This window comes from Myxocyprinus asiaticus, chromosome 30 (genome assembly GCF_019703515.2).
Source record: "Myxocyprinus asiaticus isolate MX2 ecotype Aquarium Trade chromosome 30, UBuf_Myxa_2, whole genome shotgun sequence".
Taxonomy (NCBI): Eukaryota; Metazoa; Chordata; class Actinopteri; order Cypriniformes; family Catostomidae; genus Myxocyprinus; species Myxocyprinus asiaticus.
Window position 1 is genome coordinate 8835665 of NC_059373.1, and position 254616 is coordinate 9090280.

General features: G+C 39.8%; 1 protein-coding gene, 1 long non-coding RNA gene and 1 pseudogene across 2 annotated transcripts; 1 reads left to right on the forward strand and 2 right to left on the reverse strand.

Moving 5' to 3' along the window:
• LOC127421630 (1-phosphatidylinositol phosphodiesterase-like) overlaps positions 1 to 2109 on the reverse strand; it is a 12423-nt pseudogene extending 10314 nt beyond the window's left edge.
• Positions 2110 to 39937: 37828 nt separating this feature from the next.
• On the forward strand, positions 39938 to 228251 carry LOC127421015 (ephrin-A3-like). Its single transcript, XM_051663727.1, has 5 exons — positions 39938 to 40262; positions 212325 to 212626; positions 220258 to 220323; positions 221364 to 221435; positions 226299 to 228251. Exons 1-5 carry the CDS (start codon positions 40153 to 40155, stop codon positions 226415 to 226417), a joined length of 669 nt encoding a protein of 222 aa, XP_051519687.1. The 5' UTR covers positions 39938 to 40152; the 3' UTR covers positions 226418 to 228251.
• LOC127421027 (uncharacterized) lies at positions 144715 to 181721 on the reverse strand. The gene is made up of 5 exons (XR_007893925.1): positions 181575 to 181721; positions 175955 to 175996; positions 160725 to 160753; positions 145148 to 145311; positions 144715 to 145047 (listed from the first exon to the last, which is right to left on the reverse strand). It is a non-coding gene; the product is annotated as an uncharacterized LOC127421027 (long non-coding RNA).
• Positions 228252 to 254616: the final 26365 nt, after the last annotated feature.

Here is a 254616-nt window from a genome sequence, read left to right on the forward strand (position 1 = left end):
GGCAATAGCACAGCTCACAACCGTAAAGCCCTGCAAAGTGTCGTGCGAACTGCCAGACACATCATCGGAGGTGAGCTTCCCTCCCTCCAGGACATATATACCAGGCGGTGTGTGAAAAAAGCTCGGAGGATCATCAGAGACTCCAGCCACCCGAGCCATGGGCTCGGTATCGCAGCATCAGGACCCGCACCAGCCGACTCCATGATAGCTTCTTCCCCCAAGCAATCAGACTTTTGAACTCTTGATCTCCCATGATCAAAATACATCAGCACTGCACTTTATTACTCTTAATCTTATATCTCACACCGGACTGTCATAAATTATATTATTATTATATTATATTCTCTCTTAACAACTTACTATCAACCGACAGCCTGAATGTCAATACAGTACAATACAACCTACTGTACATTCTATATATACTACTATATATATTTTTTTTATTTTTTTATTTTTATTGAATAATGTGTATTGTATACTGTACAGTGTATGTTATTATTTGTATATTGTGTTGTGTGTAATTGTGTATATTTGACTTTAAATTGTGTTGTATTAATTTGATGTTATTCTAAATTGGTATATGTCTCATCACTGCCACGACTGCTATGTTGATCGGAACTGCACCAAAAAATTTCACACACCATTGCACTTGTGTATATGGTTGTGTGACAATAAAAGTGATTTTTTTTTTTTAGACTATATATATTGGATAACATTGGACAGGCCGTGTCTAGTGTTGACTGGGCTAAAAGAGTATCACAAAGCATTTGTGGTGGGCATGCATCGAACACGTCCGAATGGGCTCGCAGTCACAGAGAATGTATGAATGGCTTACCGCTTGACTGTGTGTGAGATGGAACTTCAAGCAAAAAATGTATACCCTTGATTCTCTCATCATTTACTCACTCTCATGCCATCCCAGATGTATATGACTTTCTTTCTTCTGCAGAACACAGATTATGATTTTTAGAAGAATATTTCAGCTCTGTAGGTCCATAAAATGCAAGTGAATTGGTGCCAACATTTTGATGCTTCAAAAAGCACATAAAGGCATCATAAAAGTAATTCATAGGACTGCAGTGTTTCAATCCATATTTTCAGAAGTGATATGATAGGTGTGGGTGAGAAAAAGATCAATATTTAAGTCCTTTTTTGTTTGAAATTTTTCTCCCTGCCCAGTAGGGGGTGGTATGCATGAAGAATGTGAATCATCAAAAACACAAGAAGAAGAATGTAAAAGTGATCTGTTTCTCACCCACACCTATCATATCGCTTCTGAAGATATTGATTTAACCACTGGAGTCTTATGGATTACTTTTATGCTGACTTATGTGATTTTTGGAGCATCAAAAGTTTGGCACCCATTTACTTAGCTGAGAAATTCTTCTAAAAATCTTCATTTAAGTTTTGAAGATGAAAGAAAGTCATACATATCTGGGATGGCATAAGGGTGACTAATGATGATAGAATTTTCATTTTTGGGTGAACTGTTCCTTTAAGGCACATTCTATAATGAACCTCATTTACATAGAAAAAGGAGTGTTTGTGAAGAAAAGAATGACATTGACTTAATTAAAATTTTGCCAGGCAAAGTTGGACTTCGGGTGGCAAGTGCATTTTTGCACTAAAATACCCTACATGCCAAAGTGGCGTAAATGTTTTGTGAATTCGCCCCTTTAAGTTTTGTTCCAAACAGAGGTCCGAAGAGCATCAGACAAATTTTGTCTATTTTTTGGAAAGCCTTATCTGTCCAGCTACAAGATAAAAAAGATTGCAGTCAAAAAACACTCACACATGCTTATCTATAATGGATGGATATATTGAAATTAGATAATTGGTTAATTTGTTCACAATAACACCCCGTAGACAAAGAGAAATAGATACATTTGGCCAGTCTTAGATACAAGTATTTTTTTTAAATAAGGATAACAGACTTTCATCTCAGTAGAATGGATTTTCCTTTTACTATAAATGAAATGGAAAAAAGTACTCCAATTTGTTACTTAATATACTGTGAAAGAGGTTGTACAATTATGGGTATTAGGAAGTTTACCCCAACAAAATGCCCATTACCATTAGCTGCACAATGTCTCCTCTGATGCCTTCCATAATGAGCCCTTTAATATAAAGATAATGATTATAATATGTAAATGATCATTTCACTGACACTTGTGATAATAAATACAACACTTTTTGTGGTATGACATCATCCTACATAAATATCAGACATTTGGTAATGATTTTATGGCTATGTATTTGTAGGTAATTGACACACAATACGTCCATGGGCTTTCTTTATATCAACATCTACATTTTAAGTTCAAATTTATATTACTGTATAAGGGAAATTGCATATCTTATATCCTGTAACTGCTCACCATTTCAAGTTTTTCACCTTTTAATCACTTTTTTTTTTTTTGCTGACACCAGTTCATTTTTAATTGCACTGCAGTGTGACAAGTGAATTTTTAAAAGTAAAATATTCCATGTAGTTTCTCAATGAGTTCATAAAAGCTGCATGCATAAGCATTATAAAAAAATGAGCAAAATGCAGTTTAAAAATGTTTTAGATGAGTAAAGCATGTCACACTTCAAGTCAACTACCCTTGTTGCTGAATTTGCAGCTATGAAAATGGCAAATTTAAAAACCTCCAAACAAACTATTTTGGCAAATACTTTACATGTAAACTAATATTAACCATAGCTGGAGAAGTGGCTTAGCACAAGATTTCTTGTCTAGTTTATTGGATTCACCAGTGAAACTAAAGAATGGTCTCACATACAGAACCTGCAGGCAGAGTCAGGTTAGCTGTGAAGCCTGCTGCTGTTTTTGTACCCCTTTTTTTTTTTTTTTTTTTTCTCAGTGAGTACACAGATGTGGCTTGAACTTGTTGGATGCACCAATACAAGCTGACCCTTTTGTTTGAGGGGTCATTATGCCTATTAATAGTGTACAGTAAAAAGCTGACTCATTGAGAGTGGACAAATAGTCTAAACTGAACTCATTTGCCCCGTGGACAACACCAAAATGTAATCATGTAATCTATTTGTATTTATACAATTTATAATCTATATGCATTCATATAAAGTGCATTTCTTGAATTTGTGTATATATAACTGTATAGTTCCAACTCGAGGCAATCAATAGGATCCGGTGTCCAGCTGTGTGGGTGGCAGGGAGACTTCCCTGACTGCTGCCCCACCACCAAGAGATGTTCTGGGATTAATGGGGCGAAACTTCCGAGATAGGTGGCTCCCAGCTTATGACTCTGTAGCTCGACACCCGAAAGCACCGGCGGCGGTGCGGCAGGCAGTAATGCCCAGCAGGTTTAGACATTTACCCATGCATCGGAGCATATTGGATGTTTCAAGCTATAAAGTTACTGTATGTGTGTGACTACACATACTCAAAAATAATTTTAAGATTTACACATTTCAGTTTCATAATAAAATTCCACCACAATTGAATTAAAGTTATCTTAATATATATATATATATATATAATTAAGATAACTTTAATTCAATTGTGGTGGAATTTTAATTCAATTGTGGTGGAATTTTATATATTTTATATATATATAAAATGTTATTAATAATTTAATTAATAAAAAATTAAATTGGATGGAATTTTGTTGAAAAACTTACAAATAAACTAAAATATCTATTTTTTAGTATACTATATTAATGTTAAATATAACTGTTATTGACCACTGGTGTCTTTTATCATAGTGCTGTTGCCCACATTGTATAAAAGCATACCACTTAAATCTGCAATGCATGGCCAGTTGTGGCTAATTGGTTTAGTAAGTTTTAGTATATTCTAGATCCCATCCTTTGCAATTAATATTCACACTTTACCTTGCTTGAAATACTTCCTAAATTGTAGATCCCCCGCTCCCACACACACACTTCTGAAAACATCTTGTGTTTTTCAATGTTTATATCTGTTTATTAAAGTGACAAACAAATGAAAAAGTTCAGAAATAGAGAAGTCAGTTCTATTTAAATTGAAAATAGTCTAGTAAATTATTATCATGCTGATGTAAATATACTAAGCATAAGATACATTATCTCCTAGAATAAACAGCTAGGTTTACTGTGAATAAACATTAGCCTGAAGTGCTGTGATATACACAGTCAAAGTTTTTTGCCAGGGTTTATGGGAAAATATAAGTTTATTTCTTCTGTTACTTCTTTTAACAACTGTTCTTTTTCCCAGGGGTGAGTAAAATTTTGAAACTCTTTAAAATGTTCCTGTTTTCAGCTACTGTAGCATAAAAAACATAAAAAAATAAACCAGCACAAACAACTTTGTTGTTGTGTGTATGGTAACCCACGTAATGCCAAAAACTTTTTAAAAGTCAAACTTGGGAATGCCTGCATCCCATATTGTGCTTTAAGGATTCTACAAAATAACACAAAAACAAAACAACCTTACTTACTGCATTTACAATTTGAATAAGGATGTATCCTTTTTTCATCAAAACTCTTCCACTGACCTTACAGTGTATCTTGAGGTTATTTGCTCAAACAGCTAAGGATTGTGGTGGTCTGGATATAAAATTGTAATCGCTTAACTCAATAGAACAACAATTATTAGCGAGTGTCCAAGCAACAAAGAAAAACTCTTATCTGATAATCCTATAGAGTTGGGTACAAGTGTGCTAGTGAAAATGCTTCTATTTTTCATTCTTTTCTAGTTTAATACAAAATGTTTAATTACAAATTATGTCATCAATAATTTGATTGAAAAGAGTAAATTATATGAAATGTAGAAATCCTACACTACTAATGTACATTTATTAATTTAGCAGACCCTTTTCATCATATGTAGCCAATTAAAGAAAAATACTGATTCCAAAAATTATGGTATTTAGCAAACTTATGTTATACCACTGCTGTATTTAAACAAGTCATGTTTCATTTGTAGTGCTTTTCACAGTACACATCATTTCAAAGCAGCTTTACCAAAAAGTATGTGTAATGTCTGTACTGTCTTAAATGTCTTAAAGTCCCCATTGCACATTTCAATTTAGCTACAGTCTCTCCACAAAAGTCTTTTGAATTTTCTCAGAACAGAATAGCAGTTTTCAAGCAGTTGAGTTTCAAAACTCATCAAATGCAATTAAAAGTGCAACACTTACAACAATAAGGCAGAGGCTATTTGAACTAAGTGCACTATTTACACCTCCAATTACATAAACATACAGACATACAGTACAGTATAGGGGCATCACTGCAGCATATTTATTGTGATTATTAAGAGTCCCACAAACACCCTACACCAACCTCTAGCCCTAAACCTAAAATTCCAGTTTCACTACAGTAACTACTGTATAGTTTCAACATGGTATTTTGTTGTAAAATCTTAGTAACCACAAAAATTAAACATGGTAATTATATTAACACCATATTACTGTAGTAGCACCATGGTTAATTGCATTAAAACTTTGTTTTTTTGCCAAAAAACATGGTTACTACAATATTACTATAGCAAAACAATAGTTGATTTGACCCAGATCAACCCTTTCACTCAAATCCTGATCTTCACTGTAACCAAATGACTGCAAGGAAAACAACCTTTCTATTAATTTTGTATTTATTATTATAAGTAGTTATAATAAATTCAGATCCCGGACGATCCCCCAATTGTTACGGCCTCCCCAGTCTAAGGCTGGAGAGGTCCAACAAGGAGAGAGATTTTGAAATTCCCTTCTCCTGTCCCAGAAATTAACACAACTACCACTTTTCTAAAGTAACAAAAATACTTTATTTAAATGACAGTAAGGAAGCAACACCAGGCTTCAGGAGTGAGCAAAGCCAAAATAAATAAAAATATCATTCTAACTAAAAAGAGTTCAAACTAAATTACCTAATAAATTCAAAGTATGTATAAACAACTAATTTTTACCCTGACTAGGCAGAAACAGGAGAGGAGGACAAATAGGAAAGAAACGGCAGCCACCTCCCTACGGCTTCCATAAATGTAAGAATAATAAAGCAAATAATCAAACAGAAAAAAAAACAAACTTTAAGTTAACTGTCACATACCAAAAAGGTCTATGTAATGGTCATAAAACGCACACAGCTCTAAAAAGAATACAAAGTATCAACAAAGCATCAACAATGTACACAACAGTCCGGGGCAGGAGAAAGGAGAAACAGATATCAGAGACAGCCAATAAACAGTCTGCCTCTTTCCATCTCTCTCGCTTGTGTGTTGGATCCACCCAGCATTTATTCTCTTGTCAGCCAATCGTAACAGGGAACTGATTAGTAATCATAATGGTTGACACATGGTGGCATTCAGACCTGTGACAAAAGACAGAAGGAAAACAAAAGGAAAACAAAACACACAAGGAGACAACATAAAGAGATGCATTGTAGGATGTAACAGTAGTATTAAAAGAAATTTGAAGAGTGGAGACAGGAAACAGGATGGGAAAAATTGGGACAAAAGGCAGATTCGAATCCTGGTCGTCTGCACAAAAAAAGCACATCCACACCCTATTTTCACCCCATGCCACTGCAGTTTGTCTTCAATTTCTATTTCCATCAGACTGTTGGAGTGCAAATAGCCATGCTGCGTGGCAGGTGCTATTTACACCAATAAAAAGTCACTCTGTAGTCTTCATCATGCTTTGGAGATCAGCTGAGTATTTCATCCCCTCAGTTCCCTGAGCCATGTCAGCTGCACTGTAAAAAAAAATTTTTGCTTGAGTTTACAGTAAATTCCTGGCTACTAATTGCATGACTTTCACAGTATATTTTACAGTAGTATTTCTACAATTTATTACGATTAAAATAACTATTTACTGTGACTTCACATTGAACAGGTCCAGGAAATTACTGTAATGCAGCAGAATCACAATTATCAAATGTATATTTTTTAACCTGCAATGTTTGATAATTGTCACCATTGTTGAGTTTTGTATGCCGAGTGTTGATATCTGTGTGTACCTGGATGCCAACTCTACTAAAAGATTATGTGCAATAACAAATCAATCATATTACAGCATGTTGTAAGCATCACTACCTCATTGTTTAAATGCACCATAGTGTAGACTATACATCTTAATCAGACTTGGTCAATCTCTAAATTAAACTAATTTTCACCCTGCAGTACAGTGCAAAGAATAATGTTCTTAAAACACAACTGCACCAGCTAAGAGAAAATTTCATAATTTTAAATAAGTCAAAGTTCCCAGTCAAAGAGAACACTAAACACCATAATGGTGACTTCAATCGAAACACAATTATCCCTCAGTACAGTGCGATATTGTCCTTTCTTTTTTACAATATGTTTTGTTATAACAGAAATGGCATAGCTTGTATTGATTTTACAGTAAAATACTGAAAGCAGTATTTTATGGTAAGAAATAAATTTTAAATCTTGTAAAATCCTGGCAATTTTTTACAGTGTGAAATAAATTATTACAATGAAAATGTGGCATGTTTCCCTTTTTAATCCTAATTTATTCTCTGTAATTGTACTTCCATTTGCTATGTGTGTGGAAATATTCTATTGTGTTAAGGCCGTCAAGCATTTATCAAAGCAAATCCTAATACACTGATTTTGATTTCACCTGAGTAGACAATATTTTAAGTCACTTACGAAAACTGTAATCAACTCTTCGTTCCCTCTCTTTCCTCTCCTTGTTATTATGTAGCCAAGTGGAGAAATTTCATGTAATTTAATTCTAGTCATATATTGGACGTGGAAGTTTTGCGACTCCGTAATTTTGCGACACCTGCTTTCCGGCACTCTCTCGTGTTAGAAACGTGAAAAGTTGTATTGCGCAAGAGAGCTCCCAGTTTTGTTCATCGGTTGAGGATTCTTTGAGTAAATATCAAATTTTACACAAAATGCTTATAAATTGCATTTAAATATGTATTCAGAAGAGTTACATGTTAAAACTGAGTGTTTGTTATGGATCATTTTTGAAGGATGCATATGGATTTCAAGTGTGGAGTTTGACCATATTTGCTGCACATGTGAGAACTGGGTATGTAAATTTAGAATTAATCATATCTTACTTAATGATTTACAGCCCAGAGTGTTTTCCAGTTTAGTGAATAAGTGTAATACTTGTTATATGTGAAAATAAGTGTAATGAGAATTCTATTGTTTTAAACTATTATACTGTACATGCCCTTAAAGCCTGGTTAAAAATGCATGCAATGCTTTGAGTGATTTAAGCAATTACTTGAATGTATAAAATGCTGTTAATGATATAAGCATGTATTAAGATGATGTATGCCGAGGCATGTGGGTAGGCTAATGCCCTGTTTGTGTTTTCATTTAACATTAGCCTGTACTGTATTTCAGTTCCATATTTCATTTTCGTTTTTAATTTTTTTGCATTTTGTTATACCATATTTCAATTTTTGTATCTTCTTTATAATTTTTTTTTTTATTTATATACAGCCCCATTGACTGCTTTTTTTTTTTTTTTTTTAAACAGCCATCAGAATAAAACCCCAATAGATATTTTTGTATCCGTGTTGTTTACAAAGATCTGTTTATAGTAAATTGGTTATTTCCCACAAATATGATGTTGGTGTCTTAGTGAAGTGTGTAACTTCTGTGCCATTACTGTCACAAAACTGACTTGCAGAAATAATTAATGTTTTCAGAAAAAGCAATTTTTCTATGCATATACAGTAATATCTTTACATTGGAATTGCAATCACAATATCCATGCTGATCTGCTAAAATTCAACAGTTTTATTTTTTTTTAAGAGGTTTTAAATATAGGTCCCACTATAACAAAAGGGCTATTGTCCCAACTGTTGCACACATACACAAATTACCTCATCACATTAGACAATTAGGGTTTCTTTTCAAACCCAAACTAGACTCTGACACTAATTATAAAGACACAATACAGTCTAGGAAAACTGGGAGTTGTAAAACGAAAGCTGATAATCATTTTTACTACTATAGTGCTTTTCTAAATGAACAGACTTGAGATTTACATTAACTTCCCCATTCCCACACTGTCTATCTGTTTCTCATTAGTGTCTGTGGTGACAGAATGTGTATTTGGATGCTTTATACCTTTTGTTCCCTTTTCTCTCTGTTTTGTTATTGCTGGGAAACAGTCATTTTCAGCAGATGAATCTTATCTGCCTCTTTCATTTGATGATTATTTACAAGCTCACAGTGTTGCAGTGTCTTTCAGTGTCTTTGGTCCCCATATCCAATTCTTGAAACAACCTTTTGCTCAAATGTCTATTCTCTCTTTCATTATTCTACGCATATGGGTCTGCATTTCCTGTAATATATTTGAAACCTGACTTTCTATCAGTTGGATGAAGGTCTGAACCCATCCTTTGTTTGGTCCCCTTCTCCTTTTACGTCAGCTGGGAAACAAGATAAATGTCTTGGAAGAAGAGACAATAGAAGTGCATCAATTGCTTTCATCTTTTCAGGCATGAGGCTTTTAGGGCAAACATGAGGTGAACATCCTAGTGTTGCAGGAAACAAAGAGTTACATCTGTTCTTTTGGAAATACATTATAAAACAAAAGAATTATGAAAGAAAAATTTCAGGCAAGGTCATTTAACACAAGCTTTCACACACAAAAGTATATCAGTACCTATGTTCGGAAAGGAATACTTGCATAATACTTACACACATGTTGGGCCTCATGTATTCAGATAGAAGACAAAGGCAGGCCAAACACAGTCGTAAAAACCTAACTCAAGCCCCCACATTCCAAGTCGTAAATCTTACTGATAAAAATCGTGCCAAAATCAAACAAAGGGAGTCCAAAAAAGACTACAAATCCCATGAAGCCTTGCTCACTAAAGGATCGAACTCTCAACTCCTATTGGATGAGGCACACAACAGAACGTCACCTCAAACCATGACATCATCAGGAGTTGAAATACCTCTAAAATGCTTTCGTGATTTGCTTCCAGCGACTTTGTTTGCAGCGTGTGGACGCAGCTCTTCGCTGCTCTCCGGTGCAACCTCGTGGCACAAGGAAGTAACGTCCGACTTGAAACTGTAGCCATACAATCTCCATCTCGCTGGACGAGTTGAGATTACTCTGTGTTCAACCGAACACTCTAACGGATCCGAAGGAGACCGCCGAGCAATTCGCACCTTCATCCGTTTGCCTACAGAAGTGAAGAGATTAAAGATTTCTCTTCCATCTTCAATCAAGTCGACATTTCTGAGTTCTCCGCCAGCCCGCCGAGAATCAACAGCCGTACCGCCCGCCGACAGAGCGAGGAAACGGCCTCCCGTCATCACCTGAGCCTCAAGGAACCAGGTCAGAGTTAAAGGACGGAGGAAAACACATTCTACATGTGTCCTCATGCGATTCAAGTAAGAGGTTACGTCTGGGCAGAGATAGAATATTATAGTGTGTTATTCTTGTGTTTCAAGGTTTTTTCTTGTACAGTTTATGGACCGCCACATCCGCTCATTATTAATACTCAGGGTATTAATTATCACAAATTTGTTTTGCTGTATTGTGGTCCAGCCAAATTGGACTGTTGTGCATTTTCGCCATCGCGGGTGAGACAGAAACTGAGTTCATCCATTAAAGAGTCAAAGAACACGGGACTTTTACAAGCCATCCACCGCGTCTCTGAGTGATAAACTGACAGCTGTTTTCTCTCCCACTATCGTGAAATCGGCTTTAGGGCTGTCACTTAATTAATTCTCTCTCTCTCTCTCGTACTAACCACACACACCCACACACACACACACACACACACACACACACACCCCTTATGTGTTATAGGATTATTTTTATTTGCATATCTATTCATATCACTGTTTAGTTTGTAGTTGTAAGTCGGAAGTTTATTGACTGCATTGTATTAATTATTAATTGATATTACTGCATAAATAAACTTTTGTTTATATTACAAAGAGAAGTGTTTTGGTTTGTTTTGCATACGCCCGTGTCATGCTGACGGGATGTCAGTGCTCAGATTCAAACCTTCATTCACTGTTTTTTTTCCCCGAAAATCGATATTCTTCGGATGTCGATTTTCCTAAGAAAACAATCTAATATTGAGACTGTTTTACTATTTGGTTATTAGTCCCTGATTCCAGGGTGGTGCCCCGTCAATGTTAATCCTTATTAATATTCTATTGATTTTTGATAATTGATAATTATCTTTGATGATTGAATTTGAATGATCAATAAGCTAGTGTTAATTTTAATTGTTTCATCGATGTTAACAATTAACGATTATCTTTGATAATTGTTGATTTAAAGGATTTAAAAAAAGCCAACATTGATTCTCATCAATGTTCTATTGATTTTAATAATTAATAATTATCTTTGATAATTATTAATTATTGCTAATAACCAAACTTGCTCCTAAACGTAGCACACCACATTTACTGGAGCCCCATATGAGGTTTTAATGAGTTAGATTCAATTGATTAATTTAAATATTAATTAATAACTACAGAAATAATTATTAATTATTTCTGATAGTAACACTGATCTAAACAACTAGTAAAGCCCTACACACAGTACAGTTCATAGTAAAAAAAAATTCACATTGTTATATTTATAATTTTTTGGCTGAACTATTCCTTTAATTAAACAACATGAAATGTATCAAAAAACACCCCAATGCACACAACTGATACAAAATATAAGAAGTAACATAAATATTTCACTAATATATAATCAAATGTGATGGGTCATGCAGGGACCTCGAACACCCAATTTTTTTTCTATCTATCATTTTTAATGGTATATATGTATTGTCATGTTAAACATAGTGAAAAATTTCACTGTTAACTGTGAGGTAAATCATATTTTTTTTCTTCCAAAAAACATGTTTTTACAATATTTTACCATAAAAAAATATTGTCTTGTTAAATAAAATATAATTTTTACCGTACATTGTAAGGTAACTACCCGTTAAAGTAATGTTCTGGTTTCAATGCAATTTAAGCTCAAGTGAAAGCATTTGTGGCATGTTGATCACCACAACAATATTTTCCACTCATCCCTCATTTATTTTATTTTATTTTATTTATTTTTTATAAAAAAGGAAAAATCGCACATACAGTAAGGCACTTACAATGGAAGTGAATGGGGCCAAACCATAAACATTAAAATACATACTGTTTCAAAAGTACAGCCACAAGAGGTAAATATTATACATGTTAGCTTGATTTTAGTGTTATAAAATTGCTTACTAACCTCATAAATGTGAAGTTACATCCAATATTACAACTTTGTTGCCATGACGACGCAGCACCGTAAACCCGGTAAGCGATTTTATCAGACAAAAATCATGTTAACACTAATAATGTTTATGTCCTTTGGTTCTACTTTTGAAAGAGTGAGCATTTTAATGTTTATGGACTCTCTCTCTCTCTCTCTCTCTCTCTCTCTCTCTCTCTCTATATATATAAAATATATAAACTCAGCAAAAAAGAAACGTCCTCTCACTTTCAACTGCTTTTATTTTCAGCAAACTTAACATGTGTAAATATTTGTATGAACATAAAAAGATTCAACAACTAAGACATAAACTGAACAAGTTTCACAGACATGTGACTAACAGAAATGGAATAATGTGGCCTTGAACAAAGGGGGGTCAAAATCAAAAGTAGCAGTCAGTATCTGGTGTGGCCACCAGCTGCATTAAGTACTGCAGTGCATCTCCTTCTCATGGACTGCACCAGATTTGCCAGTTCTTGCTGTGAGATGTAACTCCACTCTTCCACCAAGGCACTTGCAGGTGGGGCCCTCACCCTCTGATCCCACAGGTCCCAGACGTACTCAATGGGATTGAGATGGCCATGGCAGAACACTGACATTCCTGCCTTGCAGGAAATCATGCACAGAACGAGCAGTATGGCTGGTGGCATTGTCATGCTGGAGGGTCATGTCAGGATGAGCCTGCAGGAAGGGTACCACATGAAGGATGTCCTCCTTATAATGCACAGCGTTGAGATTGCCTGCAGTTACAACAAGCTCTGTCCGATGATGCTGTGACACACAGCCCCAGACCATGACGGACCCTCCACCTCCAAATCGATCCCATTCCAGAGTACAGGCCTCGGTGTAACGCTCATTCCTTCGACAATAAACGCGAGTCCGACCAAACCACGACTCGTCAGTGAAGAGCACTATTGCGTACAGTCTGAGCACTGATGGAGTGATTGTGCATTCCTGGTGTAACTCAGGCAGTTGTTGTTGCCATCCTGTACCTGTCCTGCAGGTGTGATATTTTCTGATGTACCGATCCTGTGCAGGTGTTGTTATATGTGGTCTGCCACAGCAAGGACGATCAGCTGTCCTTCCTGTCTCCCTGTAGCGCTGTCTTAGGCGTCTCACAATACGGACATTGCAATTTATTGCCCTGGCCACATCTGCAGTCCTCATGCCTCCATGCAGCATACCTAAGGCACGTTCACGCAGATGAGCAGGGACCCTGGGCATCTGGTGTTTTTTAGAGTCAGTAGAAAGGTCTCTTTAGTGTCCTAAGTTTTTATAACTGTGACCTTAATTGCCTACCGTCAGTAAGCTGTTAGTGTCTTAACAACCGTTCCACAGGTGCATGTTCATTAATTGTTTATGGTTCCTTGAACAAGCATGGAAAACATTGTTTAAACCCTTTACAATAAAGATCTGTAAAGTTATTTGGATTTTTACAAAATTATCTTTAAAATACAGTGTCCTGAATAAGGGACGTTTATTTTATTTTTTTGCTGAGTTTATATATATATATATATATTATAACTACGTTATACTGTCTGCGTATGTGTGTGTGTGTCTATCTCTCTATCTATCTATCTAATCTATCTAATCTATCTATCTAATCTATATATACATACATACATACAGTTGAAGTCAGAAGTTTACATACACCTTAGCCAAATACATTTAAACTCACAATTCCTGGCATTTAAGAATGTGAAATATCAGAATAATAGTAGAGAGAATGATTTATTTCAGCTTTTATTTCTTTCATCACATCCCCAGTGGGTCAGAAGTTTACATACACTTTGTTAGTATTTGGTAGCATTGCCTTTAAATTGTTTAATTTGGGTCAAACTTTGGGTAGCCTTCCACAAGCTTCTCACAATAAGTTGCTGGAATTTTGGACCTTTCCTCCAGACAGAACTGGTGTAACTGAGACAAGTTTGTAGGCCTCCTTGCTTTCACACTCTTTTTCAGTTCTGCGCACAAATTTTCTATTGGATTTAAGTCAGGGCTTTGTTATGGCCACTCCAATACCTTGACTTTGTTGTGCTTAACCCATTTTGCCACAACTGTGGAGGTATGCTTGGGGTCATTGTCCATATGGAAGATCCATTTGCGACCAAGATTTATCTTCCTGGCTGATGTCTTGAGATGTTGCTTCAATATATCCACATAATTTTCCTTCCTCATGATGCCATCTATTTTGTGAAGTGCACCAGTCCCTCCTGCAGCAAAGCACCCCCACAACATGATACTGCCACCCCCATGCTTCACAGTTTGGATGGTATTCTTCAGCTTGCAAGCCTCACCTTTTTTCCTCCAAACATAACAATGGTTATTATGGCCAAACATTAAATTTTTTGTTTTATTAGACCAGAGGACATTTCTCCAAAAAGTAAGATCTTTGTCCCCATGTGCACTTGCAAACTGTTGTTTGGCTTTTTTTATGGCAATTTTTGGAGCAGTGGCTTCTTCCTTGCTGAGCAGCCTTTCAGGTTATGTTGATATAGGACTCGTTTTACTGTGGATATAGATACTTGTCTACCTGTTTCCTCCAGCATCTTCACAAGGTCCTTTGCTGTTGTTCTGGAATTGATTGGCACTTTTAGCACCAAACTACATTCATCTCCTGAGTGGTATGATGGCTGCGTGGTACCATGGTGTTTATACTTGCATACTATTGTTTGTACAGATTAATGTGGTACCTTCAAGCATTTGGAAATTTCTCCCAAGGATGAACCAGAGGTGTGGAGTTCCACAGATCTTTTTTTCTGAGGTCTTGGCTGATTTCTTTTGATTTTCCCATGATGTCAAGCAAAGAGGCACTGAAATACATCCACAGGTACACCTCCAATTCAGTACACCTCCTATCAGAAGCTATTTGTCTAAAGGCTTGACATAATTTTCTGGAATTTTCAAGCTGCTTAAAGGCACAGTTAACTTAGTGTATGTAAAGTTTGACCCACTGGAATTGTGATATAGTCAATTAAAAGTGAAACTATCTGTCCGTAAACAATTGTTGGAAAAATTACTCATGTCATGCGCAAAGTAGATGTCCTAAACAACTTTACAAAACTATAGTTTGCTAATATTAAATCTGTGGAGTGGTTAAAAAAATTTGTTCCTTCTCTGTCACTCACTCGATGTTGTGTCGATGTAGTGACACTAGGGGTCACTCTTGGGAGCCTGAGACACCTCTGGTCTTTGATAAAAGGCCAATGAAAATTGGTGAGTGGTATTTGCATGCCACTCCCCCGGACATACGGGTATAAAAGGAGCTGGTATGCAACCACTCATTCAGATTTTCTCTTCGGAGCCGAACGGTCATGCTCACTGAGTTGAATTCCCACGACTGTTCATTCACCTCTGCTGGATCTGATGGCGCATTTCAGCGGCTTCTCCCCCCTCTGCACTGGTGCAATGCAGAGAATGCCCCTGGGCTCTTCGGCAGAAATAAGAGTATATTTCTCTTAAAGAGTATATTTCTCTAAAAGAGCGGCACACACGGAACGTCTTTTTAAATACGTGTCTTTTTAAAGATGCCTTTCCGATTGTGTGTTATTCCTGGTTGCGCTCGTTATCTCTCACCTTCTGATGGTCACGATCACTGTCTTTCGTGTCTGGGCACTGCTCACGCGGAGACAGCGTTCGTGGATGGTCATGTTCTCATTGCGAGGACAACGATGCGGTCGTGGCTCGCCTTCGTAAGAAACCAAGCCACCCTAGAGGCTCCCCGCCTCAGTCCTTTTACCCACAGGTATGAGGCCAGTGCGGCTAGCACTGGGGGCCTCCGCCGGGTAACCCCCCGCGAACCTCACATTCCCCAGCACGCTCGTCTGCCCTGATTGGGCTTCCGGATGAGTCCGCCGGCTCGTCTCACGGCGAGTTCGACCTCTTATTCGGAGCCCGCGAAAGTGATGAGCTCTCGAGCGCAGCATTGGAGAGCGGGCTCGTCCAGTCGGACGCGGAAGCCTCAGCTGGGCTCCTCCCTTCTGGGACAATTGCCCAGTCACAGGCTGACACGGAGATGATGACATGCTTTCCCGGGCCACGCTCAAAGCCTCGACTCGGCTACGCGATTTAGATCACCGGGCGTCCGCCCAGGTTCAGTGGTGTCCGTTTCACCTTGGTGAAGGATGAAAACACTGCTACCTTGCACGGAGATTGCTACCCTCCTATGGAAGGGTGCGATAGAACCTGTCCCTCCAGCCGAGATGAAGAAGGGGTTTTACAGCCCCTACTTCATCGTACCGGAAAAAGGCGGTGGGTTGCGGCCAATCTTGGACCTGTGAATACTGAACTGGGCTTTACACAGACTCCCGTTCAAGATGCGGATGCAAAAAAACATTCTGGTGAGCATCCGGCATCAATTTTGGTTCGCGGCGGTAGACCTGAAGTACGTGTACTTCCACGTCTCGATCCTTCCTCGACACAGACCCTTCCTGTGGTTTGCATTCGAGGGTCAGGCATATCAGTACAAGGTCCCCCATTTCGGCCTGTCCCTGTCTCCTTGTATCTTCATGAAGGTCACAGAGGCAGCCCTTGCCCCGCTAAGTGAGGTGGGCATTCGCATTCTCAACTATCTCGATGACTGGCTAATCTTAGCTCACTCTCGGGACATGTTGTGTGCACACAGGGACTTGGTGCTCTCACACCTCAGCCGACTAGGGCTTCGGGTCAACTGGGAAAATAGCAAGCTCCTCCCGGTTCAGAGCATCTCTTTTCTCGATTTGGAATTGGACTCGGTCTCTTTGACAGTGCATATCACGAACGAGCATGCCCAGTCCGTGTTGGTCTGTTTGAAGGCGTTCAAACAGAAAACAGCGGTTCCACTGAAACTTTTTAGAGGCTCCTGGGGCATATGGCATCCTCAGCGGTGGCCACCCTGCTCGGGTTGATGCATACGAGACCGCTTCAGCACTGGCTTCAGACTCGAGTCCCGAGATGGGCATGGCGCCGTGGGAAACATCGCGTGGTCATCACGCCGGTCTGTCACCGTCTTTTCAGCCCTTGGACCGACCTCTCATTTCTATGGGCAGGTGTTCCCCTAGAACTGGTCTCCAGGCGCGTCGTGGTCACGACGGACACCTCCAAAATGGGCTGGGGCGCTGTTTGCAATGGGCACGCAGCCGCTGGCTTGTGGACGGGCACGCGACTGCATTGGCACATCAACTGCCTTGAGTTGTTGGCAATTCTGCTCGTACTGCGGAGGTTTCAGCTGTTTATCCAGGGCAAGCTCATGTTAGTTCAGACAGACAACATGGCAACGGTAGCATATGTCAACCGCCAAGGCAGTCTGCACTCTCGTTGTATGTCACAACTCGCCCGCCGTCTCCTCCTCTGGAGTCAGCAGCACTTCAAGTCGCTGCGAGCCAGTCACATCCCGGGCAACCTCAACACTACAGTGGACGTGCTGTCATGACAGGTTACCCTCAGGGGAGAGTGAAGACTCCACCCTCAGGTGGTCCAGCTGATTTGGAGTCGATTCAGACAGGCACAGGTGCACCTGTTCGCCTCCCAAGAATCCTCCCCACTGCCCGCTCTGGTACGGCCTGACCGAGGCCCCCCTCGGCATAAATGCACAGGCACACAGCTGGCCCCCTGGCATGTGCAAATATGCGTTTTCCCCCAGTGAGCCTACTTGCACAGACCCTGTGCAAGATTAGGGAGGACGAGGAGCAGGTCGTCCTGGTAGCACCCTACTGGCCCGCCCAGGCGTGGTTCTCAGACCTCACGCTCCTCGCGACTTCTGCGGTGGTAGACACGATCACTCAGGCTAGGGCCCCCTCTACGAGGCACCTGTATGCCTTTAAGTGGCGTCTGTTTGCTAAGTGGTGTTCTTCCCGACGGGAAGACCCCCAGAGATGCGCACTCGGATCAGTGCTTTCCTTCCTGCAGGAGAGGTTGGAAGGGAGACTGTCCCCTTCCATCTCGAAGGTGTACGTTGCCGCCATAGCAGCACACCATGACGCAGTCGACGGTAAATCCTTAGGGAAGCACGACCTGATCATCAGGTTCCTAAGAGGCGCCAGGAGGCTGAATCCCCCCAGACCACGCCTCGTTCTCTCATCGGACCTCTCTGTAGTTCTTCAGGGTCTACAGAGAGCCCCCTTTGAGCCATTGCAGTCAGCCGAGCTTAAGGCACTCTCCTTGAAGACTGCCCTCCTGACTGCACTCACTTCCATCAAGAGGGTAGGAGACCTGCAAGCGTTCTCTGTCAGCGAAACGTGTCTGGAGTTCGGTCCGGGCTACTCTCATGTGATCCTGAGACCCCGACCGGGCTATGTGCCCAAGGTTCCCACAACCCCTTTTAGGGACCAGGTGGTGAACCTGCAAGCGCTGCCCCAGGAGGAGGCAGACCCAGCCCTGTCGTTGCTGTGTCTAGTGTGTGCTTTAGCCGGCCAGGTGTATCGCTTGCACATAGCGCCTTCCACCTCCTTTTGAGCTGAAGACGTGCGCCATTAATTCCCAGTAGTGTTCACAAACTTTGTTCCCTGGTTGACTTCCTCCGAGCCCTGTGGCAGTCGAGTTTTCAGAGAGACTCGCTGCCGGCCCAGTACACGTGCTAACTAAGAGTCCTGTTCCGGGGTAGGTGCCCCGCATGTGCCGGTTTCCTGTAAGGCTAACCCCATGCGATATATATATCTTCCGCTTGTTCGTTTCCCTGTTGGCAAACTGCGTCTCCCTAGGGCAGAGCCCCTCTGCCCCAGTCTCCATGTTTGTAGTAACTCCTCCCCCGTTTGGTAGGATCTACCTTGAAGACTCTCCACATGGTCGGAAAGACCATGTGACATATTTTTCCACTTAAATATCCCCCCCTGTCTTTTGGGCGAGGTGTGGTCTCCGCGGTGTCTTCCCCTTGGAGGGAGCATAAAACCTGAATGAGTGGTTGCATACCAGCTCCTTTTATACCCGTATGTCCGGGGGAGTGGCATGCAAATACCACTCGCCAATTTTCATTGGCCTTTTATCAAAGACCAGAGGTGTCTCGGGCTCCCAAGAGTGACCCCTAGTGTCACTACATTGACACAACTTCTCGTTCCCTCCATCAGGGAACGGAGGTTACACAAGTAACCATGACGTTTTAATGACTTCAACCTAAGTGTATGTAAACTTCTGACTTCAGCTGTAAATATACAATATTTTCTGTGGTAATCAACACTATGCTTCAGCATGTGAAAAACAGTTTGTAGAACATAAAAAAAACAACTGTATTTTAAAAAAAAAATAAAATAAAATAAAAAAAGTCCATAAAAAAAACAGTTTATAGAACAGAACATCATGTGAAATTGTTTGTAGAACATACTCATCCTTTACCTATCTTTATTAATTTTGCCCATTGTAGCACCTTGAACAAAGCAAACACTGAATTCAGATCAGTATTTCTATTTTAAAGTTCAAGGCTCTTAGGGTCCTCAGTGGTGTGCAGTATTCGTATTCCTGACCCCTATCATGGTGTATCATCTGAACATCTGTGCTGGTTTGCTCCTCCTCTTCCATTCAGCCCTGGGCGATGCATCTGCAGCAGGGAGAATACCCAATCACCTCGTTATCTCCAACTCAGCATCTCTGTGATTTACTCACCTGCACCGATGTGTACTGCACAAACTAAAGGACAAACAGAAGGAGGGAGGGGTGAAAGGAGAGGAGGCAGGACTGGAAAATGTTCAAAAATGCAAGAAACTAACAATAGTAGGAGAGGTTTTGAACTGGAATTGTTTATGGCCATGGAGTACTCGAGAGAGAGAGAGAGAGGGGGGGGGGGGGGGGGATGGTAATGGCCAGATGTCAGATTGAAAGTTAATACACTTAATGTGGTGTGGTGAAGATCCGTGCTGAGCTGTGCTTGTAGCTCACATTGTGGAATTAGAGATTTGACACACTTTGCCAAAGATGTGAGATATCTACATTGTGATGGATAAGCTGTGCAGGTATATAATATATTAAAATATACATCAAGATGCACTTAACTGGTATTTTAGCTATTGAGAACTCAATCTGTGCTGTTTGACTGTTCAGTGACAAGAGGTATTTATAGCAACAAAAGAATGTTATTTTAACATGTGTATTTCATTTATTATTTAAACACAAAAGCTACTTTGTCAAATCGATCAGAAGCACCAGTCGCTGAAAGCTTATGCTGGATAGAGAGAGATTTGTCAAGTAAATTAATTTTATTTGCTGAATATTGTTGGAGCCGAGGCTTAGTGTTTACTGCATGTGCTCTGTCCCTTTGAGCTGTGGTGCTCATTTTATCAACATAAGATCGATTCTGGCTCATGGAATTTTCTAATCCTTTTCCATTCTGTTCTCCTAGTTGTTTCTTGTCATCTCTGTCTGTATAAATAAAAGTCTTATGGCATCTAAATACTATTGCGTATGACTAAGATGATACATTTTAATGTTACATTACATAACCAACAACATTTACAAGCTTGTTTAACTGACAGAGCATTGTACTTGCGATGCAAAGGACCGGGGTGTGAATCTTGAAGTGAACGTGAGACAACACATGAGCCAAAAGTGTCATGAAAGCACCACAAAATGATGTGGTTATTTGAACAATTGTGTTTTTCATCTCACATTTAATTTTTATGCCATTATTGGTTAGCTTTAGGATTTCGGGTAGGGAGGTCTGTTTTGTTGATTTTAACACGATAGAGCATTAGCTGTAAAAACCTAATCTGTTTTTCACCTCACATTTGCTTTTTATGACACTATCGGCTGGGTTTTGGTTTAAGATTTAGGGTAGGGTAGTAGGTTTTGTTGATTTAAAACTCGACAGAGCATTAACCTTAACAACCACATCTGTATGGGAGAAAATTTTACTCTCTTTTAGTGCCACACAGTAGACTTTCCACCTCTAAACTGCCATGATATATGTCATAAACCACGCAATATAATTTAGCATATGTTGCCAGAGTCACTTAATTTTCATGAGATCAGGCTGGAAATTTAAGTCATTATTTGCTAAAAATCCCCTCCGCGGTTGCTCTTAAATATTTTTCAATTCAGATATGGCACATCAAGACACGTCACACCAGGTTTAAAGTCAATGACAGGACACACAAGAACAATATCATTTTGATATCGTGACCTCAAACATGGCGTGAGATACCTTGATACGCATATTTAAATTGAACATGAGTGCAAATGAGATTTAAGAACTACAACTGGTGGAAAGGTTATCAGTGAATAACGACTTGAATTTCTGTCTTTTCCTCACACAAAGTTATTATATGGCCTCATAACACTTGGAATAATAAAACACAATTCGTCTGGACTACTTTTATAGTACTTTTAGGGCGTTTTTGTCATTTGTCATTTTAAGGTGTACAGTACCTTTAAAATATGAAGACATATTCGTATTTAAAAAATGTACATATATAATCCATTGTCAAAAGTACAACATATGCAGTTGGGTGATGTTTTCATTCTGTTTAAAATTGAGCTGGAATTTAATTTAAGTCTGAAGGCCTTTTCTGAAGTATGACTTTGCCCTCTCTATCAAAGATTACAGTTACAATAGCTTGAGATCTCCTCCGCTGAACCCTTGCCTCATTCTTAAAGCCACTCCATGTCTCCGTTATCTCTCGGCTTAGCTAACTCATCTGTGTAAGCATGTAGCCCATCAAACGCCACCCTCCTCTCCCCCTGACACAAGCAAAGACACACACCTCCCACCCAACCGGAGGTGGTCTCAAAAGAGACCCCATCTGGCTGGTTCTTAGAGAGACATCCGTGCCACACTCTACCAGTCTCACCAGGATGGCAGACAGACACTTTGAAGTTGAGCCTGCATGCTTCAGCGCCCGCCCTCTCTCAGCATTTACTCTAAGCCAAAATCTGGCAACACACTCTCATAAGGAAACGTCACTCTAGGGCCTTTTATCTTTTACCACAAAAAAGTTACTCTGGTGCCATATTCTTCTAAGAAGAGCACAAATGATATCTGAGAACTACAGCAGAGGTTTTCCATCACACAAAGCTATTGTATGGCTTTAGAAATCTACCTGTATTTAGACTGCTATGCAGTGGTCACTGTTAAGAGTGAGGCAAGGGCTCAAAAATATTTATGTAGTAGAATAATGGAATTATACTTTAAAGATGTAGCAAAAATGAAAATTCTGTCCAAATTTACTCAACCTCATGTTATTACAAACCTGTATGACTTTATTTCCTATGTGAAGAGAACTTTCGAGAACTTGAGATGTTTTATTAGTGCTAAACATGCATGTTACCGTGGATGAGCTTCTCTCATAGTTCTGATGAACGTGGAACAGACATCAAGATTTTCACTGAAATATGACTTACATTCTATGTTGTTTCACGCCAATGCGTTCACAATTTGAAAAATCGTATCAAAGATTTCCTAGGTTTTGACAGAATTGACACCAACATTTTGATGGTGCAGGAGAAAAGTTGCTAGACTTAAATCTTATAACTTATGAGATTGCTCTGGATCTTTAATGGCTGCCTGACTGTATCTGTGTGGATGTAGTCCATGCTTCTTAGTTTTGGTGACACTGGCCATATTTCAGTGTCAGACTTCCATAACCAATTACGGCCCTAAATCTTGAGTGCTAAATGACCCTCGTCATGTCACCGGAGATAGAGCCGAGTCATCTCTCAATTTCTGACATCCTCGCTGACTGTACGGGGTGAGGAGAGAGACATGATATCAAAGCAGTACAGGAGTCTTGATTCAGCATGAAACCTGGTGACCTTTCCACATTTCTGACAAGTAGACCCCACTGGCCTTTTGTGAAAATGCTAATTCCAAACGTTTGCCTTTTAAAAGCAGGTTCCTCTGGGACAGGCCGTGCATGTCAAACAGAAACCAGAGCAAAACCCCAGTGGAAAGTGAGGTCAGCTGTCTGATCAGCCCTCAACGTGAAATGTTGTGAGACTGTGCGTGGTTGTGAGTGTGTCAGTGTGTTTGTTAGCCTCTAAGCTTATTTACATATTTGTTCCTTGAGTGATATTTACAGCAATGTGTAACTTTGACCTTTTGGTTTGAAACGGCTCATGACATTCAAATGTAAAATAGTTTATTCTAAAGATGACAATTTTGAATTTAGAAATAAGCAAAAGCCCACAAAGTTGATTTATAATGTATCCCAGAGGTTCCATTATTTAAGATTCTTAATGTATCCAGAATCATATTTTCCCAAACCCACTGAAATTCAGTGGTTCTAATATTGTTTTGCATCTTCGAAACTGGTCAGTTGGAAAGGTCCAGGAAATTCATAATCATGATTGTTTTTTTAATATAGGCCTACTGCACAGCAGAGCATTATCAAAATGATATCTCTTAGGGGGAAAAAATGTCATTGTTATTCAGTAATGCCAAAGTCATTGCATATAGTGCATGTGAGTCATTGTGGAAGTGTGGAACACAGAAGAAAAAAAAAAATCATTTTTACACAACTCTTGCCAAACAACAAAAGTTTATTATGACCACATCTTTCAAGCTCCTTAAAGGACAAAAGACACCATAAAAGTAATGGATACTACTACTATATTTGCACTATATTACAAGTCTTTTTGTATGTTTCTTTTACAGGTATGTTCCAAGACTTCTGAAGCCATATAATTTTGTGTGACTGATTTAAGTCCTTATTCATTGATAAATCTTCACTAAGTTTGCATGTAGTCCATGTCATTATTAAAAAAATGGCGCATCAACATAATTGGCCTTGGATCTAACTGGACGCAATGCACCATTTTTTTTCATTCTTGACACAAATGCAGGATACAGTAGATGTGAACTTTGGCAGAGCTGAAGCAAATAACTATTGTAAGGGGATGATGACTTATCATATTTTATAATATCAGTCTGTTCCTCATACAAAGCTATAGTATGGCAACAAAAGACTTTGTCTATAGTGCATGAGTCATATGAACTAATTACATTATACTTTATCGGGCTATTTTGGTGAGTGATGTTTTTTAAACCTCGCTTTTGTTTTGTTTTTTGATGTTTGTTTTTTTTTTACTAAAAAATACAAACATGTGGTTTTGGAATGACATGAGGGTAAATAAATACTGTCAGAATTTTTTACTTTTGGTTGAACTATCACTTTGAACTAAATATGCATAGATATGGAACACAGTGTTCCATAGTTTTTATGAAAAGAAGTTGCAAATGAAGCATTTGCCTTTTATCCCTTTAAATTAATTCAGTTTATGTTTGCCCTGAGGCCATCAGGCCTGCTAGATGATTTTGCAGTATACCATCATCAGCATTAAAAAGGACAGAAGACGGTTTTAAACAAAGCAGAATCATTACTGTCACTGTTTATTATATTGGCTGTGCCAGGGCTGATGTGACAGATTTGATGCACAACATAATTATCGTAATGGAGGACTGAGCACCAGCTCTTGTAGCACAAGGACTTTTTCATGGGCCAATCAATAGCTTAGTAGAGATCTGCTCGCTGGAAACATCACCCTCCACTGTGCCATCAAGCACTCCTTGTACTAATAAGCAGCCGTTCTGAGGCTTTTGATATCGCCACATAGCCCACTTGGCTAAATCAAACCTATTTTTTGTTTTCTCAGTGTCTCTCTATGAAATCATTGAGTGTCGCAACCGGTTCTAGGGTCTAAATATTTGTGACTTTGTGAACACGTATGAGACAATCCTTTGATGAAATATTGAAATCAAATCAAATCAAATCACTTTATTGTCACACAGCCATATACACAAGTGCAATGGTGCGTGAAATTCTTGATACACACAATTCGAAATACAATACACTTTATAATAAATGTTGAAATTTTACATCTGCGAGGTGTCATTTACATGAAGTAAATCTTTACATTTAACTAGAATTACATCTGGAAAGGTCCACTAACCTTAGTCTAAGCCTCAGACATACCAACAAATCAAAACCTCTGTGTTTAAAGTAGGCCTACTCTGTATGTTTTGTCCCTTTTGGCTGTCTGTAGTTACATCATTGAAAGAATGTGAAAGAAAATAGTTGCCAGATTTTACAAAGTTTGCGATGTTTATGGAATTGTTTCTTTAAAAAAGTGTTTTGCAAAAACCGTAAATGTCCAAGAATGTTTTTAACATTTGCAAACTCCTCAAGCATAACTGTATTTTCTTCTTTGTTTTCAAAGATGTGTCTCTGAAATATTCAGTAGGGCATCTCAATGGACCTAAATCAATACCATTTTCTTTAATTTCTTCAGTGTTCAGAATGTTGCATTATATTGTAATTGTGCTTTCACTTTGTAGAATAAATAATAATATGTGCCAAACTTTATGCAAAAGAGTTCAATATGTAGCATGCAATTTTTATCTGATTTTTACATTTATAGATTATTAATTTTATAGATTATAGATTCATATATTTATCTGATTTACTAAATTATCAGGCATGAAAAAAGGCAAGATACATTGAAATGGGAAACAAAAGACTGAGTCTAAAAAGACTTTAGATAAATTTGGTCTATGCTTACCAAAATTCGAAACACTGCCCCAGTGGCCAAAGCGGAAAGTGCTGTTGGGCCTTTGGGCACGTGTGAGCTACATTTTCTGGGTTTAATGTCCACAGAGGGGCACCAACCATGAGTTGTGAAGCAAGTTGTTTTCAGCTGTTTCCACTGGGGTTTTCAGAAAGTGATTACTTCCTGGTTTCAATGCAGGATCCGAACCCAGATCTCCCACGCTGCTGATGCAACTCACTTCTGGTCGTGGCACAAGGGAAGGTAAGCATGCATAAGCTGATGCAAAAATTTTCTGATAGGAGATAATGCTTGTGAGTGAGTCGGCATAATGTGGCCGAACCTATGGTACCGGAAGTCTCGAAAACAACCTGCTGACTTCAGTGTGATCATGTTGGCATTACAAGTGTGCATCCTCACTCTTCACCTACAGTATCTCTCGCATTCTCTCCATCCCTCTATCTCTTATTTAAAGCCGAGATAAGCAGTCTCAACTGAAGCACTTTGCCTAGTATCACACCACACTCAAACACTCATTAAACCCAAACAAACACTGAATCCTCAGAGGGATTGTTCCAGGTTTCTTTGCCTAGAATATTTCTATCCCATTACTTCGTTGTTAAGCAGAACTGTTTATCCCTGACTGTTTATATGATTAAGGTCCGAAGCCCTTCTGTCTTTACTTTGCGTTTTCATTTGGCTCCAAAGCCACCAAAGCTCCGCCAGTGGCAGAATCACTATGGCAGATTTGGATGACCCTCATTCTGATTAGCCATTGATTTCCCACAGGGCTAGCGTCAAACTTCTACAGATCAGAGCACTGCTAATCAGCAACGTAAGCAATATAGGAACTGCCATGAAAGCAGCGATAAAGCCACACAATAAGAGCTCAGTAAGTGTTAAAGCTGTGGGTGGCGTGAGGGTCTTAAACTTAGCTCAGACTTCACAGTTTGAGATGTTAAGTCCAAGACTAAATGATGAATCAGAAGGATCCCAACAGCTTGTGGTCCAGTTGATGCTCATTTTGCATGTATGGATTTAGAAAATATTTTTATCCAAAGCAACTTACAGTGCATATAAGGTATGTACATATTACCAGTACATGCATTCCCTGGAAATTGAACCTACAACCTAGGTGTTGCTAATGCCATGCTTTACAAGTTGTTACATTGGCATATGGTGACAGACTAAAAAAAGATAATTGAAAGCATTAAAATCATATGACAAGGGGAAACTTTGCAATTTCTCCATTAAAAGTTTGATTTACTAACTAAGCCCCTTAGTACTGCTTGAAAGACCAGCCTTGCTGGTCACAATCATATGTTATGTTTTTGATGCTGGAGTCCCCACTAGGGGCTGGTTGCACCAGCCATACATTAATTAAAACTTAGATTAGTTATCAGTGGTGTATCAGGCTCATTATTTCTGATGTGGTGGGGAACAAACAATTACTTAACCCAACATGAATTCAGGGGTTGCGTTAACCGAAAATTCTCCGCAGCGCAGTGGTTAACCCTTTCGCACGTACAATCAAACCGGTGTGATTACACTAGGCTGGGCTCAGACATGTACGATCAAACCGGTGTGATCTGGATTCATGCTGCTGTTTACTAGCAGAGAGGGACTGAAGCGGTTGTCATAATGAACCAGCTGCTCAAACATTCCTTTCAACATCACAATGTCTTTATTTTTTTAGGTTACAAACATTCAAATAATCAACAAATAAAAGTATAAACCCACTACAGTCGGAGCTGACTTTTTTGATGCAGCTCTGTTTTCTGACATCAAACTTTATAATTTATAAACTAGTCAGTCCACTTGAGCCTTTTTCCATTCTTTCCGTCACTCATTCTCACCACTTCCTAGGCTGAGTGGAATGGCTCGATTTTTAGAGCCTTCTATGCTTCTGTGATGAACTCAAATTCCCATGCAGCACTGCATGTAAACAACATGGTGGGATGCACAGCTGGTGTCATGATAAATTGAGTCCCCATGGGGGTAACCGTTTGTAATGCCTAAGCAAAAACATCATGTTATCGTGATAGCATGTCATTGTAGTGTAGGCTAACTGAAAAAGTGGTGTACTGGCAAAACAAATACACCCCTCCCTTCAGTGATCCTTTTGGAAGCTCCGCCCTCGACTTATCATAATCCTTCTTTTTTTGTTTATATTCATCTGACCTTTTTCTCTTGGTCTGTTTCTCAGCCATTTGTCCTCCTTGGAGTTTAGAAAATTTGCATCAGCCAGATTTGCTTTCCCTCTTCTAATGAATTTCCCTCTCGCTCTGCCCCCACCCCCCATCCTCTGCACATGCAAGAACCACCCCCTGTTGCTGATTGGCTGGAGTAGTGTTGTGTGGATCAGTCCAATCCACTTTGTTTTTGTACCATTTACAGAGCCAGGGCTGTGAACAAATACTAGAATTTTTTTTCAGCCCACCCACAGAATGGACAGCTAGCAGACTGAGGATTTATTTGCAGAATTTGACAAAAAATTTATTGGATTATAATTACTGAGTGCATCTTTAAGTGAGGCCTTATGCACAACTTGTGGAACCCTACCCAGTAGTCTTAACTAGCTTAACCAGCAAGACTTTTTTGATCAATCAGCTTCACCAAAAAGACCACACTGGTTGACCAGTTTCACCAAGTTTTTTCTTATGAACAACATGCCTGATTTCACATAGAAATTGCAATCTCGAGTCATTCCATTACATGGAACTATGAGGAGTGAGCACTCATCTGGTGATTTTGCGGCTGTCTTGTCACAGTGTTGTTTTAACATGTGTTTGTCACAGATAGCATATAAGCCTATCTAACATCATTGATAGAATAAAGCTTAGTAGCTCATTTTATCTATTTTTTTTAATGTATACAGTTCATTTTGACATTCATTTTGAGTTCCTAAGCTAATGAGTCAATAATCTGACAAACACACAAATATGTACAGTATACATAAATATTGGGTAAAACATTACACTTTTAATTGGATTTCCTATCAATACTGTTTAGTACTGAATACAATTATATTTATTACCAACATTTCCCCTGCTTGGTCTGTCATCTTTGATGGAATTTTTAGCTGAGATTGTCACAATTCTTTGTGGGATTGCCTTATATATAAAAGATACACAACCGGTCAAAACTTTTGAAACACTTGACTGAAATGTTTCTCATGATCTTAAAAATCTTTTGATCTGAAGGCGTATGCTTAAATGTTTGAAATTAGTTTTGTAGACAAAAATATAATTGTGCCACCATATTAATTTATTTCATTATAAAACTAAAATTTAATTAAAAATAACAAGATTTTGAAATGGATGAATTGGACCAAATAAAGAAAAGCAGCCAGTAAGTGCCCAACATAGATAAGAACTTCTTCAATACTGTTTAAAAAGCATCCCAGGGTGATACCTCAAGAAGTTGGTTGAGAAAATGTCAAGAGTACATTTTTGCAAATTCTAGGGAAATAGAAGATGCTAAAATATAACACAGTTTTGATTTGTTTTGGAGTTTGTTTAGTCACAACATAATTCCCATAGTTCCATTTATGTTATTCCATAGTTTTGATGACTTTACTATTATTCTAAAATGTGAAAATAAATAAATAAATAAATAAAAGTATATAAAAAAAAGTGTATCAAAACTTTTGAGGAGGTATCAAAACCTCCTGCCTAGGGCCAAAATGGGGCATCTCAGAAGCATGCCTAATGCCCAACAAATGTATCTAGGTAGGCATTACAGACCAAGTTTTGAGACCCAGCTGAAGTCACAATCTGATTCAAATATTCCCTTGCAAATCTCCCTTGAGAAACAAGGCTCAGGACGCCAGACAAATTCAGGTCTGCAACGGAATGCAGACTAACTTTTCTGATGCAAAAACTGAGCAGATTTAAGGATGTAACCATGGTACACAGTAATTTCTGTGGTTCTGTCTATGGCAGTGTTTGATCAGCCATATAGCCTAAAACTGACATTTGCTTTTGCACTAGTGTTAGATTCTGTAAAATATGGTTTTGGCTTTTTGTGAATCATCACACGACTCTGATATGGTTCCTGAGGTCTGGATGGTTGGGCAGCTCCTGTTGCTATCTCAAAGCAACTTACAAATGAGGAACATCACAAGCAGTTATAAATATGATTATAAATGGTTGATTAAAAATATATTTAATAATCCAATAAACATTATAATCCATTCGAAAATGTATTTAATACTGAAAAGTATTGATAAAATAGTCAAATCAAATTACACATTGAAAGAAATTGAATTTTTACCCAATATGTGTGGTATGTATTATATGCTTATTAGATTTTCACTGTTAACTTAGCAACATGCTAAAGTTAAGGTCTGTTTAAATAAATTATGAGTTATGTCTTTTGTTTTCTTCACGTGAGGGGCTCTATTTTTATAAAGCTGAATTGTTTTATTTTTACATTTTTATTTTAAAGTAATTTTAAAGTAATTTTATTTCATATTTAAGGGATTTTATTCGTTTTATTTTCAAGTATATTTTATTTTTATTTTTAAGTAATTTTAATATATATATATATATATATATATATATATATATATATATATATATATATATATATATATATATAATTATTTATTTATTTATTTTAGATCATTTTTAAGTATTTTTTTATGTTTAACTTGTTGCCTGTGTAGAGCATTCCACATCGGTTGCCTATGAAGTTCCATTTCAGTTAGGATGCTGCCTTACAAGGCAGTTCAGTAGATTTTGGGACAAAGTCCATAGCTTTCACACAGGGTGAAGTGATGGTAAAGCATTCAACCTAGATATGTAAGGTGCTGTTTTCACTGAAGGTTCGCTAGTTGCCACATTCTCCATTATTTACATTTGTTTTGTCTGGCCAGAATCACGGCCAGGTAACTCTGCCCCTTCCGCAAGCCGCAAGCCCTAAGTGCAAAAAGTGTACAACATTCCACACTCTGTTTTGACAGTTGAAAAAGTGCATCATCTGGGTCCTTTTAGTACACTTTTGTTTTAGGCATTTTCAGTGTAAACATACTACTCGCACTACTAACACTACAAAATGACGAAGAATAGTGCAGAAGTGTGTGGTTTGGGACACACCTCATGTCTTTGTTTTACACATGTAATGTAAGTGAGAGCAAATAAAGACACATCATAACATGCATAACTACAAGCTAGGTTTTATTAATTTTCTCATTCATTCATCTTCCCATCTGAGAATAAGAGATTTTTACATCTTTTTAGTCAAACTGACCACACACATATACACACACAACTGACCCTGCTAGACCTAAAACCAGACTTTCAGGCAATTATTCAGACAGCTAATTAGGTCATTTGCTTGCCTTAAGGCCCCAATAGTACAGCAACATGAAACGCCACAGACTGACCCATTGACCCTCCTGCCTCAAGGCTCTGAATAACAGAATCAGTGTTTGGTTCACTACCTGCCTCACCGGTGGATGTACTGGCGACTGAAGACTCCTGAGGTGGTCGCCAGTCTCTAGAGTCTGCTATAAATACCAGGCAGCTTAAGGAATCTTCTGGAACTCTGGAGTATGATCTAATATCCATATAGTGCAGTTAAACATTTGATTTGCAGTCTGTGCTAGACAAATCAATAGTGTTACAAGCTTGAGGAGTTTTTTAAAGGTGTGTACCATAATTTTTCGACTTTCTTCTATTTCCATGTAACACTGTTGTCTCTTACATTGATTTTTGCAGAAATGTGATAGCACCACAGTCACGGTGTTATCAAAACATTTCTTGTTTGAGCATCCCACTGACAACATTGGCTCAACCAGTGACATCAGTTTGGGGCGGGAGTATCTCATTTCCAACTAATTGGAGGAAGGGGGATTGTTCATGAAACCTGTTAGAAAAAAGTCAGTGTTGGCTTGACAAATAAACTCCAACTGTCAAAAAATTCAAATTTAAACAAACCCATGGGTTGTGATTCTGTGAATGATGTTTTATGTTCACTTTAAGCTACAAAAGTCCAAAAAAGAGTGTAACTTGGTGGTAATAAGGTTTTAATAATAGAGGCTGGTCAACTCATCGACCACACATACACCGACACACTGATTGTGTCAGTAGGGGAACAATCTGCTATGCCCACCTAAATCAGCACCCACTGAATTCCCCCTCTCCTTGCATTAAGCACGGATGAGTGCCAGATGGGCTGGTTTGAGTATTTCTGTAACTGCTGAACTCCTGGGATTTTCTGGAGAGTTTACTCAGAATGGTGCCAAAAACAAAAAACATCCAGTGAGTGGCAATTCTGTGGAGGGAAATGCCTTGTTGATGAGAGAGGTCAACAGAGAATGACCAGACTGGTTCGAACTGTCAAAGTCTACGGTAACTCAGATAACCACTCTGTGGTGAGAAGGGGGTTGGCGCTGTTTTGGCAGCATGAGGGGGACCTACACAATATTAGGTAGGTGGTTTTAATGTTGTGGCTAATCGGTGTACTCTCCCTACAGGTGCGGTTGATCCCTTGTGTTACCTCTGCCTCTTGCGTAGGAGCCCTTTCCTCCCACCATCTTTCTTCATCCCACCACAACAGGGAAAAAAGGTCAACGACACTGTTATTTTATCTTGAACCTTTGGCCTAACATTTAAACTGAAGGCAAAAAATATCCACCAAAGTGAAATATGAAGGAAAGGCAAAGAATTCCATTGGTTAATGCCAAGCTAAGCTTTGAAGCTGATTGGCTGAAGAGTTCAAAAGGCCTCTGGGCTGTCTGGCAATTGCTTAGAAACTCTATATGAGGTGTAAAACCATTTTTTTTAAGCGCTTTCCCCCATTTAATTGTAAATACAACACAACTGAATGGCTTTCAAGGCGACTAAAAGGTAAGACATTGTCATTATAATATCTAATCAGAGTTCCACACGTTTGAAGTAATATTTTAAACAAACACATACTAGTCGAATTTAAAACGGCTTCAAAGTGATTTTCCAAGTCACTAGAATTAGTGTTGAACTCATTTGACAGAAATAAATGGTTAACAGAATGGTTAATAGAATGGAATAAACATGTCAAAAACAGTGATTACTTCAAGAGCCCAAGGATATTGTACGCTGGACCAATCGCAGCTTCGGTTTTATTTAGCTTCACCTAGTACACTGACTTGAGCTTAAACTTTGCCAATTTTCTTTTAAAAATAAACGGGAAGAAACAGCTAAAATGAAGCATTTCTGTTAAGTTGGCAAACTTATCCTTGGTCCTATGTCCATGGTTGGGAGGGTTACTTTTGAAATGTATTCCATTACAGATTACAGAATACATGCTGTAAAATGTAATTTGTAATGTATTCTGTTAGATTATTCAATGTCAGTAACGTATTCGACATACTTTGGATTACTTCTTCAGCAGTGGTAGATTTTTTCACTTGTTTTGACTATAAAAACTCTGCCAGTACAGTAAGACAAAATACACATGTTAAAAATACATTCTCTGAAAAACCTAAATATCTTATGCAGTGTTGTTTCTAAAACAAGATCAATCAAATTTATCTTTGAGGATTTTTTTGATATTTTTACAGGAAAACAATACAATTATTATCAAGAATACGATTTTTGCCCTAATATCAAAGGTTTTACTAGAAAAAAGAAATTATGATCTAATGTGAATTTTCTTGATAAAAAAATATGATCATGCCTGGTAATGTGCATGTAAAATGGCTAGAAATAGCATTTTAGCTTAGCGTAAAGCTGACAATTTACACAAGGTTTATTTCTATTTCTTGTGCTCCAAACTTACTTCAAACTTACTTCTCTGTCTGCTCGTATGAATGTAACACATCATAAGAAAGTGTTTCACCGCTGTTCAAATGCACTTTGGATCACATCATTTATATGTATACATGTTTTCCATCTGAAAGGACTAAATATTAAATGAAACAAATGACAATAAAATGCAAAGTAATCTCTTCAGTAATCAAAATACTTTTTGAATGTAACTGTATTCTAAATACCAATGATTCAAACTGTAACTGTAGTGGAATACAGTTTCTTATATTTTGTATTTTAAATACGTATTCCCGTTACTTGTATCCAACCCTGCCTACGTCAGCTGAGGACGTTTTCCTTGAAGTCTTCACATCTTCCTGAGTGGCCAAATCAACGTTAGTGCATAGCAGTCCATTAACATGACCTTATCAATCAGCGAGAGTCATCAGTCACCCTCAAACTCATCTCTGACTAAACACTGAGCCAAGCTCAGCAAAGTCATGCCAGACTTCTGGCTTAGACAAGGCCAAACACAAATGTCATTAAATCCTTCAGGACTACATAGCTTATATGATCAAAGCAGGCAAAAAGAAGCAAACTCAGTGTAAGAGATAATGAGAGAGTTGAAGAGGAAGACAAAAACATACCAGGAACAACAAAATAATGGAAGACCACCCATAGATTCATTGGGAGTCTTACTTAATTACTTCCTTAATCGATTGGTCTGGTTGCAGCTTGGTCAGTGGAGATGGCTGTTTTGGGGTCAGTTATTGACCCGTATGTTGATTGTGCATCTTCTCTGTGCTGTATACAACCAATCTCTCAGTGGCTTTAGAGAGAAGCTGGGAAAAAGACATGGCCTGGTGAATGGAATTTAATCTAAGCACAAAATCAACATTTCGAGCAGAATTGACCATTTATTTTAGTGGATTAGTTGAATAAACCTAAGCTGCAGATGTTCGTGCTTCTCATAAGTGTCTGTGCATGTTCATATTAGACACACTGAAGAAGATCCGTGAAGTTCTCATGCTTGTGTATATATACGCTTTTTTTTATTTTTCAGATCATATGGTTATTTCCTTTTAAACTGCTTGTAACCAGCAAAGTTTAAACTCTTGTTTTATACATCAAATGTGATGCATTCAGATGCGTTTTTGACCACATACATATGTGGTTTTTGTGATTTGATAACATACCATTTTAGACCCCGTTTAGTCCTGTGTTTAGCGCTGACCACATGTGATCCGATCACCAAAAAATGCATCTTAATACCAGGTGGAACGGGGTCAGTAATAAAGCTGATTTGAAGTGTTGGTTACTTTGAGTTTGCAATAGTCTCAGAAATGGTGTAGAATTCTACCAAATTTTATAGAGTCAGTAGTATCGACAGATACAAACAATAAACGGAGTACCATCAATTAGGTCCAGACCAGACTGATTGCACTGTGAATTTGGCGATGGTAGGTCAAACTGCAAATGTTGCAAAAGCTGCAAATGTTGTTGAACGTTAAGTATGGGCACGTGTGAGCTCCAGTTTCCAGCATTGCAGTGTGTTCTAATGGGGGGCTGTTGTTCTATGAACATGAGCTACACGGATGGCTTTCATGGTTGTGCACCGTCTCCGTGTTTACAACAGCGTCTCCCGCTGAAAGCATTTAAATCCCGTGAACGTCTACGGGGGACAATTGGGTGGTGGATGCCAAGAGAGGGGCCCCAATGGGAGTTGTGGGCCCCTGGGCATCAGCCCATGTAAACCCAGGTGTTAATGTGCCCCTGACAGTCCAGACTCAGATTCATTAAGTGTTACTGTCTGCCACCAACACAGTAGGTGAACATTCAAAAAGTGACAATGACCTATGGCAAACACTAGGGATATACAGTACACTAATTAGCTAAACAAGCAACATGTGCCAACAATTAGGGCATGGAAAAGGGAACAAGATACCAATACAAGGAACAAGATAATTTCAAATGACTACAAAACAGTTAGGAAGTTAGCGATACAGTTTAGCAGCTGTATCTATTGAAAGATATTCAAAAGTAAGATATTAAATTGCAAAACTGCTATTACTGTATATTATAGTAATTATTATTATTTTTTTTAAAGAAACAATTCACCCAAACATCTCATGTCACTTTAAGGATACTTTGGGTCATTTTTAAAGCTTTAAAGTGAGGTACTATCCACTGACATTGTAATGAAAAGACAGAGAGGGATTTTCATTATAATGACTCATTCTGTGTTCCACATAACAAAGAAAGTCATACGGGTTTGGAATGACTTGAGGGTAAAATTATGACAAAGGTTTCATTTTTGGAAGAACTATTACTAGTTTGAGTCTCACATGTGTTTGAAGTAAAGGAAGAATTTACTCAGCATCCAGTCAAATACAGTCCTCATCAAAATGTGTTTGAGAACTCTGCAATTAAAGGGAACAGTATACATAGAGGACAAATTCAAGCAAATGTCAAATCTACCCCTCTTATCTGTTTTGCTTTGACTTTCACTATTGAAAACTGTAAAAAATATACTCCACACAAGTGCATTTATTCTTGGCCTTTCCAGCTTATGCCTTTGTACTTTCTGACCATTAAAATTTACATTTTCTATTGCCCTACTTCCTCCTCTTCTTTAGTCAGTTAATAGCAAAACTGCCTCTGTTTTGACTTTCATTATCTATTTGTTTGTTCCTCCTCTTTATCTTATTTGTTTCTGATATTTCCTGATTGTCCCTGTCTGTTCCTTCTCTCTTCCCTTCTACCTTTTCCTTTCTCCTCTCTTTTGCCATCTATCTTTGTAATTAAATTTTGTATGTCTCTGTACATCTTTCTTCTTCTCATTTTCTTCCCCCTTCCTTTCTCACTCTAAATCAGCCTTTAAGTCATGACACGACAAAATATTGCCAGCGATTTGCCTGGCAGATGCCTTTATCTAAGGCCTATGTTTCCACAATCACATTAGCCATTAGTACAGCTGGGGAGGCACTGGAGCGAATCAGGTTAAGTAGATGCTCAAGGGTACAAAAGCAGAGTCCCACCTGGAGTTCAGACCTGCTCGCCTTACTGATACACCCTCTCAGACACGCACAAACACACACTTGGACTTTTGTTGGAGTGTGCACATTTACACATTAAGATGTATGCACATGCATGCAGACATTTGCTAATTCAGGTTTGGCAAGTGCAGACAGAGAAAGTGGAGTGAATGCAACATAGTTGGTGGGGTGGTTATGTCAGTTCAGTTGAATAAGTTTATATAACCCTGAACATGCAGAAAGAGAGCAAAAGAGAGACAGAACAAGAGCAAGAGAGAACAAACCGTTCTCTATATAGCCTCTTCAGTTGCATTGAATAACTTTCCATTAGACTTCCCAGCAGAGTGGAAGCTGTTACAGCAGCAAAGTGAGAACCAACTCCCTAATTACGCCAATGGTTTTTAAATTAAATGTTGTACAAGAACATATGGGTGTGGTTTTTAGGTGTTCAAGTGCTTTTGTCCATATAGGGTATCTGCATACTATCCTAAACAACATACTTTAAAAGTCATCACTAGGTTCAGCACCATGGAAAACATGGGAAAATTCAGGACCATGGACAGTTCCCAGGGCAGCTCAGTGCAAGTGAACTGAATGCTCCCTACAGTATATTATGACTCACTTTTGATCTCTGTTCAGGCTGCGCAGTTCTCTAACTGTAAAATGAATTTCGGGAAAGTGATCATCCCTATGCCTTACTCCAAAGGCATTTAGAAGGGAACATGGCATTAATGTATGAATGTACTGGTATTTATCCCCGGAAGTACGGTCCTTATTCAGAACGCTGGATGGTGCGATTGACCAATCAAAATAGAGTATTCCAGGCAGCGGCGTATAATGCACTATAATAGATAAACTATACAGAGCTTTTCTTTTCTACTTTTGCTAATTTTAGTCATATCTTTTTTTAGTCAAAACAATTTTTTCGATGGGCATCAGTATTATCTGATAGTAATATCAATTAACAAGTTCAAGGAAACATGCTTTTCATAGATTTTTATTATCTTATCACTTAGACCTTAAAACACAATTGTTAATTCATCCACAGTCAAAAGATATGTTCCATGGAAATGTAAGCTAGTTTAGCTGCAGGTCAAGGTGTTTGTGGCTGAAATGTAAGCATTAGAAAAAATAAAGTACATACTGAGCAACATCTCTCGCAACTGAATGCACTTTTGTAAACTCATTTTACTCTTATGCGTTTGAGTCTGTTGGATATAAAACCGACTTGAAATTGCAACAATAAGTCAAATTTAATAATAATAAGTAAATAAAATGTGTGCTTGAGATTGAAATGTCCAGACTGATGTGTGATAGCAGACAGCAGGGGAAGAATAAGGAAAGATGAATTAATTAGTTGACATGGAAAAAGTGATGGATGAGGGACAGCTAACAGAAGGGGGAGAATAGAACTCGCCCATCTTCGTGTGATCTTGCATGCCCTGTGAATAAAAACCTTGGGAAAAGCAATTAAACACCAAACAAGGATACATGACTGCAGCGAGTCAGATTGATGATAATGGATTATCTGGATAATCAATGTGCCCATAGCAGGCCTACTCATGAATTAATCACAACCAATACACGAAAGCAAACAGAAACAGCCTAGTTTTACTAATGCATCCCGCTGCCTAGCAACGCCTGAGCCACAATGTGCACATCAGCACTTCCCCATCACTCAAAAGTGGAGCCAGATGCATCTGATTGCAGGAGACACATGAAGACATAAAAGACACATGATATGACCTGCACACAGCAAACACATATGAAATGCTGATGTACTGATGGCATACAGCGGCACAGAAATAAACTCTAGCTGCATTCAAAGGTCCCTATTCAGTGTTCACTGCTCCATATACACTAAGCAGGGGATATCTGTAGAAGTTTACTCCACTTGACAAAATGTGTTAATTTTGGAATGCACTGCATAGTCATCAACACAGACAACACTTGAGTTGCACAAATTGAAAGTTTTGGGATATGATAACATAATTTACTCTCGTAAATAAATATAAACCAAAAAAATTCAATGATAAATGACTGTTGCAATAATTAATATGACAACAAATGTGTTTCCGTTATTTGTCATTATGTTTAATATGCATCAACTTAAAAATTATGTAATAAGTACAATAATGGCTGAATAGGTAAAATCTCTTGCACTTTATACCCACCTGAGGTGAATTAAAAGGCAGACCCTCACAAACTCCTTCATTGCATTTATTTTAGCCAATTTTGCAGCATGTGGTGCACAATGACTGTTGAGTCAGTTTCTCTGTACACTTCCTATGAAGTGATGTATCGATGTACCCTATGCACCCTTTGTGATGGGACAGAACAGTTGTGCCTCATACACACATATTTGACTGTGTGACACTTGATTTTGGGACAGAAAGATGACTTGAGAATCTTGTGATACAAAGGTATGGGGTACTACAAGAGAAACATACTGGATGAGATATGGACTCTGGAGAGATAGAGAAAAAAATTTGATTGACAAGAGCGGCAATTGACATGGCATAGTAGGCCTATGCACAGACAGACAAGTGCAAGGACGGTAGATACAGCCAGTTAAAGAAGTGATAGTCTTTCTCTCTCTCAATTTCTCTCTCTCTCTCTCTCTCTCTCTCTCTCTCTCTCTCTCTCTCTCTCTCTCTCTCTCTCTCATCCCCTTTACTGCAGTCACCACAGCAACATGCCTGGAGGGGACACAAGAGAGGCAGCTTCCCTGACAAAAACAAAAGAGAAGGGGAGCAAGGATTGAAGGAGGGAGAATGCAAAGAAGAATAAATGACAGAGGGAAAAAATGATACAGGGAATGACTAGAGGCGATATAAGCAAAAAGGAAAGAGAATAAACAAACCAATTATTCATATGGTATGGAATCAGTTGATTCAAAGTAAATACTGTAAGCTTATCAACGTTTAAAGGAAGGAGAAAACAGGACGTGCATCCAATCAAACTCTATTTTTGGTGCACATTCATCTTTCAGTGACTTTAAAAAAAAGTTTTACGATAATGCCGAATAATTAACGTTTACTAAACAGGTTAATAAATAAATAAAAATAAAAAATAAATAAAACATGCTTTATCGGGTGAGTGGGAGGCGTGGGCGTGGCCGCTAACAGGGCAACTGCAACCTGTCAATCACACACTGTGGCGGGTGGCTGAAGAGAGAACGAGTGTTTGTGAAGACGCCCAAGGTTGCCTTACTTTTCTGATTACTGTTTGACATAATGTCTGCGCTTCGTCAAAAAGCGCAACTAAAAGCATAGAGGGATGAGGGAGAAGCTCACACAAGTTCACTCGCTGTTGTGTATCGTTCTCTGCACTTTTTGAGTCGTTTTTGTGTCTTTTTTCTCCTGTCGACCACACGTAACCTAACCAAAGAGACCACTGCTTTTGCTCGTCGACATTTTTGTATTCTTATAGACTATTTTAGTTAATAACGGAATTATTTTGTAACTTGTTTTGGTGAATTCCGACAGGATGCCTTGGATGAGCGTCTCTCTGTTATGGAGTTACATTCGGGAATGCGCAAAGCTCTGTGACTAAAAACTCACCACACTGTGGCACGGCTTCGCGATATAAACGCTTTGCGACCGTCTGTCTGCTTGCTGAGTCGCAGGAATGTTGTAAAGTACTGTTCGTTTAACGTGGGACTGGGGGACAGAAGAAGGTGAAGAGACTCAACGGGCGTCGGGTGCGCGAGAACGCGGGAATATTATAATGGCGCTCGCGGCGGTTTCCCTGTATCTCCTCGCGCTCGTCTGGACGAACTTGCGCCCGGTCCACGGGAACAACCGGCACGCCGTGTACTGGAACAGCTCAAACATACAGTAAGTGTGTCCATAAGTTTTATTCGGTCTCAGAAGGCGTTTGTGTAGAGTGTACTGTCCCGAACGTTATTTAACACATAGAGAATGATTGAGAAAAGAAAACACATAGTGGGGGATCTCACGGAAACATGTCCAGGTCACATTTCACCCCAAGGTTAGAAGGATATACTGTATGTATGATATCTTGTGTGGAGAAAATAAGCATATTATTAAGGACCATTAAGTTTTATTTATTTATTTATTTATTTTGCATTGGGGCATTATTTTCATAACACTTAGGCACATTTTCCCCCAAATGTCTCATTACTATAATGCGTCGACGCTGAATGGATTGCTACAAGTACGTTGCACTTTTGAGTTTTAATCCATAACTGTAAAATACTGAGATATAATGATTTTTTAAAATGTAAATCAATCTTAACGTAAGGGAGTAATACCATGATGTGGATACTTAACCATGTAAATAACATTTAATAATTTTTTCCCGCATTACAGTAATGACAATCATATTACACTAGGCAAGGCAATGCAAAGTAAGGCAAGTTTATATATATATAGCATTTATATTTCATTCACAATGGCAATTCAAAGTGCATTAGTGCTTTAAGTAAAAATGATTCAAATGAATAAAAAAGGATACAGAAATAAAATGATGCAGTTCAATCAGTAAGTGCAGCACCGTGCTCAGTGAATAAATGCACAGTTAAACAGATGTGTTTTCAGTCTGGACTTGAATGTGGCTACTGTTGGAGCATATCTGACCTCTTCTGGAAGCTGGTTCCAGCTGCGGGTGGCATAATAGCTAAACCCTGTCTCACCTTGTTTTGAGTGAACCCTCTGTATGTCTGTCTTGATTCTAATGATCTGAGAGGACTGTTAGGTTTATATTCAAAAGCATATCTGAAATGTATTTAGGTCCTAGGCAATCGAGCGATTTATAAACGAGTAATAGTACTTTAAAATCAATTCTAAATGTAACTGGAAGCCAGTGTAAAGACCTGAGGACTGGAGTAATATGCTCAGATTTTTTTGTTCAGGTGAGAATCCTGGCAGCAGCATTCTGAATGAGCTGCAGGTGTCTAATTTTCTTTTTGGGAAGGCTGGTGAGGAGTCCATTGCAGTAGTCCACCCTACTGGTGTTGAATGCATGAACAATTTTCTATAAGTCTTGACTGGATACAAAACATCTAATAAACAACTGGCTATGTTTTTGAGATGATAGTAGGCTGATTTAGTTATTGCTTTGATATGACTACTAAAACTAAGGTCTGACTCAAATTACACCAAGATTCCGTATTTGATTTTTTTGTCTTTAGTCCCTTGGAGTCAAGGTATGTGTTCACCTTTGGAATTTTGCCTTTGTTGCCAAATACAATGATCTCTCTCTTGTCATTGTTTAACTGAAGGAATTTTTGGCTCATCCAACTGTTAATTTTGTCAGTGCACTGGCATAGAGAGTCTATGGGGCTGTAGTCGTTTGGCAATAGGGCTAGATAGATCTGGGTGTCATCTGCATAGTTATGGTATGCAATTTGGTTCTTTTTCATAATTTGGCCTAGTGGGAGCATATACAAGTTGAACAGGAGCAGTGCAAGAATTGAGCCTTGTGGGACTCCACACGTCATGGATATCCTCTCAGATTCATAGTTGCCTATGTTCACATAATAACCCCTCCCTTCTAGATATGACCTGAACCAGCTGAGGACCGTCCCAGAGAGCCCTACCCAGTTTTCCAATCTGTCTAGGCAAATGTTGTGGTCAACAGTGTCAAAAGCAGCACTGAGATCTAATAATACCAGCACTGAAATTTTGCCTGAATCAGTATTTATCCGAATATCATTAAGGATCTTATGAGTCCCTGTAACAAGGTTTGGAAAAGTAGGAAGTGGGAACCAAATTAACAATTAACAAGACTTTAATCAAACACAAACGTTGAACTAAACTGGCGGACGGTAACGGCTCCTCCGCTTCTTGGCAGACAGCAGTTAGCTCGTCTGCCTCCCTGGTGGATGGCAGCGATGAGTTCTCCCGGACAGCATGCTCTTCCTCCCTTCCCGGGTTTCGGCACCAGTGTAACAAGGTTCGGGAAAGGAGGAAGCGGGAACCGAATGAACAATAACAAGACTTTAATCAAACACAAATGCTGAACTGAAACATAATAAATTGACCCCCACACACACAGTGGCCACGTGCGTCTGTCTCTCTCTTTCTAGCGTCCCCGGCTCCTCCTTTATCTCTCTCCCGCTGATTGGGCAACTCAGCGCCAGGCGTACACCCTCCTCCTCGTCACAGTGCCGTCTCTGTGCTATGATGCGGTCAGAAACCAGACTGGAAATGTTCCTAAGTAAACATTCAAGATTAAGAATTTGTTCAGCTGATTGAAAACAGCCTTTTCAATGATTTTGTCTATGAAAGCAAGACTTGAAATTGGTCTGTAGTTGTTCAATATCGAGTTGTCTAGATTGCTCTTTTTAAGAAGAGGCTTGACAACAGCAGTTTTCAGGGACTTCGGAAACGTGCCTGAAAGGAGTGACACATTTACTATTTCTAACAGATCTTTTTCCAGACAATTAAACGCATTTTAGAAAAATTATGTGGGGAGTGTGTCAGGACAGCAGGTTGACGTTTTAAGATGCTGTACTGTTTCTTCCAGGGTTTTGGCATCAATTGTCTCAAACTCAGACATAGTGATTAATTTGAATTTTTATGGTGGGTGCTGTCTGACCTCAGTGCAACATGACAATGCGCTGATCGCCATTCTAATATCATTGATCTTCTTCATACAAAAAGATGCAAACTCGTTACATTTGCTGTCAGAGAGCATTTCACAGGGAACCTGTGTTGGGGGGTTTGTTAATCTCTCTGCAGTAGCAAAAAGAGTGCGGGTGTTGTTTATATTGCTGTTAATGATGTTTGAGAAGGTCTGCCTAGCTGTGCCTAGTTCCAAATTGAAAGCATGAAGGATGTCTTTATTTATATTATAATAGACTTCAAGTTGTGTTTTCTGCCACATTCGTTCTCCTTTCCCGCATTTTCTTTTCATGTTTTGCACTGCTGTTCTGTTACTCCAAGGTGCTTTACGCCTGCCAGTAATCATCCTGACCTTTACAGGAGCAATGCCATCAATAGCATTTTTTACTTTTGTGTTAAAGTTATCGAGGAGAACATTAACAGTCTGTCGATATACTCGGTGTCATAGATATAGCCTTGATAAATTGCACACTAGAATTCTCATTTATACTGTATAGGGGGAAGTGACCCAGTTAAGCCCACCTAAATCCAAGTTTTACATGTTTTCTCATAGAAATGTTAACAGCCTTAGAATAAAGTGAGTATTAAATCGAAGATTAATCTCTCATCTAAACACTTATGTTTTGTCATAAACCTGACAAAATTAAGTTAGTTTATTTAACTGCAAATATGAAAAGTCTGGAGTGGGCTTATAAAGGAACATGTATACCATTTAAGCCAACATGTGTTCTTAATAAGCCCAATATGATTTAACAAATTTAAATTATTCACATTTTACTGAATAAACACATCAGGTTTTATTATGAAAAATTACATCATAACCAGTAAATGAAATATTTAATTTCTGAATCTGACAGTCCTTATAATTAATTTTTTTGCCTATTCATTTTCTCCCTGTAATGAAAATAGATTCAGTAAGTAGAGTTAATAAGGAATTCTGTTTAATATGAGGTTCAATGGGTTATTTGCTCAGTGAGCTTATTAGCAACAATAGGTGTCAGTGGAAAATAAACCAAAATAATTTAAAGTAGAGTCAAGGTAGACACATAAATAAAAAACACGATATTTTACAATGTAGAGCATGTTTGTTATTGTTGTTTAAACAAATCAAATAATTCTTCTGCTTTAAAGCTATGAGCAAACAGGATTTTCAAAGGCAATGTTCGTATAAGCCCACATGAAAACAAAGTTATATTTCTGGATTATAATTACAGACAGAGTACTAAATCTTGTTTGAGGTCAAGAAGCTTCTTAAATATTTTCATTTAATGTGGTTATCAGCAGTTTTTATTCATTTTCTTTTCAAATACAAAGTATTGCTGTTAAATACAAAGAAAAATAATATAAAGTGTCATTTGATTTATTAATCTCTTAATTTTAAATTTTTTATAATTCCTCGTCTGGTTTGTTCATCTCACTCCAGAAAAACTGCTTTTTTTGAGGTTATTAAAAAAAGGGGTAGCACATGTTCCCAAATAACTCAAGAAGGAAACATTTGATTGGCTCCAAATAAAAAGTAAAATGATACCTACAAGTATGTGCATTTCCTCTGTAACCACATTTTTTTGTCTTTTTTATATTTCAAAATAAAACAGTAAGTGGTCTTATATGGTATTTGGGCTTAATTGAGTCACTTCCCCTACCTCGTTGACAGAGACAGATCTAACTAAAGTGGCAGGAGAAATCAATATTTCAAAGAAAATACAGAAAGGGTCAGATAGTGCGACATCCTTAATAATAGTGGATGAAATGTTCAGACCCTTACTAATGAGCAGATCAAGAGTGTGTCCACTTGTGTGTGGGTCCATCTACATGCTGAGTCAGATCAAATGTTTAAGACTGTTATGAGTTCTTTGGCAGTGATATGTTCAGGATTATCTATATGAATGTTGAAATCCCCAGTAATATCAAAACAGTTAAATTCAGAGGAAGTTGTTTATAACAGTTCTGTAAAATCATCAACAAAGCCAGGAGAGTATTTTGGAGGCCTGTAAATAATTATAAATAGAATGCGTGGAGCACCTTTTAGTCCAATATTTAGATATTCAAAGGTCATGTAATCACCAAGCAGTGTTTCCCACAGGATTTTGTGAGACCTCAGACCCTCTAGGGGGGTGCAGGGACATAAGAAAATTTTGTACATTTTAAAGTAAAATGCATCAATCTGGTGCACTTTTAGAGCGAAATTAAGGGGCCAGATCCATGAAGAACATTGTGCTCTTGTAAACAATTTTGTGCTCTAGTAGTAATTTAATCATAAATACATTGGTTGTATAAATATGAATGGTGATGACACAGCAAAAAAGTCACACCCACATGGTAAACGAGACAGAGTTTAATGCAGTTCACAAATGGTCAAAACACAAAATCGATTAGAGCATACATTTGAGCCAGGGCTCGACATTAAGCATTGTCATGTGCTTGTCCTCTGGACAAGTAAATTGGTCATTCACTTGTCTGAGTAAAAAAAGTTACTCGTCCGGAGAGAAAAAACGGACATGATGCTCAAGTAACATGTCAAAGATTATGTGGTATATTTTTGTACAATTATGACCGATGCCCAACCTATTAGTGTACTATGCAATCAACTCAATTCTCTGCGACAGAAATGTAAACTGCACTGGGTAGGGGAGGAGGCTATTGTCATATGATAATTATTTAATGTTACGTATGATTATATGGTAGTCAAATAAAGAAAAGCCTCCATCGCCACCATTAACAGCAGATATGCTCTTAGTTCTATGGAATGAGATCTACTTTTTCATCATGTTATTGCAGCAAGATCTACCATGTACAATGTAGGCTATACATTATCACAATACCAAAATCTCAGTAGCTGGTAGTGAAATTTGATGATTCTTAATACCAGTTTCAAAACCACAACAAATAGTAAAACTAACTTATATGTTAATTATGGAATAATCAAGTTCTTAAGTAATTATTCAAGACTAGTAAGAAAATAACAATAAAAAACAGCAATGAATAGAAATAGATAAAAAATAATAGAACAAAAAATACAAATTAAGAAAATTCTGTGCTTTTTTTGTTTTTAACAGCAGTTTCAAGTCTTCAAGTGCAACATGAAACTACTACTGGTCTTCATTGTGTGATTATAATACATTAATACTTTTTAAAGCTACTAAAGTTACACAGTCAAGAGCAGTGAGTGTTTTCTCGTTTTCTTGTTATTATTGTTTGATTATTATAATGACACACTAGAAGGCAGCAGGTCTATATAGCTTACATTTATACTCACAAGTCAGACATTTTAATACAAATCCGCTTTTTCTCTCTCTGTTTACGTTCACTTAACACATCACTCTCTGTGTTTACATGAATACCTCACCAAGACAGGCATTTTGGTGGAATTTTTAAATGTATTTGACTGTTCAGGCGCACAAGAGCGTGAGCATTTTTGGAACATGCGCATGTTCAGCACACACACATATGCCACCTGTCAATCAAACATGGCGCAGCTGTTACTAGATCGCTAGTGAATTATAAAATGACATGCTCTGGATTACTTTCAACAGCAGAATAAGAATATAAACTTTCTAATAAGTGACACAGGCCTAGGCTATGACAAATATAGCTGGTTATTTTTGTTGTTAATGAAGTTTTAATCAGTCTGCTTGTCCGGTCGATCAAATAAAATTCTCTTTCACTTGCCCCTTCAAAAATCCACTTGTCCCAGACAAGCTTTTTTTAATTTAATTTATCACACATTTGCACATATACAGTGAAATTCCTTTTTTCACATATCCCAGCTAAGCAGGGGTCAGAGTGCAGGGTCAGCCATGACACAGCACCCCTGGAGCAGATAGGGTCAAGGGCTTTGCTCAAGGGCCCAACAGTGGCATCTTGGCAGTGCTGGGGCTTGAACCCCCAGCCTTCTGATCAGTAACCCAGAGCCTGAACTACTGAGCCACCACTGCCAAGTGTTAATGTCAAGCCCCGTGAGCCATCAAAGAAATTAAGCAAAAGTGGTTACCTGTGTTGAACTTGCTCCTCAGATGCTGAAAACAGTTACGTTGTCAGAGCCGCTGGTAATAACGGTAACGTTAGATAATTGGTGTGTGTGTGTGTGTGTGTGTGAGCATGCGCGTGAACAGCAGTTGTGTCTCTAACAAAACGTTAGAGATCTTTTATGTTATTATGAGAAGTATAAAAATATTTTTGGTTCATTGTGAAACTGTGGCAGGCCACCACAGTCTAGGTTATTAATGGGAAACACTGACCAGGTGACACTTGCATCGAAAGTAGATCCCGACCGATACGGGATTTTTGAGACCGATACCGATTTTAGAGAGGGAAAATTCACCGATTACCGATATGGTGATCGATATATTACATTTTTGAGCTGGAATGAAAACAGACCTTTTCTATGTGGATTTTTCACCGATTTTGCACCGATATGATTATGCAAAGGTACTCAGAAGGCTGATTTCTTAAACAAATATTTTTTATCAAAGAATATTTGACATTATTATTATACATTGTCAACAAATTCTAGAAATGAACACTGAGAAAATAAAGAATTAATAAAAATACAATAAATAGCTTAATAAACAGTACTGTTTAGTATCAGTCAAATGCTGACAATTAAAATAAAGTATAAATAAAAATAAAATAAAATAAATAGCTAAATAAACATCAGTATTACTGTTTAGTATCAGTCAAATGCTAACTATATTAATACTGCTGAGTCAAGATAAACAGATAAGCAGTGGTGTTGCACCGTATTCTGCTATACAAGTTCAGGGGAAACTTTCAAAGGTGGAAAACCAGACTTTTAAATATGACATTTTCTGAATAACACGACTGGAATTGTTCGGTTGAAGGGGGTACCAAACTGTGAATCCTGAACAAAACAGTTTGGTGAACACATGTTTACTCATTAGCTTCCACTCAGCTGACAACAATAGCCTAGTTTCCATCCACTTCTCGTGGTGTCTTGTTATCGACAAAGTGAAAATGCATAAAAAATGTTTTGCGAAATTTGCCGTCTTCTGCCTGTTTCCATTCAAATGGCCTTTTATCGATACAAATGGTGTGCGTGATGACACCATGCCTAAAACACTTTGTAGCATAAGTTTTGGTTTATCACAACAGAAATGTTCCCTTAAGCCGTTTCCATACAGAAATGTGTGTTTATCGTTAATTCGCCTCCCAGATGTCCCTAATTTTTCCTTCCGAAGTTTTGGTAAAATGTGGAGAGTATTGAGACAATTCATTGAAGTTAGCCAACTTACTGTCATTTTAATTTCACAAATAAATGTAATCAGAAGACGAGGAATTGCAATCAAAAGGGAGCAGTTGCCCTTCTGATAGGACTGTAATATTGGTCCTGATGTTGCGCCTATCACAGATTGCCACCGGTTCTGACCCAAAAGTGAATCATCATGGCCCTGTTCAAGTTGGCAACCTGCACCAAGTAGTGGGGAAATTTTCAGTCTTAGTATAAGGACCATCCATCGATATATGTATATGCTGTGTGCACAGCTATTAAAGAATAATTGATGTGGTGTAATATCAGGGTTTATATTTGATAAATTCCTGATATTCAATAGGCTATTTTGAATAATCATCTAATCTAAAGCATTGCCATCTCAACTGCATTATGTCCCGTATATTTGTCCCACAACTTTTAACGACCAACTGAACTTGATTGCCATCTAAAATTAAATTTAGCGTCATAATGCAATTTACATTTTCTGAAGAAGCTCAGCAAATGCGATCTGAAGTAAAAAATTTTAAAACGTTTTAAAAGGTTCAAAAGCTCGTTTTCTGAAAGTGAACTCCGCATTGGACAAATAGTTCTGATAGTTTATAGTCTTGAAGTGTAGAAAATGTCATTCAGCCGACTTTATTTGTCTATAGAACAGGGTACGGCTAATTTAAGTTTGTGTAAAGAAAAGGCATATATAGGTCTAAAAATATATATTTTTTTCATTTGGTAATTTATTTTTTTAATTTAATGCGTTTTTCATTTGGTAATTTATTTAATTTAATACAGGGAATTTTGCTGGCATTTTTTCAAATGTATAAACAATAATTTAATATTATTGGGCTGTTAGTGTTCCAAAAAAGCACACTGATGCTTTTCTCCTAGTATTGTGTAATTGTTTTTTAATTTAAAACATCTTTGTGCACAGAAATTATGTTTTTTGTATTGTGGGCTAATTCCGTCACTGCCGTCTATTATTTTGAATGGTGTGTAAAAGCAACTTTAATAAATAAACGGATGTCTACCGCAAATTAAATTAATCGCAAACAGTGGCCATTCATTTGTTCCCCGTGCACTTGTCAATGTGCATGTCTTGATACGAGATATTTGTGTTGGCACTCCTGGAAGTGTCATGATGGCAGTGATCGGATCTTTATGCCGTTCAGATCAATCCATAATCACATACAATAAATTGGCTTTTATTGATGTATACCTTGTCGTCATGATTAACACAGGCTAATGATTGAGGTCAGTTCTGTCATGTGACACAACATTTTTGCGTTAATGCCCATTTTCTCGACAAAAAGTGTTTCCAAACCAGTTTTTCGTGACATTTGAAGTATCGACATTTATGACGCTGGAGTTAAACGGAAAAATATTATGTCGACACTTGTGAAATTTTAGCGATAATATGCGTTTCCATCAGCTTTATTTTGATGCGCTTAAACGTTTTTCGCAAAAAATCCTTGGATGGAAACGTAGTTACTGAAAGTAGCTATGTGATTAGCTAGTTAGCTATAAGCTCGTTGTCACGGAGTGTAAAAGACGGACATTGTTTATTTTACTTTCCAGCATTGTGTCTCACCAACTACGTAACAACATAGCATGAAATCAACACTCAACAGACACAATCCACCACCGCACCGTTGTCTGCTGAACTGCAAAAAGATGCTCTGATGTTTACCTTTCAGTCTGTTACTATAGCTGGCTAACAGCAAACAGACATGAGTGACATGGTTGTCAGGGACAGGGTTAATGTTATATTAGTTATATTTAAAAGGGAAAATAATGGGGTCATTGTTTAAGTTTCCAGTATGTATTTCACAAACTAGTTAACTTACCGAGGCACAGTTTAACTCCGCCCTGTCTGCAGAGCCACCGTCAGCTCAGCTCTGTAAACAAACTCTGAGTCGGAGCGCACTCTGCTGGACAAACTACGCTATGACACCAATTCTAAAGCATTATTTTCTGCATTATATGTTCTGAAAAAAAGTTTTCATATTGGCGCATATCGGTAAAATATACGCCGATACCGATATATCGGTGAAAGGCTAATATCGGCCAAAAATGTCTAATTGAAAGACATCTTTAGAGTTTGGAGGGGGTGATTCAATGAGGACTGTTGCACTGCAGCTGTTATCTAACCAAGTCTCATTTAGAAACATAAAGTCCAGGTTATTGTGGTGATGAGGTCATTGACTAAAAATGACTTGTTTTTTGGTGAGCGGATGTTTAAAAGTCCTAAATTGACAGTATCTGTTTTTGGCCCCACAGCAATGTCAGATTGACGTCTAATAGGCGACAGATTAGATCAGTTTGCCATACGTCTTGGGAAGGCCTTAGTCTTCCTATCACTTAACATAACAGATATAGAAAAAAACAACTGGCACAGCAGGTTCCCGCTGGTTCTGTAAACATTTGTGAGTGTTGCTGCTACCGTAGCGGGAACCCGACACGTATCACTGAGAGCTGTTATCAGTTGTTTGTTGTTCACCGAGAACAGAAGAAGGACGATGTGTGCCCTTGCGTTGTGGCAGTGGCCGGAGAGCTCTCTCAGAGGGAGGGGGAGGGTGAGCTGGGCCTGCAGGCTTTTGTGGTAGAGGGGACTGGCGTTTTTTGGTTGGTATCTGGGGGCTCGCAGCAATGGAGTGGGAGAGCTTTCTTCCAGCATACACTAGTTCCTCCATTTTCTCAGACAAGCTCAGAAGTGGGGATGTTGACGAGAGGGAGAAGGTGTGTGGTGAGAGAGGCTGTGCCTCTGGTGTTTCTTTGTGATGGCATATTTCATAAATTCATTTATTATTTTCTAAAATCCCACTTATTACAACAAAACTTGTGTATCTTTAATTATACATTGTCATATGAACAACCAGTCAGTAACTGCACTGCATGATTTAATAGAGACACAGGTCATCATTAAATAAACAGTAACTGTTCCAGAGACAGTTTAGTGTTTTGTAGCCTAATGTTGTACTTCAGGCTTGTGAGACTTCAACAGTTCTTATTTAATTTCGAGTTGGACATTCATAACTTGCACATCAGTATAAGATTACTCGTATACTGGAAGCACTGTATGTTTCGCGCTGTAGATTCAAAAGAACCGGCTCATTAGAATGGTTTTTTCAGGATCTGACTATACCGGAAACACCATATGTTTTGCGCTGTTGATTCTAAAGAACCAGCTCCTTTGAATAATTATTTCGGGAATTGAACTGTACCAGAAGTGCATATGCTTCATGCTGTAAAATGAGCCGGCTTGAGACTCGTTCGATTGGGAATTAAATACAGTGGTAAAACTGTGTGTTTTTATGCTGTAGAGTCAGTAGGAGGCAGCGCTGCTGCAGAGATGTGCTGCTGGAAACACTGTCAGAGTATTTGAGGATGGTGTTTCAGCCACTTCAGCGGAAAATTGCACGATGGAGAGCCGTTAATGGAACCGAAAGTCACGAAGATCATACGATTCCGGTATTTTTTTAAAGAATGGAATCGCTTCTGAACGAGAACGGGTTCTCAGTTCCCAACCCTACTCCCTTCAAGAAATAGTCCTTGGGTCCTGTATCTTGGAGCAGTTCTAAGTTGTCACAGTCCGACTGTAGTATGCTCTGTGTGTTGGGCTCAGCCTGGATTGTGTCCCTGAGCAGTGGATGTTGTGTCTTTGTTGTGTTATTGTGGGATTTGTCAATCAAATGTCCATCCAGGTGCTGAAGTGCGATCCAGTGGTCACTCTGACACTGCGGTGGTGTTTGTGTGCCATCCAATTTGAGTGGATTTGTGCACGTTGCAGATGGTTGAAGGAGGGAGGAGTAGATATTTTCCTTTAGCACTTTTGCACCAAGTTTGTTTGGGTGGAGGCCATCTGATTTAAACAGTTCTCTCCAGAAAAGTTTGAAGTTGTCAATGTAGTTCAGTCCTCTCATGTTGCAGGTTTTGTGCAGCCAAGTGTTTAGATTTAGCAACCAAAAAAACATATTTGTTTTCTCTATGTAACACAACTTCACAGAAGAAGGGAAGGAGAACACAAGGAAGCGGGTTTTCCAGGCTCCGGTAAGACTTTTAATCGGCCACTTCAATGCTTCACAACTTCAAACTTTACAAACTCATTAGCTTCACAGGCATGTAGACTTTTAAACACATTAGCTTCACAGGCACGTAGTTACTTAGAAGCATCAGCTTCACAAACACAATAGATTAAACGCAACAGCTTCAGGAGCACCGTGGCTTTCCTTGTGCCAGACTCTCTCTCTCTCTCTGCTGGTGGCGTGGCTGCTTATATGCCGCTCTCTTGGGTGTTAAACATAATCTAGTTCAGGTGCAAGTGCCCTTACCGCTTTCTCTCCAGATGGATGCTTGACCACTCCCCCGCTGCCACACTCGGGCTGGGAGCAGTCTACTGATGAACGACTGAACTTTCAATCTCCCAAGTGTTTCAAAGAGTTCATTGAAATCCCTATTAAGGAGTTCTGACTGCTCTTTCTGAATATAATTCTTCCTCACATGTATAGTAACCCGATTCACACTTTTTGTAAAGAGCAACCAAAAGCATCTTTGCACTAAGTGCAAAAAGTGTTAGAAGATACCCTGGTGCAAATACTGGAAGATACAATTTGCACCCCTAATTAAATACTAATATACAGTATAGGAGCTCCATAGCAGTGCATTTATTGTTTATTTAGAGTCCCACACACCAACCCCTACCCTTAAACCTAACTCTAACCTTCCCATACAAAAAATAACCATGGTTTTATTAACCATAGTATCACCATGTTATTTTGTAGCAAATTTATAATAACCACAAAATTTAACGTGGTTACTATATTAACAAACACCATGCTAGTATAGTAACACCATAGTTAATTGTATTAAAGCTATGGTTTCCTCCAAAAAATATGGTTAGTACAATATTACTACAATATTACTCAACCCTTTCTCTCAACTCCCCGACCCTTACCGTGACCAAATAACTTGTGAGGAAATCAACCTTTATATTCATTTTTAATTATTATAAGTAGTATTAAAAGAAATATTGGAGACAGAAAACAGAATGGGAAAAAGTATGACAAAATTCGGAATCGAACCCGGGTCATCCGCACAAAAAAAAGAACACCCACCAATATGATCACACAGGAAGTCGACATGTTGTTTCCGAAAGTTCAGGTACCCTAGGATCGGCGACAGTATGCCGACTAACTGACATGCGGCATTTCCCACCAGACATTTTTGCATCGTTTTCATCGTTTACCTTCCCACATGGCTCAACCGGCAGCGTGTTGCATCAGTAGCCTGACAGACCTGGGTTTGTATCCATGTTGAAACCAGGAAGTAATCTCATACGCTTAATCAGAGACGAGCTTGATTCGGAAGTTGCACTTTTCCCCCTAACATTACATTTTTACTCCACTAATGGTTAGGTTTGGGTTTGGGTTGGGGTTGGGGGGTATAGTCCATAAAATATGCATTCCTCTTCACTGTATTCTGTATCCTGTACAGCTGAAAGGAACTCGCTTCACAACTAGCTTTTGGCGACAACTCCTGGACATAAATGGAGCTTGCACGTGCCTATACGCCCTACAACACTTCCGCTTTGGCCACTGGGGACAGCGTTTTAAATTTTGGTAAGCACATACTGATTTTTGCTATAGAAAATGTGACTTACTCTTTCCAATTTCACTGTGAAATCAGGCTGCACCCTCACTGTCGTTACACCGCACGCTACTGCAGTGACACTAGGGCTGCAGTTTGTCTTCAGTTTCAGACTATTGGGAGTGCAAATAGCCACACTTTGTGGCAGTTGCTATTTACACATTGTGCATTACAGTAATGAGAATGTTCATGAAAATAATGTCACAGGACAAACTGTCTAAATGGTCCTAATAATATGCATTTTAAGCACAATATAATTTATTATTTTTGTCTTTTCATTTTGGGGCATGACCCGGACATGTTCCTGACACACACACACACACACACACACACACACACACACACACACATAGGCTACATACAATACATACACACACAAACAAACACACTTAAAATTGTCCTCAGGAGTTTTGATTCAGGGGACGGTTGTCTGGTCACATGACATACATTTTGGCTCCTGCAGTGAGGAAGTTGATAAAGTGGCTACTGATTGAGTCATGTTTGGTTCTTCCTCGAGACTGATTTATTTCTCCTGCTGTATCAGGACTTGATTCTGTGAATTGCATGCTGACAGGTGATAATTCAACATTACCTGACAGCCAAGACATGATAGCTAAATCTGCATGGTGCTTTTTGCCTACCATTCTTCTCTTTTTCCCTCTTGCCACTGATCTTTTTCCCCCACTTTACCTCAGCTGCTTGGCTCCCCTGTCTATTTGAGCATCTATACTGTAGCTCTTCGTCAGTTTAATTTCTTTGGTCGGTAATTACAAGAACTGTTGTGGTGATGAATGGGACATCTTGTGCCTTTTAGTATTATTATCTTAAGATTAATCACATTTATCTCTCCTCTGATAAAAAGGGTGGGCGAACACCTCCTCCCTTTTTCCCCCTCATGTCTATTCGTATTCATCTCATTCACTTATCTCCCGGCTAAATTCTGCTTACCAGCTCTGTATTTCTTTCTGTCATCCTTTTCTCAACATTTTTCCCTCTTTCATCTTGCTATTGATATGCATCACTCTATCTCTGATGGAAATAGTATGGAAATATTCCTAAGAGTCAAACTGGGGGCCAGAATATGTGGCATGAATGCCAGCGAGCATTACACGCAAAACACGGGTTTAGCATGAGTCAAAAACCTCTGATGCAAACTACTGGCCCAAACAAGCACCAGCTGCAGCAGCAATTAAGTGTGTCAGAGTGTTAGTTTGTGTGTGTAATGTGTGTGTTTGTGTGGCTCTGTGTAGATGTGAGAGGGGAGCCTCATTAATACCCAGATCGTCATTATCTTAACTGCAGCATCTTCAAAGTGCACAGCAGCAGTCACACATTTCCCTGTGTGTCACATTCTGTTGATACTGTTACCTGTTACCTTTAAATATCCTTACTGTTTGAATGAAAGTTTGGTTAGATGTCTACAGATGTCTGTTTAAATGTATTCAAATGACAAGATAAGGAGTAGCTGAGGCTACACAGATGAATCCGTAGCCTTGTTGGCGTTAATAATGTTAGGGTCTTGATATAAAGCCCAACAGTCTAATTGCAGAAGTAAAATCTGATACATTTGAAATTGAATTGATTAGTATGATAACCTATAAATCTTTATTGACGTACTATGAGCTCTGAGGTTGTTAATCAGTGGTAGGCTATATGCTTTTGCTGAAGCCATCAGTCTGCATTATTTCAATATTTCAACTTTAAATTTAACAAAAATTTCTGGTGAAGAACTACGCTATTCATGATCCTGAGGGGGAAAATCCACCAATCAGAGAATCGCTGTGACCACCCACTCCCATGACACTTCGAATGACACAACAAGTCGGTCCATATATTCTATGTATGAGTATTTTGTGATATACTTTAAATAAATTGATTCTATACTTATTTATCAATCGTTTTTGATTACATAATTCGCAATGCATTATGGGATTGTAGTTCATTCCTACATGAAAGACGTTAAGTACACAATCTTGTACCTCAGAGCTGGTTGGTTTGGTTTATGGCTTAGAACACATTTATAAAGTACTTTATGAAATCCCATCAAAATGAATGGGAAAAATGCTTCTGGAACCAAGACGGCTTAAAAAGTTGGCGGGCATTGTTGCTCTCTATAGACCTTATTCACAGTAGTGCTGTGGCATTGTCTTTAATGGCACGCATGGTATAAAGCTGTTTAAAACTCCTAGATCCCATCTGATTTTCCAAAACTCATGTTGTCTGGAGTTGTTTTGTCAACTGAATGTTCTTGGAAAGTTTTGTCCACGAAATTATTCAAAAACACTTTAAACTGCAATACAGCACATTGAAGAGACAGTTCGTCTGTCCCTCAGAGCCTCGTTGTCATTCCAGTTAAAAAACAAAGATGGCACTGCTGTGCATAAGGTCTATACCTGTAGGTGTGTCTACCTCTATATGTCAGGCAATGAAAGAAAAGAAAATGCTAAATATATGTAGAGTTGTGTGATTTTAGTCTTGGCAGGTGCAAGTCATGTTATCTGTTAAAGTTAGAAGGCAATGGAGAAAATGTCACTATTTGTGAGAACTGATGAATATTTCCATAAATTGTGAGAGTGTTCAGAGCTCTGTGTCAGGGTATTTGTACCTGTATATCTCTGTTGGTGTAAAGCCTATTTCTATGCCTTCCTCCCACACTGGGAGAAGATCTGCAAAATAATGCAGAAACTGACCTAGATTGCAGGTAGCTGAGGAACCCGCTGAGGCCTTACGGCATGAATACGGATCCCAGATCAGTCCTGAGAGGCTTAGAGCTCCAGGCCACACACTACTCAGAAGCGCATATAGGCACGGTACAAACTGGAGCAACGTTCTTCCAACTAACCGGATCCCATGAGCCCCTCAAGAGCATGAGTGTGTTTGTGGCCAGGGAACTGGCCCAGTGGGTCATAACAGTTCTAGATGAGACCCTCCTGGAGTTTAAATGGATAGTTAAGCCAAAAATGACAATTCTGTCATAATTTCTTCACCCTCTTTTTGTTCCTAACAAGTAAGATGTTCTTCTGTGGAACACAAAAGGAGATGTTAGGCAGAATGTTAGGGACTGGAAACACTGGGACATCCAACAGAGATGGACAACGTAGGTTCATGCCAACAAAAAATGTAGTGACATGGCCCACTGCTTACTGTCACTCCGCTTCCCAGCTCTCACAACGGTGAGACAGATAAAAGCGTTGATTGATAAAAGCACTTAGTTTCATGGATGCAGCGAGAAACCTTGCTCACAGAGTCTGTTTGAAATTTTGCTGGAAAGTCAAGTGAATAGAGGATAATCAATCATGTGAGATGATGTGTCTGGGGAAAATGTCAAATCTAGAAGAAAGTCAGAGAGAACACAGCTCCTGGTGTAATACAACAGAAACTCACAGGGAGTCTTCTTAGTGGCTCAGGTATGTATAAACAACCAAACCGTACAAGTATGGAGCATGTTGATACGGATGGTGAGGATGACTCAGTAACACATGGCTGGGCTTTGATTGCATCTGCACGGCTCCATTAGGAGGCAACACTCTCAGCTTCTGCTGGCACTGGCACTGCAACCCAGGCTCATTACAGCTGTCCCAGCTAATGGAACACACACTCGCACACAAAGTCATTTAGATATGTTCTGTCCTCACGCACATGCAAAGTCCCTTGAATACAAGTGTGCATACTAATGTACTTAATGCGGATCAAAATGACTAGCACACAAAATGAGAAGGCTCATGCACACAAGAATGAATTGGTCACGATAGTCCATTATTACTAGTTAGGTTGACTAATTTATCGGGTTGGGAACCAAGAACCTTTTTAAAAAAGGTTAATTGCCATTTTTTTTTTTTTAAATACCAGAACCGAATGATGTTCATGACTTTCGAATAACGGTTCTCGAACATGCATTCTTTCGTGGATGCAGATGGAATGCTGTACAAAAATATTTGACAGTTTCCTGCTACCACTCACCGGCACTGCAACACCACTATTGAATAAGCAGCGCAAAACACAGTGCAACCAGTGTAGTCTTATTCCCGATTGGATGACTCTTATGAGTCGGTTCTTCTGAATCAACACCGCAAAACACTCAGCACGACCAGTTTAGTCCAATTCCCGAACGGATTACTATTATGAGACAGATGTTGTGAATCTACACCGCAAAACACATAACAAGACCAGCGTAGTCTGATTCCCTAACGAGTGACTCTTCTGAATCATTCATGAAAAGTATCTCATCATTTTGTAACTGGCGGCTAAGGACAGTAAATCAATATTCTAAATATTGCAAATATTTCTTACTCAAACGTAGCCTATTAAATGAAAGAAACGTTAATGGAACTGTTAATGAATTTGAAATGTTAAATTCCTTACGTTTCCCATCCCTATCCATTTTTTTAAACTTAAAATAGTTTTTTCTTTTTTTTTTTTTTTTTTAAGCAGTGGTGCTTTAATTAGTGTGCTGTGATGGAAAAGTTCTTTAAATTCATCCCCTATAACTACTTATTCTGTTCCATTCCATTGCACTCCTTCTAGATGTTCTCATTTTTCTGTTCTCAAAGAACTCACTTTTATTTAAACTCCAGAAATGTGTCCATTAGGTGAACACAAAGCCAGCCTAACAGTGGTTTCTTTAAGGCCAATTAGTCCACTAGTGGTTCAGGCAACTCTAGATCATTTTCAAAATATGTGATTTTGCACATCCCTATGCACAAAAGACAGGAAAAATCCAGCATCTCGGACGAAAAGGTTTATCCCTCCAACACGCACATTAAATCATTGCTGCTCTCAGATTCTCTGTTAATTAGGCAAGTTTGATGTGGAACATGTGTAGCTAAGCAAGGTGGCCGTAGGGTAAATTTCCTGTGGTGGCGTTGCCTCCTGCACCTTGCACCAGGTTGGTGTCACAGCCTGGGATCAGAGCAGGGCCCTGTAATTGGTCAACCTCTGTCAAAATGATGATAACAAATGAGAGCCCTGCTCTTAGACTGCACAGCTGAAAACAGTTAGAGCTTTAGGCAACAGTGAAGGGCTGGAGTACTGCTTAGGCCTATGTATAGAGTAGAGTTACCTTAAAAGATAGACACAATAAAGTGGTGTGTGTCTACTCAAAAGCAATTGCTGTCAAAGAAAGATCAAGCACCCAGGCTGCAACATATTTTGACCTTTAAGAGCTGGTTCAAATGAATTTGAAACTCACTGCTGGTGAATTTATACTCACCTGTGGCAATAGAGCTAATAAATTCAATTTTAGTTCCTGTAATTGTTTACCTCTAAAGTAGCTACAAGACATGATGGTGGCTGCAGATTTCATACCTGCAATTCCACATTGTTTAGTTTGTATCTATAATGGTGGTATGCTTTCAGACATAGAGCTTTGATTTGAACTATAAAATCAAATTATAGAGGTGATAGTGCAATGTTGCTACCATTATGGATTGTTTCTATAATATGTGGTCAGACCAAATGTATTCTGCTTTTCTACTAGATGAAACAAGATAGCGGGTGGGAAAAACCAGTAGCAAAGAGTAGGAAAGTTTTTATATTTAGTGCACAATCTCCTGTGCTACAGAGTGAATTATCATCTTGACAAATGGTTTCCTGGGAAATGGAGGCATTGGGTAGAGTGATCAATGACCAACCGAGCAGGAGGCATCCTCCTGCAGCTCATTACAGTCACATATATCCTAATAATGAAAAAATAAAATAAAAAATAGACAAAACTCAAACTAAAAAACAAAGCCACACACTAAGTACAGTTGCTGACAACAAAGAATGTCTGCTCTGGTAAGAAATACATAGAAGCACTTCTACTGTTCTAACTATGGCTGTCCTTTAGAAGTTTATTGAATTGTTTCAATGCTTTTTACATTCTTACGTGATGGTAATATATGAAATTATTTAGTTTGAAACATTCCTAGATTTATGGTATTTTGAGATACAATGTCAAGAATAATCACAGTATAGCTGAATGTTTTGGAACTATGTGGAAATAGCAGGGAAAAGTGCAGTTATGTAATTTTAATAGGAATATGCATTTTGGCATTTGGACTGCTTGATAAATCAGCTAAAATCTCTGGATGTGACATTGGGTGATGGAGCAAATTCAGTCAGTGCTAATTTTGACTTGTTGATGTACATTTACATCAGATGAATGTTTTAGCTGTTGCATGGTCTTACGCAGTGAGCATCATTTTATTTTAGATGTCATTTCGATGTTACAAATATTTTTAAGACCCCTGCGTTATGTTCCATTCCATCATTTGCACAGTGTCGAGCTGTTTTTGAATGCAAGAAGGCATCCAGTGTGAATTGTTTTAAATTAAAAAAAGAAATAAGGTGGAAATTTTTACCACACCCTCCTAAAAAAAAAAAAAAAAAAAAAAAAAGAGAAAAACCAAGGTTACAGTTAGACACTCACAATGGAAGTGAATGGGGCCAATTTTTGGAGGGTTTAAAGGCAGAAATGTGAAGTTTCTAATTTTATAAAAGCACTTACATTAATTCTTATGTTAAATCTTGTGTGTTTGAGCTGTAAAGTTGTCACTATGACTGTCGTTTTAGGGTTTTAGAGTTTATGGCATCAGCTATGTCATGGCAACGGAATTGTAAAATTGGATAAAACTTTTCATGGAAAAGGTTAGTATGTGATTTTATAACACCAAAATCATGTTAACAACACGCATGGTATGTCTTGACTCTTTTGGCTATAATTTTGAAACCGTGCACTCAAATTCCCTTACATTTGATAGCATCCATTTCCAATTAATTTTCTAATCTTCATTGTTGCTGCTCCTAATTTATCTATGTTAATTAATTTGCCAGTCTCGGATTTGTAACACCTTTTTAGTAATTCTTTGGTCCTCTAATGCTTTTATTCCTTGTTCCGATCCATCAATACTTGACTCTCCTCTTATTCTTAAGCAAAAAAAAAAAAAAAAGAAAAAATAATAAATTGCTCAAAGCCTGAAATAGATTTGATCTACCTGCACAAATTAAGTCCCTTTGGCAAGAGGACTGACTTGGGGAAATAACGTTCGAATTCATTACTTTTTTCCTTTTTTCAACAAAAGTAATTCTATCATTTGCTTGAGTAACATGTCATCTTAATAGGAAATTACAGGTTCAAAATAATTTAAGCTCAAACAGCATTTGTGGCATAAAATTGATTACCACAAAAAATAATTTCGACTCATCCCTCCTTTCTTTAAAAAAAAGCAAAATGTCCTGGTTACTTTCGTAACCTCCGTTCCCTGATGGAGGGAACGAGACGTTGTGTCGATGTAGTGACACTAGGGGTCACTCTTGGGAGCCCCAAACACCTTTGATCTTTGAAAAAAGGCCAATGGGAATTGGCGAGTGGAATTTGCATGCCACTCCCCAGGACATACGGGTATAAAAGGAGCAGGTATGCAACCACTCATTCAGGTTTTGTGCTGAGGAGCCGAGACCAGGTCCTGGCCATTTCAGCAGGTAGTTCAGTGTTGTGGCAAGAGGGACTCAATGTCTTGTTCCCTCCATCAGGGAACGGAGGTTATGAAAGTAACCAGGACGTTCCCTATCTGTCACTCACTTGACGTTGTGTCAATGTAGTGACACTAGGGGTCCCTATACAAAACGCCACAACTAGCTGAACTGTGTTACGTGGACTGGTGGTGCGAGATTGGCAGACCACTGTGTGCCTCGTAGCCAGCATACCAGGCCATCACGTAACCTCCCCCAATGCTCTTATGGGCGTCGAACAGTCCTTCGGGAACAAGTCGACTGCCCAAAAAATAGGGATAGGCTAGCCCAGCCATGGCCTCTTTTCCTCTCTTTTCTCCCCAAAAAGAGTGGAATTTGTTAACCGACTGGGGGCCCATAAATGTCTACATCGGGGGGGGCGGGGGCGGGTGTCACACCCAAGGGGAAGACACCGCGGAGAACACACCCCACCCAGAGGGGGGTATTTTGAGTGGAATTACGTCACATGTTCTTACCGAGTCTTGTCGGATGTATGTCATGTGGAGAAGTCCCATGATAGGTCCTACCCGAGAGGGGAGGAACTCTACAAACACGATGACCGGGGGCAGAGGAACCTCTGCCCAAGGAAGACGCAGTTTACCAACAGGGAAACAATTTAATGGCAAATATACATCACATGGGGTCACCTATGGGAAACCAGCATATGTGGAACACTTACCCCAGTACAGGGCTTAGTTAGCACATGTACTGTGCTGGCAGCGAGTTTCTCCGCAAACTCGTCTGTCACAAGGCTAAGGAGGAAAGTCATCCAGGGATCACCACTTTGTGAACACTACTGGGAGTCAACAGCGCACGTCTTCACCTCAAGGGAGGGAAAGGCGCTATGTGCAAGCGGTACACCCGGCCAGCTGTCCCGGAACTTACCTGTTCGTACCTGACAAAACACGGGACAAACCGGCTCAACCCGGTGATTGTAGAACCTCGCAAAGGTGTTGGGTGTTGCCAAGCCAGCTGCTCTGCAGATGTCTGCTAGAGAGGCGCCATTGGTCAGGGCCCAGGAGGCCGCCACATCCCTGGTAGTATGGGCTCGTAGCCCTGTGGGGGGCAGCACGTGCTGAGCGTGATATGCCATCATGATGGCGTCAATGACCCAATGGGCGATCCTCTGTTTGGAGACAGCGCTTCCTTTCCGCTGTCCGCCAAAGCAGACAAAGAGCTGCTCGGAGTTTATAAAGCTCTGCGTGCGATCCAAATAGATGCGTAAAGCGCGCACTGGACACAGCAACGCCAAGGCTGAGTCTGCCACCTCCTGGGGCAGCGCTTGCAGGTTCACCACCTGATCCCTAAATGGGGTCGTGGGAACCTTGGGCACATAGCCCAGTCGGGGTCTCAGGATCACGTGAGAGTAGCCCGGGCCAAACTCCAGGCACGTTTCGCTGACCGAGAATGCTTGCAGGTCCCCTACCCTCTTGATGGAAGTGAGCGCAGTCAGGAGGGCAGTCTTCAGAGAGAGTGCCTTTTGCTCAGCTGACTCCAATGGCTCGAAGGACTACAGAGAGATCCCATGAGGGAATGAGGCATGGTCTGGGGGGGGGTTCAACCTCCTAGCGCCTCTCAGAAACCTGATAATCAAGTCGTGCTTCCCCAAATACTTACCATCCACTGCATTGTGATGTGCCGAAATGGTGGCTACATACACCTTCAAGGTGGACGGGGACAGCTGCTCCTCCAACCTCTCCTGCAGGAAGGAAAGCGCATCTCTGGGGGTCTTCGTGTCGGGAAGAACACCACTTAGCGAACAGATGCCACTTCAAGGCATACAGGCGACTCGTAGAGGGAGCCCTAGCCTGAGTGATCGTGTCTTCCACTGCAGTTGGTAGGCCACTAAGGTCTTCCGCATCCCGTCCAGGGGCCAGACATGGAGATTCCAGAGGTCTGGTCGTGGGTGCCAGATAGTGCCACGTCCCTGAGAAAGAAGGTCCTTCCTCAGGGGAATTCGCTGGGTGGGGGGGCTGACGCGAGGAGCGTGAGGTCCGAGAACCACGTCTGGGTGGGCCAGTAGGGTGCTACCAGTACGACCTGCTCCTCGTCCTCTTTGACCTTGCACAGGGTCTGTGCAAGTAGGCTCACTGGGGGAAATGCATGTTTGCATAGTCCTGGTGGCCAGCTGTGTGCCAGCGCGTCTATACCGAGGGGTGCCTCGGTCAGGGCGTACCAAAGCAGGCAGTGGGAGGACTCCTGGGAAGCAAACAGGTCCATCTGTGCTCGACCGAATCGACTCCCAAATCAGCTGGACCACCTGGGGGTGGAGTCTCCACTCTCCTCTGAGCGTAACCTGTCATGACAGCACGTCCGCTGCAGTGTTGAGGTTGCCCGGGATGTGAGTGGCTCGCAGCGATTTGAGGTGCTGCTGACTTCAGAGGAGGAGACGGCGGGCGAGTTGTGACATGCAACGGGAGTGTAGGCCTCCTTGGTGGTTGATATATGCCACCGTTGCCGTGTTGTCTGTCTGAACCAACACATGCTTGCCCTGGATCAATGGCTGAAGCCTCCGCAGGGTGAGCAGTACTGCCAACAACTCGAGAAAGTTGATGTGACAACGTAGCCATGGGCCAGTCCAGGAGCTGGCGGCTGCGTGCCCGTTGCATACGGCGCCCCAGCCCGTCTTGGAGGTGTCCGTCGTAACCACGATGCGCCTGGAGCAGTGTTGCCAACTTAGTGACTTTGTCGCTAGATTTAGCGACTTTTCAGACCTCTTTAGCGACTTTTATTCAAAAAAGCGCCTAGCGACAAATCTAGCGACTTTTTGGACATACCTTAGCTACCTTCCATAGAAGAAAGTTGCCAGTACTGCCCCACGAGCGCGTGGTCTTGCTTTCCTGCCCAGACTCAGAGACACACCTCTCTCTGCATCTACTCTGTTCAGTGAGACTGACAGAGAGAGAGGAGAGCAGGTGGGAAGGAGCAGCACAATCAGTTGACCGCACGGCAGCTGACATAGACGTGAATGAGCTGCGCATGTGCAAACAGCGTTGTCAAGGACCAATCACGAATCTGAATTGTTTTTTGTAAACATGCACATAGTTTTTTTTTTTTTTTAAATATGCACATAGTGGCTTGTTATGGCTGAGCGCTGTGTGAGAGAAAAGATATGTTTTTGTCGCTTCTAACTTTCTCTCTGAGAGATTGATAGATATAGGGAATTAATAGGGTATTACAGTACGTACGGTAAGAACAGAGAAGCAAACACATTTAAAGGGCGGACATTATGCAAAATGCAAATGAGACGTGATGACGTCACGAATATGCTAATTAGTGTATGACATCATCTAGCGACATTTAGCGACTTTTCGAGCAGGCTTTAGCTACTTTCCATTGAAACTAGTTGGCAACACTGGGTGGGCCAGTAGGGTGTTCTAGGGGAACCCCTGCCTGTAGAAATGTCAGGTCGGTCCAAGGGCTGAAGAGGCGGCGACAGATCGGCGTGATGACCACGCAATGTGTCCCGCGGTGCCATGCCCATCTTGGGACTCGAGTCTGAAGCCAGTGCTGAAGCGGTCTCATATGCATCAACCCAAGCGGTGTGGCCACTGCTGAGGATGCCATATGCCCCAGGAGCCTCTGAAAAAGTTCCAGTGGGACCACTGTCTTCCGTCTGAACGCCATCAGACAGTTCAGCACCGACTGTGCGTGCTCGTTCGTGAGGCACGCTGTCATCGAGACTGAGTCCAACTCCAAGCCGAGAAAAGAGATGCTCTGAACTGGGGAGAGCTTGCTCTTTTCCCAGTTGACCCGAAGCCAAAGCTGGCTGAAGTGTGTGAGCACCAGGTCCCTGTGTGCACACAACACATCCCGAGAGTGAGCTAGGATTAGTGGGGCAAGGGCTGCCTCTGCGACCTTCGTGAAGACGCGAGTGGACAAGGACAGGCCGAAGGGGAGGACCTTGTACTGGTACGCCAGGCCCTCGAAAGCAAATCGCAGGAAGGGTCTGTTTCGAGGTAAAACCAAGACGTGGAAATACGCGTCCTTCAGGTCTTCTGCCGCGAACCAATCTTGATGCCGTATGCTCGCTAGAATGCATTTTTGCGTCAGCATCTTGAACGGGAGTCTGTGCAAAGACCGGTTCAGTACTCGCATGTCCAAGGTTGGCCGCAACCCACCGCCTTTCTTCGGTACAATGAAGTAGAGGCTGTAAAACCCCTCTTCATCTCGGCCGGAGGGACAGGCTCTATCACACCCTTCCGTAGAAGGGTAGCGATTTCCGCGTGCAAGGTCGCTGCATTCTCGCCCTTCACCGAGGTGAAGCAGATGCCGCTGAACCTGGGCAGACGCCTGGTGAACTGAATCGCATAGCCGAGTCGGACGGTCCAGATCAGCCATCGCAACATGTTGGAAAGCGCGAGCCACGCGTCCAAGCTCCGTGACGAGGGGGACCAAGGGGACAATCTCGCCGGACGTACCGGCAGGTAGGGCCTCACGGTGGGGCGGAGCCTGAGGCGCCACGTCGAGGGGGCTTGAGCCCCGTGGCAGTGCTGAGTTGGAGGACATCGAAGCACATACCTGGCTCCTGATACCCACCATAGGATTGGTCGGGGAGGGGGGAGGAAGTATTTCCTCCCCGCAGTCCGTCGGAACCATCCCGGTGTGGGCATGCTTGTGCCACAGCTGGGCGTGCAGGGGCAGGGGGGGGTGCCGCTGGAGTGCCAAACTTGCCGAAATGGAATGGTGGATGGTGGTCGTGATGACGGCAGTGCGCACCAGATATGTGACCCAGTGAACAAGAAAACCACACTTTCATTGAACTTTTGGGTACCGCAACCTCTTGGGCATGCGGCGAAATTAAATGAAAATGAAACAAAAGATTGTCTTCCCGGCCCTCCACCAGGGGATGGAGTGGTCTGTTCACCAGCTCCAGAGCAGCGGGTCTCCTCGTCCCTGGGTCACCCGTCTCAGCCTTTCTTGGGTTCTTGGCGGCCGGCCGTGAGACGGGTGGCGTCTGCTTCCTTCGATGGGCTCCACGCTGGGGCCCGGCTGTGGGGGCAGGCTGCGGTGGAGCCGGTGCTGTTGCTGCAGGAGGACGCGCTTGGCGACGAGCAGATGGGGTGCGGGGTCTTGAGCTGTGCTGGGGCAGGATATGTTGAATGGTCTCCGTCTGCTGCTTCACCGCCGAGAACTGCTGGGCAAAGTCCTTGACGGTGTCGCCGAACAGGCCAACCTGGGAGATAGGGGTGTCAAGGAACTGTGCCTTGTCAGCCTCTCTCACCTCGACCAAGTTGAGCCAAAGGTGGTGTTCCTGGACTACCAGGGTGGACATCACCCGCCTGAGAGTACGCGCCATGACCTTCATCGCTTGGAGAGTGAGGTCGGTCGCCGAGCGCAGTTCCTACATCAATCCCAGGTCGGAACAACACTCGTGCAGTTCTTTCAGTGCCTTGGCTTTGTGTACCTGCAGGAGAGCCATGGCATGCAGGGCGGAGGCGGCTTGTCCAGCGGCGCCGTAGGTCTTAGCCATCAGAGATGACATGAACCTACAGGCCCTGGACTGAAGCCTCGGCGCCCACGCCAGGTGGTGGCGCTCTGCGAGCACAAGTGCACCGCGAGCGCCTTATCCACCTGGGGGATACCCGAATAGCCCCTGGCCGCTCCACCATCGAGGGTAGTGAGGGCGGGAGAGCTGAGAGATCGGGTCATGAAAGGTGCCCTCCACAATCTTGTCTGCTCCTCATACACCTCCGGGAAGAAAGGAACTGGGGCTGGGCGCGGCCGTGAGCGGCGCTCCGAGCCGAGGAACCAATCGTCGAGCCGTGAGGGTTCAGGGGAGAGTGGAGAGTTCCACTCTAACCCGACGCTCGTGGCTGCCCGGGCAAGCATATCGGCCAGCTCCGCGTCGGCCTGCGACTGGGCGACCGTACCCGAGGGAGGAAGCCCAGCCGAAGCCTCCACGTCGGACTGAATGAGCCCTCTCTCCGATGCTGTGCTCGAGAGCTCATCGTCTTCCCGGGCTCCGAATAAGAGGTCAAACTCTCCCTGAGACGAGCCGGCGTTCTCATCCGAGAGCCCGACTGGGGCAAGCGAGCGTGCTGAGGAATGGGAGGTTTGTGGGGGGATACCCGGCGGAGGTGCTCCCATTGAGGTCCCCAAATCTCCCCCAGTGCTAACCGCCATGGCCTCATACCCATAGTAGTATGTAGGTAGAAGTACCAAGGCGGGGAGCCGCTGGGGTGGCTTTCTTTCTCACGAAGGCAAACCGCGACTGCAACGTTGCCATGGTCATGTTCTCGCAGTGAGGACAAGACCCATCCACAAACGATATCTCCACGTGGGCAGCGCCCAGACACGTGAGACAGCGATAGTTGCTGTCAGAAGCGGAGAGATAACGAACCAGAAATAACACAGAAACGGAAAGGCATCTTTAAAAAGACGTTCCGTGTGTGCCACTCTTTTAGAAGAAAATATACTCTTTTAGATTATACACTTTTTGTTTTAGTTATTTCTGCTGAAGCACCCAGGGGCGTTCTCTGCACTGCACCAGTGCAGAGGGGGAGAAGCCGCTGAAATGTGCCATAGAATCCAGCAGAGGAGTTGAATGAGAATCACGGAGAATTCAGCTCAATGAATAGAACCGCTTGGCTCCGAAGAGGAAATCTGAATGAGTGGTTGCATACCAGCTCCTTTTATACCTGTATATCCGGGGGAGTGCGTTGCAAATTCCACTCGCCAATTCCCATTGGCCTTTTTTCAAAGATCAGAGGTGTTTGGGGCTCCCAAGAGTGACCCCTAGTGTCACTACATCGACACAATGTCGAGTGAGTGACAGATAGGGAACTCTGGGTTACAGGGAAGTAAATGAGGGGACTTAATGGGACCAATTAGAAAATGTTAAAATAGGTGTTTTTCCACTGAAAAAGAAGATTAAATTTAGGAGCGTTATTCCACATCACAGGGTTTAATTCATGCTGTGAGACAAAGGAGCATGTGCTACGCCGATCTGTGCCCGGCTGTGCTGTGGCTACGAAGAAAAAGAAAAGTGGATTTGCCAGCCGATTACATGCAAGCCTGTCCATCTGGCTTGGCCTGACAGTAAAATATCAGATTTTGCATACCAAATGAGCCTTACTAACCAGCATTCAGGATTCAGTCATTCATCATCAGTGAGTGCGTTTACATGCATGATCTACCATGATTACTTTAAAAAAATTTACAAAGTGTAAGGTCATGTAAATGCCTTAAATATGTATTTTTTTTTAGGAAAAAAGTCATAAACCGTTTGAGCAAAAGGGTCAATTATGTGATGCTCATTGTTTTTTGTCTGGATCTATTAAGTAATTCAAAAATACAAAAAAAAAAAAATGCAATTCACACAGAATAATTACCTGAACATAGCTTTATTATGATGAACTTGTTTTCAATTTCTGAAATCAGAATTATTTTGATATTTGATCAAGTGGTTTAAGCTTCTGGATACAGTGAATAAATAAATAAATGCATCTTCATTAAAAGCTGAAATTCCTTAAAAAGGAAATGTGGCATAAGTATGGAATACATTTTTTTATTGTTATTTCTAAAAAAAAAAAAAAAAAAAATAGTGAAACAATTTTGTTTTAAAATATGATTAATATTTAAAAAAAACTTGTTTCCACCAATTTAAAGTCATGTGGTGTAACCAACATACAGGTAGTCATTCTGTTGTCATGTGACAAGAAAACCACAAAACAGAGAGGACCCCTTTAGACCCATTTGACTGTGCATTTTTTTTTTTTAAATATCAGATATTTTTATATTATTTTTATATCTCTTTACTCAAAGAGCCCTGCTAACCTGAAGAAAACCTCTTGATACTCGTGACAAAAAACTCATGGTATTTGTAAAACGTTTTATTTTATTTTTTATGATTTGCACAAGCCTCGTGTTTCCTCACTATCAAAGCCTTCAAAAACCTAATCAATCACAACCCTAAACAAGATGTGATCTACTTGAGTGAATCTTTAAAGAGGTGGAAGTGTGATAACCTGTTTTCTGTTGCCCTCAACAAGGCTGGATCATTCCTGTAGAAATGACACATCTGTGCTGAACATCCCCCTGGTCCTCTGCCTGCTGCTTGCATAAAAAGAATGACTGCCTCGGCTGTCTAGAAGAATGTTACGCAGAGTGGTTAGGTGGATGTATGTGTCCATCCTGTTCCTTCTCTTTATTTTCGGCATGGAGGATGACAGTCTGTAAGGACCTCAGTGAATTCCCTGCCATGTTGTGACTCATGCGCAAAGCCACAGCGAAGGGAAACCAACAGCTTACCATGTAATTCCTCACCGTTTCCCTCGGGAAAGTCAGATTGAGGAAAGAGAAGGTGATCGATTCAAGCTTAATGCAGGAAAGGCCTCTAGCCTCCAAATAAATATATAACCATTAAATACGAGGCCTTTGGTGCCTGAAGAGCGGTCGATTTCAGGCCTTGCGATAATCAATGTGCAAATTCATTTTTGGTTGAATGTGACAGTGTGTGAGAAATACCAGTTAGAATTGAGAGCAGAGTGGGATGAGAGAGGGAAATTGATTTGAGTTTGAGAGGAGAGAAAGTGTACATTTTGGCTCTCTCAAACACTGTACCCCGAGGTCACCCCCTCAGACACCAGTCATTGAGGAACAAAGTGAGAATGCAGAGAGATGGAAAGCAGAAAATGATCGTCAAATGGATGTCAGTGGTGGAGTGGATGATTTGGTCTGTTTGGGCTTATCAACCCATGAACATCCTTCACTCAACCACAGATTTATGTATTGAATGATTCTTTATTAAATATTTTGGTTAACTTGATTATGCTTTAAGCTGTCAATGCAAGTATAGAACTTTCTGTTCTATTTAACGTATTTTACTAAATTTAAATACAGTCCCAAGAATTCTGCAGATTATTCACAGAAAATGTGACCAAGTTCGCAGATCCTGCTGAATATTTTCCCATTTTCTGTGCTGATTTTTGAGGAAAGTCTGATAAATTCTGTGGAATTTATTTAAACATGGTAAAATCTCAAATGTTTTAAACAGAGATAAGAGTGTACTACGCTCTTACTGGTAGCTGAAGACACTATTAAAGGATGGTTCAATCGACAGTCAAGTTAAGCTCAAGTGACAGCACGTGTGGTATAATGTTGACCACAAAAAATAGGCTAATTTTGACTTGTCACACGTTGATTAAAAAAGGCAAAAAATGTAGGTTACAGTAAAGCACTTACAATGGAAGTGATTGGGGACAGCCCATAAACATTAAAATACATGTTGTTTCAAAAGTATAACCGTAAGACATAAACATTATGTTAACATGATTTTTGAGTGATAAAATCAGGGCTTTTATGGCATCAACCAGACTGCAAGTTTTACCGCATTTACACCGTCATGACAACAAAGTTGTAATTATGGTTATAACTTTATACAGATATGATAAGTATTACTAGCACACTAAAATCATGTTGTTAACATGTTTAATGTTTATCTAGTGGCTACACTTTTGAATCTGTGTATTTTAATGTGTATGGACTGGCCTCATTCACTTTCAATTTGAGTGCCTACTTTAATATTGATTTTTGCCTTTTTTTTAATCAACAGGGGACAAGTCAAATTTTTGTTGTTGTAATCAACACTATGCCACAAGTTCAAGCTGAACTTGATAAAGTTATCTTGAAGTAGGGGAAGTGACCCAATTAAGCCAACTTAAGAGCTCGCTCCCGTGAGCGACGAACGCAATGTATGAATTATCAAAGACGCGATCTGAGAGAAGCACCAACGCGTCGCCAATGTCAGCAAGATATCTAGAATATTAAATATTTGGACCTGTCTGCGATTCCAAATCACGCAATGTGAAATGTGTTTTGACTGAATACAACTGCAGCATTGACCTACAGCCAGTGAGAGAGCAAGAAACGGGGCACGGGAAGTTTCAGTGGGAGGAGTTCTGACGTACCTGCAACAGAACATCAACTAGCATGGCTGCAGAACAGACAGTCCTTGCTGCCTGTGTCTCCCCAATCATTCCCTCATCCATAGTCTTTTCTTCTTATTTTTTGACTTTTCGCTGTAAATCAGTGCACAAACAAAGTGTATCGCAAGCTTCTTGTGGTCCGCCATTTTCAAAACCCCGCCCAGACAAGCACGAGAACGCCTACTCGTGCGTGATCTTGTGTAAATCTCGTATCATTTCTCATGTGTACTTTGTTGTGAAACGTAATTTGGAGTCCAGGCAGAGTCATCGGGGATTTGTCAATAGTGAAATATTTTGTAATGTGTTCACCCCTGTCGCCGATTCCTCGTGTAATTTGAAAACCCTACGACTTCCATGACAAGACAGACAGTTGTGTAATATGAACAGTCGTGAAAGTCGTGTAGTGTGTAGGAGGCATTAGAGCGCATTGGGAATTGGGCATTCCAAATTGGGGAGAAAAGGAGAGAAAAAAAAAAGAAGCTTCTTGACCTCAAACAACATTTAGTATTCTGTCTGTAATTATAATCCAGAAATATAACTTTGTTTTCATGTGGGCTTATAAGGAACAGTGCCTTTTGAAAATCCTGTTTGCTCATAGCTTTAAAGGAGAATAATTATTTTATTTGTTTAAACAACAATAACAAACATGCTCTACATTGTAAAATATCATGTTTTTTTATTCATGAATAAAAATGTGTTTACCTTGACTCTAAATTATTTTGGTTTATTTTCCACTGACTCCTATTGTTCCTAATAAACCCACTGAACAAATAACCCATTGAACCTCATATTAAACAGAACTCCTTATCAACTCTACATACTGAATCTATTTTCATTACAGGGAGAAAATGAATAGGCAAAAAATATTTATAAGGACTGTCAGATTCAGAAATTAAATATTTCATTTACTGGTTATGATGTAATTTTTAATAATAAAAATGTGAAGCATTTAAAATTTTTAAATCATATTGGGCTTATTAAGAACACATGTTGGCTTAAATGGAACACATGTTCCTTATAGGCCCACTCTGGACTTTTCACGTTTGCAGTTAAATAAAGTAACTTAAATTTGTCAGAGTTTTGTTTTTTTATTTTATTTCCTTATTCTCCCAATTTGGAATGCCCAATTCCCACTACTTAGTAGGTCCTCGTGGTGGCGCAGTTACTCACCTCAATCCGAGTGGCGGAGGACAAGTCTCTGTTGCCTCTGCTTCTGAGACTGTCAATCTGCGCATGTTATCACGTGGCTCGTTGTGCATAACACAGTGGAGACTCCCAGCACATGGAGGCTCATGCTACTCTCCGCGATCCACACACAACTTGCCACGCGCCCCACTGAGAGTGAGAACCCCTAATTGCAACCACGAGAAGGTTACCCCATGTGACTCTACCCTCCCTAACAACCGGGCCATTTTGGTTGCTTAGGAGACCTGGCTGGAGTCACTCAGCACACCCTGGATTTGAACTCACAACTCCAGGTGTGGTAGTCAGCGTCAATACTCGCTGAGCTACCCAGGCCCCCTAATTTTGTCAGTTTATGACAAAACATAATATGAGTGTTTAGATGAGAGATTCATCTTTGATTTAATACTCACTTTATTGAAAGGGAGTTAACATTTATATAAGAAAACATGTAAAACGTAGATTTGGGTGGGCTTAAGCCCAAAGTATACTTCAATTTTGACGCAAACGCTCAGTGTCTGCGTACAGCCAAATGCGAGCCTGTCAAAGTATACTCCATTTGATGATATGCGCATACACAGGCGGTTGGCAGATGCACACTACGACTGTACAAGACACCGGACTATTTCTCTTCAGGAGTTTAGACCTATAAAGATATCTATATAGTCCTTCAGACTCGAGTTAATACATCTTATCTCCAAAAAAGTTATCTCCAGACCTCCTCACACATATGCTCTTGACGTACACATCCACTGTTGACGTTTTTACCTTCATCTCCTGTTGTTTACCGGTGAGCACATCTACGTGACAACAACTGCTCAAATGTGAGTGTTGCCACCTTTTGGACCTACAAATGAGTGCACATAACTCCAGGTGCATGCGCATTCTGCAAGTTCAAAGACGCACGATTAGAAAAATCGGGCTACGCGTGTTCAATGCTCAAGCACTATGCTGATAATTAGAATTGCGTCACACCTCCTGTAAAATAGTCTCACTCCGTTTACTCTAAATCTAAGCATAGTTTAGCCAAACCTGTCATACGCAGGACAGATCATAGTTCAAGAGACCTGTTTTCGGTTAGACCTCAATTTGGACTATTTGTAGTTATTGTGTTTTGATTTGGAGATTTCAGACTTTCCCCATTCAAGTACATAGGAGCTGTAGCTGACTAGAAAATAGTTACCCGGAGGTGTTACAAAGATGGCCGGCGAGTGACCTGACTTGCCTTAAAGAGACTTTACCATACAGAACGACATACTGAACGGACTGTACTTTCATCCCCATTACCTTGTTTTTGCTTGTGTCAAATGAATACTGTCTACTCTGAATAAGGTCTATGTTTACCCAGACACCTATTGCTTCACTACAGGTGTGTCATGTATGAAATAAAAACATGTTCCAATGAGCTCTCTTTGTTGTACGAATGGTAGCCGTGTGTGTGACATCACTCCCTTCAGCTCCCCTGATAGTGTCTCTGGAGAGGCACTGTCAGCATTTTGACCTAATCATCGCACTCATCACAAGTTCAGGTGTTTTGTATGATTGCCATGACGGCAGCAAAATAACAAAATATCCAAACCTAAAACAATTGTAAAGACAATACAGTAAGTGTAGTGGAATACTTGACAAAGCAAGGCGGTGCCATGGGACTTTAATGGTGAAAGAATAGCAATGGAATGTCCCTTTAGAACAAGGCGAGAGAGAGAAAGGGAGAGAGAGAGCAAGCAATTCCATATTGACTTCAGTCGCCATCACAAGCTATTAATATTCCATCAGCTCCAAGGTTATGTAGTGTTCACTTAAGCAAAGCTCCAAATCCTGTAGAGATGGGTTCCCACTTCAGACAGGTGAAGTCAATTCCAGACTCAATGATTTGAATGCAAATGCTGTAGTGTAGAGCTACCCCAACTTCAAGCCTCTTCTCACTGCATTACTGTACAGTATATCTGTGACACTGGAGAGAGGTACCTGTTATTTTCACTGGCTAGAGAAATTGCTTTTGTTGTTAAGATGCAAATTTTCACTCATTAAAAAGTGATGGAAATCACTGAGCTATAGCGGCTAATCGGTGAGGTTGACATGGGGAAGACATGATTAATATATATATATATATATATTATTTATTTTTTTTTTTTTTTATTTTTTGCGCACTGTATGATGTGGGTAAAGGCTTTGGCAATATAGCTAAAAAATATTATGTTTATTTATAAGCTTTTTGATGATATTGGACAGTTGAATTAGAGTTTTGAATTGGTTCACTGAAACACAGAAATGAAGAAATGAAGTTTAAATCGGAGATGCTATCAAAATATCCCTGTCGAAGATTTAGAAATGATTCCATTTTTTTTATTTTTTATTTTTATTTTTTTATAGGCTACCGGGAACCGTATGATTTTCATGACTTTTAGTTCCATTAATGGTTATTGAACATGCTTTTTTCTGGCTTCGGAACACTGTACTAAAATACTTGTGTTTCCTGCAGCTCTGCAGCCTTTCTACTGAATCTACTGTGTGAATCACACTGCGTGACCAGTGTAGACTGATTTCCAGACAAATGACTCTGAGCTGGTTCTTTTGAATCTTCAGCATAAAACATACAACCAATGTAGTCCAATTCCCGAACAAATGACTCCATAAGCCAGTTTGTTTTAATGATTCAAAAACACTTTCTGTAACACTTTCATCATGTCCAACTCTAAATAAACCAAGAACAATTGTGTCATAAAATGTTGTATTTAATGAACGTCATGAATGTTACATTTATATAGCGCTTTTCTGACACTACACTCAAAGCGCTTTACACAGTAAACAAGGGACTCTCCTCAGCCACCACCAGTGTGCAGCATCCACCTGGATCTTGCGATGGCAGCCATAGTGCGTCAGTATGGCTTACATTTAACAAAAACCCACCAATTCACTATCTCAAAAAATTAGAATACATCATAAGACCAATAAAAAAAACATTTTTAGTGAATTGTTGGCCTTCTGGAAAGTATGTACATTTACTGTATATGTACCCAATACTTGGTAGGGGCTCCTTTTGCTTTAATTACTGCCTCAATTTGGCGTGGCATGGAGGTGATCAGTTTGTGGCACTGCTGAGGTGGTATGGAAGCCCAGGTTTCTTTGACAGTGGCCTTCAGCTCATCTGCATTTTTTGGTCTCTTGTTTCTCATTTTCCTCTTGACAATACCCCATAGATTCTCTATGGGATTCAGGTCTGGTGAGTTTGCTGGCCAGTCAAGCACACCAACACCATGGTCATTTAACCAACTTTTGGTGCTTTTGGCAGTGTGGGCAGGTGCCAAATCCTGCTGGAAAATGAAATCAGCATCTTTAAAAAGCTGGTCAGCAGAAGGAAGCATGAAGTGCTCCAAAATTTCTTGGTAAACGGGTGCAGTGACTTTGGTTTTCAAAAAACACAATGGACCAACACCAGCAGATGACATTGCACCCCAAATCATCACAGACTGTGGAAACTTAACACTGGACTTCAAGCAACTTGGGCTATGAGCTTCTCCACCCTTCCTCCAGACTCTAGGACCTTGGTTTCCAAATGAAATACAAAACTTGCTCTCATCTGAAAAGAGGACTTTGGACCACTGGGCAACAGTCCAGTTCTTCTTCTCCTTAGCCCAGGTAAGATGCCTCTGACGTTGTCTGTGGTTCAGGAGTGGCTTAACAAGAGGAATACGACAACTGTAGCCAAATTCCTTGTTAACATCCTTGGATACAGCACTCTGTGAACAGCCAGCTTCTTTGGCAATGAATGTTTGTGGCTTACCCTCCTTGTGAAGGGTGTCAGTGATTGTCTTCTGGACAACTGTCAGATCAGCAGTCTTCCCCATGATTGTGTAGCCTAGTGAACCAAACTGAGAGACCATTTTGAAGGCTCAGGAAACCTTTGCAGGTGTTTTGAGTTGATTAGCTGATTGGCATGTCACCCTATTCTAATTTTTTGAGATAGTGAATTGGTGGGTTTTTGTTAAATGTGAGCCAAAATCATCACAATTAAAAGAACCAAAGACTTAAACTACTTCAGTCTGTGTGCATTGAATTTATTTAAATGCACAAATTTCACAATTTGAGTTGAATTACTGAAATAAATGAACTTTTCCACGACATTCTAATTTATTGAGATGCACCTGTAGTGTCCCTGTCACTATACTGGGGCATTTGGACCCACACAGACCACTGGGTGAGCAACCCTGCTGGCCTCTCTAATACCTCTTCCATTTAAGGCTTATGGAATTTCAATCAGGCAGTGCAGTTACTGACTAGTTGTTCATATGACAATGCATAGTTAAAGATACACATTATGAGTTTTTTTTTTTTTTTTTATAATAATAGGCCTAATAAAAAATTATGAATTATCCGTTGCATTTATGCCTCTATCAAGGTCTTTGAAAAGTCATTATAAAGTTTGCATAAACATGCCTTTACAACAATTGAATTAAATGTATTTCTTATTTGTAGGCTTTGGATTGATGCCGTTTTCATGCATCGATAATCAAAGAATGTTCCCGATGATTATCGATCTGTATCTGCATTTTTTCAGATATAGCCTAAAAGGGTTACGCATTGCTCAATAGTCTTTGTCTCTTCCTACACATTTCTCAACACAACTTTGATAAAGTGTGAGTGGCAGAGTAAATTAAATGGGGTCGCACATGGATGCATCTAGCGGATGACATGTTTTAAAATTCAAAGCAATTAATGTCAATGAAGGTACGCACACCGCTGCCAACGTTTACTGTCTGTTGGCGACACCCGTTTGGCGAAGTGTCGTTTCAAGTTCTGGCTTTCGTTTACGGAGGTGTTTTTAAAATGTCAGTTGGTATTATTAGTTAGCGGCGACATAATGTATGATGCTCAAAGGCATAGGGTGTCTTATTCATTGTGAAACTGTGTTTTCTTAATGGCATGAATCACACTGAAGGCCTAGACTTCAAATGCACGGCCCGTCACTGATTTTGTGTGTATGGTGACTAGATTCACAACTTTAGAGTGCCACCTGCAATGCATCGACGTGTCCTGTGTGAGAAACCTGTTTACTGTTGAACCCGCAACATGGCGCTTCTCATCTAATGTGTGACCATTAAGTACAGTAAATGTTATATTAACCCTTTGTGGTCTCTTAAAGCTATAAAACAGAAGGCTGAATTTAAATGTGGGCTAATGTTAATATATCAATGCCTCAAAAACGTATCGAGAAAATAACATTCCGATCAGTAATCGGTGTATCAATATTTAATGACATACCTACTAATTTCTTATAAAGTATCTGCTCTGTCAAATTCTGATATGATCTGTCATTTGGCAACAGGCTGCTGAGAACAGTAAATACAGTAAAAATTGCATTTCTTGTTTACAAATATTTCTTCCTGAAAATTACTAAAGAGAATCATAAAGAGAACCATTAAGAAAAATGAATTGATAAGAGGAATTATAAACAGAACTGGAGTTGTTAAACTCCTTATGATCCCTATCATTTCTTCACTCTCATATTGTTCCAAACCTGTATTACTTTTTACATGGAGCACAAAATGAGATGTTAGTCAGATTGACAGCCTCAATCAACATTCACTTTCTACTGTATTGTATGAAAAAAAAAAAAAATCAATGAAAGTGAATGGTGACTGAGAATGTCATTTCACCTAGTATCTCCTTTTGTGTTCCACAGAAGAAAGTTTTGAACAATGTTGGAGTGAGTAAAGGATGACAGAATTTAAATTTATTGGTGAACTATTCCTTTAACACTTGATTTAACTTGACCATGTATATCGCAGAGCCCTATGTGAGGCATCAACTTTAAGGGCATATCTGTCATTGCTGACAGTACATTTAGATTGAGGACATTCATTTGCTCTGATCTCTTTGCACATTGTTAAAGCTTGTCTATAATGACTGTACTGCTGGGTGCCATGTCTGAGATTCTTTTTTCCCTAAGTCTAAAGCGTTTTATTTTAATAGAGAGACAACCACCTCTGACTCTACCTTGAGCACTGTAAAAATGAGGCACTTTTGACAATTCATCAAGAAAGGCTATTTTGAATCTGGACATAATAATTAGTTATTCTGTTATAATTGAGAATTTGCCTATTGATGCAGTAATTATAAGATCTCAGACCCTTTAGCTGCCGTCAGCATAGTAATGAGAACATCAGGGGCAAATTGAAATCTCTCTCCAGTGTTTTGCACATTCACTCAGGCAAAAATGTAATTTGACCTCACTTCAATAGCAGTCGGGAGTGACCAGAAGTTAAATACGACTACTTCAAATGTCTAGGAAAGTTTAAATCAGTTGATACTTACAAGCAAAGCAAATCCATTAAGTTATGGCATCATGCATGATGTAGTTCAACTCCAAAAGCTCACATTAAGTGATGTGGACAGGACATCATTGCATAGTAAATTGCATACAACCTTCTCACTGAAGGGCAACAGAGTAAGAAGTCTCCAAAACCAACTCTTCCAAAGACAACTTGGTGGAACTAATGCCTACTTCATTGCTTAGGTCTAAGCAGCCTACTTCAGCGCTCACTCCATCGCTCTTATCACCCTACATTTGTTCCTTGATTGAAAAACAAGACTGCAATTATCTTCAATGTATCATCCTTGAGCGAGCAAAAATGGGAAACGAAACCATCTCCACTGATTAAGCTCAGGCTGCATTGAGTCTCTCAGTGTCACCCCATTTCACAGCTAAACTTGGACCAGAAAGCACAAACTAGGATCGATAAAAAAACCCCTTCGACATCAACATAAGCTGCTCGAGATTGTTGTGGCTGATGCTCCCTGCACGTTTCAACCTCATCATTTACTCTTGTCTCGTGTAGGCCTGCATCAGAAATCCATTTGGAATGCATTTGGCTGCCTTGATGTGTAAATTTCTCTATGGTTAATATATGAGCTGAGACATCATCTGCATACCTGTTACAAATATTCTCAACGGCTATGTTTGAAATAGCTTAGTACCACTCTTACTACTACAGCAGGATATACAGTATGTGTACTGTGCACACAGTATGCCAATTATGCTTATGTACTGTATATAATACACAGATGACCTACTATATTTGCCAGAATGTGCAGTATACAACAGATGATATGATACAAGATGGCGCCGTGGATGGCAGCCTCGGTGTGGACAACAAAAACAGCACATTCAATAGAATTTGGTAGTGCAAATAGGCTAGTCGCAATGAATTATAAGAATATAAATATGAATATTTTATTTTGTGCATTAACTGCGTACTGCATATTTCTAAGACAGTGACATGCTCCTATAGTACACATGAAAAATGTGGTACTCGTAAGGCTCTGTTAAATTATAGAGAATGTAAGTATTACTATTCAAATTGATTTACTGACACACAAATTTTGGCTAGTATTAACAGTGATTGTATTGGCCTTTCAGGTTAGGCCATGGATTTTTGCATGCACTTCACTTTTACTGGTCGATTTTGCTTTAAAAATAATAAATAAAGTCAGAAAAAAACAACATATGAATCCAAATTAACATGTATTTATACTAAAGTAATACAAAAATGACTACAAAAGATTTAGAAGTGAGTAGTTTTTTGAGATTTACGATTATACTGTAAATCAGCCCCCAAATGTACTCATCATACTTCAAGGCGTCCAGCAAGGTCTTGATGCTGTTGTAATCCTCTTTGAGGTGCACTGAGTGAGCCAGGGGAAGAGATGGATACTTGTTACCATTATGGAGCAGCAAGGCTTTGAGGCTCCTGGATGAGCTGTCAATGAAGAGGCGCCACGCATTCTGGTTACAGGCAATTCCGATTGCCTTGAACAGACTGGTCACATTGTGGCAGAAGCAGAGCCCATCTTGATTGGTGAAGAAGCTGGAAAAAGGTTGGTGACGCTTCCTCTGATCTGCGACTTGAACACTTTCATCCAACAAGTTCCACTGCTTGAGCCTAGACGTCAAAAGCTCGGCATTGGACTTGGTGAGACCAAGATCTGTAATCAAGTCGTTGAGGTCTTTTTGGTTGGGGTAGTATGGGTTTCTCTCCTTAGCTCCACCTCTGAAATTGTCATCTGGATCTACAACGTCTTCCTCGCTCTCTGACTTGCTGCTTTCTTCTAAAGACGGCTGCTATCTCTCCGGAGGAGTGGGTACGGGGAGCTCATGGCAGTGTGGCACCAGGGCGATGGATGAAGGAAGGTCCGGATACGTGATAGCAGGTGCATTCTTGCCAGTCCGACGTTTGGAAGGGTCCACTATGCAGAAGTAGCAGTTGCTTGAGTGGTCAGTGGGTTCCCGCAAAATTCTTGGGATGGCGAACTTCATGGCTGTCTTTTCCCCTCTGTACCATCTTACAAAAATACATTTATTTCACCCATGACTAATGTGTAAGAGATTCTCGCAACATTTTTCATATATGATATAGTTTTTCAATAACATTGAAAATTGTAAAACATTTTAAAATTAAAAACTTTTACAATTTTAAAAATTAACAAATTTTATAACATAAAATTCCGAGCAACAATTGTCCATCTTACCTTCCAGAGGTTTTTTTTGCAGTGCTCGCAGGTGAAATGAGGTGCCCAGGGTTTGTCTTGATCCCTGACAGGCATGCCGAAATATGCCTTGTAGGCCTCACACATCTTAGCAGATGCTTCCACTGAGTACTTTTTCGCTCTTGCCTTGATAAATTGTCCGCAGACATAGCAAAATGCGTCTGCTGGATGCTTGCAGCCTCTTGATTCCATCTCAGAAAAATGCAGATATGTTTCCACTTAGGCAGCTGCAACTAAACTGAACTGGTGGGCTTAAGGCCCATGTATTTATACTACAATTTATATTACTGGAAAGCTCTAGAAAGTTCTAGAAGTTACTCCAAGTTTACTCAGCACTGAACCTATCTGGAATGTTCTGGAAAATAGGTAAATTTCAAAATATCACTGTCCTGGTCATAAAAGCAAAGTTTGTGGGGAATAATAGCAATTTTCTATACTTTTGAGGCATAAGCAATTAGGAAATAACACTTACTACCCAGGAACCAAAAAAAAAAAAAAAAAAAAAAAAATGTTACACAGTGTAATCAAAACAACGAAGTGGTCAAAAAAATAATGTATAACCCCCACCTCCCCAAATCCAGATATTTTACTCTCTTCAACTTCTTCCACCGGCCACTTTTGCAGTGACTTAAAAAACACTCAGTTGGAAAAATACCAATATATATTAGGTCATAAATACAATTGTAATATAGCATAAACATAATAATAATAATAATAATATGAATGAAAAATAAACCATGACCTCTACAAAGTTTAACATAAATCTTAATTTTTTCTCTCTATACAGGTGCATCTCAATAAATTAGAATGTCGTGGAAAAGTTCATTTATTTCAGTAATTCAACTCAAATTGTGAAACTCGTGTATTAAATAAATTCAATGCACACAGACTGAAGTAGTTTAAGTCTTGTGGTCCTTTTACCCACGGGTTTGAGGCCAGCGCGGCTAGCACTGGGGGCGATTTGGGGACCCCAATGGGACCGCCTCCGCCGGGTATCCCCCCGCGGACCTCCCATTCCCCAGCACACTCGTCTGCCCCGAGCGGGCTTCCGGGTGAGTCCGCCGACTCGTCTCACGGCGAGTTCGATCTCTTATTCGGAGCCCGCGAAAGTGATGAGCTCTCGAGCGCAGCATCGGAGAGCGGGCTCGTCCAGTCGGAAGCCTCAGCTGTCAGCCTCAGTCACAGGCTGACGCGGAGATGATGACATGCTTTCCCGGACAGCCGCGAGCGTTGGGCCTTACACAGACTCCCGTTCAAGATGCTGACGCAAAGACGCATTCTAGCGAGCGTCCGGCATCAAGATTGGTTCGCGGCGGTAGACCCGAAGGATGCGTACTTTCATGTCTCGATCCTTCCTCGACACAGACCCTTCCTGCGGTTCGCGTTCGAGGGTCAGGCGTATCGGTACAAAGTCCTCCCTTTTGGCCTGTCCCTGTCTCCTCGCGTCTTTACGAAGATCGCAGAGGCTGCCCTTGCCCCGTTAAGGGAGGTGGGCATTCGCATTCTCAACTATCTCGACGACTGGCTAATCCTAGCTCACTCTCGAGACGGGTTATGCGTACACAGGGACCTGGTGCTCTCACACCTCAGCCGACTAGGGCTTTGGGTCAGCTGGGAAAAGAGCAAGCTCCTCCCGGTTCAGAGCATCTCTTTTCTCAGTTTGGAGTTGGACTCAGTCTCCTTACGAACGAGCGCGCCCAGTCGGTGCTGGCCTGTTTGAAGGCGTTCAAACAGAAAACAGCGGTTCCACTGAAACATTTTCAGAGGCTCATGGGGCATATGACATCCTCGGCGGTGGCCACCCCGCTCAGGTTGATGCATATGAGGCCGCTTCAGCACTGGCTCCAGACTCGAGTCCCGAGACGGGCATGGCGCCACGGGACACACTGTGTGGCCATTACGTCGGTCTGTCACCGTCTTTTCAGCCCTTGGACCGACCTCTCGTTTCCACGAGCAGGTGTTCCGCTAGAACTGGTCTCCAGGCGCGTCGTGGTCACGACAGACGCCTCCAAAACGGGCTGGGGCGCTGTTGGCAACGGGCACGCAGCCGCCGGCCTCTAGACGGGTCCGCGGCTGCGTTGGCACATCAACTGCCTCGAGTTACTGGCAATTCTGCTCGCCCTGAGGAGGTTCCGGCCATTGATCCAGGGCAAGCACGTGCTAGTTCGGACAGACAGCACGGCAGCGGTAGCATATGTCAACCGCCAAGGCGGTCTGCGCTCCCGCTGTATGTCATAACTCGCCCGCCGTCTCCTCCAACGGAGTTAGCAGCACCAAGTCGCTGCAAGCCACTCACATCCCGGGCAACCTCAACACTCCGGCAGACGCGCCGTAACAACAGGGAGAGTGGAGACTCCACCTTCAGGTGGTCCAGCTGATTTAGAGTCGATTCAGTCAGGCACAGGTGCACCTGTTCGCCTCCCAAGAATCCTCCCACTGCCCGCTCTGGTACGCCCTCACTGAGGCCTTCCTCGGCATAGACGCGCTGGCACACAGCTGGTCCCCTGGCATTCGCAAATATGCGTTTTCCCCAGTGAGCCTGCTCGCACAGACCCTGTGCAAGGTCAGGGAGGACGAGGAGAAGGTCGTCCTGGTAAGCACCCTACTGGCCCGCCCAGACGTGGTGCTCGGACCTCACGCTCCTTGTGACAGCTCCCCCTGGGCAAATTCCCCTGAGGAAGGCCCTTCTTTCTCAGGGAAGGGGCACCATCCGGCACCCGCGCCCAGACCTCTGGAATCTCCATGTCTGGCCCCTGGACGGGACGTGTTCACTCAGGCTAGGGCTCCCTCTATGAGGCGCCTGTATGCCTTTTTAAGTGGCGTCTGTTCGCTAAGTGGTGTTCTTCCCATCAGGAAGACCCCCAGAGGTGTGCAGTCAGATCAGTGCTTTCCTTCCTGCAAGAGAGGTTGGAAGGGAGGCTGTCCCCTTCCACCTTGAAGGTGTACGTTGCTGCCATAGCAGCACACCACGACGCAGTCGACGGTAAGTCCTTAGGGAAGCATGATCTGATCATCAGGTTCCTAAGAGGCACCAGGAGGCTGAATCCCTCCAGGCCACGCCTCGTTCCCTCATCAGACCTCTGTAGTTTTTCAGGGTCTACAGAGAGCCCCCTTTGAGCTTTGCAGTCAGCCGGGCTTAAGGCACTCTCCTTGAAGACTGCCCTCCTGACTGCGCTCACTTCCATCAAGAGGGTAGGTGACCTGCAAGCATTCTCTGTCAGCGAAACGTGCCTGGAGTTCGGTCCGGGCTATTCTCACGTGATCCTGAGACCCCCGACCGGGCTATGTGCCCAAGGTTCCCACCACTCCTTTTAGGGACCAGGTGGTGAACCAGCAAGCGCTGCCCCAGGAGGAGGCAGACCCAGCCTGTCGTTGATGTGTCCGGTGCGCGCTTTACGCATCTATTTGGATCGCACGCAGAGCTTTAGAATCTCTGAGCAGCTCTTTGTCTGCTTTGGTGCACAGCGGAAAGGAAGCGCTGTCTCCAAGCAGAGGATCGCCCACTGGCTCATTGACGCCATAACTATGGCATATCTCGCCCAAAACATGCCGCCCCCGGTAGGGCTACGAGCCCCATTCTACCCGTGGTGTAGCGGCTTCTTGGGCCCTGGCCAGAGGTGCCTCTCTAACAGACATTTGCAGAGCAGCGGGCTGGGCAACACCCAACACCTTTGCAAGGTTCTACAACCTCCGGGTGGAACCGGGTTCGTCCCAGGTAGTGGCACGCAACACAAGCGGATAAGCCCGGGATAGCCGGCCAGGTGTATCGCTTGCACATAGCGCCTTCCACCTCCTTTTGAGCTGAAGACGTGCGCTGTTAATTCCCAGTAGTGTTCACAAAAGTTGTTCCCTGGTTGACTTCCTCCGAGCCCTGTGGCAGTCAAGTTTTCGTAGAGACTCGCTGCCGGCCCAGTACACGCGCTAACTAAGAGCCCGGTTCTGGGGTAGGTGCTCCGCATGTGGCGGTTCCCTGTAAGGCTAACCCCATGCGATCTATATCTTCCGCTAGTTTGTTTCCCTGCTGGCAAACTGCGTCTTCCTTGGGCAGTGCCCCTCTGCCCCAGTCTCCATGTTGTAGTAACTCCTCCCCCATGGGGCAGGATCTACCTTGAAGGTTCTCCACATGGTTGGAAAGACCATGTGATGTATTCTTCCACTTAAATATCCCCCCCTCTCTTGGGGCGAGGTGTGGTCTCCGCGGTGTCCTCCCCTTGGGAGGGACACCCCCCAACTAGACCTGGCAGCCCAGTCGGATAATCCCCCTTCTTTTTTAGGGAGTGGAAAAAGAGAAGGGGAAAGAGGCCACGACTGGGTTAAGCCTGTCTCTATCTCTGGGTAGTCGACTTGTCCCCAAAAAGGGCCGTTCGACACTCATAACTATGTTGGGGGAGGTTACGTGTCGACCTGGTGCGCTGGCTATGAGGCACACAGCAAGTCTGCCCACCACACACCGTCAGTTCACGTAACACAGTTCAGCCTTGTGGCGTTTTGTATAGGGACCCCTAGTGTCACTACATCGACACCAACGTCGAGTGAGTGACAGATAGGGAATGTCATGGTTACTGGTGTAACCTCCGTTCCCTGATGGAGGGAACGAGACGTTGGTCCCTCCTGCCACAACGCTGAACTACCCGCTGAAATGGCCGGACCTTTTATCGGCTCCTCAGCGTAAAACCTGAATGAGTGGTTGCATACCAGCTCCTTTTATACCCGTATGTTCGGGGGAGTGGCATGCAAATACCACTCGCCAATTTTCATTGGCCTTTTATCAAAGACCAGAGGTGTCTCGGGCTCCCAAGAGTGACCCCTAGTGTCACTACATCGACACCAACGTCTCGTTCCCTCCATCAGGGAACGGAGGTTACACCAGTAACCATGACGTTTTGTTAAAGTTCAATTTAACCACAACCACATTTTATTTCTAAATTCAGCGTTTTGAATGTGATGTCTCTACAGTGCCCATGGCATTAGGGGATAGTAAAGTGTCCAGTGGAAGCACACTTTATGTATGTAGTAGGTCATCCGGGTATTTCACACCTACTGTTACTGAAGATTCGGACACCCTACTCCACTGAAATACTGCTTTTGGCATACTATATAGTTCAGAAGTATGCATATTCAGATGCAGCCATAGTGTAGCTAACAACTTTTTTTTTAAAGAGCTTGACTTCTGTTTAACTACTTAGGAAGCTACAGTTTCAAAGTAGGTTCCCAAACACTGGTACATGTAAGCTAGTATTCCATTTCAAACATAGCCAACTGATGGCAATAGATGTCATAGTCAATCTATTTCCATTGATGGTTCCACCGAGTCATCCCTCTATACATGTGTGCGATTAATCACTTTGCTGATTCTTGCGTGCACGCAGCATATCTCATTGCCGTCTCTTCCGGAGCATAAAAATTGGTGTTAGCTTGTGCATAATTAGTATTCAAAGTAGTATTCATGGGTTTATTCCAATATTTTTGTGTGGAAGCAAAACCTGTCTGTGTTTACAATATATATAGAGTAATTTGGTCAGGAATAATGCAGCGTACGCATGTGTGCCTGTCGGTAAATTTGTGTACATTGCGAGCAAGTCTGCCTAATGATGATACTGCAGAGGACTGCAGCGTGTTAACTAGGAAACTCTGGGAGAGTCCACATCTCAGATCCTTACCACACTGTGTGGGTGTGCTGAATATCAATGTAATGCTGTGCTCTCTTCTTGTTCACCCCTAAGAGAGAGAGAGAAGGAGAGAGATGTTAGTCAATTAGTGTTTGCATGTTCTCATACAGGTAGCATATGCAGTTTAATTGTTTATTAAAATTGCATGATTGTACTGTTTATTTCATTGCTTATTATGGGGTTTAAAAGTGTGTAGAGGCTCAGAGCATGTTGGAACCTAGGGCAGGATTTGTGTTGGTGTGTGAGTAGGTGGATGGATCGCTGAGTCGAGTGTGTAGCCTGTGTGGGTGAGTTTGTATGCCGATGTCAGGGAGTTATTTAGCTCTTGGTCTTTGTAGTCCACTGCCCACATATAAATATGTGTAAGTGTTTCCCACTAAAATACACACTCGATATTGTTTGTGGTGGGCACCTAATGAGCAACACTTTGTGTGGGTATGAGAGACAGGATGTAGTTTGTGCGACCTGTAGTATAGTACTGCACAAGCTCTGCGTCAATGGAGAGTCCCAGCGGAAAATGCATGGGATGTGGGAGTTGTGTGTATTGGGAAATTGGCTTTTATGATCAATGCTAAGACTATTTTTGGAATACTAGTATACTGTTTACTACCTACTTCCAAAGTCCCTGTATGGCAAGTCATGTCACTCACCGGCCATGTTCGTAATGCCTCCGGGCAGCCTGTGGGATGCTATTTTCTATGGATACAAGTACAGCTCCTATACTTAAATGGTGAAAGATCAAAATGCCACATGGCTGGTAAAGATTAGGAATAAATAACATATTATAAAATTGGTAGTAAATTTTGACAACAATCATATTATTAATTTGCTTCTTTATCTCAAATAATGCTAAAAACACTTTTTTATTTCATCCTATACTTTCTCTGCTATTGCCACATGCACCGTGGTTGCAATGAGCAACATGTCATGTGACACCAATATAGCATACTACTGTTCGATATGTTTATTGTTGCCTACTGCCTACTATTAAAAAAACAAAACAATGTGTGAAACAGTTTTGGGGACTAGTTAATTAAAAGTAGCGATGCTACTAAACATTTTTCAGTAGCGTCACAGTAGCTTAGCCATTTTCACAATAGTGTAATTTTTTCAGAAACAAGCTATAATTTCCAACAAGTACAAAAGCTACATTAATCACATTGTATTGCGAATGCAGCAGTGGAGCCGAGGCAGTAATCAAGTTCACCAAAACCATCCTCTCTCTCATGTTGCTCTGGGAAAACCAAATCATTTTAGTGAGTCTGTTCTTTTGGGAGGTTTATATAAATGTATTTATTTCACATACGTAAATGATTAACTAATCCACCTTAGCTCTTTTTTTGAAGCAAAGTACAATAGTAAAACCATGTTAATTATCATAGGGAATGTTACCCTTTTTAAAAATATACTGTACTGTTACTATCAGGTGATATTATTGAATTCTGCCATCATTAAATGCAGTATCAAATAATATCATCTAATTGATATATAAATTATATTTTCTTTTTTAAACGAGTAGCTTGACTGTAATTTAACTACATTAAGTTATTAGCTTGTAGCTTGGGAATTTACATTTTCAAAGTAGCTTACCCAATATTGGTGTTAAATAATAATTAAATAATTAAATAAACTTACAAACAGAAGTCGACAACATTGTTAGTGTGCGTTCAGATTAAAACCATTCTTGTGCTAAACAGAACACAGGTGTCTCAAAACACGTTTTTAAAAGTTGAATTTCTTTTAACTTGACACAACGTCTAAAAAATGTGCTGCTCCTGTGTGAAATGGTGAAAATAACACAGTGCAACGGTTGTCAACAGTGCAACAAAGATGTCTGTCTAGTGCATGTTTATATTGAAAAGCGCCATAGAAGTGTGAATGGTCCCTTACATGTCACATGATGCATTGCATGCTTAATTCAGCAAGTGTCCTCTGAATACCACCTCAGAAATGAATACTGTTGTTTTGCATTTTGAATCCAGTTTTGTGTAAAATATGTTTTAACTTTTGTCAGTCCAATCAAATAAAGAGTCAAGAGCGAGATCGCAGTTTGTAAGGTTTCCGATTCATTCGTCACATCTGAAACGGAAGGTCAAGTTAAGTGCATTGCATTATGAGACACAGTATTTTGCATTTTAGGCCTAGTATGCAGTGTGCTCAGGTTGCTTACTGAAAAAATTGGCAAATGTACTAATTGATTCGGGTTTTATGCATGCAGAAAATTTGCATAACATGCACAGTATACATACTGCTTAGTACTTTCTTTCAAAAAATAGTAGGTAGTATGCCTTTCTGAATATACAGAGTTTGTATTTAAATTTATTTTAAAAATGCATGGCTGAAAGGTTATGATGCATAGATTTGCTTTAACAGCAACTTAAAGATTCAAAGCAACTTCCTGAGAGTGAGAGACAGGTTGAGGGAGCGAGACTGTATTGCACATGAATAAAAGAGGAAATGGAGAACAAAAAGAGGAATTCAAAAGAGAAATATAAACAAATGGCTTTAAAATGAGGAATGACATGAGAGGAGGTGGTAGGAGTTCCGATAAGAGCTATAGAGAGAAGATACAAAGTTTGATGGCGAGACGGACAGAGTAGGGAGGGAAAGATACAACGGAGGCAGTGAGAATATTAATGTTGTGTCAGACAGTTGAGATTCTTCATAGACCAGGAGCATTCCTCCCTCAGGAGATCTGCAACACACACACACACACACACACACACACACACATATATACACACAATAGAGAGGTGCTGAAAAAAGGGCCACCTTTTCTCATAAATTTAAACACAGACCTGCCAGATCCTTGTTCTAATATGAGACACACACTATGAGATACACATACTTAAAGGGATAGTAGATCAAAGTAGTCTTCGATCTGAACTCATCAGCAATTAAAAACTGTATTGCCCTCCACTGATTGTGGATCATTGTAATCAAGCCTTGGCCGGCTGTAGCAAACACACTGTTGTTATGACATACACACACACACACACACACACAGACACGTCCATTCCTACAGGTGCTTTGCAAGTTAACGCTATGTCAAGATTGTGAAATCTCTGACAAGACCTGTCACAGGGCAGATTCAGCTTACAGACAGAATGAAGAAGACAAGCTGCAAAAATAGAAGGTGAAAGATTGAATGAGAGAGAGAGAGGAAAAGATAGAGAAGGGGTAAGAGAAAGGAGATTTTTTTTGATGTTCATGATTGTAAGAAGACAGAATATCTCCTGGTGAATGGACAATGACAGGTAAGGTTATATTCATAGAGGAGAGAGGGACTAAAGCAAATATAGAATAATAGAAAAGGAACGGGAGAGATAATGTCAATTAGAATTCTGAGAAGAGCCTCTTTTCCACCATCGTGCCGAACTGTTCTTGTTGCGAAACCGTTCTATTCTGTGCCGATCCGGGCCAGCCAGCACGATTACGGATTTTTTGTTGAAGATTTCCGCACGAGTTTCCAATTTAGAAGTCTGACATAAAGTGTCATTTTGTTACACTTTACCCAGTTGAAAGGTAGAAATTCCGACTCTCTGCGTTGAATGGAACGCAACATGAATCATCACAGCAACAACAATACGGAGCATTGCGGCTTTCCCCACAGGAGCAAATACCTGGGGAGACACACACACACACACACACACACCAGACGTGTGGCAGTGGACTCAACACGCTGCAAGTGTTTCAAACAGCTAGACAGAGCGCAGCTAAATGGAACAGAATGCAGTGTCTCCAACTTAACACGCATATTGAAAACACGATGGTTATGGTGTCTCCTGTTAAGCCAACCGTGATTTGAAAATAGACGGTTCAGACAGTTACTAAAAAAACTGGTGCGTGCTTACTAGGATTACTACGGTAACCTGAAGTAAGAACAGACAGACACGTGTTGTGCACATTCTTTCATTGAGTTGGGCAGCGAATGTTCACATAATGACAAAATATGATGCATTATATTTTGATTACGCAATCTTTTGAACATTTTGTAACAGATTATTTTATAACAGTTTATAATAATGAATAGACAATACACTGGAACAACAAGACGCAATGCAGCAGCCAAAGACATTTGTCAGACATGTTAATATATATACAGTTATGTACATGTCATTACCCCTCTATTATGCGACAAGTACTCGAGTAATTAGACTGAGTACTCGAGAAGACAAAATGACCAAAATGCCCATCACTATCTATCCATCCATCCATCCATCCATCCATATACTGTATAATTATACAGTGTGTGTTTGTGTGTGTGTGTGTGTGTGTGTGTGTGTGTATATATATATATATATATATATATATATATATATATATATATATATATATATATATATATATATATATATATATATGATAGGATGGTATAGTAGGTACAGAGAATGAAAGTTGCAGAAAATGAGCTTTGGACATTATTTTCAGGAAACTTAAGCACATTTAACCCATCCCATTTTTTTTACATTTACTATTGTTTTTTATTTTCACTATTATTTTACCATGTATTTTTCAGTGATGGCCCTCATTACCATAACTTGAAAAAAAAGATGCTGTTGTACCATGATTTTTAAAAGTTAAATTCAGTAGCAACGAAATGCAGTACCAAGAGAGTACTACTATGATGTATAAATACTTCAAAATTTTAATTTTTCATGTTGCGGTTATCACAATAGCCATCTTTTTTGCATTGCGGTAATGTCAATAGGGGGTTAAAATGTGCACAAGTTTCATGAAAATAATGTCTTAAGGTGCACTCAGTAGTTTATTTTCCCATTAAAAATGTTTTACTCCTAAAGAACTGAATTGTAATTTTGAAACATATGTATAAAATCATGATCACTCACTTGAGATGAGGACTCTAGTCATATCAGTAACCTTATAAAAGCTGTTTTATTCTACATGGGGCAGGAGCGCCCTCATGGGGGCAGCCATGTTGAGATCACATGAACAGCTGAATACTACTTGCGTAATCTTAGTAACTGTCTTGTTATTGGACACTTTCACTCTTGTATTAAACTAAGTTGATAACCTGAGGCATTATGCTTGAATTGGCTGATTTTTTTTTTTTTTTAACTAACTGATTCATGTTTGGTTTTTAAATTACTTAAGAATGACTGAAGTTTGCCAACTCACCGTTTTGAGTGTTAGACTCTCTCAGTTTCCCATTGATATGTTGCATGTGGATAATAACAATGCAGTATGAGTGATGGAGATATAATAGCATTCCCACTGCACAGATTGCATGCGTAGTCTCACTTTTAAAACCCAACATGAAATGAACTGTTGTCAGCAGCCTCACCCTCTCCCCTCATTAGGCATCTCATCAGTAGTAAGTCGTCTCATGGATTATTTATAAGTGCAGCATTTTGGTTAATTCTGCAGGCAGCGCAGGTTTGCTCTTTAGCTTACGCACCACACAAGGGAGGTTAGCATTAGCTCATTGTCTGCTCTGATTTCACAGCCCAGAGCAACATTGCCATTTAGAAAATAAAGTCAATCCCAACAGATACCTGCAAGGTTGAGTCTCAGGTGCTTGATAATGCGCAGATGCCCATTTCTAAACAATCTTTAGTGGGATTTGGTAAGCTGCCAGGTTACTAAATGATTTATCCAGTTTTCCACTGACCCACAGGGTAACTCTGTTAACAATCATGCCTTTAATCAGTGCACTCCTTTTGACAGTGTGTGGATAGACTGATGATTCTCTGAGTGGATCAGTGTCAGGAAAATGTTACTTTATGCTAACAAACCACAATGTGCTGCTCACCTGCACAGTGTGGTTACCAGTGATTGTCTTCTGTGACAATCTAAAATTATCTGGCTTTACAGATAAGAAAGAACCCTTCCCTATTAAAATTTAAAGTGTTAGTTTTGTCGAAAATTAAAATTCTGCCATCATTTACTCAACTTTTGTCTTCTGTGGAACACAAAAGGTAGAATATTCCCTCAGCTATTTTCCATACAATGAAAGTTAATGGGTATGGATGCTGTCGAGGTCTGAAAAACACCTTAATGGTAATCTATATGACTTGTGCAAGTCTTTCCATTCTCTAATTTCTTTTGAGTTCATCCATATTCAATTATGGTGCGCAATGCGCCAGGTTTGATGACAGTGATGCTAAATGGCATTGGTTGTTTTGTGTTGTAAACCTATCGTGATGTGCCAGTTTTAAGTGCCAACTTAAATTTCAGTCTGTTCCTCATACAAAACTATTGCATGGCTTCAGAAGATATAGAATATGGTGCACAACTCATATGAATTACTATTGTGGTACTTTTATGATGTTTTATACAGTATGCTTTTATTTTTGGTCAGGAGTGAGTTAAAATTACATAAATGACATTGTTTTCTTTTTGGGTGAACTATTTATTTAACCTTATTCTATAACAGCAAATAATTTGATTATGATAAAGGTAACATCTAGAGTTTTTTTGTTTGGCCTTTTTTAAATATAAATTTTATTAAGTATTTATGGACAGGAGAGGAGAAGAGGGGAGAACACGATAAGCAAATTGCACAAGCTGGACTTGAACTCGCCTCACCCACATGAGCACCACAGCACACTTTGTCAGAGCATATGAGTTGACCACTAGGCTCTAAAAAGTGTAGACTCACTTTTACTTCAAGCCCTTCTGCACCTGGTGAGGAGCACGGGGGTGAAGAATTACAACCCACAGCTGAAGTATTTCATCAACCTGCAAGCTCATCTGTCTCCCCCAGTGCATCGCATATTGCAAGCAGATTGTAAAGGGTACATGTACCTCACAATATACTGAGTGTGAGTAGGTATTAATCCTCGAGGGTCTCTGCAGTTTTTTTTCTCATATCAACTTTCAAACCTAGCTTGTGTGGTGCTGACCTATGGAGTTGGATGTTTAGCATTAGCTATCATTGGTATTTAATTCCAGTTCTGAAGAATTCCCCAGTCTCACCCAGCCTCACACTCCCCACATGACAGAGGACCGCAGGTTAAACGCAAGGGGGAATGCTCCATCACGACTAGATTTGATCCAAATTAAGTACAGATTTAATCAGACTCCGTGCTTTAGGAGGTGAATACGCAGTGTGATCCGCACGGTAACCACAGACTCCTCGGCATGGCCCATGAGTTTCCTGCTTGGCATGGTGATTGCTGGAGAATGCAGGTGGAAGGGTTGGGCCATGATTCAATCCAACTTGTCATCTAGTTTCCACTGAGATTTTTTGGACACCATCTTTTTCTGATTTAATGAGCAAGGTAGCTAGGTTCCGGTTTAATGAGAATCTATGCAGCTGAGCCTGAAAGGAGGGCGAAATGTGTGGATTTTGTGATTGGAATGTGAATGGCAGGATAGACCAGGAAATGGCTCCTCTATTATAGGGTGCAACAGTTGGGTTCCGGTCTTAAGAGAAAATAAATGGTGTGATTTCATTTTCATTACTTCATTTTTGACAAATCGTGTTTAATAGACAATCTTACGATGAAGAACTAATCAAGATCCTGAAGAGAGTTCCACCAATCAGAGAAGTTGCTGTTACCATAAAAATTGCTTAATGTAGTCATTCACCCTACACTCTCACTTACTACTTAACCTATGTATTTGTTCAGTATATGGGTGTTTCTTCAACTTTTAGCACTGTGGACTAGGGATGGGCATTTAGACTAATTTTGTAGTCGAGTAAATGAAAATGCTGCAAATGATCTCTGATCATCTCAGGAGGTGCTGTGAGTTTTGTTTGCTTTATTTCCACTGTGGTTAACATTGTGAACACAACTCTGCAGGTTCAATAATATATATCTTTGTATTAAAGTGCACCTATTATGATTTTTAAACATGCCTAATTTTGTTTTAAAGGTCTCATACAATAGATTTACATGTATCCAAGGTCAAAAAACAATTTAATTTGCTCATAATTTAAATTGCAGCATTACCCTTTTTTCCCAGTGTCAGAAACCACTCCTTCAATGATCCGTTCTAAAGGATTCATTCTAAACTCCTCATTTCAGAGAGCCTACTCTGCTCTGATTGGTCAGATGTCCCAGTCTGTTGTGATTGGTCTACCGCTTACAGTGCATGTCGGAAAGGAAATACCCACTACCATATCCAAGTTTCAGCTCCGTCTGAAAAAAATGTCTGTTTTACCTTACCAATTTGAGCCCGAGTCCGATAGTGATACATCGGAAGATCAACCCGAACCACCATCGCAAGCACGACGAGAACAGGGCATTTCTCAGTGGTAAGTTTATATGTAGTTTGACAATAACGTGAGTTAGTTGGTTAGCAGAGGCTAACAGCTAACAGGCTAACAGCCTGCACTGGCTGTACATGTAAACAGACCAGAGGCGGGTTTTTTTGTTACCAAATTACGTAGGTTAGTACAGGAAGTAAGTCTGGAATTACTAACGACTCGTTTCAGGCGTTCAGAATCGGTTCTTTCTTTTGGGTGTCAATAACTCCATATTTCTTGCACTTTGATTTTTGAAACTTTGACTTTTTTATATTCACAAACAGCTATATAACATACTACATGAAAGGTAATATTTGAAAAACCATAATAGGTGCTCTTTAAAGAAACAAAGACGAAAGTGATTAAATCCTAAAATAATACAAGACACGTTCACCTTGAACCTAAAATTGAGTGAATATTTTATTTCATTTAGGCAGCATTATTTGTATTACCAAAACACAATATGATTTTTTGATAAAGCAAAAATATTCACTGGCCTTCGGCAGGGGGGTTGACGATATAATCGTATATCACAATATTTTTTACATATCGCCCAGCCCTAGCCCCCAGTGGCCAAAGCGGTAATTGTTGTAGGTCTTATAGGCATGTGTGAGCTCCATTTATGACCAGGAGAGATCGCCAAAAGCTATTTGTGAAGCGAGTTCCTTTCAGCTGTACAGGATAGTGAACACGAATGCATATTTTAGGGACTCTACCCCCGACCCCAAACCTAAACCTACACCTAACCATTAGTGGAGTAAAAATTAAATGTTAGGGGGAAAGTGCATCCTCTGAATCACGCTCGTCACTGATTAAGCGAACATAATTACTTCCTGGTTTCATCATGGATACACACCCGGGACTCTCATGCTCCTGAAGCTCACGCTCACTGATTTTTAAACATTTGTCTACTGACAATGCACAACAGTGTATGTACATGCATCACACTTTATTTTTTTATTTATTTTATTTATTTTTTTTTGTCCTTTCAGAAAATCAATAAAATTAGAAAATCATTAAAATTCCCACCACAGTGTCATTTCCACCACATCACAAGTTCTGTATTGTGTTTAATAGAATTCTCTGGAAATGACGGTAATGTAAATTAAATTTGTAATGTTTTTGAAATAAAATGATGACTCTGTTGCTACAGCTAGTTTCATAGCTAACATTTTTTGTATCCTAAATACACACAATTAAATGGTATTTTCTCACTTTTTGCATAATTTGTCAAAATTACAGCTCAATTGGAAATGAAGGCCAATAAAAATTTTCTGCTCACAAGTAATATTTACCTTGAATTTTCTTTGTGTTCTTCAGACATCATTCATCTCATATTTAATCTCAAGCATGTTCTTCACTTACACTTTTGCTGACTGAGTTAACAAGTACACTAACTTATGGAAAAACTTTATTGGTGCAAAATTGTTTGGTGCGGTGGAAATGACGGCACAACAGTGGGACAGTCATACTTTTTTTTTTTTTAAATTGATGGAAATAATTTTCACACAATAAATCTTACTATTAGATTATCATAATTTTGAAAATGTATTTCATTTGTATTTTTATAATGGATTTTCATAGTTTAATATTGAAAGTCTGGGTCAGGATCAAGGCTAAAACATTTAAATCTACAGGCTTACAGAAAGATCATTTAAAAAGAACCAACAATAATTGATTAAGACCTGGTAAAAAGACAAGACAAGAACACAAGTCAGTGTTAATGAGACCTTCATATAACAAAAAGAAGAAAAGTTGAAATCTTTTAGTAAAAATCATCCCCTGGGACGTGAAAATGCCCGCAGCATCTTAATATTTTGTAATAAACTTTACACACCAGTAATGGATGACTATAACTCAATGCTTTTATGTTGTATTACTTTGTTAATTAGCAGTACATCATTCGCTAGTAGTTCATAAGTAGTTCATTTAATTTTGTTGAGTGAACGAGATGCATGGGGATGATAAACAATGTTATCGCCTGATTCTCTCTGCCTGATTTAGCACATCTAAACACAGCCGGTGATTATGCAAAAAGAGAGAGGCGAGCACGGATTCAGTGTTGACACAAACACTTGATTATTTAAATAATGAAACGATTGAATTATCATCCAAACTGGCAGAAGAATGACAAAGGAGAGGATCATCTTTCATTATTGCAGGCGAATATAAGCCTATAAAATTGAGGACAGAAAGAGGAGATACTTCTGCGTGTGAGGTTTTGATAAGGTTTGTGGCATCTTTCAGTGGATCTCTGAGTTTCTCAAAAGAGAAAATGCAGCGCTGCATGAAATATGGCTCCCTGGTGACACATCTTCTCTCCGATAGAAATTGCACCATCACCCCACTGGTTTCTGGAAGGGCTCATTAATGAAGCTTGAGTGATTTAAATGACCAAATGTTGAGATCATATTTCAGATCATCCTCAATCCAGTGTGAGACTATCAATCAAGACAGACCAATATAACCACACTGGACTTAATTAAAGTATCTAAGATACAGGTGTCAGCAGTTTAGAGAGATCTTTGTTTAGTGCCATCTGTATTTATGCATGTGCTGTACAGTAGTATGGACTTCATGTAGCTTTGCAATGATTAAACCAGACCTGAAAACAACAGAAAGATGACATGATTTGTGGAGGGATATGTAATGATCTTGCAACATGTATAGAATTAGAAAAAACACATTCTAAAATGCCAATAATTTGGAGAACCTCCAAGTTACAGTTCATTGTCTTTATACTAAATTTGGTCTATGCCCTTGTGCTGGAACACAAACATTAAAAGGTTATTTCAATCAAAAGTGACCATTCCATACAATGAAATTGTATGTTTCCCCATTAATGAACTGAGCATGTGAGCGAAGCGTTGTGACACTCCACTCAATAACCCGCTCCATGCGCGTGCGCTCCAACCGCTCACGGTCCAAGCGGACGTTCCGCTCAAGTACTGCTCGCGGGTAAAAAAAAAAAAAGTTCATTCAAATCCTGCTCCGGCATGAAATGTCTCTGTAGTATACTTGTTTCTGGGCACATACACAGGGGGTGGCTACATTGGCCTGAGCACTGCCCCTTTGCCCACATGGGCTGAGGTGCCCCTCTGGGTGAAATATAGGCTAGGCTATAGGCTGACATTGATTAAATTATCAAATGCTTATTAACATACACATCTATAATTTTGTGATTGTATTGCTGTATTTTAGTAAATAAAATCTCGCTGTTTTTTTATTTTATTTTTTTATTTAATGGTTTACAATGGCTGTTAGATAATCGAGTCAAATATTTCTCAGTTAGCACATGTCATTGAACATCTTAAAAAATGTCTTTAAATTTTTTTCAGTTCTAAATTACCTTTATTTACTTTAAACAAGTCATCAAACATGCCTCTACAAGTGATAAAACATATGTGCGGTGGTGCAGAAACTCGCATATGTGCAAATTCACGCTTTTCAGAATAAACTGGATCTGAGTGACACAACTGACCCAGAAAACCACAGTCTTTTCAACTTTAAAGTTTGTTCGAGTCATTTATGGCAATAATGAAAACATGAACTGGTACCAGGAAATACAGATAATTGTTCTTAGTTGTGTCCACAGAATGATTATACTGTGGATTTGATACATTAATAGGTTACTGATTTAATGCTATCAGACTTTAGGTTTGTAAATTTAAATTATACATTTCTCATCCTAATTTTGTGTTCAGTTGTACATATTAAGTTATCCAGAAAAGAGCAGTGAATGTTTTTTGTCTGTTTCAGTTGCTTGATTATATTCCCTAAAATTTTATATGTAAGAATTGAATGTAATATAAAGGACTGTAGTTAATTATAGTGGTCGACCAATATGGGTTTTTTAATGGCCAATAGCAGGGTGGCCGATAGGCTGATACAATGCTACAATGTACAAACTCTTATTAAGCACTATATTTACTCAATTTCACACAAAACAGATGTTTCTTCAGATTTCTGTTTAGTCATCAATTTTTTGTACTTTATTGATGAAAATTAAGAAATTGTTAATATATTAGGAAGAAGGAAATAACAGTACACACAGTAGTTCAGCAACCATGAATGGCATGTCCATGTTAGCAATTGCATTTACTCAAAAGATACAGAAACAAACCAATTGTACATACAGTGAATAGTGAATAAGACATTTACTTATAGCACACATGAAGCGCTTTTACCTTTTGCTGCATCCGAAAATGTAAGCAGCTGACTTGCTACATTGCTGCCTAATCAGTTAATGGCTTAACTGACATCTGTTTTGAATGAATTGAACACTTAGGGAAACTGATCTCTGAACAGTTTGAAAAGCACCTTATTTTCATCGTACGTCTGTATACAGCCTCTGGAGGCAGCATTTACTTGAAGTTGCTCTCAAGCGCTCGTGCAGATCCATCTCCTGACAGTTTAAATGGCCTGGATCGCCTACTTCATGATTTGTGAATGAGAGGAACTTTTGATCCTGATCCTGAAGTTTTTGATTATGGCTGATAAAATATGCGCTTCAGAGGAAGATATAAAAGATGAGCACTCGACGGGAAGAAAACACTGGATTTTCTTGAGGTTCGTGAATGACATCTGTTTAAACGAGATATATGCATATTTGCAGATAGTATATAATAGAGGTTTTATTGATATTTGCCTTTTATCATAAGAAAAGTTACAGGGAACTTTTGAGGAGAGACTGTTAGAATATGTGCTTCAGAGGAAGATTTATGAGCGTTCCACAGGATGCTGGAAAAGACAGTATTTACGGACATTATATGATATTAGTTTTATTGATATTTGCCTTTTTGCCATTAGACAAGACAGTTAAAAGTTACAGGGAACTATTTAAGAGAGAGAGAGGGAGAATGAAACAGGCGAGCACTTTAACATTATGAGCTCAAACGTGTCTGCTGCGTCTCCGATGTGCGGACCATTTAAATGACACTATGTTGCACACCGGTCTATTATTGTAGTAACACGATGGCATGTAACAACAAAATGAACAATGACTGGTCGTTTACATGTCTCAATTTTCGGCTCCCTCAAAAAAAACAATCGGTCAAACAGGAAAATTTATCGGTCAATGCCGATCATTAAAAAGTCTGAATATCGGCGATATATCGGTTGACCACTACTTATTTAGCAGGTTCCCATACCAGCATATCATAAAGCACAAAGCACATTCTGGGTTGAGCAAGCAGCACTGAGCGGAATCTTCAAAAAGGCCCCCTCCTCTCAGGTGGAATTATTACCGCTCCACTCAATGATCCGCTCTCGCTCCACTCCACTTACATGCTCTGATAATGAATGAGTATTGTGACTGAACATTCTGCCTAACATTTCCTTTTGTGTTCCATAGAAGACAGAAAGTCGTAGGTTTGAAATAATAAGAGGGTGTGTAGCATAAATGATGGGAGAATGTACATTTTTGGGTGAATGATGCTTTTAGATTATTCTAAATTCAGTTAGTTGCCTTCTGTGTAATTTTAAGTTAAGGATTCTATCTTTTAAAAATGCTTGATTATCATGGTCCTTCAGGTCCCTTCTCTTGATGAAGATGACACAAAGTACATTCAATTAAGAGTACTTAATTTTCACCTTCAAGTGAAACAATTATTGGAGAAACTTCATTGAACTCTCAGTTAGCGGTATCCAACAGCTTCCTTAAAGGAAGACTTAAAAAAAAAAATGTATCCCCTTTTCTCCCAATTTGGAATGCCTAGTTCCCACTACATAGTGGGTTCTCGTGGTGGTGCAGTTACTTGCCTCAATCCAGGTGGCGGAGGACAAGTCTCAGTTGCCTCCGCTTCTGAGACTGTCAATCCGTGCATCTTATCACATGGCCCATTGAGAGCGAGAACCACTAATTGCGACCAGGAGGAGGTTACCCTATATGACTCTACCCTCCCTAGCAACCAAGCCAATTTGGTTGCTTAGTTGTCAAGAAACAATTTGGTTGCTTTGGCTGGAGTCACTCAGCACACCCTGGATTCGAACTCGCAACTCCAGGGCCAGGCCTCCCTTAAAAGAAGGCTTTATTAAATGTTGGGAGACTGTTTATCGACCCAAGCTAGAAAAAGAAAAGAAAAAGAAAGATGAAGAGACAGACAATCCACTTAATAAGTGGTCTTTCTTATGGCCAGTCCAACTGGGAAGGCCTACTTCTTATTCAACAAAGTATTGGGTCAGTTTTAGGTCTAGGTATTGATACAGATTTCCCGATTCGATTACAATTAACAGTGTCTCAATTCGATACGATTCGATGTTGGTATATTTTGGTATGTGGGTAATTGTCCATTTTGCTTACATATAAAATAAGTAATCTCTCAACCAATGCTATTAATTATAAAAGGACCTTCTAACCTTCTTGATAAACCCTTTTTGGTACAATACTAAAATATAAATTTTACAAATGATATTTTCCTTCATTTTGATTGCATTGGTAACATTTACCAGTGGTGGTGGCGTAGTGGACTAAAGCACTGAACTAGTAAGCAAAAGGTTGTTGGTTCAAGCCCCACAACCACCACCATTGTGTCCTTGAGCAAGCCACTTAACTCCAGGTTGCTCCAGGGGGATTGTCCCTGTAATAAGGGCACTGTAAGTCACTTTGGATAAAAACATCTGCCAAATGCATAAATGTAAATTTAAGCATTTAAATTTTTTTCAAATTCAGTGTATACCATCAATTAATGTCTTCAAATTGCATATATTGTATTTATATTTAGCATGTTTATGGTTTACATGTATAATTTGTACTATTTACAAGTATTTACTGTGACGAGGAGGAGGGCGTGGCTGGGCCGTGATGGAGCACAGCCGGCGCTGAATCAGCTGATCAGCGGGAGAGCGAGATAAGGGGCAGCCGGAGATGCAGGTTTGAGAGAGAGAGATGCATGTGGCCACATTGCATGTGTTTATGTTTGTTTAAGTTCATTGTTTAAGTTCATTTATACATTAAAAGTTTATTTTGATTGTTCAGCCAGTTCCCACCTCCTCCTTGCCCATCCTTTACCTGTTACATTTACAATATGTAGAAAACGCGTTAAATCAGTACTATCCCTTTAAGACTACTGGCATCAGCCAGTGAGCGCAACCAAATGCACCCATGCTATTAAATGTATCTTTTTGTTGTTTTTATTCAACAACTGACTGTAAAGAACAGAATGGGTATTAAAAGAGACATTATTCTACGACAAATGGATTGTGTGGATCTCATCTCTGGACACAAGAACGAGTCAAACCAAACTTTTACTCTCAACACGCAGTGAAAGGATCTCACTGCTGTACTTTACCACTTTGTGTTTACTAATCAAACACTGGTAAGTTCAAATCTGAAAGTTTACCAGCCAGTGGCTTATCACAGACCTTTTCAGTTGCATAGTGTGAAATTTGGTTGTACTGTATGTGCGAGTGATTTACTAACATTGTAGAGGGTTGCCGTTCAAATGAAGATTGTGATGCATCCGAAAATCGATATTTTTACCCAGTCCTATTCACTTTATTTAGTGACCAGTACAGTATATCACCCAGGACAGTTAATCGGCTGATATTTCTGAGAATTTCAGGGATCAGAATTAGCTGATAAATGTGCCTGCTTGGCCAATTAACTGAATTATATCAGTTCCAAAATATTTTAACAGCCTTGTCAGATTAAAAACTCTGTTGAAATCATCAGCTTTAACCAGCCTTAGCAGGTTTGTTGATTTTGGCTGAACTTCCAGCCTGCTTAGGCTGGTCTGTTGGCTGGATTTAGAGGGTTTTTGAGTGTTGGTCAAGATGGGAGACCAGATGACATTCCAGCTGCAGTGAACCAGGTAAGCAGGTGAGCCTTGGACAAGCTGGGAGACCATCTTAAACCAGGACTAACTTTAACCACTGGAGACTATCAAATCATCTTATTCTGGGCACAGCAGGGAAAGATTTTCTTTTTTAAAATATTTAAGTAAAGTGAATGTTGTTATAATTTCAGTAATTTAGTGGTTTTCTCATGTGCTTTTAAGTAATATATGAAAATGTTTACATTATTCAATGGCAAATGGATTAATATTTCATATAATTAACATTTAATATAAGTAATTAATATTTAATATAATAAAAGTAATGTATTGTATGTCAAATCATGTTTATTTGTATATTGCTTTTCACAACACACATCATTTCAAAGCAGCTTTACAGAAAATCATGCTTTAACAGAAAATGAAACTGTAATATCTATAAAGTCATAGAGTAATCATTGAGTAGTTTGATTAAATATGATTGTAATTTGTGTATAAAAATATAATATTTAGAACCCCAGTGAGCAAGCCGAAGGCAACTGTGGCAAGGAACACAAAACTCCATAAGATGTTGGTTAATGGAGATAAATAACCTTGGGAGAAACCAGGCGCACTATTGGGGCCAGTTCCCATCTGGCTAAACAGCATGAATATAATGCCAATATTAGATATTTGTGTGCAGTGCAAGTCCTGGATTAAAATTTGTAAACCAAGTAATTGTTAAGGTCCAGTGTTTAAACAAAGGTTTTGTATGAACTGTAATATTAATATCTACTGTCTTTGAAGTGCATCATGGATTAACTGGAGAAGTTCACATAGATGCATTGTCCTTTGTTAGTTGGCTGATGAAGGCTTTTGTTGGCAATCAATTTATAGTCTATGTATTCCATTTCAAGAGTGTAGTCCATCATTAGACCAAGGTGATGCAGGCAGAGATCAGTGAGGTGCATCGCAGTTCAACCGGCAGGTCATTTCAGCGAGGTCTATCCTAAGTCCAAGGTTCAGGCAGTGGCATATGAAGTATCCCATGTCTTATGGTTGGAGTTGGGATCAGTTCATCCTCTGAAGTCCATCGTAATAGACCGAAGTGATGTCTGGCTGGCACTGGCTGCATTTAGTCATCATCACTCAGTGACATGTAGCAGTGGAGTCCGACACCAAGCAGGAACGGAGGTGGATCTGGCCGGCTCTGGTAACCTTGGGATATGAATACAGAGGTTGAGACAGGATAACATATAGAATAATATTAGCATAGATGCCATTCAATTTGCAGTCTGCATTCAGTGTTAGGGATACTATTTCTTAGTTTAGGAGCCAAATAGGAAAAGGATCTACCTCCTTTTGTGGATTTTGATATTCTAGGTACTATTAACAGGCCAGAATTTAGCATGGTAGAATGTCACTTAAGTACTGCTGAGCTAGACCATTCAAAGCTGTGGACGTAGTTAACGGAATTTTCAAATTTATAAAATTTTTTACAGGTAGCCAATGTAACAATGATAACATGGGGCTAATATGAAAATATTTCTTGGTTCTGGTCAGCACTCTGGCTGCTGCATTTTGAACCAATTTAAGTTTATTTATTGAACTTGCAGGACATCCTTCCAGTAATGCATTACCATAATCTAGTCTTGCGGTGATGAATGCATTAATTAGTTTTTTGGCACCAGCAACAGTGAGCATGTGTCGTGAGGTCAAAGAATGCTGTTCTACAAACATTGGAAATGTATTTTTCAAAGGACAGATTGGTATAAAATATAACACCCAAGTTCTTCGCTGTAGAAGATGATGTAACTGTACATCCATCGAGATTCAAAATCTTATTTTGGCTTATTTTTAGAGGTTTTTGGTTGGATAATTAGTACCTCTGTTTTGTCGGAATTGAGTAAAAGGAAATTTCTGGCCATCCATTCTTTGATTTCATTGATACACTCTGCTAATTTGGAGAATTGTGAAATTTCATTGAGTTTTTAAGAAATATAAAGTTGGGTATTGTCAGCATAGCAGTGGAAACTTATTCCACAATACCTGATAATATCTGCCAGGGGAAGCATCTATAAGGAGAAAATCAAAGGCCCTAAACCAGTCCCTGTGGCACTCCATACTTTTGTTTGATTTGACAATTCCTCATTTACACAGACAAAGTGGTAGCGGTCTGCTAAATAGGACCTAAACCATGCTAATGCAAGTCCACAAATGCCAACATAATTCTTAATCCTATTCAAGAGAATGTCATGATCTATGTTGTTGAAGGCAGCACTTAGATCCAAAAGCACTAGAAAAGAAATGCAGCTGCGATCAGATTATAAGAGCAAGTCATTTGTACCTCTGATAAGTGCATCTGTACTGTGATGGGGCCTAAATCCTGACTGAAATTGTTCATATATTCTATTTCTCTATAGAAATGAACATTGTTGGTAGTACACTACCTTTTCTATTATTTTCGACATAAATGGGAGATTTGTCTATAATTAGCCAATTCTCCAGGATCAAGCTGTGACTTCTTAATAAGTGGTTTGATAACATGGGACATGTCCTAAGGATAGAGAGGAGTTAATCAAATTAAGAAGAGTTTCTGAGATTTCAGGGAATACCTCTGTGGCAGCGGGGGTGTGGTTGAACGCCCGTCCGGAGAGAGAGGAAGCGGTAAGGGTGCTTACACCTGAGCTAAATTATGTCTAATACCTGTCTCTAATTCCAGTGAGCTTGGGGAGCGCGGCATATAAACAGACACGCCACCGCCAGAAGAGAGAGAGAGGACCAGGCCTGGACTATTTACGTTGTGTTTTGTTTATGTTTGTGCGGCAGTCATCCGTGAGGGGCTTCCGCTTTACTTTCGTTTTGTATTTATTTTATAATTAAAGTATGTTTGAACGTTCGCTGGTTCCCTCGTGCTGCCCAACCTCCTCAGCTGCGAGTGCTCTCCAACAGTGTGTCCCTCCTTCCGTCCCGGTTTTCGGCACCAGTGTAACAAGGTTAGTAGTTCAGGGAAGAAGGAGGCGGGAACCGGCAAACATTCAAACATATTTTAATTATAAAATAAACACAAAACGAAAGTAAAGTGACAGCCCCTCACGGACAACTGCCGCACAAACATAAACAAAACACAGTGTAAATAGTCCAGGCCTGGTCCTCTCTCTCTCTTCTGGCGGTGGTGTGGCTGTTTATATGCCGCTCTCCCCAAGCTCACTGGAATTAGAGACAGGTGTTAGACATAATTTAGCTCAGGTGTAAGCGCCGTTACCGCTTTCTCGACCACGCCCCCGCTGCCACAACCTCTTTTAAGAGCTTAGATGGTATTGGATCTAACATACATGCTGTGGCTTTTGATGTTTTTATAAGTTTTGTTAGCTCTTCATGACCTATGGCAGTTAAGGATTGAAGTTGCTCATGAGGAAAATTATGAGACACTGTTTTCTGAGGTACTATGACAGATGATTGCATAATTCCAATTTTATTTCTGATGATTTCAATTTTATCAGTAAAGAAATTCATGAAGTAATTACTATTGTACTGCGATGGAATATTTGGTTCAGTCGAGGCTTTATTCTTAAACAATTTAGCCACAGTACTGAATAAACACCTAGGATTGTTGTGGTTATTTTCTATGAGTTTGCTAAAATATGCTGACCTGGCAGCTTTTAGTGCCTGTCTGTAGTTTCAGACACTATCCTTCCATGCACCGCGAAATACCTCTAATTTTGTATTCTTCCACGTCCGTTCCATTTTCCGAGCTGCTCTCTTGAGAGCATGACTGTGATCATTGTACCATGGTGCAGGGCTTTTTTCTTTAATTTTGTTTAATTGAAGGGGGGCAACACTATCAAGAGTGCTAGAGAAGACTGTAATTATATTTTAAGTTGTTACATCAAGTTCTTCTAGAATTTTTGGCTTACTGAGTATATGAGACAAATTTGGAAGATTATTAGTGAAGCTATCTTTAGTGGTCGAAAGAATAGTCCTACCTGAAAGATAGCGTGGTGTAGATTGTATGACATTTGCTGATTGCAGCTTACAAGAGACAAAGTAATGATCTAAGATGTCATCGCTCTGAGGCAGAATTTCTATAGTATCAAAATCAAATCTATATGACAGAATTAAATATAGTGTATGACTATAGCAATGAGTTGGTCCTGTCACATTTTGTCTGACTCCAAGAGAGTTGAGAATATCGATAAATGGTAATACCAATGTGTCATTTTCATTATCTATGTGAATGCTGAAGTCACCAACAATTAAAGCTCTATCCACAGTAACTACTAGATCATGCAAATTCACCAAGGAAATCAGAATACGGACCAGGGGATCTACAGTATATACTCTAGCAAGAGGGCAAAAGACTACAGAGGTTTTTTATTTATATCTGACGTTGACACATTAAGCATTATTAGTTAAAAATAATTAAACCTATGTCCTGTTCTCTGAGTAACACCAAAAACGTCACTGTAAATTGTAGCAACACCACCTCCTCAACCCTTCAGACGAGGATCATGTGTATAACAATAACCTAGGGGAGTAGATTAATTTAAACTAATCCAAACTATGATCTGTAATAATTTAATTTACAATTAGTGCTTTGGTTTAAAGAAATCTAATGTTTAGTAGCCCTACCTTTATATGATGTTTATCTTCAGTGTTTTTGTTACTTTCAAGTTTTACCTTAATCAAATTTTTTTGATTAGTGAGGGGTTTGTGTTTGGTAGTTTGGGGAACAGACACAGTCTTTATGTGATATCTAGGTGATACAGTCTCTATCTGTTTATGTGACCTGTGTGACGTCTCAAGGCAGCTAGCAGATGTTTGGACTGGGCAGTTTGTCTGCTTCCTAACCTGGGCCCCATTTAGTCAAATACTATCACTATTAAGACTATAAGCCAAATTACTAGAGAGGAGAGCGGCACCTTCCCTGGAGGGATGGAGTCAATCTCAGTTTAGCAGGTCAGGTCTACCCCAAAAACTCTTCCAATTGTCTATAAATCCTATGCTATTCTCCAGACACTACTCAGACATCCAGCCATTCAGTGACATTAATCTACTATATACCTCATCACCACGACGAGCAGGGAGGGGGCCAGAGCATATTACAGTGTCTGACATAGTTTTTGCCAGTTTACACACCTCTTTAACATTATCTCTAGTGATCTCTGACTGGTGAAGCCGTACATCATTAGTGCCAAAATGAATAACAATTTTAGAAAATCTACGTTTAGCATTAGCCAGCACTTGTAAATTTGATCTGATGTCAGGAACCTGAGCCCCCAAAATGTATTTAATAATAGTGGCTGGAGTCTCTATTTTCACGTTCCTTACAATAGAAATTCCTATAACAAGGGAGCTTTAAACATGATTCTCAGTGGTTGCATCACTGAGTGGGGAGAATCAATTGGAAACCCTAGCAGGAATGGGAGAGTGGTGTCACTTTGCTGAGCGAGTATGCCGCAGAGACGTCACCCAAACACCCTGCTGTGGGGGCTCTACAGCTGGAACCAAAATGTGTGTTGTCTGCTGTTCTACCCGTATCCGAAACAGTATCTACCGGCTTCTCCTTCTCATTGACCTCCACTAGCGTTCGGATGCGTGCCTCTTATTAACCTTCTCCTTCAGCTTGACTAATTCCTTAAATTTATCACATGTAAATCCCTCAATGCTGATGGAAGAAGCTATAGTACACATGTGGCATGCAATGCACGAAGCAATAACATGAGCGGATGCCATGACAAATTGTTTGTTGTTGTTGTTATGGTTGTTCTTGAGCGGCGAGTGTTTGAGATCGATGTCAATCCCTCATACAATTGTTTGCTGTTGCTGTGGTGGCTCCAGATCAGTAGAGGTTTGAGATTGATGCAGTAATCTGTGTAAAACACAGAGGAGAAAACGAATGCACGCAGTTGAAATGCAAGATGTACACAAGCGAAAAAAATAGAAATGAAAATGGGTGTGAGCGTACACGCAGTTGAAACAGTAGAAAAGTGGAAAAAACCAAAGCATGCAATAAAATGGCAAAGGATAAAATGATGAACATAGAGGAATAAGCAATGCTAAGCAGACTAGCAAGCTACAAACAAACACAGACTCATGCAGCGTGCCGGCAGCCTATGTACAAGTTTAAGTGTTGTATAAATCAGCATTATATTGGCCATTGGCCACCTTGATGTAGATATTGGTATCTGCATTGCTCATAAAAAATGATAAAAAAAAAACACATTGGGCAAGAACTAATTTTGTTTTCATTTAAAAGTATAATATTTAGTCTTTTTTTTTTTTTTTTTTTTTTTTTGGCCCATTACTGAGATAAACTTGAGTGTTTGGACATCTTCTCCACTGTGTGAAGAGCACATATATTGATTTCAGTCCAGCCTCATACTGTTGTTGTAAGGAGAACAGACCTTACAGAAGGGCAAACTTCAACACCAAACCGTTAACGATAAAGGAATATTAATGCCGCTGCTAAATAGTTTGCCTTTTTATACAACAATTTGACACTGCATCCTCTATCCTTGGGTTGGCATCGACTTTTCTTCCCCACGCCTCCCTAGAGCTATAATTGTATTCAAGATGGGATGGAACACAAACAGCCTTCCCTCCTGTTGTGCTCAGGTATGAGTGGCGAAGGGAAAGGTCACCGGTAAAAACTTCTCCCATAGGATCTGCCTCTCTTCAGGGATGAGCTCGGCTCACCTCCTGGCCTGGCCTGATTGCTCAGACTCCCTTTCTTTTTGTTTTTTGAAGTGCTCAGTTGGACGTCTGCTCCGCCGTTTGCTTGACGCTCAGCTTGAGGTGCCAAGTGCCGCCTCCCGGACATACATAAACACTCTCATTCTCGTAAAGCATCTCCTTTTCTGCATTTGCATACAGAACAAACAGGAAATTGTGTTAATTTGTATGCAAATGCTTTCGTCCCCGAGGCAGAGCTTTTGAATTAAAAGTTTTACCATCCCATTAATTCCAAATTACAGTCAGGCACAGACACGGGCGCCCATCTTCTCTGACTCGAGGAGGATAGATACCGAAGAAGGGGTCCTCGTCCCCAAACAGCCGTGTCTGACTGGGGTGGTTTAGTGTGCCATCTGCACATCACCATAATGATTTGGCCGATTCAGTGGTCTACAGATTGATCAGTTGTGCTCGGTCCTGGTGTTCGTCTGAACTATCCGGAGAGGAATATGCAGTGATCTGGCTTGATTGATATTGCTCAATATTCTCTATGGCTGTTAAGCAGACAAAGAATGGCAAAGGCCATCATGCAATATCTCGACAGAGGGTGTGTGGTTATTACTGCTTCATTAACATATATGTAGAGCACATGCAAAATGCATGAGACCTTTATTTTTCGCTTACCTGCACCAGTACGACACTTGGGAAAACTTTGTGGTTCTGCGTTAACATTAATAATAATGAGGGGGAAACAGATTGTACAAAACAACTGTATTTCAGTGAATATTTCCCAGGATATGTATGAAAATCTATAATTTTTATCTTACGAAACCTGTAAAAAAAAATTTCTGGTCATATTTCACCCCAAAATCAAAAGAAAGAAACAAGAAATTCTATTTTGCTTAAAATTAACGATCCTGATACTTTTTAATTAAGTTTTGGTTGTGTTGATTATTATATCTGTTAAATAAATAGCAGTTAAACTGCATCAGTTGGGCCCTGCTGTTAATTTATAATTTAAAATTTATATTTTCATAATGTACCAAGTTCCCTGTATAATTTACAGAATTAGCTGAGAGAGCATCGAATCAAATTGCAATGAATCAGAATTGTATCAAATTGTAGTGAAATTTGAATAGTGTCATTGCCTTTAATTTATGCTAATTTAAATAATAATACAAAAATAAATAAATCATTGTATTACAGTTTTTTTTTTTTTTTTTACTGTAATATAGTGAAAAGTTACTGTCATTAGTAATGAGATTCTAATGACAATCACTTGAAAAAATAATGGTAATAAGCACAAAGTAAAAAACTCGAAAGTAAAATGCTCGGATGAATTACAGAAATGTGAAATTTGAGGGAATTTTAATTGTTTAATGGTTTTTATAAAAAATGTCACAATGTGAAAAAAATTAATTGGTCCTAAAGATAGGCTTCATATTCTTTATATATAAAATATCAATTCTTTTTTTTTTTTTTTTTTTGATTTTGGGGTAAAATGTGACCTGCACATGTGTGGTAAAGACTACACTACCAGCATGAGATCGACCTTTCTTGATAAACAGATGAATAGGTAAATTAAACCCCTCATGAATTGAGCTGCTTGTATTTATCTAGGAAGTCAATGGGCTGTGAGAGCATAAATAAGAATAATACGATTAAGAGGATTAGTTAATTAAATGATTGGATTAGATTGCTGTTTGCCTCGACACAGGTCATATACAGAATGCTGCACTTTCCATACTTGCATCTATAAACTTTTGCACTCTTTAGTCTTTGGAGTAAAGGGTGTATGTTGCAGTAGCTTTTCAGGAGTTTAAAATAGTAATAATCCTAATTACATTAAAACATAATTCATTTACTGTGTTTATGGGTCGTAAAATTAAATATAAATACCTTTGTAGTCTTTAACAGACTTAAAATGAGTTAATCTGCTACAAAAAAAAAAAAAAAAAAAATCCTATCCTATGCTCATTACACATGAAAGACATCAAAAAGATGCAATATAGGCAAAATAATATAGGAAAGGGTATAACACCAAACCGAAGAGGATAGAAGGTATGACACCATACCTTGCACTGCTAGTAAATGTGGCATCTGTCCTAGAAATCCTGGTAGTGTGGTAATGAGGGTTGATGGGGACATTTGATAGAGAAGGTCGAAACAACGCGACATGCTAGCTGTCACCACTGTCATAGCTCTGAGGACAGACAGGAAGATAACCACATGCATCTTGTAGCCCTATATCTTTTTTCCATACAGTGAAAATATACAATGACTAGGGGCTGTCAAGCTCCAAACAGTACTATAGAAGTGATGCATTGATGATTGATACAGATTTCCCAATTCAATTAGACTCCGATTCCCAAGTTCTCGTTTCGATTTAATTCAAATTTTGATTCGATTCATATTCATTTGGTTTATTTCAGTTATAATGTCCATTTTGCTTACATTATGGTAAAAATGATCTCTCAGCTAATGCTGTTCATTACAGGGGACGTTCTAACTTGGTACAGCATGTAAATATTGAATTTTACAAATTTTATTTTACAGTATCATTAGTTTTTCATTTATTTGGTCATATTTTAGCTTTTTAAAAATGTACAAATACCCTGTATTACATTAATACATGTGGTGGTTGCATAGTGGACTAAAGCACTTAACTGGTAAGCAAAAGGTTGTTGGTTCAATCCCCACAGCCACCACCATTGTGTCCTTGGGCAAGGCACTTAACTCCAGGTTGCTCCAGGGGGATTGTCCCTGTAATAAGGGCACTGTAAGTCACTTTGGATAAAAGTGTCTGCCAAATGCATAAATAAATATATAATAAATTGCAAACATCATCTAAGCATCTGGAACCATGTGAATTTGACACAGAATGTTTTACTTTAAGATGCTATGTAAATTGAAAATAAATTTAATATAATTAACAACTTGTTTCTAGTTATAAGTTTAGTTATAATTATTCTAGTTATAAATTCTGACTGTACTCATAAATAGATCACTTTACTGAGTTGGGACTTTGATAGTGGAAATGTCCAAGTCCATAACAGATATTGTTTTCCTTAATGATTTAAGTAATTTTTAGGAATATCTGAAGGCAAACAAGGCCAGTTTACTTCCTCATATTAAATATAATTAAAAAAAAACATATATTACACAGCATGTTCAAATTAAAATTGCAATGCATTGGAAAATAAATATTTTAACCCACCCACAATAGAAAGTCATATGGGTTTGGAACAACATGTAAAGTATAAGACAATGATAGAATTTTTATTTTTGGGTGAACTGTGCCTTGAAAATTCAGTATACCGCCTGCTTTCCTCGGGCGGTAAAAGTGCGATGTTTATTGTGCTTGGCAATAGTAGTTTTGTGTTTGCGTGAAAAGGAATGACAATGATTTAAATACTTAGGGCACTTAAAATTATGCCTTTTTAAACTATATTGTAGGTAGTTAGTGAATAAGATGCAGTTTTTTGCATGGTGCAACTGCTTATTAGCTACAACCCTTCCATTTCCAAATAGTTACATGGATATTACAGTGAGAATGAAGAACATTCAGACAGACAGAATTAAGAAGCCTGCATAGTTGAGACAAACATTCACAATAATCACGACTGAACAAATAATGACAGAAGTAAAAAATATATTCAGGACAGAGAGCATGATAGAGGTAAAGGTTAGGGATCGCGAGTGGGAATGTTGTGATGATGGAACTTTAATGACTCAAAATAGGCTTGTGGGAGAGAAGAGCCAAATGACTCTATGGACGAGATGAGACATTTACAGAGCATAGTACTTGATACTTGAAATGTTCCAATCCACCTTGCAGTGTGAATTTAACCTTATGCTGGATGCTTTATGATGAAAGCTTTTAAAGCTTCCCTGCCCACAAGGATGTCCTAAAAGCCAATTGACAGCTCTCTTGGACCAAAAGGGTGGAACTTTGCATCTAGCACAACAAGTACACAGTATTATGCATAGTACTTGTAATATACCTCACCAGCTTGATGCAATAAAGCAGCGATTTCACCTCCAGAAAATACCCAATGGATGGGACTTTTTGTAATTAAAACTAGATAATGCCTAGTTTAATTTAAATCGCAAACTGTTTGTCATTATCACTAAGGCACACAGCTTACTTGAAAAGCATCTAAAAGCAATAAATGTTTATAGGCGAGATTCAAAAATAAGTCTTAATGGCTATTTCCTTGTTTTGATTACATAACTTGTTCGCTCACTGCCTGGTTCCTCATGCAAGTGGTTTTATTGGTCTTGAGGCATATTATTTTCTTTCATCTCATTGTATAGTCTGTTTGTTTTTGTTTTTTTTCTGTGCTCAAAACTCAAAAGTGACAAGAGTTTGCAGTAAAGGACAATTAAGACTTCGGGTGTGAAGGCTGAAAGCTGTGAGAGTGAAACAGTCAAGCAGGGAAAACGAAAGGTGAGATTGTGGCCAAGAAAGTACAAGGTGCATTATCTGTCATGCTCTAATCACCTCTCTCGCCCTCCCCACATCCTTCTCTTTCTCTTCTATTCCTTCCAAACAGTGGCAGCTATTAGTGCTGAATGGAGCGGAATTGAATTAGCACTGCCCACCGTTTCTCTAAAAGATCCAGGGCCCAGGGGCACCATCGCCATGCTAATAAAGCCAAGGCTCTTACTGTGTGAGGAAAAGTGGCTGGAATTGCTGATGGGAGGAGGGTGGTGGGACCGAGGGATTGGGGGGAGGAGGGTTTTCTTCATGATTCAAAGGCGGACATGAGCGGTGAGCAGACAGCGCTCTCCAAATAAGAGTGCGCACCCCTGCGATCCCATCGGCGTTCCGTGGGTCTGAGTGACACGGCAACAATAACTCACACCACAGCATCCACAATGCTTCAGGAGGCCTAGAATAATTTTAGCTGCTCGTGGTGCTTTTAGAACAGCAGGGCACCACAGTTTAACTGTAATTACATTCATTTTCCCTACTCTAGCTTCCACAAAATGCCAAGACTGCACTCAAAAAGGGTGGAAATGTGCACTGAGGGGATCCGGACTATTTGCTGTTGAGCACATCATCATCCATATTCACTATTGTAACTTTATTACAAGTTCATGTAAAAGTTAACAGAAGTTGACTTACTAGTAATGAATGCATTGGAACATTGACTAACCTTGTGACTGACCAGAGCTAAAGGGAAAGTTCATCTCAAAATGAAAATTCTGTCATAATTTATTGACTCTTCTTGTTCCTAGCCAATATTACTTTCTATCCTCCGTGTAACACAAAAGAAGATGTTAGGTTGAATGATTGCCTCAATTACTATTCACTATTGTTTGGGAAAAGGATGCAGTGATTGTGAAGGGTGACTGAGGTTGACTTTCTGCTCAACATAGTCTCATAACAACTCGTATGAGATAGCGAAATAGGAAGTTATTGTACGTCTTGGATTATATGAAAAGCTACGTCTTTGATTCACAAAGAGACCAACCAATCAAAAAACAGATTTTCAAATACAATACAGGCATTACATTTTAGCTAGCCTCCTATCCAACACTTAATTTTAAGATATGAAATGCAAATGAACAAATTGGGTTATTCATTTCATATTTATTTATGCAATACAATATGACTGATATATGTCCATAACCTGTAATACACTTCTCTTGTTTCATTCCAAACCCCAGTGTCTTCTTTCTTCCGTGGTACACAAAAGTTATTTTCTTATTAAAATCATGGTTAGATTTAGGGTTTGGGTGAAAGGATAGATTTTATGGTTATGTTTAGATTTGGGTTATGGATTAAAGTTAGGAAATATCATAATAACATTGTTAGTTGGTTAATTTATTTTTCTCTATGGGAGTAAAAGACATACTTTTTGTATGAGCCAACTTACTCCTTTTGTGTTTCACAGAGTTAGTAATAGTTGTTTGGAACAATCATGGTCAACCAAAACAACAACATTACTTAAAGAATAATGAGAGATAAGCCAACTGAAACATACCCCCAGCATAGTGTTCTTCAATGATCAAAGCATTGATGTCATAGTGAATGAAGATAGGGAGGAAGTAACAGGTGAGAATCTTTGAAGGTGCTATATGTAATATTTTTACTGTACTAAATCATAAAATGACCATAATATGTCATTAGAGAATTATTAGAGAATGTCATTAGAGAATCAACATGCTAAGTTGAAATACTGGCTTCTCCGATAACAATGCTACAGCCAGTATATTCTACTTTGAAATTTCCATTCCGGGCCAGAATTTCAATTTATGTTTTGGCCTGTGTGATCCCGCCCACTGCCCACTCACCAATAGTATTTAGACACTGCCAGGTTGCCAAATTTGAACAAGATTGCAGGCAAACAACACTGCGTGCTGCAGCCATGGAAGTCAGCAAACGAACTGGATCAGAGATAACAGATTCCACCCGTCCTAAAAAGCCTCGCCATCCGTCTAAAAACCACCATGACCAGAGGCGTAGTAAAACAAGGATAAATATTGGAGATGCTTTTAGAAGATGGAGACAGCTTAAAGCCCAGAAATCATTAAAAACTGATGCTAAGTTCGCTAATTTGCATGTCAACATTCTGGCAACCAGCATGAGCTTCGAGTCTGGGGCGGGGCAGACAACTCTCCAATATTTTGAATTTGTACTGAGTACCCATTTCAAATGCTTATTGTCAATCTTACATTAGCACCTGTGGCAGGGTGAGCAAGAAACAGACACAGTGGGTGTGGTGTCAAGCCTCGGAGAGGCATTTATTGGAAATAATAATAAAAGTAAAATGTTCATAAAGGGGGATAATTAAGTGTCCAAGGGGAATAGTGTTCATAACAAAGGGCGAATCTGGCATACTCGCGGTGAGATGGGGCTCTGTGAAGGTTGGGGTAGTGTCCATGGAAAGGCCCAGGCATGAGCTGGGTCCATCGGCTGCACACGCTCCCCTCAAGGGTCCATACGCGCGAGGGGCGGCGGCGGCGGCGGCGGCGGCGGCGGCGGCGGCGGCGGCGGCGGTATCGTCCTTGGCAGTCTGTCTTCCCAGGCCCGCGGCAGGGGAGAGGGGATGATGGCCCGGCCTCTAACCTGTCGGCCGCGACGTGTGCAGTTCTCCCCCGGCGACTCATCTAATCGGCCCAGGGGGTCCGAGGAGCAGGTCTGGTGGCGCATCATCTCGTCCGAACCCTCCCAGCTCTGGTCCTGGGTGTGCAAGGATGCCGGCTCCCCGAGAAGAGGTGTGCTCTGCATTTAAAAGACAGCGGTGATGAAGCATTATTCACAGCATTATTCACATCAGGTGTGCCTCATTCACTGCTGTCAGAACGAGGCTTATTAATTATGCACCTCTTCTCGCTCTCCTGCCCAACTCCCGTCGTGAGCCTGGCTGAAGGGCGGCTATAAGTGGCGGGGCGACGATGACGAGCCGGAGGGGTGGAACATTCTGCCACACACCTTGAATGCATATTCATGCAGAGAACAAGGAAAAGTGAGGGGTAGCACAAAAGACAGCCTTGTTTAATTCCTACATGGTTAAACCGACAGCACACTGAGTGACTCAGGGTGCATCTAGGAAAGAAAAATCTATGGACTTCCGCTAATGACTCACTTTGGTTGAGCACAGCACATTTGAGAATAATGGATCAGTAATAGTCTGCATAACCTCTGGACTGTTAAAAGTATCTAACTGCCAACCATAAAAGTAGCTAGACAATGTCAAACTATCCCTCACTTTAACATAGCTAACACTGTTTTGACCATAATATTTGTATCCATCAATAGGGTCCAATAGTACCAATTAACCTTGCTAACATGATATTCAAGATCACAGGCCAAAGTTCAAACTGGTTTAGTAAAATTTCTACTTGGTTGGGATGAGCACAAGTACTCGAGTCAGAAGTAACAACGATGATCGATCATGAAAACTATGATCAACAATGAAAATGCGTGACATGAATTTTCACTCAATATGAAATGCGGTAACAACTTTACACAGACTTGTCTAAGAGGGGACTTATTTTTAATGTTGAGATTGATTACGTTGCCACATTTACTAGCAGTGCAAGGTATGGTGTCATACCTTCTATCTTCTTCGGTTTGGTGTTATACCCTTTCCTACATTATTTTTTGCCTATATTGCATCTTTTTTCAGCGGTACCATGATTGTCAACGGAGACGCCTCAAAGAAACCAATCTGATAAACGATGCTGCAGTGCTAGCATTTGTTCTACAGGTTTACGATAGTCAAAAAAAGAGAGTATAATTAACCATGTTTTGAACAATAAGTTTTATAATCATGTAATGTAGAAACTTTGACTCACTAATGTACATTATTTAATAAAAGTGAATGTTTATCAATGACTAAATCTCCCTGACTGCCAACATGTTTGCATGACATCACACACCTACATCAAAATCGAAATTTAAGATTCCCACGTGAGTTTCCAAGTTGAAAGTCCAACATAAAGTGGCGTTCCATTTCACTTTTCCTGGTAGAGAGTTGACAGGCAGCATAAATCATCATAACAACAAACTCCAACAGGGTGTAGTGTGACAGCGTCACTCTAGAGAAGGGCACACACAACAGGCAAGTTCTTCCCTTCAAACAGCAAGATGGAGCGTAACTGAATGGATCAAAATGCAGGGTCTTTAAAACTATTGTCAACTTAACACAGCATTTTAAAAACACGATGTGGCATATCCAGTCATGCCAACCACAGTTTGAGATACATGGTTCAGAAATATCAGTGCAAGCTTAAGATAATAACAGTAACCTGAAGGAAGATCAGAGAGCATTTTTTGAGCATTCTTTTGTTGAGTTGGCCAGCGAGTCTTCACTTAATGGCAAAATATGATGCAATATATTTTGATTATGCCATCTTTTGTATTAATTGCAACATAACATTTTTACAGCATATAATAATGAATAGGTGAGACACTAGAATAATGAGGTGCAACGCAGCAGCCAAATACATACAGGTGCATCTCAATAAATTAGAATGTCGTGGAAAAGTTCATTTATTTCAGTAATTCAACTCAAATTGTGAAACTCGTGTATTAAATAAATTCAATGCGCACAGACTGAAGTAGTTTAAGTCTTTGGTTCTTTTAATTGTGATGATTTTGGCTCACATTTAACAAAAACCCACCAATTCACTTTCTCAAAAAATTAGAATACATCATAAGACCAATTAAAAAAACATTTTTAGTGAATTGTTGGCCTTCTGGAAAGTATGTTCATTTACTGTATATGTACTCAATACTTGGTAGGGGCTCCTTTTGCTTTAATTACTGCCTCAATTCGGCATGGCATGGAGGTGATCAATTTGTGGCACTGCTGAGGTGGTATGGAAGCCCAGGTTTCTTTGACAGTGGCCTTCAGCTCATCTGCCTTTTTTGGTCTCTTGTTTCTCATTTTCCTCTTGACAATACCCCATAGATTCTCTATGGGGTTCAGGTCTGGTGAGTTTGCTGGCCAGTCAAGCACACCAACACCATGGTCATTTAACCAACTTTTGGTGCTTTTGGCGGTGTGGGCAGGTGCCAAATCCTGCTGGAAAATGAAATCAGCATCTTTAAAAAGCTGGTCAGCAGAAGGAAGCATGAAGTGCTCTAAAATTTCTTGGTAAACGGGTGCAGTGACTTTGGTTTTCAAAAAACACAATGGACCAACACCAGCAGATGACATTGCACCCCAAATCATCACAGACTGTGGAAACTTAACACTGGACTTCAAGCAACTTGGGTTATGAGCTTCTCCACCCTTCCTCCAGACTCTAGGACCTTGGTTTCCAAATGAAATACAAAACTTGCTCTCATCTGAAAAGAGGACTTTGGAACACTGGGCAACAGTCCAGTTCTTCTTCTCCTTAGCCCAGGTAAGACGCCTCTGACGTTGTCTGTGGTTCAGGAGTGGCTTAACAAGAGGAATACGACAACTGTAGCCCAATTCCTTGACATGTCTGTGTGTGGTGGCTCTTGATGCCTTGACCCCAGCCTCAGTCAATTCCTTGTGAAGTTCACCCAAATTCTTGAATCGATTTTGCTGGACAATCATAAGGCTGCGGTTCTCTCGGTTGGTTGTGCATCTTTTTCTTCAACACTTTTTCCTTCCACTCAACTTTCTGTTAACATGCTTGGATACAGCACTCTGTGAACAGCCAGCTTCTTTGGCAATGAATGTTTGTGGCTTACCCTCCTTGTGAAGGGTGTCAATGATTGTCTTCTGGACAACTGTCAGATCAACAGTCTTCCCCATGATTGTGTAGCCTAGTGAACCAAACTGAGAGACCATTTTGAAGGCTCAGGAAACCTTTGCAGGTGTTTTGAGTTGATTAGCTGATTGGCATGTCAAAATATTCTAATTTTTTGAGATAGTGAATTGGTGGGTTTTTGTTAAATGTGAGCCAAAATCATCACAATTAAAAGAACCAAAGACTTAAACTACTTCAGTCTGTGCGCATTGAATTTATTTAATACACGAGTTTCACAATTTGAGTTGAATTACTGAAATAAATGAACTTTTCCATGACATTCTAATTTATTGAGATGCACCTGTATATCTGACATACTGTACTGACCAAAATGCCCATCCCTAATAGTAACCACCCACATGACTATCAGTATATAAGGTCCGTATAGGTCCAAAGTATTTAAAATTTGCTGAACCAAAATGGATAAGGAAGCTTTCTTTCTATGTCAGGATGTGAAAAAGAGAGACAGAAACATGAAATTGCCTGACATGTCCATTTTATTGAAACCAAAATCCCTTAAACGTTTTAACAATTTCAGTATTCGTAAGTAGGAGCGTCCCAGGAGGACTTGAATTCAGCATTAATCCAATGCCAATTGGATATACTTTCCTCTGCATTTTTGACATTGATCTTACAACAGGGAGCTTAGGGTTTTCCCTGTCGGTGCCATCATTGTCTGCATACACTTGGCAACCTCTGGCTTTGGCAAAGTTCGTGTCACCTATAGCATTTTGTATCTCACCCTCATTGGCTGACATAACACAAAGGCCTGCTGACCTACTGGAGTGCAGCCTCTTGTCTTTTTAGAGGCACTAAAGGAGGCATAGAGCCATTTGTACTCAAAGTGGCAGGGGAGCCCACAACATTTTATCTTTCTGGTCGCAGCTGGCCTACATCGACACAAGACACAAGAGGCGGCATACAGTCTCAAGAATAAATTCAACATGAAATGGTGTTTACAAAATATTTCACTTTGTAATCTAACGTAAATCTAAGTGAACAGGTTTTTCAACCAGAAAAAAAAAAAAAAAATGCAGGGCGGAACTTGATTTTAACAGTCAGGTATTGAACTGGACAAAGTAGGTGTTGCGTACAGAATGGAGCTAGGTGGTTGAAGGGGCAGGGCTGAATAATAGAGAGATTGGTGATGTCACCCAAAAAAGAAAGTCATTTTAAAGGCAAAGCAAGTTGTTACATTTTGATGAAATATTATGAAGACAAACATGAATTGTGCACAAAAAAAAAAACAAACAAAAACAAAAAAAAAAGAAGAAGTAAAAAGTGTCAGTTTTGATTTCATGTTGACTTTAGCCAGACTGATTACACTGAATTCGGCGTCAGGAGATCGAAACTTATGCTGCTGAAATGTCTGCTCCCAGTGGCCGAAGCTGGAAGTGTTGTTGACTCATTTACTGGGAAATATCCACAAGCTGGCACCAAAAGCAAGTATTTTTAGGTGTAAATAATGTAATACAATCAACCATAGGCCCTAACCCAAACCAAACCCTGATCTTAGTCATGAATGGGGTAAAAATGTCTTGAATCATGCAACCGAATCACGCTCATCATTGTTTGTGTGAGCATGACTACATCCTGAATTCCACAGGACCAGAACCTGTATCTTGAAAGTTGTTCACGCAACCCATTATCAGTCACTCCACATGAAAAGGTGAACAAATTTGAATTGATGCAAAAATATCTAATGGAAGATGGCACTTGTCAGTGATTTTGTAGAATGAGGTTGATTTCAGGGTACATGAACATTTGGAAGATGATCATGAACATGTTGATTTCCAGTGTGACCATGTTGCTTTAACAACCAGAAAGTGGTGCATTTGAATAGTTAACAATGTTCATACTATATCAGAGTCCCTTGCAAGAAGTTCAGTGGCTTGTTTAGGGTAAGAACATTGCTGGGATGGCATTATTTGCTTAGTAACTGTAATTTAGTGCCGTAAAACAGCTTGATGAATTACATATGACTCAAACTGCCCATCTGCTCACCCCCTTTGTTTTGTGATGTTTTGCTTATTCAAGCAGTCTGCTAAAGTTCATTTTATTTTCCCATGGCAAGCTTTGTTTTCATTTAATTTGTCTCTAGCAGAGTCCACCATAAAATCGCTCATTTGTTTAGTGGACACATGGTGTTCTATGAGTCTTTTGTTGCATAGTTATGTTTATATTTTTATGAATATCACATTCTGAGTGCATGTTTGAGGCTGTAGAGTAAAAAAAACAAAAAACAGGCACTGACATTGATTAAATTTATATTTATAGTTCACCCAAATATGAAATGAATGTCTCTAGTCACCATTCACTTTCATTAAATTTGGTTATATAACTCATTTTGTGTTCCACGGAAGAAATTAAGTTGGATTTGAGGGTGAGTAAATAAAGACAACATTTTCATTTTTGGGTAAACTATCCCTTTAATGAAATAAACTGTGCCACCAGTAGTTGTTTTCATTATGTCATTACAGTATGTTCATGCTGATACAGTTGGAAGAATATGTCTCATCCATATTAATATGGGTATTTTCTCTCGGCGGCAAATTGATATCCTTGTCATTAACATGCGCAAAACCTGTTCGCGAAAACCTGAAGATGTCCATTTTCATTCCCAGCCAGACTTAATGGAACCGGAGATCAGAGATGTTGCTATATTGCTCACTACTAGCTTTTTTCACACTGTGAACAAATGTCGTGTGATTTTCCGGTAATCTGCCTCCTCCTGAGAGAAGTACGGAGGTGTATTGTAATGACAGGCCTGTTCCAGCAGCCACCTGTCATGACCTGCCTCGCAGCAGGGCCCTGCCATCACTAACCCAATGCAGCCATTCATCTCTGCACGCTAACTGTTATACACTTATTCAATGGATTAGCTGCATATTTATTCCTCATAATTACATTTATTGTTCTCACTCGTCATTTCCTTGCTAAGTTTGTTTGTTTGTATTCACAGCTTGCCGACAAAGGGGAAAAAAATAATTTATTGTCATGCCAATGAAACAATTTGGATTCAAATGAAATCAATTTAATTTAGAGTGTAGGGGGTGATCTTAAACTAAAGAGGCGGAAAATTGGAGGGTGTGGCGAATGAGGAATAACAGAAAACAAAAGAATAACAAAGAGCTAAACGGTGTAAATCTAAGAGATATTCTTAGCCCCGACATATAAAAGATATATTATTTTAAAGACCCCATTAATTAAAAATTAGACTTGTGGCATATAGTCCATTGTAAATTGACTTTGGGACTTTCTTAAGGCTAGTGTATTCATTTAAACTTTTCTCTTTCTCTTCTGGAAAAAAAGGACAAAAATATTGATTACTTATCTTACACTGGAGCATGTACACTCTTTTGCCCAATGTCCCCAACCCCGAATAGGGTTTGGAACCCGTTTTTATTTTTTGTTAAATACCAAAACTTACTTTCGATACCTCAACATGCTATTTATATCCAATGCGGATGGGTCACCGTACTAAAATACTCTGACAATGTGTTCTGCAGCATTATTCAGTGGCAGTACTGCCCTGCTATTGATTCTATTGTACGAAAAGCTTGACCAGTGTTGTTAAATTCCTGAACAAATGACTCTCATGAGCTGGTTCTTTCAAATATATAGTGCAAAAAAACACCCAGCGAGACCAGGGTTATTTAATTCCTGAATGAATGACTCTTAAAAGCTGGTTCTTTAAATCTATAGTGCAAAAAACACCCAGCGCAACCAGAGTTGTTTAATTTCTGAACAAATGACTCTCATGAGCGGGTTCTTTCATATCTATAGTACAGAAAACATCCAGCGCCACCAGGGTTTTTAATTCCCGAACGAATGACTCTTATGAGCTGGTTCTTTTAAATATATAGTGTGAAAAACACCCAGCGCAACCAGAGTTGTTTAATTTCTGAACAAATGACTCTCATGAGCGGGTTCTTTCATATCTATAGTACAGAAAACATCCAGCGCCACCAGGGTTTTTAATTCCCGAACGAATGACTCTTATGAGCTGGTTCTTTTAAATATATAGTGTGAAAAACACCCAGTGTGACCAGGGTTGTTTAATTCCTGAACTAATTACTCTTATGAGCTATTTTTTTTAATCTATAATGCGGAAAAAGTGCAGCATGACCAGTGTTGTTCAATTCCCGAATGAATGACCCTTATTATCTGGTTCTTTTGATTCTACAGATCCAAACATACAGTGTGTCCAGTGCAGTCTGATTCCCGAACCAGTGACTCTAAAGGAGCTGGTTCTTTTGAATCTACAGCATGTCCAGTGTAGTCTGATTCATGAAGGAATGACTCTAAGGAGCGGGTTCTTTTGAATCTACAATGCGAAACACAGCACGATCAATGTAGTCTGAATCTAAACAAATGACTCTAAAGAGCCGGTTCTTTTGAATCTTCAGCTAGAGTAGGGTAATCAATTTCCCGAACAAATGACTCATGAGCTGGTTCTTATTAATTAATTAAAAACATACAGCTTGACCAGTGTAGTGCGGAACACAAACAAATGACTTTTATGAGCTGGCTCTTTTTAGTGAATCAAAAACATGTTTACACTAGTCAAAGTGGTTAAAAGTTATTACTTATCTATCTAGGTCAGAGTTTGGTTTGCTTTAAAGGGGTTTGACTTTGTTTGAAGTGTTCACATAAAAGACAAAATTGCAAACCACTCTCAGACCTCTGAAATGAAGTGTGAAAACATCTTATGTGTGGGAAGTAAAGTCAAACTGGTGCAGGAATAGAGAGCAAAGCTGAGCGAGTGAAAAAACCTCAGCAGAAGCATCAGTTTGAACTATATGCTGAGAAAGTATCCCTGCAGGGCTCCTCTTGGAAGGATTATATTTGGTGCTCTTTGGTCTACTGCGTATCTTCAAGTACATCAAGATAAATCCAAGATTGTGTTATAGGCTGCTCTCTGTCTGACGAAAAGGCCTTTTCTATCCTTGCTGCTCCATGCTAGCAACACTCTAAGCTGTATTCTTTGTATTTACCTCAACACGCATTGTCTATTAAGTGGCTGTGCTTTCAAATGAAAACAAATGCACTAAAATAAACTGCATAATCTAGAAATGAGGAATAGAAGGAGCTGCCCTGAGGAGAAAAGCCTCCTGATACTGTACATTACAATGACCCATTTCTGTCTGTATGCAAACTCAGTGTTTTATTGAGTGGTTAGGGCAATGTAAAAGTATTGCAATAATGCAATGAAGTCGTTTGGATTACATTTATAGTGCTTTTATTTTTGTCCTTTTTGGAGCTTGTCGGTCCTTGGTCACTATAAGCACTATATCATTGTATAGCTTATAGTGTAACAAAAAATAAATAAATTTGGAAATGTATTTTTTTTATGTGGAAAAAAATAATAGCATACTGATTTGAAATGGCTTGAGGGTAAGTAAATAATAGGGGTGTAAATCAGACGTTTCTATAGCCCGACTGATATGGGATTTTTGAGACTGATGACGATTTTAGAGAGGGAAAATTCACCGATTACCGATATGGTGGCCGATATATTTAATTTTTGAGCTGGAATGAAAACAGACACTTCTATGTGGATTTTTCACTGATTTTGCACCGATATGACTATGCAAAGATACTCAGAAGGCTGCTTTCTTAAATATTTTTATCAAAGAATATTTAACATTATTATTATACATTGTCAACAAATTCTAGAAATGAACACTGAGAAAATAAAGAATAAATAAAAATACAATAAATAGCTTAATAAACATCAGTACTGTATGTTTAGTCAATTGCTGACCATTTAAATAAAGAATAAATAAAAATAAAACAAATAGCTAATTAAACATCAGTACTGTTTAGTATCAGTCAAATGCTGACCATTAAAATAAAGAATAAATAAAAATAAAATAAATAGCTAAATAAACATCAGTATTACTGTTTAGTATCAATCAAATGTTGACCATTAAAATAAAGAATAAATAAAAATAAAACAAATACTTAAATAAACATCAGTACTGTATGTTTAGTATCAGTCAAAGACTGACCATTAAAATAAAGAATAAATACAAATAAAATAAATAGCTAAATAAACATCAGTACTGTATATTTAATGTAAGTCAATTGCTGACCATTAAAATAAAGAATAAATAAAAATAAAATAAATGGCTATATAAACATCAGTACTGTTTAGTATCAGTCAAATGCTAACTATATTAATACTGCTGAGTCAAGATAAACAGATAAGCAGCATTGTTACACCTTATTTTGCTATACGAGTTCAGGGGAAACTTTCAACGATGGAAAACCAGACTTCTAAATATTACATTTTATAAATGCAATGACTGGAATTGTTCAGTTGAAGGGGGTACCGAACTGTGAATCCTAAACAAAACAGTTTGGTGAATACATGTTTACTCATTAGCTTCCACTCAGCTGACAAGCGATGAAAGTGGCTAAGTGGTTAGCTAGTTAGCTATAAGCTCGTTGTCACGGAGGGTAAAAGACGGACGTTGTTTATTTGACTTTCCTACATTGTGTCTCACCAACTAGGTAACAACATAGCATGAAATCAACACTCATCAGACAAAATCCACCACCGCACTGTTGTCTGCTGAACTGCAACAAGATGCTCTGATGTTTACCTTTCAATCTGCTACATTACTGACTGCACTGACAAACTATAGCTGGCTAACAGCAAACAGACATGAGTGACATGGTTGTCAGGGACAAGGTTAATGTTATATTAGTTATATTGAAAAGGGAAAATGATGGGGTCATTGTTTATTAAGTTTCCAGTATGTATTTCACAAACTAGTTAACTTACCGAGTCACAGCTCAACTCCGCCCTGTCTGCAGAGCCACCGTCAGTTCAGAGTTAGCTCTGTAAACAATGTAGTCGGAGCGTGCTCTGCTGGATAGACTACGCTATGACACCAGTTCTGAAGCATTGTTTTCAGCATTATATGTTCTGAAAAAAAGTTTTCATATCGGCGCATATCGGTAAAATATATGCTGATACGATATATCGGTGAAAGGCTAATATAAGCCGATAATATCAGCCGACTGATATATCGGTCTGGCACTAGACGTTTCATTACGATACGATCTTGAATCGATTCTCTTGGAATGCGATCCAATATTTGTCAATACTTCAAAGTCTGCCGCGATACGATTCGATTCGATTCAGGGGCCTGCGATCGATATTCCGATATTATGTGCCTATTTTACACAATCAATTACTTTTTTTTTGCCCTCAAATGCAACCAAATATCATTTGATTATTTTTTCAGCTCTCTGTATCCACATTGGGATGTCCACAACAAAATAATGTACTTCAGATGTTGAAAAAATTATACAGATAAATAATATAAAAAATAAAGACACACAAGTGATCATCTCGTTTGATGACAGCTAATTTTTCAGTTTAGTCCAATTCAAAATACTTACCCATTACTTGTTTCCAACAATCCATGGTTTTCTTGGCTACAACTTCCACAGTTGTAATGAAAAATTCTGTGACAGTTAATTGGGATAAATGTTAGTAAGGGTGTTGATGTGTTGATGTGCAAAGTCTTATCACTGATGCTGGAGCTGAGCAGGTGTTTCTCTTTCCCTCGTTAGTGCTGTTCAGAATGTTGGCGTTGTCAAGACATTTCACATGATGGTTGAACTTCTCCATGGTACATTAAAATAGAAAATTCTCATGTAAAATTCAAATGGGACGCATGCACAACAATATCGATGGAAGCCTGAATTAATTGCGCATGTGAGCCACTCTGCATTTGTCATGAGAACTCGCATTTTAAGGAGTTTCCGGTTGATGCGCTTGCCAGTGTTGCCAGATTCGGTTGACATTTTCCAGCCCAATGATTGCTCAAAACCCACACAAATGCATAAAAAAACACCTAAATAGTGTATATGAATATGAAATGCACATTAACCATAATACTACAGCATTGCCTTTACAACCTTTACAACACAATTAAGTGACACAAAGATAAAGTTTCCAAAAACCTTTCCAATCTTTGTTGTCATTTAAGTAAGGTGAATTCGCTAATACACAGAACAGTCAAAGTTCCTAGACAGCTGTCATCATGGACGTAATGCAGCTGATTTTCAATCATTCCGTGTTCCTGTGCGCACATCCATGACTCAAGGAAGAGCAGCAAATTCAAAAGTCACTTTTAAGTCGTGTTACTTTATGATACTACTTTGATCACCATGAGTGCCAACTTCATGATATATCCCACAGTGTTCTCAACAGCATTTAACTTCTAGCCAAAAGGCATCAGTGGCCTGGTAATGGGAGAAACTCAAAAGTGCAATTTCTCTAAGAAATATTCCACAGATAAGTCCTGGCATTAACCACCACTTGATATCAGGGTCATTTCCCCATTTTCAATATGTTCTCTTACATTTTTACTGCTTTGTCATTGTTAAGAGTTTCTCATTTCTATCACAAAAATTAATGAGCAACACCTGCAGATCGAGCACATTCAGAACTCACTGGTGGGTGTGCCAACTTGTAGCTCTTCTGAACAGGATTAAGCACATTTTCTCTCAATCAGTGTTCTGGCTTTTTGATTGAATGATTGTGTGTGGAGATGTTTTCTTTATTTTAGTTGCATGGGCAATGGAAATTCTTAATTTTATCATTTTAAAAACCTGCCAAAATCATTCCAAAGCAGTCCAAATTTTGACCAACAGCCCAGTCACTTTTTTGCCAGCACAAATCTATTAAAAGTAGCCCAATATGGCAACACTGATGCTTGCACAGATCCTGTCAATGGAGGTCGCATTTTGCGGGAAGCCCGGTTGACACGTGCGCACGCCGCATGGATAGCAGAGCACAATTTGGCTTCAAAGACCCCGCGCACATCCGTGTCTCTCATGAAAAGCATATTTAGCGCTCATAAAGTCAAATTCATGTAATAAGGTTGCTTCATCGCCTGACGAAAATGCATACAGACGTGGCTGACATGAGAGTATTAAAATAAAGGTACATCTTAAAAAAATGTCTATATCGATATTTACGCATTGTATCGATAACATTGGATCATAGGTCATTGGAATGATGCATCGATCCGGATCGTTACACCCCTAGTAAATAATTACAGAATGTTGTTTGGTAAACTATCCCTTAAAGACTTTTAAATGAAAAGTGAACGTGAAATGGACTTTTGACTGAATGTATCTTGGTGCTTGGTCCAGTGTCCAGGGAACTGACTACAAACGTTGTAACTGGACTATTCAATTTGTGTAAAGCGTTTTTGACAGAAAATTCCGAGCAGCCCCTGCAGATGGTGAGTGAGCCGGGTTTCTTGTGCTCCCTGTGTTTGCAGTTAGAGATCCCACGAGCCTCGTGGAACACACACACATACTTCAGTGGCCCACTGATGGTAGCTGCTTGCCTGAGCCAGGATTACTGTGCAGGGCTTCAAACTACCCCTGAAAATCAATACACAACTCAACTGTGTCCAGCCAGCTGGAACTGGCTCCCATTTCCTCCCAGGGTTCAGTACACAGCTCAGGCTCTACCAGCTTTACACTGTGGAAATGAACAAACTCCATTAATGTGTTATTACTGTAGTTTTGAAAGAATGACTGAAGTTGAGCAAAGGAATAAATAAAGTCTCTTCCACAATAACATACTACACTATACTTTAAAATTAGTGCTGTCAATCAATTAAACATTTTAATTGAATTAATTCCATGGTATGCCGATTAATTGATAGAATCGCAATTGATTGCACAAATAAATATTTTCCTTGAAAACTCCTCAAATAACAATAATTCAATAAATAATGATGAAATACTTAGAAATAGTTATATTTAAATCATTATAAATAAAATATATATTATACAAAATAATAATATAGATAATTAAAATGCATCACATCATTGTGGTACATAAGTAAAGCATTAAAAAAGATGGTAACACTTTACAGTAAGGTTCCATTTGTTAACATTAGTTAATAACATTAGTTAGCATGAAATAACAATGCACAATACTTTTACAGATTTAATTAATCTTAGTTCATGTTAATTTCAACATATGCTAATACATTTCTCAAATCAAAAGTTGTGTTTGTTAACATTAGTAAATGCATTATGAACTAACATGAACTTACAATCAACAATTGTATTTTTATTAACTAATATTAACAAAGATAAATAAATGCTGCAAACAATATATTGTTAATTGTTTGTTCATGATACCTAAAAATATTAACGAACAGAACCTTATTGTAAAGTGTTACCAAAAAGACAATTCAAAAAGTGGCTTTAGTATGCAATATTTTGTTTATTTCTATACTATTGAAATTATGTCATCTGCCTATCATTGGCCTACAGTTCACACAATCCATTTTGCAATTGAATTAGTCAATCAGTCCAAGACAGATTTATTATGAGGGCTTTTCTAAGGACGCATCAATGCACACCTGTGTCAGACGCTTTTGGAGCGTCTCATTTGTGTCGCGTCATAAACATACCATTTTTAGGTAGCTGTGTCAACATAGTTTGAAGCTTAGAAAAACACGTCTTGAGATCCCTGCGTTCGTATTTGCACTCCATCAAGCTGTGTTTGAATGCAAGAACGTGTTCTCATCTTGTTTTGTCTGCTGTTGGTGAGTGTGGTTTGTTCTCTGTATGACTGCGTTGCCCAAACAGTAGTGATGGGTCGTTCATGAACGATTCATTCATTTTAAACAAATCTTTTATGTGACTCAGAAGAACGAATAGTCTCAGAGAGTGATTAGTTCATTTTGTGTTGGCCGCGCATGTGCATTGCGCAACCTCCGTTCGTTTGTTACTTGAAAACCGCATAGGCTCTGTACAGGAAACAGAAATGATTAGTTCACCTTTCAACTCTTTTGGTCCGAGTCGTTTGTTCTTTTGTCACGTGACAGCCATACACTGTGCATTGCTCACACAGGAAACAGAAATGATTAGTTCACATCCCGAGTCATCTGGGGCACGTTCAGCCCCGACAAAACGTAGCAAAACTTTTATTTAAACAGAAATGGTGGTGCGTTGAACACCCTGTTGTGTTATGCAAGCGTTGCAACTATGGCAGCTGAGAAGGCCATTCTTTGCATTATTTTCGAAGAATTTTCGGAGCCTGATGAAATAGGTTTAATACTACAAAATATGCTCTGTTACAGTCACTGCCCTTGCCATCCAGAATAGCAGAGAACATCCCAATCAAGTGAAGGAATATGTGGAAACTGTGGTTCCTAATTATGGTGATTAAAACATTTGCCTCCCATTTCAGGTTGATAAAGCAAACATTTCTTCTTATGTTTTCAATTGTTGCATACACCAAGCTGCAGTGGACACATTTGTAATGGACTTTAGTTGGATCCATTGTGCGCACTGCCTTTTTAATAAGGCGGGGTTTATATACACGTCACTGCTGATTGGGTAACACCTCTGACACACCCACCAAATGAGAGAAATCATACCTCAAAGCCCGTTGCACACCGTTTCATACTGTTTCACACCGTTGCACACCGTTTCGAGGAAACATGTCATTCAACCCGGAAACCGTAGCAAAACGGTGCACACCGTTTTGAGATTGAACATGCCCTTGCTCCGAGTCGTTCGTTATTTTTTCACGTGACAGCCGTATACGCTATGCACATACGGCTGTTATGTGACAAAAGAATGAACAACTCGGACAAGAAGATTCCAGGGGTGAACTAATCATTTCTGTTTCTCATAATTTGTCCTTGGCTGCATTATACATTTTTTCCTTATTGGGACTATAATCAAAGTTTGCGTAAGTAGACGTGTTGGGGGGGATTTGGCTATTGAAAATGTAACATTTTAATTGAATTCTGCTCAAATTAATGAAATGAATAAAGATTCATTCATTTTTCTGAACGAGACTCAAAGTTTCAAGTCAGTAAAATGATCCGATCTCCCCATCACTACCAAACAGCTGAAGTTTCGCTTACTGCCCCCTGGAGAAAACATGTGGTACATCAAGCTTGAATTGCTCAGATGGAAGTAATATTCCTTATCACATTCTGGGGACATGATTACTTGCGTTTTTTGTTTTTTTGTTTTTTACGCGTTATTTTTTATATAGTAAATTGCACTGAATTAACGCGTTAAATGGACAGCCCTATTTGAATTTGGCATGAGAGCGTGAAGTGGACGCATTTTTACCAACATGTGAATGTCATTGTCACTGTGTTAAAATAAATTGAGGCATTTTCACATTTTTCGTCAAAAAAAAAAAAAAGAAAAGAAAAAAGACAAACATTAGCAAAGAAAACACACAACACACACACACACACACACACACACACACACACAAATGAAGTGACTTTCAAATATTTACTTAATTTTCTGAATTCACTATTTTATACTATACTGTACTGTACTTTACTGTATTGTTCCGTACTACACTGGAGGATTAATTTAAGTAGCACAGCTGTGCACCATGATGGAATTAATGAATTTAAGCAAAGGAATAAGTACCAAACTGCACCATACTGTATTGTACATACCAAAACCTACTACTATATGTACAATAGGACTATTAAACTATACTATATATACTATAATTTTTTCTCGTTTTACTGCCCCTGTGGTTCTGGTTGGCTGCCCTCTCTCCATTTCTCAGGCTCTATATTGACTGGGAGGGTGTTGGGGTGCGCTAAAACAGCGCTGATGTATTAGCAGGCATCAGCCTCCTGAACTGCCATTAATCTTATGCTAATAAACTTACACAGCAGCATTGATAAGGTGGATGTCACTTTCTCTCTCTCTGTTTCTCTCTCTTTCTCTCTCACTCACATATACACACACGATTGCTTAATACAGTTCAGTATCTATCTATCTATCTATCTATCTATCTATCTTAGTGTTTGTAGTAGTTGTATATCAGGTATCTGTATATGCCTGTGCAAGATGTGTGTTAGGTTTGTGTGCCGTTGTAATCCTCACTATTTTGTTTATGGCATAATTAACTTGTACAGCTGTAAGAATCCGAGCTCTAATTGGAACGTAATCGGAGAAACGTTTTCAATCATAAATTATATTCACACACTCTGCTTTCTCTCGCTCTCTCTCTCTTACTGAAATGCAGTGTTTAATATCCCAGGCCTCACTTGTTCAGGCTCACTCTCATTCGTCTCCTTCCTGCAGTCTTTGTGGTTTATGTCAGTCATGTTCAGTGGAGCGACTCTGAGGAACAAGCCCTCCTACCAGCCCCAGAGCAGCAGGGTCAATGTGCATCTGGAGAAACAGTGTCTTCAGGGAAGTGGGTGTATATATGTGTGTGAGAGAGAATATTAGTATTACACCAAAGAATGAGACACAGAGAGGGGCCTCGAATTTGTTGGGAGGAATGAGGGAGAGATTTGAGAAATCATAGAGCATCACAGAGGGAAAAGGTTGAAGAAAAAAAGTTGCCATACATTACCAGTCAAAGGTTTGGATACATTGAATTTGCTGTATGTTTCTCATGATCTTAAAAACATGTTGATCTACTGTAAAGGCTTATCTTTAAATGCTTGAACTACCATTTTAAAAACATCCCAGGTGGCACCTCATGAAGTTGGTTGAGAAAATGCCCAGACTATGCAGAGCTGTAATCTAGGACAGTGGTTCCCAAGCTAGGGTGCCTCCACGACTAGCTAGGAGTGCCACACAATTTCTGCTCAGTTTAATAATTTAATAACCACCAGTTAAAAGAACATGCAGTACCGAGTACTGACTCAATTTCGTACCTGCGCACTGTTTGTCTACTGCTGGAAGCTTTTTAAACGCAGACATGCATATGTGCGTACGCTCTCTATAGAGATTCTCATGGTGAATGCAGCAGCGCGCATGAACATTTAAATGCACTTCTTTACGCAATATGAATGTAACAACAGACGTTAATGTATTACAGGAGTTTAATAATTTTTACAAATGTAATACCTTAAACATTACATTACGGGCTAAGAATATACGCTGATGTGAGTGAAAACACTGGAGACCGGAAATTGAAAACAGTTGAATCGTGGAACACTTCCGCGTTCAAGAAAAAGGTGGATAGTGGAAGTTGACTGTGCAGGGAGGAGAATTTATAGTAAAAAAGGACTTAAATATTGATCTGTTTCTCACCTATACCTATCATATTGAAGTAAGGCATTATTTTAGTGATGATTTTCAGGGTCATAGAGAGCATGAGAGAGGATGTGGAGAGAAAGCATCTTTATTTGGCACTGGAGTGAAGGAGACAACAGAGGAAGTCAGGAGTGCTGCACAAGGGTTTCCGTCTCACCTGCGAACTACAGTAACATCCAGCGTAGAGCATACAGGCCAGTGATTGAGTTTGATTGGAGAGGAAGCAGTAAAAAAAGCAAAAGAGAAAGGATTAGAGGGCCACAGAGTGCAGCAAAAGAGAAAAAGAGAGAACTGGGAAAGTGAGCTGGGATCAAAAAGAAGCAGAAAACAAAAGCGCTCCATTCACATCATCTCTGGTTTTGTGTGTGCGGTTATAATTAAACATTCAGAGAGAGCAGCACTGCAAACGCTACCTGCATTCACATTAATCAGTCTGTGCATCACAGTCTCGCCTGTGTCACCACCAGATTCTCGCATGGATGTGCAGCAATAGGCCTGTCACGATAACTACTTTTGTTGGATGATATATTGTTCCAGTACGAGAGCATAGATGCAGCGTGACAGGCTAAAATGTTGGTGACATTCATTCTTATGTAAACAAACACACATGTAAACACAATGGGCAATATCGAGGTCAGCAAAAATGATCAAGGTCATGTCCATATATCGTACGATAAGCCGATAACGTAATTATCGTGACAGGCCTCTGCAGCAAAACCTCACAGCTGCTCAATTTGCAAACTTGTTCTGAAAACCTCAAATGCCATGGTCTCTAAAGCCACAGGGTTGCTCATGTAAATTAGCTAATCTTTTGTTCATTTCGGGAGGCCCTTAGCATGCAGATGTTTACTACCTCCCTGCTATACAGTGCTGTGAAGTATTTTTCTGATTTCTTCTATTTTTTATACTGAATTGTTTTAGATAATCAAACAAGATATAACATAAAACAAGGCAACCCGAGTAAACACAGTTTTCAAATATATATATATATATATATATATATATATATATATATATATATATATATATATATATATATATATATTATTGAATCAAAAAAGTTATCCAACAGCTATATCAACCAGGTGAAAAACTAACTGCCCCCTTAAACTTAATAGCTAGTTGTGCCACCTTTAGCAGAAACAACTGCAACCATACTATTATGATAACTGGAGATCAGTCATTCACTACACTGTGGTGGAACTTTGGCCCACTCTTCTTTGCAGAACTTTTTTTTTTTTTAGTTCAGCCACATTGGAGGGTTTTTGAGCATGAACTGCCCATTTAAGGTCCTGCCACATCATCTCAATCAGGTTCAAGTCAGGACTTTGACTAGGCCACTCCAAAACTTTAATTTAGCTTCTTTTGAACCATTCAGAGGTGGACTTACTCCTATGCTTTGGATCATTGTCTTGCTGCATAATCCAGTTGCGGTTGGCAAAATTCAGACGAGCCTTAATGTTCTTCTGGGTTAGCAGTGGTTTTTGCCTCACCACTCTTACATGGATGGCATTTTTGGCCAGTGTCTTTCTGATAGTGGAGTCAAGAACAGTGACCTTTATTGATGCGAGTGAAGCCTGCAGTTCCTTGGATGTTGTCCTTGGCTTTTTTGTGACTTCTTGAATGAGTCATTGCTGTGCTGTTGGAGGAATTTTGGAAGGTCAGCCACTTCTGGGAAGGTTCACTACTGTGCCAAGTTTTCTCCATTTGGAGATAATGGCTCTCACTGCGAGTCCCAGAGCCTTTGAAATAGCTTTGTAACCCTTCCCAGACTGATGTATTTCAATCCCCTTTTTCCTCATCATTTCTGGAATTTATTTCTACCTTGGCATAGTGTGCTACTGGGTGAGACCTTTTAGCCAACTTCATGCTTCTGAAAAAGTTCTATTTAGGTGTTGATTTGATTGAACAGGGCTGGCAGTAATCAGGCCTGGGGTTGTCTAGTCCAGCTGAACCCCATTATGAATGCAGTTTCATAGATTTGGGGATTTAGTAACTAGGGGGGCAAATACTTATGTTAGATTATGTTTTGAAACAATTTAGTATGAGATATATACAAAAACAGAAGAAATCAGTATGGGGACAAATACTTTTTTACAACACTGTACCTTTTAAAAGAATTATTCACCAACAAAAAAAAAAAAAAAAAAAAAAAAAAAAACTGTCATAATTGTCTCATCCTCATGTTGTTACAAACTTTTTTATTTTTTATTTTTTATTTTACATGTAATGCAAAAGGGGAATTTTTGACGAATCTTCAAGCAGCTGTTTTCTATACAACAACAGTTTATAGTGACATTTTAGTGACATTATAGTCAAGTCCCAAAAAAGCTCCAAGCTTTCAAAAAACACCATAGAAGTAGTCTATATGACTTACAAGACAAGTCATATGATATCTTTGTGTGAGGGATAGATCCAAATTTAAGTTGCTATTTAAGTAAAATATTTCCTTCTGCTGCTGCTCTGAAGTCACATTCTACATTTTGTATATTCAAACTACCAGATTCAGTTAAGACGAATGTAAGAACCAATGGCATTTTGCATCAGTGACATCAAATGCTTCACATTTTGGTCTGTTCCAAAATGATCAAATGGCTTCAGAAGACTTGGCACAAGAATCATGTAGACTACTTGCATGGTACTTTTATGGTGTTTTGTCCTTTTTAGAGCTTGACAGATGTGGTCACTATGAGCTGTTATTGTATTAAAAAAAAAAAAAACACCATACAAGTTTATAAAAACATAGGGTTGAGTAAATAAGGACAGAATAAAAAAGAAAAAAGTAAACTATACCTTTAATCTCTTCATCCTCTTAGAGAAGCTTTATCTGGGTTTATTTTTGTAACTTCCATGGACACCAGCCCACAAATATCTAGCATTTAATAACTATATGAAATTCTAAACAGTCAGTTATTCTATTTTTCTAATTTTGGCCTTGAACTTAAAAGGTACTAAAAGCCTCCTTTAACGACTTTGCTATTTTTTTGGAAGCTAAAAGTAGACAAGGTTTTTGAAAATGTCCCAAATGAATTGTATAGACAGAGAAGGAGAGAGTGCTCAAAGAGAAACCACAAAGGAGCCTCAAATCATGGTAGAAAGGGGAAATCTAAGCATAACGTTTTAATGCTATACAGACTTAAATCCTCTCTCTTTCACAGTGTAGGAGCATAAAGTATTCACTATAAATCCATACTGTCTTTCAATTAGGCCCAATCTTTTATTCATGAAACTCATGCCAGCTATACCCATTGATGCACAGGCTATTCATTTTGTGGAATAAAAAAAAAAAAAAAAAAAAATACTAGTCCAAAACGAACTCTTGTTAAAGCTAATGTTAACTGGCATCTGGCACTCTACTTTTATTTGTTAATAGAACTAAAAGGAAACAGTGCTACTGGCCAGTTGACCTGGAACATTTTCAGGTTTTGCAACATAATATGGGGTTTAGCATAAATCTTAATGAAAGAACTGTTGCTGAGTGACCTCGATTGAAAATGTACCATACAAAATGAAGGTAGGAAAGGCCTTTAATCCAGAACTCCATGTGGAGAAACATTTATGGCATTGTCCCAAAATATGTGAAACATAGTGAATATGGGTTTTGATGTTTAATTGACTGATGGCGTTTGTTTTTTTGTTTTTATTTGTTTTTATCTTGCATTGCATTGCATTGCGACATTATTATTGATGCCAGTTAAACACAATTTTCCCCAATGTTCTCTATTTTTTTGCTAATTCTCATTATTTTCGAAGCTGATTCTCAGTAGATTCTCATTACTAGAAAAAAAAAAGTATTTTAATGTATACTACAATACAATTACTGTAATAATGTTTTTTTATATATATAATTAAAATCAGCATAAATAAAAAGCAGAACAATGAATAATTTTATGATGTATAAATGTGCTACAATTTAGATATTGTTTTATTTATTTGTCTTTGCAGTAATAAAGAGATATTCATTACAGTAATGAGAATTTGGGTGGGACATGAGCTTAATTGTGAAATGTCACAATGCAAATAAAAATGTTAAAATTTTCTTTAAGCAAAATATTATTTATTATATATACATGTAGTGGCTGTTTGCACTCAAAATGGTGAAAAATGTCTTTACAAACTGCACCCCCCAAGTGTCGCTTAAATGGTGTGGTGTGTGAAGAAGTTGAGGATGTGTTTTTCTCCTATGGACAACCCAGGTTCGATTCCCCCTTTTTCTCCAGTTTTCCCAACCTGTTTCCTTTCTCCACTCTTTGGAAAAAGGTTTGGTCCAAGTAAAATTAACCATGGTTTTACAATAGTAATATTGTAGTAACCATATTTTTTGGCGGAAGCCATAAACCGGATTAGTTCAGATTAATCAAAATATTTGTGGAAACGTATTACCTCGAAACGTTTAAGTTAATAAACGTAACATTTTTAAGTCAAGTACACTTAATAAACTCAAAATTGCTATTGGTTAGAGCCCTAAACACCTCTGCTTTTTGAAAAAAGGCCAATGGGAATTGGCGAATGGAATTTGCATGCCACTCCCTCGGACATACGGGTATAAAAGGAGCTGGTATGCAACCACTCATTCAGGTTTTGTGCTGAGGAGCCGAGACAAGGTCCCAGCCATTTCAGCGGGTAGTTCAGTGTTGTGGCAAGAGGGACACAACGTCTCGTTCCCTCCATCAGGGAACGGAGTTTACGAAAGTAACCAGGACGTTCCCTATCTGTCACTAACTCGACGTTGTGTCGATGTAGTGACACTAGGGGTCCCTATACAAAACGCCACAACTAGCTGAACTGTGTTACATGGACGGGCGGTGTGAGACGGGCAGACCACTGTGTGCCTCGTAGCCAGCGCACCAGGCCGTCACGTAACCTCCCCCAATGCTCTTATGAGCGTCGAATGGTCCCTCGGGAACAAGTAGGACAAATAGGGACACGCTAACCCATCCGTGGCCTCTTTTCCTCTTTTTTTTCACCCCTAAAAGAGTGGAATTTTGTTTACCGGTTGGGGGCCATAAATGTCTACGTCGGGGGGGGGGGGGGGGGGTGTCACTCCCAAGGGGAAGACACCTCAGAGACAGACCACACCCTGCCCGGTGTGAACATGACTGGACACACATCTTCACCTCATGGGAGGGGAAAGGCGCTCTGCGCAAGCGGTACACCTGGCCAGCTGTCCCGGAACTTACCTGCTCGTACCTGACAACACACGGGACAAAACCGGCTCAACCCGGAGATTATAGAACCTCGCAAAGGTGTTGGGTGTTGCTCTGCAGATGTCTGCCAAAGAGGTGCCACTGGTCAGGGACCAAGAGGCCGCTACACTCCTAGTAGAGTGGGCTCGTAACCCCATGGGGGCGGTACCATCACGATGGTGTCAACGACCCAGTGGGCGATCCTCTGTTTGGAGACAGTGCTTCCTTTCCGCTGTCAACCAAAGCAGACAAAGAGCTGCTCGGAGCTTCTAAAGCTCTGCGTGTGATCCAAATAGCTGCGTAAAGCACGCACCGGACACAGCAACGCCAAAGCTGGGTCTGCCTCCTGCTGGGGCAGCGCTTGTAGGTTCACCACCTGATCCCTAAAAGGGGACATGGGAACCTTGGGCACATAGCCCAGTCGGGGTCTCAGGATCACATTAGAGTAACCCGGACCGAACTCCAGGCACAATTCGCTGACCGAGAATGCCTGCAGGTCCCCTACCCTCTTGATGGAAGTGAGCGCAGTCAGGAGGGCAGTCTTCAAAGAGAGTGCCTTAAGCTCAATTGACTCCAGGGGCTCAGCAGGAGCTCCCCGTAGACCCCGAAGGACTACAGAGAGGTCCCACAAGGGGACGAGGCGCGGTCTGGAGGGATTCAACCTCCTAGCGCCTCTCAGGAACCTAATGATCAAGTCGTGCTTCCCAAAATACTTACCACCCACTGCATCATGATGTGTCGAAATGGTGGCTACATACACCTTCAAGGTGGAGGGGGACAGCCACCCCTCTAGCCTTTCCTGCAGGAAAGAAAGCACTGATCTGACTGTGCATCTCTGGGGGTCTTCGCGTCGGGAAGAACACAACTTAGCGAACAGATGCCACTTCAAGGCATACAGGCGCCTCATAGAGGGAGCCCTAGCCTGAGTGATCATGTCTACCACCGCGGGTGGTAGGCCACATAGGTCTTCCGCGTCCCGTCCAAGGGCCAGACGTGGAGATTCCAGAGGTCTGGTCGATTGGTACCAGATGGTGCCCCGTCCCTGAGAAAGAACGTCCTTCCTTAGGAGAATTCGCCGGGGGGCCACCCAGAACCACGTCTGGGTGGGCCAGTAGAGTGCAACTAGGATGACCTGCTCCTCGTCCTCCCTGACCTTGAACAGGGTCTGTGCAAGTAGGCTCACTGGGGGAAACGCGTATTTGCGTAATCCTGGGGGTCAGCTGTGTGCCAGCTCATCTATACCGAGGGGTGCCTCGGTCAGGGCATACAAAAGTGGGCAGTGGGAGGATTCCCGGGAGGAAAACAGGTCTACATGTGCTTGACCGAATTGACTCCAAATCAGCTGGACTACCTGGGGGTGGAGTCTCCACTCTCCCCTAAGCGTAACCTGTCGTGACAGCGTGTCCGCTGCGGTGTTGAGGTTGCCCGGGATGTGAGTGGCTCATAGCGACTTAAGGCGCTGCTGACTCCAGAGGAGGAGACAGCGGGCGAGTTGTGACATGCAACGGGACTGCCTTGATGGTTGATGTATGCTACCGTCGCCGTGTTGTCCATCCGGACCAACACGTGCTTGCCCTGGATCAACGGCCAGAACCTCCGCAGGGCGAGCAGTACTGCCAACAACTTGAGGCAGTTGATGTGCCAACGCAGCCGCGGGCCAGTCCAGGAACCAGCGGCTGTGTGCCCATTGCATACGGCGCCCCAGCCCGTTTGGAGGCATCCCTCGTAACCACGACGCGCCTGGAGACCTGCTCTAGGGGAACCCCTGCCCGTAGAAAGGCAAGGTCGGTCCAAGGGCTGAAGAAGTGGCGACAGATCAGCATGATGACCACTCGATGTGTCCCGTGGCGCCATGCCCATCTCGGGACTCAAGTCTGAAGCCAGTGCTGAAGCAGTCTCATATGCATCGACCTGAGCAGTGTGGCCACCGCTGAGGATGCCATATGCCCCAGGAGCCTCTGAAAAAGTTTCAGTGGAACCACTGTCTTCTGTCTGAACGCCTTCAGACAGTTCAGCACCGACTGTGCACGCTTGTTCGTGAGGCACACCATCATCGAGACTGAGTCAAACTCCAAGCGGAGAAAAGAGATGCTCTGAACCGGGGAGAGCTTGCTCTTTTCCCAGTTGACCCGAAGCCCCAGTCGGCTGAGGTGCGTGAGCACCAGGTCCTTGTGCGCACACAACACATCCCGAGAGTGAGCTAGGATTAGCCAGTTGTCGAGATAATTGTGGATGCGGATGCCCACTTCCCTTAGCAGGGCAAGGGCTGCCTCTGCGACCTTCGTGAAGATGCGAGGGGACAAGGATAGGCCGAAGGGGAGGACTTTGTACTGGTACGCCCGGCCCTTGAAAGCAAACCACAAGCAGGGTCTGTGTCGAGGTAAGACCGAGACGTCTAAGTACGCGTCCTTCAGGTCTACCGCTGCGAACCAATCTTGATGCCGGATGCGTCAGCATCTTGAACGGGAGTCTGTGCAAGGCCTGGTCCAGTACTCGCAGGTCCAAGATTGGCTGCAACCCACCACCTTTCTTTGGTATAATGAAGTAGGGGCTGTAAAACTCCGGGCGAGGGGGACCAAGGGGATAATCATTTCGGACATACTGGCAGGTGGGGCCTCACGGCGGGCGGAGCCTGAGGCTCCACGTCGAGGGGGCTCGAGCCCCGTGGCCGTACTGAATCTAGAGACATTGAAGCACTTACCTGGTTCCTGACGCCACCATAAGATTGGTCGAGGAGGGGGGAGGAGGAATATCGTCCCCGCAGTCCGTCGGAACCAACCCGGTGTGGGCATGTTTGTGTCACAGCTACGCGCAGGTGCGGGGTGTCCGCTGCTGGAGCCCCGAACCTGCCGAAATGGGAGGGTGGACGGTGGTCGTGATGACGGCCGTGGGCACCTGACATGTGACCCAGGGAACAAGAAAACCACTCTTTTGTTGAAGTTTTGGGTACCGCAGCCTCTTGGGCATGCATCGAAAAATGAAACAAAAGATTCAACTCTCGGCCCTCCACTGGGGTTTAGAGTGGTCTGTCTACCAGCTCCATAGAAGCAGGTCTCCTCATCCCTGGGTCGCCCGTCTCAGGGGCGCTTCGAAGCCTTCCTAGGGTTCTTGGTGGCCGGCCGTGAGACGGGTGGCGTCTGCTTCCTGCGGTGGGCTCCACGCCAGGGCCGGGCATCTGTTGCTGCAGGAGGACACCCTTGGTGATAAGCAGACGGGGTGCGGGGTCTTGAGCCACTCCGGGGCAGATTGTGTTGAATAGCCTCCGTCTGCTGCTTCACCACCGAGAACTGCTGGGAAAAATCCTCGATGGTGTCGCCGAACAGGCCAACCTGGGAGATGGGGCGTCAAGGAACCGTGCCTTATCAGCCTCTCTCATGTCGACCAGGTTGAGCCAAAGGTGGTGTTCCTGGACCACCAGGGTGGACATCGCCTACCCGAGAGACCGCGCCATGACCTTTGTTGCCCGGAGAGCGAGGTCGGTCGCCGAGCGCAGTTCCTGCATCAATCCTGTTCAGAACTACCCTCGTGCAGCTCTTTTAGTGCCTTGGCTTGGTGTACCTGCAGGAGAGCCATGGCGTGCAGGGCAGAGGCGGCTTGTCCAGTGGCACCGTAGGCCTTAGCCGTCAGAGACAACGTAAACCTACAGGCCCTGGACGGGAGCTTCGGGTGCCCGCGCCAGGTGGTGGTGCTCTGCGAGCACAAGTGCACCGCGAGCGCCTTATTAACCTGGGGGATCACCGAATACCTCTTGGCCGCCCCACCATCGAGGGTAGTAGAGCGGGGGAGCTGAAAGATCGGGATCGGGTAGTAAAAGGTGCCCCCCACGATCTTGTCAGCTCCTCATGCTCTTCCGGGAAGAAAGGAACCGGGGCGGGGCGCGGCCGTGAGCGGCGCTCTTGGCCTAGGAACCAATCATCGAGCCGCGAGGGTTCAGGGGAGAGTGGAGGGTTCCTTTCTTATGAAGGCAAGCCATGACCGCAACATTGCCATGGTCATGTTCTCGCAATGAGGACAAGACCCATCCACGAACGAAGTCTCCGTGTGGGAAGCGTCCAGACACGTAAGACAGCGATCGTGGCCATCAGAAGCGGAGAGATAACGACCGCAACCAGGAATAACACACAAATGGAAAGTCATCTTTAAAAAGACGTTCCGTGTGTGCCGCTCTTTTAGAATTGAAAATATACTCTTTTTTTTTTAGAATATACTCTTTTTGGTTGTTCTGCCGAAGCGCCCAGGGGCGTTCTCTGCACTCCACGGGTGCAGAGGGGGAGAAGCCGCTGAAATGCACCGTAAAATCCAGCAGTTTGAGGTGAATTGAATTCAGTGCACTGAATGCAATCGCTCAGCTCCGAAGAGAAAATCTGAATGAGTGGTTGCATACCAGCTCCTTTTATACCCGTATGTCTGGGGGAGTGGCATGCAAATTCCACTCGCCAATTCCCATTGGCCTTTTTTCAAAAAGCAGAGGTGTTTAGGGCTCCCAAGAGTGACCCCTAGTGTCACTACATCGACACAACATCGAGTGAGTGACAGATATGGAACTTGACTTTATGAAACTAACTAATTTATTGACTAAATAGTATCAATTTGCAGTAAAAAAAAAATACAATAAAATAAAAAAATTGTCCATCAAGTAAGCAAATTTCAAAATGGGCAAACACAAACATTTTGTGGAAATGGAAAAAACAATTAGAATCCTGTCATCCTAAAATCATACATGGGATGGTTATATTACTTTAAACTGGATTACATATTTACACAACACAAAAGCATGTTATTACAAAGTCACCAGACAGGACACAAGTAAGAGTTATTTTGCATACATTGTGACAATTTTTACAACGAAATAAAAAGTAAAAACTGTGCATTCATGGTTTTAGTAAATACATTCAAGTGTTTAAATTGTGAAAGTTCAAAAAGCAAACAAAAGAGTGTTTTGCCCTTACAGAAAACAAATTTTGTACACACTAAATACTAAAACCACTCTTGGAAATGTCACTTGCTGTATAGAGTCTGTAACAATAGATTCAAAATCTATTGTTAATAAAAATTCTGCCATAATTGAATCACCCTTTCCTATGTTTCAAGCCATAGACTTTCTTCTGTGGAAAAAAAATAATAATAATAATAAAAGTAAATGGTGAATGAGGCTAACATTCTTCCTAACATCTGCCTTTGTGCTCCAGTGAAGGAAGTCATACAGGTTTGAAATAACATGAGGGTAAATGATGAAAGAATTTTCATTTTTGGTGAGCTAAAATAGTTACTGTTTTCGCAGAAAATGAATTTAGGAAAATGTTGGAAATGCATATTGATGTTCACTCAATATTTATCATCACAAGGTATGCAATTTCAGATGTAAAGTAAAATTAAAATGTTATATGAATAATTGTATTGTTTTTGTTTTGTTTTTTACATTTCAGAAAAATCTCTATATTAGAGGAGAATATTTTACTGTTAGGAACATCAAACTAAGATGAATAAAGAAAAATAAGTGCACTGTACTCGTGCATCCAGAGATGCAGCAAATTTCTTAATTTGCTTGTGGAAACTTTTTTGACGAAGTCGAAGGTTGAACTTGTTGAACTTGAAATGCATCACATAAATCAAACTAAACATCTGAAGAAAAGCATAAGGCAAAGGGTAATCACTCAGAAGAATGTCACCTTCCAGCACAATATCAATCCGAGCAGGATCAAACTTTCTGAACAATAGATCTCAGGTCTTCACAAGGAAGGATCATCCACCTCTTCAGACTGAAAAACAAGGCAGAACTTCATGAGTGTTTCAAATGGATAAATAACTTTAAAACTCAAATGGTGATTTATAACAACTTGCATTCCAGGTCTTGAAAGTCATCTTCACTCAGGTAGACTGGAGGGGCCAAAAAGCAGCTGCATGTATGTTATTGATATCAATGTGCTGAGGGCAGGCAGCAAGTGAAAGCAACAAACAAACAAAAAAAGAGTTTTTTATTTTTTATTTTTATATACAGTTAAACACTTGACAGATATCAATATCTCTTTATGAAGTGATGTGTACATTAATAAATTAATAAAAAATGCTTCTCATTGCTTCTGCTATCTTGCCAGTGCGGACAGCCTTCTGTCTGTAGATGGCCATCAGTCGTGGAGTATGTTTGTCCAGCTCAGTGTAGAATTTGTACTTTAGGTTGATATTTGTCTGAACATACAAATATGCACAATACAGGAGTCAAACTAGAGAATGTAAGAAGTAGCAGAATGCCAAAAACACAAATGAAACATAAAATTTATTTTTTTACCCGAGACTCCAATGTAAGAGTCGGTCAGTTTTCCAAAAAGTCTTAAGACTGTTTGTGATGTATTGTCTTCAACAATATGTTTGTGACACAATGCACATGTATCTGCATGAGCCATGTTGTACAAGTAGAGTCCGTTTTGGCACCAAAAGCAAGCCTTCTATTTACTGTTGACAGAAAGGGGGAATATGTCTTTCAAATCTGTTACTGATTTAACAGTTATTTCACATAAACAAAGGTTATAAGCTCTTAAATGTGCAACACAATACGTTTTGTGCTACCTTTAGAGAGAGAGAGAAAAAAAAATTGAAATTGTAATTTCACTAGCATTCATGTATGCTGTGGGCTCACAAACTTTAACCTGTACAGGGAAAGGGAAAAGCATTTATGCTGAGGCATGGAGACATAAATTCAACATTGAATTAAATTAGTCTTATTTTCCTGTTTCACTTATAGTCAAAGCTGTAATTAACTGCAATAATCAACAAGGCTGCAATATCCTTAAATATATCAAATCTATCCCTAAATCTACAGTTCACCCATTCTACACACTGGGGGTCAAAATAAAACCATGCATTGTGCTCATAATATATTATTTTTGTAGCGACTGTCAAAACAAACAGGAAAATTGCTTTAGCTGCAGGAATATACTGTTCCACAGTTCTTCTGCTTCAAACTACTACATTTCAGTAAATCTTAGGGCCAAATAAAGTTATTAAAAAGTGCTTACCGGATTTCAGCAGCGACGGACATAATAACAATGAGAAACTCTGGAGAAACATGTTAAGACAACGGCTCTCGCTTGCCATCTGACTGATGGTATGAAATTGCCGGGCTTCCAAGTTCAATTCTGAGCACGTGTTTTGAAATGCGACTTTCATTTACAATGTCCTTTATCTTACAGTCACATTAATAAAATAAACGTATACAATAGTTTCAATGTTCACGGGTTCTCTCTACATGGTATGTTTTTTGAAACGTGCCTAATGAATTGTGTTTCGGCTGTAGGATGTTCATCTGCCATGTTGATTAAAAAAAGGACGCTATATAAAATGAGAAAACGTAATTTAACGCTCAAATCATTAAACACAAAGTATTTCAGTTCAATAAACTTTCACAGTTTTGAGTATAATTCCCACATTTTTAAGGAGTAGATTACACTATTCGGGAATACATTGTAGTTTCAATGCAGTTAACCATGGTGTTACTACATTAATCTGGTGTTGATAAAAGTAACCATGTTTAATTTTGTGGTTACTATAATTTTTTTACTATGATTTTTTAGGGGGGTGAAATAAAATCAAACTTTATTTTTTTAAAAACATTGTTAGTGCACTGAAATAAAAATTTTTACAATTAGCGATGTACAATAAGCAAAAGTACAAAACGCAAAACAAACACATACCTCTGACGCAGAGCAGCAGTCACCCGGAAACAGCGATCAGCTAAACAAATGACACACCACCTAGCTGGCCTGGTGACGCCTTTTTTATACCCCCACTAAATGCGGCTCAACAATAGGTAAATGCCAAAGGGGCGTGGGCATCAAACAGCCTTGAGGGTAGAGGCAAATAACTGCACTTCACCACATATATACAGGGTTGGGAGGGTTACTTTCGAAATGTATTCCACTACAGATTACAGAATACATGCTGTAAAATGTCATTTGTAATGTATTCTGTTAGATTACTCAAGGTCAGTAACATATTCTAAATACATTGGATTACTTCTTCAGCACTGGTAGATTATTTCACTTGTTTTGACTATAAAAACTCCAGTACAGTAAGTAAAACAAAATACACAAAAATACATTCTCTCAAAAACCTAAAAATCTTATGCAGTGTTGTTTTTAAAACAAGACAGATCAAATTGATCTTGTTTTAAGGATTTTTAGATATTTTTACAGGAAAACAATACAAAAATTATTATCAAAAATACAATTTTTGCCCTAATATCAAAGGTCTTACTGGAAAAAAAGAAATTATGATCCAAAGTGAATTTTCTTGATAAAAAAATATGATCGTGTCTGGTAACGTGCATGTAAAATGGCTAGAAATAGCATTTTAGCTTAGCGTAAAGCTGACAATTTACACAAGGTTTATTTCTATTTCTTGTGCTCCAAACTTACTTCAAACTTACTTCTCTGTCTGCTCGTATGAATGTAACACATCATAAGAAAGTGTTTCACCACTGTTCAAATGCACTTTGGATCACATCATTTATATGTATACATGTTTTCCATCTGAAAGCATTAAATATTATATGAAACAAATGACAATAAAATTCAAAGTAATCTCTTCAGTAATCAAAATACTTTTTGAATGTAACTGTATTCTAATTACCAATGATTTAAATTATAACTGTAGTGGAATACAGTTCCTTATATTTTGTATTTTAAATACATAATCTCGTTACATGTATTCCGTTACTCCCCAACACTGTATGTGTATATATATATATATATATATATATATATATATATATATATATATATATATATGTGTGTGTGTGTGTGTGTGTGTGTGTGTGTGTGTGTGTGTGTGTGTGTGTGTGTGTGTATATATATCAGGGCTTTCGATTTAACGCGTTAATTCAGTGCGATTTATTATATAAAATATTATGTGTAAAGAAAAAAACTCAAGTAATCATGTCCCCGGACCATGATAAGGAATATTCCTTCCAACTGAGCAATTCAAGCTTGAAGTACCACCTGTTTTCTCCAGGGGGCAGTAAGCAAAACTTCAGCTGTTTGGGCAACGGGGTCATACAGCGAACAAAGCACACTCACCGACAGCAGACAAAACAAGATGAGAACATGTTCTTGCATTCAAACATCTTGATGGTGTGCAAATACGAACACAGGGATCTCAAGACATGTTTTTCTAAGCTTCAAACTATGTTGACACAGCTACCTAAAAACGATATGTTTATGACGTGACACAAATGAGACGCTCCAAAAGCGTCTGACACAGGTGTGCATTGATGCGTCCTTAGAAAAGCCCTCATAATAAATCTGTCTTGGACTGATTGACTAATTCAATTGCAAAATGGATTTTGTGAACTGTAGGTCAATGATAGGCAGATGACATAAGTTCAGTGGTATGGAAATAAACAAAATATTGCATATATATACACTATATTGCCAAAAGTATTCGCTCATCTGCCTTTAGACGCATATGAACTTCAGTGACATCCCATTCTTAATCCATAGGGTTTAATATGACGTTGGCCCACCCTTTGCAGCTATAACAGCTTCAACTCTTCTGGGAAGGCTTTCCACAAGGTTTAGGAGTGTGTTTATGGGAATTTTTGACCATTCTTCCAGTAGCGCATTTGTGAGGTCAGACACTGATGTTGGACGAGAAGGCCTGGCTCGCAGTCTTCGCTCTAATTCATCCCAAAGGTGCTCTATCGGGTTGAGGTCAGGACTCTGTGCAGGCCAGTCAAGTTCTTCCACACCAAACTCCCTCATCCATGTCTTTATGGACCTTGCTTTGTGCACTGGTGCGCAGTCATGTTGGAACAGGAAGGGGCCATCCCCAAACTGTTCCCACAAAGTTGGGAGCATGGAATTGTCCAAAATCTCTTGGTATGCTGAAGCATTCAGAGTTCCTTTCACTGGAACTAAGAGGCCAAGCCCAGCTCCTGAAAAACAACCCCACACCATAATCCCCCTCCACCAAATTTCACAGTTGGCACAATGCAGTCAGACAAGTACCGTTCTCCTGGCAACCACCAAACCCAGACTCGTCCATCAGATTGCCAGATGGAGAAGCGTGATTCGTCACTCCAGAGAACGCGTCTCCACTGCTCTAGAGTCCAGTGACGGCGTGCTTTACACCACTGCATCCGACGCTTTGCATTGCACTTGGTGATGTATGGCTTGGATGCAGCTGCTCGGCCATGGAAACCCATTCCATGAAGCTCTCTACGCACTGTTCTTGAGCTAATCTGAAGGCCACATGAACTTTGGAGGTCTGTAGCGATTGACTCTGCAGAAAGTTGGCGACCTCTGCACACTATGCGCCTCAGCATCCGCTGACCCCGCTCTGTCATTTTACGTGGCCTACCACTTCGTGGCTGAGTTGCTGTCATTCCCAATCGCTTCCACTTTGTTATAATACCACTGACAGTTGACTGTGGAATATTTAGTAGCGAGGAAATTTCACGACTGGACTTGTTGCACAGGTGGCATCCTATCACAGTACCACGCTGGAATTCACTGAGCTCCTGAGAGCGGCCCATTCTTTCACAAATGTTTGTAGAAGCAGTCTGCATGCCTAGGTGCTTCATTTTATATGCCTGTGGCCATGGAAGTGATTGGAACACCTGAATTCAATTATTTGGATGGGTGAGTGAATACTTTTGGCAATATAGTGTATATATATATATATATATATATATATATATATATATATATATATATATATATATATATATATATATATATGATTTTTGATTTTACTTGAATCAAAATATACCATCTTTTTTAATGCTTTACTCATGGGCCACAATGATGTAAGGCATTTTAATTATCTATATTATTATTTTTTATAATATATATTTTATTTAAAATGATTTAAATATAACTATTTCTAAGTATTTAATCATTATTTATTGAATTATTGTTATTTGAGGGGCTTTCTAAGCAAATATTTATATATGCGATCAATTGCGATTAATTCGATTAATTAATCGGCATGCCATGTAATTAATTTGATAAAAAATGTTTATCGATTGACAGCCCTAATATATATATATATATATATATATATATATATATATATATATATATATATATACACACACACACACACAGTATATATCCTGATTTTACAGTATATATATATGTGTATATACTGTATATTTATATTTTTATGTGAAGGCCTATGTAGGTATGTATCTATATGTTGTTTTTTTTTATTATTTTATTTAGGGTTGAAAAATGAAACAGACACTTTTCACAGGTTTCATGAGAATGGGCATAAGGGAATAATGGCTAATTCCATTATCATTAGTACAAAAAATGATTTCATGAAATAATGCAAAATGCAGTTTCATAGCTGGTAAGAAATATTAATGGCCAGAAAATGTTCTCAATTCACCAGCCATTGGCATTGTGGCAACAAGTAAACCGTGTTTGGACTGTGTATACAAAGTTATATGCCCATCTTTTTTCAATTCCTGAGAACTGAAAAAATAGTAAACATTTTTACCAATGTAGAAGACCAAAAATTGGTAACAAGTGAGAGAGAACAAAAATCCAGAGATGCAGCAGGAATGGATTGGTGGAGGGAGGAAATGGCACGGAAGACAAGTCGGCATGGATGAGGAGAAAGAATGAAACGAGGAGTTGGAACAGAGGTGAAAGACACGGGCGATACACGGGCTGACAGGGAGAAAAAGGGAATGCATGGAGGGTGAGCCAATCATGTAAGAGAGGGAGGGAGAGAGAGGATGTGTTGTCAAGGGACAGAGGAAGAGAGCGAGAGGTGAAAAGGAGAGAGAGAAGAGGAGAAGGCTGTTGTTTTAAGATCAGTACGGATGAATGCACTCTCTCTCTCTCTAGGGAGGAGGCCTGCTGCCTTTCTGTGTCTGTCATTCCACTCATCTGTGCAGAGTCGAGGAGTGAGGGGGGCGAAGGTGAGGGGGCATGGGCCTCTGATTTCAGAAATATTTCCACGTGCAGTCTTCTGGAATTTTTGGAGTGAATTTCTGTTGTGATTTTGTGCCCATTTCTTTTTGGATTACAGAGTTTGCTGCTTTGTCGCGCAATTTGTGTCTAATTGGAAGAGTTTGAACAAGTAAAATGTGTGATATGGGAGATTAAAATTAACTGCACTGTGCAGAACTCAAGCATAAAGGTTTTAATAATGAACCAAAGCTGGCAAAAACAACAGCACTTTAATTTGTGTCCTTGGTGTGTAGGATCGGTAGCTTGGTGAATGACTATAGAGAATTAAAACTTCTCTTAAAGGGGACGTATCATGGAAAACTTGATTTCATGGAAAAAATAAGAGATGTACTATGTACATATGGAGGTTTTAAAGGTGCAGGACCTGTTTAATTTTCAGGGTGAAAGGGAGGGTTGAATGTGTCCATTCTTCTTTCCATCCTCTATTGCCGCTTGTCCAATGTAGGGTTGCAGGTAGTAGCCTATCCCAGCTGTCTCAGGCCAAAGGCAGGGAAACACCCTGGACAGGTGGCCAGTCCATCGCAGGGCTAACACAGACATACACATTCACACTTTCACTCTATGGGCAATTTAGAGTTTCCAATTCACTTAATCTGCATGTTTTTTGGACTAGGGGAAACCAGAGCACCCAGAGGAAACCCACACGAACACAGGGAGAACATGCAAACTCCAGACAGAAAGGCCCTGGGTGAGCCGGGACTCCCTGAATGTGTTCATGCAAAACTAAATAGAATATGCATGGCATGCAGGGTGATAAAGAACTTCTGGTATCATATTCAGCCATAGTGTCAAGAGAGTTGCAGCAAACTAAATTAAACTATTGATCACAACAAATGTGATATTTAGTAAAAGTTTAAAAATGATCGTAGCAATGAGCTCCAGTAAGTGTAAATACATACTATATGAAGCTTGCAAAATGTCCAAAAGTGGTGATGTTGACTTTTCTCAGTGACTCGAGTCTTGAGTCCATTCACCAAAAAGATTGATTCAGATTCTTTCTTTGATTCGTCCATTGATCATTTCTGCAAATTACGCCTTTGTGCCAGTAGATCCATTTTTTATGTTTTGAATAATTGCATTGAACCAAAAGCACAAAGTCATTCAGCACTGGAACAAGTCTAATGATCCTTTATTAAAATTTGCATGTCTACATATCTACTAAGAGTCTTCAGCACTGCTGTGTGTTGTGTTTAAGCTTCAGAAGCATTTCCCCACAAATGATAACAAAGCATATCTTTCATTTTGTGAACTGCTGCTGTGCATGACTTTTTATAAAGCTGTACAAAAAGAGGTGACAATACAAGCTAAGAAATAATTAGGACTATGTGTTTTAATAACGCCCATAGATCATTGTAATGTTTGGTCATCACTCACCTTTATTCATACTTCATATGTCCCCTTTCTTGATGAACGAGATTGCTGAACTTAAACGAATGACTTACCACCTCCTCTTGTTCAGCCAGTCAGCTGATCCTCATTCACGAAAAATATACCGGATTCATTAATTTCATTCGCGAACGAGTGTACCAGCACATTCAGTTTGTTCTTGAACAAGATGTGAAACCTGACTTATTCAGTAAAGTGTGTATTCGTTCAAAGCAACACAAATGCAATTTGCATGTGTTAGGGATGTACGAGTTTAGTCGACTAAACGGGTCTGATGCTGCTAGTCAACACTGGAATTACTAGTCAGTTAATATTTACCCCCATTAAACTGATCAACATTTTTACACATTTATGTTTGGCTTTATATTTTTACAGAGGCTGCACTTAAATGACTGTCATATTAAAGTTGCATGTTTTAAATAGAATTAATAATACAAATATTAGGGGAGCCTGGGTAGCTCAGTGAGTATTGAGGCTTACTACCACCCCTGGAGTTGCGAATTCAAATCCAGGGTGTGCTGAGTGATTTCAGCCAGGTCTCCTAAGCAACCAAATTGGCCCGGTTGCTAGGGAGTGTAGAGTCACGTGGGGTAACCTCCTTGTGGTCGCGATTAAGTGGTTCTTGCTCTCAATGGGGCGCATGGTAAGTTGTGCGTGGATCGCGGAAAGTAGCATGAGCCTACAGATGTTGTGAGTCTCCACAGTGTCATGCACAATGAGCCACGTGATAAGATGTGCGGATTGACTGTCTCAGAAGCGGAGGCAACTGAGACTTGTCCTTCGCCACCCAGATTGAGGTGAGTAACCGCACCACCACGAAGGCATTCCAGAATTGCGGAGAAAAGGGGATAAAAAAAATAAATTAAAAAAATACAAATATTATTTAAAAAAGAGGATATCTGGAGCCGATACAAAGTTTTATTTCATCTCAGGCTGCGCGTGCTTCTTCCCTCTCTCACTCTTGGCGTACGCAGGAAAATGTCCTCTCGCTAGACAAGCAAACTCAGCAAAGTAGGTATGAAATCACTTTGGGGGTGGTGCAGGAATCGGGTTTCCAAACGTTTGAAAGTCCCTATGGATGTTTTCACATTTGAGTCTTCTTTAAATCCGTGTGTGCTTGTACGTAATTTTTCCAGTGTGCAGACTTTTTCAAGAGCAGGCTAGCCGCCTCAGGTGAGTCAAGTCCTGTGTTTCACCGGACCATGTCAACGTGTTAATTTTGCTCATCAAAAAATGTATGCTTTTGAGAAAGTAGCCTAGAAAATTACTGTTTTAGTCTAGGTATGCAATTTTTTAAATCTGCTGATTTACTTTTCAACAAGTTGCCGACTGCTTAACGGGTTAAACTATCTTTTATTCTGTGTGCACATCATGTTTAGAATACATTAGGTTTATTTTAGGCTACATCACAGGTCTATTTTTTCTATCCTATAGCTACTTTTTTTTTTTTTTTTTTTACATCGTAACTGTTATTGGTTAACGTTCTTTACTGAACAGCTGTCATATTAGATCAATGGCTAATGCACGACTGCACGTTGTGAAATACGCGCAACTTTTCAGCACATTTTTTTTCTCTAGTAGATTTTGCTTAGCCTACCAGTTAATTATTTTCAACAATGTCCTGACTGTTTTAATATGTTAAGTAACTTTTACTTGGTGAATTCCATTTAGAACAGGCTGTGTTGCTCTGTTGGTCCTGCACTATTCATTCAATTGTTTTCAATAAATATGCCTGTTAAATATTCACTAACAGTGAATGCGTGTCATGTTCTATATTTAATGTACAATGAACATAATGCAAGGTGAGCACGTTGCCACTTTTCATTGGAATTTAGCATCGGATTTGGAATAGATTAGGTATTTTAAATGGGTTGCATAAACACTTTTTTGTATTGTTTTCTGAAGGTTGGTTTCTTTTTAGACTAGTCAACTTAAAAAATGTCATTTAAACGCCAGTGAAATTAGTCGTTCCGCACATCCTAGCATGTGTACAAATGTACAAAAAAATAGAGTTTAAACAACATGACCGTTTTTTACCAAAAATGAGAAGAAAGCAGGTCTTTTTTGTCTTATATTTTAATGCAAAGACATAGAGAAAAGCCTAAATATCTTATACTGTGCACCAAACACAACATTTCCATTTGTAAAAAATGTCATTTAAACTCTACAACTTCAGTCATTTTTACACATTCATAAATTGTGGATTCTGTTTTGTGCATACCTATAAACTTGTCAGTGCATCTCCCCACATTTTTTCTTGGTTGAACGCAACATAACTGAAATAAACCCATATGAATCGAATTGAAAGTTTGTGAATCAGAGTCAAACTTCTCTTTCTCCATCATAAGGACTCTGTCTCTTCAGTTCAGCAGAGCCCTGCCCATGCACGTGAGAAAAATCTCCGAAACGGGACACAATTTTTATTAACATAAATGACATTTATACTGAAAGTGAAAGTGATGTCTCCTAAGCAAGTCAAGAAAATGAAGAGAACATTGTTATTAAAACAGGTGTGACATTTGTGGTGTAGGTTCACAAAAGCAACACAAAGCAGAAAAATATCATACGCAAACTGTTTCGCACGATGTAATAGAAGTAATACGTTTTAACTCCACAAAATGAAGCACTATAATTATTTGTATTTTTTTATTTTTTGCAAGGGGTTTATATTTATTTGATATTTATTTTCTGCAAGAAGTGTTTACATAATTCTGGATATATTCTGGAAGAAGTGTTAGATTTATGCATTTTTTTTTTGTTCTTTTTTACTTGCGCATAATACTTTATGTTGTTTTGCTTTGGGAAGATCTTGAGTTTCTTGAGGAAAGTTTATAGTAATATTGGTCAACAAGATATTTTTGTCCTTTGACTAGTGTCAAGCTCCAAATAAAGAGAAAAGAATATAAGAGGAAATATTTGGAAGTATTTAAATCACTGACAGAATTTCCCAAAAATAGACAATACAATATGGTTATTTAATACATGAGCCTATTTTTATTGATTTTCCCCCAAAAATTACTGTATCGGGATTTGTGATATATATCATTATCGTGATATAAAATTGCTCATATTGTGACCAGTGTTGGGTGTAATGCATTACAAAGTAATGTGTTACTGTAATCTAATTTCACGGTAATGCAGTAATGTAATGTGTTGCTTTTTAAATTAAGTAATCTGATTACATTTACAGACATGAATCAAATTACGTTACTTGGATTAAACATTTCTTGCTAAGACAATAATATTAATTAAGTAGAATGCATTTTAAAATGTATTACATTCCTATGTTAGTACAGCTATGGGTGTTGCTGTGTCAGCTAATGAGCCAGTGCTCTAACAAACCACCATGGCATAGAGTACACATATCGAGGCGATGGCAGATGAGTGAGCGCTGTTACTATGGACGCAGCGGAGTGTAGTTGTTTATTCAAATTGAAAACGAAAGCGAAGCATCTCAAGTTTTCATGTGCTCACAATCAATCTCAGCGAGCGTTGTGTCAGCGTGCTCCTGGCCCTGACTGGAGGAGAGAGGCACGCAAGGCTGGGCCGGCGATAAATCCTCCTCAAATCTTACGCGCTCTACCCCATCCTCGAGGGCCTCCCTCGTGTGTCCCTGTGCAGCTGCCGAGGGAGGAGAGGGGATCGGCTTCGGGCGTATATGGAAAACGGTGCTCGTTCCCGTCTGACAGAGTGATATATCACTCAAAAGGTGGAAACATTTGTGGAACGATGTCTTGAAAAGACGTCGCTAAGCAAACAGCTCTTTTATGTTCTTTATGTACTGTACACAATAAAACACAAACACAATGCAATAGCATTACAGATGCGCAAGTGATTAAGGATACTCAGTTCGTTCGATTACAAGCAGGTAGGTAGAAATAATCCACTCGTACTGCACATGTACACACAAACAGACATACTGTACATGCACACATACACATGCATGATGCAACACACAAGCAAACCTGTATATTCACACTGAAAAGAAACAACAAGCATTCAAATACACAATGGATTTACTATCAAAGCTGTTTGCAAATGTTTTCAGAAATGTTTTCAGTTCAGTATTCTTTTTCTGTCTTTCACACTAACACAAACATAGGTAAAGAAGCATACTGTACACATACATGCCATGCACAGCTAAGAAGATTGTAGATAGCGGACACACACACACAAACAAACACACACACACACACACACACACACAAACAAACACACACACACACACACACTTGAAAATACTACTACAGCATATTTGAGATAAGGAAGTTAAGTTGCATTTTTAGAAATGCATTGGAGATGCATTTAGAAACTTTAGCCAAGTTTCTTGTACTTAAAGTACTTAAAGAGCTATTGGTGATTGGTGTAATGTTTGTATTTTTCGCAGGTTTGATGTGTTTTAAAAAATAATGTCAAAGTAAAGTAATTAGTAATCTGATTACATTTCACATGGAGTGATCATTAAAGTAATCCGATTACAATTTTAGATAAGTAATCAGTAGTTGATAACTTTTTTGAAAGTAACTTACCCAACACTTGTCGTGACAAAGATTTTGGTCATATCACCTAACCCTAATAAATACAATGAAATGAACTAATATTGGCCTCAGACAGATAGTATGGTAAGGGTCATTGTATTCCTCCTGCATATGACATGAAGTCAGAGTATTTTCAATATTCATATTATACTAACTTAAAATATTATAATAGTATACTTTATCTAACAAGAATCGAAATAATGACATGTACAAGTACAGTATGTACAGCTGGAAACAGGGACCATGCTAAGCCAGTTCCAGTCTCTGGTATGTGAATTTGCAACCACATATTTGTCAATATATCTTGAAATATATGTTGTTAAACCCCTTCTCATTTTTAATGGAGGGTTTAAAGTGCCTCACTGTAACCCAGATTTTTTGCTTTTTTAAAGAAAAGAGGGTTAAGTAGAAATACATTTTTGTGGTAACCAACATTATGCCACAAATGCTGGTGACTGAGCTTAACTTGTATTGAACCCGGAATATTCCTTTAAATCAGAAACAATATTAAAACATCTCATAACGCAAGCGTCATAACGCTCTCATACTTCAGATTCTAGGAATGATCAGAAAACTAGTCTAATGTTTAACTTTATCTTTAGGAAGTTTTATGGAAATAAAAAGCATGTTAAATCTCATTATGACATTCACTATGTTGCTTCATTTTATACTGCTGCAAAATAATCTTGAATCCCCACCTCCCCCTTTTCTCTCTCTTTCTGTTTTCCTCAGAGTTTGTCATTTTTCATCTGTCTCTCCCATCTTAATCTTTGTCCTCTCTGCTGTCTCTGATTCCATTCATCATCTCGGCTGTGGCCTCCCGGTGAAGGTTACTGGCACAGGATAGAAGGATGGAGAAAACAAGAGGGCAGAGAGATGACTGTGTGGAGTGACAGAGAGAGCTGGAATCTCTCCTCTCTTACTCTTTCTCTTCTATCTTCATCCCTCCAGCTGCCCATTGACACCTCTCTCCATCCTTCTTTACCCCATATTCTTGTCATTCTCCCTCTCTGATGATCAATGATGAGCCCGAAGGAGAGTGACAGCTGTCTGACACACAAATTGGGTCCAGCAATGACCCATGTCTGTGTGAGTTAGTGGTATTAGCCAGAGAAAGTAAAAATATAAAAGTTACGCTACCTTCTAAGAGACTACCTTTCAAGGGACTGAATGTTTTTGTGTCCATCTGTGCTGTTTTTTGTTTCTTTTTATAAATACACACCAGACTGAAGTCTTGAACTCTCATGCCGCATCTTGCGCAAAAGCAACACATTTTTAACATGTCATGTCCTTTACTTCGCACCTCGAGACATCGGCTTTGCTTTCCATTTAAAAACAAGAATGCTACACAAATAGTGCTCCGCACAGTGGACTCAACTCACATTGATCTCAAGTTGAGTTTGTGGCTAACGTTGCGCTATAATCTAATAAGCATCACAGTTTGTAAGGAACAGACTCAAACACAAAGAGGCAACAAAACAGGGCTTTATTAAAGAAAACAAAAATACAACCAAAACACATGATGAAGAAAAACACAAAAACTGAACCAAAAACTTTGCAAACTAAACATGGCTAAGACACTGGCACCAACTAGAACCAACCAACAGAGTAACACACACAAAACAATCTGGCACAGGCGTGAACAACAGAGGAGCTTATATAGGGGAGCAAACAAGGAGGGTAACAAGGAAGGCAGGTGCAACTAATGAACTAATAACAAGGCAAACGAGAGGGCGGGGAATCACTCAAGACAGAAGAGCATGTGGCAATGAAAAAACCCAAACAAAGCCACATGCTCACACACATGACAACATGATACAAGTGTCAGGATTCAGTCACAAAACGATACAAACCAAGTGACAGGATCCTGACACTATGACAAGACACAAGAACACATGGCTATGAAAACAAATCTAAAGCCATGTGTTCACATAAGACAAAAAACATGGATGGCAGAATCCAGCCACAAAAACTATAAACTAAACAAACAGAAGTGGCTGGATCCTGACAATAAGGATAAAAATACAAAATACAAACAAATATTGGATAATAGACTGAACTACTTTTGTATTTCAGTTTTGTATGTAATATAAGTTTACTTATAATTAACATTTCTCTCTCCTCCTTCACCATCTTTGATACATTTTGCCTCAGAATTTGGCCATAAACTAGGTATCTGAGGAAACATAGTTAAATTACCTACTTTTTTTAAACTCAGTACATTTACATTCACTTGAAAAGTTTGATTTCAGTCAGACTGAAATAATAATTAGTTTAAGTCTTTTTAAAACTTAATATTTAATGCTTTAGTCAGACTGAAATCGTACCATTTTTTTCGAAGACTAACAGACCTAGATTATGTGATTATAGCTCGGATTCCTCCAGCATGTATTCGTGTTTATAAGGGCTGGGCAATACGATGAAATAAAGATTTTACATGATCATGATATGTAAATATCCATGTGTGCGTCATAGACGTATCTATCAGTGGGCAGGGCTTCACGTGAGACTGAGAGAATTGAAGAGACATGGACAGGGTTTTTCAAGCATTGAAAATTTCAATGAAATTCCAAAAATTCAATGACAATGATCTTGCGCTCAGCACTTCATAAGTGCTACATTTGCTTCTCATCTCACACGTGCATCTTTGTATCACATGAGTGTCATGCGCTATCACTGGAGCATGCAAATGCACGAGTTCAGTAGGCTTTCTGAGATTTGTGCTCCAGATACAGGAGAGCACAGAGCGGGATCACTCGTGGCGAAGACCACAAATCTTACCTGGCACGTTTGAATTCTACTGATTTATTTATTTTTTTATACCTTAAAATATGGTGGTAATCAGACAGCTTGACAGCCCAACAGTCTAACCACCACTGTCGAGGAAAACACCAACAACACTTTTATGTGCCAAAATGGGTTTTTAAATTAAACATCATCACCTTAAAATTCTGTTCAAATAATATTAGATATTAGGAAACACACCGACCATGTTTGCCTTCAGATATTCATATATTCTTTATAGAGATGATTTAAATCATTAATTGTTTATTTTCTTGGAATTAATTTTACTTGCGTATTAAATTTCTTTATTGCATTGCTTTGAGAAGATGTTGAGTTTCTTGAGGAAAATGTATAATAGTAATAATATTGATCAACATCATACCAGACTGAAATGTGGCATAATGCGAAATTTAGTATTATGGTAAGGTTGATTTAAAAAATAATTTGAGTGTTTTTTTAATTTTTTTATTATTATTGTCAAGTTCCAAATAAAGAGAAAATTATAAAAGATGAAGTAGTGTTTTATTTATTTTTTTAGATATTTAATTCATTGACTGGATTATCCCAAATAGACATAAAAATATGGTTATTTAATATATAAAACCATTTTTATCGATTTTCCAGAAAGAAATAAAATAAATACTATATCGAGATATATAGTGTTATCATGATATAAAATTATTCATATGGTGAAAAAAGATTTTGGTCATATCGCCCACCCCCAGCGTTAACTGAATCACAATTGGACCTGCCGTTGTACACATGCATGCTCCGAAAAACAGGTGATGTGTATTACCGGCACTTTCTATGCTGATGTCGTTCCTTCATATTTTGATTACACATTTTGTTGTGCATACTTGGACAAACAGAGGAAGGCTGCAGCTCGACTATGCAAAACCTGCTGTATCTCTATCATAACTGCACATATAAATGTACAGTCAGTCTTTGTGTGGGGAGCAGGCCTTTGCCTAAAATCCTGCCTCCATAGGCATCTCAATAGGTTTTGAAACAGAGCAAAAGAGTCTCTTAAGTGGAAATATAATAATATAGAAATGTTCTAGTAATTTTCTTGAAGTTGATGGAGCTCAAATACAGGTACCGCAGCCCAGGAAAAGCAATTAAATAAAGCGCTGGTTTACATTACTCTCAATTTGCTTCAGAAAGGAGGGCCACTCACCTTAATAAATTATGTGATGGCTGTTGTTTCTGTAGAGGTAGTGCACAGTAATAAAGCATGGAAAGAGAGAAAAAAAAAACATTAGATTAATAAGTCATTCAGTGTTGATGAAAAATAATAAACATACTCCCTTTGTGATATGTATAATGGTACATTAGGGCATGGAATGTGTATTTTAGTGTGTTATTCCACTGTTCCACTACTTTTCTGTGAATATAATGAAAGTTTGTGTGAAATACTGCTAAGGGCTTTTCACATACAAACAAATTTGTTGTGCTTTTGTTTCATGAATAAAGCAAAGTGTGTCCATGTTCTGTCCTCACAATCATGGTCATACACAGCTCTGTAATAACATGGCGTTAGCTCGCCCTCTGGCACAGATGCTGTCCGCTCACATTGGCAGCTGCTCCCATTTGCTCAGCTCATCACAAATAACCTCAGACGTTAAGCCATTGCTTTCCTCATCTAAATTAGCAAAGTGTTTCAATTGTCTCTGTGCACCTGGAACATGCAAATCACCATTGCTTCCCTGTATGGATTGAGCCTTTGTTGGCTGTCTCGTGGGACTGAGCGCATGCTTTGACCAAGGTTAGCCAAGACTGAGCTCAGGGTAGTTCAGCAAACATAAGCTCACAGCAAAACAACTTGATGGAACCCTGTTATCAACCCCTTACAACAAATTACTGACAAGCACCATCAGAAATTTTTTTCATCAATTTATGCATGAACAGATTTCCCACTAATGCTACTGCAACCTCTGAGACACAGGTTTTGTTACTGTAGGAACCATAAAACCATAAACAATTGGTTAGTGCAACTCAGAAATTGCATTTTCACTCTAAAATTGCATGTTTAATCCACTGACGGTTAGGTTTAGGGTTTGGGAGTAGGTTTTATAAAATATGCATTCCTGCATACTGTATTACATTGTTTACAACTAAAAAAAGAGAGAAACTTGCTTTTGGTGCTACTCTGTGGACATTTAATCTGAAACTGAAGCTCATACATGCCCATACATTCAACAGCAGTTCCAGCTTCGACCACTGGGGGGGCAGTTATTCGAATTTCAGTAAGTACAGACCCATTTTAGCAGCAAAACTTTCGATCTGCTGTTGCCAAATTCACAGTATGATAAATTTGGTTCAGCATGGAGTAAACTTCACTTCTTTTCCTGTTTACTACCATCTGTTACGGTATGTGTCAGGAGGAACCCAACTGCAGACAGTCAGCTCTTCAAAATTATTTATTAAAGGAAATATATACAAAAACTACCCATGAAAGGGCAAAACTAAAAAAATAAATAAAAAAAACACAACAGAGGTGCTATCAATAAACTGAAAATCAAAACCAACAAGGACCAAACATGACCGACCAAGAGAATAAACAGACTGAAACAAGAGGAAGATTCCAGCACAGGACAGATGCTGCCTTCATATGCTATCAGAATGATCATACTTCGCACTTCTGAAGTGGTAATTAAGAGTACGTCGTGTTCACTTTGTTGTCGGAAATAACAGGAAACATGGACAACGCCAGGTTCATTCATACATATTTCTTGAGGAACTTTTATTTTGACACCATAATACATATCACTCAGTTAGCTTGCTGATGATAATGGAATTTTGGTCAAATACAAGCTATTTTCATGGTGTAAAAGTTTACAAAATGCATCAAATGGTTGCATAAATGAATATGACTGAAACTGCAAGTGTTAACAATTAGCTGTATTTAGAAAAAATAATAAAACCTGTCATTCACTACAGAAACCATATTTTCCTCTGCCTTGTTGAAAGTTTATGACTCCTCCCATCTCAGAAACTCAGGTATCAAAATTATCTCCGAGTTTCCCAGTCGAAATTATGACTTGAAGATTCTTTCATGTGCAACTTCAGAGTGGGAAACTCGTATTTACGATAATTCCAATAGCACATGAAGGCAGGAAGAGCAAATTAACAGAAGATCAGAGAAACAAGGTGGCAGGGCCAGGGAACAAGGCAGAGAACAAACAAGAGGGCCAGAGGAACACATGGACACAAAATAACAGAAATGAAACAGTAATACATATGTGTCAGGATCCTGCCAGTAAACAAGAAACCAGACAGAGGACAGGATCCTGACACCATCATCCCAATAATGCTATACTTTGTTGTTCAAAAGTATACATTTTTTAAGGACAATGTGAACTCAAATTTGACCCTACATACTACATACAGTATTCTTAAGGGGATTTTTATTTTTATTTTTTCATAATTTTTCATCATATCTTTCTCTGCCTCAGAAAGAACATTTCTGCTGATGTAATATTAACCAACCAGAAAAGGAAAGTTTAAAGAGAATGTTGGTTTGACAAAGCTTTTTCTGAATGTTTAAAAATGTTTCAAGTAACCTAAAAGTTTAAAGGTTATATAGCATGGATGTATGGATGGATGTATGGATGGATGGACGGATGGATGGACGGACGAATGGATTAATGGATGGATGGATGGATTTTGCAAAACCCCTAACCCAAGTTTGTAAGGTCCAGTCAAATTCCATTGAATAAAATAGAAAAGTCCTGCTCTACGTAACAGAAGATACTGTAAATATTTTGTGAATGCTGTTTCATGTTGTCTTGAAAGTCCAATCTTTCCAATCCTTTTTACCTCAAACTGTGCTGTATATGTGTGCCAGGTGTGGAACCACTTACGTAGCAAACAGATTAACATAAAGTGACACATTAGTCTTCACCAATTAAGCTGGTAAAGGCTGTAAATCTGGAAAGCAGCGTCTGGAGAGAAATGACTTGCTGTCCAGCACACAGCTTTATTAGTGTATTAAATTTCAGTGTGTTTCAGCTTTAATGTTTCAATTTAAAGGCTCTTTCGCTCACATACATGCATTAAAATGGATGGGTGTTATCTAACGTTAGACACGTAACCTCAAACAGGGGGTGACTCTGCATGCATCAGTGCCCAGACAGTCTCCTTTAGACTTCATACACTCTCCTGCATACACAAGTTGATTTCTCTCCCTGTTCACTCTTTCTCCCATACTGTCTGCTTTCTTATTTGTCTCTCTCTCTCTCAGCAATATTAATCACTCTGTATACCAGCAGTGAAGATCTCACCACACTGGTGAGATCTCTCAGACTCTCATCTTGAAGGTCATGGCCATTACACAATACCCATGTTCATTATTAACATTTTCCTTCTTGATCGCTCCTTCTCTGTCGGCATGTTTTGGGTGTTTTCTACTCTCGTCTTTTCTCGTATCACTGTTCCACACTGTCTTTTTCTCTTTTGTTCTACCTGCTAACCTAAGCGGTGTATCCATATCTCGCAGACCTTCAAAATTTCTTCCAAAAACAAATATCTGAAGTTTTTCTAGGATGCCTAAATTTTTCTCCAGAACACAGTGTGGCGACACATGTGGAATATTTCTCCAGAAATATATTTCTCCTTCGTTTTGGTGTCTTGCATTAAGACACAAAACGAAAATATGAGGAAAAAATTACAGTGTTTTCATGTTTTTGTGTCGAGTTTCATTTCACAAGGAGATGGAGACTGACTTTTCTAATGTAACACATTGACCTTTGCGGTTACTGTGTAAGGACAGAACTTTTTTTCATATAGAAAAAATGCAAAATATACAGTAGTTTCATGGACAATAAGAATTAGCTATTTATGGATGGTAATTTCTATTATGTTTTTAAAATATTTCAAAAACACACAAACACAAAAAAACTTTGCCTTGAAGTATAGCTGAAGAAGGAAAGCTTTCGACCCATTTAGGGAAAATTCAACAAAATAAATGTTTTTTATATTTAATAACTATGCAGTAATACCTCATTTTTGGAAAATCAGTAAATATAGTACTTTGCAAATGAGAGGTACATACAGTAATGTTATTTTCTTTTTATTTGAAACATGTTTTTAGTGCTAAACAGCGCAAGTTCTCTTGTGAATGCCAAAGTAATTGTGAACAAGCTTCTCTCATAGCACTTAAAACTGATGTGGAACGGATGTCAGGATTTTCAGTGAAAAATTACTTAAATTCCAGGTCATTTCTCGCATGGAATATAACACATGAGCCACGTAAAGCAGTCCTGTCCACTGATAGCTCTGTGGAAATATCTCTACTGGACGACGCATATGCCATCACACCACCCAGCCCTACTCACGTCATTCTTGCATGAAGCCATTGGTGAGGACATGCGGTTCAGGTTGCTAAACCTTTCCTGGAACTCTGCTGTGTTTACACAGTATTCATGTCTAAATAGCCTCCTCCCTTATCTCTCACCTTCTTTTTCTCTCATCTACCTTTCTCTATCTTTCCTTTCGTCTCGTCCATATCTGGAAACAAGCTGCTCCACCTCTGACTTCCTCATTTCCATCCATCCCTGGGCTTATCTGCTCCACCTGTATCCCTCCTTCATCTTCCTCCTCTGTCTCTGCCCAGTTCCTATGAACAACAGGCTCTCTCTGGCTGTATCTCTCTCGTTTGTCCTCTGTATGTCTGTCTCTCTTTCATTCTGTCCCGTTTTCCCAGGTGTAATGAGAGATGGCTGCATTGAGCCGGGTCAGTGCCTTTCTTTCCATTTGTCTCTTTAAGAAAAAGTACAGCAGAGTTAGGGAAGGGAGATTAGCCACATCAGACCACAGTAGCCTCAGTGCACACTGGGCAGTCAGGGTATTTTTAGATGACTATTTCACATTCTGCAGGTCTCACAGATTCAGCTTTGACTGCACACACACACACACACACCACACACATCCACGCACTGAGAAAGAAAAAGGTTAACCTGCATGCCAGGACAAATAGAAATATACAAACAGACAGAAAAATCGCTCACAACTTCCTGAGGTGGGAGTAAACAGCTGTATCAGTGTGACCAGAGGCAAACACACACACACACACACACACACACCTCACAGTAGCATTCTCTTTATGGCTGTAATGATGGTCTCATTACAGTAGCTGTTCCTGCTGATCTTAGCTGGTTTAAACTGGTCTAGCTGGTATCCCAGCCTGGCCAAGCTAGTGTTCAGGTGTTCGGCAGCTGGTCAAGTGTTCAAAACCCCTCTAAGAGCAGCAAAATTGGCCAGACCAACCAGTTTGGCCTGACTGGGAAACCATTAAACTAGTTTAGGCTGGTTTAAGCTGTTTTTGTCGCAGCTTTTCCCAAACCGAGTCAGCTGCCTTGCTGTTTATTGCCAACATAGGAATCCTAACCAAAATGGAACCTCCTAAGGGGCTGAATTGGAATGCCCTACATACAAACTTAGTCTCATAGAATGAATGTTACTATAAATAATGTTTTTCTAACTGACATTTCCGTGCAACATTCTACATTTCGCCGCAGTTTCCTGGTTAAAATTAACACTAGAGGAGCTACAACAACTGTGCAATTTTTCCCCTTTCACACAAATCACGAGTACAACATGTCAGGGAGGTGTAGAAACAGGACCCAAGAGCAGAGGGAAACAGTTCAATAGGATATATTAAACAACAAAAACAGTTCGTCTCAAACAAACAACAAGCCCTGACGAGATTCTCCCCCGAGACGCGGGCAGAGACCGAGGAATCGTCCTCCACAGGAATAGGGCTTCAGTACAGGTGAAGGCGGCAGCAAACGAGAGGGTAACCACACCTGTACAGACAGGTAACAAACAGACACGCGAGCAAGCTCCAGCTATACAAGAGAGCACAGTTAACACTTGACAGCAAACAATGCCTTTGCATTTGACAGTAACTAACAATGATCCGTCATCGAACATGACACATGAGGGGATTTAAATAAGCAGGGAAACAAACAAGGGACAGGTGTCGCTCACAGCTGAAGGTTGTAATGATCAGCGCTCCCTTGGAAACAATCAGGGCTCCCATTGAAACTGATTCAGCATGCCAGCGGCACCTGAAAACACATTATGGCAAAACGTAAACACGCTTTGACAAAAACAGACAGGGGACAATGATGCCACAGTGACATCACCGGAGAGCGCACAGCGGTAACGCGCACGGAGGTCCCAAACAACCGGACCCGTGCACTCACACAAAAGGGGTTCACAAAACACAGAGGCAGGCCGATACTGTCATTGACACCATCAGGCAGAACCCCAAGCTGGCAAGGTGACCGGACCGTGACACAACGGCTGATTATATAAACTTTATAAACACTTATTTTTTGCACTGTTACTCACTGACTGCTATGTTATGATATCAAAGCTCTTTTACTCTAATGCATCATTTGAAAAGCGATGCATTTTAATGCATGTATTACAGACCCACTTACATTTACACACTTATTCCAACATGATTAGCTTGCACGGCATGTCACCTAATAGCTGTTGGACTTTGGACTCAGAAGACCGAGGATTGAGCCTAGCCAAATACGCAAGCTGACACATGAGACAAAAGTGCCATAGAAGCGACACGAATTGAGGTGGTTGCTTCAGAAAATGTGCTTTTCATGTCGCATTTGGTTAGGTTTAGGTGTTGGTTTAGAGTAGGGATGTCTGTTTTGTTAACCTTTCATTTGATTTTCATTTCGATCCTTCCGACGGGTGAATATCCGCAAAGCCGTCCAGACGGTATTCCGGGCCGCGTCATCAGAGCGTGCGCGAACCAGCTGGCTGGTGTTTTTACGGACATTTTCAACCTTTCCCTCTCTTTGTCTGTAGTCCCCACATGCTTTAAAACATCCACCATTGTGCCTGTTCCAAAACAATCAAAAATAACTTGTTTAAATGACTGGCGTCCTGTTGCTCTGACCCCCATCATCAGCAAATGCTTTGAGAGACTAATCAGAGATTACATCTGCTCTGTCTTGCCACTCAATCTTGACCTGCTGCAGTTTGCTTACCGCAACAACCGCTCCACTGATGATGCCATTGCATCTACAATACACACTGCTCTCTCCCACCTGGAAAAAAAGAACACTTATGTGAGAATGCTGTTTGTAGACTACAGCTCAGCATTCAACACCATAGTGCCCTCTAAGCTAGATGAGAAACTCCGGGCTCTGGGCTTAAACAGCTCGCTGTGTAGCTGGATCCTGGACTTCCTGTCAAACAGACGCCAGGTGGTTAGAATAGGCAGCAACATCTCCTCATCACTGATCCTCAACACTGGAGCCCCACAGGGCTGTGTTCTCAGCCCACTACTGTATTCCTTGTACACACATGACTGTGTGGCAACACATAGCTCCAATGCCATCATTAAGTTTGCTGATGACACGACGGTGGTAGGTCTGATCACTGACAATGATGAAACAGCCTACAGAGAGGAGGTGCACACTCTGACACACCGGTGTCAGGAGCACAACCTCTCCCTCAACGTCAGTAAGACAAAGGAGCTTGTGGTGGACTTCAGAAGAAAAGACAGAGAACACAGTCCCATCACCATCAACGGAGCACCAGTGGAGAGAGTCAGCAGCTTCAAGTTCCTGGGTGTCCACATCACTGAGGAACTCACATGGTCCGTCCACACTGAAGTCGTTGTGAAGAAGGCTCATCAGCGCCTCTTCTTCCTGAGACAGCTGAGGAAGTTTGGAATGAACCGCCACATCCTCACACGGTTCTACACCTGCACTGTAGAGCGCATCCTGACTGGCTGTATCTCCGCCTGGTACGGCAATAGCACCGTCCACAACCGCAAAGCACTGCAAAGGGTGGTGCGAACTGCCAAACACATCATCGGAGGTGAGCTTCCCTCCCTCCAGGAAATATATACAAGGCGGTGTGTGAAAAAAGCTCGGAGGATCATCGGAGACTCCAGCCACCCGAGCCATGGGCTGTTCTCACTGCTACCATCAGGTAGGCGGTATCGCAGCATCAGGACCCGCACCAGCCGACTCCATGATAGCTTCTTCCCCCAAGCAATCAGACTTCTGAACTCTTGATCTCTCATGATCAATATACATCAGCACTGCACTTTATTACTCTTATTCTTATATCTCACACCGGCCTGTCATAAATTATATTATTATTATATTATGTCTCTCTTAACAACTGACTATCAACCGACAGCCTGAATGTCAATACAGTACAATACTGTACATTATATATATATATATATATATATATATATATATATATATATATATATATATATATATATATATTTTTTTTTTTATATATATATATATATATTTTAATTTTTAATTTTTATTGAATAATGTGTATCTATATAGTAAAAAACAAAAAAACAAAGTCAAAAACAGCGTATTGTATACTGTACAGTGTATGTTATTATTTGTATATTGTTGAGTGTAATTATGTGTATAACAGATGTTTAAATTGTGTTGTGTTAATTTGATGTTATTGTAAATTGGTATATGTCTCATCACTGTCACGACTGCTATGTTGATTGGAACTGCACCCAAGAATTTCACACACCATTGCACTTGTGTATATGGCTGTGTGACAATAAAGTGATTTGATTTGATTTGATTTGATTTGATTTGATTTTGATATTTTTTTAAGCAATTCAAATGACTGAGGTCAATAAATGTAATAAGCTTCCCTCGTCTCGTTCCAAACCTGATGTTTTCTTTTTTCATTGGTACACAAAAGTGATTTTCCAATTAAAATAATGGTTAGGTTTAGAGTTTGTGTAAGGGGTTAGACTTTATGGTTAGGTTTAAGGGTTAGGTTGGGTGTTAAACTTAGGAAAAATCATAAGAGCGCTCGTTCAAAACCCTGATGTTTCTTTTCTTCCTTATTAAAATCATGGTTAGGTTTAGAGTTTGGGTAAGGGCTTAGATTTAATGGTTATGTTTGGGTTAGGGGTGAAACTCAGGAAAAATCATTTGATAACATCATTGGAGTAAAAATTGTACAAGCCAACTTGTACGATTTCTTACAATTTTGCCATTTAGACTATTATTACGACTTGTCATGAGACTGGGTTAAATACTGTAATAAGTATAGAAAATGCTTAGCATGCACAAATATTGGATGAAATAGTACATTTTTAATTAGACTGCACTATTTTGTACTTATACTTTTTGGTATGGAATTAAATTAGTGTATCAATGTTACTCATGCTTGGATGAATCGGACAGGCACAGGTGCACCTGTTCGCCTCCCAAGAATCCTCCCACTGCCCGCTCTGGTACGCCCTGACCGAGGCCCCTCTCAGCATAGACACACTGGCACACAGCTGGCCCCCTGGCCCGCGCAAATATGCGTTTTTTAGGAAGTACCTGTTGGAAAGCTCTTTTGAACAAGCTTTCAAACAGTAATGCCCTCCAATATTGTACAGTTAGGCAGCTCACTAGGTTTTGCAACAGAGCTATTGTTCAACAGATGGAACTGTCAGTAAGTAGAGTAATTAACACTGATTAGAAGCGCTAACAATACTTTCACACATTGTTTATGTGTGTGGCACATGTGAGGGTTGGTGGCGTGAAGATTGGTGTCTGTTCTTTGGAGCGAAAGTGAAAATGGGGTAAGAAACAGCTGTGGCATAGAAGACAAAGAAGCACGCTGGGAGTGTGTTTGTGTAGGTTTATCTGTGTATCGTTTATGTAACATCTCTGAACAATAATACACATTCTCATTTTTGGATTTCTTTGCATATTCGTATTTCCATCCATACCATAACAATTCACACTCCCATACAATATACCTGCAATGCATAAATAATAGATCACATAAAATAAAAATTCTTTCATAATTTATTTACCTTGTTGATTCAAAGTCGTATTACTTTTTCTTGGAAAAAAAAGTTGAGGGGGAGGATTCGTGAAATCTGAGAACCTCACCAGACGACGGATGAGATCAAAGATGGTGACACCCCGGTAGTAAACATCCAACCGAGCAAATAACAAAGTATAATGTCCTGGTTACTTGTGTAACCTCCGTTCCCTGATGGAGGGAACGAGACATTGTGTCGATGTAGTGACACTAGGGGTCACTCTTGGGAGCCCGAGACGCCTCTGGTCTTTGATAAAAGGCCAATGAAAATTGACGAGTGGTTTTGCGTGCCACTCCCCCAGACATATGGGTATAAAAGGAGCTGGTATGCAACCACTCATTCAGATTTTATGCTGAGGAGCCGAGACATGGTCCGGCCATTTCAGTGGGTAGTTCAGCGTTGTGGCAGGAGGGACACAACACCTCATTCCCACTATCAGGGAACAGAGGTTACACAAGTAACCAGGACGTTCCCTATCTGTCACTCACTCGACGTTGTGTCTATGTAGTGACACTAGGGGTCCCTATACGAAATGCCACAACTGGCTGAACTGTGTTACGTGAACTGGCGGTGTGTGACGGGCAGACCACTGTGTGCCTCGTAGCCAGCACACCAGGTTGACACGTAACCTCCCCCAACATAGTTATGAGTATCGAACGGACCTTTGGGGACAAGTCAACTACCCAAAAGATAGAGACAGGCTGATAGAAATAGCGTGGTCTGGAGGGATTCAGCCTCCTGGTGCCTCTCAGGAACCTGATGATCAGGTCGTGCTTCCCTAAGGACTTACCGTCGACTGCGTCGTGGTGTGCTGCTATGGCAGCAACGTACACCATCAAGGTGGAAGGGGACAGCCACCCTTCCAACCTCTCCTGCAGGAAGGAAAGCACTGATCCAACTGCGCTTCTCTGGGGGTCTTCCCATTGGGAAGAACACCATTTAGCGAACAGACGCCACTTAAGGCATACAGGCGCCTCGTAGAGGGGGCCCTAGCCTGAGTGCTCGTGTCTACCACCGTGGGTGGTAGACCGTTTAGGTTTTCTGCATCCCGTCCAGGGGCCAGACATGGAGATTCCAGATGATGCCAGATGGTGCCCCGTCCCTGAGAAAGAAGGTCCTTCCTCTGGGGAATTCGCCAGGGGGGTGGGCTGTTGTGAGGAGCATGAGGTCCGAGAACCACGTCTGGGTGGGCCAGTAGGGTGCTACCAGGATGACCTGCTCTTCGTCCTCCCTGACCTTGCACAGGGTCTGTGCAAGTAGGATCACTGGGGGAAACGCATATTTGCGCGGGCCAGGGGGCCAGCTGTGTGCCAGTGTGTCTATGCTGAGAGGGGCCTCGGTCAGGGCGTACCAGAGCGGGCAGTGGGAGGATTCTTGGGAGGCGAACAGGTGCACCTGTGCCTGTCCGAATCGACTCCAATCAGCTGGACCACCTGAGGGTGGAGTCTCCACTCTCCCCTGAGGGTAACCTGCCATGATAGTGCGTCCGCTGTAGTGTTGAGGTTACCCGGGATGTGAGTGGCTCGCAGCAACTTGAAGTGCTGCTGACACCAGAGGAGGAGACGGCGGGCGAGTTGTGACATATAATGAGAGCGCAGACCTCCTTGGCGGTTGACATATTCTACCGTTGCCGTGTTGTCTGTCTGAACTAACATGTGCTTGCCCTGGATCAACGGCCAAAACCTCCACAGGGCGGGCAGATTTGCCAACAGCCCGTCCACAAACCGGCGGCTGCGTGCCTGTTGCAAACAGTGCCCCAGCCCGTTTTGGAGGCATCTGTCATGACCACGACATGCCTGGAGACCAGTTCTAGGGTAACACCTGCCCGTAGAAATGAGATGTCGGTCCAAGGGCTGAAAAGACGGTGACAGACCAGTGTGATGACCACGCGATGTGTCCCACGGCGCCATGTCCATCTCGGGACTCGAGTCTGAAGCCAGTGCTGAAGTGGTCTCATATGCATCAACCCGGGCGGGGTGGCTACTGCTGAGGATGCCATATGCCCCAGGAGCCTCTGAAAGAGTTTCATTGGAACCGCTGTTTTCTGTTTGAATGCCTTCAAACAGGCCAGCACTGACTGGGCATGCTCATTTGTGAGGCGTGCCGTCAAAGAGACTGAGTCCAACTCCAAACCAAGGAAAGAGATGCTCTGAACTGGGAGGAGCTTGCTTTTTTCCCAGTTGACCTGAAGCCCTAGTTGGCTGAGGTGTGAGAGCACCAAGTCCCTGTGTGCACACAACATGTCCCGAGAGTGAGCTAGGATTAGCCAGTCATCGAGATAGTTGAGAATGCGAATGCCCACCTCCCTTAATGGGGCAAGGGCTGCCTCTGCGACTTTCGTGAAGACATGAGGAGACAAGGACAGGCCGAAAGGGAGGACGCGAACCAATCTTGATGCCGGACACTCGCCAGAATGTGTTTTTGCGTCAGCATCTTGAACGAGAGTCTGTGTAAAGCCCGGTTCAGTACTCACAGGTCCAAGATTGGCCGCAACCCACCGTCTTTTTTCGGTACGATGAAGTAGGGGCTGTAAAACCCCTTCTTCATCTCGGCCGGAGGGACAGGTTCTAATCGCACCCTTCCATAGGAGGGTAGCGATCTCCGCGCGCAAGATAGCAGCGGTTTCGTCTTTCACCAAGGTGAAGTGGATACCGCTGAACCTGGGCGGACGCCTGGCGAACTGAATCACATAGCCGAGTCGGACGGTCCGGACGGTCCGGACCAGCCATCACGACGGATAGGAAAGCGCAAGCCACGCATCCAAGTTCCGCGCAAGGGGGACCAAAGGGACAACGTTGTCGGATGTACCGGCAGGTGGGGCCTCGCGGCGGGGCGGAGCTCGAGGTGACACACCATGTCGTGGCCATGCTGAGTCTAGAGACATTGAAGCACTTACCTGGCTCCTTGTGACCACCCCCGGAACAGCCTGGGATGGGGGAGGAAGAGGCCTGTCCTCGTGACCCGTGGAGACTGTCACATCGGGGCGGATTTGTGCCACAGCTGGGCGCTCAGGGGCGGAAGACCGCCGCTGGAGCGCCAAACCTGCCAAATAGAGTGGTGGGCGGTGGTCGTGATGATGGCCGTGCACACCGGATACGTAACCCAGGGAACAAGGAAACCGCTCTTGCTGAACTCCTGGGTACTGCAGCCACTTGGGCATGCAGCGCAATTAAATGCAAAGGTAACAAAAAGATTCTCCTCCCGGCCTTTGACTGGGGGATGGAGAGGTCTGCTTACCAGCTCCAGAGCAGCGGGTTTTTTCGTCCCTGGGTCGCCCGTCTCAAGGGCACTTTGAAGCCTTTCACGGGTTCTTGGCGGCTGCGAGACGGGTGGCGTCTGCTTCCTGCAGTGGGCTCCATGCTGGGGCAGGGCCGAAGGGGCGGGCTGCAGCGGAGCCGGTGCAGTCACCACAGGTGGATGCCCTTGGCGACGAGCAGATGGGGTGCGGGATCTTGAGCCGCGCCGGGCAGGATATGCCGGATAGCCTCCGTCTGGTGCTCCACTGTCGAGAACTGCTGAGCAAAGTCCTTGACGGTGTAGCCAAATAGGCCAGCCTTGGAGATGGGGGCAGCAAGGAACCGTGTCCTGTCGGCCTCACCCATCTCGACCAGGTTGAGCCAAAGGTGGCGCTCCTGGACCACTAATGTGGACATCGTCCGCCCAAGAGACCGCGCCGTGACCTCCGTCGCTCACAGAGCGAGGTCGGTCGCCGAGCGCAGTTCCTGCATCAATCCCGGAACTACCCTCATACAGTTCCTTTAGTACCTTGGCGGACTTGCAGGAGAGCCATGTCATGCAGGATGGAGGCGGCTTGTCCAGCGGCACCATAGGCCTTGGCCATCAGAGACGATGTAAACCTACAGTCCTTGGATGGGGGCTTTGGGCACAAAGGTAGCGGTGCTCTGCAGGCATAGGTGCATCGTGAGCGCCTTTATCCACCGGGGGATTGCCGAATAGCCCTTGGCTGCCCCACCATCGAGGGTAGTAAGGGCGGGGAAGCTGAAAAGATTGGGACCGGGCAGTAAAAAGTGCCTCCCACGACCTTGTCAGCTCTTCATGCACTTCCGGGAAGAAAGGAATGGGGGCAGGGCATGGCTTTGAGCGTCGCCGTGAGCCCAGGAACCAATCATTGAGCCGCGAGGGTTCAGAGAAGAGTGGAGGGTTCCACTCTAGCCCGACGCTCGCGGCTGCCCGGGAAAGCATGTCGTCATCTCCACGTCAGCCTGTGACCGGGTGGGAGGAGCCCAGCTGAGGCTTCCACGTCCAACTGGATGAGCCCGCTCTCCAATGCTGCGCTCGAGAGGTCATCACTTTCACGGGCTCCGAATAAGAGGTCGAACTCGCCACGAGACGAGCCGGTGGACTCATCCAGAAGCCCGATCGGGGCAGACAAGCGTTCTGGGGAATGGGAGGTCCACGGGGGGATACCCGGCAGAGGCGGTCCCATTGGGGTCCCCAAATCGCCCCCAGTGCTAGCTGCGCTGGCCTCATACCCGTGGGCAAAAGGACCGAGGCGGGGAGCCTCTGGGGTGGCTTGCTTTCATATGAAGGCAAGCCGCAACAGCACCGTTGCCATTGTTACATGTCCTCGCAATGAGTACATGACCCATCCACGAACGCTGTCTCCGCGTGAGCAGTGCCCAGGCATAAAAGACAGTGATCGTGACCGTCAGAAGGTTAGAGATAACGAGCGCAACCAGGAATAACACAGAAGGAAAGGCATCTTTAAAAAGACGCATCTTTAAAAAGACGTTCCGTATGTGCCGCTCTTTTAGAGAAATATACTCTTTTAGAGAAATATACTCTTTTTGAGAATATACGCTTATTTCTGCCGAAGCGCCCAGGGGCATTCTCTGCAGTGCACCAGTGCAGAGGAGGGAGAAGCCGCTGAAATGCGCCATCAGATCCAGCAGAGGTGAATGAACAGTCGTGGGAATTCAGCTCAGAAAGCATGACCGTTCGGCTCTGAAGAGAAAATCTGAATGAGTGGTTGCATACCAGCTCCTTTTATACCCATATGTCTGGGGGAGTGGCATGCAAATACCATTTTCATTGGCCTTTTATCAAAGATCAGAGGTGTCTCGGGCTCCCAAGAGTGACCCCTAGTGTCACTACATCGACACAACGTCGAGTGAGTGGCAGATAGGGAACTACCATTTTCCCCTTCTTCTTACATTTCACATAATTCTGGACAAAATAATACATCCAAACCATGTCAGCCACAGAAGAATTGGAGACTCTAGAAAGCTTTATAGACAACTACTTTATCTGACTTCTCACCATCTCCCAACCTCAAAAAAAGCATGCATGTCGGGAATACTCTACGGAATCAGATTCTTCCAGCAACATAGTAACAGTAGAGGTGAGTTTACTGGAGTCAATAAATAACAAACTGGCAATTCTCGAACTCTTGTGCCAAGATGTCCATTCACAAATAGAATAGCTGCAAAAGGAAAACAATGAACTGCAAACAAGAATCACAACTCTCACAACACAAATTGACAAAATTTATATGGAAAACAAAACAATGAAAGAAACCATACTTGACCTACAGTGTCGTAGTGTGCGAGACAACCCAATTTTCACAGGTATACCTGAAAAAACACAAGATAACTGTAACGATGTTGGCACTAACGATGACAAAGACAATGATGTGAAGATGAAGAACCCAAGTGCAGTTTATTTACAAACGTGATAACCAGTAACCCTAACTACAAACGTGAAACATAAAACATAAACATGAACTTGACTATGACTAGACTTAAAACTTGACTTGATATAAACATAACATGGTGTGACTTGCCTAGAACGAAACACAGCCACATACATTCAGTACTTGAAAAAGGACAATGGAAAACATGAGGGTTTAAATACAAGACATGGGAGAACATAAACCAATGATCAAACAGAACTCTAACAAGATAATTAAACAATAAACCAATGAAAGCATGCTACATGAACATGGAGGGAAAACAGGAATCACATGACAAAGGAAACAGGAACTAAACATTTCAAAATAAAAGATATGAATCAACAAAATACACATGACAATAACCCTGAAGAAGAGATTAAATAATTCATGCAGTCAGCTCTAAAGATCCCTAAAGCAACCATTGAGAAAATCTCCTTTCACCGTATCCACCGCCTCAGATACAAAAACAGCCAAAACACTGATACCAAATGACCCCGCCCAATAGTCTCAAAATTTGAACATTACAAACAGAAAGAACTTGTAGAAAGCAAAGGCAAATAATTGCGGGGAACGCACTTCGGGATCAATGATCAGAATCCATGAGAAATTCAAGAAAGACGGAAAAGACTAATACCAATCATACAAATGAGGGAAAACGAGTATTGCTCTCTGTGGACAAGTTATATATAAATGGATAATTATACAGAGACATCGATACCACTTGGATATAACACGGTAATACTTCATTATCATGTCGCCAGTAAAGAATATGTTTAGAAAACACTGAACAATTTATTATCCAGCTGTCACATCCTCAATGCATGCTTCCCACTTCATTTTCTATGTATGTTGCATATCTTACTTTTATGTTCAATTCTTCTATGACATGTTTGTCCTGTGTTAATTGTCAGCTAAGATCTGGTCTACTATACATGCTAAGTATCACTCTGTCTAACTGGGGAATGAAAGTTATGTGCAAGTGTCAAACAGAAAAGAGAAGACTGAAGTAGCATGAAAAAAGGCACTATCCTACTGATTAAATGGCACAAATAAAATGTGTTAGTTGGAATGTGAGAGGCATCAATTCATAGATAAAAAGAAAGAAGGTATTGAATCAACTTATAAAACTAAATGCAAACATATGCCTACTACAAGAAACACACTTACTTGAACATGAACATAAAAAACATAAAACTTCACAATATACACAAATATATTCAGCTTCTTATAACACAAAGAGAGGAGTCGCAATCCTGTCAATAAAAACATACCAATTATCAAAAGCACTTTGATATCAAACCCAGAAGGGGGGCTACATTATCATCTCTATGTATAATAAATATATGACCATTGCTAACATTTATGGTCCTAACATAGATAATGCAGAGTTTTTTCATAATTATTTTCTCACTGATTAATGACTTCTCACAATCAACAGTCATCATTGGAGGAGACTTCAATATAATCATTAATCCAACATTAGACAAATCTAATAATTCAGATCACATAAAAAACATCTCAATTACTGTTGTAACCTCCGTTCCCTGATGGAGGGAACGAGACATTGTGTCGATGTAGTGACACTAGGGTTGCCCTTGGGAGCTCCAAACACCTCTAATCTTTGAGAAAAAGCCAATGAGAATTGGTGAGTGGAATTTGCATGCCACTCCCCCGGACATACGGGTATTAAAAGGAGCTGGCTCGCAACCACTCATTCAGGTTTTGTGCTGAGGAGCCAAGACAAGGTCCCGGCCATTTCAGTGGATAGTACCGCATTGTGGCAAGAGGGACACAATGTCTCATTCCCTCCATCAGGGAACGGAGGTTACAACAATAACCGAGATGTTCCCCTTCTGTCACTCACTCGACATTGTGTCGATGTAGTGACACTAGGGGTCCCTATAGAAAAACACCACAACAGCTCGACCGTGTTACGTGAACTGCCGATGCAGGTGCAAGCAAGCTCTGCGTGCATAATAGCAGGTGCATCAGTCTGCACGTAACCTCCCCCAATGCCCCACAAGACGTCGTGTAGTTCACCACATCCCAGAGGGGGGGAAGCGACATAACTAGCATTGGAGCAGGCCGCGCCAGCCACGGCCTTTTCTCTCTATGTTTTTCTCCACAGAGTATTAGATTCGGCTGGGGCCATCTAATGCTATTATATGCATCGGGGAAGGTGTTCTTTCCCTTTCCTATTCTTTCAGGGGGAAAAGATCCCATGGAGAACACATCCTGCCCGAAGGGGAGGTAACATGTGGCAATACGTCACGTGGGTTCACCAGCCACACATGGAAGTGGCGCGGTGGTAGGTCCTGCCTTGAAGGGGAGGAGCTCTACAACACAGCGACTGGGGGTAGAGAGGGCTTTGCCCAAGGGAGACGCGGGTCTGCCGACAGGGAGACCGTACCACGGAAAATACATCACAGGGGGTTACCGGAGTAACCGGCACCTGTGGAGCACCTACCCTTGCACAGGGTTTGTGCAAGTAGGCTCACTGGGGGGAACGCATATTTGCGCAGTCGGGGGGGGGGGGGGTCGGTGACAGGGGAGGAGGGACTTTTTGACCGTCCTCGTAACTCGTCACAACCGCCTGGCCATGGGTGTGAGTGTGGTGCGGTCGGGCATGCGAAGGCGGGGGGTGCTCAGTGTCCGGTCACCGTGATAACGGCGGTCGTAAACACTAACCATGTGACCCAAGGAGTGAGGAAACTCTTTTTTTGAAAATGTGGGTACCACACCCCGCTCGGAGTCCTCCTGGCCCTCCACCGGGGGACGGAGTGGTCTGGATACCAGCCCCATGGTAGCAGCGGACATCTTCCTCCCTGGGTCATCCATCTCAGGGGCGCTTAGGAGCCTTCCGGGTCTTTGTGCCTGGTCGTGAGGCGGGGGGCATCGGCTTCCTGCAGGGGGCTCTACGCTGGGGACGAGAACTAGGCTCGGGCTGTGGCAGAGCCGCCTGGGCTTTCGCCGCCGCAGGGGGATGCCCATGGCGAGCAGACGGGGTACGGGATCTTGAGCCGCACCAGGGCAAGATATGCTGTATCGCCTCAGTCTGCTTCTTCACCGCCAAGAACAGCTGGGCAAAGTCCTTGATGGTGTTGCTGAATAGGCTGATCTGGGAGATGGGAGCATTGAGAAAGCGAGCCTTGTCGGCGTCCCACATCTCGACCAGATTCAGCCACAGGTGGTGCTCCTGGACCACCAAGATGGACATCGCCTGCCCGAGTGCTTGCGCCATGACCTTCGTCGCCCGGAGAGCAAGGTCGTTTGCTGAGCACAGATCCTGCATCACATCGGGATCAGGATTACCCATGTGCAGTTCTTTCAGTGCCTTGGCCTGACATACTTGCAGGAGGGCCATGGCATGCAGGGCGGAGGTGGCCTGCCCCTCGCCAGAGACGACACAGTCCTACAGGCCCTGGAGGGGAGCGCCAGATGATCCTGCCAGGTGGCGGCGCTTTGCGGGCAGAGATGCACCGCAACCGCCTTATCCACCTGAGGGATCTCCGCGTACCTGTGCGCCACCAAGGGTAGTGAGAGTGGACGAACTGGGAAGTCAAGTTCGGGCAGAAAATGTGCCCTTCACGACCTCGTCAGCTCATCGTGCACTTCCAGGAAGAAAGCCAGGAACCCAGGAACCAATCATCTGGGCTCAGGGGAGGGTGGAGGGTTCCAGTCCAACCCGACACTCACGGCGGCCCGGGTAAGCATGGCGGTCAGCCCTGCATCGGACTTGGCGGGCACACCCGAAGTTGGCAGCCCAGTCGAGTCCTCAGCATCCGACATCGCCAGCGTGCTCTCTGATGCAGCGATCAAGGGTTCACAAGCCCCGAAGGAGACGTTAAGCTGGCCGTGAGGCGAGCTGGTCTCACCTCGGAACTTTACGGGGGCAAATGAGCAGCTGGGGAACAGGAGGTCCACGGGGATTTCCCCGGCGAGGCCACGGCCATTGGAGTCCCCAAATCTCCTCCAGCGCCAGTCGGGCCGGCCTCATACCCGTAGGTAGAAAGCCCAGAGTGGGGGGCGGCTGGAGTGGCTTTCCCTCCGAGGAAGGAAAGCCGCGACCACAACGTTGCCATGGTCATGTTCTCGCAATGAGAACACGAACCATCCACAAATGCTGCGTGAGCATTCGCCAGATGCGTGAGGCAGCGCCCGTGGCCGTCGGAGGCGGAGAGATGACGACCGCATCCAGGAATTACACAAAGATGGAACGCCATCTTTAAAAAGACGTGTCATTAAAAAGACGTTCACGTCAATGTGCTGCTCTAATATAGGAAAATATACTCTTTGCAGAGATACATACTCTCTCAGTAGCGCTGTCGAAGCGCCCAGGGGCATAGTCTGCACTAAGCGTGCAGAAGGAGAGAAAGCCGCTGGAATGCACCATATATCCAACAGCATACGCTTCTTTCAAGGTGAATGGACCGGCAGTGGAATTCAGCTCGCTGACACACAACCACTCGGCTCCGAAGAAAAAATCTGAATGAGTGGTTGCGAGTCAGCTCCTTATATACCCGTATGTCCGGGGAAGTGGCATGCAAATTCCACTTGCCAATTCTCATTGGCCTTTTCTCAAAGATTAGAGGTGTTTGGGGCTCCCAATGGTGACCCCTAGTGTCACTACATCGACACAATGTCGAGTGAGTGACAGAAGGGGAATGGCACTTCACAGACGTTATTAAACAATACATGAATGAGGATGGACTTGGTGATAGCTGGAGACTAAACAATCCCACTTCAAGAGAATACACATATTACTCACCTGTTCATAAATCATACTCGTGTATACATTTCTTCTTAACAAGTAATTCCACTATTCCAGACATTTCAAATACAGCAATAAACCCAATCATAATTTCTGACCACGCACGAATTACATTAACTCTTCATGACAAAAACTTTAGTAAGATCATACAAAGATGGCGAATGAACACCTCTACTCCAAGACAAAGATTTTTAAGAATATTTTAAAAGAGAGTGGGTATCCTTCCTCGAAATAAACAATACACCAGGCATATCAATGTCAATACTCTGGGAAACAGCAAAAGTAGTATTAAGAGGGAAGATAATATCATATCCCAGATATAAACACATGAAAGAAAATGAACTAGAAAAAGACTTGAAAATAAACTTAAAACACTACATTACACACACTCACAAAATTCTTATGAACAGACACTCCAAGAATTAAATAAAGTTAAAAACCAACTAAAATAAATCATCCACAAAAAAATACAATTCTAAAAACAATGATTAAGAACTACATATTTTGAACATAATGACAAATCTGGAAAATAGCTTGCTAGCTTAAACAAAATAAAGAGAAAACACTAAAATCCACAATTAAGGATTCAGAGAATAATTCTGAAGAAATTAATGAGAAATTCAGGGCATTTTACAAAACTTTGTATAACAATAAGAAAAAGGAAAACTGCAGAAAAACTGAAATTGTTTTAAACAACATAATGTCTTACCTACATTCAATCCAAAACAAACTGCTGCACTAGAAGAACCATTAATAGCAGATGATTATAAGAAGGCCATTTCTTCACTATCAAATAACAAAGTGCCAGGTTTAGACGGTTACCCATCAGAATTCTATAAACACTTCTGGTCTACAGTTTCACCACTGTTCTTGAGAATGATGACAGAAATGGAATGCAATTCCTCCATACCGCAACATATGAACTCAGCATTAATTTCAGTTCTGCTTAAACTAAATAAAGAACCATCTCTATGCTCCAGTTATCACCCTTTATTTCTTATTAACACAGACATGGAAATAATCAGCAAAGCATTAGCCACACGCTTAGAATCTGTCTTATCATCTCTCATCCACCCTGACCAAACAGGCTTTATAAAAGGATATCATTCATCAGACAATACACGTCACCTATTTAATATCATGAACATCTGCAAACAACAAAATATCAATACAGTCATTGCATCACTCGATGCCGAAAAGGCCTTTGACAAAGTAAACTGGCACTTCCTTTATTCAGCACTTGAGAAATTTGGTTTCGGAAAGTCATTCATAAACTGGATAAAAACACTATACAGCACACCAATGGCATCAGTTATCACAAATGGCATCATATCACCAGCTTTCCAATTACAGCAAGGGACGAGACAAGGGTGCCCACTCTCTCCACTACTCTTTGCATTATTCATAGAACCTTTAGAAGCAGCCATAAGACAAAATGAAAACATCATAGGCGTCACATCCAGTAACACCAACCATAAAATTTCACTATATGCTAATGACATTCTACTTTATCTGCAAAATCCAGATAGATCACTTACATAAATCATTCCACTCATTAATGATTTCTCTGATATATCCGACTACTCTAAATCTTCAATTCTTCCATTATATCGAAATTTTGCAAATGCTAGAATACAAAACACCCCATTTAAAATGGGTAACATTACATATTTAGGAATACACATCTCCCCCAACCTCTCAGACTTGTTTAATTTCAACTTCACCTCAGCATTAAAAACAACAAAAGATGACCTACAACACTGGATGAACTTACCACTCTCAATTATAGGATGAATAGCCACTATCAAAATGTCCATATTGTCAAAAATCAATTACCTCTTCACAATGATCCCGATACAACCTACAAAAATGGTTTGATACATTAGACCGCATAATATGCACATTTTACTGGAAAAATACGAAACCTAGAATTAAACTCCATACATTACAAAAGGGTAAAGACCAAGGAGGCCTTTCAGCACCCAATTTCCAATATTATTATTTAGCAGCTCAATTACAATATCTTAGCAAATGGACAAAAAATAACCACTTTCACAACCCATGGCTACAGTTAGAACAATCAATTTGCCAAGAAATAGTCATATCTGACCTACCCCAACTTAGTGACACATTCAAACACCACAGTTTATGCAAAAACACTGCTATTCAGACAACATTGACAGCATGGTGGAAAATTAACAAAATAACTAGTCACTCTTTATCATCACATACCTACTCTTTTATAAATAAATCTGCGTTAGTTAACAAAAATTGGATTGAAAAAGGTATCACACACTTACACCATCTCTATATGGACAATAACTTTATTACATTCTCAGAACTGACAAAGAAATATAACATAAATAAAAATCAATATTTCTACTGTCTACAAATAAAAAGTTCCATCAAAGAAAAAATAGGAAACACACAATTAATAACACCGCCACTTATTTAAATTATTAATAAGATTAGTATCTCCACAAAATTATTATCTAATTTATACAATTTACTATTATCTTTTGACACATCATGGTCAGTACCAGTCACACAATGGGAACAGCAACAATATATTCAGTTTTAGTAGAAATACAAACATACAATTAATTCAATACAAAATCATACACAGAACACACTTAACACAACGTAAAATTTATAAAATGGGGATAGTAGATTCGGACAAATGCACACATTGTACTCTCAACACAACAGACCACTATCTTCATGCACTATGTTCATGCCCATCTGTAGCCTCATTCTGGAAAGACGTTATCACTAAAATATCAACCTTCATCAATTGCGATATTCCTGCATTTCCATCCATATGCCTCTTAGGAGTCCTCTCAACAATAACCCCTACAGTTGAATACACAGCTCCACTTCTTTTGTCTCTAGCTATCGCCAGTAAAACCATTCTCATTAACTGGAAAAATAAAAGCTAAGTGTCCATCACACAATGGCTACAATTACTAAAAGATCAAATAACCAATGAAAGACAAACAGCTTCATTTAAAAATCAACTTCATAAATTCACTCTGCTATTTACTCCACTCCTCATAGGTTTAGATATTAATACCATAGTGAATTCCCTCAATTGAATCGACACCCTACACCGTATAATTTTATATATTATATCACAAAAAATAAAATAATGCACATAATAACCACGGTGAATTGATGCCCCACTCTACATGATTATGAATAATATATTCTATGTTATGGTTTGCTGTTCTATTATATTATATTCTAGTCTATCATGTTATATTATATATTTTATAATATATTACATTATTTATTATCTAAATCGACTTATGTAATTTGGTTATATATAATATGATAATATAACTGCACTTTTCACCCTTTAATCTGCACTGAAGGACAATTATCATAATTCTCTAAAGCGCTTTTTATCTCAACAGTTTGCACACCCCTTGCAGAATTACATTTTACATTTACATTTATTAATTTGGCAGATGCTTTTAAGCGACTTACAAAAGAGGAAGACATAAGCGAATCATCTTAAGGAGACAGTGGTATGAAAAGTGCCATATTACAAAGTTTCACTAGCATCAGAATAGTATTCAAAACAGATTAATGTGCAACAATAATTTTTTTTTATTTCTTTTATTTTTTTAAATGACTGGTTAAGTGCTCATGGAAAAGATGTGTTTTTAGTCGTTTTTTGAAGACAGAGAGTGAGTCAGCTTCACGGATGGAGTTGGGAAGGTCATTACACCAATGTGGTACGATGAAGCTGAAAGTCCGGGAAAGTGTTTTGGTGCCTCTTTGTGTTGGTACAACAAGGTGACGTTCCTTAGCTGACCGCAGGCTTCTAGTGGGCGCATAGCTCTGCATAAATTATTTTAGGTATGCTGAAGCAGACCCAGTGACTGTTCTGTATGCCAGCATCAGAGCCTTGAATTTGATACGTGCAACAACCGGCAGCCATGCGCTCTCATTGGTTCTTTAAAGACCAGACATGCTGCTGCATTCTGGATCATTTGCAGGGGTCTAATTGCACATGCAGGGAGGCCTGCAATGAAAGCATTACAGTAGTCCAGTCTAGTTATGACAAGTGACTGGACAAGCAGTTGTGTGGCTTGTTCAGAGAGGAAGGGTCTTATCTTCCTGATATTGTAGAGTGTAAATCTACATGATCTTGTGGTCTTTGAGATGTGGTCTGTGAAATTTAGTTTGTTGTTGATGGTTACCCCTAGATTTTTTACCGTTTTGGAAGGCGTTACTGTAGTTGCACCCAGCTGCACGGTGATGTTGTGTTCAACAGCAGGGTTGGCTGGAAAGACAAGGAGTTCAGTCTTGGCCGGGTTGAGTTGCAGGTGGTGTTCCTTCATCCAGGCCGAGATGTCTGCCAGGCAGGCAGAAATTTGAGCAGTCACTGTGGTGTCATTGGGTTGGAAAGACAAGTAGAGTTGCGTGTCATCAGCGTAGCAGTGGTAAGAGAAACCATGTGCCTGAATGATGGGTCCCAGTGATGTTGCGTATATAGAGAATAGAAGTGGCCCAAGCAGTGATCCCTGAGGTACCCCAGTAAGCAGCTGGTGTGGCTTGGATACCTCATCTCTCCAGGCTACCTTGAAGGACCTACCTGAGAGATAGGAATTAAACCAGTCAAGCACAGTTCCTGTGATGCCCAGCGAGGAGAGGGTAGAGAGTAAGGTCTGATGGTTGACTATGTCAAAGGCTGCAAAAAGGTCCAGCAGAATCAGGACGGATGATCTGGATTTAGCTTTTGCCTGTCTCAGCGACTCAGTGACAGACAGCACGGCAGTCTCGGTGGAGTGTCCACTTTTGAAGACTGACTGATTGTCATCCAGCAGCTTGTTCTGTGAGAGATAGGCAGAGATTTGATTGAAAACTGCCCTTTCAAGTGTTTTTGCCATGAATGGGATGAGAAAGACTGGTCTGTATTGTTCTATTTGTGAGGGGTTAAGTGCGGGTTTCTTCAGCAGTGGGGTTACTCAAGCCTGCTTAAATGTAGTGGGAAAAGTGCCTGTAAGTAGAGATGTGTTAATTATGTGTGTGAGTGCAGGTAGGATGGATGGAGAGATGGCCTGGAGAAGGTGAGAAGGAATGGGTTCAAGGGAACAGGTGGTGAGGTGGTTGGAGAGGAGGAGTTTAGAGACTTCAGTGTCAGTCAGAGGAGAGAACACAGAGATAGAAGAGTTGCATACAGGAGACAGGTGTTTGACAGGGAGTGGTGCTGAGAATGTATTGCTGATAGTTGTAACCTTATTAGTAAAAAATGTGGCGAAGACATCTGCTGTCAGTGATGTGTCAGGTGGTGGAGGGGGAGAGCAGAGAAGTGTGTTGAATGTTCTAAACAAGCTGCGAGTGTCTGTGGTGCTGTTGATCGTGTTCTGGTAATAGGAGGTTTTTGCAGATTTAACGTTATCTGAAAAAGTTGCAAGCAGAGACTGATATTTACCTAGATCTGCTGGATCATTAGATTTCCACCATCTCCTCTCAGCTGCCCTGAGGTTAGTCCGACGTTCACAAAGGACATCAGACAGCCAGGGGCTGGGTGGTGTAGTACGTGCTGGTCTAGAGAAGATAGGACAGATGTTGTCTAGACAGGTTGTTAAAGTAGAGCTTAATGTGTCTGTGGCAGTGTTTACATCAAGCATGGAAAATACATTTAGTGTGGGAAGAGAGGTAGAGACAGCAGTGGAAAGGCATGAGGGTAAAAGAGAACGGAGGTTATGGCGAAAGGAAACCAAAGGTGGAGTCTGTTTTAATGTAGATGGGAGAGTCATGTTGAATTGAACAAAGTAGTGATCAGAGACATGTAGAGTAGTAACAAGAATATTTGAGTTGGTACAGTTACATGTAAAAATAAGGTCCAGCTGGTTGCCAATCTGTGAGTTGCTGTGGTGTGTAGTCTTTCCAAGTCAAATGAGGCCAGAAGAGTATTCAGTTCAGTGACCTGGGGCTTGTCTTGGTGTATGTTGAAATCACCAAGAACCACAAGTGGCCTACCATCCTCCGGCAAGGAGGACAGCAGGACATCCAACTCCTCAAGAAAGTTTGTCAGCTGACCTGGAGGGCGATAGATGACAACAACATGTATTTTTGTGGGTTGCATTGTAGTAATAGCATGGAATTCAAAACTAGTATTGTTACATAGTGAAGAGTGTGGTGAAAAAGTCCAGTTGTTATGAATGAGCAAACCTGTTCCCCCACCCCTACCGGTGTGTCGAGGGGTGTGAGAGAAGGAGAAGTTGTTGGAGAGAGCAGCAGGTGTTGCTGTATCCTCTGGACATATCCATGTTTCTGTCAGTGCCAGGATGCTTAGGGTGGACTGTGTGGCAAAGGCTGGAATGAAGTCAGCTTTGTTGACAGCTGACTGGCAGTTCCAGAGTCGCACTGAGAAAGAGAACGGAGCAGGTGCTGAAGTACAAAGTGGCTGTAGGTTGTGTGGGTTGTGTTTGGTGTTGAATTGATATCGTGTAAACGGACTGTAACAGATAACAGGGATGTGCTTGAAGGCATGTGTTATTTGTGAAGTAGACATGTTAGTATGTGGAAGGAAAATAAGAAAAGAGATACAATTTAAAGATACTTAAGTGCTATGGTGAGTGGCACCTTGTCGGTGTCCTTGCTCGGTGGACTCGCACAAGTAGACTCGCTGGTCTTTACACAAGTAGGTCTTCACACGAGGGCTACCGCTGCCACTTCTGCATCAGCATTCAAGTCAAATATATACACGATGTTAACTAGTCGTTAAGTGAAAAAAAGCAGGACACACCTTAATGCTACTTAGCACAACAAAGCTAGTCACGTGGTCAACCGAAACTGAAACTAAGGGTCGCGTGAGGTGACATGCGTGGGAACAAACTGGCTTTTTCCAGGCTGCTCTGGAAAAAGATGGTGTGGTTGTTTCAAGGAGCACAATACGACGATACTTGAACAAAAATGAGCTGCATGGTCGAGTTGCCAGAAAGAAGCCTTTACTGCGCCAATGCCACAAAAAAGCCTGTTACAATGTGCCCGACAACACCTTGACATGCCTCACAGCTTCTGGCACACTGTAATTTGGAGTGACGAGACCAAAATAGAGCTTTATGGTCACAACCATAAGCGCTATGTTTGGAGAGGGGTCACCAAGTATTGTGCTCCTTGAAACAACCACACCGTCTTTTCCCAGAGCAGCCTGTATTTCTCCTGAGGTTACCTGTGGGTTTTTCTTTGTATCCTGAACAATTCTTCTGGCAGTTGTGGCTGAAATATTTCTTGGTCTACCTGACCTTGGCTTGGTATCAAGAGATCCGCAAATTTTCCACTTCTAAATAAGTGATTGAACAGTACTGACTGGCATTTTCAAGGCTTTGGATATCTTTTTATATCCTTTTCCATCTTTATAAAGTTCCATTACCTTGTTACGCAGGTCTTTTGACAGTTCTTTTCCCCATGACTCAGTATCTAGCCTGCTCAGTGCATCCACATGAGAGCTAACAAACTCATTGATTATTTATACACAGACACTAATTGCAATATAAAAAGCCACAGGTGTGGGAAATTAAACTTTAATTGCCATTTAAACCTGTGTGTGTCACATTGTGTGTCTGTAACATATATGTCTGTAACAAATATATGTAATTTGTATATATAGTATAGATATATATATAAAAAAATTATATAATAAATAGTGAACATCTTCTCGAACTGTCAATGGGTGTGTATAAACTTACGATTTAATCATCTGGATTTGAACTACTGCATAGTGCTACATTATGTGAAATACCTAAAAACAGGTTATTATGTAGTTAATATTTGTATATTTTACTATATTATATTATGTATATGTATGTTTCATGCGCTGTATTGTATGTTTAATGTTATATATGTTAATAATGCTTATATTCCTTGTTATGTTATTGTGCAGTCTTTTTTATTTGATTTCAACAATATATTGTATTGTCTATAAGTACCTATGTGTGTATCTCTCTTGTTATATCTTTTTTATATTTTGTTTCATGTATCCATTGCCATATGCTCCTTTTGTACGTTTTGTTGCTTTAATAAAAAAAAAAAGAAAAAGAAAAGAAAAGAAAAAAGAAAGAAAACACAAAATGTGAATGCCTGGTTACAAGACATGCTAGAACTAATGGCATTTGCCATCACTGACATTAAACCTGCTGCAGTGGGTTCTGATGCGGCATATTTTTATCCCAATGCGAATGAGATTGTAGAGCAATGCCACTGGGCACGATTTTAAGTGTACAGAGAGTTAAATTTGTGTCTGTTCCTCTCATAAAGCTACTGAATTACAGACTTGGAAGACTTGGAATACACTGCATGTGTGGACTACTTTTATGGTACTGTGAGAGGCAGTTCAAACTGAACATGATATTGCTGTATATGCGCTAGATGGATGTCTTTTACCATTGCACTGCATCTTGCATAGGAGCACTGCATTTTATAGAGGCCGTGCTAAGTTAAAAAGAACTTTAACTTTTACATTTGCATCTAGAGCAGGGTCCGACTTGCACATATGCCGTCAAAATTGACAAAAGTGCCCCTGAAATTCAAAATGGGGTTATTGGGATATAGTTCTCAATAATTTATTATATAATGGTGTAAAATATAAACTAATGTTGATTTAAGTGGTAAGACATTCTCAATCTTGAAAATTTGTACTAATGCATCGATAAAATTTTGCTTGACATAAACAGATAAGACAGTTTATGTTTTAGATTGTTAGAATAAATATGCCCTCATAAAGGTAAAAAAAAAAAAAAAAGCCCCTGAAAATCAAATCCAGGGGGCAAATATTACTCCTTAATTTTTAAAGTTAATTTCTGACACTGGTCTCCAGACAACTTCGTAAGAATGCATTCAGTCTGAAAGGCCCCTTATGGTGTTTTTTGTTTTGTTTTTTGTTTTTTTGTCATTTTTGGAGCTTAACATCCTGTGGTCACAGTATACTTTCATTATATGGAGAACAACAGCATAAAAATTCTTCAGATTTCTCTTTAATGCGTTCCATGAAAGAAAGAACATGAAGTTAAAAAGGTTTTGAATAGTGATGTGGAATTTTGTAGTCGAGTACTTTAACCCACAAAACAAAGAGTAAAATGTACATAAAAAATAACATGTATGACACATACGTGACATTTATAATAAGTTTTATTCACAAATGTTACCAAGAAAGGATTAAATTGTAACTGCGAGATTTGCTGAGAGATTCAGAGGGTAAACAGTGAGTGCTGCTCACGGCAGGCAAATGCGAAAAAAAAAAATGAAAGTGAGATATTCGAGTAGTGTTTTTAATTCTCAAGTAGCTGGTTCAGAACGAATACTCTATTACTCGATTACTCGTGCACATCCCTAGTTTGGAACATGACAGAGTAGTCATTTATGGGCGAACTAACCCTTTGAAACCAAGAAATAGAGACACTTCCAATCTCCCACACTCACACACTGAGCAACGTCCAGATAGTTGAGCTAATCAGACAAAAGTAATAATTGTTATGAAGCCCAGGACAACAATCACTCAACAACTAACTACCACCTTGATTCATGTCTTTCGCTTGATATAGTCCTTGGAAAGTTGCCAAACAAACACAGTGCAACCAAATTACATATGTTCCTATGCAGAATGGCAACTGTTCAGGGGTGTGATTATTGCCCTGTGAGTCACGGTTCTTCACTCCAACAGGCAGAAACCACTCATATGTTTCTCAAGTATCTCCCGCAATGGTTTTCCAACTGGAGTTACTCGCTGATTGGCCCTTGAGCAGAGCCAGAACTCCAAATTGCTGTGGGGCTTCTATTGGCTCCTAAGCTAATAACCCATTTGATGGGTTCTAGGGTGTGTGCATAAATGTCTACACACACAAAAACACTTTTTCATATTGTAATTGTCATCAAAATACATCCTGCCCACCCACGGGGTGCATTTTGACCTTAAGGGTGGGCAATAGGTTGTCTTCTTGTCTGATGGGGAGGGAGGGGGGGAGGACACAAAGAAAATCTAAGCCAAGAATTTTTTGCATGCATTTGTAGGTTTTTGTTTTCTGTGGTGTTTCTTAACAAACAGGTAACTTTTAGAATGAAACCCAGTTATGCCAGTTCTTTGTTAGCACACAGAGAGAGCAAATTAAACCTCAGGGACATGTAATGTAAAGTATCTTTGGAAAGCTTCCCAAAATGTCTAAGAAATCTGCAATAATAGGACAACATTCACAGACAGCAGCATTCCAATGAAGATACTTCTCAGACTTGGCAGACTTAATTCTGGATTTTGTTTAAGCCAGTAATTTCTAAGAATGTTGCACATTTGAGCTTTACTTCAATACAAGAATGTTACACATCAGAATTTCAGAGGACCTTTGTACACAGTTAAAATCTTATGATTCCTATTTGTCAGAACTGAAGTAAAGAACACTCATGCAGTGTTTTGCAGCAGTTGAACATAAGAAATGAAATCTGCTTCAGCTACTAGGTGTTGTGGAGAAAAGAATATATGAAAAGGATAATGTTCAGTTAGCTGGTCATCAGGACAATACAACCCTGTAAGGGTTTATTTGCAAATACACTTATTGTATGGCTGCTTGACAAACAATGCATAAAACACTGATTTTATGATGAGAAGAATGAGACTTCAGAGTGATATGAGACATGAGACAAGAGGCATTGGTTTCTTGGGACAATGGTCAGTTATTCAGTATAATGACCACCAAGGTCATTATTCAAAGATATGAATGTTGGAATTGACCAACATACAGTAATAGAGTATTCCTGAGAATTGTGAATCAAAAGATCTTGTTAAACTACTAAAAAGGTTTTTGCTGGCTTTTGATGAAAGTTTTGGGGGAAGTGGTTTGAATTTCTGCATGATGGGAGAAAGTTTCCTGTTCCTGGCAGGCTCCTCAGTCTTACAGGCTCCGTATGGTTAGGATAAGGGTGGGGGCAGGGTTAGGGCATTTGCTGCCTGCCAGGAACAAACTGAGTCCTCTTTGTACAATGAGCAAATTTCTGCCTCTAAAATGACTTTCCTTTTTAATTTGACATCACCTAGGCCATGCACATATAAGGCATGTTTGCTAGAAAATCATATTAATCAACAACTAAATAGCTATTTTGCCATTGTCTATAACTTTCAGAGCGAGAGCGAGACAAAGGAACCCAAAAGCAGAGGAACAGTTAAAATAATTTATTCACAATAAATGTCAACTTAAACTGTAATGGTGAAGTATGAGAATCCCAGCACCGGCTGCAGTAGCAGGGGGAGAAGTTCGTGGATCATAGACAAGTGTATGCGTTGTGGAAGTGAGGAGCAGATCCATAGGAAGTCTCCACTGAAGCGTAGTGAGGTGCAGAGAACAAAGCCCAGATGATTAGGGGGCAGTCATATTCCCGAAACACGGGCAGAGATGAGGAATCCTCTACTGGCTATTCGTGGGCAGCGAGAAAAAGCGTACAGCAAGCTGGAAGGTAACCACACTCCCGACACGTGGTCAGAGACAGGAAACCAAACAGATACTCAAGACAGCACCAACTAGACAAAGAGAGCAAGGTTAGTTGCTTAACATCACACAATAATCTAGCAAAGACAATGAGAACACACAAGGATTAAGTAGGGAGTGAATTAGAGTAGAACAGGTGTTGCTGGCATGCTAATCAGTGGCATGATCAGCATTTCCCCGGGAACAATCACACACAAAACACACAGAATAAACCAGCAAACTCTCCGGAGCCATGACAGTACCCCACCTTATGGAGGCCTCCTGGCATCCCTAGCAGAATTACCTTGCTGGAGGTGAAACTGATCAATGAGGACGTGGTCCTGGTTGTCCCGAGCTGGGACCCAACATCTCTCCTGGAGAGATTGGACAAGTAACCCCACTGTAGGACGTGCATTCGAACTGATCACGGAACAAATACCCTGCACAATGGGCACGTGAAGGGGAGGGGGGTGCGGTGTTTCGTAGCGCAGCACGGACTTTAGCCTCCACCTCCCAGGATAGCATGCCAACCAGGCAGGTAGGATGGTATCTGTTAGAATGGTGGAGGTCTCGACTTAGAAACATCAAGAAAGTGAATTGGGCTTGATGTTCTTGGAGCCCAGGTGATACAAAAGATTGAAATCAAACTGGTGAAAAATAGTGTCCAGTGAGCCTGTCTACAGTTGAGATGTTTTGCGCTACGAATATACTCTAGGTTCTTGTGATCAGTCCAGACCACGAAAGGTACCCCCTGAACCCTCTAACCAGTGACGCCACTCACCCAAGGCCAACTGGACAGCCAGCAATTCTTGGTTACTGACGTTGTAGTTCAGTTCAGCTGGTGTTAAGCAGTGCAAAAAGAAAGCATACGGATGCATCTTTCCATCTGAGGGAGAGTGCTGCTAGAGGACCGTTCCAACACCAACCTCAGACACATCCACCTCCACTAGAACTGACTTGCAGGGTTGGGAGTTATTAAAATGGGTGCAGTAGAAAACTGCTCCTTTAACTTAGAAAACATGGCTTCTGCCAGTGGGGACCAACAAAAGTCAGTGCGGGTGGAGGTGAGATCCATCAAAGGTGCGGCAAGTTGACTTTAGTTTCTAATAAACCTCAGATAAAAATTTGCAAACCCCCGAAACCTCTGCAATGCCTTGCAAGAATCTGGGGTTGGCCAATCGGAGACGGCTTTGACTTTAACAGGGTCCATGTGCACTTCCACGGACGAAACGATGAACCCCAGGAACAGAACCCACTGTGCATGAAAAGCACACTACTCTGCCTTGACAAACAGCCGATTCTCTAGCAGTCGCTGAAGCACCTGCCTGATGTGCTGCACATGGTCCTGGATATTCTGGGAGAAGATCAGAATATCATAAAAGATAAACACAAAATGATCAACCATGTATCTAAGCACGTCATTTACAAGCCCCTGGAGGATGGCGGGGGTGTTGACCAATCCGAAAGGCATAACCAAATATTCAAAGTGCCCCATATGGGTGATAAAGTCCATCTTCCACTCATCCCCCTTCCTGATTCAGACAAGGTGATAAGCATTGCGTAGGTCCAACTTCGTAAAGACAGATGCTCCCTGCAAGAGTTCGAAGGCTGAAGACATCAATGGCAAAGGATAGCGATTCTTAACCATGATATCATTCAGCCCTCGATAATCTATACAGGGTCTAAGCGAGCCATCCTTCTTCTCCACAATGAAGAACTCTGCCCCTGCAGGCAACAAGGAAGGGCGGATGAGACCGGCTGCCAGCGAATCATTGATATACCTGTTCATGGCCTCCCACTCTGGAGCCGAGAGCGAATACAGCCACACTCAAGGAGGAGAGGTGCCAGGAAGCAGTTCAATCACACAGTCGTACGGGTGATGAGGAGGAGGGTCATGGCGCAGGACCAGCTGAACACCGCCCTGAAGTCATGGTATATCAGTGGCACTCCAGATAAATCTGCTGGTTCATCCTGCAATGAAACACAAGACTGGACAGGGGAGACAGCAGAATTAAGACAGTGTGACAAACAGTAAGAGCACAACGCAAGAACAGTGTTGGTTGACCAATCTATGTGTGGGTTGTGCGTTACCAACTAAGGATGCCCCAACACTACCAGGGTCGATGGGGATTGGATCAGATAAAAGGACAGTTGTTCTGAATGATTACCGGATATGAGGGTAACTGGCTTAGTGGACTGGGTAATGACTGACAGGGGCATGCCACTGAGGTTGTGGGCGGTGATGGGTTCGTCCAACTGGACCATTTAGAAGTCAAGTCAATGTCAATGAAGTTCCCTTCGGCTCCAGAATCCACCAGGGCTGAGACCGTGTGACTGGTAGATCCATATTGCAGATGGGCCGGGAGAAGTGTACGAAGTCCAGGGGCTTTGTCCAAAGGTTTTGCACTCGCCAGTAACCCCCTGCTTACTGACGAGTGGGGTCTTTTACCGGGCAAGCAGAAGAGAAGTGGCTTGACCAGGCACAATAAAAGCATAGTCCATTCACGAGGCGTCGCTGCTTTTCCTAACGTGACATCGGGGTTCTCCCGACTTGCACAGGCTCAGTGTCGGGGCGTGATTCTGGTGACCTAGCCAAAGTAGGGGGCCGGAGGGAATGGTCAGCCGCCCGAGGAGGTGGAGAGTGGCGTCGATGGCAGTTATGGCATAGGGCCAAATGTTGATCGACACGGATTGCCAGGTCCACCAAATCGTTGAAATGTGGAGGCAGATCCAAAGGATAGATCTCATCCTGGATATCGTCGGAAAGGCCACACAAAAACCGGTCCCACGTGGCACAAAGAACCCAAAAGCAGAGGAACAGTTCAAAGAATTTATTCACAATAAATGTCAACTTAAACTGTGCTGGCGAAGTATGAGAATCCCAGTACTGGTTGCAGTAGCAGGGGATATGTTTGTGGATCCGTGCGCACCATGACCGTGCAGTGGGCAGATAGAAAGAGTGTGTTCGTAGATGAGTGTATGCGTTGTGGAAGTCAGGAGCAGATCCATAGGAAGCCTCCATTGAAGCGTAGTGAGTTGCAGAGAACAAAGCCCAGACAATTAGGAGGCAGTCATATTCCCGACACGCAGGCAGAGACGAGGAATCCTACACTGATTCGTAGGCGGTGAGAACAAGCATTCAGCAAGCTGGAAGGTAACCACTCTCCCGACACGTGGGCAGAGACAGGCAACCAAACAGATACACGAGACAGCACCAACTAGACAAAGAGAGCAAGGTTAGTTGCTTGACATCACACAATAATCTAGCAAAGACAATGAGAACACACAGGGAGTGAATTAGAGTAGAACAGGTGTGGCCATGGAAACACTGATCTTGCATGCCGGCTTTGCCTGCGAGACATGAGGGAGAGAGAATAACAAAACACACAGAGTAAACTGGCAAACTCACTGTAACCGTGACAATAATATGCTATTGTTGTAAGTAATGCATCCTTTCAAAAATATTGCCAATAGTTAAAGTAATTTTATGCCGATTAATGACAATAATAGCAAATGAAAAAAAAAAGTGCTACCATTGGGATAAGTTTAGATGCTCTTGAGGGTGAACTTTATCTTCTCGTCCTAGTCAAAAAGTTTCCTCAATATTGTGTGCCAGCAATGATTCAGGAGGGCAGGAGTTCTCCACAATGGACTGTAACCCTGCATTCAGGTCTGGCTCCATTCTGGTATGGAATGCCCATTTTTCACAATCCAACCTATTGTTAATAGAATATATCAAGTCCCACCCTACTTTTTTTTTTCTCATTTAGTGTTCTATTTCACTCAGTGATACGTCACATTACACGAAGTAAAATGGGTTGCAAATGTTGGTGCATTTTGACTTTAAAAGTCTTGCATCTAGAGTTGTCCTAGTTGTGGAGTTAGCCAAATACTCACGTAATCTCCAAGCTTTGTGTTTATAGATTTCAAACCTTGCTTAATTTATGACTCTATTGTCAGTTTAGCCGGAAATGAACAGTTTTAACCGCTAACATTTCTTACCTCTGAAGAACCATTAAGACAAATAGCCGTTCTCCCTCTCTCCACACTTTCTAACTGATGAAAAACTCTGACCTTCTGAAGGGGGCCTTTATTTGATGTGAACCTGATAGCACCATCTCTCTGACAGACACATCCCACCTTTATTCCCAGAATGCCTTTGGGAGGCGGTTTCATGTAATGGGAGTTATATAAGCTAGATGTACATTCTCTCCAGAGTTGAGAGAGAGGGAGGTGACGGCAGACACAGAGAGAGAGAGAGAGTGGGAGTTGGGGATGGTTGTAAATTTTTAATTTATATGGTACAGCACAGCAGCAGCCAATGAGTTCTGCCCCCACCTCACCCTCTGTCTCAGTCTAACTCGCACCAGAGCATCATCATAGCAAACACTGTGTGTGTGTGTGTGTGTGTGTGAGTGTGTTGGAATGCTTGTGTCTGTGCCATTGTGTACAAAGTGTTAATAATTACTCTAGCTTTCTGGTTGGCTGCTTTAGCTCAGGGGTGTTTGAACAGTTATTTTAAAAGGTTGGCTATTTTTAAGATACAATCAAATATTCATAGAGCATAGAGGCCTTCCAATGACGCATCTGTTCTGTGTAAGAGTGGGTTTATGAGTGTGTATGTGTTTATGCATGCATGAGCATACACATTTATGAACACGTGTGTACTGTATGAATTACTTTGCCTTAGTTTAGGTCATATAAATATGTGCTTTCTTTGAAGGTGTTCTCTTTTTGGTGGCTTTTTTGCCACCTATTGACAGCAAAAGAATACGCCTGTGACATTATTTTACATGAATAAAGCAAAGATTTCCCAAAGTTTCTCAGTTCTGTAATGTACAATATCTATAAATATTTCTTTTTTCTTTTCTTTTATTGATTTATTTTCAATTCACATTATTCTCAGGGGTGATTCTAATTACTATAATAAAATTAATAATGAGAGTAAATATTATTATTTACGGACAATTATTTTTTTCCAATCAGCCCAATTTAAAGAGATACAAATGCTACCATAATATATAAATACCTTAAATTTATATTTTAGAGGTCGACTGATAGTGTATTATGTTGATATGGATAACTAAGGTAGTGTGAAATTGATTAATCGGCTCATAGTTTTTCAAACTGATTTCTAGAATGTAAAATAATAATAATAATAATAATTACAAAAAAATCATATTCTTTCCATACTATGAGGGGCACAGACAAAGAGTTCTAAATAAATAAAATCCCAGATGCAGTTTATTGTTCAACCAAAATCCTCTAAATAACCAGAAAAAATTTCAGATTTGGTGCATAACGCAGGACTTAAAGTATAAGCAAACCTGAAATACACAGGGACTCTTATTTTGAAATTATTAAATGATAAAACTATTGGCAAATATCATCATGGTTTTTTGCTGATAACGACAGTTTCTAAAAGAAACTACTGGCACAGATTAATCGGTAAAACTGGTAAAACCTATATATCAGTCTACCTCTATCATACAGTATACTGTATGTGTGTGTGTGTGTGTGTGTGTGTGTGTGTGTGTGTGTGTGTGTGTGTGTATGTATATATATATATATATATATATATATATATATATATATATATATATATATATATATATACAGTACTGTGCAAAAGTCTTAGGCACATAAGATGCTTCACAAAAACATTTGACTTAAGATGGTTATTTATATTTTCAGCTTAAGTGTGTCAATAGGGAATAAGCATTTTAGACTCCCAAACATTTCTTTTGCAAATAGAATAGAATAGAATAACAGGGAGCCCTGCAACAGATGGCATGGTCCCTACAGAGCCCCCCACTGAATGTTGAGTCAGTCTGGGATTACAAGAAGAGACAGAAGCAATTGAGACAACCTAAATAGATAGAAGAACTGTGGTGAATTCTCCAAGAAGCTTGGAACATCCTATCTGCCAACAACCAAGAAAAACTGTGTCCAGGTGTACCTAGGAGAATTGGTGCTGTTTTGAAGGCAAAGGTGGTCACACCAAATATTGATTTAGCTTTTTTATGTATACTGGACTTTGTATGACGTTAACTGATCAATTAAAACTATTTATTTCATTATTTTTGAAGACATCCTGACTATGCAACATTTTTCCCAAGTGCCTAAAACTTTTGCGCAGTACTGTATATATATATATATTACGGTAATGAGAATTGCAGGGGGTGGTTATATCACAACACAAATGTGCTGATAATAACACAAAATAATCCAAATAGTCTTTAATGCTACATTTTTGAGTTTATTATTTCTTCCTTCTGATTTTGAGGTGCAAAATTACCTGGCATGTTCTTGATTTATTTTGTAAGATTTACCCTTGTAAACTCCAGCTGTGACTTTGGCACTTACATTGTTTGAGTCTGGAGGTCGGCATCATGGTATTGCTTAATTTTTTACATATGACAGAGGGAGTCTCTTTCTCTTTTTCCTTCTGTCTCACTCTAAAAGGGGAGCGTAGAGTGAATGCTCACACCTCAGTGTGTCAGACTTTCCGAAGAGAGTAGCGGCTCCCACCACTGTTCTCTTCAAAGACAGCGCTGCTCACTCTTGGTACTTTGAACAGACACAAGTGGCTCTACTGTAATTTGTCTGCCAAATAAAGCACTTGGAGATTGCTGTGTATGAACGCCGTACTGTACAGGCTGTGCTGGGAGTGAGGGATCTTTCACACATAAATAATTTATAAACTCATAAATGTTTGATACAATTGATTAGCATGTAATTGCTCACATAATGGCATCTCCAGTCTACAAAAATGTATATTAGCCTATATTGATTTGTATGTATATGATTGTTTACAGATGTCGAATGGCATGTTTTGTTTATTACGTGGGACTCAAAATCAAATTTAATTTAGTAATGTTTTGAAATATATATATATATATATATATATGTATATATATGATGATGTAAAATGCATAAGACATATTTCAGATTCTGCATTAATTCTAGGTCATAGATCAAATAAGCAAATTGTGACATTGACCATTTTAACTCCTTTGTGCAAGATGTTACATATCTTGCTTCCAGTGAAGCACACAAATTTCTGTTTGGAACATTCCTAAATCATGCTTTATAATATGGATCATCAGGCTTTGCAAAAACTTGTGGAAACTTGTGCCAGGTTCTTTTTTTTTTTTTTTTTTTTTCAACTTTTCACTCAACTTGTTACGCTGATGAGATCATTTGTAATAGCAAACTGTATTAAATTTAGAAAAATGCAAGATGAAGGTTAGTAGTCTCAAATGTTTGGGCTCCACTGTTTATGTTAATGTAACTTTTTATCTTAACAACAAACTTATAATATGCTAATGTTTTTAAAGACTTCAGTTCAAGAGACAAACGTACTGTACATACTGTATATCAAGCACAAATAATGAGATAATTTCATAATGTCTATCAAATATAACCATATAAATGTCTGTCTGGAGAACTAAGAAAAAAGGCAAGATAGAACTATTTTCACAATGTTCTCATACAGTACAAGATTATCATTCTTTATTGAAAATGTTGAATGAAAATATGTCCTCTGATGAAGAATCCTTTACATCCCATTTAAAAATAAATACGATATACAGAATCAACTGTAGATATGAAGTGAAATAGGCTACAGAATAGTGAAAAGGCTTCTTAGAGCACGCAGACGTCTAAGAGGAATGAAGATTGAAGAAGAGAGAAAGGATGTTTCTTCGTCCATGCCTTCTGTGAAAAGCTATTCTGCTTTTTTTTTTTTCATAAAGAAACGTGTTGAGAGATTAGATATGAGAGCTGATGTCTACGTAAACAAGCATGAAAAGGTCATATTTGTTTTCTCTCATACACTTCAAGCATGTGGAGTGGGCGGTATTGTTTGGAAACTGTACTCATTCACTTATTACTGAAGTGGGCAATATGAGCACTTGTATAGGCCTCAATTTTAGTTCTTTAAAGGTATGTCTTTTGCACACTGTATAGGTATGTGGATCTAGATGGTTGCCACAGACATCCTTTAACCTGTTAGAGTGGAGCTTTGCAAAGAAGGTAAAAAAGGATTATTTTGAAAGTGTTTCAAAGGTACATTTAGGTGCTCTTAAAAGCAAATTTGAACAACTGTATTTGGCTCCATCACGATAACATTCTTAGCCAAAGGATCTCAATTCTCAAATTTCAGCTATTACCGCAGATGTAATAGATGTTGGTTTTGGGTTCTTTAGATTATGTATGGTAGATACTCTTGAATCTTGCCCCCCACCCCATTTCTCACTTTCTCTCTCACGCTGCCTCTGTATGCAGCCATGTGAATATTTGTGGATTGCCCCAGGGAGTGAATTTTCTGTGTTAGAGCTATAACCATTTACAAGGAATCCATCACAGTAATAGCCAGCCAAGACTGCGTCAGATACCATTTCTGCAGTGTTTAAAGCTCAGAAACAGTTATGTGCTGTTTTTACCAGATAAATAAAAGTGTATGACTGTATAGAGCACAACAGTGCCCACCCACTTTTTCAGCCATCTTGGTTCCAGAAGTATTTTTCCCATTCATTTTTTCCAAAGGGATGGAAAACAAAGAGATCTAAGCCATGAACCAAACCAACCAGCTCCAAGGTGAAAAGCACCATTACAAACTTTGATTTGAAGCATAAAAGTATTTGAAAATCAGACAAAAAGGTACAAGACTGTGTACTAATCATCTTCAATGAGCATTGTGAATGATGTAATCAAATAAAAAATTATGGAAAAATATATAAAATCACTGATTTAAAGTTGTTGATTTTAAGTATATAAACAATAAGTTATAAATGTATTGCAAAATGTTAAGTTATTTACAAATTTATAAGTAGTTTGAGGGTATAGTGAGAACGACTCCATTGCGTGATTCACAGTGCATCATGGGAGTAAAGCCGGCACCACACTAACCGATTTTTCCAGTGGGTGAGAGACAGAGCACGCATTAGCGTCTGCCAGCTAGAGGTAGTTAATCCCTTGACTGTTGGGATTCAAAATATGAAAAAGCACATCAGGCTTGCTTGAAAAAAATCGCTCTGTTGCCGAGGCGGACTCTTGAGTTTTCTTCAAGTGACCAATGAGCTTCTTCTTACTGAAGAACTGACAAGACGTCAAGCTGATCTGAAAGTTTTCATTGCACTCAGCTGCATATCATCACAAACGCTGATTGAAATCTAAAGTGATTCTGTCACCAAGCATTGTTCCTGCATTTTTCTCCTACACTAAATAACTAGTGAAATCAAAAAGAGGTGGAACAACAGTTGAACATAATTTCTTTACTCTGCATGTGTGGTTCTATGGCAAGCCTTGAGGGGATAAATTTGCAATCACACACTTTCACAAGGTAAAGTTACTCCATGAATCGCTTCCTAAATTACTCTATTACAATTGTTAATGCTCACACAGTACTCCTGTTGTTATATCAGTGAGCTCCACGTGACAGGGAATCAGAGAGAGAGAGTTGCGGAGAGTCTGTATGTTTGTCACCCCTTCACCATTCTTAATCGTCAAGTGTGTCATACCTCCGACTGAAGAGAGCGTGATCTCAGCAAAACAGTCTGAATGTGTGACACCCTTGGCCAAAATCTAGTTGTTTGGAGTCTGCTAGTGTGGCGCCAGCTTAAGCAGTTGCTGCAGACACGGTTTATTTCCCTGAATTCTCTGATTGCTGGATCTTGTTTTACTGGATCATGGGTAGTGAAGTTATTCAGCATAAATTTCACTATTAAATGTGATTTAAAATAAAAAAAAAAATAAAAAATAAAAAAAAACAATTGAAATAATGTGGAGTGATGGCTTCAACAGAAACATACAGTACCATTGATTCAAAACCTTGGATCTCACGGTAGGTCTCTTTAAATGTTTACAAGTTATCGTTACAAATCTCTTCCATTTTGGGAAAAATAAATGTGACTTTTGTTCCAGTACCAGATGCTCTATTGACATGCAGAGCCTGCCACAGACTAAACAAAACAGTTTGATGTGGATATCTGGACACAAAAGCATCCTGCCCATTCAAACTAGTACATTTCCTCCCCAAGTAGATTTTGAATGCAATTTCCAAAAGAAATTAATTGCATCTTTGCTCTATTTAAAATTGCAAGGTTATTGTTTATAAATCACCCATTCACGTATAGGCTTGGTCTTAAAGACTCACCCACCTGCTGGTGATGCCAGTCAGAAGATGGGGACACAATCCATGTTTTTTAGGGTTGTGTTAAGATTCAGGAATTTTGGTTGAGGGTCCAGTGCTTTGTGTGTGGACACTCAGTTTTCATTTTGCCCCAGACTGTATATTTTGGGTGATGGAGGGGTCTTGAAGGTGGGAGATAAATACATAAAAAGCTTGGTCCTAACCAGAGTGATGATTGGCAGACAGCTAATCCTTAGGGGATGGAAGTCAGCTGATGCACCATCATTTCGTGAATGGTGCACCGAGTTGGGTAAAGTGGCAGCTTTTGAGGAGATGACTTCCAGACAGCTGGGGAACCTGGCAATTTATGGCAGAAAATGGGGCAGTTATTTGTCTCATTTGGAATGGTCCTAGTGAGGGGTAATGGAGGGAGACACATTTATATATATAAAGGGTTATAAGTTGATTCCATAATCTTGTGGTTAAATTTATTTTTATCTGTGTTGGAAACAACAACAAAAATTTAATAAAAAAAAATACAAATAAAAAAAATCACCCATTCACATCTAAATTTGGGAAGTCTTATTGAGTCGCACCTTTTGCAGAGCTTTAAACAAAAAAATAAAATAAAATAAATCATCTGCACATTGCTTGAAACGTGACTTTTTCATAATAATAGTGGAAGGATAGCTAAATTAAAGACGTTAAAGTGCCAAAAATAAAATTATTGATATATTAAAAAGAGATAATGTACGTAAAATAAAGAAATGTCAAATTTAGCAGGCTAAAAGTACTGAATTCGTATCTACAGAAAGAGCAACACTGGAGCGAAAACAAAAGCATAATTAACACCAAAGATTCACCAGCCGTCTGTCTGACTGCCAACAAAATTGTCAGACTAATCATATAGTCATTTTTGTCCTTTGAGAGAGCTCTGAGTCACTCATAACAGACAGATCTACTTCTGAGCAGCACAACCACAAATCAAAAAACACTGCAAAATATCTGTAATGTGTCTCTTTGGGTATAGTGGGTAAAATGTGTACCGTATTTGGTGATATTGGAGACGTTTTATTATGTCCTCCTCAGATGATTATTAGCAGGATACAATGCTTTTGTGGACCTCTCCTCACTTTTATTTCTGTCTTACCACTCTCTTTCTCTCTGTCTTCTTACTAACAAGGGTTTCCTTCCTCCTGAAAAGAGAATGATGATGAGACAGCAGAATGGGGAAGTGAGAAAAGAGAGGAAGAGGGAAAAACCATTACTCCATTTTCACACTTCAATACATGTGCTCGTCCCTTGGGAGTGCTCCATCTCTCTCTCTCTCTCTCTCTCTCTCTCTCTCTCTCATGTCTATTGGTGTCATGGGGCAGGCATATTGTTGCATAACACTTCACCTAAAGAACTTGTACAGCGAAGTGCACAAACATGCACTCATATGTGAGGCATAATGATACTGTAGCATACTGTACTTGTTCGGAAACACACCCACATTATAAAGTGTGTTCTCTTTTGGTTGCAGGGATTACACAAAGGCTTCTATTTACACGTTGCATTAACATCTGTTTCATATCTGGATAGATTCTGGATATTCTTTAGCTGGATTGTATTTACACCTTGCAGTCAAATGCATCTCCACTGTGATTGGATAGAGATCTCATCAGAGTTACCTGTGCAAAATGGAAAACACTACTCACATATTACATGAGACGCAGTGGTAACTGAACATTTTTTAAAAACAGGGTTTTTCCTTCATTTAACATTTTTTGGCGGCCGCCAAAGCTACATTATGTTTCAGGTCGCTATAGCAAAGGTAATGACATTCATCTCGTAGCGCTTTGTACGTGCTAAATATGCTTTTCATCTGAAACGTGCGAGTAAAGCCTGTTTTTACGTGAGTGTCGATCTCATCACAATGCGTCTGGGGTGCATTTACCCCTGTCATTTAATGAGGTCAAGTGCGATCTGATAGCGATAGATCACCAAAAAAGCATGTTAAAGGGTTAATTCACCCAAAAATTCAAATTATCTCATCATTTACTCACCCTCATGCCATCCCAGATAGGTATGACTTTCTTTCTTCTGCAGAACAGAGATTTTTTAAATAATATTTTAGTTCTGTAGGTCCTCACAACACAAGTGAATGGTGGCCAGAACTCAGAAGGTCCAGAAAGGACACGAAGGCAGCATAAAAGTAATCCATAAGACTCCAGTGTTAATCCATGTCTTCAGAAGCAATATAATAGGTGTGTGAGAAAAAGATCAATATTTAAGTCCTTTTTTTCTTTAAATGTCCACCTTTGACAAGCCCCGACCAGTAGGTGGCGATATGCACATAGAATGTGAATTGCCAAAAAACAAAATAAGAAGAATGTAAAAGTGAAAGTGGAAATTTATGGTAAAAAGGACTTTTTTTTTAATCTGTTTCTTACCCACACAAATCATATTGCTCCTGAAGAGATGGATTTAACCACTGGAGTTTTATGGATTACTTTTATGCTGACTTATGTGATTTTTGGAGATTCAAAATTCTGGCCACCATTCACTTGCTTTGAATGGACCTTCAGAGCTGAGATATTCTTCTAAAAAATCTTCATTTGTGTTCTGCAGAAGAAAGAAAGTCATACACATCTGGGATGGCATGAGGCTGAGAAAATTATAAGATCATTTTTTTTCCAAAATTGACACACTTGCCGGTTAAGAATGTTGGAGGGTTGACAAACATACCAACTCACTGCAACTCTCTCTCTCTCTGATTCCCTGTCATGTGGAGCTCGCTGAAATAACAACAGGAGCACTGTGTGACCATAAACAATTGTAATAGAGTGATTCAGAATGTGATTCATGGTGTAACTTTACCTTGTAAAAGTGTGTGATTGTGTATTTATCTCCTCGAGGCTTGTCGTAGAACGCATATGTCCATATGCAGCTTTCAGTGAGTAAAGAAATAACGTTTAATAAAATCAGACTGTAGTGTCTGCACTTTCTGATTTCATTTGCCATTTTAGTGTAGGAGAAATACGCTTGGTGACAGAATCACTATGGACTGCAATCAGCGTTTGTGAGGATATGAGGAGTGTGATCACACATGAAAACATTCAGATCAGCTTGACATCTCAAAAGTTCTTCAGTAAAAGAAGAAGCTCATTGGTCACTTGAAGAGAACACAAGAGCCCACCTCGGCAACAGAACTTTTGTTTTTTTTTTTCATTTTTGAAGCCGACGGTCAAGGGTTTAATGACTTTCTGCTGGCAGATGCTAATTCGCGCTTCGTCTCCCACCACCTGGATGGTGATTATGTAAATGAAGCTCACACCTGAAAATAACTGGAAAAATCAGCTAGTGTGCCACCAGCTTTAGGTGATCCATTTGAAATGGTTTTACGTTAAAGTCAGGTGTGAATGAGTTCCAAAACTTTTTGAGATTTGTTCACTTCATCCACATTCAAAGGTGGTTAAATGTGGTCCAAAACACGACCAAACTGCACACACGGCAGTGTAAATGCTCATCCACTTGAATGTGTTTGAACAGCAGTGAAGCTATGCCTACTCACCTTCAATCAGCCGCTATGCTAAAACAAGAGTTTACATTGCCAGTTATGAGTACTTTTGGAAGGAAATAACCATCCGTTCTGAACATTTTTAAAAGCACGTACAGCACTATATGTATACTGTACTCTTACATATACACGTCATGGAACATCTTCAGTGTGTTTGATATCATAATGAACTGACACAGATCAGAAGCACACACACCTGAAGCTCAGTTAATACAGGTACTACACTAAAATAAATAAATAAATAAGAATTTTGTTGTCTCGTTTGTGCTTAAAGTATAATAAGGAGAAATGGCACACAGACTCTTTCGCACTTTCTTTGTCTTTACTTTTTTTTTGCACGTTTTTATAATGCATACACACTGACGTAATGATTGATGTATGTCATCATGAAATCAGAGACAGATGAAATGAGTGGTCAAAAGAGACGCATATTATGACCAGGTGTAAACAGTGATGTGTCTCGCCTGTCCACTTGTGATCGGATCACCCAAAATGCATATTAATACCAGGTGTAAACAGGGCCTAATTCAGTCCGCACACACACACACACACACACACACACACACACACAAACCCACACATTAACATCATCTTCAATAGTTTGTCATTTACACCCACTGTGTCAGCTTCTGTCTCTACGTAGTTTTCTCAACCTTTGTTTTCTGCTCTCTCATTTCATCTCTCCACACTCTTTCATCTTCTCCCTTTATCTCTTTCCCCTTCTCTCCTCGGCTGTTCCTTCTCAATGTCCCTAAATATAGCTGCTTTGAAGCATCCATCCCCAGAACACACTGCATGACAAAAATTGTTCATTCAGTCTGTTTGTGTATATTTGCGAGAGCTAGAGAGAGAGAGAGAGAGAGAGAGAGAGAGAGAAAGAGAGAGAGAGAGAGAGAGAGAGAGAGCCCTAATCAAGGATGTGATTGCCATCTGTTGTCTAATGATAAAAGGCTAAGAAAGGCACTGATTAAAAAAGAGGAAAAAATGTAGAAAAAAGAGAAAAACAGCAGATACAGCGAGAAAAGATATTTAGGAATAAGAAACTCTAGTCAAAAATCCTAAGGGAATGTGTTCAGGATTCCTATTTGAAATTTTTATCATAATCTGGAACCAATCCTAAAGGATCTTAATACTGTAGGATCAAATAAGAATCCGCTAAAGCTTTGTTCAGACAGGCAGAAAAAAATCTGATTTTGTTGGTACATCTGACTCAAATCCGGTTAGTTTTGTAGTCTGAACAACAAATCACCATATGAAATCCAGTGTTTACCATCCTGAACCAAACCACATCCATGTTTTGAAATGAATGCGTCTAAATCTGAATGGTTGCATCCAATTTCAAGTAGTTTTTCTGTCATTTAGGACACTTTGTATTGTATAAGTAATGTCATTAACATTGTGTATGACGTTACTGATGCTTACATCATTACCTTCGCAACAGATATTGACTATACAGGTGCATCTCAATAAATTAGAATGTCGTGGAAAAGTTCATTTATTTCAGTAATTCAACTCAAATTGTGAAACTCGTGTATTAAATAAATTCAATGCACACAGACTGAAGTAGTTTAAGTCTTTTATTCTTTTAATTGTGATGATTTTGGCTCACATTTAACAAAAACCCACCAATTCACTATCTCAACAAATTAGAATATGGTGACATGCCAATCAGCTAATCAACTCAAAACACCTGCAAAGGTTTCCTGAGCCTTCAAAATGGTCTCTCAGTTTGGTTCACTAGGCTACACAATCATGGGGAAGACTGCTGATCTGACAGTTGTCCAGAAGACAATCATTGACACCCTTCACAAGGAGGGTAAGCCACAAACATTCATTGCCAAAGAAGCTGGCTGTTCACAGAGTGCTGTATCCAAGCATGTTAACAGAAAATTGACTGGAAGGAAAAAGTGTGGAAGAAAAAGATGCACAACCAACCGAGAGAACCGCAGCCTTATGATTGTCAAGCAAAATCGATTCAAGAATTTGGGTGAACTTCACAAGGAATGGACTGAGGCTGGGGTCAAGGCATCAAGAGCCACCACACACAGACATGTCAAGGAATTTGGCTACAGTTGTCGTATTCCTCTTGTGAAGCCACTCCTGAACCACAGACAACGTCAGAGGCGTCTTACCTGGGCTAAAGAGAAGAAGAACTGGACTGTTGCCCAGTGGTCCAAAGTCCTCTTTTCAGATGAGAGCAAGTTTTGTATTTTATTTGGAAACCAAGGTCCTAGAGTCTGGAGGAAGGGTGGAGAAGCTCATAGCCCAAATTGCTTGAAGTCCACTGTTAAGTTTCCACAGTCTGTGATGATTTGGGGTGCAATGTCATCTGCTGGTGTTGGTCCATTGTGTTTTTTGAAAACCAAAGTCACTGCACCTATTTACCAAGAAATTTTGGAGCACTTCATGCTTCCTTCTGCTGACCAGCTTTTTAAAGATGCTGATTTCATTTTCCAGCAGGATTTGGCACCTGCCCACACTGCCAAAAGCACCAAAAGTTGGTTAAATGACCATGGTGTTGGTGTGCTTGACTGGCCAGTAAACTCACCAGACCTGAACCCCATAGAGAATCTATGGGGTATTGTCAAGAGGAAAATGAGAAACAAGAGACCAAAAAATGCAGATGAGCTGAAGGCCACTGTCAAAGAAACCTGGGCTTCCATACCACCTCAGCAGTGCCACAAACTGATCACCTCCATGCCACGCCGAATTGAGGCAGTAATTAAAGCAAAAGGAGCCCCTACCAAGTATTGAGTACATATACAGTAAATGAACATACTTTCCAGAAGGCCAACAATTCACTAAAAATGTTTTTTTTATTGGTCTTATGATGTATTCTAATTTTTTGAGATAGTGAATTGGTGGGTTTTTGTTAAATGTGAGCCAAAATCATCACAATTAAAAGAACCAAAGACTTAAACTACTTCAGTCTGTGTGCATTGAATTTATTTAATACACGAGTTTCACAATTTGATTTGAATTACTGAAATAAATGAACTTTTCCACGACATTCTAATTTATTGAGATGCACCTGTAGCTGCTTTGAAGCATCCATCCCCAGAACACACTGCATGACAAAAATTGTTCATTCAGTCTGTTTGTGTATATTTGTGAGAGCTAGAGAGAGAGAGAGAGAGAGAGAGAGAGAGAGAGAGAGAGCCCTAATCAAGGATGTGATTGCCATCTGTTGTCTAATGATAAAAGGCTAAGAAAGGCACTGATTAAAAAAGAGGAAAAAATGTAGAAAAAAGAGAAAAACAGCAGATACAGCGAGAAAAGATATTTAGGAATAAGAAACTCTAGTCAAAAATCCTAAGGGAATGTGTTCAGGATTCCTATTTGAATTTTTTATCATAATCTGGAACCAATCCTAAAGGATCTTAATACTGTAGGATCAAATAAGAATCCGCTAAAGCTTTGTTCATACAGGCAGAAAAAAATCTGATTTTGTTGGTACATCTGACTCAAATCCGGTTAGTTTTGTAGTCTGAACAACAAATCACCATATGAAATCCAGTGTTTACCATCCTGAACCAAACCACATCCATGATTTGAAATGAATGCGTCTAAATCTGAATGGTTGCATCCAATTTCAAGTAGTTTTTCTGTCATTTAGGACACTTTGTATTGTATAAGTAATGTCATTCACATTGTGTATGACGTTACTGATGCTTACATCATTACTTTCGCAACAGATATTGACTATACTGTCTGAAGAAATGGGTAAGATTTTGCCACTTATAAAATGACAGTGTGGACAGATCAGATTTGACAACCAAATCATATTTGTATGCAGTGGAAACAAAGCCTAAGAATGAACATGATGCAACAGGATAAAATGCAATACCTCCAGGATGTTTAAGGTCCTATTAAATATTCTGTTATCTTTTCAATAACTAGATTTTGGAATATCTTAATTCTGGATAGCTGCACGAAATCAAAGGGAACGCTATAGAAGTTTTAAAATTGTGCATGATTCTCTTTAAATTCATTGTGATATTCAACAGGGGCATTTTATCCTAATGGAAATTGTAATGGTTCTACTAGAAACGATGCATTTTAAAAGATCTAGTTTTTGTTTTATGTTGGTATCCTGTAGAAAATTTCCATTAAAATCCTTCACAATTTGTTGATGACTATGACTGAAATTCCAATTGGAATCCTGTACACATTCCTTTTGGAAATGTTGACTATGTAACAAAGTTATTAGGGCTGAAAACAGCACTTTACTGTGTAATGCGTATTATGGAAAGTAGAAAAATACAACAGTGCATGTAGTAGTAAAGAAAGTGTGCAAGAAAGAAAAGGAGGTGAAGAGAGACAGAAATCGAGGAAAACAGGTTTAACGGTGGATGTGTGGAGAGGAATGGAGAAGGATTGGGCAACATTTCTGATCCTCGTTTTGTAATTGAATAATAATCTCCTATGGGGCCTGACCTAGAAGTGCACAAGTATGTGTATTAACATGTTATTTTTCTGTGTGAGTTCATGCAAGACAAGGAGATCCAAATAAGAAGGGCCAGCGTGAAATGAAACACTGCTCCCTGTTGTTTGATGAGTGCATTACACAGATTAAGAATGAAAAATGATCCGTTTTAATGTGCCGTGACAAAGGATCGAAATGTAACTGTTTTTCCGTTCAAGGAGGACTTATGGATTTTGTAAAGGTCAATGAGATAAATCATGCTCTTTCTCTTTTCTCTGTCACTCTCTTCACTTTTTCTATCTGTCATTTACACAGGCTGGCCACCAGAAATGCCAATGACTCTTTCTGAGTTCATTATGGCATACTATTATTCTACTTTTAGGATTTCTGCCAAATATAGATATGGCAGAAGTAGTAAGTATAGTATGGGTAGTATGCCATACCAAACTCAGACTATGTTTGGAATAGCATACAGGGACGGATTTAGTGATTTTGGGGCCTTAAGCAAAATACAGGAATTGGGCCCTCTTCAACTGCACACATTTACCTTGATTTTCCCTGAGCATTCAGTTTACAGCCTGATCTGAGGGGGAAGTGGGGTTGCTTGCATTGACGGTGCTGAAATTAGCAACAATTAATCATATCAGTGTTATGATAGCGATATTTAAAATTTCAGCATGTTATTTAGTTTGAATACACGGCTCTCTGGAATACTCAGTTCTGATTGGTCAATGGCGCCATCTAGTGGTTTGATATTTCTCAGTAACAGCCGTATTATCCACATATCAGACCGCACATCCGGGTATTGCAAGCCATCTTTCCTGCTTCTAGGGATCACTGTGTAACCTCTGCAAGTAAGCTAATAAAATAATTTAAACTCAAATTAATGTTTCATATGCATTTATTAATTTATTTGTCAATTAGTCTTGTAATAAGATGCATAATGAGCAGTCAGACATTCGTTAATGACAAATTAAACACCAACAGAACTCCGACGCAAACCAGAGGAGGATTTTAACTGTTCAGTGATTTATTTCTTCAGAAATAATTACATACTTTCAACTCAAATCAATATTTTATGTCCATGTATTTACTTATTTAGTTAGAAGTGTGAAATAAGCGGGATAATGTACAGTCAGCCGGTTGCTATCACAAAATAAACCTCTTCAAGGTGATACAAGTCCTGATCACACAGTTGGGCATTATTTAGCAATAAAAAACAATACATGTCATTGTACAATACATTATCCCTTAATTAATAATAATAATAAATAGTATTTGTATTTTTAAGGGGCCCTTAGCTTTTGGGGGCCTTAGGCAGTTGCCTATCTTTGCCTAGTGCTAAGTCCACCCCTTACAGCATACAAACATACTACTCTTACTATTGCTGCAGTGTAAACTTTAGTATATATACTGTGTACAGTATGCAGCTTGACTTGACCTTAAATATTCAGTGAAATAATTGAACTGGAAGTAATTTTAGTCATGGTTTTCAGCATCTGAAATAATGAGTCATAATTTCTTGACTAATTTCTTTGATCAAACTTACAGTAAGACATTTCTTCACAACACTGGGTAAAAATTCTAAATGAACAGTTTTATTTCTGAGATAATAACTGGACGGCCCTCGTTGAATGTAATATGCAATGTGATAAGTCATGTGATGACAATGTAGCATGCTACTATTTGAAACATTCATCGTGGAATAATGCTTATTGTTTTACTTACTATTTATTTAAATAGTAGGCAGTATACAGTCTATCCTGCACAGTATTCATTAAATAAAGCTAAAGTACTTTAGATTGTTGCCACTTAAATCACAAAAAGAAAGTAACCTTTTTTCCTTCCTCTTTCTGTTTCTCTCTTTCCAGTTTGCGGAGAGAAGGCTACACCGTTCAGGTCAACGTTAACGACTACCTTGACATCTACTGTCCACATTATAACCAGAGCCAACGGGGGGTGCTGGAGCGTGGCGTGGCCGAGCAATACATTCTCTACATGGTCAGTTACCGAGGCTACCGCACCTGCGATCCACAGATGGGCTTCAAACGCTGGGAGTGTAACCGACCGCACGCCCCCCATGCACCAATTAAATTCTCTGAGAAATTCCAGCGTTACAGCGCTTTCTCGCTAGGCTACGAATTCAACGTGGGTCATGAGTACTATTATATATGTAAGTATATGATATTGGCAAAGTTCATTCTGATATAATCAAATCATCATTATTACATTCGCTTTATTGCATTGTTTTTGTTTGTTACAGTTAGTTATTGTTATTATTCATAAGTTTTTGTTTACAGTGCTTCAAACTCACAGGTTTTGACATCGCAAAACTCAAACAACATACACATAAACATGTTAACAGTTACAATGGAAAAATAATAACGTACAAACATTTATTTCACAAAGAAATTGGATTTCTGTCAATATGGTTTTGGTTTGTTTTTACAAACTTAGGGAAGAGTCTAAATATTTTTCTGCGCAACAGATGCCATCGATAGTTCATAAAGATGAAGTATGTCATTTCTGCGACACTAGCCCCACCGAATGAAATTGTGAAAATAAACGTTGTCTTCAAACAGATTTCAAACACACCATCCGTTTGCCATTGGTTGAACTAACAGATAGTCCCACCCCAAACTCATGCATTGGTTGAGCCAATGTTGCTGTGTCGGGTTGGTCGGGATTTTCAGACAAACAGAGAAATGTTTTGTTAGCGACACAGAGCCACACTTATTGCTAGTTTACACATTCGTTTATACACGGTTGAGCCCATACGGACTTGTTCAACACATGCACACTGCACGCTCTATTTTTGCGAAATAGAAAAGAAAGTAAGACACAAATGGTCCATATTTCTATTATTCTAAAGCATTACATTCAGCCCGTTTACACTACCAAATTTGTATGAATAAGCTGCTTAATTTATTTCGACATTGCTTGACAGGGAATGGAATATATAATAAGATTCAGACGGTGCAATATCTGGACAAGAACCTCAGAATTCAATTGAACTTGACCCAGCCCACTTGATTTCGCCAGCCCAGTTGATTTCACTAATCCACTTGCGCCTAGACTTGCAAGAAAATATAAAAACTTCATGGCCATGCCCCCTGACTTTGCATGTATGATGTATCGCTAAGCGCTACGCTTAAGGAAAAGTGCTTTTACAATAGGGCCCTACGACTGCTTTGTGGTTCTCTTTTAGCACAGTCTACGGCACTCGAATGAGCGATGACACGCAAAGATGCCACTCATGTGTATAGAAAAACTAGACCTGGACAGTCCATGCGTACTATGCTGATGACCAAATTTGAATCATACGCACTGTGTGTTAGATGTATTGTCATGCGGAAAACTGAAGTGTGCTTGAAGTAAGCTAGAATGGGAAAAAGTACTGTATTTTAACACTGGAAAAACTACATATATCACATTTAATCTGGAATATTCCTGTAATTATTATTTTTTTTTTTTTTGCCAGTTTGCTGTAGGCATACTTTGCCTAGACTCTCCAGACAGAAAAGGTTATTACCGGTGCACATGCTGGTGAGCAGATGGAGGTTTAGTGCTTTTTTCAAGGGTGCATTGTTAGCAGAAGTTCCTTGGCAGGATGTTCCCTTTCATAGTGTGGAAACTGAGCCAATCATGGCCCTTCCTTTGGATTCAATAGTTTTTTTGAGATCCTGTTGAGAGAATATACAGTAGGAGCAAGAACTTTCTGCATTGGCACCAATGTGAGCAGGGTTACAGTTAAGCAAATACATATGTAGTTAACACAAGAAAAACTTGTGAAGAGAATTTGTGGCCACTGTAATCGTTTATAAAAGGTTTTGTTGTTATGAATTGATAGTTTTAAGGTTAGCGGTAAATTTTATCACAGTTGGGCTTCATGTTTCCAATTCACTTGTGTTGAAGAATAAGAGACACCCCTAAAGGCTCAAATGCATCTCTCCGAGCAATCCGTTTGCTCTCAAATATGCCTTGTAGGTGAAATCGTGACAGCTTTGCCAGACAAAGGAGCTTGTTATCGGGATACGGACATTACAGAGGGCCACTGGTCCTCAATCTTCCTGGCATTTGGGTCAATCAGTACCAATTAGAGAGAACCCTTCTTAATTGAAAATGCCTTTTTATTTAATACAGGCTATAAAGAGTGTTAATAGAGCATTGCTAATGATAATTTTCTGATGCATGTCTCACCTAATCTGTCTTCTTCATTTTGTTTTATTAGTGCAATCTGTAATAGCTACATCTGGCAGGCTATTAGTGATTATACAACAACAAATGGCCTTGAGAAATGATATCACACTCAAACATTTCTATGAAAATGCTGCCTGTATGGGGCTCGACATTAACGCATGTCCATTTATTCGGGACAAGTGGAATTTTGAAATGGCAAGTTAAAGAGAATTTTGCTTGCCTGACTGGACAAGTAGCCTAATTAAAACCTCAGTAACGAATATTAGCTCAGTGGCGTGGGATTGCGGGGATTGAGCACAATTTTAATCATTCCCACATGTTTCACTTTCAAAATGCAGGGAATTCCTTCTTTTGCGTCGTCCTCTCTCCCTCTTGCTTTCACTCGTGCAACTTTCAGCAGCTTGTGAGCGCGCGCAATGGGGAAGCGCATATTTACTGAACTTTAGATTTTACATATATAAATGGGTATAAACCTGTTAACTGGACAAGCGAATGGTGTTGTACCACATCTCTGTAAGCAAACGATGCGATACAACTATTGCTCCTATTTATCAAATCAAAATCAAAATCACTTTTATTGTCACACAACCATATACACAAGTGCAATAGTGTGTGAAATTCTTGGGTGCAGTTCCGAGCAACATAGTAGCCGTGACAGTGATGAGACATATACCAATTTACAATAAACATCAGATTTACAACACAATTTAAAATCTAATATACACATAATTACACATAACACAACATACAAATAATAACATACAATGTACAGTATACAATACACACAATATAGAATACACAGTATACAATAAAAAAATATATATAGTATATATAGAATGTACAGTAGGTTGTTTTGTACTGTATTGACATTCAGGCTGTCGGTTGATAGTAAGTTGTCAGTGTGTTGTTAAGAGAGAATATAATTTAATAATAATATAATTTTTGACAGTCCGGTGTGAGATATAAGAGTAAGAGTAATAAAGTGCAGTGCTGATGTATTTTGATCGTGGGAGATCAAGAGTTCAAAAGTCTGATTGCTTGAGGGAAGAAGCTGTCATGAAGTCGGCTGGTGCGGGTCCTGATGCTGCGATACCGCCTGCCTGATGGTAGCAGTGAGAACAGCCCATGGCTCAGGTGGCTGGAGTCTCTGATGATCCTCCGAGCTTTTTTCACACACCACCTGGTATATATGTCCTGGAGGGAGGGAAGCTCACCTCCGATGATGAGTCTGGCAGTTCGCACCACCCTTTGCAGTGCTTTGCGATTGTGGGCGGTGCTATTGCCGTACCAGGCGGAGATGCAGCCAGTAAGGATGCTCTCTACAGTGCTGGTGTAGAACCGTGTGAGGATGTGGTGGTTCATTCCAAACTTCCTCAGCCGTCTCAGGAAGAAGAGGCGCTGATGAGCCTTCTTCACAACGACTTCAGTGTGGATGGACCATGTGAGTTCCTCAGTTATGTGGACACCCAGGAATTTGGAGCTGCTGACTCTCTCCACTGGTGGTGCTCCACTGATGGTGATGGGACTGTGTTCTCTATCTCTTCTCCTGAAGTCCACCACAAGCTCCTTTGTCTTACTAGCTTTGAGGGAGAGGTTGTGCTCCTGACACCAGTGTGTCAGAGTGTGCACCTCCTCTCTGTAGGCTGTTTCATCATTGTCAGTGATCAGACTTACCACCGTCGTATCATCAGCAAACTTAATGATGGCATTGGAGCTGTGTGTTGCCACACAGTCATGTGTGTACAGGGAATACAGGAGTGGGCTGAGAACACAGCCCTGTGGGGCTCCAGTGTTGAGTGTCCAGTGTTGAGGGTCAGTGATGAGGAGATGTTGCTGCCTATTCTAACCACCTGGCATCTGCTTGACAGGAAGTCCAGGATCCAGCTGCACAGCGAGCTGTTTAAGCCCAGAGCCCGGAGTTTCTCATCAAGCTTGGAGGGCACTATGGTGTTGAATGCTGAGCTGTAGTCTACAAACAACATTCTCACATAAGTGTTCCTTTTTTCCAGGTGGGAGAGAGCAGTGTGTATTGTAGATGCAATGGCATCATCAGTGGAGTGGTTGTTGCGGTAAGCAAACTGCAATGGGTCTAGTGAGGGAGGCAGCACAGAGCATATATAATCTCTGATTAGTCTCTCAAAGCATTTGCTGATGATAGGGGTTAGAGCAACAGGACACAAGTCATTTAAGCAAGTTATTTTGGATTGCTTTGGAACAGGGACAGACAAAGACTTTGTAGTGGGGACTACAGACAAAGAGAGGGAAAGGTTGAAAATGTCCGTAAAAACACCAGCCAGTTGGTTCGCGCACACTCTGATGACGTGGCCCGGAATGCCGTCTGGACCCACGGCTTTGCGGATATTCACCCGTCGGAAGGATCGAGTTACATCCGCTACAGAGACGGAGAGTGAACTAACCTCTGTAGCTTCGGCCGCGAGAGCTCTCTCTGTGAGGGCGGAGTTATTTCCATCAAAATGAGCATAAAAATGATTTAGCTCATCCGGGAGAGAGGCAGCGGTGTTCACGGCGGAGTTTTTATTCCCTTTAAAGTCCGTGATGATGTTAATTCATTGCCACATGCTTCTAGAGTTGGTGGTGTTAAACTGTCCTTCAATCTTGTTCCTGTACCGACGTTTTGCTGATCTGATTTTCGGAGGGCATAACTGGCTTGTTTATGCTCCTCCGTGTTCCCAGAATTAAAAGCGGAGGTCCGCGCACCAAGTGCCACACGAACATTGCTATTAATCCAAGGTTTCTGGTTCGGATAGATCCGTATTGTTCTGGTTGGAACGACGTCCTCTACGCGCTTTCTGATGAAACGCGTTACGCTATCAGCGTAAAGCTCGATGTCGTCATCAGAGGCGGACTGGAACATCTCCCAGTCCGCGTGATCAAAACTGTCTTGTAGCGTAGAGTTTGACTGGTCCGACCAGCACTGGATCGTTCTGAGGGTGGGTGCTTCCTGTTTCAGTTTCTGCCTGTAAGCGGGCAGAAGCAGAATGGAAGAGTGGTCCGATTTGCCAAATGGTAGGCAGGGGAGGGATTTGTAGCCGTCCCAGAAGGGAGAGTAGCAATGGTCCAAAACCCGGTCCCCTCGTGTGTTAAAACTAATGTGTTGGTGGTATTTTGGTGCGACTGATTTGAAACTGGATTTATTAAAGTCCCCGGTCACAATGAATGCGGCCTCAGGGTGCGCGGTTTCCTGCTTGCTTATAATCCCATACAGTTCCTTGAGTGCCTGGTCTGTGTCGGCTTGTGTCGGGATGTACACAGCTGTGATTATGAACGCTGTGAATTCCCTCGGTAGCCAGAATGGTCGACACAGAAGCATGAGAAATTCCAGATCAGGAGAGCAGAAAGACTTGATAGAATGTACGTTCCTCTTATCACACCAGGATTTGTTGATCATAAAACATACACCACCACCTCTGCTTTTACCTGAGAGGTCTTTCGCTCTGTCTGCTCGGTGCACATAGAACCCCGCGGGTTCAATGGCTGAATCTGGAATCTCAGCAGACATCCAAGTTTCTGTTAGGCAGATAATGCAGCAGTCCCTCGTCGGAAAGAGATCCGCGCTTTCAGCTCGCAGAGCTTGTTATCCAGAGACTGAACATTTGCCAGTAGAATACTGGGTAGCGGGGTCGATTTGCGTGACGTCTTACTCTGATGAGAACGCCGGCTCTATTTCCCCATTTCCTCCTGCGTTTCCGCGGCCGGGCAGCCCAGACAAAGGGCTCCGCTGGTGTGTTTGTAAACAGTGGGTCGGCACTGAGGAATTTGAAGTCTGGTTTACGGTGTGTAATTGCTGAACCATTGTCCAAAAGTGTTTGTCTGTCGTAGACAATAAGACAGACAACATCCAATACAAAAAACATAAGAATTGTAAACAAAACAAACAAAACACTACAATGGAGTGTTGGAGCTCGCAACGCAGCAGCCATACTCGTCGCCATCTTGTTGTTATAATCAACAAAGCAGTGTTCATCACAAGCGTGCAACGTTGGAGAGATCTAATTTTGTCTCGTCACATCGTGGTGCTACCTCATAGCTAATACAGCAAGAAAGGCAGAAATTGTAAAAATGCTTTGTGTAATAATACCATCTATAGAGTGAATAGAAATGCTTAAAACAGACTTATGCACCCATTACATCTCTCATCTTACTAGAGTTCTGTCTAATGTATGTATCTGAGGTTTTTTCTCTGCCATGTGAATCAGTCAATTTTAATAAGTATATAACAATAAACATTATAATAATATTAATACTATAACATTAATAAATTACATAAAATGAAAACATTATCTATCTTTAATATACATATTTGTTTTGAATATACATCATAGCTGATTTAGCAGCAAAGTTCTCTCAGGATTTTATCTGTTAACATTTTCAATGCATTTTGTCAATATTAAACAGCCGTTTTTAATGCAACTGGTGAGAATTGACTTGTACTCTCAAAGAGATGATTTAACCAAAAATGAAAATTTGGTAACCCTTTACAATAGTTTCAATTTGTTAATGTTAGTTAACTACATCAGTTAACATGATCTAACAATAAACACCACTTTTATCAAATGTATTATCTTTGTTAATGTTAATTCCAACATACAGTACATTAATACATTTTCATACATTAAAATAAAATGCTGTATATGTTAACATTAGTTCATGCACTATGAATTAATGAACAATTGCATTTTTTTTTTTAGTAACTAACATTGACTAAGACTGATAAATGCTGTCAAATATTGTTCATCGTTAGCTCATGATAGCTAATGCATTATCTAATGTTAATGAATGGAACCTTATTGTAAAGTGTTAACAAAAACTCTCTCATAATTACTTGCCTTCATTTTGTTCTAAACCTGATGACTTTCTATTCTGTGGAACTCAAAAGTAGATGTTAGGGAGAATGTTAGTTTCAGTCTCAATTCACTTTTATTGTATGGAGCGAAAAAAAAGAAGATGCAGTGACAGTGACAGTAACTTTTTTGCTCGGACAAGTGAATGACCAATTTACTTGTCTGGAGGATAAACACATGACAGTGCTTAATGTCGAGTCCTGCTGTAGGTTTTCCAACCTAAGAATAGAAAGCTTTTTCTATGCCTTAGCTCAAGGGAGATCAAGGTTTTATCAATTACAGACCATATGTTTAATTTGTGGAGTGGATTGATTTATGTATTTACCATATCTTTTTTGATTAGCATTATTTATTTAGTGCTCGTTTATCTGAGCAAAAGGAGCCTTAGATATCTTAAAGGGCCCATATCATGGAAAACCTTTCCTTGATTTTGAAAAGATGCACTATACAGACATACCCTTTCTTTCTCAATGCTAAGCATCCTGCCAAGGTTGTAACTTATTTAACATATTAGATTAGATTAGGCAATCATAACAGAGATCATTTACATATAGAAGTCTTAAAGGTACAGTTGCAGCCCACATAATTCTAAGGGTTAGTGAGAGTTGTAGATTTGTATGGTAGTATGCTATTCTGAACAAACAGTAGCCATACTATAGATTTAGAAAGGGATGTCAGTACACCTCACTGTCCAGGAGGAGGCAGTAGGTTAATGTTTGTACTCTCATGTGTTATTGTGCAGCCACACCAATCCATCACCACGGACACAGCTGTTTAAGACTGCGGGTGTTTGTCTGCTGTTCTACAGGTGAGCATCTTCATATAGTTTCACGACCACACACACATAAAAACATACAAACCACAATAAGAGATCATGACTGTTTTTTATTGAGATGTGAACATGTTTGAATGTGTATCTGGAAACTATTTTTAAAATGTAATGCACTAACATGTTCTGTGGCCACTGATCAGAGCCATGTGTCAAGAGGTCATGTCATCCCCTTCTCTCTTTCTGTTTGTTCCTATTTTCACTCTCTCTCTCTCTCTCTCTCTCTCCCTTTCTTTGTCATTAAAACTCTTGTGAACACAACTTTAGCCCTCTCCCAGCACGAATCACTAATAATTCCCAGTTATACAGTATGTGAGCTTGTTGTTGTGGCTTTGTGCTTGCATGCCTCATTATCCCAAAGATTTGTAACCAGTGAAATGAATATGTAAATAAACATGAAATAAATATGTATATAAATAAGGAACAATAATACAACTTGAATTTTGAATTTTGAAACAATGTTTTTGCAGTGAAAACACTTAAGCCACACTTAAAAATGTATGAATGTCATTAGATAACAAAACATGGAACCAAGTGGCAATTTTTTTATTTTATTTTTTGTTTAGAAAGATAGCACAAGCACAATTTTCTAGCAAATTAAATTACAAATAGAAGTTTATTGAATTATAAAACTATAAACTGATACACTGTTATACAGTTTACTGTTATATACCAAGATATACTGTTCAAGATTATGACAAAATAGCAATTGGATCCTTTTTAGTTGTCAAATTTAGTGAAATGTGTCCATAGTTAATATGATGGCCACCTGTGTGAACTTGAGGCACTTCATACATCCACTATTAATACATCCACTTGGGACCAGTTGGATAAAAAAATAATTGCAAAAATGGCTCAGAAATCCGAAGTTAGTTCTGAGAAAATCTCTAGCATTATTTGGTTAAAGATGCCTTTTAATCTGATATTGTATTATTTAATGCAATGAAATTCAAACTTTTTAGGTGTGGCTTAAATGACACTGTATATTATGTACTTCAGTTGTGTTTTATTTGCTACAGTCTCTAATGCAGATGATGACTCGAACCTAAGCCCTCCTGACTACACTGTCAGACCAAAAATGCATGACATTGGTGAGTGAATAATTGGCTTTATAAACTTATACTCAACTTTGCAAGACATTAACAAGTCTTACCGTGTTAAACTGTTTTGCTTGATTTGTATGCTTTCACACTTCCCTATGGTTATTTCCTATTTCAATATGGATAATCATCATCTGAGATGTTCTCTTAAATAAAGGATGACCATTAAGCCAGCTAGAGTGCAGTTGGGTTTCTGAAATAAAAATCACTTGTGTTCTCCACTGACAAACTGATTTTTGACAATCCAAACCTTTAAATGGTGAGCTATTGTAAGATCAAAGGTTGTTAATTGATTTGTTAATGATTTGATTGCACCATTTGCAGTGCTTCATGGGATTGTAGTTCATTCCCTTAGTAAAGTCATTAAGTACAGTCATGTTACTTTGTCTTTTTATCTGAATTTCAAATACTTTTTTGCTTAAAATCAAAGTTTACAATGTTGTATTCACCTTGGAGCCGATTGGTTTGGTTCATGGCTTAGAACACTTTTTTAAAAAGATTTTTCTAAAACCCAATTGTAAAAATGAATGGGGGGAGGGGCCTGGGTAGCTCATTGAGTATTGCCACCGGCTACCACGCCTGGAGTCGCGAGTTCGAATCCAGGGTGTGCTGAGTGACTCCAGCCAGATCTCCTAAGCAACCAAATTGGCACAGTTGCTAGGGAGGGTAGAGTCACGTTGGGTTAACCTCCTCGTGGTCGCTATAATGTGTGGTTCTCGCTCTCGCTGGGGCACGTGGTGAGTTGTGCGTGGATGCCGCGGAGAATAGCATGGGCCTCCACATGCCATGTGATAAGATGAGCAGATTGGCGGTCTCAGATGTGGAGGCAATTGAGATTCGTCCTCTGCCACCTGGATTGAGGCACTATGCCACCACGAGGACTTAGAGCGCATTGGGAATTGAGCATTCCAAATTTTGGAGAAAAGGGGAGACAAAATAAAAAATAAGAAAAAGAATGGGATTTGAATGGGAAAAATACTTCTGAAACCAAGACGGCAGAAAAAGTGAACAGGCACTGTTGCGCTCTAAGCTCTCAATGTGACCAGGGATTGGCAGAGAACAAAGAATTGTTAATTATCTCTATTTTTTGCTTTCATTCATACAAATACTTTTATTTATACATTTTTATTTAGATGCATCTAAAATGACCAAACATACAACAAATACACAAAGTCACAACAGTACCACAGGACAGGTCATCTGAGCACACAGCATTCTGGGAACTGGATTCACAGCTTGGCTCAATGGCCATATCCCTTTCTACTAAAACACATAACAAAACAAAAATAACAATATGTAACAATACTGCCCTAGGCATTCAAAAGCACTCTAGCAGTAGGACATCTGTATGTGTGTACTGTATGTGTGTGTTAATGCACTGAGCATTAACATGGAAACTGGTTCATGTGTCCATTTATAACTCATGGATACTGCATGAACCAGATGACCCTTTATTTGTCCCCAACCTCCTACATCTAAAGCAGCAACTGGTGGGTTGCAAGTCTGTTCTGATCACAGACAACAGGTTAAAAAACTATGCTAAATGCAAATAATAAAATGCAATATAACAATTGAATCATGCATAAATAAATAGGCTTTCCAACTTTTAAAAGGGAGGATTTAAAAAAAAAATGTTGTTGATTTCAAAGGCTGAGTGCCCAGTCAAGCTCTACAAAATTCATCTCTCACTTGGCAGAAGCTTGCCAAAGTACAGTAGGCATAGAATAAACATTGTCAGTGCTGACCACAATTTCAATTTGTACAGTAAACTATTGGCTGCTACAAGCATGAAACCATTGAATCAATTTTCCTATTCAGCCAATGTGATTTAATAATTATATTTAAAAAATTAAAATTTAAATATTTTTGTTCATTAATGTTAGCATATTATAAGTGATTTTCATTCATTTAAACAAAAATGAAATATTATTAGTATATTTATCATATTAAATATTTAAATATATTAAATATATTTTATAATCTGGATATAATCTAGATATTATACACACACACACACATACATATATATCTTATGCCGTTGGGTGGCCCATGGTAATATTGTTTGATATTAAAGACATTCTTTTATTTTATTTTGTAAGCTTAAAACTTTTTTGTATTGTTTCACGCTGACAACTGATGTCCAATGTAAAATCTGATTCCTGAAGCAAACCCAATTGAGAGAACCACTACCCTAAATGGTAGTCAACTCCATGTTAACATGACCTAACTATTCAAAAAGACACATTGCTGACAGGTCAACCACCCTATTATAAGAAGAGAAAAAAAATCTTACAAATGCACAGTGCAGCGATCTTGGTGCTTGGTGCTTTTTTATTTGCTGTCAGAAATACCATCATTTATGCTGACGCTGCACTATAACAGCTATTCCACTCAAGAGTGTGCATAACATACATTATATAGTGGGTTTCATGGATTATCCTCCATCAAAAGGATTTGATAAGATAGGGTTATGGATGTAAAAAAAAAAAAAAAAAGAAACTCTGAAAATACTTTGAAAGTTTAAATGCAGCCTCAAGCCAGGTCTGAGGGCAAGAGGTTCTGTGCTAATATCAACATTCAGTCTGTGCTGATCCAAAAACACTTTTATTTCTTAGATTTGCCTCTTTATTTGACAGATATTGTACTGCAGAAAGAGATGAATTTATTGGGGATAGAGACAAGGGAATGGGATCAGGACATGTTGCAAGCCAGACTCAAACCCACATCACCCACATGAGCACCATGGCCCTCATTTACTCACCCGCATGTTAAACCTGTATGACTCTCTTTGTTCTGTGGTATACAAAAGAAGATGTTTGGTAGAATATTAGCCTCAGTCACCATTTACTTTTATTGCATCTATTTTCCACACAATGAAAGTGAATGGTGACAGAGGCTAACATTCTACCAAACATCTTCTTTTGGTGGTCCACAGAAAAAAAGTCATGTGAGTTTGGAATGATATTAGGGTGAGTAAATGTTGACAAAATGTACATTTTTGGGTGAACTATCTATTTAAGGGTTAGGGGTAGGGATAAAGTTAGGATTATGTTAACAGGAATGTTGTTCCAGGCCAAACAACAGATGTTGATCAAGGAACACATCCTACTTAGCAAATTAACTCAGCAGAGAAGATCTGAGCAGAACCAGTCCATTTTTACCTGCCAAAGTCAACAATAACACATTCTGTACAGTTCTACAATGTGTTGATTTGTCCATTGGGATGTGTACTTATGTTCACGCATGTCTGAGCATCCATTATCAACATGCAATATGGCTACTGCAGAATCGAAATGCCACACATTCTCTTTCTGGCTTTTTTGTTTCTGGTCAGTATTCTCCAAAGTTTTCTGTATACATTTTATAGATAAGATTTCTTTCTCACTCTCTCTTCTCTCTCTCTCTCTCTCTCTCCATCTTTTTCTGATTATTTTCATCATCAGTAACCTTTGCAGAAGGTTATATTGAGTTTTGGGCCAGTAATAATATGGAGAATGAATGGATGTGTTTTATCTTTCTTATATTTCGAAAAGGCTGTTGGGGAAACCGAGGAACCTTTACAGTTGCCATAGGTGATAACATTACTCAAAGAGAAAAAGAGGAATCATTATTTTCCCTGATCTCTTTTGTAATTTTCTAGTATTTAGTAGGTGGATCTTCAAGAATTTGATGTCTTTGTAGGTTTTTTCCGAACATGCACCAGACATATTGAGATGCGGGTTTGATTCCTACGTCATGATCCAAACTTGTTGCCTCTCTCTTTCTGCCCAGTAATTTCTTGCCAATAGTTAGCGAAGGTGAAGCTGGACAACCGACATGGTCTTTCTGGTGAAGCGGTTTTAGGAAGTAAGAGTTAAGTGTTAACTCTTAAGAACTGTTAAGTTAGTTCTGGAGTGTGGTGTGGACACCAGTACACCAGCATAAAAAATTTCTTATGTTCTTTTATACACTTTTCAAAAGGGTAAGATAAAAAAAAAAAAATATTTGTATGGTCAGTAACCTGTTTTCTTTCTTTCTTTCTTTTCTCCTTTCCTTCCTTCCTTCTTGCTTCCTCTCTTCTTCCTTCCTTCCTTCCTTCCTTCCTTCCCTTCCTTCTTTTTCTTTCGTTCCTCCCTTTTCTCCCTTTTTTCTTTCTTACCTTCTTTCGTTCTCTCCTTCTTTTATTCTTTTTCTCTCTTTTCTTCCTTTTCTCCTTTTTTCCTTCATTTCTTCCTTTTTATCTTTCTTTATCTCCGTCCTTCCATCCTTCCTCTCTTCTTCCTTCATTCCTTCCTTCCTTCCCTTCTTCCTTCCTTCCTTCCTTCCTTCCCTTCCTTCTTTTTCTTTCCTTCCTCCCTTTTCTCCCTTTTTTCTTTCTTACCTTCTTTCTCTCCTTCTTTTATTCTTTTTCTCTCTTTTCTTCCTTTTCTCCTTTTTTCCTTCCTTCATTTCTTCCTTTTTTCTTTCTTTATCTCATTCCTTCCATCCTTCCTCTCTTCTTCCTTCATTCCTTCCTTCCTTCCCTTCTTCCTTCCTTCTTTCCTTCCTTCTTTCCTTCCTTCCTTCATCCTTCCTCTCTTCTTCCTTCATTCCTTCCTTCCCTTCTTCCTTCCTTCTTTCCTTCCTTCCTTCCTTCCTTCCTTCCCTTCCTTCTTTTTCTTTCCTTCCTCCCTTTTCTCCCTTTTTTTCTTTCTTACCTACCTTACTTCCTTGTTTATTTCCTTTACCCTTCTTCTCCTGTCATTGTTTTTTCTTCCTACCTATTTCTTCTTTCTCTCCTGCTCTTTCTCTTTTTTCTGTCTTTTTTTCTTTGTTTTTCTTGCTTTCTTTCCATTGTTTTCTTCCTTTGTTCCTGTCTTACTGTCTATCTCTCAGATGAGTTTAACCCCGAGGTCCCCAAACTGGAGAAGAGCGTGAGTGGCAGCAGTCCGTCTGGAGACCGACTGTTAATCACTGTGGCGACGCTCCTCCTCGCTGCTCTCCTCGTGTCCTAGCAACTGTCTCCCTCTCTTACATTTCTGCGCCAGCAGGCCCAACACTCCAAAACTATCGCCTTCCGTTCAATTTGTGCGGGAGAATATTCAATCAGAACAGATTAACCATTAGTTGAGCCCTAACACGGGAGCTAATTGTAGACCTACCACACCCAATCAGTGGCCTTTGTCTCCACAATTTTGATACACACTAAAATGGAACTGAGGAAAAAGGACAACATGCTTGTCAAAGCATTGATTTCAGAATTTGCCTTTGTGATAGAATGTCTGCACTAACTCCTCAAAAATACTGGAGGAAAACAAGGTCAGCAAGACAGTGAGGTCTCTCTACCTCCAGCTACACCCTCTCTTGGGTTAATGAACCCATCCAGACCGGGACAGCTTTTGTTGTGGATACTCTGAGATTGATATGAACCAAAATGGATTTGACAACCATTGCAAAATGCTCAGTCCTCATCGTATGGATCTTGGTGAAGTGATTTAAAGATTGGTGGAGGCGTCTGATCCTGTCTTAAAGTTATGTTGCACCCTATACCTTTGTGACTGCAATGTATGTCAGTCATTGATAGTGCTGCAGAGAGACATCACAAACATCCCTCAAAGATCAATAAAACTAATTTGTCAGTCACTAAGTTCAGGTGTTAGACTTATAAATCGATCACAGAAAGGCACAGCTGCTATTTCTGCTAGTTGTTGGGCAAGCTGTATTAAAAACACAGTTTACTTGTAGTTTCCTAGTTCCATTCCTGAACTTGGAAAATAGAGGCACATTATTGTATAAGTCAGACCATCACTTTTGTACGGTATATATTGGATGGCCAAAATAGATTGGTCTTCATAACAGTGTCTCACAGAAGCTTGTGTGTTACAACCTAATAAAAGGGAATTAAGACAGACCGAATGATAAGTGTAGATAGACCGTTATTTTGTTTCTTGTAGTATGTGTGTTATCATGGAAAGGTACCGTTCAGTGATTGGTCTGTGGCTAAAGGGGGTGTGCTACTGATTAGCATAGTGGAATTTTTTGTAAGAGGGGTAGAGTCGTAAACTGCAGTTCACTGTTTTATATTAAGGAATTGCAGTGCAGAATTAGTTTTTATTGTACAACACATATTTAACAACTGCTCTTTGAGTATGTAACTTTATATACTTAATTTATTGAGTTATTTATTGATCATTTGATCCTTTTTAAAACTTTGTGAGTTTTCGTCTGCTTTCTTGAGGGATCTTCCTTCGTCTTTACGAATGCCAAATTATTTTGTTTGTTTTTTGTTTGTATCTGTTCATGTTCCGGCAAATTGAGTCGCTTCAATTCATAGTTACACTCTAGGGAAAAGGACATTCTTTATGCATTTCATACATTGCCAGCAATGCTGTTAGTTGAATTAAGTACATCATCTTCATAAGGAGGGTCATTATTAGACAATGTGAAGATGTTGTAGTTTATATTGGTGGGTGGGGCTAGGAGGGGTAGTAGGGTGGGGTTCTTGTGGTTGGGTGTGGCTTCAATGCTGTAATGGAATAAAGCATTCCTCATACTTCTGCATAGTCCCCCATGCAGACACTGTCAAGAGTGAATGTGCTTGTATGCGTGTTTCATGAGTGTGCACTTTACGGGGGATTGTATGAAAGTATGTGGATGCATTTTGGCATTTTCATATTAATTTAGATACACATTTGTTGTTTTTGAATATTCAAGCTTGCGTGAGAGTTTTGGGTGGTGAGGATGTGGCGGGCGATGACAAAAGCATTTAACGTACCAGTCGTGTTTACCTTAGAATGACTACAAACATGTATACGAATCATGAATGACAATTATCAGAATGAAACTTAATAAACCATTGTTATTTTAAGCATAGTTTTGGTCTTATTGTCTGAAGTTTGCCTTATTGTTGTTTGTATTTGTTTACGGTCAGCAGAATTTCGACACCAGAATGTTTTGTGTGAATTAGTTTGGAATAACTTCCTGCACTATAAAGAGAGCTATTTATGCTTAATTTAGAAGAATCATTTTGTTTGTGCTTTTGCTTCTTGTTATGGTTGAGTACTGTTTTCAGACACTCCTTTTCCTAATGGTATGCTGACTGTCAATCCAAAATCTGCAAAGAGCTACAACCTGTTCCTGGGTTAAATCTGAGCAGTCATCTACAACATTTATGTCATACAAAGTTTAATAGTGGTGCTTCAAACTTGTGGATGAAAAAAAATGTAACTTTACTTAATAAGTTAAGAACCAAACAATGCCTCTAGTTTGGGGTAATGCGTTACAAATAACATGAGTTACATAAACACTGAATGCATGCAAACTATGTGAGGGGAACAAACAATTGTCCACAACAAACGTCTAAAAAGTTTCTAGTGTAAAAAAGAAACAAATAAAAGGCAACAGTGGTTCATTAACAGTGAACAATGAACAATGCTTTTACACCACTTATTAATCTTGGTTAATGTTCATTTTATACATATTTAAAAAAAAAAATAATAATAATAAAAAAAAAAAAATAGGAAGTATATGCTGAACGTTAGTTAATGTATTATGACCTAACAATGACAAGTGTGTTTTAATAAAATTTACAAGATTGATTAATGCCAATAATACCCAATGCATTTACTAACTGAATTATAGAATGTTATTGAACCTCATGCTATAAAATGTAACCTTATTGTAATGTGTTACCTATATACTTTTACAGTAAATTATTCTTAATGTTTTAAATATGTAAAAAGTATGAAAATGCACAGTCACCAAAATACCATCCCATAATGCCTGCAGCATTGACACTGTATTATTTATGGTGCATTTCTGGCAAACAGTGATGCCCTTTTTTTTTTACTGTACATTTCGCTTTTTTATTTTATTTATTTATTTATTTATTTTTACACTATAGTGCTACCGTTCTGGAAGCAAAAAAGCTAATATTTCAAATGTATTACTTTTAATTAAAAGTAACAATGTAACACAATTATTTACTTCTATTGAAGGTAATGCAATGATGTAAGTACTTTTAAAAGTCATATTCCCCCACACTCTTTCCTGATTGGCATTTACTTTTATTCAAGTTTTCAAACAGTTCTCACAACCGAGTCTGTTTCTAGAAGGTACTGTACATCTGTCTCTCCTTTCATCTCTCCATCTGTGTTCTCCACTTTGTTCCTGCCTGTTAATTTATCTGGGCTCTTTGTTTCATACCCAGACATACTCCTTCAAATTCAGGCAGACCAAAACACAAGTCTGTTTCCTTAGGTAAAAGGATCCTGCAATGATGTGGATCTGACCTCAGAAACTCGTGTAATACACTTGGATAGGCTGCTTCTCTTATGACATACAAAAAAAAAAATTTTAAGGTGTCCATCATTTGAGAACACATGCACAAACACAACATAAAACACACTGACAGTCCTGGGAAAATCATTGTCGTTCCTCTCAATTTTGTCCCATCCAACTTTGGGCAAGATGCCTTGGAGCAAAACGTGTTTGTGCACATCTGCCTGGCTTTCTTTCACCTTGTTTGCAGGAAAGTGTTGCTCAAATCCAAGGACATACCACGTCAAGCAAAGAAAGTTGAAAAACTTCGGGATACAAGGAGGATCAACAACAGTAATCAAGATTAAAGCTGAAATTATCGGCTGTCGATCAAGCAAACAGTTGTCATGGTGACGAGCTGCATGTGAATTACAAAGAGAATGGATTGACATATCATGAAATGCACTGACCGGGTTTAAGCTCCTTTTCTGATTCCCTTTAGCAACTTCTCTAAGTGTGCTAACAGCTGACTTCCTTCAAGGGATACACATGCTACTCCTCAAGCTCCCAGATTGTGGTGGGAACTGAGTTATTTTGAGGACCTCTTATTACAGTTAACAGTCAATTATTAAATAGAGCGATAAGATTAAAGACAAACTACATGAAAAAGGATAAGTCATGTGTTGTTGTTAATACATAATAAAAACTAAAACATCATTGTGAATTAAATAGAAGTACTTTAATATACTGTAGAATAAAATAAAATACAATTCTGGTTTTACTGTAATGCTTCATCAAAGCGACTTTAATGTTCTTTATGTCATCAATAAATCCTACATTAAATATTTTAAAGTGAGTGTTATGGTTAAGGGTTGGATGATACAGCTACATTATATCTTTATTGTTCAGCCTTTTGATGATATGCAATATCTCTTGTGATATTCACTGTATGAATTTGGTACGAAAGTGTAATTTTTTTTATCAAAAATCAAGTTAAAAATAATAAAGTCATATTTTCCTTACAGTTTTTCACTAAATAAACACAAAATACAATGGTATTTAATCATTTTTATTTACATGCACCAATATAACATTACATAACAATAAATAGCAATATTTACTTACTCATGTTTTAACATTTTAATACATAAAAAATGTCATGTGGGGACTTCTGTAAACACTTTTGATTGATGACATAAATTAATCATTGAACCGATTGACTAAAACGGCTGTTTGAACTAATTCATGAAGATGAACCTACCAACTCTAATGCCATTTTTGCAACTGAACTTTAAATAAGAGAAACTATTAAAACATTTCTTTATGCTCTCATACTCGCAAGTCTTGATATAAAGGAGATAGGAGACTAAACTAATGGCCAAATTAAACATTTAAATCATTGTTATATGTGCAGTGTTGCTCAATTCTATATCACCAGTAACATCATTGTGAATATATCGACAAGCCTTTTTAAGGTTGTTGCATTTCAATGGCCATTAAAACATCACTCTTGCCTTTTGAAACTAAAGATCTGTTTGTGTAATCAATGGCCGTGAATGAGTCTGTGATCTCAGCCCTCGGCCTGGCATTTTTCCCAGGGCATTGAGGGGTTCATTAGCTTGCGGGGCTCCAAATCCCAATTATCCTGCAGCATAAACAACGTCACTATTGTATCGCTTTATGGAGATTGTGTCACTCACACAGATAGTGCAAAAACCAGTGGGTACTAACAGAACTCATGTTGTTCATTTAGAAATGGAATTAGATCCAGTTTTGAATATCATTTCCTAGAAGTTCAAATTACACATAGAGTTTTGGACAGATTTGGCTCATTTGGCTTTTAGTAATCACGCTATATTTGTCAGTTCATGTTACAATGACAAGTGAGTTAGCAATGGCAACACAATAATGTTCTGTTTACTGGCACTTTGTGTGCTGAGCTAACTGAACTAACAGTGAACCATAAAGCTAGTTTTGCTTTGGTAACAATGCTTTGCTTTCAGTCAGAAATCGAGGCAACTTTATAAAAGTTTTGGCACACCATTTCTTGTCTTTTCTTGTTTAATTACCTTTACATAATTTGTTTTTAAAGGAAATCTGTTTGTCGTTTTTGCGCAACCTGATACTAACCTGTGCAGTTGTTGAAAATACTTAAAACCACACACACACACACACACACACACACAAATATGTCTTTACTGAAATTCATGAAGTTTATCTTCATTTTATTGGGGGGGGGGGGCACAACATGTTGACTTCCTGTGTGATTCGGTCTCATGGAAATTGGACTCATATAGTATCCCACATCACACACTTAGCACATTTTCTGTCTACCCAAATCCATTTGGTCGGAAGAGGTTCTAAGTGAAGCTATAAATTACTTATTGAAGCTGAAAGGTGTAAATCTGTTCATGTAACTGCTGGTATGTTTTGAGATGTTGATAAACCCCATTCTGTCTTCCTAGATCACCCTGTCAGTATTAAGGCAGTCATTATTAAGTTCCCTCTGGCTGACACTTGGCTCCAAACTGCAGATCGGGATCAGGTGTGTCAATGCTCCTCCCTGCCTCATTATAAGCTTAAAGATTACACCCCTCCATGACCAATGCCTGAAAGCACCACGCAGAGAGCACAGGGTTATGGTATGTGGTTTGATTTGTGGTCTGATGGACCCATGAGAGGTCAGGCTGGTAGAAGTTCTGATCATCTTGTAAATCAATGAATCCTTTAAGGGATAGTGCACCCAAATATGAAAATTACATAATTATTTACTCATCATCATGTTGTTCCAAACCCTTTACTTTTGAAGAATGTTCATCGCTGTTCTTTCCAAAAATTCCCCAAACCACAGAAATTTAAGTCATTAATCACAAAAAATTGCACTTCTGTATATTTACATTTGTTGTCATGTTCGACTATGAGACACATGGACCAATGGCATTTGGCGTCATTGAGCGTTTATATCCACAGTCTTACACCGATTACATTTAATAATCCAACAACATGGAAGGTCTTGTAAACGCCTTAAATGGTTTTCCTTGATCAGGGTATGGGCATTAATGGTTTAGGCAAAAAGCGATCTGCACACATACACTCACTGAACACTTTTTATTAGGAACACCTGTACACCTACTTAATCTTGCCATTATCTAATCAGCAAATCATGTAGCAGCAGTGCAGTGCATAAAATCAAGCATATACAGGTCAGGAGCTTCAGTTAATATTCACATCGACCATCAGAATGGGGCAAAAAAATTATTTCCTCAGTGATTTCGACCTTGGCATGATTGTTGGTGTCACATGGGCTGGTTTGAGTATTTCTGTAACTGCTGATTTCCTGGGATTTTCATGCGCAACAGTCTTTAGGGTTTACTCGGAATGGTGCCAAAAACATCCAGTGAGCAGCAGTTCTGCGAACGGAAACACCTTTTTGATGAGAGAGGTCAACGGAGAAAGGCCAGACTGGTTCGAGCTGACAGAAAGGCTACAGTAACTCAGATAACCACTCTGTACAATTGTAGTAAGCAGAATAGCATCTTAGAATGCACAACACGTTGAACCTTGAGGCGAGTGGGCTACAACAGCAGAAGATCACGTCGCAGACTTTATTAGGACCATAGTGTTTCTAATAAAGTGCTCGGTGAGTGTAGATTTTTGCCGATTACCCCGATTTTGTGGCTTATCCAGTGTGCACAAGTGTTGTGTGCATGCCTATTTACATTTTGATGTCAAAAACAGAGAATAACCGATGATTTCAAATCTTAATAAAGTTTTCTTACATTGTCAGACTTTTTGAATAAGCCTATTTTTGGTATTTATCTGTATTGGTGTGCATGTAAACACACTCTGCGTCAAATCAGGCATAATGTTTCTTGATGCACCCAGCTGGAATATGCGTAAATGTGAATGAGATTTGAGAGCTACAGTCTGGGGAAGTATATCAGATAATAACAAGAACTATCACATGGCTTCAGAACACTTGAAATATTGTGCATGATTTATAAGGGCTACTGTCATTTGAATTTTTGGTAAGTTAGTCTTTTAAAAAGTAAACACATATTACATGATAAAAGATATTTAGTGAACACTTTTTAAATAAAGGTTCCAAAAAAATGCCTGATGCCACTTAGGAAAACAAAGTTTTATGGTTCCTTTGAAATTGCCCTATGTACTTGTGCTTCAAAAACCCAGGAGGCTTCACTTTTTCCTCAAATGATACCTTTAATGTAACATCAAGAACTTTTTAAAATTCCAAAGAACCATATTGATTGCTGAGTTCTGCAAAGAACCATGGAAGAATGTTTATTTGAGTGTATGATGCTTAATATACATTTATGTAATGCTCAGTGTGTGTTTGGAGGTTATGTATCATTGCTGAAACGTTTTTTTAACTGAGAGAAGACAAAGTCCTAAATTGTAAATGGGATGATTTGTTTGACAGTCACTTTGGGGTTATTCTACATCTTCTGCATCATTAGTGCAGAGAGAAACCATCTGTGTGTGTGTGTGTGTGCGTGCGTGCGTGCGTGCGTGTGTGTGTGTGTGTGTGTGTGTGGTCGAGTGATTCCCTTGTCTAGCTATCTAGACCGTCTGGACTCGTCACCGATACAGATGCAGCCCAAAGCTTGCCAGATCTCATGATCTCTCTCACTCTCTCTCTCTTTTCCCCTCTCATCCTGATTTGTTTTTCTTCTTTTTTCTAATCAGCTCTAAATCTTTTTTTTAGCACTCTCCTGCTGTTACCATTTCTCTCTCTCTCTCTCTCTCTCGCTCTCATTCTCTCTGTCTCATTTTCTCAGAACCTCACAGAAATATATTCAGTTCAGCCTAATTCATCAAATTGCATTCAGCCGTTTCTCTGCGAAAACAATCAGTTTTGTTTTCTGCTGAAAGTGTAATGATGAGTGATTTGTGGAATGGGACTACAGTTGCAACAATTATGTAGAATTCATCTTTTAAGTTGTTTCTGGCTGTCAAACATAATGTCTATGATAGGGATTAGAATGCAAATTGAGTTAAAGTGTAAATTTTGCTCTCTGTATGAACTGCCAGGAAGAAAAGAAAAAGCAAAAAATCTTGAAATGTGTTGAACTCCACATAAATTAACTAGCAGAGACTGGGTAGTGTTATAACACATGTTGTTTAAACGTATCTAACCTTTGCTTAAAAAACATACTAAACGATATTTTATAAAAAATGTAAAAATGCAGAAAGTTTTTTGTGAGGCTTAGGGTTAGGGGATAGAATCTATAGTTTGTACAGTATAAAAATCATTATGTCTATGGAGAGTCCTCATAATGATAGCTGCACCAACATGAGTGTGTGTGTGTGTGTGTGTGTGTGTGTGTGTGTGTGTGTGTGTGTGTGTGTGTGTGTGTGTGAGTGAGTGAGTGAGTGAGTGTGTGTGTATGTGTGTGTGTGTTTTTCTTGCTATGTGTCTCAAACCTTGACATAATATTCCCATATTTATCTGTGATAATTAGTTTAGAAGTTCCCTTACTGTCCCATTTTGTGTGTTCTTTGTTCGTCACATAGAATTGGTCACCCATATGGTCAGCTATGAAATTTCTAGCTTGTTTATTATTATTATTATTATTATTATTATTATTATTATATTTTATTATTTTTTATTTATTTTTTTTACATAGATGAGAAGCTTGTGTTTTATATATTACATTTTTATCAAACTAAACAACAGAAAGTGCTGATTTAGATGATACTCGTTCTGTCAATTACAGTAACATTTGCAAACATGATTGCAAATCAAATTATAAATCAGGCATGAAATCAATACTTTCCTCAAAATAGTTTTTAGTCATGTAAATCGTTTATATCAGGAGAGTGGTGGTCATGTACCTAATTTCTAATTGGTGAAACTGATGTGATTCAACTAACCCTATTACAACATTCCCTATAATACTGGTACTATTTTATGCTTAAAAATTATTAATGGGTAGCTCAGTGGCAAAAGATGCTGGCTACCACCCCTGGGGTTAGCTAGTTCGCTAGCTCGAATCCCAGGGTGTGCTGAGTGACTCCAGCCAGGTCTCCTAAGCAACCAAATTGGCCCGGTTGCTAGGGAGGGTAGAGTCACATGGGGTAACCTCCTCGTGGTCACAATAATGTGTGGTTCTCGCTTTCGGTGGGACGCATGGTGAGTTGTGCATGGATGGAGATATACACTCTCCGATACAGTATATCAGTAGAATACAGTAGATCTATGTTATATTATTAAAATATTGATGTTTAAATCTGCTTTTGAGAGATTCAGAAATTCCACGCACATATTATTTATCTGAAATAATCCATGGTTAGGAATTCTATACAAGCCTAAATAATTGAAGAATAAAAAAATCCAGAGAAAACGTTCTATATGTTTTTAAAAGTGTTTCTAAAAGTTATTTATTTGAAACAAAAGTAAAATGTCGTGTGGAAAAGTTTCCATTTTATGTTGGTTTCAAGGTTTGGAAGTGTGCAATAACACTTTTAGCAGAACTGTATGTGTTTTATTTTCCCTGTGTATGCTTACTGATTAAAAATACAGTTTATTTCCTTGCCCACAGGGGTCGCCATATTGTACAGCGTCTCCCACTCAAGGCCCCTGGGCAGAAGCGGTTATATAAGCCACAGTCCAAATGCTTATCAACTATGTGTATTACGCAATCGGCTTAAGAGCACACACTAACTCCACACACATTGACTGACTGTGATTTAATTTACATGTATTTATTCGCAGTAGACACTAGCAACTGACCGCATAACCCACCACTACATTTTTACATTTATGTAAGTTGGTTTTGACATATTTTTCATACTCTGTAAACTCTCATAGCCGTAAGTTGTCAGACGTACATTGAGGTCCAAAAGTCTGAGACCACACTGAAAATCTGGGATTTAAAATCGAATTTAAAACTGGAAGTTTTATGTTAACTCATAAGGTCCGATTTCCTTGCTTCCATTGAAGCACACAAGAACAACTTGAGTGCATTCTGCCATTAAAGTCATGTTCGTTTTTAATTTAACTTTTCACTCAAGCTGTTATGAGGATACATTTTTAAATTATATTAGAAAAGTGCAAAATAGAAGCATTTTCATTCAGACTTTTGGACTCCACTGCATTGCCTTTGTGTGTAGTTCAGTACAAAATGCAAACAAAATGATATTTTTACTTGTTTGAATGACGGCATTAAATACCTTGCACCGTTTTCTCAAATAGGTTATAGACACCAAGAATAGTCCACACATACACAAACACATCCTGGAACTCTTTGATTGTATTCAACTATTTTTACACATTCTTCTCAATTCTTTCACCTTCTCCCACAGCTCAGAGGTGTGATATGTAGATCCATGAATATTTTTAGTGAATAAAAACCTTGTTGTTTGTTTATTGTTGAGTTGTTGTACATCAGATGGCTCGTGGGAAGCTGGCTTTCAATCACGATGTGAACATGCTGGGGAAAAAGACTAAATTGGTAGGCTGGTCTGAGCTGGTCTCCCACCCTGGTCAGCTGATTTTAGAAGGGTTTTGTGCATTTTTTATCATGCAGGGAGTCAGCTTGTCAACCGGCTTAACCAGCTAATCACCAGCTTGGCCAGAATGGAGAACCCATCCTAAACCAGTTAAGACAAGCCAACCAGGGGCCTGGGTAGCTCAGTGGTAAAAGACGCTGGCTACCACCCCTGGAGTTCGCTAGTTTGATTCCCAGGGCGTGCTGAGTGACTCCAGCCAGGTCTCCTAAGCAACCAAATTGGCCCGGTTGCTAGGGAGGGTAGAGTCACATGGGGTAACCTCCTTGTGGTCGCTATAATGTGGTTCGTTCTCAGTGGGGCGTGTGGAGAGTTGAGAGTGGATGCCGCGGTGGATGGCGTGAAGCCTCCACACGCGCTATGTCTCCGTGGCAATGCGCTCAACAAGCTACGTGATAAGATGCGCGGGCTGGCAGTCTCAGACGCGGAGGCAGCTGGGATTCGTCCTCCGCCACCCGGATTGAGGCGTATCACTATGCGACCACAAGGACTTAAAAACGCATTGGGAATTGGGCATTCCAAATTAGTTGAAAAAGGGGAAAAATCAAAAAAATAAATACATTTAAAAAATTTAAAAAAAGACAAGCCAACCATATTAGTCTGGTTTACAGGTGGGGGGTTGGGGGGGCAAAGTCTTTTAACAAGTAACATCACTCTGCGGCCATCTTTGGAACACTCCCGGGCAGCTATTTATCTATGTAAACAAACAGCATACAAGTGCAGTCCCTACTTGAATGGGGAAAGACTGAAATCTCCAAAACGGTCAGCCAAGATTATGATTAAAGAACATATTTAAAATCAGCAGTAAAATCTGACAACACTGGTATTATAAATTGTGGTTCTTTATCTCAGTTTACACTAAAACACTAACATTTCCCGGCTCGTATAGCTAATGCGCATTCGCATACTCGAGTTGATTGACAGGCCATGTCTGGGTCTAAAACCTGATTGGCTCTTTTACCTGTAAGGCAAGGTAAATTTCCAATTTCTCCCATTCATTTTAATGTAAGTAGCCTGTCTCTGCTACATTTTTCCATTCAAAGCGACAAACTACCTTGCAATTCTTATGAAGTAAGTTCTAGTAAGTACACAAAAGAGAACAAATGCCAAACCAGAGCCGACTGGTTAGATAGAAACACAAAGGCTTACCGTGAAGTGTCACAATGCAGTTAAAAATAAAATGAAACATTTACACGGAGTCATTTGAGGCCTGCAGGTTTGGGCCTGTGTTGAAAGATCAGTCAGACATGGTTATGGATAATAAAGAGACAGAGACATATAACAAAATGACATTACATTGAGTATGTCAGGCTGAGATAATCTCTCTGGAACTTACTCTTTGAAATACAGTTTGCAGGCCTAAACCCAGAAGAGAATAAACATTTTTGAGCCATGGGTTCTTTCAGAAATGACTAATGGGTTTTCAGAATAGCGGTTTTCGATTTACAAAAAAGTCAATGAAGGTTTGTGGCAAACATAACTTGAAGAAACTTTCACGTTTTGTTCTACAATACAAATTACAAACAAATTACAAATAAAATAAATATGAATTTTAAAACTGTTGCTTTAAAAACGTAAGTTACTAACAAGTTGCTACTGCATTGAAGGACTGTAATGGTGGTCTGATTAATCAAGCACTTAAACCAGAGACTATTTAGCAGAGACGGGCCACTTCTGTTAAAATGAATGGGAGAAATTGGAATGGCCAACAAAGGAGCTTGTGCCTAACGGTCAACGGATGTAGAAAGGAAGTCCCGCCTTACTGGCAAAAGACCCAATCACCTTTTAGATACAGACATCGTCTGTCAATCAACTCTAGAACGCGCATGCGCATTAGCTATACAAGCTGGCAAAACAGCCTTTTTCAGTGGAATATGAGGTAAAGAAGCACAATTTAGTATACCAATGCCGTCCGATTTTACTGCTGATTTGAAATTTGTTCTTTTAACGTGATCTTGACCGACCGTTTTTGAGATTTATTTATTTCCCCATTCAAGTAAATAGGAGCTGAACTGTCATGACTGGAAATAGCCTCCCGAGAGCATTCCAAAGATGGCCAACAGTGGACTGACTTGCTAGAAAGACTTTGCCTAAACTCACTTCCTTGTGGTAGTTTGAGTCCTTAATTAGCAACTTATGTTTTTAAAGCACACAACGGTTTAATAATTTACGTTTGAGGAATACCTAAGTGTAACTGATGTTGTAGATCAAATTTTAAACTTTAACTTTCAAAATTTAAAGCCAGTGTTGCTGTGTTGAGCTGGTCAAGATTGTTTACTTACAGTATAGTTGCCTCTGCATATTAAGCTGGAATAGAGCATAAAAAAATGACATTGTTATGTATTTATTTCTTGGACTGTTTGTGCAAGTAAGATCCTTAGTAAGTTAAACAGGGGCAAATCAAAGTGTGTATTTACCAAAAATCTGTAAAATAAAATAAAATATTAGCTCTGTTCAGTTTAATTCACTCCTAAATTACTTGGCCACACCAAAAACTACATTAATTCAAAATACAAAGTCCAGTATCAAGTTGGCCAGCTAGAGGTTCCGTTGCAGCTAGCGCACAGATGGGTCAAAACACATCCCGCAATTAGAGTCATTGTTTTTGAAAAAGTTGCACTGTTGGAGGTGGGGAAAGTGTCAGCGTGCATCTGAGCAGGAGCTGCGTGAAGCTCCCGGTTCCTCAAGGGCTTTTCAGCAAGCGCTCATTTGGGGCCCGGCCAGTGCTCTGTGATTCACATGGCCCAGCAAGTTGACAGCCGTGGAAAAAAGGAAAACATTAGCTTTTATGATGAGAGACTAAGTTAAATATAATACAAGGAAAAGAAGCTGGAGAGGCCAGAGAGGAAACGGTCTATCCTCAATGCAAAAAAATAAAATAAAATAAAAAATGTTATGTTGTTTTCCAGTAAAAATATCTTATCCTTAAAACATAAGCCATTTATTTCAGAAACCAAATTGTATGAGTTATTAAGCATTGTTATTGAAATTTTTTTAAGCAAAAATCTCGTTAATGTTTATTTAAGGTTATGCTTAATACAAGAAAAAAATATGCAGTATGAAAAATAAGATATTTTCTCTGAATTCAAGTTGTATTATCTATCTATTTATCTTGTTTTTTTGTATTTTATTTTATATATATATATATATATATATATATATATATATATATATATATATATATATATATATGTTAATGGAAAAACAAGACAAAAATGTTACTAAGAAAATGATTATTTTTTTTTTTTTTTGCTGCATTACCCTATCATAGCACACCTTAGTTTTGTGGAGGCAACTGTTGCCACTTTTTAGTTTAGAAAATGTAAGCATATTGTTTACATTTATGAATTAAACTTCCGTTCTACTTATAAAAGCTTAAAATTGTACCTGGAATGTCTGAGACCAAAATAAATAAAAAAATAAAAAGACGTTTTTCAAAAATGGAAATGTTTACCATGCTATATGTTTATCATAGAGGCCATAATCTCTGAGCTATCCATTTTTATTTGAGCAGAAATTAGAGAGGAGCACTACAGCACTCTTGTAAACACCTCCATTTCCTCTGCAAAGCTTATATTTGAAGAATAAAATGTTTAAAACATTATATCTGGCATTGCCCAACCAATGTTTCATGGCAGAAGAAAATATTCATATGAATTTTTTAAATAACATCTCTTGCATAATCAGAAAATAATCCATCAAAAAATAAGTGGACGTTTTTGCACAGCACTGCCTCTTGTAAATGTTGATCTTTTTTAATCATATCTCTCTTGATCTCAGATGTTCCCTCTGTGTTGCTAGTTTCCATTTAGTTTTTTAGTATTTGAAAACTCCTTTCCCCTTCTCTCTTTTTGTGTCTCGTTTCATTTTGTCATTCTTTTTCATTCTCTATCATTCAAACGTCTTCACTCATCTGTTCTAATCTTCCTTCTCTCTTTCCCTCATTTCCTTTCAATCCTTTCAATCCTTTGGTTTCCTAATGTTACCACTTTTAAATGTCTTGTTCTTTTCTAGTCATCCCTTCATCCCTCTCAGTCCCTCTTCCAACCTTCTTTTCACTCTCTGATCCCTCTATCTCTTACCCTATATTTAGCAGTAATCCCTTATTTTTCCCTTGCATCTGTATTGCACTCAACAGCTGGGGCTGAATTCAGGCACAGATCCACACCCACACTCTCAGAATGCTCTACATTGACAGGCAGTCTGCACAGCACACAAATAGCGCTTCACATGGACGACTCATCTTAGAATTGATTTCAATGGAGTTTTACATTAGTATGTTTCCAAGCTAACGGCACGATACTCTAATAAGCATAAAAATACACGACACACACACAAATATTGGGTAAAATAATCTATCTGGATTTGGAACTATTTTTAGTTCACTAGAGTTTTTTTTTTTTTTTTTCATTGAGCTCTGAGATTGCATTCTCTGAAAAGTATACATTTTCAAAAGGAATATGCTGACCTTTTAAAACACCCTGCTGAAGAAAAAAAATACTTAAACCAGCCTAAGATGGTTTGCTGGCCTTAGCTGGTCTCACAGCCTGACCAGCTGAAAAGTGGCCAAAGCCCCTCTAAAACAGCCAACAGACCAGCCTGACTTGCTGAAAGATCTACTAGTGCAACGATCAGGAAATTTGATGCTGATACCGATCACCGATATTTTAACGCTGAGATAGGCTGGCCAATCCGATCATCAATATTTATTTTAAAGTGCCCTTTGCAAAACTTTTGCTAGCTTTATGCTGCAGTTATATGTTAATGCCCCATACTGTAAAATTTCATTCAATTTACATTAATGATCAGTTGAAAAGTGGCCAAAACTCCGCTAAAACCTGCCAACGGACCAACTGAAAAGTGCCAAAAATCCCTCTAAACTAGCTAATAGACCAACCTGACCAGTTTGAAAACTGGCTAAAACTCCTCTAAAGCCAGTTAACAGAACAGCCCGACTAGCTGAAAATTGCCACAAAAAAAAACAAAAAAAACAACAAAAAAAAACTCTAGAACTCTAAAACCAGCCAACAGACCAGTTTAAAAGTGACCCAAAATCACTCTAAAACCATCTAACAGACCAACCTGACTAGCTGAAAAGTGTCCAAAACTCCTCTAAAACCAGCCAGCAGAACAGCCTGACTAGTTGAAAAGTGCCAAAAAAATAAATAAATAAATAAAAAAAAATCTAAAACCAGCTAGCAGACCACTTGATAAGTGGCAAAAATCCCTCTAAAACCAGCAAACAGACTAACCTGGTCAGCTGAAAAGTGTCCAAAGCCCTCTAAAATCAGCCAACAGACCAGCTTAAAGGTGCCCAAAACCTCTTTAAAACCAGCCAGCACACCAAACTGACCAGTTGTTGAAAAGTGGCCAAAACTCACCAACATACCAGCTGAAATGTGGTTAAAGCCCCTGTAAAGCCAGCCAACAGACCAGACTGACCAAGATGGGAGAACAGCTTAGACCAGCTAACCAGTTTAAGCCAGTTTAAGCTGTTTATATCAGAAGGGCCACCTTTCGACCATCAGGCCGAACAGTTCTTCTTGCGGAACTGTTCCATTCTGTACCGATCTGGGCTTGTGGACATGGTTCCACTGTAGTATTGCGAAATCAGGATTAGAATTGACTGACTGGGCATGTGACCAGCCTTGTGTTACCACGTCACAACAGGCATTCCACCAGCATGGTTCTCTGTCCTGAGTATGGTTAACTAACCACGCTGAGAAATCCAGGCCAGGTACTGTTTACAATCGTTCCGTACTGAACCATGCTAAGTAGAAATGTTACCGGAACCGTTATTAACCTTGCTCTGAACAGTTCGACCAGTGGTGGAAAAGCGCTATAGGTTTTGGAACATCGCTTTATACACCTCTGCAAACACACACACAAACCTCTGAAATTCCACATACAATATGCTCTCCAAGCATACATGCTAATCACTCATACACATATATAGACACACACAAAGAGCCCATGCAGGCAGTGTAATCCTTATCCTTGAGGGCCAGAGAGGTTTGGCTGATTTTCCAGCTAACTACAATCGGGTTGGCCCCCCCGGAGTTCTCATGCAAAGCAGAGATTTAATTGATCGCAATAAGGCGGTCATTAGTTTGCATCCTGGAGAGATGCCCCGCAGTGTGTGCACTGGACAACGACATCATAGCCAATTCTGTGAGAGAATCGCAAACAAATTTATCCAGATTTAGCACACTCATTAGTGCCCCAAATGAAGGGAGAGAAATGGCTGTAAGAGGCAAACAAACCAGCTTCTTGTGTGTTTTTGTGTGTGTGAGAGAAATGGTCTTCACAGTTGCAGTTTGTGTCTCTTTGACTTTCCTGAAGGACATCTTTTGATAGCTGTTATAGTGAGAAGAATGAGACGTGGACAAAACAGATGATGAAATTACTCCAGAGGGCCATTTTTTGTGCACAGTGGAGAAGATGGTAAAACGTAAAGTTGCCAGCTTGGACGTGAGGCAAGCTGAGGTGCACTTCTGAGGTGACTAGGTAGACGGATTTAGACACTGCCCTACAAAGGTGTGTGTGTGTGTGTGTGTGTGTGTGTTTTAGAGCTACTGCAATTTTCATGCTTGATTTACATTTATACATTTATGCAGAGTTGAGCCAAACTCATTTCCCACAAGCAAGATCATAGTCTAACAAACCTGTTTTGGTTATATTTTGGTTCTAACTCAAGCAATAAGACATCAACATTGTGCTTCAGCAGGACTCTCTCTGCAAAAAGTTTTTATGTTGTATTTTTATTTTATTTTATTTTTTTTGGTGACATTGGTGGAAAGTCCCAAAAACTAATTTCACAAGCCTCTGTTGTGGCGATGAATAAAGATTCCTTACTGGAATATTAGAGATCCTTTCCTCGCCTGCCATTATGGTTGACATGAGTCAAATAGATATAATTTCATCTCATCATGCATGTTATGTTATATCGTTTACCATTGTCAAGGCAAAAGTAGTATGTGTACAGTTTCAGATTCACTCCTTTTCATACAGCGTTGGGCATCATGAATGGCCTTTAGCTGTAACAGACAAACTAACAAACATCCAAACTGGCCTGAACTCCATAACTCACCTTGAACTATGAAATGCAAAAGTGAATACAATCAAATACAAGCTATGTATTCCTTCAGCTCAGTGGGCTCAATTCCCATGGAATGCATGTACTGAGAAACTATATGTGTTGAATACATTGACAGTCCTTATGGATGAATTGTCTGTCGAATACATTGCATGTTGTATTGTTCAACAAACATGCACATACACTCACACAAAAGTACACTTAAATGCCTCTTTTCTCTCTCTCTCTCTCTCTCTCTCTCTCTCTCTCTCTCTCTCTCTCTCTCTCTCTCTCTCTCTCTCTCCCTCTCATATCATAACTGCAACAGAATGTCCCTAACCATCATTCAGACAAGGAATTAGCTGACACACAGTGTCAGTTTGGGTAAACCGAAAAATCCTCAATAACATGGTGAACATCCAGTTCAAATCAAATGCTAAATTGTGTATTTAAATGTAATCTAGTGGTTATGCCAGGAGAAATAAAACATATTGGTGAAAAGCTTTCAGGATTATTGATTTTGCTAACCCAGGCAAACTGGCATCCCCACAGCAGTTTTATTTTATTTAATGAAAACGAAAAATAACTAAAATCATTTTCGTTAACTAAAATAAAATGAAATTATTGGAAAAAACTGAAAATTAATATACTTTTTCATAACACCAAAACTAACTAAAATAAAATTTTAAAAAAATCTCGAATTCATTTTAGTTTTAGTTTTTGACATAATATGGTGAATATGGGCAAAGTGGGACAATTTTGGAAATTTTTCTTTTCTTGACACTTAAAGTTATGATCCAAATGACACATAACCTAACATTGTAACTTTGAAGAAAGCTTAGGATGTCTTCTACCATAGTCAAAAGCAAAAATTAAGAAATATACAATACTGGGAAATACAGGTGCATCTCAATAAATTAGAATGTCGTGGAAAAGTTCATTTATTTCAGTAATTCAACTCAAATTGTGAAACTCGTGTATTAAATAAATTCAATGCACACAGACTGAAGTAGTTTAAGTCTTTGGTTCTTTTAATTGTGATGATTTTGGCTCACATTTAACAAAAACCCACCAATTCACCATCTCAAAAAATTAGAATATGGTGACATGCCAATCAGCTAATCAACTCAAAACACCTGCAAAGGTTTCCTGAGCCTTCAAAATGGTCTCTCAGTTTGGTTCACTAGGCTACACAATCATGGGGAAGACTGCTGATCTGACAGTTGTCCAGAAGACAATCATTGACACCCTTCACAAGGAGGGTAAGCCACAAACATTCATTGCCAAAGAAGCTGGCTGTTCACAGAGTGCTGTATCCAAGCATGTTAACAGAAAGTTGAGTGGAAGGAAAAAATGTGGAAGAAAAAGATGCACAACCAACCAAGAGAACCGCAGCCTTATGATTGTCAAGCAAAATCGATTCAAGAATTTGGGTGAACTTCACAAGGAATGGACTGAGGCTGGGGTCAAGGCATCAAGAGCCACCACACACAGACACTACAGTTGTCGTATTCCTCTTGTTAAGCCACTCCTGAACCACAGACATCGTCAGAGGTGTCTTACCTGGGCTAAGGAGAAGAAGAACTGGACTGTTGCCCAGTGGTCCAAAGTCCTCTTTTCAGATGAGAGCAAGTTTTGTATTTCATTTGGAAACCAAGGTCCTAGAGTCTGGAGGAAGGGTGGAGAAGCTCATAGCCCAAGTTGCTTGAAGTCCAGTGTTAAGTTTCCACAGTCTGTGATGATTTGAGGTGCAATGTCATCTGCTGGTGTTGGTCCATTGTGTTTTTTGAAAACCAAAGTCACTGCACCCGTTTACCAAGAAATTTTGGAGCACTTCATGCTTCCTTCTGCTGACCAGCTTTTTAAAGATGCTGATTTCATTTTCCAGCAGGATTTGGCACCTGCCCACACTGCCAAAAGCACCAAAAGTTGGTTAAATGACCATGGTGTTGGTGTGCTTGACTGGCCAGCAAACTCAACAGACCTGAACCCCATAGAGAATCTATGGGGTATTGTCAAGAGGAAAATGAGAAACAAGAGACCAAAAAATGCAGATGAGCTGAAGGCCACTGTCAAAGAAACCTGGGCTTCCATACCACCTCAGCAGTGCCACAAACTGATCACTTTCATGCCACGCCGAATTGAGGCAGTAATTAAAGCAAAAGGAGCCCCTACCAAGTATTGAGTACATATACAGTAAATGAACATACTTTCCAGAAGGCCAACAATTCACTAAAAATGTTTTTTTTTATTGGTCTTATGATGTATTCTAATTTTTTGAGATAGTGAATTGGTGGGTTTTTGTTAAATGTGAGCCAAAATCATCACAATTAAAAGAACCAAAGACTTAAACTACTTCAGTCTGTGTGCACTGAATTTATTTAATACACGAGTTTCACAATTTGAGTTGAATTACTGAAATAAATGAACTTTTCCACGACATTCTAATTTATTGAGATGCACCTGTAGATCCTTTGAAGATCCTCTTTTGACCAAATCCCAGATGTGTTTAAGCAGCAGGGCCTACTGGTAAAGTGGGACAGAGGAAAATTATTCTCTAGAAAATATATATATTTGAATTTTTTATATTTTCTTCTACAGTTTCACATCATAACATTAAGTTAACTTTTACTTGTTTATAAGCTTAACTAGATTTACCTAAAATTTCTTTCATTTTCTTTACCATTGCTTTTCCCACCAGTGGTCATGAAATGAGTTCTGCCGCACATCCCAAAGTAAAATCATACATTTTAAACCTCAAAAAGATAAAGGGATAGTTGACCCAAAAATGAAAACTCTCTTATTATTTACTCACCCTCATGCCATCCCAGATGTATATGACTTTCTTTCTTCAGCTGGACACAAACAAAGATTTTCAGAAGAATATTTCAGCTCTGTAGGTCCATACAATGCAAGTGAATGGGGTATGAAACTTTGAAGCTCTAAAAAACACATAAAGGCAGCATAAAGGTCATCCATAAGACTCCAGTGGTTTAATCCATGTCTTCTAAAGTGATCTAATCTGTTTTAGGTGAGAACAGATCAAAATGTAACTCCTTTTTCACTGAACATCTTCCAACTGCAGTCTACAGGAACAATCATGATTTCAAGCTCGATTACACTTACTAGTACAGCTTGCAGAGTGCTAGATGGCGCTGGGAAATATAATCAAGCTTGAAATCATGATTATCAAGGAGACTGCTGATGTCAAGTTTTACAGTAAAAAGTTAAAAATTTATCTGTTTCTCACTCACACCTATCATATCGCTTCTAAAGACATGGATTTAACCACTGGAGTCATATGCATAACTTTTATGATGCATTTATGTGCTTTTTGGAGCTTCAAAATTTTGGCCCCTATTGACTTGCATTATGAAGACCTGCAGAGCTGAAATATTCTTCTAAAAATCTTAATTTGTGTTCAGCAGAAGAAAGTAAGTCATATACATCTGGGATAGCATGAGGTTGAGTAAATGATTAGAGAACTGTAATTTTTTGGGTACACTATCCCTTTAATTGTTTACTCTCCAAAGATTAGTTTAGTAATAATTAATAATCATTTCATGAAATACATATGGGTACAGTGTGGATCAAGCTTAAATGTATTTTGTCACTTTGCCCATATTTGCCCTATATTTAAAATGTGCAACATTTACAATCCACATTAAACATGAAAATACCACTAGACAGACATAACACAAGACTGCCCAGAGAAACGTAATGTTAGACTTTTTAAATTACACCAGTAAACGCTCAGCTTTGGCAGCCATAAAAAAATACTAAAACTAAAACTAAAATAAAAACTAACTGAACTGAAACTAAAAAACACAGAGAAAACAAAACTAAAACTAATAGACAAACTGTGAAAACTAACTAAAACAAACTGAATATAAAATAGAAATAAAAACTAAATAAAAAATCCCAAAATATAATAACACTGCCCCACAGTGCCGAATCAACTCAAAAAACTGAATGACAATATTGATAAAATGTTGTATAACCTGCTGTCCTGCTGTCAGCAATGTATATTTATATAATGTCATATATATTGATGTATATCCATTTGCAACATAAAAGAAAAAAAACAAAACATCAGTGCCCTATCTTTACCTAATAAGTTAAGAGCATTTAAGAATGTTTCACAAACAGCCCGATATAATCATTATTTTGACAAATTACCGTGAAGGTCAGGAAAGGCTAAACCCTTTACCCCATATGAACTGTACCGTGACAACAAACAACAAACCATCTGCCCTTTGAATAGAGGTTATGAACTTTACAGTATGCACTCTGTTATAATCCACAAATGCACAAACCAGAGCTAATCCACTTTAGAAATATGTGTATTGTCAAGGTTTCAATAATCACTAAAGGCTTCATTTAATCCATGAACTTTTCTTAGTGCCCAACTGGACATATAATGGTTTTGAAGTGCAGTGGAGTTATTTGTGCCATCAAATATGGAATGTAGGGTTATATATGCCAACAGTTATGAAACAGCTTTATTTGTGCAAACAAAAATGGAATATTAAGGACAACCAATAGAAAAAGACTGTTCCATCTGTCAATAAAGACATATACTTGTCATGTCAATGCTTTTGAGGACATCTGGATAATTTCACACATAATCCAAGGGGTTAAATCGAAAATTAGAAACGTGGAAAGGCAAAGGAAAGAATTATTAAAGAGGACTGTTGGAGTTGGTTGAGGTGAGAGATCTGGGTACATACAAGATTATAAAGTAAATATCTCTCCTGAAATGAACTTTGCTTGTTCACTTCAGTTCACTTTATGATTACAAATTCATATTAAATTCACCTCTTTATTGTGAAAGTAATATTTGTATATATTTATGACAAAATGTAAAAAGGGCTCTTTAGATAAAGTGTTAAGGTGTTAAGATTATTTTTAAAAATTGTAATAACATTAAATAAAAAAAAAAAAAAAAAAAAAACGATATAATAGAAATAGAAAGTATTTTATTATAATAAAAATAAAATAAAAATTACAAATAAAAAATAAGAAATGTTGGAATATATCCTTTGGCACAGTAATAACACCCTGTCAAATAAATAAATAAAACAATATGTAATGATACCCATCTGAGGTTGTGGCAAAAGCCAGAAATATTCAACAGACTGTGTATGGTGCAGGCTTGAAAGAAAAGAAAACAATATAAAGAGAGAAAAGAGAAATTAATATGTCAATTTTTTGTTTTGTTTTTTTTTTTTGTTTTTTTTAATTACTCCTCTCCAGGCCAAGTCAAATTAAAGTATTTAAAACAGAGTTGAAAGTGTGGGAAATAATCTGCCATTAATTCCATTCAGATTGAAAGCAAACATACTGTGCAAAACAAATATAAAAAATGCACAAAAATGTTTTCTCCCTTGTCTTGTTTCTTTTCTATATTACATTGAATTGCCATTGCATGCCAATTAAATTTAGCATACTACATTTTATATTGCTATTATAGATGTCCATCTCAATGACAGTACATTGATAATATTATTAATTGACACTTCGCTAAGCCCCGCCTTAAAAGTGCTTCTGACCAATCCTGTCTTTGCAACTCTTGCCAGGCCGCCATTACCCTGACACGTGCTATTTTCCAATGACAGCCTATGGAAGTAATGTAGGTTTGAGTACTTTTAAGCCTGATTTTATCAAAATTATATTAAAAAAAAAATAAAAAATGTAAAAAAATCAATGAAAATAAATAAATAAATAAATACATTGCCGGGTCATTTGTAATAGTGACACGAGTTACCCAGAGATGATACACGCAGTGTTTTTCATTCTTTTTTTAAATAATCATTAAATAAATCTGAAGAAGAGCATGTTATGAATTAAACTGTGTCAGCCCTCATTCCCAAATGAACCTATAACATCTGCAACGACACCTACATTTGCTCCAAGATAAATTAAAGCTAATAACTGAACGTTAATTCATTTATGTGTTGATTCAAGTCATAGTAAAAGCGATAGTAAATAAACAGCATCAAAATGAGTGTGATATGAGATGTTATAAACAGCTCTATTCACTTACGCTAATGTTATTAGATGTGTAATCGCTATTAGCTATAAGTTTTTCTCTTTTCAAGTGACTGTAATAATCGTTTGCCTTGATTCTGATTCACAGTCTCCACAGTTTTTAATCAAAATAATGTGCAATTTTTTTTTTTTTTTTTTATATACAGAAATTTCAGATTAATATGCATTACAGTGTCACACTTCATACCAGCCCACTTTAAAATATGATCCATTCCGTTTATGAGAATAATTTACCAAAAACCACATTGTTCACGGCAATCACCCATTCATTCCAATGGGGAGTCAGAGCAAGCAACTATAACCAAGGGGGGTGGAGCTTAGCGAAATGTCAATAAGGGCAGATATTTTTAAATCAGAAGATTATATATTTTTGAATTAGTTTGTGATTGTAACAGTAAGGAGGAGGAGGCAGAAACTGGCAAGGAGCAAGGAGGAGGCGGAAACTGGCTGAACAATAAACATAAAGTTTAATGATAACTGAACTTAAAACAACATAAAACATAAAGTAACACAGACACACATGCAGCCAGCCGTGTGCGCGTCTCTCTTTCCGAACTGTCATCTCCGGTTCCCCTTTATCTAGCTCTCCCTTTGATCAGCTGATTCAGCACCAGCCGTGCACCCTCACGGCCCGGCCACGCCCTCCTCCTCGTCACACACCTCCCCTGCCCAATTCAGGCCGGGGCGCCACCAGACTGGCCTACTCCCCCAGCCCTCCCGCCCCCCGTCTCTGGAGGGGAGACGCTGCCCTTCCGGCTGTTCTGTCAGCCGGTGGTCCACCCCTCCTCCTGGGAACCTTGGTGAGAGACGAGGGGAGGCGTGGGGAGATGGAAAGGGTGAGCCAGAAACACAGAGAGAGAGAGAGAGAAAGGAGAGAGAGAGAAAACTTGCCTGCTGGTTCCCGGACACGCCGTCGCACGGTCCTCAGCCGCTCCTCCCCTCTGACGGACGACAGCTCGCTCCTCCCCTGGTGGATGGCAGCGAGCCCTCCGACCCCTGGCGGACGGAACCACTCCTCCCCTTTTCGGCGGAATGGCAACAGTTCCTCCAGCTCTCGGTGGCCGGCAGTAACCACTCCGTCCCAAGGCAGACGGCTGAGGCTGCGGCGAGGACTCTGCGACAGCACATCCCTCCTCCTTCCCGGGTTTCGGCACCAGTGTAACAGTAAAGGACGGGCAAGGAGGAGGCGGGAACCGGCTGAACAATAAACCTAAAGTTTAATGATATAAATTAACTTAAAACAACATAAAACATAAAGGAACACAAACACACATGCAGCGCAGCCACATGTGTCTCTCTCTCTCTCCCGAACTGGCGTCTCCAGTGCCACTTTATCTCGCTCTCCCGCTGATCAGCTGATTCAGCGCCGGCCACGCCCTCCTCCTCGTCACAGTGATTTATGGAAAAAATAAAAAAAAAAAAAAAATGTATCTTTATTCCCCCCAATAAATAAACACATAACAATTTCATATGTTCCCAATCCACTGTTCTGGTCTGTGAACATTTTCAACTAATTGATGGTTAAGGTTACTATCAATACTTTGGTTTGAGCCACTGTTACAACATATGCCATTAGTACACAATAATCCATAATTATCCACATGTTCATAGCATCACTTCCTCCCAATAGGGGAGAATTAAGGTGAATATACTCTCTGGCTGCTTTATCTTGATCAGAAAAGGCTTATATGGTTTTAAAATGTATGGTTATATAGGGTTAAGTCACCATGATGTACACAGGAGTGTTGTTATGGTGCAATACTTTTTTAAGGCACAGTACAACAGTATTATTCATGTCCGTAGCACAAACGGAGATAGGTTTTGGTGGAAAATATATTAATAAGTATGAATAGTTATAGTATTAGTGATAATGGCTAAATAGTCTTTTGTTGTAATACAGTGATGTTTTAAAGCTATAAATGATTCCTTTATGTTTATTTCTAGTTAAACAGATAAAAAGCAGTATCACAAGTAAGGACTGTAATTTAATCATCCTTTTAAAAAACTAACAAATCCCCTCCATTATTTCTGCAAACAGAAATTCCTTTCCACTCTTTTTCTTTTGTACATTCTATCCATCATAGTCATTACCAGGAGACTTTGAAAAGGCCAACACATGTCTTCAGTTAGCCTCCCTAAGTAAACACAATGTGTGATCACTTGAGTTTTCCAAACAAGCTGAACCTTGTCAACCATTTTTTGTCTACCGGAGGCAGACATTACTGATAATGCCATCGGTTCTTTGTCAATCTCATTCCCTGCATTTTACGCTCAAAGTTCTGCCTCTAAGGAGGGAAATATGGTGCTTTAAAGATAAGAGATTATTTTGGAGCAGAGTGATTAGCAGTCCTCATTTGGCCCTCTCTGCCATAAGTGATTGCCCTTCCCCGGGTCATTAACCACAGCACTGTTTGACAGTGTAATGAGCAACTGGAGGAGTCCTATAAAACAAAATGGTTATGAAACACTCAGATTTTAGAGGAATATGATGGCATAAATTCTCGCAGTCACACATGCGCACACCCACACACATGCTCCTATTATGAAACACTAAGCAGTGAGATTCAGCTAACGGAACAAAGTATTAATTCCCACGAATCTGTGCCATAAATATGCCCTAAAGTAGATATGAAAATGATAAAAAAAGAGCAGTGATGTTCTGAAAGCAGGATTAGCAGAAGAATACACTGTAAGCAGTCAGTCGGGCAGTTTGATGGTATTTATATGTCTTTTACTGTATGGCTAATGAATAGTAGGACCAAAAAAACATAGAGCAAAAGGAATGAAACCTTAGTAATGAAATGATTTCTTCACCTTCATGTCATTCCAAATCGGTTGTTATTTTTTTCTATGGATCACAACAACAGAACATTTTGAAGAATCGTTACGCAGCTCATGCCATACAGTGACAGTTCATAATGACCAGGAGCTGTCAAGCTCCAGACAAGGACAAAAAAACACCAAAAAGCACCATAATTATTATTATTTTATTTTTTTTAAGTAGTCCATACGACTCATGTGCTATGTTCAAAGATTTCTGAAACTGAGTTATTAATCAGTGAAAATGTTGCCCTCCACAAAAGCTTCCGTCTAGCCTGCATTCGCGTCCACAATTAAAAAAAAAACAAAAACTGAGCGACTATCTACACCCCGGTGTAAATCGTATCTGCCACACAGTGCAGCTATGTGCACCCCAGTAGTCTGGTGGAACCACAGAAATATATGACAAACTAGACAATAGGTGTCGCTGAAGTGGCGTGGGGTGTAAAGATGGTGTGAATGTGTTCTGTTGTCCTAGCGACGCCGGTTCGAGTTCGAGCCTTTTCTTCCACTCATTTTCCCATCTGATTTCCTGTTTCCACTCTTAATATTTCTTTTAATACTACTTAAAATAATAGGTAAAAATGAACATAAATGTTGATTTCATCGCAGTGATTTGGTAACGTTGAATGTCAGGGAGTGCAGAGAAGGATTTGATCCAGAGGCAGGGTCTGTCAATCGCAGCAGCTCAGCATCGCTTGTGTGTAGATTGCATCACTATATTACAATAGTAATGTTGTAGTAACCATGATTTTTGATAGAAACCATAGTTTTAATGCAATTAACGACAGTGTTGCTACAGTAATATGGTGGTAATATAGTAACCATGGTTAATTTTGTGGTTACTGTATATTCACAACAAAATACCAGTGAAATACCTAATAAAACCAAGGTTATTTTTCTAAGGTAAGGTTAAGGTTAGGTTTAGGGGTAGGGGTTAATGTAGTGTGTCTGCAGTGATGCCCATATACTGTATGTTAGTATTTAAATACAGCTGCAAAAAAAAATTGTATCTACCATTATTTGCACCAGGGTTGGAGATCAAATTATATCTGGCACTATTTGCACTGGGGTGTAAATAGCATACCATTATTTGCACCAGGGTGCAAAAAATGCAGTGTGCTGTTACAAATGTGAGAACCATTGTCGTGTTTGTGTCAATTACTTCGGACACAGGACTAGACACAAACTAGCCATGGGTTTTGGTGGTTATGAAGATTATCAGTGAATAATGATTTAAATTTTGTTTTGTTTTTCCCTCACATAAAGCTTTGTGAGGTTGGCTAAAGTACGATTTCTGAAGTCATATCGACTACTTTTATGTTGCCTTTTTGTCCTTTTTGAAGCTTGCCAGCCCCTTGTCACAATGAAGTGACGATGTATGGAGGGCTAAGTAACAATTCTTCAAATATTTCTACATTGTGTTCCAAAAATAAAAAATACAAATAACAGCAAACTGTGAATGACATGATGGCAAGT

What these genes read in the sequence shown, in the direction of transcription:
- LOC127421015 (XM_051663727.1), top strand. Translation starts at nt 40,153, where the DNA reads ATGGCGCTCGCGGCGGTTTCCCTGTATCTCCTCGCGCTCGTCTGGACG. An exon ending in TGGAACAGCTCAAACATACA is followed by an intron (nt 40,263 to 212,324) that starts GTAAGTGTGTCC and finishes CTCTCTTTCCAG; the next exon opens with TTTGCGGAGAGAAGGCTACA. An exon ending in ACCAAAAATGCATGACATTG is followed by an intron (nt 221,436 to 226,298) that starts GTGAGTGAATAA and finishes TCTATCTCTCAG; the next exon opens with ATGAGTTTAACCCCGAGGTC.